The 288,358-nt window shown below is 39.9% G+C and overlaps 6 protein-coding genes and 1 pseudogene across 22 annotated transcripts; 6 read left to right on the top strand and 1 right to left on the bottom strand.

Annotated features, from left to right (window-relative positions):
• The first annotated feature begins 43,755 nt into the window (after positions 1-43,755).
• SIKE1 (suppressor of IKBKE 1) lies at positions 43,756-51,443 on the top strand. Of its 2 annotated transcripts, none has more exons than XM_015147217.3 (5): positions 43,756-44,007; positions 44,229-44,334; positions 45,159-45,301; positions 48,302-48,415; positions 50,389-50,636. In XM_015147217.3, the coding sequence occupies exons 1-5, from the start codon at positions 43,837-43,839 to the stop codon at positions 50,488-50,490; spliced, it is 636 nt and encodes a 211-aa protein (XP_015002703.1). In that variant the 5' UTR covers positions 43,756-43,836; the 3' UTR covers positions 50,491-50,636.
• Positions 51,444-66,499: 15,056 nt separating this feature from the next.
• Positions 66,500-106,055, top strand: CSDE1 (cold shock domain containing E1). Of its 12 annotated transcripts, XM_077950563.1 has the most exons (22): positions 66,500-66,558; positions 67,594-67,705; positions 74,276-74,661; positions 82,669-82,815; positions 84,758-84,956; positions 86,264-86,373; positions 86,773-86,865; positions 87,485-87,582; positions 89,761-89,842; positions 90,166-90,294; positions 90,422-90,547; positions 91,508-91,720; positions 93,676-93,816; positions 93,903-94,067; positions 97,223-97,330; positions 97,928-98,103; positions 98,992-99,104; positions 100,327-100,446; positions 103,307-103,485; positions 104,301-104,464; positions 105,325-105,457; positions 105,836-106,055. In XM_077950563.1, the coding sequence occupies exons 4-22, from the start codon at positions 82,678-82,680 to the stop codon at positions 105,881-105,883; spliced, it is 2,535 nt and encodes an 844-aa protein (XP_077806689.1). In that variant the 5' UTR covers positions 66,500-66,558; positions 67,594-67,705; positions 74,276-74,661; positions 82,669-82,677; the 3' UTR covers positions 105,884-106,055. The 12 variants fall into 12 exon arrangements, with proteins under 12 accessions (XP_077806689.1, XP_077806702.1, XP_077806704.1 ...); XM_077950576.1 differs by lacking the exon at positions 86,773-86,865; XM_077950578.1 differs by lacking the exon at positions 82,669-82,815.
• A 1,234-nt stretch (positions 106,056-107,289) lies between these two features.
• Positions 107,290-119,267, top strand: NRAS (NRAS proto-oncogene, GTPase). Its single transcript, XM_015148825.3, has 7 exons — positions 107,290-107,397; positions 107,881-108,008; positions 109,915-110,093; positions 114,011-114,170; positions 115,084-115,207; positions 115,548-115,586; positions 115,690-119,267. Exons 2-5 carry the CDS (start codon positions 107,898-107,900, stop codon positions 115,201-115,203), a joined length of 570 nt encoding a protein of 189 aa, XP_015004311.1. The 5' UTR covers positions 107,290-107,397; positions 107,881-107,897; the 3' UTR covers positions 115,204-115,207; positions 115,548-115,586; positions 115,690-119,267.
• Positions 119,268-127,110: 7,843 nt separating this feature from the next.
• On the top strand, positions 127,111-149,926 carry AMPD1 (adenosine monophosphate deaminase 1). Of its 2 annotated transcripts, XM_001111578.5 has the most exons (16): positions 127,159-127,255; positions 129,189-129,200; positions 133,450-133,630; positions 135,290-135,455; positions 138,139-138,304; positions 142,357-142,576; positions 143,108-143,237; positions 144,287-144,481; positions 144,773-144,904; positions 145,231-145,394; positions 146,717-146,843; positions 147,026-147,189; positions 148,148-148,268; positions 148,940-149,113; positions 149,277-149,387; positions 149,751-149,926. In XM_001111578.5, the coding sequence occupies exons 1-16, from the start codon at positions 127,234-127,236 to the stop codon at positions 149,907-149,909; spliced, it is 2,244 nt and encodes a 747-aa protein (XP_001111578.2). In that variant the 5' UTR covers positions 127,159-127,233; the 3' UTR covers positions 149,910-149,926. The 2 variants fall into 2 exon arrangements, with proteins under 2 accessions (XP_077806798.1, XP_001111578.2); XM_077950672.1 differs by lacking the exon at positions 129,189-129,200 and having other exon boundaries at positions 127,111-127,255.
• Positions 149,927-152,929: 3,003 nt separating this feature from the next.
• On the top strand, positions 152,930-238,332 carry DENND2C (DENN domain containing 2C). Of its 4 annotated transcripts, none has more exons than XM_028830183.2 (19): positions 152,930-153,050; positions 197,034-198,041; positions 199,564-199,700; positions 200,111-200,223; positions 201,159-201,329; positions 205,360-205,456; positions 211,259-211,303; positions 213,491-213,678; positions 217,902-218,011; positions 221,318-221,387; positions 221,930-222,007; positions 222,555-222,695; positions 223,165-223,313; positions 224,054-224,231; positions 228,035-228,076; positions 229,004-229,109; positions 235,273-235,512; positions 235,759-235,845; positions 237,593-238,332. In XM_028830183.2, exons 2-19 carry the CDS (start codon positions 197,239-197,241, stop codon positions 237,622-237,624), a joined length of 2,787 nt encoding a protein of 928 aa, XP_028686016.2. In that variant the 5' UTR covers positions 152,930-153,050; positions 197,034-197,238; the 3' UTR covers positions 237,625-238,332. The 4 variants fall into 4 exon arrangements, with proteins under 4 accessions (XP_028686016.2, XP_028686025.2, XP_077806812.1 ...); XM_028830192.2 differs by having other exon boundaries at positions 235,276-235,512; XM_077950686.1 differs by having other exon boundaries at positions 153,026-153,746.
• Positions 238,333-241,894: 3,562 nt separating this feature from the next.
• On the top strand, positions 241,895-256,403 carry BCAS2 (BCAS2 pre-mRNA processing factor). The gene is made up of 7 exons (XM_015148779.3): positions 241,895-242,011; positions 242,119-242,211; positions 247,012-247,082; positions 248,123-248,284; positions 253,110-253,160; positions 254,095-254,175; positions 255,882-256,403. The coding sequence occupies exons 1-7, from the start codon at positions 241,919-241,921 to the stop codon at positions 256,006-256,008; spliced, it is 678 nt and encodes a 225-aa protein (XP_015004265.1). The 5' UTR covers positions 241,895-241,918; the 3' UTR covers positions 256,009-256,403.
• A 30,279-nt stretch (positions 256,404-286,682) lies between these two features.
• On the bottom strand, positions 286,683-288,292 carry LOC710694 (pyruvate kinase PKM pseudogene; annotated as a pseudogene).
• Positions 288,293-288,358: the final 66 nt, after the last annotated feature.

Consider the following 288,358-nt stretch of genomic DNA (forward strand, 5'->3'; position numbering starts at 1 on the left):
TCTCTCATCATTAGTGTATGGCTTTCAAACATATGGTCACAAGATAAATGCCATACTTCCAGACACCACTGCTGAGTTCCAGTAAGGAAGATAGAGGCAGAGTTACAAAGATTTTCTTTTAGTGAGATTTCATTCAGAAACATGAGCACTTCTAGAAACATCCATCAATAGCTCCTTGATCAAAAGTATGTTATTAACCACTCAGGTTCAAGGGAGGCTAGGAAATGAGTATTTCATTTTCCAGCCCCTAGAAAGTTTATTACAATAGTGTCAGGTGAGCCAGTTCATAGTATCTACTATAGTAGGAATGATGGAGAGTAATGAATCACGGATGACTTCCAGGTTTCACATTGATGGATTATTGGATCAATTTACAGTTTATTAAGGATAAATAAGATTTGAATAACAATGGATTTTTAATGAAAATCAATAATTCCATTTTGGACATGTTGAGATTAAAATGAAGTACTAGGACATGGCCTTGTGGAACTTCAACATTTAAATGTTAGTTTGAGAGTAAACTCACAAAATAGATTGCATAGCTAAAAAGGTAAAAGAAAAAAATAGCATGGTATCGAAGAAATCAAAAGGGACATATGTTTCATGGAGAAGGTACTCAACAGTGTGGAATGCTACTGAGAAGCTAAATAAAATGAAGAAAAAAATTTTCTATTGGATTTGGCAAAATGAAAGTTGCTGATGATTGTATTCATTAGAACTTATTTCAGAAGCAAGAAACAAAAATCCAATTAAACCCAAATAGGGCTCTACTTTTTTATCCCCACACAACAGAAAGTCTTTATGCAAGCAGCTAAAGACATTTGTTGGCAGCTGAACATCAGGGCCTGCTTCTCTGGGATTTCCTTGGACTTTCTGTACTAGTTGCAAGGTGGGTGTCATTGCTCTAGACTCATATCTATGTGCAAGGCAGGAAAAAAAGGCAAAGGTATGGCACCAGCAACATGTGTCCTTTATCAAGAATAGAAAAACTTGACATGAATCCACATGGAACTAATCCTGAGTAGTAGGAGAAGGAAAGTCCAGAGCTCTTCTTTTCTGAGGCTTTAGGCCTGTGTGTGAGGGTCTGCCCTCCCAGATCAGTACAGTGACCCCAAGGGTGATCATGTCCTGAAGGGGGGATGCTGAGATTGTTTTTTCTGAAGCTGAAGTAGCACCAGCCTCTTTGGTAATACATGGGAATGATAACCTTTAATACTTCGGCCTAGCTTGTCCCATAAAGTGTTAGGTAAATTGAACAACATCATATACAAGCGAAGTTACATTACATTCTTCACTAGGTTCTTCATCCATGGATACATTAAAGATGAACTGAAACTTGGTCTAAGAATAGGTTTTCTAAACAAAACCAATGGAAGAAATTTTTTAAAACTTAGAACTTTGATATGGTAATTATTTGTAAAGATCGTTATCTGTAAACATCTAAAATAAAATAAACTAAAATAAATAAACTAAAAAAGAAAACAGAACAACTTTTCAAGAAGTCCTTATCCCCAGAATTCTTTTACATCTCATTAGTCAGAACTATATCACATGACCACCCTAAACTGCAAGGGAAGCTCTGGGAAAGAGACCGTTTAATTTTTCTAGTCTCTATAGTGAAAATGGACAAAGGAAAAATGCACTAGAATTGGATGATTAGAACAACCAAAAGTGCCTGCTGTGATGACGTTGATCACAGCAGCTTTACTGGTGTGGTGAGAATGAAATCAGATTCTAAGGATTAATAAGAGTAATTGGGAGGTGAGGTAGTGAAACACAATGAGTAGAAATGTTTTCTATCTATCTGACCAGAGGTTTGTGAAAAAATAAAGCAAAAAATTTCCCCAGACCCCACAACTCAATCTAGATACCATTCCACTTCTCTGCCTCTTTTCACATGAAGCAGTAGGCTGTGTTTGTAAGATGATGGAAACTGTTTTGTAGTGAAGAGGGGGAAAGACTAATGATGCAGGGAGGCAAGAGGATAAAAAAAAGACTCCAAATGGTTCATGCCTATGGGTTTCAGCCTGCTTGTAATCCGTTCCTGACCACCAGACTTTTGACTTGCTTAAACAGCCTCCACAATTGCAATTGCATAAGCCAATGCCTTGTAATAAATCTCTTAAAATTCCTGGTTTGGCTTCTCTAATTGATCACTAACTGATAACAGAATTTGGTCCCTGAAAAGTCCTTGAAAAGGCAATAAAGTTATATACTGTTTTATGTGAAAGCAGAGAAGAGGGACACTTGCCTGTAGAGGTGAATGAAGTCTTCTGAAATGTAGTTTTATTTAAACTAAGTCTTAAAGAATTATTAAAAATGAGTAAGATGAGGAAGGAAGAGAAGCAGTGGTGTGCTGGCAAAACAGCTCACTGGAAAAAATCAAACTTTATCTGTAGCATTTGATAATTTCCTGGTATATATACTCCCACCATGCCCAATTTCAAGCTACCAGTATAATGTCACAGAATATAGAGTTGGAAAAAGGTGTACACAATCAGCTTTCATAACTGGTGTGAGTTTGCATCACTGATTAGAAGGGCATCATGTACAATAGAAAAGTAAACACCAAACTTCTTTCTTCCACAATATACCTTATCATGGAGAAAAAAAATCTAGTGGACACCCTTCTTCACCCAGTTGTCATTGCAGTAGAAAGCAAAACTCAGAAGCATGCCTGAGGTTTTTGAAAACATGTAATAATGAGCACCATGATGATTAATTCAAACAAGAAACTTCTAGACATTTTCTTATAAAGGCAGATATTATCATTTGGCTGGGCTCAATGACTAGCAAACTCACAGATGTGATTCAAACCTAGGCAGCCTAGAGAGAATGCTATTTCAACTATAAAATGCTTCTTCCCTACTGCTTCCTATTATAAAACAAAGTCAAGAGACCAAAATATGTACCTGGAAAAAACTTACATACCCTATTAATCTGGAGTCAAATTTTTGAGCATCTCTGTAGTGAGATTAAAATGTCCACTTGGTGGCAGAGCACATTGAATGCCCTGGATTACAGTGGATCTGTAATCCCAGGACTTTGGGAGGTCAAGATGGGAGGATCTCTGGAGGCCAGAAAGCCCAGACCAGCCTGGGCAACATAGCAAGACCCTGTCTCTAAAAAAAAAAAAAATAAAGTCAGCTTAGTTTTGCAATAATTTAAAAGTCAGATTCTAACTCATACATCTATGGCTAATTGATTTTAGGCAAGGGTACCAAGACCATTCAATGGGGAAAGAATAGTCTCAACAAATGGTGCTAGGACAAATAGATCTCTACATGCAAAAGAATGAATTTGGACCCCTACCTCACACCATATGAAAAAAATAAACTCAAAATGTGTCAATGAGAACTAAAATCATAAAACTCTTAGAAGAAAACATAGGGGTAAATCTTCATGAGTTTGGATATGGGCATGGTTTCTTAGATATGACATTAAAAGGGTACAAGTAATACAAAAATAGATAAATTAGACTTCATCAAAATTAAAAACTTTTGTGCATCAAAGAATATTACCAAGAAAGTGGAAAGATAATCTACAATCTACCAAATGGGAAAAACATATTTGCAAATAATATATTTATCAGGGTCTAGTGTCCAGAATACACAAAGAACTCTTACAACTCAACAACAAAAAGACTAAATTTAAAAATGGGCAAAGAACTTGTATAGACATTTATCCAAATATATACAGATAACCAAAAGCACATGAAAAGATACTCAACATCATTAACCATTAGGGAAATGCAAATCAAAACAATAATGAAGTACCACTTCACATCCATTAGCATGACTAAAAAAAAAAAAAAAAAAAAAAAAAAAAAAAAACAGAAAATAAGCACTGGTGAGCATGTAGAAAAGTTATAAACCTCATACACTCCTGGTGGGAATGTAAAATGGTTCAATGCAGTGGAAACAAGTTTTGTGACTACTCAAAAAGTTAAATATAGAATTTACCATATGATCAAGCAATTCCACTCCCAGGTCCATAACAAAAAGCATTTAAAACAGGTATTCAAAGAAACACATGTTCATAGAAGCACTATTTACTATAGTCGAAAGACAGAAACAATAAAATGTCCACCAAGAAATGAATGGAGACCGTCATGGCAGCTCACACCTGTAATCCCTGCACTTTGGGAGGCCAAGGCAGGCAGATCACTTGTGGTCAGGAGTTCAAGACCAGCCTTGCCAACATGACGAAACCCTGTCTCTACTAAAAATACAAAACTTAGCTGGGCAATGGTGGTGCGTTGCTGTAATTCCAGTTACTCAGGAGGCCGAGGCACAAGAATCACTTGAACCTGGGTGGCGGAGGTTGCAGTGAGCCAAGATCGTGCTACTGCACTCCAGCCTGGGTTACAGAGTGAGACCCTATCTCAAAAAAAGAAGGAAGAAGAAGAAGAAGAAGAAGAAGGAGGAGGAGGAGGAGGAGGAGGAGGAGGAGGAGGAGGAGGGGGAGGGGGAGGAGGAGGAAGGGGAAGGGGAAGGGGAAGGGGAAGAGAAATGAATGGATAAACTGTGGTATGTACATCAAATGGAATATTACTCAGCCATAAAAAGTAATGAAGTACTGATACATGTGGATGAACCTCACAAACATTACATTAAGTGAAAAAAGCTAGAAACAAAAGGTTACATATTATATTATTCTATTGGTATGAAATATCCAGAATAGGTAAATCTGTAGAGATATAACACACATTGGTAGTTGCCAGGACTTGAGGATGGGGAGCACACAGCTTATGGTGTATGGACTTTCCTGTAGGGGTGATGAAATGTTTAGAACTACATGGAAATGGTAATTGCATGGTATGGTGAATATACTAAATGCCACTGAATTGTTCACTTTGTCTATGTTATATGACTCTCACTTAATTTTTTTTTAAGCCAGGCCCTACAAATGGAACTCAAATTATGCAATCAGAAATAATGTCTCCTAAAGTACTGATTTTCACTTTATGTTTAGATCAAGTGAATTCTATTTCATATTTTGGACTTATTTCACTGAATTTAAAAGGTAAACTAGATGTAGCTTTCAATCTCCCAAAAAAGCAGTATAAATTATAGTTACAAGATAGATGGTTGAGTGGTTTTTTCCTCAAGTAGTTTAAAACATATTTAAGGTTCATAACAGGAAAGGTAAGTAATATTTAATACAGTTGGATTATTTCTACATAATTGGCTTTTCATTCGTGATCTGGTTGGGGACTATTTATTTCAGTTTAGTAATTAACCATTATCATCCTTATTAATGAAACAGAAACCACCTCTTCTAATCATTTATGAAACACTTGTCACACAAAGTCTAAACAAAAAACAGGATCTGGGCAAAGTAACTGCCCTTTAAAAGCTAATGCCACTAATTATAAGGTTATTCAGGTTATTTTGTTGTTGTTTTCCATTTATTATGATGAAATCCTAGAGACCTACAGCATTTCTCTTGGCATAGCTCTTCTAGACTCTACCTGAATTCTTTTATACAAGGGTAATTATTTTAACAGTACTTTCATTCACTAATGTGAAAAGTTGAGTTTTCAGCTGCTTATTTATGTATTAAGTTATTTTTTAAAGTTTCCTATTAATCAAGACACCCTTAGAGACATTTTTTTTTCTATTCTACTTAATTTTTAGTTGACTGAGTGAAAAGGTATGGGAGGGAGTTTAAGATACATTTCTCAGTTTAAGATATATCTCTTGCAGCCAGGCACAGTGGCTCACACCTATAATCCTAGCACTTTGGGAGGCCGAGGTGGGCGGATCACTTGAGGCCAAAAGTTCAAGACTAGCCTGGCCAACATGGTGAAACACCATCTCTACTAAAAATACAAAAATTAGCTGGGCAAGGAGGCAGGTGCCTGTAATCCCAGCTACTAGGGAGGCTGAGGCGGGAGAATCACTTGAACCCAGGAGGCGGAGGTTGCAGCGAGCCGAGATGGCACCACAGCACTCCAGTCTGGGCAACAGAGAGAAATTCTGTCTCAAAAATAAATAAATAGGGCCGGGCGCGGTGGCTCAAGCCTGTAATCCCAGCACTTTGGGAGGCCGAGACGGGCAGATCACGAGGTCAGGAGATCAAGACCATCCTGGCTAACACGGTGAAACCCCGTCTCTATTAAAAAAATACAAAAAACTAGCCGGGCGAGGTGGTGGGCGCCTGTAGTCCCAGCTACTCGGGAGGCTGAGGCAGGAGAATGGCGTGAACCCGGGAGGCGGAGCTTGCAGTGAGCTGAGATCCGGCCACTGCACTCCAGCCTGGGCGACAGAGCGAGAGTCCGTCTCAAAATTAATTAATTAATTAATAAGACATATTTCTTTCCACACTACTGTGCCAGACATGTGAAGTCCCAGCTACTCAAGTGACTAAAGCAGGAGGATTGTTTGAGCCCAGGAGTTCTAGTGGAGCTTGAGCAACATAGAAAAACTCCTATTTTTAAAAAAATACATCTTGTAAGATGGTACAAGCAAGATTATCAATTTACGTACCCAAAACCAAAATTAGATTTAAATTTCCAATTTTAAAAGATTATTTACTGAGATTTAATGAGAATGCCACAAAGTTTTAAATGGTTTATAGAAAAATATATTGCACTGTTGTAATTCTTTCTTTCCAAAGTTTCATATTTTATTGAGTTGAGAATATTATTAAATCAGGAAGATGAAGCAAAAAACTAGAATGCTAATCAGAATATAAGGAATAATCATGGGATGCCAGCTTTATACACATATGATACTAGTGACTGGTCATCAATTGAATACGTTCTTTGAGCTGCTTTTCTAGCACTTTTCACAATTCACAGCTGCACTTTGCTAGCTTAAGGGGTCAATCTGAAGCTGTGAAACAGGCAAAGGCTCTAATCTGTGATTGGTGATCCAATTCATGATCTTTTTTTCATTATCATTCGGTTAGACTCTTGGTCTGTGGCTATCTTCTTTACTGTTGTGTCTCCAGTGCCATCACAGAGCCTGGCTCACAACAGGTACTCAATAAGTATTTATTATGTAAGTGAATAAATGATCAAGAATGAATGGCTATGTTAATCAACTGAGCTGCCTCTAGGATTCAAGAAAGTCAGAATACTCAAGGCGTTCTTTATCTTATACCTTCTATTTTGAACTCAAGACTTATTCTCATTTCATAGAAGAAAAACTAGTAGTTGACAATTTGTTTATGCATCTGTTAGTACTTTATCTTGCTGGGCTGTAATTGCTTTCATTCATATGTATCTAACCAATTGATTGTGTATAGCTTACAAGCAATGGTCATTTTTACTTTTCTTTCTCTGGTACTTAATATGGTGACTTGCATGTAAGAGATACTTAACAGACGTTTATTGAATCTGAGATTGATACTTTTTCTAAAATATTATCTTCATTTTATGTTGTTTCTAGTACTCTAATGTAGTACAGACTTCAGAATTCAGAAATCTATAGAAAATGACAGAGGCATTTCTACCTATGTATAACTTTAATATATTTTCTAAATCTTATTGATTAGCACGACATTTTAAAAATCATAATAAAATCACCAATGAATAAATAAAATGAATAAATAAAAACTCATGACAATCTCAATTTCAAGGGCAGGAAAATTTTCTAAAGTGTTCTAGTTACGGTTTTCCTATCTAGAGAATTTGGGAAACAATACTGCCCAATATATTTCCATAATACCAGTCAAAATCTTCTGGAGAAATAGTACTTTTTCTCCAAAGTGTCAAGGTATATGAGCACCTGTTAAGGTTCTTATTCTGGGGAATGGAGAGAGGGCAGAAGGAACACCTCATTAAATGGCCAGGTGAATCACCCTTGTATGAATTAAAGAACTGAACAATATAAAGGAGAACTTGTGGTTTCACCATTTATGACCCTGACAACCTTCACCTGGAAATTTCACCATTGATTTTGGACTGTCAGATATTTTGTATAAATGCACTTTAAATTGTAGAATTAAATACTCTAAGACTTTTTTTCATTATATCCCCCTTTCTTCAATCAATCATATGTTTGATATAATATTCTAGAAATACACATCATATGTGGAGACTGTTTCATTGTTGTTGTCTGTTTTGTGTAATGGGGCACTGACAGACCAGCTCAGGCTCTAATTGTAAGGGTAAAAAGTTATTCACATTTTTAATGCAGTGTTTATGACTATTTGGCACTTCTCTTTATATTAGTTCTAGAGTTAGAATGGGTATTTTAAAGATTATCTACGGAGAATGATGGTTGCTCTTTCTTGTTTTTTAATTAAATCAAGTAATTCTTTGTTTCTGGGTCCTGCCAGAATGAACTTGTATCATTTTGACAAGATGCAGAAGTGGCACTGATAGTTATTAAAAGCACCAAAGCATTAACTTCAACAACCTCATTTTTCACTCGGAATACACATTTAAGTATTTTATCAAGCTGAAATCAAACACTAAAAATTAGAGTGAAAAATTGACCCATTCTCTTTAGCCTTAAAAGAATAAATGTGATCAAAAGTAAGGGCATTAGTATAAAGAGGGTGTTCATAGTTGTTTTAGTGTCAGTTAATGTAATCCTATTCACTTATGGTTGGTGTAACTTAAGTGTCAGGAAATTATTTTAGAAATATTCACTACAATTATCGTTTAGTCGTCAGTATTTCAAGATGATAGAACACACCTGTGGTCCTAGCTACTCAAGAAGCTGAGGTAGGAGGGTCTCTTGAGACTGGGAGGCAGAGGTTGCAGCGAGCCGAGATCATGTCATTGCACTCCAACCTAGGTAACAGAGAGGGACTCCCATCTCAAAAAAAAAAAAAGAAAGAAAGAAAATAAGAACAAAGGTTATAGAATTTGTAGTACTAATAACGGATTTATTGTGCATTACATAAGAATTCTAGATTCAAGAATTTTCAGATCAGAGTACTGAGATAGCAGGCCCCCAATGACAAATTTAATTTAGTTCAATTTACAGCCATTCACAACACACCTCAATAGCAGATTCTCAACAACTACTAATGACTACCCCAAACCTCTTGCCACATGACTACACCCCCGGCACTTCACTGGCCACTAAAGGAATGCAGAGATGAATGCAACGTAAGTCCTTTCCAGGTGGGAAAGACATGTATTCAAGGAATACTACACAGGATAAAACATGGTAAGTACTATGCAAACAAAGAACTATGAGGACATAGCGAAAGGAGAAATAATTAGCATGGCCACAAAAAACATTTGTAATTGACATCTGTCATACTTTCTAGCTACCTAGTATCTGAAACTTCGTTGTTTGTAAAATCCCCTCATCTTATGATTCTTGGTAAGGCAGAGCCCAGCCTCCACTATGAAAACTAAAAATGTGACTTTTCCATCCTCCCTTGAAGCTACAGCATAGGCCCATCCCATGATTTAAGCTCAACAGACCAAACTGCACCCCCTAACTCTGCCCAGTAGTAAAAACTTCCACAAAACTCTGTCTGTGGTAGTAGCTACAATTGCAAATAAAGTTCCTGGAGCAACTACAGCAGTTGTTTTCGAGCAATGCCTGCAGAACAAGCTGAAGCATCTAGTGATGAGGATAGTGGTTGTAATGTCCTCACTAGGTCAGCTCTGCAACATAATCTTTTTTTTTTAGGCAGAGTCTCACTCTGTTGGCCAGGCTGGAGTACAGTGGCACAATCTCAGCTCACTGCAACCTCTGTCTCCTGGTCTCAAGCAATTCTCCAGCCTCAGTCTCCCGAGTAGCTGGGATAACAGGTGTGTGGCACCACGCCAGCTAATTTTTGTATTTTTAGTAGAGAGGAGTTTCATCATGTTGGCTAGGCTGGTCTTGAACTCCTGACCTCAGGTAATCCACCCACCTCAGCCTCCCGAAGTGCTGGGATTACAGGCGTGAGCCACCACACTGACCTGCAACATGGTTTTGAATGTTGCTCCTGGTTGCACAAGTGTAATCTGATTCTCCAGTCTTCCTAACAATTCTGTAGGAAACTAGGAAACCCAATATCCTTAAAATAAATGATCCTTCACTCAAACCCACCAGAATTTATTTCTACAGCCAGCAACTAACAATGTTGGAAGACACAACAACTAACAACTAATAAGTAGTTGGCTTTTCTTCTGTCATATTTCCACATATTGACTCAGCCCAGAGTATTAAGCAGGACCCTTTATCACATATCACAGCAATGATCCCCAAACCTGGCTGGCCATCAGAATCAAATTTGGGAGCTTTCAAATTCAAAATAAGACTATTTGATCAGGAGGCCCAAAGAGCACCATTCATTCATTCTATTTATTTATTGAGTTCCTGCTACTTTTTAGGCACTCTGCAGGTGCTAGGGATCAAAGGTAAAAATAAATAAATAAATAAATAAATAAATAAATAAAGAAAGAAAGAAAGAAAGAAAGAAAGAAAGTATGTTGTCTCTACTGGAAATGACTACCTTGTGGGAAAAGAGAAAGTAATCTCACAAGCACTCTGATGAATATGTAATTATAAATGAAATAAACGTTTTTTAAAAACACAACTTTGTGGCAATAATAAAGGAATCTAACCAAAACTGAAGGGTTACAGAAGGCTTCCCTCGTGAAGGATGCTTGAGTTGAGATCTGAAGAATGAGAGACATTTGAGTCGGCCCATAAGGGATCTCAGACTGAAATGCAAGAATGAAAATGTCAGATCAGTGACCAAATTAGATTGTCTCATCTCCTGGAACTAGGAGACAGTGCGAGACCAAGAGACAGCAATTTCCTCTTGAGAGTGTTCAAAGGGACTATTATCAGAGGAAAGTCAAGCTTCAAAAAAGGGAAGATGGAAAATATGTTTGAAGAATCCAGATAGCCAGTGAATTTGTTCACAAAAGAAAGTGTGTTTTTGGGGACACAATGCAAGGCAGCAGTCTCCAAACTGGGATACTGATACCCCTGGACACACATGAAAACTTTCTTATATCATCCAGTGATGTTTTTGAGAAATCAACCTCTAGATCCACAAGAAACGTTTTTCTACAATTGATCTTCCTGATAATATGCTTATATTCATAAAAGTCTTTCTCCTACTTTCCAAAATAAATGCATACCTCTTAGCCAACCCAAATCTTAACGTGCCACTTTCCCCTGGGTTATGCCTCCAGAGTATCAAACAACAGCATACATGAAAACACTGGTTTGGAAGAAATCTCCCTTAACAATGAACCAAAGCACACTAATCCATAAGGCTTTCTATCTTTTTTATAAGGCTTGGCATTAGAGATTGGGCATTTGGGTCCACATTGCACATAAATTCAGAACAGATAAAACAAGTATATTTGTCAGGATTATTCTTTTCAATATAAATGGAATATTTTGTGAGACTCCAAAATTTTTTCAGATGCACTGACTAAAATCTGTAGATACATGGTGTGCTTTATTTAATTGAGCATTAAAACCAAATTTATCAAATCATATAATTAAGTGTTTATTCCAATTAGTCAATTCTAGTCTTATAAAATGTTTATTTTCTACTTAATATTAACAAAAATTAAACTTATTTAAACATCTGCTGAAAAATCATTGAGGACAACTTAAAAATTATCAGTAGATGTCAGGTACAGTGGCTAATGCCTGTAATCCCAGCACTTTGGGAGGCTGGGATAGAAGGTTCACTTGAGGTCAGGAGTTCAAGAACAGGCTGGTCAACACAGTGAGATCTCGTCTCTACAAGAAAATTTTTTTAATTAGCCAGACATGGTGACACATGTCTACACTCTCAGCTACTCAGAAAGTTGAGGAGGGAGGATCACTTGAGCCCTGGAGGTTGAGGCTGCAATGAGCTATGATCACACCACTGCACTCCAGCCTGGGCAACACAGTGAGGCTCTGTCTAAAAAAAAGAAAAAAAGAAGAAAAAAAAATATATATATATATGTAGCTATACATTTTTTTCAAGATTCTTGTAGAAGGTACACAAATAAAATGTGTAAGGAAGGGATCATGCTCATCACTGAGTATAAACAGTGACTATACTTTTATTTGACAAGCACTATTATTTAAAGTTTATTTAATCTAAATGTCTTCAGGAAATGGGGATAGGGAGGAGCATGCTCTCTTGAATTCATCTTCACCACAGAGCCTGCCACTCCCTGTTGTTAGCACTTAGCTCAATAAACTTATTTATAATACCTGTATGCACCCCACCCCTCACCTTGGCCCTTTGAGTTTACACTTCCCATAAGGGAATAGTGTGTATTTGTAATAATACAGGAAGGTGATTGTTGAGAAACAATTCTGCAAGTGTCTTACACATTTCTGCATTTACTTCCTTTTATTCATACTATCTTTTCAAAGATGTTTGAATAGCAAACAGCCTTCAAAGATGAGATAGTGTCTCCCTCCATACCAAAAGGGAGACACGCTCACTAGCCTTACGAAAAAGATTCGGGTTTCCTAAGCTCTGGATTTCTCTCCTGTCAAAAACCCACTGCATGCACTGGTGTCACCTAGCCCCAGTTTTCACCATCCTCTGGTAATTATGGATTGGAGAACCAGTGCAACAGTGCTGACACTCTGGCTATTGCTACCGTAAAGAGTGTAAACCAAAAGTATCTAAGATGGGTCTCAATCAATTTAGGAAGTTTATTTTGCCAAAGTTAAGGACACACCCGTGACAGCCTCACGAGATCCTAACAACATATGCCCAAGATGGTCAGGGTATAGCGTGGTTTTATATTTTTTAGGAATGCATGAGACATCAATCAATACATGTAAGATGTACATTGGTTTGGTCCAGAAAAGTGGAACAACTTGAAGCAGGGGCTTCCGGGTCACAGGTAGATTTAAAGATGTTCTGATTGGCAATTGGTTGAAAGAGTCATTATCAATAGAAAAGAATGTCTGGGTTATGCTAAGGGGTTCTGAAAACCAAGGTTTATCATGCAGATGAGGCATCCAGATAGCAGGCTTCAAAGAGAATAAACTGTAAATGTTTCTTATCAAACTTAAAGAGTGTGTTCTATCAGTAATTTCAAAAGGGAAAGGGGTATAATGAGGCATGTCTGGCTCCCCGTTACAATCATGGCCTGAACCAGTTTTTCAGGTTAACTTTCGAATACCCTTGCTAAGAGGAGGGTCCATTCAGATGGTGGGGGCTTAGAATTTTATTTTTGGTTTACAAGAGTAATACACTTCCCTTAGTCTCTGCTTCAAAAATTTCAAATATGGTTCCCTCTAATCTTTTTAAGTGGTCTTTGTCCAGCCTCATGCAGTTTTCTCACCTGCTTGTGCTCAAGCAAGTACCTAAATATGAGTGTCTCCTTACACTTTCTTGTCTAGGTATCTCCCTTGCCTCATCCTAAACCCAGCTCTGTCCGTATCTCCAGAGCTCACTCTCTCTCTCACTCATTCTTGCTTTCTGTCTTGGTCTCACTGAAGCTTTTTTCTCTCTGGTACTCTGACTTGTGAACTCTGGGATGCCTGGGCCTCCCTCAGACTCCTAGTTTCTTCTCAACTCAGGGAGACCACTAGGCTCTGCCTGTGTAGCTCCTCTCCATGCTGTGCCTGGAATCTCTCTCTAGGTTGTCAATTGGGCAATCACAGGCCTCACCTTGTTTGTTTCCCCTCTCAGGATCACTCTCCAGTGCTACCTGATACACACTGTCTTGAAAATCATTGTTGCACATATGTTTTGTGCAATTTTTTAGTTGGTTCAAAACAATCAAGCAGGCAGGAGGATAAATCAAGTCCTGATTACTCCATTTTGGCTGAAGTTTGGAAGCAGAAGTATTATGTTTTGATGGCGTGTTTTGCTGTCCTTTTCTCTTTCTCTCTCTCTATCTTTTTCTGAGACAGGGTCTCACTCTGTCACCTAGGCTGGAGTGCAGTGGCAGGATCATAGCTCTGCAGTAGCAAACTACTGAGTAGGGGTTTAAACCTAGAATGAATCTCTGTTCCATGAGAGTGGTAGAGTTTCAGAGGATACTTGCTTATATCCAAGATATGCTGGAAAAAGCATTTCTTCAATACCTAAACATAGGAAGATAAAAGATCTTTAGATTCCCTGAAGAAATTCTCTGAGAGAGATTGCACTGAAGTCTCAAGGAAACACTAACATAAATAATCTAAGTAAATGGCTCAATCGCGTTGTCTACAACTTAAGCATACATTGTATTTCTTTCTCCTAGATAATTTAGATTTTTTTATTTTTATTTATTTATTTATTTATTTTTTATTTTTTTTATTATTATACTTTAAGTTCTAGGGTACATGTGCATAACGTGCAGGTTTGTTATATATGTATACTTGTGCCATGTTGGTGTGCTGCACCCATCAACTCATCAGCACCCATCAACTCGTCATTTACATCAGGTATAACTCCCAATGCAATCCCAATGCAAATGTTCTTCCATTTGTTTGTGTCCTCTTTTATTTCACTGAGCAGTGGTTTGTAGTTCTCCTTGAAGAAGTCCTTTACATCCCTTGTAAGTTGAATTCCTAGGTATTTTATTCTCTTTGAAGCAATTGTGAATGGGAGTTTATTCATGATTTGGCTCTCTGTTTGTCTGTTACTGCTGTATAAGAATGCTTGTGATTTTTGCACATTGATTTTGTATCCTGAGACTTTGCTGAAGTTGCTTATCAGCTTAAGGAGATTTTGGGCTGAGACAATGGGGTTTTCTAAATATACAATCATGTCATCTGCAAAGAGGGACAATTTGGCTTCCTCTTTTCCTAACCGAATACCCTTTATTTCTTTCTATTGCCTGATTGCCCTGGCCAGAACTTCCAACACTATGTTGAATAGGAGTGGTGAGAGAGGGCATCCCTGTCTTGTGCCAGTTTTCAAAGGGAATGCTTCCAGTTTTTGCCCATTCAGTATGATATTGGCTGTGGGTTTGTCATAAATAGCTCTTATTATTTTGAGATACGTTCCATCAATACCAAATTTATTGAGAGTTTTTAGCATGAAGAGCTCTTGAATTTTGTCAAAGGCTTTTTCTGCATCTATTGAGATAATCGTGTGGTTTTTGTCTTTGGTTCTGTTTATATGCTGGATTACGTTTATTGATTTGCGTATGTTGAACCAGCCTTGCATCCCAGGGATGAAGCCCACTTGATCATGGTGGATAAGCTTTTTGATGTGCTGCTGGATTCGCTTTGCCAGTATTTTATTGAGGATTTTGCATCGATGTTCATCAGGGATATTGGTCTAAAATTCTCTTTTTTTGTTGTGTCTCTGCCAGGCTTTGGTATCAGGATGATGTTGGCCTCATAAAATGAGTTAGGGAGGATTCCCTCTTTTTCTATTGATTGGAATAGTTTCAGAAGGAATGGTACCAACTCCTCCTTGTACCTCTGGTAGAATTCAGCTGTGAATCCATCTGGTCCTGTACTTTTTTTGGTTGGTAGGCTATTAATTATTGCCTCAATTTCAGAGCCTGCTATTGGTCTATTCAAGGATTCAACTTCTTCCTGGTCTAGTCTTGGGAGAGTGTAAGTGTCCAGGAAATTATCCATTCCTTCCAGATTTTCTAGTTTATTTGCACAGAGGTGTTTATAGTATTCTTTGATGGTAGTTTGTATTTCTGTGGGGTTGGTGGTGATATCCCCTTTATCATTTTTTACTGTGTCTATTTGATTCTTCTCTCTTTTCTTCTTCATTAGTCTTGCTAGCGGTCTATCAATTTTGTTGATCTTTTCAAAATTCCAGCTCCTGGATTCACTGATTTTTGGAGGGTTTTTTGTGTCTCTATCTCCTTCAGTTCTGCTCTGATCTTAGTTATTTCTTGCCTTCTGCTAGCCTTTGAATGTGTTTGCTCTTGCTTCTCTAGTTCTTTTAATTGTGATGTTAGAGTGTCAATTTTAGATCTTTCCAGCTTTCTCTTGTGGGCATTTAGTGCTATAAATTTCCCCCTACACACTGCTTTAAATGTGTCCCAGAGATTCTGGTATGTTGTGTCTTTGTTCTCATTGGTTTCAAAGATCATCTTTATTTCTGCCTTCATTTCATTATGTACCCAGTAGTCATTCAGGAGCAGGTTGTTCAGTTTCCATGTAGTTGAGCGGTTTTGATTGAGTTTCTTTGTCCTGAGTTCTAGTTTGATTGCACTGTGGTCTGAGAGACAGTTTGTTATAATTTCTGTTCTTGTACACTTGCTGAGGATTGCTTTACTTCCAATTATGTGGTAAATTTTGGAATAAGTGTGATGTGGTGGTGAGAAGAATGTGTATTCTGTTGATTTGAGGTGGAGAGTTCTGTAGATGTCTATTAGGTCCACTTGGTGCAGAGATGAGTTCAACTCCTGGATATCCTTGTTAACTTTCTGTCTCATTGATCTGTCTAATGTTGACAGTGGGGTGTTGAAGTCTCCCATTATTATTGTATGGGAGTCTAAGTCTCTTTGTAAATCTCTAAGGACTTGCTTTATGAATCTGGGTGCTCCTGTATTGGGTGCATATATATTTAGGATAGTTAGCTCTTCCTGTTGAATTGATCCCTTTACCATTATGTAATAGCCTTCTTTGTCTCTTTTGATCTTTGATGGTTTAAAGTCTGTTTTATCAAAGACTAGGATTGCAATCCCTGTTTTTTGTTTTTTTTTTTTGTTCTCCATTTGCTTGGTAGATCTTCCTCAATCCCTTTATTTTGAGCTTATGTGTGTCTCTGCATGTGAGATGGGTCTCCTGAATACAGCAAACTGGTGGGTCTTGACTCTTTATCCAGTTTGCCAGTCTGTGTCTTTTAATTGGACCATTTAGTCCATTTACATTTAAGGTTAAGATTGTTATGTGTGAACTTGATCCTGTCATTATATTAACTGGTTATTTTGCTCATTAGTTGATGCAATTTCTTCCTGCATCGATGGTCTTTACATTTTGGCATGTTTTTGCAATGGCTGGTACCGGTTGTTCCTTTCCATGTTTAGTGCTTCCTTCAGGGTCTCTTGTAAGGCAGGCCTGGTGGTGACAAAATCTCTAAGCATTTGCTTATCTGTAAAGGATTTTATTTCTCCTTCACTGATGAAACTTAGTTTGGCTGGATATGAAATTCCGGGTTGAAAATTCTTTTCTTTAAGAATGTTGAATATTGGCCCCCACTCTCTTCTGGCTTGTAGAGTTTCTGCCGAGAGAGCTGCTGTTAGTCTGATGGGCTTCCCTTTGTGGGTAACCTGACCTTTCTCTCTGGCTGCCCTTAACAGTTTTTCCTTCATTTCAACTTTGGTGAATCTGACAATTACGTGTCTTGGAGTTGCTCTTCTCAAGGAGTATCTTTGTGGCGTTCTCTGTATTTCCTGAATTTGAATGTTGGCCTGCCTTACTAGGTTGGGGAAGTTCTCCTGGATGATATCCTGAAGAGTGTTTTCCAACTTGGTTCCATTTTCCCCCTCACTTTCAGGCACCCCAATCAGATGTAGATTTGGTCTTTTCACATAATCCCGTACTTCTTGAACGCTTTGTTCATTTCTTTTTCCTCTTTTTTCTTTAGACTTCTCTTCTCGCTTTTCTGCCCTGATTTTTCCCCATCTTTGTGGTTTTATCTGCCTTTGGTCTTTGATGATGGTGACATACTGATGGGGTTTTGGTGTGGGTGTCCTTCCTGTTTGTTAGTTTTCCTTCTAACAGTCAGGACCCTCAGCTGTAGATCTGTTGGAGATTGCTTGAGGTCCACTCCACACCCTGTTTGCCTTGGTATCAGCAGCAGAGGCTGCAGAAGATAGAATATTGCTGAACAGCGAGTGTACCTGTCTGATTCTTGCTTTGGAAGCTTTGTCTCAGGGGTGTACCCCGCCGTGTGAGGTGTGGGGTGTCAGTCTGCCCCTAGTGGGGGATGTCTCCCAGTTAGGCTACTCAAGGGTCAGGGACCCACTTGAGCAGGCAGTCTGTCCGTTCTCAGATCTCAGCCTCCATGTTGGGAGATCCACTGCTCTCTTCAAAGCTGTCAGACAGGGTCGTTTGTGTCTGCAGAGGTTTCTGCTGCTTTTTTGTTGTTGTTGTTTAGCTGTGCCCTGTCCCCAGAGGTGGAGTCTACAGAGACAGGCAGGCCTCCTTGAGCTACTGTGGGCTCCACCCAGTTCGAGCTTCCCAGCGGCTTTGTTTACCTTCTTAAGCCTCAGCAATGGCAGGCGCCCCTCCCCCAGCCTCACTGCTTCCTTGCCGTTAGATCACAGACTGCTGTGCTAGCAATGAGGGAGGCTCCGCAGGCGTGGGACCCTCCCAGCCAGGTGTGGGATATAATCTCCTGGTGTGCCGTTTGCTAAGAGCCTTGGTAAAGCACAATATTGGGGTAGGAGTTACCCGATTTTCCAGGTGTTGTGTGTCTCAGTTCCCCTAGCTAAGAAAAAGGATTCCCTTTCCCCTTGCGCTTCCCAGGTGAGGCATGCCTCGCCCTGCTTCAGCTCTCACTGGTCGGGCTGCAGCAGCTGACCAGCACCAATTGTCCGGCACTCCCTAGTGAGATGAACCTGGTACCTCAGTTGAAAATGCAGAAATCACCCATCTTCTGTGTTGCTCACGCTGGGAGCTGGAGACTGGAGTGGTTCCTATTCGGCCATCTTGCTCTGCCCCTATTTATTTATTTTTTAAACAGAGTCTTGCTCTGTCACCCAGCCTGGAGTGATCACGGCTAACTGCAACCCTGACCTCTAGGGCTCAAGCAATCCTCATCTTAGCATCCCGAGTAGCTGGGGACCATAGGTGTGTGCCACCACACGTGGCTTTTTTTTTTTTTCCATAGAGATGGGAGTCTTCCTATCTTTCCCAGACTGGTCTCAAATTCCTAGTCTCAAGTAATCCCCCCACTTGGCCTCCCAAAGTGTTAGGATTACTGGCATAGGCCACTACACCTGGCCCAAAATAATTGTTTAACAATTGAATTGGATTTCCACTATGCTTCCATCGATTATATTATATATTATTCCTTGAGTGAATTTTAGATGGCTAAGAAAATCAGATTAAATATTCCATATGTCAATGGTCATTTAAATTTCAATGAATATACTAAACAACAATAATGTTCAATGAAATTAGTAATACTTTAAACTTTTAATAAAACTGTGTAAATTAATTACTTAAATGGTTAATATTCTGAAAGTAAAGCTTAATTGGACATTTTAAAAAAGTAAATACCAGGGGAATCTTCTGGCAGAAAATCAAGAATAAAATCAATTCAAAGAAGTTCTGTTATTTTAATGTGAGTAACATTGTTGACAAGGTGGCATAACAACAGATTTTTATCATATGGTTTTTAAGGAATATCTGAACTGAAAATTTGAATCTCTTTTGGTCAAGGATGGCTTCTCTGTTTTAAATTCATACTAAATTAATAGTTAATTAGTATGAGTGAACTTACCATTATTACATTTAAAGAACATTTTAGAAAGTTTTAAAACACACCAGTGCCCTTTACTAGTAGTCATTTCATAAAATGTTGTGGGCCGGGTGCAGTGGCTCACACCTGTAATCCCAGCACTTTGGGAGGCCGAGGTGGGTGGATCATGAGGTCAGGAGATCGAGACCATCCTGGCTAACATGGTGAAACCCTGTCTCTACTAAAAATACAAAATAAAAAAATTAGCCAGGCATGGTGGTGCATGCCTGTAGTCCCAGCTACTTGGAGACTGAGGCGGGAGAATGGCGTGAACCTGGGAGGCGGAGCTTGCAGTGAGCGGAGATCTCGCCACTGCACTCCAGCCTGGGCCACAGAGTGAGACTCCATCTCAAAATAAAATAAAATAAAATAAAATAAAGTAAAATAAAATGTTGTGAAGAATAAATGAGCAAATACCTGTAAATGCTTATCAGATGCCTAAAACATATAAAGTGTTCAATAAATATTCATTATTGTTGTGATTGTTATCATTTAAGATATTTTTGTGCTTTTTGGTTGGAGATATTAGGTTTAAGCTTCATTACTACTTTCATTTTGTTTAACAAAGATGTGTCATTAAATCAAATTCACCAAAGAATCCCCATAGCACATTTTATGTTTTATTTTATTTACTTATTTTAGAGATAGAGTCTTGCTGCATCACCCAGGTAAGTGTGCAGTGGTGCAATCATAGCTCACTGCAACCTAGAACTCCTAGGCTCAAGCAATCCTCCTGCCTCAGCCTTCTGAGTAACTATCACACCACCATGCCCAGTTTTTCTTATATATATTTTTTGTAGAGGCAGGGCCTTTGCTATATTGCCCAGGCTGGTCTCAAATTCCTAGCCTCAAGCAGTTCTTCTGCCTCGGCTTCCCCAGGCATATTGGGAGTACAGACATGAGCCACTGCACCTGGCCTTATAGCATGTTTTAAAGGGAAAAAAAATGTCTAGTGATACCTGAAAAATGTTCACATTGTTTAGAACATATACAACCTTGTAAATGGAAAAGCAGAAGCCTTGGCATCAGTCCAGTAGAGAAATTTGACTATATCATCACTATGAACCCATTCGAGAGTAACAAAGCTAAAATATAAACCTGCCAGTACTTCTCATATTACACAAGCCACTCACAAATTTTTAAAAAGAAATGAAAAGAAATAAAGCAAGCATGCTTATCTAACCCAACTTTCCAATTTATTAAAAATTGAAGCCACTCTCTTCCTGGGAACTGTGGTTTATATTGCATACAGAATTTTAAGATTTAGTGTTTCTCTGGCTTTTGCCCTCACTGTCTCTTCAAGTCACCTGTCTTCCACACTCATATTTATGGATGTTCTAAGGAATGTATCAAATGTGACAACAAAAATGACTGGTCAAAAATAATCTGGAATTCTTGTTGTTTAGCTTCGTCTATCTTACTAAAATAGTGATCTCTACTCGGTACCTTCTACTGCATGGGACTGCCTTTGTTAAGCACCAGTGCCACCTCAGGTTGGTATCACCCTGTCCACGAAACACCATATCCCTAAGTCCACTGCCACCTTCTTCGAGTGGGCACCATGACTAATTCCCAAAGGCCTCACTCTCTTCCACCTCTAATACCACAATCTGCCTTTAAGAAGCTGAGCCATGCTACAGAAAATGTAAAATCATAGGGATTGTGCTATGACAAAAGTATAATTTCTAATTTTAGTTAGACTCGTAACACCCCTCATTAATCTTTAACCATTGTTACCTCTCCTTCTACAGCAGATTGCAAAAATGGCCATGCATTCTTTCCCTGCCCTAAAGAAGTGGGATTTATTTCTCCACACCATGCTTCTCAAAGCAGGGGATTTGAAATAATAATAATAATAACAAATAGTTATCTACTTTTTGAATGCAGGTTGACCACAGGATTTGCTTTGGCCAGTGAGACATTTTGGCATACATGAGCAAGCAGAGATTTAAAAAACACTTGCATGTTGGAACTTAGAATGATCTTGTAATCCTGTAGCCATGTAAACAAGCTGGGGCTAGCCTGATACAGGATGAGAGACACATGATTCAGTCACCCTCATCACCACAGTTGACAGCCAGCCTATCACCAGACAGACATGTGAGTGAATGCTTCTAGGACCAGCTAGACTCGGCCAACCGACCAATCGCAAACTAGAATCAGATGAACCTGACCCAGACCAAAGCTATCCAGCAGTTTCATGAACGAAATAAATGGTTTTCGTTTTAAGCCACTACATTTTGGAATAGTTTATTATGCAACAATAGATTAATGATACACCCTTTGACTCACTTCAGTAATTATTCTAAACATTTGCATCATCAATGACTGCTCCTACTCTTATCCTTAGCACCTAACTTTATCTCCTTTTTTGATGGGTAAAACAGACACACTTAACTTCCCACACTTTCCTAACAGCACACTATAGCATAGTGGTAAAGAGAACTGGTTTTGAAGCCAAATTACCTGCTCTTCTCTTGGCTCTGGGCACATATAAGCTGTAAGACCTAGAGAAAATTACACAACTTCACTGCATCTCATGTTTCTTCTCTGTAAAAGTAGGGATAATGATAATATCCACCTCATAGAGCTGTTATGAGAATTATAAATGAAGAGTTTAGATCATTATATTGTATACAGTGAATGCTATATAAACTACCTTTTTTTTTTTTTATTGTGCACTGGTCAGTGATCCAGAGCTTAATGTTTTTAACAGTTTTACTTACATACCATACTTATATATTCACCTATTATTAAATTCACACATTTAAACTATATGTTTCAGACCAGACGCGGTGGCTCATGCCTGTAATCCCAGCACTTTGGGAGGCCGAGGTGGGCGAATCACCTGAGGTCGGGAGTTAGAGACCAGCTTGACCAACATAGTGAAACCCTGTCTCTACTAAACATACAAAATTAGCTGGGCGCGGTGACGCATGCCTGTAATCCCATCTACTCGGGAGACTGAGGCATGAGAATCGCTTGAACCGGAGAGGCGGAGGTTGCAGTGAGCAGAGATTGCACCATTGCACTCCAGCCTGGGCAACAAGAGCGAAATTCCATCCCAAAAAAAAAAAAAAAAATTAGACAGGCATGGCAGCATGCACCTGCAGTCCCAGCTACTCAGGAGACTGAGGCAGGAGAATTGCTTGAACCCAGGAGGTGGAGGTTGCAGTGCGCCAAGATCACACCACTGCACTCCAGCCTGGGCAATAGAGTGAGACTGTCTCAAAAACATTTATATAAATTAATAAAGTATATGATAAAATATATGTTTCGGTGGTTTTTAGTATGTTCAGAGTTGTACAACCATCACCACTGTCTAATTTATAGAATTTTTTATCAACCCAAACACAGCTTGATTTTGAGACCTGAAGTCCTAAGGTGGATCTGAGACAACTCCTTGGGAAAAGGCCAAGAATACAACAAGGAAGATCAAATATGAATGCTGGTCCAATGAACAGAAGCAGAACTGTAAACAAGAGATGAAACCAAGAATCAGAGTCAGATGGGAATATGGTTAGATATATTTTAACTAATAGTGAAAATTGGGAGAGGATAGGACATAAGCAGCATTAGACTGTCTACAGCTGACATTACCATGTATGCCAGACTGGCTTAAAGATGTGGAATCAGGGGAAGCTCCTCAATCCCCACATTCAGGTCTCCCCTGCCAAGGCTGGCAAATCAAGGGTTTTTTTTTTGCCAGATTTTTGCCCTCTAAAAAGTCCTAACATATCTTGGTATGCCTTAGTCAACGTTCTTTGGGTTACAAGTATAACCTTCAAATGTCCCCCAAGTTCAGAACCAAAGGGATTGCTTTTCTTTTTATTTTATTTTATTTTATTTTATTTTATTTTATTTTATTTTATTTTATTTTATTTTATTTTTGAGACAGAGTTTCACTCTTTTTGCCCAGGCTGGAGTGCAATGGCACGATCTCGGCTCACCGCAACCTCCGCCTCCCGGGTTCAAGCGATTCTCCTGCCTCAGCCTCCCGAGTAGCTGGGATTACAGGCATGTGCCACCACCCCGGCTAATTTTGTATTTTTAGTAGAGACAGGGTTTCTCCATGTTGGTCAGGCTGGTCTTGAACTCCCGACCTCAGGTGATCCACCTGCCTCGGCCTCCCAAAGTGCTGGGATTACAAGCACCGCGCCCGGCCTGCTTTTCTTTTTTAATGTCCTATTAACATAGTCTTTTTTGTTGTCATTTTGGTTTTTGAGTCAGGGTCTCACTCTGCCACCCAGGCTAGAATGCAGTGGCATAATCATAGTTCACTGCAGCCTCAATTTCCTGGGCTCAAGCAATCCTCCCACCTCAGCCTCCCTAGTAGCTGGGACCACAAGTACACACCACCACACCCAGCTCATTGTTAAATATTTTGTAGAGACAGAGTCTCTCTATGTTGCCCAGGTTCTGTTAACACAGTCTAAGCCCTCATCTTATGTAACTTCGGGGAGTTTTGTCTACTTTCCAAGTATTTCTAAGATTCCCTGGAAAATGTTTACATCTTCCACAAACATATCCTTACTGTTTCCTGCCATCTCTTACTCCAGATTACTTCTTTGTTTCTCACAATATCTCTTCCTACTCTCTCAAAGTCATTTCTCCATCCTGCCAGAGGTATCCTCTTAATACCTTACCCCAAGTATAGACATAGGCATCTCCCTAAAATCCCAAATTACAGGAAATGTTAGGCTTTAGTGTTATAAATTTAACTGCTGACTTCAAGATAAAAGCACTACAACAACACAGGAAAGATGATTATTTAAAACAAAACACAGCTATCATTACTCTAGAATCTACTGGCCGTACTTGACCTCAGAGGGTTTCTCACCAGTCATCTTTCCCTTTACCCCTCAGTTGGTCACAGAATTATAGAATACAGCTTCCCTCTCAAGGTCAGGACTACAGAAGCAGAAGTCCCTTCAAGTCTGTCTTTTCCTCCCCAAACCATGGTTTCTCTTTCTCACAGACCCAGCCAGAGAAAAAAATCTGTCCTTCTCTACCTATGGGCCACATTTCTTCCTTGAGGATGATTGACAGTGGGGACATGCATTGTATTCAGGAAAGCACTCCTATTTCCTGCCATGCAAAGTATGATATGGACCCCGGCTCCAGGAAGCCAATACATTATAGTTGACAGTACAATTCCCAAAGTCTGATTTATTCAGCCTTAACTAGGACCATGTTGTTCACTGACTATTCTGCTTAGACACTGCTATAACAGACACAGTATAGTTCCTTTTCACACACTGTCCTCCGGGTTACAGTGAAAAGGACTTCAGATCTGCATGCTTCTCTTCTGGTCTGTTCTCCCAATCTCTTTTGAGCAATTTTTTGTTTGTTCGTTTGTTTTTTAGACAAAGTCCCACTCTGTCACCCAGGCTAGAGTACAGTGGTGCAATCTTGGCTCACTCTGCCTCCCAGATTCAAGCAATTCTTCTGCCTCAGCCTCCCAAGTAGCTGGGACTACAGGCATGCGCACCACACCCAGATAATTTTTTGTATTTTTGGTAGACATGGAGTTCTGCCATGTTGGCCAGGCTGGTCTTGAACTCCTGGCCTCAAGTGATCCAGCTGCCTCACTCAGCCTCCCAAAGTGCTGAGATTACAGGCATGAGCCACTGCGCCCATCCTAAGCAAATATTTAAACCAAAGATACACACAACTCCCAGAGAAAATAATGATTATAGTCTATCATTGAGCAGCCTAAGTCTGGAATTTGAAGAAAACAATCAACTTTGTAGGCAACCAGTCTGTAAAAGATGAAATTGCAGGCAAAAGATGCACATAATTCATACTACTACCGCAAACATTTATCTAAAACGGAGGCATATTAATTTGTTTTCTATCACTGTGTCAGGGCCCTCCCCAAAACATTAAATAGTATTATTTATCACTCAATGACATGGTTTGGGTTTGCATCCCTGCCCAAATCTCATGTCAAATTGTAATCCCCAGTGTTGGAGGAGGGGCCTGGTGGGAGGTGACTGTATCATGGGGACAGATTTTCTCCTTGCTGTTCTCAAGATAGTGAGTGAGTTCTCACAAAATCTCATTGCTCAAAAGTGGGTAGCACCTTCCCCTTCCCTCCCTCCCTCCTGCTCCAGCCATGAAAGATGGGCCGCTTTCATCTTTGCCTTCTGCCATGATTGTAAGTTTCCTGAGGCCTCAGGTGATTTGTCCATGTCTACTTTGACCAGCTGTGACCAGGGGACAGGATAATACAAGCTCACAGTCCCTTAAATATACTTCCAAAATCCAAAAATGTATTAAAATTCAAAGCTTTTTTATAACTCATTTGGCAGCAAACTGACTACCTGATATTATATACAAAAATTAACTCAAAATGGATAAGAAACTTAAATGTACAAACTAAAACTATATGACTCTGAGAAAGTAACATTTAGCCTAGAGGTTTTCAAATGGGGGATTGTTTGCCCACTAGAAAGTATTTGGTAATCTTGTGAGACATGTTTATTGTCATGGCTAGAAGAAAATGCCACTGACATCTAGTGAGCAGAGGTTAGAGATGGCGTTAAACATCTTTAAGCCCACAGAACAGACTCCACAACAAGGAATTGTTAGGTCTAAAGTGTCAATAGTGCTGGAGTTGAGAAATTCTACTTTAATCTCTAAAAATTATCTATATGACGGGGAGTATATGGGAACTTTCTATTCTTTCTCCTCATTTTTGCTGTGAACTTAAAACTTCTCTTAAAAAATAAAGTTTTTTAATAGTTAAAAGTCATCTACATCTCTCATTGATTGCTCAATGATAATAACATTATATTTGCCTAAGTAAAAATGATATAATTATTACTCAAAAAAAGGTATTATAGCATTTCCTTTTCAAACCAAAAGAAGCCTGTTCGCTCTTCCTGCTTCTTTCACATACCTGAGGGGAAAACTAAAACCAACGACTCAGCTAGATTTCTTTTTAAACAAAAAGTCTGCTATCTGTGTCTGATTTTAATTAAAAGAGAAAGACTCATTGCTAGCTACCCCCATGACCATCACTGCTGCTGCCACCACATAAAAGGAAAAATAGTGATAACAACATGGAAGACACCCAGAGGGTCTCACAGGCTCTGAGGAGATGAGAACGGTAGCTGAGAATTTGGCTAGGGATCTTACCAGAGGAGTTCACTGCAACTTCAGGAGGTGCCCAAAGTGGTCCTGGAGCTGAGGAGTCCAAGGACCATTGCCTAAACATGGGACAACATGGGTGGTGCAGGTCTGGGGAAGTATGAGATCTTTTCCACCACCATCGCCAGTAGATGATGGAGGTCTGCCACATCCTCAGTGAGCCTAGAGGGGATGGAGCACGCTAGCCCAGGAATGGATTCAGAACAGCAACACCTCCACAAGGCTAGGGTTGGGTTGAGACAGAGGGGCACTCTTCACCCCCAACACCAAACACCCACAGATTAAAGCAGGGAAAAGAGGGGGAAATCTGAAAGACTGAATCATACGTAAGAATACTATTCACCTTAAGAGACTGTTCAATTACTTAACCAGACCAAGTTTATCAGACTCAGTTAAAAGCTAGGGTTTTTTTTCCCATATCACCTAATGGGGTGGGTATGGGGGCTCACAAGAAAAAGCAAATTTGTTATAGAAAATCAGTTAAAGTTTCTTTTCACATCCATGTGCTAAAAGTAAATTTGTGATTCCACTGCACACATTTTTACATACTGATCAACATTTTTCAGCATGCTTGTGAAAGACTTGGAGCAAATTAGATGATAAACAGTGGAGTGAATGAATAAATGTTTTTCAAATGGATAAATAGCCAACTTCATTAAAATAAAAGTACAGCTACCCACCTTTTGATTCCACACCGACTCTGCTATTGTTAATAGGATGTAGGGGCTGCATTGATCTGTCCTCCTACTCTACCCAGGAAGCACCTGCCTTGTCCTGTGTCTAACCCACCAGGAGGTTTCAGGTTTTTTTAATGCCTAAAAATCAGTGTACTTTTAATCTTTTTAATTTTAAAATACTGACAAATTATATTCAAGGTGTGCAACATGATGAGCTATGTGTATATGTTGTGTAATGATAACCACAATCAAATGAATTAAGCATCCATCACCACCCACATTGTACATTAGATCCCCAGAACTTGTTCATCTTATAACTGAAAGTTAGTATCGTTTGACTAACATTTCCCCATTTCCCCCGCTACCCAGATCCTGCAAACCCTCATTCTCCTCTCTGCTTCTATGAGTTTGACTTTTTAAGATTTCACACACAAATGAGATCATATAAGTATTTGTCTTTTTGTGTCTGACTTCACTTAACACAGTTTTCCTGGTGCATCCATATTATTACAAGGGGCAGAATTTCCTCTTTTTTTTTTTTTTTTTGGCTGAGTAATATTCCATTGTGTATATACCACAATTTCTTTATCCATTCAGGCACTGAGGGACACTTATCTAATGTGAATAATGCTGCAATGAATATGGAGTACAGATATCTTTGGGATACTGATTTCATTTCCTTTGGCAATATACCCAGAGTGGGAATCCTAGATCATGTGGTAGTTCTATTTTTAATGTTTTTAGGAAACCAGAAGGAGGTATTTTGGTTTTCATAACTAGCACCATCCATCTTGCTGTTTCCTCCAGCAGGCATAATACAAATAATGTCTGTTTTTTGGATTCTCCACTATTAATTTGAATGAGAGTAGATTATTTGTTTACTTTAGAAATCCACCAGTAATAGCTTTTGCTTATTTGTTTTTAAACTCCATTAATGAAGGAGAAGAGGGCAATACCATCAAAATTCTTCTGATTTCATTTAGAGAAATCAACCTTATATGTATATATTAGTTTCCTAGGATTGCTATAACAAATTACCACTGTGTGGCTTAAAACAACAAAAATGTATTCTCTCACAGTTATAGAAACCAAAAGTCTGAAATCAGGGTGTCACTGGGGTTGGTTACTTTGAAATTTCTGAACGAATTTATTCCATGCCTCTCTCCTAGCTTCTAATGGCTGCAGAAAATCCTTCACATTCTTTGGCTTATAGACACCACTCCAGTCTCTGCCTCCATCTTTACATGACATTCTCTGTGTGTCCTTGTGTGTTTTCTTCTTTTGTTTCATAAGAACATCTGTCATTGGATTTACAGCCCACTCTAATCCAGGATGAGTTCACTTTGAGATCCTTTCCTTAGTTGTATCTGCAAAGACCTTTTTTCCAAATAAGGCCACATTCACAGGTACTGGGAGTTATAGTTTGGACACATCTTTTAGGGAAACACAATTCAATCTACTACAATGTGTATTTAAACCTTTTAGAAAATAGGGAACTCAATTAAAATATTATTATCAGCACAAGCAATTATTAAGACTACCAACCAGAATTACATAATTTTAGATATTAAAGGTTACTTTCAGAGGCCACAGCAACAATCTCTGAAGTCACAGTGTCTTACAAGACTCTTAATTAAAATTAATATTTACAAGGAGAATTTTATGATACAAACTAGTATCTATTTACTGACCCTCTTGGAGAAGACTAAACATTTCTCCTTATCTTGTTAATATTTCTTTCACCATAATTATGAAGGCCTGTGGTTTTTCAAGCCTAAGTCTTAGAAAACCAGCCATTAATTGGTGGCAACAGGGGAAAAAACCAGCTCTGAGAGCTCAAAACTGACCATATGGGAAAGGAGAAAGGAGTAAAATAGGATACTTAATAAATGCAGTACAGGACATGAAATGCTTTCCATCTATGCTTCCCAACCATAGATTCTAAGTTTCTATAAAGATTTGCATTTTGAATTATTGAAAATTTTTTCCAGAGGTGGCATTAACAGGTATGGCATGGATGTGTAGACATGACTCAAGGGAGCTATGTGAGTGGTACTGGCCAGATAAAGCAGAGTAGCTCTGCCCTTGCCTCTGTTATTGGACCAATGGGTTCATCTTCTACTCGCAGAGCCCTGTACTCCCATACTTCTGCGGCATTTCTCATGTTCAGTGACCAAAGTAAGCCAGTTATCCTGTCTATGTGGCATGTCTATAACAATGGGCATGGTATTGGAAGAGGAATTTGCAATAAAATGTACAAGTCCCTCCCTCACTAGAGTTCAGGTGTGGCAGGAACACTGCCTTGTGGGTCAGATTTGGCATTTCGATCCTCAAAGGACCACTGGGTAAGGTATATACCCAAAAAGAAGTAGAAGTGGAATTGTAAATAGGGTAGTCTGAGAGTTGAGCATAAAGTTAGGGAGACCCACAATTGCTTTCCGGCCCAAAGAGCAACAGTGAAATAATGAGGAGCAAATGTAGCCAAGAAACAGGAGACAGACGGAAATTAGACCAGAATGAAAATAATTCAGAACAAGTAAAAGAGGTCTTGGATGATTTGTATAATTTCCACAAAACAACACTAAAGATTGGATTATTCATGGGTGAGGTGGAAGTGTTGGATTATCTTGAAATTTAGAACTCCCTTCAACTTCATGCTTCCCCAGTTATACTTCTGTGTATCTACCCAGAAGAACTGAAGGCAGGGACTTAAAGAATATTTGTATATTCATGGTCATAGTGTGACTGGCTTAAGTCCCACTGCTCAGCACAGTAAAGTACAGGGTACTTTAGCACAGTCTCCATCCCACCCGATAAGACCAGTCTTATCTGCTTGTCAGAAGGCAGCAAGATAGGCTGCTCCTGTCCTCACTCGGGGAGAAACAATTTTCAACCTCCTGGCCCGATTTTGTCATCCTTTTTGGGAATCCAGAGTATTTCCTGTAACTGTGTCGAGCTTTGGGGGATGTAGTGGGGAAGCATGTGAACTCTTTCCTAGACTATCTGGGACTCCAGCTGGTTATATATTATTGCCAGTTTTTGTGCACATTTTTAACTAATGGGCAAATTATGCTAAGGAAAATTTGGAGTTCAAATGGTTAGCCTGCAACTATAAAGTTAAGAAGTCTTCTAAAGCTATCAATTTATTTTCTTTTCTGCCTACTTTCAACCTGTTATTAAGCTACTGGTGTTGAGACAAAACTTACTGTTTCAAGGTTACTTGGAGATTTTGTTTTTCTTATACAGGTCAGCCAGTTCTGGCTAAAATGGAAACATTAGAAACTTATTTGAAACTGACAGAAAAAAAGAGGTAAAAGATGTTTTTAAAATCAAAACTGCCATGAAAACTACTTTACCCAAATTCTGGTCCACAGCTTTCCTTAGATTACCTGTCAGGGCAAACAAGGTTTAACCATGTGAACAGGTTCCAATTTCATCAGAAAAATAATTTGGATTCAGCTATCTTTTATAAAGTGGTGAGTTTGTATTGCTGTCTTATGGCTAGAGTTCTGAGGTAAAAGCTACTGGATCTTTGTGCATATACGTGTACATGTTTTCATATGCTTATGTGTATGTATATGTATTGTTATATGTTGTGTCTAGCATGCTACAAAATTGGCTTATAAATAAATGGGTACTCATAAATTAAGTCCAAATGCTTTTCAAATTTACATGAATCTTTGGTAAATAAAACTGGCTTTAAAATTATTGATAAAATTAAGCCAGGCATGGTGGCTCACATCCATAATCCCAACACTTTGGGAGGTCAAGGCAAGAAGATTGCTTGAACCCAGGAGTTTAGACAAGCCTCGGCAACGTAGCAAGACCCAGTCTCTACAAAAAATAGAAAAATTAGCCAGGTGTGGTGGCAAATGCCTATAGTTCCAGCTATTCGGGAGGCTGAACTGGAAGGATTACCTGACCTTGGGGAGGTCAAGGCTGCAGTGAGCTGTGATTGTGCCACTGCACTCCATACTGAGCAACAGTGACACCCTGTCTCAAAAAAATTATTGGTAAAAATAGAAATGTTATCAGAATTGTCAGCATACATTTTTGTCTGAGTTAATTGAACAAATGGTTTTATATTTGTCTCTGTCTCTCTATATTAAGGTATCAGGGTTTGTCACAAAGGTTGTGAGACTATAAACCCAGCCAAAAACAGGATAATCTTTGTGCGATTTTTTTTTTTTTTTGTCATTTAAGACTAATTTAATATTGTTGGTTCAATGAAAATAGCTGAATCTTCTGAGTTAACAGCAAAAGGCATTTAACTTTAAGGTTCTTACTTAACTGTTCACCTGCTATTCTGACTTTAAAAATGATTAACTGGGAAATAACTTTAAATAATAATTAGTTTTGTATAATGTCTCGGTTTTCAGAAGTAATCTAGAGAAACTGTTAAAATGAAAATGAGTACATGTAAGTAAGATAAATGCTTAGAAGTGGATTTTATGTATAATTTAAAAAATTTTAATTATTTTGAATTAGGTAATAAATTCTCATTAAATGTCTGGGTAATTTCCAAGAATGAAAAGGAACGAACAGCTGGGCATGGTGGCTCACGCCTGTAATCCCAGCACTTTTGGAGGCCAAGGCAAGTGGATCACCTGAAGTCAGAACCTTTCAGAAAAGGTTATGATGTAGAAAAACATATTTTTAAAATTGCGGAATGATTTCATCTATAAAATGCTAACATCCATCAGACAGTTCAGGGTTTTCTGCACTAAAATTTAAGGTTTCAAAGGATAAGTATTCTAGCTGATATATACTTCTGCAAGTTGTGTTCTTATTGAAAATAAATTGTGTCATTTGGAGGTTATTTGAAAGTTATTTATTGAAGAAGGTTAAAAAATCAGTAAGTAGGGGAGCGAGATGTGAAAAAAGTTATGGCATATTTTTGGTAAGGAATGCTATAAAGAAAAAAGAATAATTTTGTATGAAAAAGGATCTTGTATGGTAAATTTTTGTCCTAAGGCAAAATGACTGATTATTTAAGAAAGGGTACAAATTAGGAACCCCAAGCATGTCATAGTTATGTGTAAGTTATGACAAGGTTAGTGAAGGAGAATTTATCAAAGGAATTTTGTATGTGATTAAGTTAGCTATAATTTAAAAGAAAGTGTTTACATAGTCTTTCTAAAGAATGATCCCCAGCTGGGCATGGTGGCTCGTGCCTGTAATCCCAGCACTTTGGGAGGTCGAGGCGGGCAGATCACGAGGTCAGGAGATCGAGACCATCCTGGCTAACACGGTGAAGCCCTGTCTCTACTAAAAATACAAAAAATATTAGCCGGGTGTGGTGGCGGGCGCCTGTAGTCCCAGCTACTCGGGAGGCTGAGGCAGGAGAATGGCATGAACCTGGGAGGCGGAGCTTGCAGTGAGCTGAGATGCACCTGCACTCCAGCCTGGGCAACAGAGCAAGACTCCTTCTCAAAAAAAAAAAAAAAAGAATGATCTCCGGAGATTGGCAAGACAGTCAAATAGGAATAGCTACAGTCTGCAGCTCCCAGCAGGACCAACACAGAAGGTGGGTGATTTCTGCATTTCCAACTGAGGTATCCTGTTCATCTCACTGGGACTGGTTAGGCAGTGGAGACAGCCCACAGAAGGTGAGCAAAGGTAGGGTGGGGCGTCACCCCACCCAGGAAGTGCAAGCCGGGGGCCTCCCTCCCCGAGCCATGGGAAGCCGTGAGGGACTGTGCTATCCGGCTCAGATACTACGCTTTTCCCATGATTTTTGCAATCCAATCCGCAGACCAGGAGATTCCCTTGTGTGCCTACACCACCAGGTCCCTGGGTGTCAAGCACACAACTGGATGGCTATTTGGACAGACACCGAGTTAGCTGCAGGAGTTTTGTTTTGTTTTGTTTTGTTTTTTCTTACCCCAGTGGTGCCTGGAACCCCAGCGAGACAGAACCATTCACTCACCTGGAAAGGGGGCTGAAGCCAGGAAGTCAAGTGGTCTCTCTCAGCGGGTCCCACTCCCACAGAGCCCAGCAAGCTAAGAACCACTGGCTTGAAATTCTCACTGCCAGGCCAGCAGTTTGATGTCAACCTGGGATGATCAAGCTTGGTGTGGGGAGGGGCGTCCACCATTACTGAGACTTGAGTAGGTGGTTTTCCCCTGACAGTGCTAAGGAGGCCAGGAAGTTCAGATTGGGCGGAACACACCACAGCATGGCAAAGCAGCTGTGGCCAGACTGCTTCTCTAGATTGCTCCTCGCTGGGCAGGTAATCTCTGAAAGAAGGGCAGCAGCCCCATCAGGGGCTTATAGATAAAACTCCCATCTGCCTGGGACAGAGCACCTGGGGGAAGGGGAGGCTGTGGGCATAGCTTCAGCAGACTTACACATTCCTGCCTGCCAGCTCTGAAGAGTGCAGCAGATCCTGACAAGGAGCATTCTCCCAGCACAGCACTTGAGCTCTGCTGAGGGACAGACTGCCTCCTCAAGTGGGTCCCTGATCCCCGTGCCTCCTGACTGGGAGAGATTTCCCAACAAGGGTTGACAGACACCTCATACAGGAGAGATCCAGCTGGCATCAGGCCGGTGCCCCTCTGGGATGAAGCTGCCAGAAGAAGGAGAGGCAGCAACCTTTGCTGTTCTGCAGCCTCCGCTGGTGATACCCAGGCAAACAGAGTCTGGAGTGGACCTCCAGCAAACTGCAGCAGACCTGCAGAAGAGGGTCCTATTAGTAGAAAAACTAACAAACAGAAAGCAACAACATCAACATCAACAAAAGAACCTCCACACAAATACCCCATCCAAAGGTCATCAGCCTCAAAGATCAAAGGTAGATAAATCCACGGAGATGAGGAAAAACCAGCGCAAAAATGCTAAAAATTCCAAAAACCAGAATGCCTCTTCTCCTCCAAATGATTGCAACTCCTCTCCAGCAAGGGCGCAAAACTGGATGAAGAATGAATTTGATGAATTGACAGAAGTAAGCTTCAGAAGGTGAGTAATAACTAACTCCTCTGAGCTAAAGGAGCATATTCTAATCCAATGCAAGGAAACTCAGAACCTTGATAAAAGGTTACAGAAACTGCTAACTAGAATGACCAGTTTAGAGAAGAACATAAATGACCTGATGGAGCTGAAAAATACAGCACAAGAACTTCGTGAAGCATACACAAGTATCAATAGTCGAATCAATCAAGCAGAAGAAAGGATATCAGAGATTTAAGATCAACTACTGAAATAAGGCTTGAAGACAAGATTAGAAAAAAAAAAAAAAAATGAAAAGGAACGAACAGCTGGGCATGGTGGCTCACGCCTGTAATCCCAGCACTTTTGGAGGCCAAGGCAGGCGGATCACCTGAGGTCGGGAATTTGAGACCAGCCTGACCAACATGGAGAAACCTTGTCTCTACTGAAAATACAAAAATTAGCTGGGTGTGGTGGCACATGCCTGTAATCCCAGCTACTCAGGAGGCTGAGGCAGGAGAATCACTTAAACCCAGGAGGCGGAGGTTGCGGTGAGCCGAGATCATGCCATTGCACTCCAGCTTGGGCAACAAGAGTGAAACTCCATCCAAAAAAAAAGAAAGAAAAGGAACAAAAAAAGCCTCCAAGAAATATGGGACTAGGTGAAAACACCAAACCTACGATTGATTGGGGTACCTGAAAGTGATGGGGAGAATAAAGCCAAGTTGCAAAACACACTTCAGGATATTATCCAGGAGAACCTCTCCAACCTAGCAAGACAGGTCAACATGCTGATTCAGGAAATACAGAGAACATCACTGAGATACTCCTTGAGAAGAGCAACCCAAAGACACATAATCATCAGATTCTCCAAGATTGAAATAAAGGAAAAAATGTTAAGAGCAGCCAGAAAGAAAGGTCAGGTTACCTACAAAGGGAAGCCAATCAGACTAATAGCAGATCTCTCTGCAGAAACCCAACAAGCCAGAAGAGAGTGAAGACCAGTATTCAACATTCTTTTTTTTTTTTTTTTTTTTGAGACGGAGTCTCGCTCTGTCGCCCAGGCTGGAGTGCAGTGGCCGGATCTCAGCTCACTGCAAGCTCTGCCTCCCGGGTTCCCGCCATTCTCCCGCCTCAGCCTCCCGAGTAGCTGGGACTACAGGCGCCCGCCACCTCGCCCGGCTAATTTTTTTGTTTTTTTTTTAGTAGAGACGGGGTTTCACCGTGTTAGCCAGGATGGTCTCGATCTCCTGACCTCGTGATCTGCCCGTCTCGGCCTCCCAAAGTGCTGGGATTACAGGCTTGAGCCACTGCGCCCGGCCAGTATTCAACATTCTTAAAGAAAATAATTTTCAACCCAGAATTTCATATGCAGCCAAACTAAGCTTCATAAGTGAACGAGAAATAAAATCCTTTACAGACAAGCAAATGCTGAGGGATTTTGCCACCATCAGGCCTGCCTTACAAGAGCTCCTGAAGGAAGCACTAAATATGGAAAGGAAAAACTGGTACCAGCCACTGCAAAAACATACCAAAACATAAAGACCAACAACACTGTGAAGAAACTACATCAACTAATGTGCAAAATAACCAGCTAGCATCATGATTACAGGATCAAATTCACACATAAAAACATTAACCTTTAATGTAAATGGGCTAAATGCCCCAATTAAAAGACACAGACTGGCAAATTGGATAAAGAGTCAGGACCTATCTGTGCTGTATTCAGAAGACCCATCCCACTGGCAAAGACACACATAGGCTCAAAATAAAGGGACGGAGGAATATTTACCAAGCAAATGGAAAGCAAAAAAAAAAAAACAAAACAAAACAAAACAAAAAAAGCAGGGGTTGCAATCCTAGTCTCTGATAAAACAGACTTTAAACCAACAAAGATCAAAAAGACAAAGAAGGGCATTAAATGATGGTAAAGGGATCAACGCAACAAGAGCTAACTATCCTAAATATATATGTACCCAATACAAGAACACCCAGATTCATAAAAACAAGTTTCTAAAGACCTACAAAAATACTTAGACTCCCACACAATAATAGTGGGAGATTTTAACATCGCACTGTCAGTATTAGATAGATCAATGACACAGAAAATTAACAAATATATTCAGGACTTGAACTCAACTCTAGACCAAGCGGACCTAATAAACATCTACAGAACTCTCCACCTATCCCAAAGCAACAGAATATACATTCTTCTCAGCACCACGTAGCACTTATTCTAAAATCAACCACATAATTGGGAGTAAAACACTCCTCAGCAAATGCAAAAGAATGGAAATCATAACAAACAGACTCTCAGACCACAGTGCAATCAAACTAGAATTCAGGATTAAGAAACTCACTCAAAACTGCACAACTACATGGAAATTGAACAACCTGCTCCTGAATGACTACTGGGTAAATAATGAAATTAAGGCAGAAATAAGTTCTTTGAAACCAAGGAGAATAAAGAGACAACAAAGCAGAATCTCTGGGACATAGCTAAAGCAGTGTTAAGAGGGAAATTTATAGCGCTAAATGCCCATGTCAAAAAACAGAAAAGATCTAAAATTGACACCCTAACATCACAAGTACAAGAACTAGAGAAGCAAAAGCAAACAAATTCAAAAACTAGAAAAAGACAAGAAATAACTAAGATCAGAGCAAAAAAGGAGATACACACACACACACACCCCAACCTTCAAAAATGAATCCAAGAGCAGGTTTTTCGAAAAGATTAACAAAATAGATAGATGGCTGGCAAGACTAATAAAGAAGAAAAGAGAGAAGAATCAAATAGATGCAATAAAAAATGATAAAGGGGATATCACCACTGATCCCACAAAAATACCAACTACCAGGCTGTGCATGATGGCTTACGACTGTAATCCCAGCACTTTGGGAGGACGAGGTGGGTGGATCACGAGGTCAGGAGTTCGAGACCAGCCTGGCCAAGATGGTGAAACCCCATCTCTACTAAAAATACAAAAATTAGCCGGGCGTGGTGGTGCATGCCTGTAGTCCCAGCTACTTGGGAGGCTAAGGCAGGAGAATTGCTTGAACCCGGGAGGCAGAGGTTGCAGTGAGCTGAGATCATGCCATTGCACTCCAGCCTGGGTGACAAGAGCAAAATTCCATCTTAAAAAAATATATACAAACTACCATCGGAGAATACTATAAACACCTCTACACACATAAACTAGAAAATCTAGAAGAAATAGATAAATTGCTGGACACATACAACCTCCCAAGACTAAACCAGGAAGAAGTCAAATCCCTACATAGACCAATAACAAGTTCTGAAATTGAGGCAGTAATTAATAGCCTACCAACCAAAAAAGTCGAGGACCAAATGGATTCACAGCCGAATTATACCAGAGGTACAAAGAGGAGCTGGTACCATTTCTTCTGAAACTGTTCCAAACAATAGAAAAAGAAGGACTCATCCCTAACTCATTTTATGAGGCCAGCATCATCCTGATACCAAAACTTGGCAGAGACACAACACAAAAAAAGAAAATTTCAGGCCAATATTCCTGATGAACATCCATGTGATAATCCTCAATAAAATACTGGCAAACTGAATCCAGCAGCACATCAAAAAGCTTATCCACCACGACCAAGTCAGCTTCATGCCTGGGATGCAAGGCTGGTTCAACATACCCAAATCAATAAACATAATCCATCTCATAAACAGAACCATGTAAAAACCACATGATTATCTCAATAGATGCAGAAAACACCTTTGATGAAATTCAACATCCCTTCATTATAAAAATTCTCAATAAACTAGGTATTGATGGAACGTATCTCAAAATAATAAGAGCTATTTATGACAAACCCATACCCAATATCACACTGAATGGGCAAATGCTGGAAGCATTCCCCTTGAAAACCGACACAAGACAAGGATGCCCTCTCTCACCACTCCTATTCAACATAGTACTGGAAGTTCTGGCCAGGGCAATCAGGCAAAAAAAGAATAAAGGGTATTCAAATAGGAAGACAGGAAGTCAAATTGTCTCTGTCTGCAAAAGACATGATTGTATATCTAGAAAACCCTCTCGTCTAAGCTCAAAAACTCCTTAAGCTTATAAACAACTTCAGCAAAGTCTCAGGATACAAAATTAATGTGCAAAAGTCATAAGCATTCCTATACACCAAAAATAGACAAGCAGAGACCCAAATCATGAGTGAACTCCCATTCACAATTGCTACAAAGAGAATAAAATACCTAGGAATACAACTTACAAGGGATGTGAAGGACCTCTTCAAGGAGAACTATAAACCAATGCTCAAGGAAATAAGGGAGGACACAAACAAATGGAAAAAAAAAATTCCATGCTTATGGATAGGAAGAATCAGTATCATGAAAATGGCCATCCTCTCCAAAGTAATTTATAGATTCAATGCTATTCCCATCAAGCTACCATTGACTTTCTTCACAGAACTAGAAAAAACTACTTTAGATTTCATATGGAACCAAAAACGAGCCCATATAGCCAAGACAATCCTAAGCAAAAGAACAAAGCTGGAGGCATCACGCTACCTGACCTCAAACTATACTACAAGGCTACAGTAACCAAAACAGCATGGTACCGATACCAACACAGATATATAGACCAATGGAACAGAACAGAGGCCTCAGAAATAACACCACACAACTACAACCATCTGATCTTTGGCAAACCTGACAAAAACAAGCAATGGGGAAAGGATTCCCTATTTAATAAATGGTGTTGGGAAAACTGGCTAACCATATGCAGAAAACAGAAACTGGGCCCCTTCCTCATGCCTTAAACAAAAATTAACTCAAGATAGGTTAAAGACTGAAACATAACACCCAAAACCATAAAAACCCTAGAAGAAAACCTAGGCAATATCATTCAGGACATAGGCATGGGCGATGACTTCATGACTAAAACACCAAAAGCAATTTCAACCAAAGTCAAAATTGGCAAATGGGATCTAATTAAATTAAAGAGCTTCTGCTCAGCAAAAGACACTATCAGAGTGAACAGGCAACCTACAGAATAGGAGAAAATTTTTGCAATATATCCAGCTGACAAAGGGCTAATCTCCAGAATCTAAAAGGAACTTAAACAAATTTACAAGGAAAAAAGAAAAAGAAAAAACCCCATCAAAAAGTGGGCAAAGGATATGAACAGACACTTCTCAAAAGAAGACATTTATACCTGGTGCAGTGGCTCACGCCTGTAATCCCAGCACTTTGGGAGGCTGAGGTGGGCAGATCATGAGGTCAGGAGATCGAGACCATCCTGGCTAACACCGTGAAACCCGGTCTCTACTAAAAATACAAAAAAAAAAAAAAAAAAAAATTAGCCGGGCATGGTGGTGGGCGCCTGTAGTCCCAGCTACTCTGGAGGCTGAGGGAGGAGAATGGTGTGAACCCAGGAGGCAGAGCTTGCAGTGAGCCGAGATCTCACCACTGCTCTCCAACCTGGGGGACAGTGCGAGACTCCAACTCAAAAAAAAAAAAAAAAAAGAAAAAGAAAAGAAAAGAAGACATTTATGGGGCCAACAAACATTAAAAAAAAAAAAAAAGCCTCATCACCACTGGTCATTAGAAAAATGCAAATCAAAACCACAAGGAGATACCATCTCATGCCAGTTAGAATGGCAATCATTAAAAAGTCAGGAAACAACAGATGCTGGCAAGGATGTGAAGAAATAGGAACGCTTTTACACTGTTGGTGGGAGTGTAAATTAGTTCAGCCATTGTGTAAGACAGTGTGGTGATTCCTCAAGGATCTAGAACCAGAAATTGCATTTGACCCAGCAATCCCATTACTGGGTATATACCCAAAGGATTATAAATCATTCTACTATAAAGACACATGCACATGTATGTTTATTGCAGCACTATTTACAATAGCAAATATTTGGAACCAACCCACATGCCCATCAGTGACAGACTGGATAAAGAAAATGTGGCACATATACACCATGGAATACTATGGAGCCATAAAAAAGAATGACTTCACCTGGACAAAGTGGCTCATGCCTATGATCCCCAGGACTTTGGGAGGCTGAGGCAGCCAGATCACCTGAGGTTGGGAGTTTGAGACCAGTCTGACCAACATGGAGAAACCCTGTCTCTATTAAAAATACAAATGCCTGTAATCCTAACTACCTGGGAGGCTGAGGCAGGAGAATCGCTTGAACCTAGGAGGCAGAGGTTGCAGTAAGCTGAGATTGCGCCATTGCACTCCAGCCTGGGCAACAAGAGTGAAACTCTTGTCTCCAAAAAAAAAAAAAAAGAAGAATGAGTTCATGTCCTTTGCAGGGACATGGATGAAGCTAGAAACCATCATCCTCAGCAAACTAACACAAGAACAGAAAACCCAACACCAAATGTTCTCACTCATAAGTGGGAGTTGAACAATAAGAATGCATGGACACAGGGAGGGGAACATCTCACACTGGGGCCTGTCGGCAGGTGGTGGGCAGGGGGAGGGACAGCATTAGGACAAATACCCAATGCATGTGGGGCTTAAAACCTAGATGATGGGTTCATAGGTGCAGCAAACCACCATGGCACATGTATACCTATGTAACAAACCTACATGTTCTGCACATGTATCCCAGAACTTAAAGTAAAATAAAAGTAAAAATAATGAATGATTCCCTAGGTTTAAATAAGGTTTTCCTAAGGTATTGGTTTACTCTTAATGAAATTAAAGGAACTTTTGCTTTTTAATTCTATCACCTATTTCTTTTCAAAACTTCTCAGATTCATATCTTAGACGTTCAACTTTTGTTGTGCCTGCTGTTTTCAGCTTTTTCCTCCCTTTGAAAAGGACTCTTCAACTTTTTCCATCAGCTCCTCTAATTTTTTCCTCTGATTCCAACTGTTGGGGCCTGATGCTGAAATGTTTTATCTTAGAATTCTATAAAAGCATTGTTTTCCTCCAATATAACTTGATTCTGTACTCTTGGCTTTTCTTGATAAGTGTGATTTTCATTGTAATCAGAAAACTTCTGACACAATTGCTCAGAGTGGTGTATTCCCTTGCTGTACTCATAATCGTGAATACGCTCTTGTGTCTGATTAAATTCAAGCACTTTTTTCAAGTCTGACTTTCAGGTTATCTGCATGGTCTTCCCATAAGGAGAAGCAGTCACACAGCAGAAGGGGTTTTTTGCCTGTGTAGTAACTTGCTTAAGAAACAAGATTTTTATGTTTTATCAAGATAATTCCCATGCTCTCTTTAACTGGTTTTTAATTGCCTAGAAAAACTGAGAGTTAAAAGGGTTCGGGTTTTTATGTGCAGGTAACCTTCTGAATTGCCTTTAAAGTCTTTAATTATCAGTTTGGTTAAATGAGTAACCATTTAACCAAATTTATTAATAAAAATAAATACATTATTTTTACAATGAATATTATCCTGTTTTGATCAAATGTTTTGAGACTTTTGAAATCTTTGACAGATGTCCTCAAAATCAAAATCATAAATTAAGTCTCTGACTTATTGCTAGGGTTTATCAAAGCTATAAAAGTTACTCACTGCAAGGTTGTAAAATCTTTTTACAGCTTTCAGTCAGGTCATAGACTCCAGTATCACACCTCCAGCTCCTTGAAAAGGTCCTTATCAGGTGATATTAACTAATCCTTGTGCTTTCAAGTTACAGGGCTTTACACATATCTCATCCAAAGAAGGCACCAACTCCTGCCAGTATCTGACACTAAACTGCAGTTAACCAAAGCCTCATCTTTAGACTCAGGCAAAGGCGACAAAGTAAACTGCTTTCATGAGACACAGGGACAGTCTTGTGTTCAAAAATATTAAGATTCACTTAACAATTTTGCCTCTATCTGAACTAATGTAATGTATTCTGTGCCTTGATAGTAAATAATTTAAGTGTTTAGCTCCGTATGAACTTTCTTTCCTGTTACTCTCAAAACTAGGCAGGGTTTATGACCTTTGTGTTTGAAAAGTTGTTAATTCTTTCTGTTTTGTTTTACCTACAATAGTTGAAACTCTTCAATCCCCTCAGGCCTAGAGACTATAACATAATGTTGTAAGGGCCAGTATTGAGGGCTAAAATCAGTTCAGACCCTACAAATCAAGGATGACACACAGATGCCAAAACAGCTGAACAAAATGCTTGCATTTCATATAGCTAATTGCAGCAAGCCAAGATTACAGCAGCTCAATGCATAGAATTTATAGATAAGTCAATTTTGTAACCTTGCCTTTTGGTTTTTGGTTTTTGGCTCTTAACATTGCTTAAGAGGAGTTTTAAGGTTAATGAGTGCCTGCCCACCTCCTTCCCCATCTGGCCTAGAATGTTTAATTGGCTGTAACTCTTTTGACTCTAAGTCGGTTGGCCGCAGGAGTGACATGATGGACTCAGGGCAGGTAGCACACCACCCTGGCATTGATATGGGACAAAATTAAAGTTTGGACACTGATACTGTCTCTGGGATACGTTGACAAAAAAAAAAAAAAAAAAAAGCGGAATGCTGTTTTGAAGGCATGAGTGTAGCCATTCCCCATCTGCGAGCGTTTGATTAGTAAAACTGCTTTCCTTTCATCATCAGTCACTTCTCATGATTTTGGCCTCTAGGCAACAAACAGCCAGACGTGAGCCAGTTGTAATAGCAGCATTATTTACAATAGCAAAAGGCGGAAGCAACCCAACTGTCCAGCGGATGAATGGATAAACAAAACGTGGCATATACATATTATTCAGCCTTAAAAAGGAAGAACATTCTAACATATGCTACTGTGTGGATGAAACTCGTGGACATTACGCTAAGTGAAACAAGGCAGTTATATGAATATAAATGCTGTATGATTTCACTCACGTCAGGTACCCAGAATAGTCAGATTTGTAGAGACAAAGTAGAATGGTGGTTGCCAGGGGCTGGGGATAAGGAAGAATGAGGAGTTATTGTTTAAAGAGTGCAGAACTTCAGTACTGCAAGACGAAGGAGTTCTAGAAATGGATGCTGATGGTGGCTGTATAACCATATGAATATACTACTGAACTGTACACTTAAAAATGGCTGAGATATTAAATTTTATGTGCATTTTGCCACAATTTTTTAAAACTTAAATGAAAGTAGGCCAGGCGCAGTGGTTCACACCAACACTTTGGGAGGCCGAGGCAGGCAGATCACTTGAGGTCAGGAGTTCAAAACCAGCCTGGCCAACATGTGAAACCCCGTTTCTACTAAAAATAGAAAAATTAGCCGGCATGGTGGTGCATGCCTGTAATCCCAGCTACTCGGGAGGCTGAGGCAGGAGAATCGCTTGAACCCGGGAGCCATAGGTTGCAGTGAGCCAAGATCGCGCCACTGCACTGCAGTCTGGGCGACAAGAGCAAGATACCAAGATACCGTCTCAAAAACGAAAAAAAATAAATAAAAATTAAATGAAAATAAAAAGAAAATAACTGTGACTGAATAACAATCCACATCAATGAAAACCAGTGGGGAAAGGAGACCTTCCTTCTGCCCAGCTCATCATGGCCTGACCACCAGGCTGTGGCAACTGGAAACCAAGAGCGTGGTAAGGGCAGGTCTGGGGCTCCGCGTCAGGCAGGACTGCAAGGAAGCCACAGGTAAAAGCGGGTGAACCCGCAAAATAGGGTGCCACTGCGCAGGCGCCTCTTGCGTCTGCCAAGACACCTTTTAAACGTGCCCGGAAGTGACGCCAGTAATGCTGAGACAGACTCCCAGAAGATCTGAGCGAGTCGCGTAGCTGAGCCCGGCAGGGGCTGGGGTTGTGCTGCTGCTATGAGCTGCACCATCGAGAAGATCCTGACAGACGCCAAGACGCTTCTGGAGAGGCTGCGGGAGCACGATGCGGCTGCCGAGTCGCTGGTGGATCAGTCGGCAGCGCTGCACCGGCGGGTAGCCGCTATGCGGGAGGCGGGGACAGCGCTTCCGGACCAGGTCAGGCAGAGGGTAGGAGTCCAGTGCTCTCGGATTCTGGGCACTGAAGGGTGGAGAGCGAGGTAAAGTGGGAACTCGGCCTGAAATTTATTCCCGGTCTCAGAGGGCGGCGGTGAGACCTTTTTCCTGGGTCGGAGCTGAGAATCCTGCCCTAGAGCCCTGACTTCTGCCACTTGAGTTGCATCTGCCGCTGTTCTCTTTAAGGCATGCTTAGACTGTCTCTATTTGTCCAGTATCAAGAGGATGCATCCGATATGAAGGACATGTCCAAATACAAACCTCACATTCTGCTGTCTCAAGAGAACACACAGATTAGAGACTTGCAACAGGAAAACAGAGGTTAGTCAGGCCTTTTCATATCTGGTAATAGTTTAAAGTTACTGCAAAATTGCCCTAAACATTCACAAGGGTGTGCATCTATTTCCAGGTCAGTACTTTTCGTAGGAGAGTCCTCCTGTGCTGGCTCAGTAACAGTAAAGTTTGTTAGATTACCCATTTCAAGGTCATCTGACTGATTTTGTAGCAGCTTACCAAAGAGGGGCTATGTAGAGTTAGAATTATTGCATGGTTTATTTTTAAGCATCTCCAGATGTGTAACAAAAGAGTTCATATCCTCATGGACTTAAAATTTAATGTTTAAATATTAATATAAACACTGAAGGTAAGATTTAAGGTTTTGTTTATGTTCTTGTTTGTGCAAGGTGAAGCAGCAGAATTTTACTCTAAGGGTATATATTCTTAGGCTTGATTAGTACATTATTAATGACTGTAGTATTAATAGTTGTTTACCAGAGGGGTTTCACATATATCATTCTACTGTATTCTCATATCTTCATTTTTATCTATCACAATGCTGTTAAGAAATAGGCTCAGAGAAGCTAAATGATTTACTTATGAGTATTAACCAAGCAAGTTACAGAACTGAACTCAAATCCATGTCTTCTGATGACATATCCGTTGTTGTTACTGCAAGATTTTGCTTCTCTGCCTAGAAAGTTACCTTTAACATAGACTTTAACTGCTCAGTTTTGTAGACTGAAACATTGATTTACAACCTTGGATTCATATTATCTCTATAGTATTGCAAAATTCTAACTGTTAAGACTTTGGATTTGGGAACTGTCTCTCAGACATCACTGCCAAGTTATTTTATTTTTTGACAGAGCTGTGGATTTCCTTGGAGGAACACCAGGATGCTTTGGAGCTCATCATGAGCAAGTACCGGAAACAGATGTTACAGTTAATGGTTGCTAAAAAAGCTGTGGATGCCGAACCAGTCCTGAAAGCTCACCAGTCTCACTCTGCAGTAAGAAACTTCGAATAAATTTGAAATGAACCAAATTGAAATCTTGAGATTGTTTTAGATTGTGTGCTTGTTTTTTTGCTTTTTGAGACAGGGTCTGGCTCTGTCGACCAGGCTGTGGTGTAATGGCACGATCTCAGCTCACTGCAACCTCTGCCTTCTGGGGTCAAGCCATCCTCTCACCTCTGCCTCCTGAGCAGCTGGGACTACAGGTGCACACCACCATGCCCTGTTAATTTTTGTGGGGTTTTTTATTATTATTATTATTATTTTTTTTTTTTTTTGTAGAGATGAGGTTTCGCCATGTTGCCCAGGCTGGTCTGAAACTCCTGGGCTCAAGCGATCAACCCACGTTAGCCTTCCAAAGTGCTGGGATTATAGGCATGAGCCACTGTGACTGGCCATGTGTGCTTGTTTTTGAAGAAAAGTAAGCTTGTTTTCCTTTCATGTTTATCATATTTGTTGTTTATTTTGCCATGGCTTTGTAAAGATATGAATAGAAAGAAGGATAGTGGTTGCTCAGGTCCTTTTATTTGAATGGGACTAACGTTCCCCCTCCCTCACCAAGATCTCTTTTGAAAATGTTCATTAATTCTTAGCCCTCACACCAAACGTAATGTCAGTTAGTGTTGAAGGTGCCCAGTAAATACTTGGTTGGTTATTATACATTTCACTTAAGCTCCTTGGTTGTGAGGCACTTGAATTCACATTTTATTCCTAACATAGTACCTGACATATAGCAAGCAGTCAATAAACCTTTTATAAACTGAACCACATAGCATCATACTATGTTATTAGGGGATAGAAGTATGGTTTTTAAAAAAAACAAACATGGCATAGTTTCTATGCTTTGATTGCTTATTATCTAATTTGGGAGACTCGGTAATTGTTCTTATGTTTGTAGGTGCTTCATGGTTGTCATTGTACATTCGTGTGTACTGTGTCATTTAATTCTAGATGTATAAGTTGGAGCCTACTACTTCTGTGAGATGTAGTGAAATATAAGCTTCATCTTAAATTACATTGAATGCATTTTACTGACTTAAAAGTTTTAGGAAACAGATATTTTAAATATTTGAATGGCTTTCAACTGGAAGAGAAAAATAGATTTTATTTATTCTCATATGGAGGAAAAAACCTGAACTTTGAAAGAGACAGTTTACTCAGATAGATAAACTTTCTAAGTGATATGTCCAAAGATAGAATAAGGCACCTTGGAATGTAGTAAGCTTCCTGCCAGTGAAAGTATTCAAATTTAAGTTAAACAGCCACTTAGAGGTAGTATCCAACATCCAATGGGTAGTTAAACTACAACTGATTTTTTTTTCCGTTTCAAATATTTTTATTGGAGGGTGGACCTATTGGGTGATTGATGCACTGGACATAGATAATTTTCAGAAATGAAAATAACATTGCTTGCATCAGATCAGATTTCACCCACAGAAATGACTAAGGCCTTATCAGAGTTGGCATTGGATGAAAACTTAATCCTTTATGGAAAGGGAATCATCTGGCCTTCTATTTCTGAAATAGACTAAAGATTACTCATTTATTCTCTGCAATTACAGCCATCAGATCCTTTGAAATCTTGGAAGGTGTGAGAAGATAACATGACTGTAACACAAATCCATATCGAAGAGCCCAGTATTTAAAAATTCCCCATGTTCACATACTGAAGGGTTACTTATGAGCTGATGCATATCACTGATAACCATAGGATTATCAACTTGATGTCTGGGCAAAGAGTGAAAACAGAAAATGCATTCTACTCTTCACTTCTTGGTTTTAAATATAAGAAACATTATATATTTGTTTAAAAACTGTATCCCTGGCCAGGCGCGGTGGCTCAAGCCTGTAATCCCAGCACTTTGGGAGGCCGAGACGGGCGGATCACGAGGTCAGGAGATCGAGACCATCCTGGCTAACACGGTGAAACCCCGTCTCTGCTAAAAATACAAGAAAATTAGCCGGGCGAGGTGGCGGGCGCCTGTAGTCCCAGCTACTCGGGAGGCTGAGGCAGGAGAATGGCGTGAACCCGGGAGGCGGAGCTTGCAGTGAGCCGAGATCGCGCCACTGCACTCCAGCCTGGGGCACAGAGCAAGACTCCGTCTCAAAAAATAAAAAATAAAAAAATAAAAACTGTATCCCTTAGTAATGGTATCAATAGAACATATACAACTGGAATGAGGATCCCCTTAAGGAGGCCTTCTTTTTTTTATTTAAGTTCTAGGGTACATGTGCAAAACGTGCAGGTTTGTTACATATGTATACATGTGCCATGATGGTGTGCTGCACCCATTAACTCGTCATTTACATTAGATATTCCTCCTAATGCTATCCCTCCCCACTCTCCCCACCCTACGACAGGCCCCAGTGTGTGATGTTCCCCACCCTGTGTCCAAGTGTTCTCATTGTTCATTTCCCACCTATGAGTGAGAATATGTGGTGTTTGGTTTTCTGTCCTTGCGATAGTTTTCTCAGAATGATGGTTTCCAGCTTCATCCATGTCCCTACAAAGGACATGAACTCATCATTTTTTATGGCTGCATAGTATTCCATGGTGTATATGTGCCACATTTTCTTAATCTAGTCTATCATTGATGGATATTTGGGTTGGTTCCAAGTCATTGCTATTGTGAATAGTGCCGCAATAAACATATGTGTGCATGTGTCTTTATAGTAGCATGATTTATAATCCTTTGGGTATATATCCAGTAGTGGGATGGCTGGGTGAAATGGTATTTCTAGTTGTGGATCCTTGAGGAATCGCCACACTGTCTTGCACAATTGATTTTTTGGAAAAAAAAAAATTATCTGTGAATACCACAAGATCACTTTACTATGGCTTTATGTCTAAGGACTAAAATTATAGTGAAACTCCATTGTAACTTCTGTATCATAGATTAAATGAACTTTTAAAAATCATAATGCACACACTTTTATGTTCTTTATATATAGAGAACAGGTGACTTTTCCACCTTTGTTTCCTTAATATCTTCACAGGAAATTGAGAGTCAGATTGACAGAATCTGCGAAATGGGAGAAGTGATGAGGAGAGCAGTTCAGGTGGATGATGACCAGTTTTGTAAGATTCAGGAAAAATTAGCCCAATTAGAGGTAAGATTGTAGCTATTTTAGGTTCACAGTATTTCAGAGTTTTCGGAGTCTGGAAGATATGCCATCACTATCCCATCACTGTAATATATTAATGTTTTCTGTGTGCTCATGATTTAAAATTAAAACTCCTCCTTCATACTCTTTGATATCCTTTTGAAGAAAGGAAATATAGTAAACAGCAATCAGTGGAAATACCAACTATGTATTGGCAATAACTTGAGATATTATAATGGGAAGGTAGAGGGAGTAGAGGGGAGAAGTTATATGTGAGATAAAATCCTTCATCTGCCATAATAAGTGAAGTAGATAATGTCTAAAATTAATGATCAGGAAATAGCAGTATAAGCATATTATTTAGAATTACAGAATTAAATACCAAAAGAAATAGATAAAAGTGTTAAAACTGGTTGCATTTGGGTTACAAAGCCAAAGAACTGCTTGTATAAGCCTTGTAGTCTTGATTTCTTAAAAGCTATGTTAGGTCATATTTTGATTAAAATAGGAATATTTTAATATTCCTATTTTAAGGGAGCACAAAAAAGGGTTTGGGGCATTAGTGTGCTCATAAAATTGTTAAGGATTTCAACTTTCGGAGGCTGAGGTGAGTGAATTGCTTGAGCCCAAGAGTTCAAGAGCAGCCTGGGCGATATGGCGGGGACCCTGTCTTTACAAAAAACATACAGAAAATTAGCCGGGTGTGGTGGTGTGCACCTATAATCCCAGGTACTCAGGGGCTGAGGTGGGAGGATCACCTGAACCCAGGAAGTCAAGACTGCAGTGAGCCATGATCATGCATGCCACTGCACTCCAACCTGAGCGACAGAATGAGATCCTGTCTGAAAAATTTAAAAAAAAAAAATGAAGCATTTCAGTAAATGGTTTGTGTGCTGCTTATTACAAGGTACTGTCCTGGGGCCTTTGAGAAATACCAGAGAGAAAAACACAGGTACCTGCCCAGAGTCTAGTGGAAGGGATAATCCTAGTATCATATGATATTAAATAGTATGTAAATGCTAGGAGACAGATACAAATACTGAAGATTCATCGACCACAGGCTCTAATCTCTTAGTTACTCTAGCTGGGACTTCCGCACATCTTGGTGAAGCTAAAAATGCTTTGGTTTACCAGAATTTTCTGCAGAGAATAAGGATGAAGAGCGGAAGCTACTCTCTCTAGAAATCAAAGGTAGTGACAGGTCCCAAGGAGGAATTAGGAGCTAGTGAAATGATAGCATGACCTTCTATTTATCCTCGATTTACCTCACTTATGGAAACAGCCCTAAGGAAATGTGGGACAAATTCTACCTTAATACTTCAAGTAGAAAAAACATGACCACTAGATTCAGACCCCAGTAATACCACATCCAAGTTGTCTGAATTTGGACAACTTTTAGGAATTTTGTGAGCCAGAGCATCCTCATGAAATATATGGATGTAGGCAATGATACCTACCCTACAGATTATTGTGAGATAGCATATACAGGGCACCCAAGTAGTACCCAGCTACATGCTCAATAAGTAATTTCTTTCCCCCTTTCCTTCCATTTCTCTGGAACTATAAGATATCCAGGAGAGGAGATTAATCAGAGTGAAACGATTATTAGGAATTTTTTAAATAAAAGAAATAATAGTAAAACTGTGGGAACCATGAAGAATAAAACATAGTGAATTCCTCAAATGGAGAGGGACCCTGTTTTTTGTTTCTCCTTTGTAATTGTAACACTTGGTATATAGAAATTACTCAGTAAATTACTACTACAAAAGAGTATCATTGCCTACATCCTACATGTAAATGTTTGTTAAATGAATAAATAAGTAGTATTTAAGGAAATTCTCAACTAGTGGGTTTTTTGTTTCCTTAAAATTTTTTAAATTAAAAATAATGTTTTCTGCTCCTGGCTCAAAATAATGTGTTGTTGTAATGCAGCTTGACAGTAAATATACCAGAAATAAACATGCCTTTTTTTTTTCCAGCTTGAAAATAAGGAACTTCGAGAATTATTGTCCATTAGCAGTGAGTCTCTTCAAGCCAGAAAGGAAAACTCAATGGACACTGCTTCCCAAGCCATCAAATAACTGAACTCTGAATGATGGCTGGAGATTGTCTATCAAGGAAGGAAGTTACTATCTTCCCATTCAAGTACTGTCCATTAAGTGTCTTGCCTCAGATTTGATTTAATCTTAATTAAAGGTATCAGGTGGCAATTTAGAATTCCAGTCAATAATGGCTGTCCACGGTTCTCAGATGTGTTAATATGAATACATGCTGAATTTCACCATTCCTTTCTCAAAGAGACTACTTTTAATTTTCATTTCTGGGACTTTGATTTATATAAACTATGTTTCAGTTCATTGTTATTTTTCACATCTTTGAAACTTTGAGCATTTTTTTATAAGCCAGCAATTTTATTTTATATAGCATTGTAAAATACACTTCTAGGAAATTTTAGGAAAGATTTAACTTTTTAAATCTATTTGGCATAAACCCTGATTTTTTTTTTTTCCATTTGACAAAATAATACAATTCCACAGAACTAGGTCAGCAGATTCTCTGATTTGTAATGTCATTCACCTGTGAAGTTTTAAGTCTCTCTGGTGCTAAGAATTGGCACTTTATAGCCTGGTGCCTTTACTTTTAATTTGAGAGAACCTACTGCTAGTCCCAGGAAACGTACTTGGAAATAAGTCAGCTATTTTTTTCCCCAGTGATACTATAGTTGTCGTATTGTTCAAAGTTCATACTGTTCAAAGCTGAGGAGCTTGTCCTGTGTATGCGCATGCACACGTGCACTTAGTTCAAATACTAAAAGTAGCTTTTATTAAATATAATCAGCCAAAAAAACACAAAAAATCAAAAAACCAAATATAAGTAGTCAGTTTTTCAATGTTATCGTATTAGTTCTATATTCTATTTTAATTTTTATACAATTTCCATTTTATAATCAAGAACCATCACTTACTTGGATTGGATGTCTTTCAGTCCTAGCACTAATAGGTAGTTGGCTTGCTTTTTTTTTTTTTTTTTTTTTTTTACATAGAAGCAGTTGTGTTTTTTGGTTTTTTTTGGTTTTTTTTGTCTTTTTTCTGTTTTTTTTAAGCTATATAAAAAGGTGAGGAAGCAGTTTTGTTACCTAATGAAAATTATTACACTCATAATGCTGTGTAGGCAACATTGAGATTCAAATGCTCAGTGGTCAGCTGGGTTCACTCATCAACTCATTCCCATCTCAGTTTACTCACATTTCAAATTTATAAATTCTTCGTGTTATACTATTCTATTTAGATTTGCCCAGAATTAATTGAAATAATGCTAAACCTGTCAATAGTTTCCAGTAACATTAAGCACCATACTGCATGGGAGAGACACAGTATTAAAAAGAGTTGTTAGTGCTTTATGTGATATATTTCTTTTGTAATGCTATAAAGAACTACAGTTAAAACAAAATCTTTCAAAGATGTCCTAAAAGCATCTGATCCCAGTAATAACTAATGGATGTCATCTAGAGCAGTGGGTGTTAATGAATAGGTATATGTCATTTAAGAATTTTTCAAATTTCTGTTCGATATCCTGCATAGAATTTGACAAAAAAACACCTCCAAGTGTGAGCATTTTTTATTTCATTTCCCAAGAGTAAGTAAGGAAACTGTTAGCCCAGCCATCTGCCTTGAAGTATACCTTAAGTGACCCATAAATCCATTCAAGAGGCAGGTACTCTATGCCATTTGGCAGCTATGGCCAAACTTACCATGGCCAGATTTCAGCGAAAATGATGAAGTAATCAAATTAAGGTATAATATGGTGTCCCTTTATCTGCTTTATGTTCCTTTAGAGCTGTTTATAAAGTTCTTTATATCTCAAGTGTCAGGATAAATCTATATATTAACTTTTCCCCCTGAGAAATTAAAAGCCTGAGGTACAAGTCTAAGAAGCTTTTAGTGCCCTACATAATATAAATTCTGGCTGGTGTTAATGCTATGAAGATAATGTGTAGTTAGAAAATTGAGTGGGGGAGGAATGCTTTTCATTTTAAGTGGATTTTAAAGTTTCTCTTTCAGTGGATGAAGAACTTGCCTGGTTTGCAAAAATCTTAGTTCAAAATTACATTTTCTAACAAAAACTGCATTTTGAGAAGATTAGCTGATTTTATTCAGTAATAAGTCAAATTAGGAAGTGCAGTGTTTTTTTACGTCTATATATATATAGCAACCTTGTCAAGTGGTCCTCACAAGAGTCATACATACTTTGTAATTAGCACAGTATATTCAGCAGTGTATAACTCTACAAATAGTACCTTATATTAGTGTAGTATTATATCCATATCTTATATATGATTCTTATATTAATACCTTATGCATAATTTGATTCAAACATTAAAGGTCTATTTTAGTGTTCTTCAAAATGTGGTTCCCTGACCCACTGAAATAGAAATTTGGTGATGGAGTTCAAGAATTTATATTCTAATCATCCCAAAGAATTCCTGAAGACACTAATTTAAAAATGTCTAGTCTAGGCCCCATTGTGTAATAGTTAGCACTCTAAAAAATTAAAAAGAAAATAGTCTATGTGCCAACCACTTCATTAATACTTATGATTTTAAAAATGAAAAAGTCTGGTACAGGAGACAAGTATATATATAATTATAATGCAGTGTGATAAATCCATTATGTAAGTATGTATAGGATACAGAAGAGGGACTTTAAACTTGAGAATTCAATAGAGATAATAAATGGGTAGGAGAGAAATAGAAAACTTTGGTGCCATAAAAGCAAAGTATATATGGTATTGCCAATAATGGCTACCATCTATTGAGTGCTTTACTGTCTGTCAGGTACTATATTATATAATCTCCATTTTAACTGTACCTCATTTTGCAGATACTCAGGCACAAGGAGGTGGTTATTTGTCCAAACTGGAACCAAGATTCAAACCCAGACAGTCTTAAGCTCATTTTTAATCACTAACTAACTTGAGATGCCTAAATGCCAAATACTGCTGGGAGTTCAAGTGGTTCTTAATTAGCAAAATCTGTTTTTATCAGTGCAAAAGAAACACCACAGCTCATATATTAGAAAGTATTATGACTTCAATAAATGGAGTCTTAACTAATGAGATATTATTATTTTCTAGAATGGCGTGGCTGAGAGTATGTGTGCATTCAACTGAAAGGAATAATGTATAATCAGTGACTCTTACTATATACAGGAAAAGGTGCAGTTCTGTCTTTCAGATCTGCCTCCTTACCATATTGGCTTTCATCCCTCATGCTGTTTTCTTGTGTTTGCTAGAAAGTTGTTGACTAGCCAAGTGTCATGCCCATGTTGAAGGCAAGGAAGAAAAAATGGAAATGGCCTGTGCCAGCTATATATATTCCCCTTTTATGAGGGAAAGCAAAGCTTTCCCAGAAATTCCAAATGGATTCCCCCTTGACTTACTTGCCTGACCAGTTAAATGGCCACTGGTACCTGCAAAGAAAGCAGGGTACATAGCTGTCCCAAATAAAATCAGTATTAGCAAGAAGAAAGAATATTGAGAAAGCAACTAACAGTGTCTGTGACTGTTACATGTCTGTGACTGTTAACATTGTCAAGTCCTTTCCCTTTGAATATAGTTTTGGAAGAATTAGCTGAAGAAGTATGTTGATATTGAATGGCCAAGAGAATGGGCTGTAGCAGACATCTGTCATTTCTCTTTTGGCTGCCCAATATCCTAAATCCTGTGTTTAGGGAATCCCTCACCTAATAAGGCAGAGCATTCCTCCCTCCTAAAGAATTTGAAAGTACCAGGTAAATGTTTTATCAGCCTCCTTTGCAGCTAAGGAAGAAACATCTGCCTTCAACTTTAAAGTTAGTGATACAAAGAAGCAGGGAACCATGCAGATTCCTTTGAAAATGGTGACTAACAACACTACTGCATTCATCTCCACAGAGGAGCAGCAAAAGTGGTTTAATGATAACCTCTAATTCTATTTTTTTTTTGGGGGGGGGGACAGTCTTGCTCTGTTACCCAGGCTGGAGTGCAGTAGCACTATCTCAAGTCACTGCAACCTCCACCTCCTGGGTTCAAGCAATTCTCCTGCCTCAGCCTCCCAAGTGGCTGGGATTACAAGTGCCCACCACCATGCACAGCTAATTTTTGTATTTTTAGTAGAGATGGGGTTTCTCCATGTTGGCCAGGCTGGTCTCGAACTTCTGACCTCAGGTGATCCGCCCGCCTTGGCCTCCCAAAGTGCTGGGATTACAGGCGTGAACCACCACGCCTGGCCTGTAACCTCTAATTCTTGTTTGTTGGCTGTCCTAGAGAACCTGAGAATTACTTTTAATAAAATCATTTTTTTGTTGTTATTAAAACTAACCTGAATTGCCTAAAACCAAGAACTCTGCTTGATAAAATAAGCATAGTTTTAGGAACAGCCATGCAGATATAAATTTTATCAACATTTTATACATAATTTTGGACTTATATTTAAATGTAATATTTGATACTTATAAAAGGGTAAATGTGGAATGCAAATAAATTATCAAGCATAATAACTCATCACCTAACTTAAGAATGATAACATTACGAGTGCTTGTATTTTATCTATTTGAGCTCTTTTCCTATCTTTGCCCACCCCCTTGCTCGCTTTTTAATAGTTTTATTCACATGTAGAAAGACCTAAAATACATATGTATCCCTAAAGTGACTTATTTTTTAGTTTTCTTTTTTTTTTTTTTGAACTTCAAAAGAATTGTATCATACTCTCATGTAGTCTAAGGATTTTTTTTTTCACTCAACATGTCTCTAGAATTTATACATTTTATTGTTTTATAGCTGTCATTTTCATTGATATATATTTCTTTGTTGGATTATACAACATATTGTTAAGGAATACATACATATATAATAAATTATGCATTTTTAAAAAATCTTTGCTAACATTTTACTTCCTAATTTTTAATTCCCCTTTCCTCTGCCTCATTTATATTAAACACATTTAACTATAAGAGATCATATTTCACATTCTGCAGTTATTTCACTGATATATCTCATGGCAACTTTCAGAGTGAATTAAGGGGTATTATCTGCTAATATAGGAAAAAGCAGATAATGCTTTTTGTTTTGTCACTCCTGTAATGCTAAAGAGGAGGCAGAACCTTCAGAGTTTAAATTAGGTACAACCTCACTCAGTGTCATCTAGCCTCGTAGAAATATGTGTGGAACTAATTGATATGTTACTGATTGTTACATTCATTTCTATTTCTTATTTTAACATCTTTGATATTGGGATATGTCTTACATAGGTACAGGTTCCAATGTGGTTGACTGTAAGCATATACAAAATTGGTTTGCACTCATGGGGGACGACTAGACAAAGGCAATCTGAATATCTCAATCAAACTCAGGACCATTTGAAAAAATAACATGGGTTTTGGCCATTTTCTGTACTTTCCATTGACACGTTTTTATCAAGAGCGTGCCACTATACAAATTTGGAGTATGGCTGGCTGTCTTAGTTTTCTACTGCTATATAACCAGTTACCACAAATAACAGTTTAAAGCAACATCCACATATTATATCACAGTTCTGTAGGTCTGAAGTCCATGCAGGGCTCAAATGGGTTCTTCTCTCTTGCACTCACAAGGCTAAAATCAAGGTGTCAGCTGAAGCAAGCATCCCATATGAGGCTCCAGTCTCTCTCCCATGTTCTCATAATTATTGACAAAATCTATTTGAATACAGCTATACAACTCAAAGACTGTCTTCAAGGCCAACAGGAAATCATCTCTGACTTCTTGTCTCCCACCTCTAGACTCCCTTTTTTTTTTTTTTTTTTTTGAGACGGAGTTTTACCCCTGTTGCCCAGGTTGGAGTGCAATGGCATGATCTCGGCTCACTGCAACCTCTGCCTGCCGGGTTCAAGCGATTCTCCTGCCTCAGCCTCCTGAGTAGCTGGGATTACAGGCATGCGCCACCACGCCTGGCAAATAGACTCCCTTTTAAGAATACATCTAAGTCAGGTCCAACCAGAATATCTCCCTCTTGATTAAACCAACTGATTAGAGATCTTAATTATATCTGCAGTAGTCCCTTTGCCATAAAAGAGATATAAGTGATATAGCTTCTCATATCCACGTTTCACCTATGCTTAAGATGGGATGATACGAGACATGTACAGTGCCATTGGCAATCTTGGTGGCCAGCTTGGAATTCTGCCTACCCCAGTGGCTTTTAGCAGCTTGGAATAAAATCCTGGAAACCATGAAGCACTCTTTGAGGAAATACTACATTATCAGTGTTCTTGGTGGGCTCAAAATAATTCTATATGGGAAAACCTGGACATCTGTGAACCAAAAAGATTCAGCAAGATCCACCAATGGATGGTGGGCTAAAATTTAAGCAAAAACAGGATATTTATATATGTTTGTGTTAGTTCCTAGAGTTGCCATTACAAATGAACCCAAACTGGGTGGCTTAAAACAAATTTATTCTCTCATAGTCCTGGAGGCTAGAAGTCTCAGGGAGAATGTGTTCCATGCCCCTCTCCTAGCTTCTGGGGTTGCTGGCAATTCCTGTTCCCTGATTTCTAGATATATCACTTCAATCTCTTGTCTTCATATGGCATTCTCCCTGCATGTCTCTAGTCAGTGTATAAAACTCCCTCTTCTGAGGACACTACTCATTGGATTGAGGCCCACTCTAATCCAGTATAACTTTATCTTAATTTGATTACATCCACAAAGGCCCTATTTATAAATAAGGTCACATTCTAAGGTTCTGGGTGGGAATGAATTTAGGGGGGGACGCTATTCAATTCAGTACATTACCAAAGCATTGCCCTGCCCCCACTAATTACAAAGCAAAGAGTAGTGATTTTACAATGGAGAATCCTGGCAGACATCAACTGATTAAGGTAAACATCATTAATAATACACTTCAACGGCTGGGCGAGGTAGCTCACACCTGTAATCCCAGCACTTTGGGAGGTCAAGGTGGCTGGATCACCTGATGTCAGGAGTTCGAGACCAGCCTGGTCAACATGGTGAAACCCCGTCTCTACTAAAAATGCAAAAATTACCCGGGCATGGTGGTGGGCATCTATAATCCCAGGTACTCGGGAGGCTGAGGTGGGAGAATTGCTTGAACCCAGGAGGTGGAGGCTGCAGTGAGTCGAGATCATGCCACTGTACTCTAGCAACAAGCAAGACCTCACCTCAAATAATAATAGTAATAATACACTTCAACATTATATACCCCGATATTGATGCAATGAGAGGCACATAACCTCTGTAGTCTTCAAAAGAGGGACATTTGTAAAATAGCTGACTGATATTGTTTCAAAATGTGTGTGTGTGTGTATATGTGTGTGTGTGTATATATATATATATATATATATATATATATTAATTTTTTTTTTCAGTGTCTCACTCTGTTGCCCAGGCTGGGGTGCAGTGGCACTATCTCCGCTCACTGCAACCTCTACCTCCTGAGTTCAAGTGATTCTCAAGCGTCAGCCTCCAGAGTAGCTGGGATTGCAGGTGCCTGCCACCACGCCCAGCTAATTTTTATATTTTTAGTAGAGACAGGTTTTCACCATGTTGGCCAGGCTGGTCTCAAACTCCTGACCTCAAGTGATCCGCCTGCCTCGGCCTCCCAAAGTGCTGGGATTACAGCCATGATCTGGCATGCCTAGACTGTTTCAGTGTTAAAGCTGTAAAAGACAAAGACTAAAGAACTGTCATAGAAGGGAGACAAAGGACACATAAAAACTAAATGCAGTGTGAGATCCTAGATTCGATCCTGGAGGAGAAAATGGACATTGGAGGAATAACTGGTGCAGCCCAAATTAATTTTGTATTTCAAGTCATATTATCATGTCAAAGTTGATTTCCTAGTTTTGAAAATTATTCTATAGTTATATAAGGTTAAAATAGGAGAAGCAGGTACAAGGTTTATGGCAACTTTCTGTACAATTTTCTACCTCTTCTGTAAGTGTAAAAATCTTTAAAAAAAAAAAAAAAATCATCTCCCTGATTTCTTTCTTTTTTTTTTTTTTTTTGAGACCAAGTCTTGCTCTTTCGCCCGGACTAGAGTGCAGTGGCCAGATCTCAGCTCGCTGCAAGCTCCGCCTCCCGGGTTTACGCCATTCTCCTGCCTCAGCCTCCGGAGTAGCTGGGACTACAGGCGCCCGCCACCTCACCCGGCTAGTTTTTTGTATTTTTAGCAGAGACGGGGTTTCACCGTGTTAGCCAGGATGGTCTCGATCTCCTGACCTCGTGATCCGCCCGTCTCGGCCTCCCAAAGTGCTGGGATTACAGGCTTGAGCCACCGAGCCCGGCCATCCCCCTGATTTCTAATGAGGCTGGGTATAATTTCAAGTATTAGCCTATACGGGTTTTTAAAAACATACGGACCTTCAAGTCTTATCCCCATTTTCCTTTTCTTTCCTTTCGGCTTTTTCTTATTAATGTATTATATATTCATGATACCAATACATTTTTTATATATTGCAAATATATATTCTAGTCTGTTGACTTTTTTATGTTGACTCATGATGAGTGGAATTTTTAAAATATGGTCAAATGTATTACTGAAAACAGATTCAGAAGAGTTAGACTTTGTGAAGAATACCTTAACAAATTTATTTTGCTTTTTTTTTTTTTACTTCATATACACACAAAAGGGAGACATAATTTAAATCTATGTCTGGGGTGGGCACAGGTGGCTCATTCCTGTAATCCCAGCACTTTGGAAGGCTGAGGCAGAAGGACTACTTGAGCCCAAGAGTTCAAGACCAGCCTGGGCATGGCAAAACCCCGTTTCTACAAAAAAATACAAAAATTAGCCAGGCATGGTGGTGCACGCCTGTAGTCCCAGCTACTCAGGTGGCTGAGGCAGGAGGATTGCTCGAGCCTAGGAGGTGGAGGCTGTAGTGAGCTGAGATCATGCCACTGCAATCCAGTCTGGACAACAGAGTGAGACCCTGTCTCCAAAAAAAAAAAAAAAAAAAAAAACTAGTAAGTTTAAAATAGTCCTTTCAATAAATATAAAAATTCTAAGTAGTGGAAGTTTTATTTCATAATTGTATTAGTCTGTTCTCATGCTGCTATAAGGACATACCCGAAACTGGGTAATTTATAAAGAAAAGAGATTTAATTGACTTTCAGTTCCGCAAGGCTGGGGAGGCCTCAGGAAACTTACAATCATTGCAGAAGGGGAAGCAAACACGTCCTTCTTCACATAGTGGCAAGAAGGAGAATGAGTGCTGAGAAAAAGGGGAAAAGCCCCTTATAAAACCATGAGATAGGCTGGGAGCAGTGGCTCATGCCTGTAATCTCAGCATTTTGGGAGGCCAAGGCAGGTGGATCACTTGAGGGCAGGAGTTCGAAACCAGCCTGATCAACATGGTGAAATCTCATCTCTAGTAAAAAAAAAATTCAAAATTAGCTGGGCGGGGTGGTGCACACCTGTAATCCCAGCTATGTGGGAGGCTGAGGCAGAATTGCTTGAACCCAGAAGGTGGAAGTTGCAGTGAGCTGAGATCGTGCCATTGCACTCCAGCCTGGGCAACAAGAGCGGAACTCCGTCTCAAAAAAAATAAATAAATACAAATAAAACCATCAGATATTGTGAGAACTCACTATCATGAGAACAGTGGCACAGGGGTAACCACCCCCATGATTGAATTACCTACCATTGGGTTCCTCCCACGACATGTGGAGATTATGGGACTACAATTCAAGATGAGATTTGGGTGAGGACACAGCCAAACCACATCATTCCACCTATGGCCCCTCCTGAATCTCATATCCTCATGTATCAAAACAAGATCATGCCTTTCCAACAGTCCTCCAAAGTCTTAGCTCATTCCAGCATTAACCCAAAAGTCCAAGTCCAAAGTCTCATCTGAGACAAGGCAAGACCCTTCCACTTACGAGCCTGTAAAATCAAAAGCAAGTTAGTTACTTCCTAGATACAATGGGGGTACAGGCATTGGGTAAATATACCCTTTCCAAATGGAAGAAATTGGCCAAAACAAAGGAGCAATAGTCCCCATGCAAGCCCAAAATCCATTACAGCAGTCATCAAACCTTAAAGTTCCAAAATGATTTCCTTTGTCTGACTTGATGTCTCACTTCCAGGTCACACTGATGCAAGAGGTGGGCTCCCACAACCTTGGGCAGCTCCACCACTGTGGTTTTACAGGGTACAGCCCCACTCTCAGCTGCTTTCACAGCTGGTTTTAACTGTCTGCAGCTTATCCAGGCATATGGTGCAAGCTGTCAGTGAATCTACCATTCTGGGGTCTGGAGGACAACAGCCCTCTTCTCACAGCTCCACTAGGCAGTGTCCCAGTGGGGACTCTGTGGGGGCCCCATATTTCCCTTCTGCACTGCCCTAGCAGAGATTCTCCATGAGGGCTCCACCCCTACAGCCAACTAATGCCTGGACATCAAGGCATTTCCATACATCCTCTGAAATCTAGGCGGAGGTCCCCAAACCTCAATCCTTGACTTCTGCACACTCACAGGCCCAACATCATGTGTTAGCTGCCAAGGCTTGGGGCTTGCACCCTGTGAAATAACAGCCTGAGCTGTACCTTGGCCCCTTTTACTCCCTCCCACAGAGGGAGTTGAAGTAGCTGAGACTAAGGACACCATGTCCCAGGGTGAACATATCCCAAGGCTGCACAGAGCAGGAGGGGCTTGGGCCAGGCTCAGGAAATGGTTTTTCCTTCCTTGGCCTCCAGGCCTGTGATGGGAGGGGCTGCCATGAAAGTCTCTGACATGCCCTGGAGACATTTTCCCCACTATCCGAATGATTAGCATTTGTCTCCTTATTACTTATGCAAGTTTCTATAGCCAGCTTGAATTTCTCCCCAGAAAATGGGCTTTGCTTTTCTACTGCATCATCAGGCTGCAAATTTTCTAAACTTTTATGCTCTGCTTCCCTTTTAAATATAAGTTCCAAATCCAAACCATGTCTTTGTGAATGCATAAAACTAAATGCTTTTAAGAGCACCCAAGCCACCTCTTCAATGCTTTGCCACTTAGAAACCTCTTCCATTAAATACCCTAAATCATCTCTCTTAAGTTCAAAGTTCCACAGATCTCTAGTGCAGGGGCAATATGCTGCCAGTCTCTTTGCTAAAGCATAGCAAGAATCACCTTTATTCCAGTTCCCAACAAGTTCCTCATCTCCAACTGAGACCACTTCAGCCTGGACTTCATTGTCCATATTATTATCAGCATTTTAGTTCCAAACTTTCCCACATCTTCCTGTCTTCTAAGTCCCCAAATCTCTAGGAATTTCCAAACCTTCCCACATTTTCCTTTCTTCTTCTGAGTCCTCCAACCTGTTCCAGCCCCTACCTGTTACCCAGTTCCAAAGTCGCTTTCACATTTTTGGGTATCCTTATAGCAGTGCCCCACTAACTCCTGATACCAATTTGTTGTATTAGTTCATTCTCATACTGCTATAAGGACACACCCAAGACTGGGTGATTTATAAAGGAAAGAGGTTTAACTCACTCACAGTTCAGCATGGCTGGGAAGGCCTCAGGGAACTTAACAATCCTGGTGGAAGGGGAAGCAAACACATCCTTCTTCACATGGTGGCAGGAAGGAAAATGAGTTCTGAGCAAAGGGGGAAAAGCCCCTTATAAAACCATCAGATATCATGGGAACTCTCTATCACAAGATAAGGAGCATGAAGGTAACTGCCCCCATGATTCAATTACCTCCCACTGGATCCCTCCCATGACATGTGGGGATTATGGGAACTACAATTCAAGATGAGATTTAGGAAAGGACACAGCCAAACCATATCAATAATGAAAATGGCTACAAATTTTCTTATTGGTAATCCAAAAATGATGACCGGACCTTACAATCACTACTGCCTTGGATTCAATAAAATAAGTGTAATTTACTCATTCCATGAATATTGTTTAAGTATTTACTGCATATGTAAGTCACTGTGCCAGGTTTTGGGGACACAATGATGAACTAGAGAATTGAAGCTTATGCTGTAGTTCAGAGGGATGAGCAATAAACAAATGGAAACTGATAGTTTAGTGGGTACTTTTACTTTAGAAAAGGCCTTTGTAAGGTGGTAACATTTGACGTAAGATCTGAATGATGAGAAAGTGCCCAAAGATTTGGGCTAGAACATTCCAGGAAGAGACAACAGTAAATTCATGGGCCTTGAAGGAGGAACAAACTTACAATATTGGAAGAACCAGTTAACCAGGGGTTAGAGAATCTGGTGGGGACTATATCATTCAGGGCCTTGAAGAGCACAGTAAAAGAGTTTGGATTTATGTTAAATACAATTGGATTTCATTGGGATTGAGTTTTAGTTAAATTATAAATACTCTGTTGCTCTACCCTTCCCTCTATTAACTGACTCCCAGAGCTACAATGTTAGATGGTTACTTTTGGTGCAGCAGTTTAGCATGTCCACATAATTATCCCAGTAAGTGCAATGTTAACATTTTAAAGGGAAGCATTATACAAAGCTTTTTGCATTCTTATTTAAATGCTAACATCTGATTACATTAGTGGTATTATTATATTATTCTTATTTATATAATGCACTTTAACTGTTTAGAGGCTGGTTAAAGAATAAGTTTTGGGTCACATTACTTCTTATGGAAATAATTCTTCTTTATGAATGTTTTTGCTCTAGAAGTATTATTTCTGTTCTGAAACCTTGGATGTGGACCCCTTTACCATCCACTATTATCATAATTTTATCTTATTTATTTAATTAAATATTTTTTAAGACCGTGTCTCACTCTTGCCCAGGCTGAAGTGCAATAGCATGATTATGGCTCACTGCAGCCATGACCTCCCAGGCTTAAGCAATCTTCCCATCTCAGCCTCCTGAATAGCTGGGACCACACACGCATCACCACGCGCGGCTAATTTTTAATTTTTTTGTAAAGACGGGGGTTCGCCACATTGCCCAGGCTGGTCTAGAACTCCTGAGCTCAAGTGATCCTCCCACCTTGGCTTCTAAAGTCTGGGATTACAGTTGTGAGCCACCGTGCCCAGCCTATCATAATTTTAAAAAAGAAGATCCTCTTTAGTTTTTCTAAACAGGGAGGACATGTCAGAATAAAAACAACTCTTAAAACCTGCAATAAATTTAGCCTTATTTAATTTTTTAAAACAGCTCTACATTGACTGAATTTTTCTCATTTGACAGAGAAATGACAAAAATCTCACCCACCACTGCTCAAGAAAACCTTACAAACTGTAAGAAATGTTTACTTTTGATTCTAAAGTAGACTTCAGAGATAATGTGCTTATTTATTATTGTAGAGGGAAAAAAAAGCACACAACCGTTATCAATTTCATTGTCTTAAGTCTTTCAGAGTAGAAAACTAAGTATGATGAATAACTAAAAATAATTTCTGAAATTTTTTTTCTGATGGTTCCTTAACAGACTATCTTCCCAAAATCCATGTCACCCTGTTGCATAGGAGATGGTTTTCCAGTGATTTAACAAGTTTCTGATTTAATTTTAAAAAAATAAAAAGATAACCACAATTTTTCAGTTTTTGATTTGACTTCAAAATTCATCTGAAAAAAAATCATTACGTAGTGATCTAACAATGAAACCTACCTCTATTTATGGGTTTTACTTGTAGAAAGAGTAAATCATTTTCACTTGTGATTTACATCAAATTGCTCCACCTGTTACTTTCTTTAATGCATTAGAAGCTAAAGTGTATATTTCTGGGTTTATACAGATTTGCATTTTGTGATAAATGTAAATCGATATTAATTTTGGAACAAGGAGGAATTTAAAGGAATTTAAAGGCAATTGTGATATATTCAGAATGACGATGATGAAATGATCATATAATTAAAGAAGGTTTTCAGAAGTTATGTGTAATGGTAGAAATCAAGGCTTTATCCTTTCTTATTAACAGTAATTGTATTGATAGAATTTAGTGAGACTTTTTTTTTTACATTTTCTATTGCTGTGATATTTGAGAATGTATGCTAAAAGTAGAATTACCTAATTGCCTAATTAGTTTCACATGACCTCATATCTAGTGCAAGAGCCTGGTACAGTTTCTCTATAACATTTGATTAGAATACACAGACCAGCTGTATTGCAGGAAGGGGAGATCTTGATTTAAGAACTGAGTGAAGTAAAAAAAACAGCTAGTTTGAAATATTTACATTCTGGGCCAGGCGTAGTGGCTCATGCCTGTAATCCCAGCACTCTGGGAGGCCGAGGTGGGCGGATCACCTGAGGCAGAGAGTTGTAGACCAGCCTGACCAACATGGAGAAACTCCATCTCTACTAAAAATGCAAAATTAGGTCTGGTATGGTGGCTCACGCCTGTAATCCCAGCACTTTGGGAGGCCAAGACGGGTGGATCACGAGATCTGGAGCTCAAGACTGGCCTGACCAACATGGTGAAACCGCGTCTCTACTAAAAATACAAAAATTAGCTGGGTGTAGTGGTGTGCGCCTGTAATCCCAGCTACTCAGGAGTCTGAGGCAGGAGAACTGCTTGAACCCAGAAGGCGGAGGTTGCAGTGAGCCAAGATCATGCCATCACACTCCAGCCTAGGCAACAAGAGTGAAACTCCATCTGAAAAAAAAAAAAAAGTTTACATTCTGTACTTTCCCAGAAATACATTCCAATCTCTAACAATTTATCATACTGTTGTCCAGTGCTATTTATTCAACAAACTTTTGAGAGTTGTCGAGACCAGGCACTGTCAGCAACCAGGGATGCAAAGATGAATGTCATAAGCTCTGTGCTGGAGTATTACTACCTAGTAAAAACTAATAATTACAATAGAGTGAGCTATGAAAGCATTGAAAATGAAGCAAATATTTGTGCTTAGGAAAGCGTGGGAAGGCATCAGAGAGAGCAAAGGGGCACTTTTGAGGTGTTATACATGGGACCGGACACCAGCAACAAAGGTGGAGAGAAATTTTTAAACAGAAATGGGACACGGCCTCCTCTTAGAATTCAAGAGGTTTGAATTGAAGGTTATCTTTCCGTCATTGCACTTATTCCAGTGTGTACGTTTGGATTTATTTTTGTGATCATTAATGATGCTAGACTAAAAGTTCCTTGAGGACAAGACTACATCCGATTTTCTTTACAACTGTACACTTCCCAGTGATTACACATACAACATGTCAAATAAATGTGTTGTAAGCAAAAAGTGGGTAGGAGAGTACTCAGGAGACTGGCTGCTCATTATTTTTCCAATACTGTCAAGTGAGAGAGCCAGTGAATCTGTGAAAATAGAAGCATTGAATCTGGGAAAAGCATTCCTCTCACCAGAGGAGCATGCTGTACTGTCTGACAGGGGATAATCCATTGAACTTCCTGTGGTCATAATTACCCATTTTCCTCCTTCCCTCTTCCCCCATTGGATGAATCATCTCTTTGCTCTTATTTCAACCTTTTAATTACTGATTCACCCTCTTTGATTACCTGACACAACAGGAATATCTTTGGTAACTTGAAAGGTCAGTTGACTGAATTTGTTTCATTTTGTTTAGTGATTATGCAGCCTTGCTCACTCTTGTGCATCTGTTGCAATGTTGTTCGTGGAAAACAAAGGTCTCATTTAGATTTCCAAATTACCTTGCTAAAAAACTGACTCTATACTAATGAAATTCGTCTAATGCAGTAGATGTAAGAAAGAATGCTTGCACTATGAGAAGAAACGAGTGTGAGGCCCTTCTGGATTTTTTGCTGCGAAAAGATAAATCATTTTTTATGACTCCTGGATATGCCCTCAGAATTGTTCGCCTTCAAGGTTTACCCCATTATTGTGGGCTAAAACGTATTCAAACGCTCAAAGACTAGAGACGCCTAAAGCTACCCGCCACCCGTAGTGTCCAGGAGGAGTCAGTAAACACCCAGATTGCTTCCCGCAGCACACCCAAGAAGGAATGTAAGGGAATGCAGCCACCATGTTGGTTGTGGTTAAGTGCAGCAAACTGCTTGGCGTCACTCAGCCCTGCTGCGCAAGCGTATTGAGAGTACGCTTCACTCCGCCCCTTCTCGTGCACGAGCTCGGAGCGCGCAACTCTCGCGAGAGAAGCGAGATTTATTCCTACGTACCGGGCCGTGCTGCTTATGGCGGCGCTGGAGAGGGGGCGCTGAGCTGTTGGGGTGAGTACGACCTCAGGGTCCAACTGGGGGTAGCAAAAACCCAGGGGAAGGGCTGAGAATAAGACCAAGGCTAAGGGGAAAGCTTTCTGAGTCAAGGTAGGCACTCGTAGAGCTCTAGGTGGGGAAGAATGCACCCCAATTCCCTGCCCTGAGCTTTTTCATACGTCTCCCGTTCAACTGCCTGGGCCTCACGTCAGGTCGCAGAGCTGAAACCAGGAGTCGAGGCCAGCCGGCTGCGCGTTTTGGTAGTGGTGGTGGTGACTAAAGTGGGGGGAGGGAGCGAAAATGGAGGCTCCGACCGCAGCCAAGATGGAGGCATAGGGTGCGGGGCTCGGGCGCGGAGGCTGCTGGGAGCTGTAGTCTGGCGGCTTCCCCATCTGCCGCTTGGCTGGGGAAATGGGAACTACATGTCCCGGCGGGCGGGGCGAGGGGGTGGTGGCGCGGTCCTTTGTGTGAGGTTGGAAGAGCCTGAGACCGAGAAGAGGGGCCTGCTTTGACTCTGGACCCTATAGTTTGCTGGCCATTACCTGCTTGGGAATCTGACTACCAGTACCAGAGCGCAGTGCGGCAGTGGCGCCTTCTTTGTGTATAGACTGAGACCCCGCTCCATCTAGATATTTAGGGGTAGTGCTTAAAGACAGCTTTCCCCAGCCACATCTGGTACAGCAGCGTGGCGGAATTGACATCGTTACTCCAGTCACCTAGAGCAGGGTCTCAGCACCCAACCTTCCCCGCATTGTCTCCCCTTCGGCTTCTTGGGAAAGGGAACCAGTCCCTAATCTTTTAGGCACGTGGCTCCCACCCCTCTATCTTGAGGAAAGGGCGTGCGCCTTTTTGAAAGCTCAGTAGTGTCCTCCCTTCCACCTCCTCTAGCTCTGATGGTGCCAGCGCCTGGCCCACATTGTGCAATGAACTGCCTGGCTTCGTCATTGTATGTAGAATTTTTTGAAGTTCCCCCGTGGGAGACAGCTTCAAATTTTTACCATGATGTTTTATCAATACGAAATCTTAGTGCCAAGGTTCTTTTGCTTTAAGGTTTTCCCTTAGAAACACCCAGATGGCGGCCGTCTTGTTTAACTCACAGGTGAAGCAGAGAACGCTCCCTGAAACAGGCTTCAATCTGCAAAGAAAATCTGAACGTTGTTAGGCAAGTTAATTTTCGTGTTTTGCACCTTAAATGAGTAAAAGAATGTGGCGCTCTTTAAACAGTTGGGAGGCAGGGCGGAGAGGGAGAATGCTCAAAGGCACTGTGGTAGTTAAATCTTTTTGAGAGGCTTAAATTTTCATCAGGCTGGTATGAGCTGGCAGTTCTCAGCCACTGCTACTAACCTACTTTTTTAAAATGTAGGTTTCAAATTGTAACCCACAAATACAAGCTACACTTTTCTAAAATGCTGAGTAATTTTCATTTTGAGTAAAGGCAAACATTCTTGATACTACATTGAGGGGCACTGTAATACATACCTTGATTTTATTTTGGTATTGATATCCAATAATGTATATCCTTGGTGTGGGTAAGGAGGGGGTTTATATACTTGAATAGGCATATACCTGAGTCATAAAACCTGGATAAATATTCGGCTTTCTTTTTGTTTCGTTTTAGCCCTGGGACTAAAATAAAAGAGAAGCTAATAGTTTGGTTTTGCAGCTGTTCTGGATGTTTACCATCGAGATGAGTATTTATAGCAGCTGAGTTGAAAACTAAAGTATTTGAGGCACAGAAGATAGGTTTTCTTTTTTTGTGAGTAAGTTCTGACTTAAGTATGACCTTTAGCGAGTGTGGGTGAAAATCTGGTGAAGTCCTAGCAAATCAAAATTGAAAGTGTGAAAGCTGATGTGCAGTCCGGCTTTATCCCCTACCCTTATTTTTCCCTCCCCCCCCCGCGAAGACACATCGTGTAGGGCCATCGATTTTTGTTTTATACAAACAAAATGCTAAAATATCAAATTATGCTGGAGTATATACATAACATTTAGTGTTCCAATGTTTTTTATTGTAGAGTTCAGTGGCACTAAGTCTATTGAAACTGTTGTGAGAGCCATACTTTCGACAAGGTAGTTAAAACATGGAAATTTTGGACCGATGTTCTCTTGGACAGATTTTTGAGGAATTGCATTTCAGGACTGTATTGCAAAATGAGATAAATATCTTGATCTTGTTAAACACAAAGAATTGATGTGCTTTCTTCTTAGCTTTGTCTTTGCAGAAAACAGAAGAGGAAGCACTTTGAGATCTATTTTGTAAGCTTTAATAGCTAGACTGTCTTAAGTGGTGAAACTACTATGGGTGAGAGTGACTTGCTGTTAAACCCTTCTGCCCAGTCAGGATTTTAAAAATTCCTTTGTTTTGATATTAGAATGTTTTCCACTTGCATGTGTGGGTACCTAGTTAAAAAGAACACAAAACTTTTAAATATTTTAATGTCCTTTTATGCTGAGGTAAAACTGTGTGACTGAAAATTATCAGTTGCCATATGTTGCACATGTAAGCTATCCGTTGATTTGCAGCTACAATCAGTACATAACCAGTTATTTGCATTTCTGTTTCTCCAATTTAGTAACAACAAGCTTCTGTGCTAGATACTGCCTACTTTTATTAGTGAAAATCTTTGCTCAAGACCCTTACATTTACTTCCTGTTGCTAATTGGCACAATAGTGCTTTTTTAGACCCCTGCTCAGTTTATACCTACTCTGTGGAACATGGTGGCTGCCAGCCACGTGTGGCTGTTGTGCACTTGAAGTGTGGCTAGTTTGAATTGAAATGTGCTGTGATTGTATAATAACATTGGATTTCAAGGAATGTAAAAGTGTCAATTTTTTACATTGATTCTGTAGAGAATAACATTTTGGATATAATTGGTTAACTAAGATATTTAATTAAAATTCCTTCTGTTTCTTTTGACTGTAATATGGTTACTAGAATTAAAATTACACATGTGGTTTGCACTGTATTTCTGTTGGACACTGCTGGTCTGTGTTGTTTTCTGATGTGTCTAGAGTGTTTCTTCAGCATCTTCCCACACTACCATTTGTCCTGCTTAAAAGTATTAGACTTCTGGGTGTATGTATAAGCAGTTAAGTGATAGATAGTTTTAAATATCTCAGTAGCTGTTTAGATAATAATCCAGTACAGTTGTTACTACTAAACAGATACAAAAAGATAGCTGAGTCGGTTTGAGTTTATTTTTTACTCAACAGGTGACTTAGGTTGGTTAATTATCTAGACTTTATCATTTACCTTAGATCCTAAAGTGAAAATGAATTAAGACCTATTAAGCACTTCAGTTATAAACTGGTGCTCAATGAAATGTCAGGCAATAGAGAAACTTTTCAGTCCTATGCTACCTATTTGGGTCTTTGTTTTTCCCGCCTAAAAGAAGACACTGCCTGAAGGAAGTGGGTTAGGTGAGCAGACTTTTGTAGACTGGCTTAGCCTTTTATTAACTTTTCCCAAAGTCAGTGCTGCCCATACTTTCAAAATAATTTGTCAAAATAATAAACTAGGTAGTGTGATACATTTTAGATGGATTACTTACCACATAAATGTGTTAGTTTAACCTCTTGATTTAGTGCCTACTATGTCATGGCTTATGCTAGGCCTTTGAGGTAAAACAGCCAACTGAGGAAGACATGAAATAAAACAGGTGGTGGCCAGGTGGGGTGACTCACACCTGTAATCCCAGCACTTTGGGAGTCTGAGGCGGGTGGGTCACTTGAGGTCAGTTCGAGACCAGCCTGGCCAACGTGGTGAAACCCTCTCTGCTAAAAATACAAAAATTAGCCAGCCAGGCGTGGTGGTACACGCCTGTAATTCCAGCTACTCGGGAGGCTGAGGCAGGAGAATCGCTTGAACCCGAGAAGTGGAAATTGCAGTGATTAAGTAATACTGCTATTTCCATGCTGAGCAAAGGGAAAAGGAGTTGATTACTTAGCACTCAGGGAGATTCTCAGATACACATTTAAATTGTTCACTAGTGTTTTTATTGGTACCCTATGGTGGGTTTGTGGGGGTGATTTTTTTGAGTCAGCGTCTCACTGTCGCCCAGGGAAGAGTGCAGTGGCACAATCAGCTCACTGCAGCCTCAAACTCCTGGACTTAAGCGATCTTCTTGCCTCAGCCTCTGGAGTAGCTGGGACTACAGGTGTGTGCCACCACACCCAGTGAATTTATTTTTTGTTTCTAAAATTGTTTGTAGAGACAGCGTCTCACCATGTTGCCCAGGCTGGTCTCAAGCAATCGTCCCACCTCGTCCTGCCACAGTGCTGGGGATTACAAGCGAGAGCCACCGCCCCAGCCCAATACCCAGTGTTCTGTGTGACTTAAGTTTCAAGCTTTTAGGTGGATGGAGGAGATGCACTTACGTTCCTAGGGTTAAGGCAAAAGAGTTGGTTAGTAGCACCAATTAATGTTAATCTGGGCATGAGTGGATAGCCATTTATATTAAAATGCCTGAGCAATACCTTGAAGTTCTTCAGTAAGTGTTAATTTAATTGAAAAACATTTATTTAACTGCAGAAGCTGTGAAGATGTTAATTCGGCCAGTAAATTATTCATGACTGTTGGTGGGTTCGTTTGAGCTTTAGTAGCTCCTAATAGACCTCATTAGTGCCTAAGAATGGCCCTGCAATACTCCAGAGTTTCGGTTCCAGAAATCTCTTTTTGTGTTACTGTATCTTGGAATTGACGGTTCTTAATGTAATACAACAACCTAGACTGGGTTAATCCAGTTCAAGTTTTTCAAGATAACTTGCTTTCTCCGTCTTGAGTTCTTTGGGTTCATTAATAGACCTAAAGTATTAAGATAAAACCAATATACACAGTCCGTATTTTTTAAAGAAGAGATTATTTCTTGATTGGATAATTAAAACTTCATACAATTAAAGGTGGTATAACTGTTTACACTTGAATTGTGGTGTCCTTTTGCTTATTAAGGATTAACTACCTTTTTCCTTTGGTTGTTTATGGCAGCACTGTATTAGGTGCTAAAGGAGGCTGTGATAAAGAAGTTTGAGTTTACCTCTCAGAAATTTGAAATAGAATTGGAGGAACAAGATACATAAAAACATGAAGTAAACAAAGTACAGAAATTGCTTGGTACCACTTGCTGCAAATTGCTTGATGCAGGCAGTGGATGTTACTGCACCATTCTTTAGTAGGAATTAATGAGTCTGCTAGAATGGTCAAGAAAGGCTTTTTGTCACCTTGAAGATCACAACAGTATTTTTTTGTGGGAAGACCCATATAAACAAAGGTGGCTAGAATTCAGGAATTTCCCAAGAGTTGTGTTTAAGGATTAGGCAAGGTAATGGACTTCTGGGAGAACTGGAACACAGTAGAGAGTACGAATGGGAGGTAGAATGGAGACACCTGGAATAGTAGTTCTTAATTTTGGTTGGAAGTCAGAAACACTTGGGGCAGATTTGTGGTTGGGGGGTGGGGGGAGATAACAATGCCTGGCACCTAACCTAGTGTAGTTAAATTTAGAATCTTTGTATGGGACTCAGGCTTTGATTTTGTTTATTTTTGTTTGTTTGTTTAAGGTTGCTGGGGGCGGTGGATAGCCAGGATTAAAAACTTCCCATCTAGAGTGGTGGAAAAATAACTGAAGATGTTTGATAGGGGAGATGAGAAGTGAAATTGGAGGGTTTTTGTTTTGTTTTTTGAGACAAGGTTCTGATCTGTTACCCAGGCTGGAGTGCTGTGTCGCTGTCCTGGTCTCTGCAGCCTTGACTTCCCAGTCCTCAGTAGCTGAGACTCCAGGCGTATACCACCATGCCTGGCTAATTTTTTGTATATTTAGTAGAGATGGGGTTTCTCCACGTTGCTCGGGCTGGTCTTGAGCTCCTGGGCTCAAGCAATCCTCCTGCCAAGGCCTCCCAAAGTGCTGGGATTACAGGCATGAGCCAGCTCACCTGGCCAAAATTCAAGTTTTTTGATAGTCTGGTGGTGGTATGTGACAGAAAATGGAAAGTGTGTACACTGGAATTTGGCGGATATATTAGACACCTGAGCTAAAATACGTCATTTAGTAGGACAAGAGATGGATACAAACGATATCGTGAGGGAAATACTAACGCAACTTGCAACATTGGATATGGCGATGGAGAGGGGAAGAATCAAGACAGTTAAAGTGGCCCTACCTCAGACCAGTTATATTCCTCTGAGTGGGGGCTGGGCATAGGTTTTTTTGGGGTTTTTTTGGTTTTTTTTGGTTTTTTTTTTTTTTAAAGCTTCCCAAGTATTTGAGCACCATTACCCTCAGACATATATCTAGTCTGGGTAATAGAATGATATAAAGTTGAAAGATCAGACAAGTGTATGTAACATTTGATGTTTGAAGGAACAATATAAAGTCATGGGATGTTAGATAATAGAAAATGGCCAGATCAGCTATTATTGAGTTTTTATTTTGCATGTGAGGAAAGTGAAACCTAGAGAGATTAAATAACTTGTTCGTGGTATTTACTAGTACCAGTGATTGAGATTACGCTCTTCTGGTCTGAGCTGTTTCATCAGCTCTGATCTCTCACCTGATAATCATTCTTCTGATGTTTTCAAATATATTATCCATTTCTCAGCATGTCCACCTTTTTCTTCTCCCTGTAGAAATAATTTTCGTTAACGCCATTTGGTTAACTTTGGATTCAGTGCAAAATAGTTGTTTATTTTATAGCTAATATAAAGCAGAAATGTAATTTTTACTGACAAATACATTTTATTTCTCTTCTATAGACATTTCTCATCTATTTACTGCAGCAGTGCAAATGAGATTTCTATTTGCTCACTAAGTCATCTCCTATAGGATTTCAAGACTTAATACCACTTTCATCAAAAACTAAGGCACTGTTTCCTGTTACATCAAGTTGAAATGCTTCATAATCTGGCTTCACTACACCTGTCACACTACATATCCTATTTCACTTCAGCCCAGTTCTCTGTTCTCCAGGCTAGCCTGTTGATTTTCCTCTGAAACAACAAGCCACACTGTTGCCACGGGCATTCATGCAGAAGACTTCATTGATGCCAGGCTTAGAAAATCATAGAATGCATGGTTGCTTCTCTCAAGAAACTTAGAATTTAGTGGCATATTCTAGCTTGACTTACGTGCTATTTCATGCCTAGAACACTCAGCTATTTGCCTGATTTTCCAGATTCAGTTCAAATTCCACTTATTTAAAAGCTTTCTCTATACTTGCCATGTTGTTTTGATGCACATGCAGTTCTGGATAAACAATAAGTAATATTTCTAGATAGTCTGTGACATAATAGATATCTAGATGCTAATTGAGCAAAATAATTTTTGGCGTTTTTGTCCTATACTCTGTTTTTTTTCATGTATAAATCTTGTGTTCTCAGCAAGATTGTCTATGCCTTCATGGCAGGGACTTCTTTTATATTTTCCACAGAGCTAGATCATTAAAAAATACTTGCACTAAATTAAATATTATGCCATGTAACTGAGCTTATTTGGGGGAAGAGGTCAATAAAGACTATGGAATAATTTGAGGTCTTGGGTATGAGATACCAAAGGAGGTAATTGTTAGTACTTGAGAGATTGCTCCAAATAACATCAAATGAGCATGCTTCCAGGTTTTCTGTATTATTTGCATGACCTATGATTCTAAGTTAATGAAATGAGTTCGTCCCTCTTCTCACCCACTGTCCCTGATTATTTTATATATGTTATACTTAATGTCTTCATTTTTTACCTCTAGTATGAAGTGTAACAGAACAGACTTTACCACCTGAAACTGCTGCTTCAAGTTCAGATCAGGCAAGGAACAAACCTCGTAACAACTAACAAGACCAAAGAAGAGTACACTTAAGTTGAAGACACAACACTTGATCTGAAACAAGAAGTTTGTGCCTACTCAACAGCTTTGAAAGAGCACTTCCCAACGCTGCTAGTAGTCTTTGTTTTCTTCAGTGCTGTACTGTGAGATTGCCCGGTACAGCAGCAGTTGTATTCTTTATTAGCTTGGTAGATCATTTTCTCTCGCTCTTTTTTTTAATACTAGCAACTTTCATCCTTTGAAACGTGTGCTGAAAAGAAGAATCAGCAAATACTACTGAAAGTGCAATATTCGATTATCACTGCGAGGTAGGTTTGTAATTTCCTATTAAGAATCAGTTCCATAATTCTGGATTTCCTGATTATTTGGTCAAATATAAAATCTTTATTTGTTCTTTTCTAAAGGTATTCAGAAGACAGTTTTTCTATTCTCAACTAGTATGAAATATCAACACTATCTCTTGTTAGATAAGGACAGTGTTTATGGTCAAAACAGATTTTTCACACCAGATTATATTAATACATGCTGATCTCTCGACTTACTGGTCTCTTAGAGAAGCTCTGTCTGTACTATTTAGAAGTTAGGATTTCAAATAAGAATGCATTGCAGTCTTTCCACGAGGGTCTGTGAAACTTTGGTGATATTTGTTACTGACATCTGTTTTTCTCTCTTCAATGTTAGCTTCTTGAGGGAAGAACCTTGGTTTATGTCCATACCTACATTTACAGTGCATATTTATGAATGGTATACAGTGCATATTTGTGAAAGAATGGTTGACATGCCTACTGTATTGTTAGGCATTGCTAGTGCTGAAATATAATGAGTGAATAAGATATTAGTGGACCTGCAATACAGGACGATTTGTTACACAGGATCACAGTTTAATATAGGCTAAAAGATATTCATAAAATATTAAGAATATAACTGAAGCTGTTCCCTTGAAGGTAAGGAAGGAGGGTAAAGAAAGCCTACAGAGAAAGGATATTTGAAGGTGAGTAGTACCTTGTTAAGAGGGAGAAGAGACATTGGTAGAGGTATAGAGACAACAGAATTAGCAGATTCAGGGAGACCTGAAAGCACATGGTATATATTAAGTTGTTCATTATGAACAAAGTAGAGAATACAATTTTGTGGGGAGAGTTACGAAAGGGAAGTTTGCTGGAGGCTTGGCCCAATACATTTGTCTTTATTCTCTAGGAGAGCCATCAGATGTCTGTAAGCAAGGGCTTAATGGGTTTTTCCCCCAAAAGTAAGATAGCTTTATTGCTTAACATTTTAAAGTAATATTCAGAAGTGTACCTTTAAAAGACAAATGGTGACACTTTTGAGGGAAAGGCTGAGGATGGGAAAATCTGCCAAAAGCAGTGGATCGAGTATAAGGAAGATAAAAGCTAAGGTTTAGGTAGAGAAAAAGGTAGATGCTGAATGTTCTGATGATAGAAGTGAGGACTTGGAGACCAGTTGATTCTGAAGGTAAATGTAGAGGGAATGACTTTATGAAATCCAGTTGTCCAAGCTAGAAACCATTGTTCATAGGAATAGGGAAGTTAGCATAGTAACTTACTGATATTAAAATATATAGTGGAAATCTATTGAGGTCATTAGCAATCTGAAGTTGAAGGAAATACGCTAGTACAGAATATTAAACAGTGGTTAACTTTGAAGGTTGGCTTATGAAGAGCAATTTTCCTCTTTAATCTTTAGTTTCCAGATTTTCTAAAGTTAGTAGACATAAAGGAATTCAGAAAGAAGTCATCAGATTATAGGTAACAAAGGAAGAAGCACCAATGAAGAGAGCAAAGAAGTAGAAGTCAGGAAGAAGCACCAAAGATAATTTCAAGAAGTCAATGGTAAACATTTTTTTAAATGCTACAGAGGTCAAATAAAATGAAGAATGAAAGTAAGTTGTGCAGTTACAAAAGCTTCACTGCTATTTCAAGAAGCACTTAGGACTTTATTTCCAATTTATTGAAGGATTATGTAATAGTGTTGATGACCTTACTGTGCACTAGAATATTCCTTAACTAAAAACTAGTAATATTATCTATGTCTCATAAACAGACAGTTACTTAATTTTAAGGTAACTGTACCATTTAGTTTTTCTATTTGTTTCTTCTTACCTTAGCTGATTTTTAAAGAATAATTTTAGAGTTTTAGACTAGTTGTTATGGATTCTGTTGGATTAGCTAAGGAAGATTAACACAAATTGAAACCACAATTTTATGTTCTGAAGGATAAAAGATTAGATTTTTTTTTTTTTTTTTTTTTGAGATGAGTCTTGCTCTGTTGCCCAGGCTGGATTACAGGCGTGCATCACCACACCTGGCTGATTTTTTGTGTTTTTAGTAGAGACGGGGTTTCACCATGTTGGCCAGGCTGGTCTCGAACTCCTGACCTTGTGAGCCACTGTGCCTGGCAAGATTAGATATTAAGGCTTTCATTTCATTGACATGATTTATAGAAATAGATTTAAAGAAATGCTTTTTGTTTAGCGTAATCTTTGTATTCTGAATATTAGTTTACTACATGAACATTTTAATATATAAATGTATCCATAGCTGTCTAAAAATTACATGTTTACATAGTTACAAAGAAACCACAATTGGGATGAAGATTTTTAGCAGTAAAACATGGCCATGGTTGTACAGTTGTGAAATAGTTCAGTGAAAGGGGACACACACCTAAGGAAACAGATTTGGTAATGCAATGGAACCCCCAGATTTTAAAGGGGGGTTTTGTAAAGTCAGTAAAAATAATACATAATTAGGAACAAACACATATGGAAGGGTAGAATTAGCCATAAAATGGCAAGAAAGAACAAGGACTGTGAAACATTTGTTTGACATGTGAAAATAGACCTGAATTGTTTGGTGAATGATTTGAGCCAGGTAGTCTAAAGGTGACAGACAAGAGGAAAGCAAAACTAGAAAATTCCTGTCATGCTCCTAGTTTTTTTCTGCTGAATGCAATAATTTTCATACTTGAAACATAGCAAAGCAGAGAAACCCGAAGCCCCAGATGAGTGAGAAAGTAACAGGATTACTTGGCAGTTGCTAAGGTGCTAGTTACTAGGTGTGTGATAGTAGTCAAATAGAGACCTATGACAGAAACTGTCAGTGTCCTGATTTTTCAGTCAGATGTGGGAACTGTTGAGCTTACTTTTCATCTCTAGCAAAAACCCCAGAGCCAGTGAATAAAAAACTTGACAGAGTAGCTCATGATAGCATAATGGTCAGTATGGAGAAATGTTGGATGGATAACAATTAAAAGAGGTTAGTAAGAGACTGATTTTAGAGAAGTCTCCAGGTGTATGCTGCCAGATGCTATCCTTGCCCTGCTTTTTTCGGAGACCTAATAAATAGTTATGTGAGTACCTGTGTGCTACGTAAGCACTTATTTTAGGCTTTTTACATGAAGCAACTCATTTAACTATCTCAACAACTGTGTGAGACAGGTATTAAGATAGGAGTCTGATGATTTAAAATTAGTCACCAAATTGAAATACTAGATTAACCAACAGAAGGCATTTTAAAAGCATTAGGTTATAGTTTTTTATTTAGGAACAAATGATCCATTACAGAGGAACTGAAAGAAAACCTGATTTTGCTAATGTGATTTGTGAAGAAATGATGGGGATATTTTTTAGTTTTACAAAGTTATAAAACTTCAGTCTACAGAATCAAGGGGTGTAATCACTCAGTACCTTATATTGGTCGGGTACGTTAAGAATAGTCGTGAAATGCGCTTCAATGAATAATTATTTAGAACCTATCCAGAGACCGCAATTAGTATGAAAAATGGTTGTGTTAAGAAAATTGAAAGAAACAGTGGAAGTCAAGGGGAGGTACGTTTGAGAATACAGGGTGGTTTTCTAAAGATCTTACGGTGAAATAGGCTACCTTTTCTAAAGTAATTGTTTGACAATCAGTAGAAGCCAAGCAGACCAGATTAGTGGGGAAAAACAACTTAGATCTTGTAATAAATTACAAAGCATAGATTTCCACCCCTTCTCCCCAAAGGAACTTGGAAACCAGTTAGGTGCTCCCACTTTACTTTTGAGGACAAAATCCCAGAGATGTTAGAAGTACTTGAGAGTCAGGGCTGAAAGCCAGTCTTTTGACTTTTATGTTCTTCAGGGAACTTCAGTTTATTTCTTGGGTTAGAAATGAAGTTTAAATTTGACTTGAGATTTGTTCCAGTTTTGCTTTTATTAAAAGAGGACTAACTTTGTTAATGACTTCTTCAGTTTTAAAAGTAAATATGCAGGAAAGGGTAGAAGGTCTAAACTTTATGAGGCTGGAGATATTTGTTTGTTGTGTTACCTACTATATGAGTAGAACCTAAAATAGTGCTGATGCATTGTACGAACTCAATTGTGGTTGAATGAATAAGGGAGTGGTTAAGAATGGAGTCAGAACTGGATTCTGTTCCCACATTTGCCATTTTTAGCAGTGTGCCCTTAAGATGGCTAAGTGTTTTCTCATCTGTGAACATTAAAGTAGATTTTCTGGTCTTTAAATACATTTGAAATCATACTGTATAAATATCTGATGTTTCATTTCCTATTACAGAATAAGCATTTTCCACATATTCTTTCCAATGAGCACATAGCATTACATAAGTTGCAATGACGTCTTGAACCATAAAGTGTTAGACTTTAGATTATTTCCAGGAATTTGCTACAAAAATATGTTTGTTAGAATACTTGTGCATAAAGCTTTTTTCACATTTCAGATTTCCCCAGGAGAGCTTTTCTGCAATGCAGTTGTTAAGAAAAGTATCTCCACATTTTGATACGTGTTGCTAAATTGCATTTCTAAATGTTGTACCAATTTACTACCATGAAAGTGTATGTGTTGTTCTTAGCTCACTTTTTCATTATTTTAAAATCTTACATCTTTGCTAATTTGGTATATGAAAGTATTAATTTGCTTTATCTGAATTATTTTATTGCAAAAATTCAGAGGTTTTTTATGTTTAATGTTTTGAGCTTTTGTGTTTAAAGTTTAATGATTGATATTCAAGGATGATTTATTTACTCACTTAATCAGTAATTCAACATAGCACCTGCTCTGTGCCAGGCACTGTTTATCTAAAATCTAGGGATTTAGCTTTTAATAGAAAGTTATGCCCCTCAAGAAGCTTATATTCTGGTAATTTAATTATACTGATTTGCCTAGAATCTTCAGTACTACTCTGGTGTATATACACTTTTCCCCCTAGGTTTGAGTATGAAAGCTTGTGCTTTTTCTATAATCAGATATCAGTCCCTTGTGATTTTTTTTTAATTGATTTCAAATCTAGAAAGTTCCTCCCTTGCAAAGATTTTACAAATATACACATCCAGGGTGTGTGTGTGTGTGTTGTGTGTTTTGGGGTTTTTGTTTGTTTTATTGTCGTCGTCTTTGTTTTGAGACGGAGTCTCACTTCTGTCACCCAGGCTGGAGTGCAGTGTCAGGATCATGACTTGACCTACCGGGCTTGGGTGATCCTCCCACCCCAGCCTCCTGAGTAGCTGAGACTATAGGCCTCCGGCTAATTTTGGCTAATTCTTATATTTTTTGTAGAGACAGCGTTTTGCCATGTTCCCAGGCTGGTCTCAAATTCCTGGGCTCAGGCAATCTGCTACCTCAGCCTCTCAAAGTGCTAGGATTACAAACATGAACCACTGAGCCTGGCTGGTTTTTAAATATTTTTTAAGACATTAAACTTTTCATTTGCATACATTTTTATATGCTGTTAGGCAAGCAACTAAATTGTGGATTTTGTTTTCCCCTGTTTGAAAAAGAAGCCAAGTAACATTTACCTATTGGGTCCTTCCTACCACCAGCTTTGTTAGTGTCTTTAATTTTTTATAAACAAGGATCTGTTAAATTACTTCCATTTGTGTTCTACTTTTATGTGTTGTTTTTGTGATAACTTCCATTTTGCTTGTTTTTTGGTGGTGCTGATGAAGAAATATTTGCAATGCCATAAAAATATAGTTTAGCCAAATTATTAGGAATTCTTTGAAAAGTATTAACGTGTCACATGTCTTATATAAAGTTGTTTGAGTGGTGCATTTCCCGTTGGAAAAATAAAATAAAGGCATCCTCCAAATGGATAAAGGCTAGGGAAAGAGAGCTCTAGTCAGCAAAGATTCTGGGAGAAGGGGACAGCTTTTTCAGCTATTTTGTTATGCATATAAGGATGAGACGAGACCCGAACAGTAGAGCCCAGATTCCAGCAGTCTTGTTGGGGAGCAATTTAGAGTCTTAAAAGAAAATTAGCTTTGATGCTTTCTGATTCTGGTTCAGTCTCCCTTTGGGTGAGAAAAAGAGTATTTCTATTTCCTACCTGCAGAGATGTGTGGCAGGATTGGAGACTTGAGAATGGATTTTTTGCAGCTTTCAGGCATATATATTTCAGATAATATCATTGTGTTCTTGTTTAATGGTAATCAGAACTATAGTCCAAACATGAGGCCAGGTGCAATGGCTCACGCCTGTAATCCCATCACTTTGGGAGGCCCGGGGCGCCAGAGACGGGGGACGGATCTCTTGAGGTCAGGAGTTTGAGAACAACCTGGCCAACATGGTGAAAACCCGTCTCTATTAAAAATACAAAAATTGGCTGGGTTTGGTGGCGCATGCCTGTAGTCCCAGCTACTTGGGAGGCTGAGGCAGGGGGATCACTTGAACCCAGGAGGTAGAGGTTGCAGTGAGCCAAGATCGCACCACTGCACTCCAGGCTGGGTGACAGGACGAGGCTCCATCTCAAAAATAAATTAATTAATTAATTCAGCCTGGGTGACAGAGCAAGACTGTGTCTTCAAAAGTAAATAATTAAATAAACAAACATGAAAGAAGCACAGCTTGAAAGTCCCTCAGTGATCTAGAATAATGGTTCTCAAGGTAATTTTATACTGCTTGTCAATTAAAAACATGTATTGTCGATAAGTGTATATATTTATAAATTGTGTGATTACAATTTTGTGTCTGCATTGTAAAACATAGTGGTACAAATAAATAGGAAAAATGTGGAGTGAGAGATATTATATAAAAAGTTTACTTGTGCAGAAATGTTCTGTTCTTGCTAGAAATACTATGTTCTGGATTGCTGGTTTTTGAGTGTTTAATTTTATAAAGCTCTATAATACCATGAATTAGTATCAAGGGGATCAACATTTAGTGCATTGTATTGCAACTAATATAAATCCATATCATAGTCTTGATCTTAACTTTTTGGCATACTTGTCATATCTCGTTAGATGGTTTCTTAATGTGGAGGTTGAAGAACTAGTACTAGGAATAGAAATGTCAATTCCCATGCCCTTTACATGTGCTTGCCTTATCTTCCATCTGAGGTTCTTCTGCGGGAATCTTTCAACCGTTTGTCTATTTGGGCTTTTTTTGTTTTTCTGGTTGGAGTCTTGCTGTATTGCCCAGACTAGAGTGCAGTAGCACAATTTCGGCTCACTGCAACCTCCACCTCCTGGGTTCAAGCAATTCTCGTGTCTCCACCTCCCGAGTAGCTGGGGCTGCAGACCCATGCCACCATGTCTGGCTAAATTTTGTATTTTTAGTAGAGACAGTCTTTTACCATGTTGGCCATGCTGGTCCCAAACTCCTGACCTCAAGTGATCTGCTCACCTCGGCCTCCCTGTGCTGTGATTACAGGTGTGAGCCACTGTACCCGGCCTCATCTGTCTATTTGTGAAGGTAGTGTAGTTACACTAGATAACTAAATTTGTGTATTTCCTTATCAGCCATACTGGAATATAGCAAGAGCAAATGAGTGAGGACTTCACTGTCGGCCTCTTACGGAGTTCTCCACTCTTCCCTCAGAATACCTGAGTAATACATGATACCATCTGACATACCAACTCGGTGAAACCTAGACTATAAATACATAGTAAATATTTATAAAAGCTCATTTTTATCTCTGGGCAGAGAAATAGTCCCAATTATTCTACACCCCATTGGATTATCTGTGTGTACTGTACTTTAGGGAGACTAGTGACTAAAAATGATAGGTTCTATTTAAAGTTGATTGGCATTGAAAAGAAATTGGACTGAATAGTCTCACTCCAACAACCATCAAGAGTCCTTGTGGCATTTTCAGAATTGTTGATATCGTCGTATGTTTTAATGGCTTAAAAAAAAATACATTTCACCTTTTATAGTAATGTTAATTCTATATATTTCCTATGTCGATAGAAATCTGATTAATTATATTTTGCTAAACCCGAGCTAAAAATATATAAAGGTTGACTGTGAAATGTGCACAAAATTGTTATTGATCATAGTTATCAACATTATGCTATGTTATAACAGCTGTTTGAGATGGAGAACGTTTTTACTGTGTCGTCAGATCCTCATCCCTCTCCTGCAGCCCCTCCTTCACTTTCTTTACCCTTATCTTCATCTTCTACCTCATCTGGGACTAAAAAACAAAAGAGGACCCCAACTTATCAGAGATCTGTAAGTCAGGAAAGCAGTCATTCTCAGCTTACCTTGCTTTGTGTTAAGAGCATGACCTAGGATTGCCACTCATTCTGGTTGAAATATCCTGCAGACTCACCTTCTAACTTCCCGAATCATTTTTTTTAACTTCAGTCTTGAAAGATAACCCAGTAGATTAGGGCCTTGCTCAAAGTATGTCCAAGAATCAGAAGCATTATTAACACCTTGGATCTTAATATAAGATGGAAAATCTCAAATCCCTATACGCACTGAGTCTGATTTTGTATTTTAACTTCTCATTTGAGAAGCCCTGGTTTAGAGCCAGACTTTCTTGGTTTGAATCTTCTATTTGACTTTGGCAAGTCATTTAACTTCTCTTGTCTGTTTTCTCATTGGTAAAATGAGGCTAATACAATACTTTTTTTTGTAAAAGTTAAATGAGTTAATATATGTTAAACACAGAACAGTGGCTAGTGTAGAAGAATTAGAACGTAACCACCTACAGGTGTGGTGGCTTTAATTTACCTGATTTGACCACACATATCGTTGACTCCTACTTTTGTTTATCTTTCTAGAATTTGTTACTCTGTTTTCCTAATGAAAATGTATCCTTTTTATTAATAATGTCCAATATCCCACTTAAATGGAAATACTGATTATAAATGAGATTTTCAATGAAAGGGTCTAAAACATAATTGTAAGGATTTGGAAATGTCATTACTATGGTAAATTATAGACCTAGGCTTTGCTGAGGATTTCGTCCTATTTTGTGCTTCAGTTACAGTTTTTGTTGTTTTACTCAAAGAAAGGAAAATGGAACATCCAATGTGATAGTATTTTATGACCTAGGCAGATTACGTTATATTGCTTTTAAATAGCTCCTGTTTCACTAAAGAATGGGAAAGAGGCCGGGCGCGGTGGCTCAAGCCTGTAATCCCAGCACTTTGGGAGGCCGAGATGGGCGGATCACGAGGTCAGGAGATCGAGACCATCCTGGCTAACACGGTGAAACCCCGTCTCTACTAAGAAATACAAAAAATAGCCGGGCGAGGTGGCAGCGCCTGTAGTCCCAGCTACTCGGGAGGCTGAGGCCGGAGAATAGCGTGAACCCGGGAGGCGGAGCTTGCAGTGAGCTGAGATCCGGCCACTGCACTCCAGCCTGGGCTACAGAGCGAGACTCCGTCTCAAAAAAAAAAAAAAAAAAAAAAAGAATGGGAAAGAAATGATAGTTACAGATTTCATCAGTATGTGAAAAGTGAAGGGTTTCTTTCAGGTAAAGATGTCTTTAAATGTACCTGTGAAATGATTCAGCATTTTTTAAATGGAAATGCTTTTGCTGTCTTGTAGTTTTGTTGTCTCAGAAGTTTTCTAATACACTATTTTGGATAGTCTTTCATTAAAGGACCTAAGCATGAATTACTCTGAGATTTTCTAGTTTAAGTATTGCATAGAAAGTTTATTTTATTGTGTTAATCTTTACTAACTTGAAATATGCCTTCCAAATGCATGACTTACTAAATTGTATTAAGGTATCAGCTGAAGTTTCAAAATAGTGTTACCAAATCTCTTAAGAGTCTTTGGTAGTTAGTGGTCACTGTCTCTTAATGTTAATTACCCTTGTTCTGAATTTGTTTTAGTAATTTTCAGTTTATGTAAAGGCAGCATTTACTGATGTAGTTGTCATATGTTAATAGTAAACCCCAGAAATTCTATTTTTGTCTGGTAAGTGGAAATTCTACCATAATTTGGGGCAGTTCCCCAATATAATAACTTAAATTGTTTCCTCTGAAATGTTTTATTAGCTAAATTAATGCTGCATTAATAAAAGTCCATAATCTTCCTTTCATTTTACTTTTTTTTTGCCTTTTTATATGGAAGATTTAGTGACTTATTAACCAGACATAATATGCTATGGAGATAATGTGCAGATACGTATATATTCTTTTTGTTTTTAAAACAGATGAGCTTTGATCCAAACCTTCTCCACAACAATGGACATAATGGGTACCCTAATGGTACTTCAGCAGCACTGCGTGAAACTGGGGTTATTGAAAAACTGTTAACCTCTTACGGATTTATTCAGTGTTCAGAACGTCAAGCTAGACTTTTCTTCCACTGTTCACAGTATAATGGCAACCTGCAAGACTTAAAAGTAGGAGGTAATTTGTCAGTTCTCCTTTGTAAAAATGTAATCACAAAATTTGTCTTGCATATCAACTTGTTCATGAGTGTTTTTCAAAACAATGTTTTATGTAAATAAAAACATTTTGGACTTTCAATTGTATTGTTTACTGAAGAATATCTGTATAAACCAGCAGAATCCTTAAAAGATATATTTGTTTATATTTACAATAAATGCTTGGAAGATTTCTTTGTTCCCCCTAATGATGACTGTTTACCTGTAAGATTTTAAGCCAGTAGGAATATTGAACTTTTATAATGTTATAGTGTTACTTATGATTATTCTATCAGGTACTATTTGGGGTAGTACCTGAAAAAAGTAATTCTTAGAATGTCACCTCTTAGATTATATGGAAATTCATTTTGGCTGACACTATACAAATTATTTCACAGGTCTGGCATGGTGGCTCATGCCTGTATTCCCAGCAATTTAGAAAGCCAGGGCAAGCGGATTGCTTGAGCGCAGGAATTCAAGACCAGCTTGCAGCCTGGGCAACATGGCAAAACCCCATCTCTACAAAAAATACAAAAATTAGCTGGGGAAGATGGCTTGTGCCTGTAGTCCCAGCTACTAAGTAGACTGAGGTGGGAGGATCGCTTGAGTCCGGGAGGTAGAGGTTGCAGTAAGCCTCGATTGTGCCACTGCACTCCAGCTTGGGTGACAGGGAGACTCTGTCTCAAAAAAAAAAAAAACATTTTTATGTGTTAAAGTGTTTGGCTTACTAAAGGACTGAAATTATGAGGCCTCTGTGCGTTTTTTAAAAACATGTTTGAGAAAAGAGTATAATAGCTAACAAGATGCATGCTATAGGAGCATTGTTTTGGTTAATCCTCATGGCAGTCCTGTTTGTTAAGAATTATTCTCCTTTTACATATGAGAAAACTGAGGTACAGAGGAGTTTAAAAAAAAAAACTTGCCAAAGGTTATGATTGTTAAGTGATCTCATTTTTAGTATGTGTAACTTCCATAAAAACTAAGATTAAGACATGGCTATCTTAGCCTAAGATGGTGGTTCTGAAACATTTTGTGTGTATCAGAATTACGTGGAAGGCTTGTTCAAACAGATTGCTATACTTGATCCCCAGAGTTTGTCTTTGGCTAGGACTAGAGTGAGGTCCAAGAATTTGCATTTCTTTTAAGCTCCCAGGTGGTGTTAATGCTGGTCCAGGGACCACGCTTTGAAAACCACTGGTCTAAGGCGATTCAAATGCTATGTTTAGTTTGGAATCAATATATTGTTTCGCAAAAATTAGTTCAACAAATATAACACATTCTTTATTTTAGATGATGTTGAATTTGAAGTATCATCGGACCGGCGGACTGGGAAACCCATTGCTGTTAAACTGGTGAAGATAAAACAAGAAATCCTCCCTGAAGAACGAATGAATGGACAAGTTAGTGACTTTGATGCTTTCTGTTTTTTTAGGGCCCTGCATTTGCATATCTTTCACATTAGAAAAGGAAGATTCTCCCCATCTCCTCAGTTTGCACGAAAGAGAGCTATAGTATATAAAGATTACTATTTTAAAATTAATCAAAAGCACTGGCATTTCTTGACCTGAAATAAAAATATGGTCAAGACTCAGTTGGGTTTTTACATATAACCCTGAGTCAATGCTTACAGTCAATTTACATACTGTAAGTTTGAAACTTGGCAGCATGACATCCTCTTGTGGATCATATTAAAATGCATCCCTGTGTATAGTATAGAGGATATTAAAATTCAGTTTATATTGCACAGTGCTGCTCCTGAAATGATTAGCAATGGAAATTTTTTTTTTTTTGACTGGTAGGTTGTGTGCGCTGTTCCTCACAACTTAGAGAGTAAATCTCCAGCTGCCCCGGGTCAGAGTCCAACAGGGAGTGTATGCTACGAACGTAATGGGGTAAACTTGTGTATTTTTCTTAAACCTTTGCCTGATCCACCATGTGATCTATAAGCGTACTTTAAAATTCAAAATAGAAAACGTAAGCTGCAATTGTTAAAATCAGTTTTAAATTTGGTTTTTAAGAGGCTTCAAATGCAGCATAATCAAAAAATTTAAAAAGAAAAATTCCATAGGACTTCCAAGTGTCAGTTTGCCCAAGTATGACCTTAGTTAGAACATTAAGGTAAAATGTTCCTTTTAATCACTTTTTTGGGGGTTGTGGGGGGGGATCTTTTTCTGGTTTCTTTTAAGCACTAACACCAGCTTTTTTTGTTTGGAATGCCTTATATAAAATTGGTTTTTTTGAAATGTAACTATAGTCTCTGGGCAAATGCTTCCACGTGTGTAAGCTTTTTGAAGTTGGATTGCTGCTCAGCTGTGGACTCGCAGAAGTCATCAGCACCATGGAGGGGAAGTGTGTGTTTACATGAATAAAGTAACTTACTTGTCATAAAGCATTTAATTTTAAGAAATTTGGCTTAAAATGCCAGTATAAGATGTTTTTAAGTAAGTAAATCACAGTATACAGTGAATATGCATCCTGCCAAAATAGTGATAATGATTTATTAATTCACAGGAAGTGTTTTATCTGACTTACACCCCTGAAGATGTCGAAGGGAATGTTCAGCTGGAAACTGGAGATAAAATAAACTTTGTAATTGATAACAATAAACAGTAAGTTCTTTTTTAAAAAAAATTTCTCACCTAAGTGTTTTGCGTGTGTTTTGTTTTCCTCCATTAAGAAATTTGAAGTGGATTTAAAACCTAACTTGGAAATCTGAATAGTTTTCATGAACTTTCAGTTCATAAACTAATGATTTGAGGTCTGTGAATATTGTATTACAGCTATGATGTAGAATCTCAGAAATAGGAAGATGATAATTAAAACATTGTCAGGCATTTCAAGGACTTGTTCTAGAGATCAGTGAAGGTTTTTCAAAAAATAGTGCTTTGAGGTAAGTTTTAAGGGAGGGATATAGTCACTAGAGAGATGAGAAAAAAGAGCATATGGATAGAAGAAATATCATGACATGTTTTGGGGAAATGGCCAAAAGTTTAGTCGAATTGGCCGGAAGGTAAAGTTTGAGCGTTCTTCTATGTAGGAATCTTTGTGGTATTTAAAACAAGGAAGTGTGATTGGTTTAGATCTTTGGAGGTGGTGGAAGTGGTAGACTTTTGAAAAGTGGGGATGCTGTTGACCAGAGGCAGTGATGTGAGAGTTAACGTGAAAGATGGCTAGCTAATATGGATAGACTAAGAGGATGAGGTGGAGCAGTCAAGTCATACTGAGAAGATACCATCATCAATCTTAATTGATCAGATGAAGGTGGGATTGGAATTAAAGGGAGTCCCAAATACTGTTTTTCTGGCCTGGCCTACTGGGCAGATGGTGCCATAAACTGGGCTAAGGAGACATAGGAGAAAGTTCAGGGTGGGAAAAGAATCATACTTACTTTGGCAATTTTTGAGTGAGGTGTTTGTGACATCTGGGTAGAGATATCAAATCTACAGTTGCGTGTATAGGTCTGAGACTTAGACCTATAAGTCTAAGGTCTGTTTCCTGCCTATAGGGAAAGTATATAGAGCTGTAGAATTCATCAGCATACACAGTTAAGGAAAATGTAGTTAAGAAAGCTCAGGGAGAAATTTTTATCTTGGGATATGAGAGATGAGAGATGCAAGAGGAGAAGGAAATTAAAATAGGAAGTTGGAGAAAGTGCTAGTAACGTACTTTCCAGTAGCATGTGGAGGGAAAAGTCCTAAGAGCAGATAATCCTAAGGATTATCTGCCTTGAACCTTCTCTCTTTCTTGGCAAGTCTAGAAGGAATCAGATTGCATTGTAGGTATGGTTATTATTACAGTCTGAAGGCCTCAATTTATATAGTTGTTAGTCTCAGAACAGCCTTACCTGGTAAGTTTTTTCATCTGTAAAATGAGGTATAAGTTCTCACAAAGTTACTTGTCGACATTCGTACTGCTTTTAAATAGCAGGCATTTAAATTCCCATCTGATTCTAAAGCCTTTTCACTGCAGTAAGTTACAAAAGCAGGTAGAATTTTTCTGGTGTCTTTGTTAGTCTGTAACTTTTTTTTAAATAAAAAACACATTTTGGGTTATTTGTCCATGAAAAATTAAGGGAAGTAATTGCTTGGTATATAGGTCTTCTCTTAAAACATTTAGACTAACAGTACCATTATGTCTTATATAGTCTATGTTATCTTAAAATTGAATTTACATCGCTGCTGCACAAAAATGAGGGCATAAAAGCAACATGTGGTGTCTCTAACTTGTTTCCATTCTCCAATGGCGGTGAATATCATTACTTTTAAAAGCATAGCAAGTTCTCTTAAAATCACTTCATTTGCTCAACTTTTATGGCTGTTGTTTACTCAGAAATAATTGAGATAGCTACTAAGTTTAGCACTCACTGAAAATAGAGACCATCTCCTATTTATCTGTGTGTCACCAGTACCTTTTATAAAACTTTAGTGTTCCCCATGTTTGGTAGCATTCGCTTTGTGGCTTTATTTCAGTTCTTTTGTTGAAATAGAAAAACAGTAGAACATCATGCATCCATGTGTAAGTTTGTAAAAACAAATCTTCCAACAACAGTCCTAGAGAAAGATGACCTATATATATATTTGCCAAATGTAGAAGGCTAAGGAGTTAAAGTCCTTTGCATATAAAGCCATATGAAAGTAATCAAATGTCATAAACCCTGTATTTATTCTTAGTGATGATAGAATTATTGAAGCCCCAGGAAACTAGTTTCTTTAAACTCATATCTAAGCAAGCCAATACATTTTTAACCCGTGTTTCATTCCTCCTCCCTGCAATTATTTTTTTTCTAGTACTGGTGCTGTAAGTGCTCGCAACATTATGCTGTTGAAAAAGAAACAAGCCCGCTGTCAGGGAGTAGTTTGTGCCATGAAGGTAAGTATTAAATTTGAGAATCTTGAGTTTTTCTTTGGCCATTTGAAGTGTTGTACTTCAAACTCCAGACTTTTTTTTTTTTCTTTTTTATCTTTTCCCTTTAAAAATATTTCACTGTTAGCCTCAAAAGTAGTCTCTTAAAATTCCTTGGTTGCTAATACATTGTCTTCTTTAAAATTGGCTGTTTAATTGATAATATTAGATTGTACCAAATTATACTATTGTGACTACAGTATAATTTTACAAAAATTATTGGTTTTAAGTTGTAATCCTAAATTTGTACAGAGTGGTAATAATGTTCTTGGTTTTTTGTTTTGCTTCAGGAGGCATTTGGCTTTATTGAAAGAGGTGATGTTGTAAAAGAGATATTCTTTCACTATAGTGAATTTAAGGGTGACTTAGAAACCTTACAGCCTGGTGATGATGTGGAATTCACAATCAAGGACAGAAATGTAAGATAGTTAACTTGATCTTTGGACTTTTAAGATCAGCAGTGGTTTATGTTTTTAAGAAACACTTAAAATTATGTGATTCTTCCTTCCCCTGTGCCCCCACCACCTCCAACCCCTTCTGATTTAGGGTAAAGAAGTTGCAACAGATGTCAGACTATTGCCTCAAGGAACAGTCATTTTTGAAGATATCAGCATTGAACATTTTGAAGGAACTGTAACCAAAGTTATCCCAAAAGTACCCAGTAAAAACCAGGTAAATAATCTTTTCCAGGAGAGTCCTATTTCGCCTCAGTAGTAATAGAATAATATGGTATGGTATACTGAAATTTTATCTTACTCAGTTAACATGATAGTGGAACAACTAAGTACCTCTTGTTATGTATAGTTAAACTAAAAGAGAAACCAGATTTACATCCCATAATATGTTTTTTGGTGTTTTGTGGTTTTTTTTGTTTTTTTGTTTTTTTTTTTTGGAGACAGAGTCTTGCTCTGTCGCCAGTCTGGAGTGCAGTGGCGCGATCTCAGCTCGTTACAGCCTCAGCTCACTGCAATCTCCGCCTCCCGGGTTCAAGCGATTCTCCTGCCTCAGGAGTTGCTGGGACTCCAGGCATGCGCCACCACGCACAGCTAATTTTTGTTTTTTTTTTTAGTAGAGACGGGGTTTCACCCTGTTGGCAAGGATGGTCTCGATCTCTTGACCTTGTGATGCACCTACCTCGGCCTCCCAAAGTGCTGGGATTACAGGCATGAGCCACCTCGCCCAGCCAAATATGTATTTTTTTTTTTTTTTTTTTTTTTACTGGGTGATGAGAAAAGACCAAAGAAGAAAATGCTAATTAAATTGGAAAGCACCTGATTGGATTAGACTGCAGTTCAAGTGTACATTTGTTCCCTCTTCTGCCCCTGCCCCACCCCTCCAGTTTATTTGTGGGGAAGCTGAAGACACAAATGGTGTCATTGCTGGGAAAATTCCTTAAATAAAATTTTTTGGTACCAGAGTACAGGGTCTTAATAGCAGTGTTGTAATTTTATGGTTGACTCATGTGACCATAGACCATGAAGCTTTCACATTGGACTTATGTTGTCAACACCTTTTTTCGCTTCAGGAAACTATGTTAAAAATAACATGGGTTTACTATGTGTTCTTCTTGTTTGACTTAGAACTAGGAAGGATGAGAAATCTCCAGCTAAAATCGTTTTTCCTTCTCATCAGAATGACCCATTGCCAGGACGCATCAAAGTTGACTTTGTGATCCCTAAAGAACTTCCCTTTGGAGACAAAGATACGAAATCCAAGGTGACCCTGCTGGAAGGTGACCATGTTAGGTTTAATATTTCAACAGACCGACGTGACAAATTAGAACGAGCAACCAATATAGAAGTTCTGTCAAATACATTTCAGTTCACTAATGAAGCCCGAGAAATGGTAAGTGTTGGATATTCCTGGATGTGTATCTAATATGTGAAAGCCAATGTTATATTCAAGTTTATACTACTAAATTAAAAATGTTTTTAAGTTAAATGACCCTAATGGGCATTTACCTTGTTAAGGTGATTAAGAATCATACACATTTGATTAGTCTGGGTTATCTCTGGCAGTTATCTTGGAAATATATGTGAAAAAATTTTTGAATGGAAATCTGGACAGGATTACTAAGGTATTGTTAGAGTCAGTGATTCTCTGGCCCTTAATATGAAGAGTAAGAAAATTCAAGTTCATCATTGTAGAAAGTAGATTTTCCCAAACTATTTCCTAAGACATTTAATCAGTGATGGTTTCTGTTTTTAGGAAACACAATTCTCCAGTGTGGTCCAGGGAAGCCGAAAGATTGGACACCCATGATCTAGACACTAGATCACACATAAAATACACTTAACACCAATGATAGCTGATGAGCTTTTAAAAAAAAAAAATCTTAGGCGTGGTGGCTCACACCTGTAATCCCAGCACTTTGGGAGGCCGAGGCAGGTGATCACTTGAAGTCAGGAGTTCAAGACCAGCCTGGCCAACATGGTAAAACCCCATCTCTACCAAAAATAGAAAAAGTCAGCCAGGTGTGGTGGTGGGCGCCTGTAATCCTGACTACTCAAGAGACTGAGACAGGAGAATTGCTTGAACCCGGGAGGCAGAGGTTGCAGTGAGCCAAGACCATGCCATTGCCCTCCAACGTGGGTGACAGAGGGAGACTCTGTCTCAAAAAAATAATCGCAAAAACATCTCATGTTTTAAGAAGGTTTAAGAATTTGTAGTGTTGGGCCATGTTCAGAGCTGTCCTAGGCCACAGTTTGGACAAGCTCGCAATTAAACCAGAGTCAAAAAGGTTTCGTTTTGGCAGAACTTTGCAAATTGTTTTTAAAGAGTTTGTGTCTGGGAGTGGCATTATACCAACCAGAATTATTTCCCAAACATGTTTTATGAATTCACTTTCTCAGACATAATTTACATTTAGTTATGTTTGGGATCATACCATCTACACTGTAACTCAGTGTTGTCAGTGGAACTGGGTACATTGAATGAAAATTTAAGTTTCTTGAGGTTTTTTTGATCCTTTGCCTTTGAAGAACTGATTGTATTTGACATAGTGTATTTAACTTTAAAAGTTTGTAAGTCTGAATGCGTGATTTTTTTTTTTTTTTTTAACATTTTCAAAGGCAAGATCTGTTTTGCTTTACAGTATGGAAAATATAACTTGGCTACCATCAGGACATAGCAAGGATTAAATGTCAGAATATTGTTTAGGTCATATTTAAAACTTACAGAATTACTTCTGCAGTGAGCAAATATGTAGTATGTAATACAATAGCAGATTGATAATTTGTGTTCATTGTCTCATTAAACATGAGTACCTACCATGTTCCAGGTACTGTTGATACAATAGCCCTTACAAAGCTGATGATTTAGTAAGAAGGAAAAAAAAAAAAACAGGAGAAAAGATTTTGTATGTTTTATTCTTCAGATGTAATTTTAACTCTTTCCTGGGCCTAAACTCATGCAATTTTTGAGGTAGAAACTAGAGAATTGCCTTTGTCTACTTTGGAATTATGGTCTCTAAATTAGTGAAGTTTCTGGAAATTATATTGTCATTAGGCGTGGGCTTTTATGAAATACATGGTGTTCATGTGTTTATGTTCAAATGTGGTGATTTTTTCTAGTGCATATTTGCCAGGAAGTAGCAACTGGGGAGTCTTAGAAAATTGCTCAGGTTACTTTGTTGAAAGCAATGAGTTTGTACTTAAGTGAGAACAGTTCAAATGTGGATACAATATTTGTGTCACATCAGAGAAAATTCCTGATGAATTTAACTTGATGGTGGTTGTAAAGTTGAATGTTGCCTTACTTGACAAATTTCACAGCCAGTGAAAATATTATTTGGGTTTCAGGGTGTGATTGCTGCCATGAGAGATGGTTTTGGTTTCATCAAATGTGTGGATCGTGATGTTCGTATGTTCTTCCACTTCAGTGAAATTCTGGATGGGAACCAGCTCCATATTGCAGATGAAGTAGAGTTTACTGTGGTTCCTGTGAGTTGTTTTTGAGAAAACTTGGGAGGTGTTTCTTGATGCTTTCTTTTTCAATTGAAAGTTAATTTTGTTTTATCATTTTTTAGGATATGCTCTCTGCTCAAAGAAATCATGCTATTAGGATTAAGAAACTTCCCAAGGGCACGGTTTCGTTTCATTCCCATTCAGATCACCGTTTTCTGGGCACGGTAGAAAAAGAAGCCACTTTTTCCAACCCTAAAACCACTAGCCCAAATAAAGGCAAAGAGAAGGTAGGTTTTGCGTAATCCAAATTATTTTTGTAGCTCTTTATTCCTCTTCTGCTTTAACGGCACATGGTTAATGGAGCACATATAATGAGCAGAGTTTGTCTCTTTCAGAATTCTCTGTCATATTAACAGTGAACTAAACAAAGTAAGGTTTCTTAACCTCAGGATTATTGACATTTTGGGATGAATGATTCTTTACTGTGGGGAATGGGATGTTTAGCAGCATCTCTGGCCTCTACCCACTGGAAGTTGGTGTTCTGATCCCTTTTCCCTACCTCCCACTACGACAGCCAAAAATGTCTCCAGACATTGCCAAATGTCCCCTGGGAGGCAAACTCACTCCAAGTAGAGAACCAATTATATAAAATGATAGTACTGTCTTCCAGGCAATTTAAAACTTTCAAAGTTGGGTATCCTCAGTTCACACATTTAAACTTCATTTTATTGAAAAATCCCCTGAACAGGAAATATAAAGATGTCTGAGATGAATTCTCCTTTCAAGTTAATAACAAATTGAGAGAGTTTTATAGAAACAAGTAATTCATACAGAATATAAAATATTGCTATTGAAGATCAGCGATAGTGCTCTGGTGAAAATTAACTGGTAGGGTATGGGATGGTTTCACTAATAGATGGAGACAGGAAAGAGCATTATTCACAGAGTAAAAGTACAGATGAGAAAAATTCAGGGTTTCTTTAGGAAGCAATGAGTAACTAGTCTGACAGGAATTTTTTGGGGGGTTTTGTGTATGGGTTTTTGTTGGTGAGGGAGGTTAGGAGAAATAAGGATGAAAAATCAGGATCCGGCTAGACTGAGAGGGTGTTGATTGCTTCTCTAAAGAATTTAGACCTTGTTGACGGGCACGGTGGCTCATGCCTGTAATCCCAGCACTTTAGGAGGCTGAGATGGGTGGATGACGAGGTCAGGAGATCGAGACCATCCTGGCTAACATGGTGAAACCCTGTCTCTACTAAATATACAAAAATTAACCAGGCGCAGTGGTGCGTGCCTGTAATCCCAGCTACTTGGGAGGCTGAGGCAGGAGAATGGCGTGAACCCGGGAGGCGGAGCTTGCAGTGAGCTGAGATTCTGCCACTGCACTCCTGCCTGGGCGACTGAGCGAGACTCCGTCTCCAAAAATTAAAAAAAAAAATTTAGACCTTGTTCTGTACTTAAAGGAAAAGATCTCTTTTAGATAATGACATTAGGTATGTGCTTTGGGAGAGTAATGGCAGCAATATGAAGCCTAGATGGGATGGAGAAAGACAAAAGATGAAAAGGATTACTATGAAATTACTCGGATAGTTAAGGTAGTCCTTGAACTGGGCACAGAGATAGTGGCTATAGACAAGTGAAGGTACATAAGAGATACTGGAAAGTCAGTCATGTTGTAATTTAATAATTACTATTAGGCAGAAAGAGCAAGGCTAGTATCTTGCTTATCACTTACTGTAGCTTGGGAAATTATTTTACCTCTGAGCTTCAGTTTTTAAGTTTCAAAAATGATTGTGTAATAGTTTAAAAAGCCCTCAAAATACCTAGCTCATAATAGGAATTTCACATGTGACAGATGATACTGTTAACAAAAATAAAAATAACTTCAGTTGGGGTTATTTTTAATAGCTCTGCTTCCCAAATGTGTGGCAAAACTGGCTTGATGAAGAGAGCCTTTGTGTGAGACTCTTCCTGCCGTTTTTGTTTTTTGTTTTTTTTGTTAGTCCAACAACACCCTAGCTAGTAAATCCTATGTCATCGTGCTTCTTACAGTATATAACATTTACCAGTTTATGAATCTCTCTGCTGCACTGGACTCCCTCAGGGCAGGGATTCTCCTATCTCTAATATATTTGATGTATAGTATATTGTCAGCTGTTGACTGGATGTCAAAGTTGATGAGTTAAGAGCAAAAGGTGAACAGTAAACTTTTGAGTTTGGTTGTGGAAAAGTTGATGACTTTGGAGTCAGACCTGAATTCACTGACATTGTTCTTAACCAAACTCAAATCCTCTGGGTTATTTTGTGCTGGGTTTTGTAACCTTGGTAAGGTTTACTTAATTCCTCAGATTTTCCCAATTTGTAAAATGAGGGAAAAGAGAAACTTTGGAGATAATTTTGTACAAGATTAATTTGATAATACATAATACCTGGTAATGTTGTAAGTGGTCAGTAAATCTATAACAGTTATGGAAGGAGTGTGATTGGTAGAGGAAAATGAAGTGGTTTTGAATATGTCATAGTTTGTAATGAGGACTGGAGTTGAGGAAGGAAGTCAGGGCTAGAGTAGGGATGTGGGCATTATCTCCATAGAAATGTTGAAACCATAAAATCAGTATAATTTATGTAGTTGCTGTACACTGTCGTTACTTCACGTGTATGATTCAATACGACACACCTGAACTTTCTTAGAATTTTATTGTTTTTTATATTTTTAGTCAAGTGCAGTAGTGAGAAGGGGGGAAAGAGTAGAACAAGGAAGTTCGATCTGTAACGGACTGAATGATCAAGATAACTCGCTACCTTCAGACCAGCACTTAGACTTTTTTAAGAGTTAATCATTCTTACATGTAAGACGATTGAAATGTTGCTTCTCCTTGAAGTCTGGTATTAAAACAATTGTTGAAATACTGGTATGTCATAATTTTTAATCACCTACTTTATATCAAGTGCTTGAACTGTACTAGATCATATACCAAATTCTTCTGCATTAAGTATAATGATTGACATTACGTATTAAATACCGTGCAAGGTGCTGTGTGCTACTAAAAGAGGATACTTCGGCAGCTTCTTTAGAAAATACTAAAGCTTCTTGCCCTATAGAATTTCTGCTTCGTTGGAAGTAACATGCCCAGTTTAATTTCTGATTGGCTATGAGGAGCGTAGGTGTATTAAACATTTTCAGTAAGCTTTTTTCTCCTCAATAGCAAAAATTAGATTCTTAAGATTAAAAGACAATTAAAAATTACAGCAGACTGAGCTAGTCTTAAGGCAAGACTACCTTTTATTCATATGAATAATCTGTTATTAGAAAACCCTGGAATAAGACATTTTTACAGCTGTATCAATCCTTTGGCTCAAGAATCTGTAAGAACTGTAGTTGCTTTTATTGGTTTTTGTTCTTGAGATTGTTTTCATTCTATTTTTGACTGCATCTCTTTAGGAGGCTGAGGATGGCATTATTGCTTATGATGACTGTGGGGTGAAACTGACTATTGCTTTTCAAGCCAAGGATGTGGAAGGATCTACTTCTCCTCAAATAGGAGATAAGGCAAGATAATTCTGCTTATTCGAGAGAGGGTTAAGAGTTGTCATCTTAATCATAAATCCTGCAGGATGGTTCTTCAGATTTTGTCAGGTTTTGCTGAAGTATATTTTGTGTTTAAGAGAAATACATTATTATCTTCCTATTTGAAAGCAGCTTATTAAAACAGTGTCTGTCAAGCTCTTTGTTAATCACAGCCTTGTTAATCTAGCTGTTTAAACGTCAGATGAAACATGCTTAAATAAAGTTGTTATTGGTAAGAAAGTTAAAACAGTTACTACTGAAACATTATCAAAGTAAAAGCACACCAAAGATTTTACATCTGTTCATTTTTTATTTCTCATACTTACTATGGTTTTTGGATAGCCCTCTAAAGAAATTAAGAATCTATAAGAAATACAGACTGAAAGACAAAACTTTGATCCTTTGTGAAAAATGGGATGAGACATAAATGTTTTGGTGAAAATCAATTCCACTGGAGTAATTACAAAGGATATTTGGAATGAAAAGCATGCGCTGGGGGAGTTATAGGTCTTGTTTTCTGAGTTAAGGACATTGGTGTGGAAGTGATATGGTGTTAATGAGCACCCTTAATTTTCACAGGTTGAATTTAGTATTAGTGACAAACAGAGGCCTGGACAGCAGGTTGCAACTTGTGTGCGACTTTTAGGTCGTAATTCTAACTCAAAGAGGCTCTTGGGTTATGTGGCAACTCTGAAGGATAATTTTGGATTTATTGAAACAGCCAATCATGATAAGGAAATCTTTTTCCATTACAGGTAAGGTGTGACTTTCAGGAACTTACAGCTAGCTTACCATCTATTCTTTGCTGTTGCAATAAAAAACATTTAGTATTGATTGATTATACTTGTTGAGGCCCAGATTTCGTATTTGTAGAATTATGCCATGATATAAACTGAAGTTAATCACTGATCTCTATATACAGAGCACGTGGCCAAAAGAAGTAGGCCTGTGCCTTCTTGTTTTACGTGTTGGTACCATAAGGTTGGCCATTTGGTGTATAATACAGTGGTTAAGAGTAGGGGGTCTGACTGGGTGTGGTGGCTCATGCCTATAATCCCAGCACTTTGGGGGCTGAGGCAGGTGGATCCCTTGATTCCAGGAGTTCGAGGCCAGCCTGGGCAACACGGTGAAACTCCATCTCTACAAAAAGTACAAAAATTACCTGGGCGACTGAGCAAGACTCCATCTCAAAAAAAATGGTGGTGCATGCCTTTAGTCTCACCAACTCAGGAGGCCAATGTGGAGGACCACTTGATCCTCGGAGGCAGAGGTTGCAGTAAGCTGAGATTGCACCACTGTACTCCAGCCTGGGCAACAGAGTGAGACTCTCTCTCAAAAAAAAAAGGGGGGGCTCTTAGAACCAGACGGTTCAGCTTTTGAGTCCAGGCCCTGCCACTTTATACCTGTGTAATTTTTACCAAATAACTTCTTGGTATTTTAGTTTTATTATCCTGAAGTTAGGGATAATGTTACCTCTTCATGGGGATAAAGGATTAAATGAGTCAAGACATAGAAAGTACTTAAAATGGTGTCTAACATGAATAAGCATGCCATGCCATGACTGTTACTGTAAAATAAAGGCTGCCTGTTACTGTTGATGTTTATGGTAATGTTTAGTTAAATGTCATTTCCTTTCTCCTTAGTGAGTTCTCTGGTGATGTTGATAGCCTGGAACTGGGGGACATGGTCGAGTATAGCTTGTCCAAAGGCAAAGGCAACAAAGTCAGTGCAGAAAAAGTGAACAAAACACACTCAGGTAATAAATTGTGACTTCTCATTCAGCCTGTGCTTTTAAGTGGGAGATAAAGGATGGAGTAGTAGAAGGAGATGAGGCCTAATTATTCTCCATCAGTCATTCTCATGTGCGATTCCCTAAAACAGCAGCATCACCTGGTTACTTATTAGAAATATATATTCTCTGACCCTGTCCCATACCTACTGAAACTCTGTGGGTGGGCATTCTGTTTTAATAAGTCCTTTACGTGATTCTGGTATACACTGAAGTTTGAGAAGGACTGGCCTAGATATTTTAGGTAATTTGCTTTATATTTTCAATTCATTGTCTTTTAAAAAAATAACCCCAAGATAGTCAGCTGTGGGTAGTGGATGTCTGTAGTCACAGTTACTTGGGAAGCTGAGGTGCGAGGGTCGCCTGTGCTGGTAGGTTGAGACTGCAGTGAGCCATGATCCTACCACTGCCCTCCAACCTGGGTGATGGAGCAAGACTGTCTCACAAAACCAAAAATAACGTCATGATACGTATACATCTCCATGGAGTAGGGAAGAGAAGCATTTCCCTAGAAGACCGTTTTGAAGAGGAATGAATCTAAATGTGAAAAATAATGGGAAGTGAAGAAAATTAATTGTAATTTAGGATCTCTGACTTTAAAAGACCTGCAGCTTATTTCTGGCTCTCATCTAAACTCTTAAGTGTGTGTTATTGTTTTAGACACTGGGGATACAGCAGTGAAGAAATCAGATACATCCCTGCATTCATTGACCTTATTTTTTGGTGGAACTGGGGGCAGACAGTCCCAGTTGGGGCAGACGAGGTGTAAAATACTGTATATGATGTTTAGAAAGACAGTAATGCATGTAATAAGGATGAATCAGGACAGTATATAAGTATTGGGATTTGCATTTTGGAGACCAGGAAAGGCTTCTTAAAAAGTGACATAGGGTCACCTGGAAAAAGTAAGAGATCAAGGCATGTTTTATTTATGGAATACTTCTTAATTCCTTAAACAATTTTATTTAAACAATTCTATTTAGGAAAAGCAGGCATTTTGGTAGTTGAGAAGTATTTAAAGTCCAACAGCTGTTTTGAAAAATAGAACTTGGCTTCGGGTTCCCTACCCCATTTCAATAGCAGGCAGCCAAGCTACCCTGTTAACATCTGTGTTATTTGTTGCTTGCTTGTCTTTCTGTACAGTAGAGATGAAATAAAATTGAAAGATGCACATGCCTTTGTTTTGCAGTGAATGGCATTACTGAGGAAGCTGATCCCACCATTTACTCTGGCAAAGTAATTCGCCCCCTGAGGAGTGTTGATCCAACACAGACTGAGTACCAAGGAATGATTGAGATTGTGGAGGAGGGTAAGGATCATCACTATCAGGCTGTTAGAAATTTGCCATAACTTCAGATGAGCACCTATAAAGTTTTAAAATACCGTGCTCATTGCAGTTGTTTTTAGGTTAAAACTGAATTAAGGAAAAGTGACCTCTCTCATGCTTGCTTATTTTCATACCCTTTGAAAATGAGGTCAGTCTGGATTTAAGTAGTGAAAACATGACTGCTTTGTGAGCACATGACTGATACATGAGCAACTATGAGTTATATTGAGATAGACCTAAGAACAAAATCTGATGCCAAAACATTTAATGTTGAGTGTTACGATCAAATATTCAGTTCCTTCACTAGTATTTAGATCGGTAACCATTCAGTTCTGTATTTTTGCTTCCTGTAAAAGTTTACTGTTCTGCCCCCCCCCCCGCGCCCCCCCCCCCCACCAGACTACACATATGTGCATAATCTGTTTCTTAATAGCTAGAGTTCTATGAGGATCCTATTTCTCGTTTCTAGGTCAGGGTTCCTTTCATTCTCTACTTTCTTGTTTTTTCTCCCTGCTATCTTCAAGAATTCCCAGAGTTCAGTGCAACTGTTCCTCTAGCAGTCACCATCAGAAAGACCAACTTTGTGTGATCTGTATGCATAAAATAAATACACGATAGAAATAGGAGAGAACTCTGTAGATGATTAGGATAGCAGAGTTACATGATGGTGGAGTAGATGAGAAGGCTTGAGTATTCCAGCCAAAGATGATGGCTTGGTTTACAAAGAAAATAAAGTCCTTGCATCATCTAAGAGTCAGCGAACATAAAGTGGTGAATAGCAGGTCATTTGGGAGAAGGAAATGAACCTTGATAACCTATTCCTTTACCACATGGGATTCTTAGAATTTCTGTTTTACATAAAACCACTATTCCCCCACCTCTAAATATGAATTTTTAAACAAATGCCATGACAGCACACCCCTGAAAAGGCCATGGGAGTATAGACTACTACTTTAACTCACGATATGATATCAAATTGCCTTTCCACCTCTTCCTAACATGCTGCTTTTACTTCCTTTTGCATCCCCACTTCCCAGTCCACTCATTCTTCAGCACTGGCTGTGGGATATAGTCCAAAGCAAGGGTTTTGTTTAGGCATCTCTAAGCCTGGGACTAGACAGATTACATTTTCCCACTTGGTAAGCACTAGCTCTTTTATTCAGTAACACAACTGTAACTTATACTAAGACTTTTAAAGTTGGGCAGACATAGATCTGGACACTGTTCTAGCATTATAATCTTGGACAAATAACTTAAATCTTTATTAGCTCAGTTTCTTCATCTTTAAAATGGTAATACCTTCAGCCTTAGAAGGTTCTATAAAGTATGAATCAGTATGTGCATCATAAGTGGTAATTATTGATATTGCATGAGGTCAGACCAGCTTCCTCTGATCACTCTTCCTCATGACTTGATCTCTTCGGATTATCTCCTCAAAGTTTTTTGGTTGCTGTATTTAAAATAAAAAGTCAGCTGGGGCCGAGAGTAGGGGCTCACACCTGTAATCCCAGCACTTTGGGAAGCCAAGGCAGGCGGATCACCTGAAGGTCAGGAGTTCGAGACCAGCCTGTCCAACATGGTGAAACCCCGTCTCCACCAAAAATACAAAAATTAGCCAGGTATGGTGGTGGGTGCCTATAATCCCAGCTACTTCGGAGGCTGAGGCAGAAGAATCCCTTGAACCTGGGAGGCAGAAGTTGCAGTGAGCTGAATCATGCCACTGAACTCTAGCCTGGGCAACAGAGCATGACTCTGTCTCAAAAAAAAAAAAAAGGCCAAGTGTGGTGGCTCATACCTGTAAACCCACCACTTTGGGATGCCAAGGCAGGCAGATCACTTGAGCCCAGGAATTTGAGACCAGCCTGGGCAACATGGCAAAAACCTGTCTCTACAAAAAATACAAAAATTAGTCATGGTGCGTGCCTGTAGTCCCAGTGACTCAGGAGCTGAGAGGTGGGAGGCTCACCTGAGCCCAGGAAATCAAGGCTGCAGTGAGCCATGATCGCCACTGCACTCCAGTCTGGGCGGCAGAGCGAGTACATTTGCCTGGATGCTGAATTGTTAGGCAGCTGAATTCTTTGGCATAGTTTATATCTGTAGCCTGCACTGGGCTCCAGGCAACTTTATACTGTAGGGCAGGGCTCAGCATACATGGTGGCCTTTTTTTGTGATCACAGCCACAACCATCTGTTTACATACTGTTTTTCGTTGCTTTCTCACTACAACAACAGAGTTGGTTAGACAGGATGACTTGCAAACCTAAAACATATACTATCTGGCCCTTTAGGAAAATGGTTTTTGATCTCTGATCTGGAAAAAGGAACCTATGAGGGAACCAGAATTGGAACAAAAAAAGGAGATGGGGTGTCAGGTTTATCTAAATTGTTTTTGCCTATGCCTGCCTAGTTGTTTACTGGCCGATTGAGTATGGGACAAAAATATTTTTGGCTGGTTGGCTCATATTGTGAACTTGAGAAGAAGATAGTCCTGTGAATATTATTAGCAACCCATAGTGCTTAAAATTTAGGTAATGGGATTGTAAATGACAGTTTTTTGTTCTTTTGTGTTTTTTTTTTTTTTTTAAATTTATAAATGCAGTTTAAAATTGTTCATCAGCTAATAAAGTATTGATGAGCTGTGACATTCTCATTTGGTTCCATGGTAGTATTTAACATTTGGAATTTCATTTAAGCTTTAAGGTGAAACTTCTGAGTACTAAAAATAGATATATATATATTTTAGGTAACATAACACATTTTTAGCAACTATATAAACTTTCTAGGATCATCAGCAGAGGACTGTTGTGAAATACTAGCCTTTAAACTTTGTACCTGTTTTACAGGCGATATGAAAGGGGAGGTCTATCCATTTGGCATCGTTGGGATGGCCAACAAAGGGGATTGCCTGCAGAAAGGGGAGAGCGTCAAGTTCCAATTGTGTGTCCTGGGCCAAAATGCACAAACTATGGCTTACAACATCACACCCCTGCGTAGGGCCACAGTGGAATGTGTGAAAGATCAGGTAAGTGCCAGCATCTCTGTATCTGAATTTGATCCTTCTATGAGTTGGTAACCAGAACCTTCAAATTTTTTCAGCCAAGGGGAAATCATCAACATTCATTCGTTTTTGTATTTCTACTTTACCTTTTTTCAGTCATTTGAGGTAGCTTAATAAAAACAGAAAACTACACAAAAAAGTGACTATATTAGCAATGAGAAAGTAAGATTGGTATTGGTAACTAACATTACGCAATGGGGAAAATAAGTTTGGGGTGAGATTTCCAGAATAGAAGGACTGTATGGTTTTGTACACTTTTGCTTAGAACTTCTTTTGCATATCACACAGACACAGAAACCGTGTTCGAAAGTACTTAAAAAATAAGCTTAGGGCAAACAGACTTAGTCTTACTACTGAGATCTCAGGGAAATCTGAGTCCTCATAATGTTTTTCGTCATCAGTACAGAGAATAACATTTTGTATGGCTGCTTCATATACTGCTATAACCCAGCTTAATTCTAGAGGGGATCCAAACAATATGTATGTTGAAGTAACAACTTCCTGATGAGTTTGCTTAAATCAAAAAGCTTAGTTCATAATGTATGAAGGAACAAGGCAACTTTTATTTGTTTGGTTCAAGTTTGTGATATAGTGAATGGCACTTTCAAAGATACATTTCTTCCCTGACAGGTTTTGCCACAGGCAGCTGGACTGGAGTATCAACATTAATATCATGTTTTATACATCCTTTTATATAGGGGCAGGCATTGTGCTTCACTCAGAGTGAGGTGTGGCATGTCCTCTCTTTTTTACCTACTTTTTTTTTTTTTTTCCCCCAGTTTGGCTTCATTAACTATGAAGTAGGAGATAGCAAGAAGCTCTTTTTCCACGTGAAAGAAGTTCAGGATGGCATTGAGCTACAGGCAGGAGATGAGGTGGAGTTCTCAGTGATTCTTAATCAGCGCACTGGCAAGTGCAGCGCCTGTAATGTTTGGCGAGTCTGGTGAGTTGTTGTTGTGGTTTGATTAGTAACTACCCTGGAGTGTCTCAACTTCTGTAGTCTCTGTTTTATCACATTTCTTTACTTTTCTGTGCCTTGTTTTTTCCCCTTTTGCCACTTTTTATTTACTTCCTCCTTCTAGTCTAATACAAAAAGATTGTGTAGTACATGTTTTTTAAAATTTTTGCCAAATTCCTTTCCTTCCATTAAGTCATTTCTAGGTTATATGCTACTTAAAATTCTAATACTTTAGTCATCCTGATTCATAATGCCTCTTTGCTTCTCTGCCGCCCAGAGACACAGTCTCACAGTCTGACTCTGTTACCCAGGCTGTAGTGCAGTGGCGCTATCACAACTCATTGCAGCCTCAACCCCCTGGGCCTAAGCAATTCTCCCACATCAGCTTCCTGAGTAGCTGGGACTACAAGCATGCGCCACCACACCCAGCCACTTTTATTTTTTGTGGAGACATGGTCCCACTATTTTGCCCAGGCTGGTCTCAAACTTCTGGGCTCAAGTGTTCCTCCTGCCCTGTCCTCTCAAAGCACTAGGATTACAGGTGTTAGCCACCACATCTGCTACCTTGTTTTTTATGCATCTGTGGAATGGGTCATTCTGATTGCATTCAAGTCTAGGGTCTGCAAATGATTCCTTCCATTCCTATTAAGCTGGAACCTTGAGTTGGGGATAATAATACATAAACAAACTTGTCTATCTTGTCTTTCTAGCTAGGTAGATGAGGCAAGAGTCCCGTCATTAAAAGTGAGTCATTTGGGCAGTTAGGTGGAAAACACACTCCTTTGCAAGTGCTTGCTGTCTGCCTACCAAGTGTGGTTTATTCTCGTCTTTTGACTTCATTACAGTGAGGGCCCCAAGGCTGTTGCAGCTCCTCGACCTGATCGGTTGGTCAATCGCTTGAAGAACATCACTCTGGATGATGCCAGTGCTCCTCGCCTAATGGTTCTTCGTCAGCCAAGGGGACCAGATAACTCAATGGTATGAGGGCATACAAGGCTTGGGGGAGGCCAGCTGATAGACCTACATACAATATGTGGTCCTATTTAAACTATAGGTCAGGAAATGAAGCAGGGAGACTTGCATATTGCTTATAACTAGTTAGGACTTTCTACACATTGGTTCAGCCCGTAACCTAATGGTTGCTTACAGTAAGAAGCACATTTCTTGATGCTCTGAAGATAGTTTAGGTAATGGGTCAGGAGGGCTTACTGTGGATTTTCTCCTCTAGAAAAGAATTAGTAGTACATAAGATGATTAAAAATAATGCTTTTGTAGTTTCATTTCGGAATAGTGAATGTACCGTGATTGTTGTGCACTCAAATCATTAACTGCAGGGTTTTTTTTTCCCCCCCACAGGGGTTTGGTGCAGAAAGAAAGATCCGTCAAGCTGGTGTCATTGACTAACCACATCCACAAAGCACATCATTAATCCAATATGATCAAGTTGGGGGGAATCTGGTGAAGGGTTCTGAATATCTCCTTCTTCATCCCTCCCGAAATCTGAAATACTTATTCTATTGAGCTATTACACCAGTTTTAACACCTTCCTCGTGTTATGTTTAAAAAAATAAATAAATTTAAGAAAACCATTTTAAAATAATGCACAGTTGCAGCCTGGAAAACTTAAGGTGGCGCCTTATAGTATCAATTTTAGGAGCTTTATTTGGTGCATTTAACGCAACTGGTAATTGCAAAATCCACTTCGCCTGTGTTAAGTGAAAAATATAGACTGTTATCTTGTTGGCCCTATGAAATTCTGCACTTTTCATTATATACTCTACCTTCATTAATTACTTCTGGCAAGATGTTCTGCCTTAGCACTCAGTTGCGTTCTTTTTCTTTTTCTTCCTGTTCATTATGCTTTAATTCTGAGGACCATATGAGGGTAGAATATATTATCTTTTAAAAATTACAAAGATTTGTATAGGCAAACCATTTCTTAAAGTTGATGGCCAAATTTTAAAGTGTTATTTTTCATATCATTTATAATCTTGTCACAATCCACTTAAAGAAGTTTGGTTATATTTCAGTGAAAATTATCTTACAGAGTAGGTTTTTTTTCGTGGGTTGGGGGGTAACTTTACTACAATTAGTAAGTATGGTGCAGAATTTCATGCAAATGAGGAGTGCCAGCAGTGTGATAATTTAAACATATTTAAACAAAAACAAAAAAATGAATGCACAAACTTGCTGCTGCTTAGATCACTGCAGCTTCTAGGACCCGGTTTCTTTTACTGATTTAAAAACAAAACAAAAAAATAAAAATAAAAAAGTTGTGCCTGAAATGAATCTTGTTTTTTTAATAAGTAGCCGCCTGGTTACTGTGTCCTGTAAAATACAGACACTTGACCCTTGGTGTAGCTTCTGTTCAACTTTATATCACGGGAATGGATGGGTCTGATTTCTTGGCCCTCTTCTTGAATTGGCCATATACAGGGTCCCTGGCCAGTGGACTGAAGGCTTTGTCTAAGATGACAAGGGTCAGCTCAGGGGATGTGGGGGAGGGCGGTTTTATCTTCCCCCTTGTCGTTTGAGGTTTTGATCTCTGGGTAAAGAGGCCGTTTATCTTTGTAAACACAAAACATTTTTGCTTTCTCCAGTTTTCTGTTAATGGCGAAAGAATGGAAGCGAATAAAGTTTTACTGATTTTTGAGACACTAGCACCTAGCGCTTTCATTATTGAAACGTCCCGTGTGGGAGGGGCGGGTCTGGGTGCGGCCTGCCGCATGACTCCTGGTTCGGAGGCCCACGTGGCCGGGGCGGGGACACAGGCGCCTGGGGCGCCGACTGATTACGTAGCGGGCGGGGCCGGAAGTGCCGCTCCCTGGTGGGGGCTGTTCATGGCGGTTCCGGGGTCTCCAACAATTTTCCCTGCTGTGGTCCTGAATCTGTCCAAAGCAGAGGCAGTGGAGCTTGAGGTAAGTTTCTCGCATGCATAGTGTTTGGCTTTGGGCTGTGGAATGTTCAGGCGTTTCACTGATGCCAGAAATCGAGCAGAATCTACCAGCTGGAGACAAAGGCCTTGGGCGGGGGTCCTTCCATTTGGTGCCTACGTGGGGAGATCTTTGGAGGCAGAAGGGAGAATGGGAAGGAGTTGCGGCCTGGAGGCTTCCCGCTAGAGCTGAGGCGGCTTCGGGGAGTAATAGGAAGGGGGATTTCCATTGCTTAGGCGAGGGCGGGGCCCAAGGACTGTTGAAAAATAGCCAAGGGTGGGGGTTGCTAGAAAACTGTACTCCAGAAATGTGATGCCGATATTGGTCCGGTGTTTTTGCGTTCCCGAGTCACTTTAAGAACCAAATGGCAGGTTACGCTAGGGTTTTCATTTCCATTGATTATAGAAAGCTTTAAAGTACTTTAGCTGTGGTGCTCGCCGATTAACCCTGATTACTGGTTTCCAACAGGTTCTTGCTGGTGTGAAATGACTGAGTACAAACTGGTGGTGGTTGGAGCAGGTGGTGTTGGGAAAAGCGCACTGACAATCCAGCTAATCCAGAACCACTTTGTAGATGAATATGATCCCACCATAGAGGTGAGGCCCAGTGGTAGCCCGCTGACCTGACCCTGTCTCTCACGTGTCAGATCATCTTTACCTATATTCTTTATTAAAGGAATAAGAGGAGAGAAAGTAAAAGTTATTTTGGGTACTACATTCAGTTATGCAATAAGCTTAACGTGTTTATAGAGAACAGTTCATTTTTATTAGCTGCTGAAGTTTCTAAAACGTCCAGTTTTTAACAGTTCTGTAAACTTGCAAACTCAGTGTTGAGTTCATTCGTGAGTTTCTTCATATATGACAGCTCTATTACATGAGAAACACAGGCCATAGTAGCGAGACTGTATGGGAGATTGTTTAGTTGTGTGATATTGAGCAAATGAATCTCTCTCAACCTCATTTTCCTCATGTATTATCATAAACTTGTCCTGCCTACCACACAGGGATGTTATGGAAAGTTAATATATTTAAGTTATTTATGAATGGTAAAGTGCTATGTAATGGTACTTAGAGATTCTATTGTATTGTGAGGGTTCATGGTACAGATTGTCTTCAGTAAGTGGCATCTAAGGCTCTTTAAATAAAGGGTTTTGCCGGACGCGGTGGCTCACGCCTGTAATCCCAGCACTTTGGGAGGCGGAGGCGGGCAGATCACGATGTCAGGAGTTCAAGACCAGCCTGATCAACATGGTGAAACCCCATCTCTACTAAAAATACAAAAATTAGCTGGGTGTGGTGGCACGCACCTGTAATCTCAGCTACTCAGGAGGCTGAGGCAGGAGAATCGCTTGAACCGGAGGCAGAGGGTGCAGTGAGCCGAGATCACGCCACAGCCCTTCAGCCTGGGCGACACAGGGAGACTCCTTCTCAAAAAATAAATGAATAAATAAATAGATAAATAAACAAATGGTTTTGTAATTTTGTTCAGTTTAGAAATGCCTAACTTTAGAGATTATTTTAATCAACACCTGGCCTCCCTACCATCTGGCTACTAGTGTTTAATTGATGCAAACTAACTATAAAAAAATTGGTTGCTAACCCTTGGCAAAATCTTTATTTCCAGCTTAACAGCTTTAATATTTTACATGATATGTTTAATATTTTAATTAAATATTTTTAAATGATTTATTGAGCAATTTACATAAGTAAAATTCATAAATTTTATGTCTAGAACCCAGTGCTTTTTGCGTTTTTATATAGTCATGTAGCTACCACCCAGATAACCGCATAGAGCACTTCCAGTACTCCAGAGACTTCTCCAAGTGTGATGACATTAAAATACAAGTAAAGGGCCTGTTGCCATAAAACCAAAATGAAAGTTTTTTTTTTTTTTATATGAACTATGCCTGTCTGTCTTCCTGAGAAATTAATCATAACTATACCTTGTTTGGAACCTTTAAGAATTTGATTCAGGAATATTTCCCAAAGGTACGTTCTGTCATGAGAAAAAAAATATTTAGTGTTATAACCTTCTCTGAAACAAAAGGTATTTGTTTATTTAGTCATAAACACAAATGATGTATATAGGGCCAGGTTATAATTGGTGAAGGTATGTTTAGATTTCTTAAAGTAAAATAAACAGCACAAATAAAATAGTACAGTTCATAGCTTAGTGAAATACACTAGGTACCTAATCTGTAGCCTCCTGGCTACAGTAGAGTTGTCATTTGAGTTACTGTGTTTTTTTAATCTTTTCCAGGAACAGAGTGACCATCTTTATTTTCTGCAGGCATATAGAATTTGGTGGGTTTTCTTTTACATAGGGTGATATTGGATACTTTTTGTTTGTGATTTTATATTAGCAATTTGAGGGACAAACCAGATAGGCAGAAATGGGCTTGAATAGTTAGAGGCTTATTTGACCTTGACAATAGCATTGCATTCCCTGTGGTTTTTAATAAAAATTGAACCTCCCTCCTTCCCTTACCCTCCACACCCGCAGGATTCTTACAGAAAACAGGTGGTTATAGATGGTGAAACCTGTTTGTTGGACATACTGGATACAGCTGGACAAGAAGAGTACAGTGCCATGAGAGACCAATACATGAGGACAGGCGAAGGCTTCCTCTGTGTATTTGCCATCAATAATAGCAAGTCATTTGCGGATATTAACCTCTACAGGTACTAGGAGCATTGTTTTCTCTGAAAGGATGATCTTTGTGTTCTGAAGCTTTATAGGGAAATGAGGTTAACACACTAGGGAAGATAGAGCTTTTTAATTACAGGAAGAGTTGGTTTTAGGTTGTTTGACATTGAGAATCTAGGGTAATTACTGAAAGTTAATACTGGAATTTATTTTGCATAATATACTGTTACTATAATGTTTGATAATACATAAGTGAAGCTTGCTACTGGGAACAACTCGGAACCAGAGTTGTTGTAATTGGAGATCACAAAGGAATTTCAGAGAGGAAAACATCTCCAAGAAACATCTTTCACTATGTAATGGAAAAGATGGGCCAGGCACAGTGGCTCACACCTGGAATGTCAGTGCTCTGGGATGCCAAGGCGGGAGGATCACTTTGAGCCCAGGAGTTGGAGACCAGCTTGGGCAACAGAGCAAGACCCTTTCTCTACAAAAATAAAAATAAAAAAATTAGTCACACATGGTGGCAGCTACTCGGGAGGCAGAGGTTGGAGGATCACGTGAGCTCAGCAGGTCGAGGCATGCTCACTCCACTGCACTGCTGCACTCCAGCCTAATCAACAGAGCAAGATTCTGTCTCCATAAAAAATTAAAAATAAAAAACAAAATGATAGAAAAAAGTAAATAGGGAGTACATAAAGATGAAAACAAAGCAAAGGAACATAAAGATAGACTTTGTCCATAGAACCATAAAGTTTCAAAGCTAGATTGGACCATAAAAATTCTAGTACAATATTCTTATTTTGCAGAATCAGAAAGAGTTCAGAAGGTGGTTTGTTAGGTTTTGGAGTCAGGATTGTTATTAGTAGCAGAGCCGGGACCAAAAACCCAAAGCTCCTTTTTCTTAGCACAGTGTTCTTAAACAGAGTAATATAATGGTTAAGAATAGGAATTCTACCTGGATTGAAACCTAGCTCTATTTAAATAATAATACCTACCTCATAGAGTTGTTGTGAAGATTACAGTTTTAATAAATATGCAAATCACTCAGAATAGTGCCTGGCACACAGTAAATGCAACTTAAGTGTTCTGCCTAAAGACTTGAGTCTTGGCTTATTTCCTGTCCATGTGAAGATGTCTGCTCTCAAAAGCAGATTGGTCCAAAGCTGAATTCAAGTGTTCTTTTCCTAACCTGTTGTACTTCCCATTTTTATTGTCTAAAAGTAATAGCAGTACTTAATAAAATGCCCACACTTGGTGGCGTGCATCTAATAAATGTTTGTTGAATTTCTAGAAGTCATTTCTTTCTTACAAGAAATTTGTTCATTTTTCTGTATGCCTTACCTCAAACCAAAGAGTATTTAAAACATCTTAGGAAAATGCATATAGTAGAGCAAGATAAAATTAATGAAAAATAGGCTTAAGTGAGACCAAAAAAATAGGGTAAAGGAAATAAAACAAATTTAGGAATGAGCATATTGTGTGATTGTGCATGAAGCTCCAATGACTTTCTAAAGGTGGACTACAATTTGGTCACTGTTGTGAAAAAGAAAGTAGCCAACTGAAAGATTCAGTATCTGTATGCTGAAAGCAGTTAAGTTGCTCAGAAGAAGCAGAATTATATTGCTACTAGAAGGAAATTTTCCCATGGATCCTCAAAGAGGCTTGTTTAATGTAAAAATCACTAGTAACCTAACAGTGACATGGTCCAGGTGCTTTAGGCTGTCTTATCCCTTAATGTAGGCTACTGCCATCAAGCGTAGTTTTGCAAACAGCCAATAGAGTGTAGTTCAGATGCATGATCTTGTGGGTAATCCAGGGGTAGAGTCTAGAACAGTACTGTGCAGTATGTAGTTATTTATAGTTAATTAAGATTAAATAAAATTTAAAAATTAGTTCCTTGACCACCAAATGCTCAATAGCTACTAGTGGCTACCATGCTGAACAGTACAGATATAGACCATTTCCATCATCACATAAAGTACTGTTGGATTGTGTTGGTCAAGACAATCTAAAGCAATAGTTTTCCCAGGTGTGGTGTGTCTTACATGTCATTGAAGGGGGCGTTGTCAGGAGTTCTAGATGCTTCAGCCTCCCTTTACTAAGAGCAGTTCTTAGTTTTCTGTTGTATAGGTTGGGCTTCGAGATACAATGTTTTGTTTTAGTTTTTCTTTTTTTTTTTTTTTGAGACTGAGTTTCGCTCTTGTTGCCCAAGCTGGAGTAGAATGGTGCGATCTCGGCTCACTGCAACCTCCGCCTCCCGGGTTTGAGAGGTTCTCCTGCCTCAGCTTCCCAAGTAGCTGGAATTACAGGCGTCCACCACCATTCCCGGCTAGTTTTTTTATTTTTATTTTTAGTAGAGATGGGGTTTCACCATGTTGGCTGGACTGGTTTCAAACTCCTGACCTCAGGTGATCCACTTAACTCGGCCTCCCAGAGTGCTGGGATTACAGGTGTTAGCCACCGTGCCCAGCCTGTTTTAGTTTTTTTGAGGAGGAGTCTACCTCTGTTGCCCAAGCCGGAGTGCGGTGACATGACACTCTCAGGGCTCAACCTCTCAGGGATCTAGGGATCCTCCCACCTCAGCTTCCCGAATAGCTGGAACCACAGGCACATGTGCCACCATGCCCAGCTAATTTTTGTATTTTTTGTAGAAGCAAGGTTTCACCAGGTTACCCAGGCTGGTCTCAGACTCCTAGGTCAAGTGGTCCTCCCACCTCAATCTCCCAGAGTGCTAAGACTATAGGTGGGAGTCACCATGCCCAGCTTCATCTATAATTTGTTTGAAGAAAATGTTTGAGCACCACCCATCTTCAAAAGTGATAGATTGCCTTCCATTAAATACTGTCACGCCAGTTATTAGCAGCAGTGAGCTTCACTTTTTATACTTTAGACCTTAATCTAAGGAGTGATTTCTAGTTGCCAATTAAATCCAGAGCCAAGTTCTTTGGAGAATCCAGGAGCCTAACTAGGGCATCTGTCAGGATAAAATACCCATCCACTTCCAGTAGAAGGTGAGCTTGTACTTATGGCTTCCTGATGGCTGTTGCATCAAGTCTAAAGCAGTCTCCTTCATATACAACGTCTTCTCTAAGTGGTAGAAGAAAGCAAAAATACTAGAAGTTAATAGGGCTACATAAAATTTGCTAATTTCTTTTTTGCCCTAGCCATTTATTCCTTCCTGAAATCTTGTCTTTCTTTCTCTTGCTCTTTCTCTCTCTCTCTCTCTTTCCTTTTCCTTTTTTTTTTTTCTTTTCTTTCTTCCCTTTCTTTTCTTTCTTTTTTCCTGCTGCCCAGGCTGGAGTGCAGTGGAACAATTATGGCTCACTGCAGCCTCGACCTTTCTGGGCCCAGGTGATCCTCCCACCTCAGTCTCCCAATTAGCTGGGACTACAGGCATGAGCCACCACACCCAGCTATAATATGTGTGTGTGTGTGTGTGTGTGTGTGTGTGTGTGTGTGTGTGTGTGTGTGTATACTTTTTTTTTTTTTTTTTTTGACGGGTGGGGATGGAGTCTCACTCTGTCACCCAGGCTAGAGTGTAGTGGCGTGATCGTGGCTCGCTGCAATCTTCGCCTCCCGGGTTCAAGCGAGTCTCCTGCCTCAGCTTCCCGAGTAGCTGGGACTACAGGTGCCTGCCACCACACCTGGCTAATTTTTGTATTTTTAGTAGAGATGGGGTTTCACTCTAGTGGCCAGACCCTGACCTTGTGATCCGCCCACCTCAGCCAAAGTGCTGGGATTACAGGTGTGAGCCACTGCACCTGGCCCAATTTTTATATTTTTTGTAGAGACCGGGTTTTGCCATGTTGCCCAGGCTAATCTCAGAACTCCTGGGTTCTAGCAATCTGCCCTCCTCAGCCTCCCAAAGTGCTGAGATTACAGGCATGAGCCACTGCACCCAGCCTAATCTTGTTTTTCTTATTTTCTGATAATATATTCCCGTTTTTAGGGAGCAGATTAAGCGAGTAAAAGACTCAGATGATGTACCTATGGTGCTAGTGGGAAACAAGTGTGATTTGCCAACAAGGACAGTTGATACAAAACAAGCCCACGAACTGGCCAAGAGTTACGGGATTCCATTCATTGAAACCTCAGCCAAGACCAGACAGGTATGGTACAGCTTTCAGCATTTGTGCAACAGTTTGCTCTAGGCGAGAGAACATCAGTTGATTAACTCTGGTAGAGATGTGATCCATGTTCATATTCTTTGTTATGCATTTTTTTTCTTTTCTTCTTTTTTAGGCACAGTCTCACTCTGTCTTCTAAGCTGGAGTGCAGTGGTGCAATTTCAGCTCACTGCAGCCTCCGTCTCTTGGATTCAAGTGATTCTCCTGCCTCAGCCTCCCAAGTAGCTGGGACTACGGGCGCATCATCATGCCTGGCTAATTTTTGTGCTTTTAGTAGAGATGGGGTTTTACCATGTTGCCCAGGCTGGTCTCGAACTCCTGGCCTCAAGTGATCCTCCCACCTGGACCTCCCAAAGTGCTGGGATTACAGGCGTGAGCCACCACGCCCGGCCTGTTGTTAGGCATTTTTAATAGTGTTCTTTTTTTTATCGCTTGTTTAAACCCAAAATGAATGTATTAATAGTCTATTATGGCATGTTAACTCCTGCATTAACATCCACAAATATTTCTTCTGAAGACCCTTGACTAAAAATATTTATAAACATTAGTTATTTCTCTGTCAAAACCAGCCCCTGTTTAGGGCTTAAGTCTCCTGAATGGAGTCTTTAGTTTAATGTAGTTTTGTTCTGTATGTCTCACATTACCCTTTTCCTTGGCCTGAATGTTTATTTGGCAAAATGTGCCATTTTTCTATCAGCCTGTTCATGTGATTCAATAGGAATGTGAAATTTAGTGTTCTCTTCCTTAAATCACCATATTTTATTTTATCAGCTATTCATTATGTAATTGGAATCTTATGTCCACATAAAGAGATACAAGTGCAAGAGAGCTTACAATTTGGATTGTGTCCGTTGAGTTAGCTCTCTCATTTTTTTTTCATTTTTTCCTTTTATAGGGTGTTGAAGATGCTTTTTACACACTGGTAAGAGAAATACGCCAGTACCGAATGAAAAAACTCAACAGCAGTGATGATGGGACTCAGGGTTGTATGGGATTACCATGTGTGGTGATGTAACAAGGTAAGCATATGGTTTCTTGGCATAATTATAAATCTTAGTATTTAGTATTGGTCAATTTTTGGAGGAGTGTTAGTGTTATCGTCTATATGTTATTTGAGCTTCTGCCTATTCTTTTCTGCATATTTTCCATATGGCATCCTTTCTGAAAGTACTGAGGTCTAAAGTATTTAAAACATTTGATTATTCTACAGGTATCTTTATATTTTTGCTAACATTAGAAATTATAAGACATTATTTATGAAATGTAGGCATACCCTATTCCTGGCAATGACCAGGAATTTGAAGGATCACTACTTTGAAACTAGATAATAATGACATGGTTTGTGTTCTTTGTTTACAGATACTTTTAAAGTTCTATCAGAAAAGAGCCACTTTCAAGGTAGGACAAGTTTGGAAATGTATTCTCATTCCTGTTAATTTCGTATACTTGTTTTTCTTATACTCTGAATGTGTCACTTACACAAATTCTGTTTTTATTTCAGCTGCACTGACACCCTGGTCCTGACTTCCCTGGAGGAGAAGTATTCCTGTTGCTATCTTCAGTCTCACAGAGAAGCTCCTGCTACTTCCCCAGCTCTCAGTAGTTTAGTACAGTACTCTCTATTTGAGAAGTTCTCAGAATAACTACCTCCTCACTTGGCTGTCTGACCAGAGAAATGCACCTCTTGTTACTCCCTGTTATTTTTCTGCCCTGGGTTCTTCCACAGCACAAACACACCTCTGCCACCCCAGGTTTTTCATCTGAAAAGCAGTTCATGTCTGAAACAGAGAACCAAACCGCAAACGTGAAATTCTGTTGGAAACAGTGTCTTGAGCTCTAAAGTAGCAACTGCTGGTGATTTTTTTTTTCTTTTTACTGTTGAACTTAGAACTATGCTAATTTTTGGAGAAATGTCATAAATTACTGTTTTGCCAAGAATATAGTTATTGCTGTTTGGTTTGTTTATAATGTTTTCGGCTGTATTCTCTAAACTGGCATCTGCTCTAGATTCATAAATACAAAAATGAATACTGAATTTTGAGTCTATCCTAGTCTTCACTACTTTGACGTAATTAAATCCAACTTTCACAGTGAAGTGCCTTTTTCCTAGAAGTGGTTTGTAGACTTCCTTTATAATATTTCAATGGAATAGATGTCTCAAAAATCCTTATGCATGAAATGAATGTCTGAGATACTTCTGTGACTTATCAACCATTGAGGGAAAGCTATATCTATTTGAGAGCAGATGCCATTTTGTACATGTATGAAATTGGTTTTCCAGAGGCCTGTTTTGGGGCTTTCCCAGGAGAAAGATGAAACTGAAAGCATATGAGTAATTTCACTTAATTTTTACCTAATCTCCACTTTTTTCATAGGTTACTACCTATACAATGTATGTAATTCGTTTCCTCTAGCTTACTGATAAACCTGCTATTCAATGAACTTCCATTTGTATTCAAATTTGGGTCATACCAGAAAGCTCTACATTTGCAGGTGTTCAAATATTGTAAAACTTTGGTGCATTGTTATTTAATAGCTGTGATCAGTGATTTTCAAACCTCAAATATAGTATATTAACAAATTACATTTTCACTGTATATCATGGTATCTTAATGATGTATATAATTGCCCCCAATCCCCTTCTTACCCCATCTTCTACAGCTTCCCCCACAGCAGGAGGGGCTTGATTATTTCAGTTGAGTAAAGCATGGTGCTAATGGACCAGGGTCACAGTTTCAAAACTTGAACAATCCAGTTAGCATCACAGAGAAAGAAATTCTTCTACATTTGCTCATTGCACCATTAACTCCAACTAGTACTTTTGCTGGGTGCCTGTAGTTAGCCCTGCAAGGAAAGAAGAGATCAGTTAGCACAAACCCTTTACCATGACTGGAAAACTCGGTATCATGTATTTAAACCTTTTTTTTTCTTTTAACCATGTAGAAACTCTAAAGCCAATATTCTCATTTGAGAATGAGGATGTCTCAGCTGAAAAATGTTTTAAATTTTCTTTACTCATAATGTTCTTTGAAGGGTTTAAAACAAGATGTTGATTAAGCTGATGAGTTTGCTCAAAACAGGAAGTTGAAATTGTTGAGACAGGAATGGAAAATATAATTAATTGATAGTTATAAGGATTTGGAGGCTTGGCATTTTCATTTGCAGATAATACCCTGGTAATTCTCATGAAAAACAGACTTGGATAACTTTTGATAAAAGACTAATTCCAAAATGGCCACTTTGTTCCTGTCTTTAATATCTAAATACTTACTGAGGTCCTACATCTTCTATATTAGGAATTTTCATTTATTAAGCAAATGTCATATTACCTTGAAATTCAGAAAAGAAGAAACATATACTGTGCCCAGAGTATAATGAACCTGGAGAGTTGTGCTCCTTACTGCTAATTCTGGGAGCTTTCACAGTACTATCATCATTTGTAAACAGAAATTCTGCTTTTCTGTTTCTGCTCCTTCTGGAGCGGTGTTACTCTGTAATTTTCCTGAGGCTTATCACCTCAGTCATTTTTTTTTTTTTTTTTTTTTTTTTTTAGTGTCTGTGACTGGCAGTGTGATTCTTTTCCTTAAAAATCTATTAAATTTGATGTCAAATTAGGGAGAAAGATACTCATCTTGGGCTCCTGTGCCGATAGCCCTTGTATGTATATACTTACAGTTTTCTCAAGTATGTTCTAAGCACAGAAGTTTCTAAATGGGGCCAAAATTCAGACTTGAGTATGTTCTTTGAATAGCTTCTTAAGAAGTTACAATTAGCCGGGTATGGTAGCCCATGCCTGTAGTCCCAGCTACTTGAGAGGCTGAGGCAGGAGAATCACTTGAACCCAGGAGGTGGAGGTTACAGTGAGCGGAGATCATGCCACCCCAGCCTGGGTGACAGAGTGAGACTTGTCTCCAAAAAAAAAAAAAGTTACACCTAGGTGTGAATTTTGGCACAAAGGAGTGACAAACTATAGTTAAAAGCTGAATAACTTCAGTGTGATGTAAAACGTGGTTTTTAGGCTATGTTTGTGATTGCTGAAAATAATTCTAGTTTACCTCAAAATCCTTCTCTTTCCCCAGATTTAAGTGCCTGGCCAGCTGTCATAAGTTACATATTCCTTTTGGTTTTTTTAAAGGTTACATGTTCAAGAGTGTGAAAATAAGATGTTCTGTCTAAAGGCTACCATGCCTGGTCTGTAAATGAACCTGTTAGATGCTGTGTTTGCTCCAACAGCTTACTATAGAACGTTACTTAATACAATATCATACTTACTACAATTTTCACTATAGGAGTGTAATAGGTAAAGTTAATCTCTATTTTAGTGGGCCCATGTTTAGTCTTTCACCATCCTTTAAACTGCTGTGAATTTTTTTGTCATGACTTGAAAGCAAGGATAGAGAAACACTTTAGACATATCTGGAGTTTTTTCCCATTCCAGAACTTGTGAGCATAATCACATTTGCTTTATATTTATAGTCATGAACTCCTAAGCTGGCAGCTACAACCAAGAACCAAAAAATGGTGCATTCTGCTTCTTGTAATTCATCTCTGCTAATAAATTATAAGAAGCAAGGAAAATTAGGGAAAATATTTTATTTGGATGGTTTCTATAAACAAGGGACTATAATTCTTGTACATTATTTTTCATCTTTGCTGTTTCTTTGAGCAGTCTAATGTGCCACACAATTATCTAAGGTATTTGTTTTCTATAAGAATTGTTTTAAAAGTATTCTTGTTACCAGAGTAGTTGTATTATATTTCAAAATGTAAGATGATTTTTAAAAGCCTGAGTACTGACCTAAGATGGAATTGTATGATGAACTCTACTCTGGAGGGAGGGGAGGGTGTCCGTGGAAGTTGTAAGACTTCTATTTTTTTGTGCCATCAAATATAGGTAAAAATAATTGTGCAATTCTGCTGTTTAAACAGGAACTATTGGCCTCCTTGGCCCTAAATGGAAGGGCTGATATTTTAAGTTGATTATTTTATTGTAAATTAATCCAACCTAATTCTTTTTAATTTGGTTGAATGTTTTTCTTGTTAAATGATGTTTAAAAAATAAAAACTGGAAGTTCTTGGCTTAGTCGTAATTCTTATATTCACTAAAGCGCTAATACTAATTTCAAACTTTTGGATATGACATTTGGAAGTGTTGGAATATCTGAGTTCCTTGTTTCATCATAATATAAAATATATCAAAGCCTGCTTTAAAGTATTACCCTGCGGATGATTCATAGCTATTTGTCAGATTTGCATACATTAAGATGCCATTGGAGCTCTTTTGTCTCGTTTTTGCATTACTGCACAATCTAGCAATCTTGGTATAGGTGGAGGAGCATTGATGCTAGGGGCTGGAGAACTTGAGGCCCAATATAATTTTACTACGCTGGCCCAGTTTCTTCACTTACAAAATTGGAGAGTTGAACTAGGATATATCAGATTTCTCAACCTTAAGGAGATTTTAAAAAGAATAATATCAAATCTAGGCATTTTCAACTAACATTGGAATACTGTAATTTTGGAGACCTTGGTTTACTCTATGAAAGTCTTATCACAATTTTTCTTCTTCACTTTTTTTTCTTAAAAAGGAGGCAGGGAAGGTAGGTCATTAACATGTGGCTGAAGCAAGCTTGGGAAAACCAATTTTAAATGACAGTATTTTTTCTAGCTAGGACAACTAGAAAGAGTATAAATAATTGTAAAATGTATATGAAAAAGAAAGAATTATGGACTTTGTATCTTTCAAACTATCACATCATATAGAGGCCTAGGTGATAGTTTGAGAGAGAAACAGTCCACAATTCTGTTTCTTTTTCATACACATTTTACAAAATTTTGTTCCAATATTTGACCCTCTAATAACAGAAAAGAGGAAAGGATGTTTTCTGGTGAGAACTACGGAAATAATGAGAAGGTACCTAAAGAAACTTACTTATTTGGAATATGAGGGAACGTCCTGTGCATCTCTGTGCTATTAAGGTTTCTGTTCTCATAAGCAATACTTAAGGTCACTGAAAGGCCAACATAGTTGCATGAGTTATTTGATATCCATAAATACATGAGAAGAGGCCAAGAGGCCTTGCTAGTGATCATTTTGCAAAACTGAGCATGTCCAGCTCCATGAGAGCATAGAGAGAATCAATGTCCAGTTTCCAAGTGGGAAGGGTATGCTTTGTAATACTTTTAAAAGTAACTGGGCGGTGAAATGTGACCCTTTACCTTAATAAAAGAAAGCTGGAACTTCAGGAACATACAAAATGGAGATAAACATTCTTTCCAGTTGCAAAAGAAATATAAGAGGGTTCAGATTCATGAACCAAGAGTTGAGTTGACCATTCTTATTTGCAGTTGTATTCTACCACATGATTTACTTCACACTTGCACCAAAATAGTCTATTATAAACTATTGATGTTGGTGGGGAGCAGGGGTGGGAATGGGGAATGGAGGGGAGGAATGAACTTAGTCTCTTACCTAGTATAAATTCAGATTACCATCAACTTGTAGAAGCCATATGAAGTAAAAATGGGTAGCACCTGCAATATTGGGTCTTAGAGTTGTATTAAATGTTTCTAAAGATAGAGGCAGCTACATGCCTGATAGGGGAGGATGTGGTTGTAGCTAGCAGTTGCCTACTAGCAGGCTCTTTTATTTGCAGCAGCCTGAAATACCCAGGTTAGGAAAGGCAATCTTCCCAAATGGATGCTGTGGACATGATACAATTGGCGCTATCGATACTTTCTGTAGGAGCTTGAAATGTGTGGATTATAATTCAGTCTGAAAGAAAACTTGCACATTATTTGAAAACATTTTCTTGTAAATCAATTCACATTTACAACTGAGACCCAACATTCCTGATAGGAACATTTTTGTAAATCAATGGTATAAAGTGTAAAGACATGTTGAAAGTTAGATCAAGAGATCTTTTAAGTGTATGCTTGTTTTGCCTGTGAAGCTGAGGAGTTTGACATTTACTATTAAAGTCCAAAATGAAACTAGCATGGCAAATGAAGTGATCCTCCCACCTTGGCCTCTGAAAGTGCTGAGATTCCAAGTGTGAGCCACCATGCCCAGCCTCAAACTAAATCTTGAATGAAAGCCTGAAATGAAAGAGATGAACGTGGAATTAATCTGGTGTGAAACTTGTTGGGAACTCCCACTTCTTCCCAACTGGTTCTTCACCCTACCTCCTCCTCCTTCCTTGAAGTTGGGGGACAAGGGAGGAGGAACAGAACCACAGCCATTCAGTCTCTCCTAAAAGTCTCCTTTATACTCCAAGGACTGAGCAGCATGGCTTAAAAACTACTAGTGACTGCGCATGGTGGCTCACGCTGTAATCCCAGCACTTTGGGAGGCCAAGGTGGGAGGATCACTTGAGGCCACATTTGAGGCCACACTTGAGGCCAGGAATTCAAGACCAGCCTGGGCAACATAGCAAGACCCTGTCTCTACAATGTTTTAAAACTTAGCTAGCCCTGCACCTGTTGTAGTCCTAGCTATTCAGGAAACTGAGGCAGGAGGATCACTTGAGCCCAGGAGTTTGAGGCTGCAGTAAGCTATAATGGCACCACTGCATTCCAGTTTGGCCCACAGAGTGAGACCCTGTCTCTAGTGGGGGGAAGAAAAGATTTAGTTTAAAAAAAAGATTTCATAAGTAAAAGTATAAAAACCACTTGACTTCACCAATCTACTTCTACGACTATCTATCAAAGTGGGAATCACTAGATCACAACCTCAAGTCTAGTCCAGATCCCAATATTCTATAGACACAATCATGTTCATTGCACTCTACATAATAGTGAGATGGTGTATAACATAGTGCTTAAGAGACCCCACTCTGGAGCCAGAATGCCCTTCTTGAATGCCTTACCTTGCCTTGAATGCCCCTTCTACCACTTATTAGTTGTCTGACCTTGAGCAAGTCAACCTCTCCATACCTGAAGTTTTTCAACTGTAACATGGAAGAAATAATAGTTCTTCAAAAGACTATTGTGAAAATTAGATAAGTTAATATATAGTAAAAACAACATCAACAAGAAACAATAAGTTAGAACACTATCTAGCACTGTTTTTATTGCAGGGACCCCATAGTATGCCTCCCTCTCTCCTCTAACAGAACATAATACACTGCTGAAGTACAGCTTGTTTTGTTTAAAGCAAATTGCTGAATTTCAGTTCCATTCCAGAGACAGGAAATAAAGTCAGTTTGTCTCACGGAAAAGGATGTGTCTTAAAAATTTGACTTCTTTATTTTTAGGCATGTAGGGGAAATTACTACTGACGGGAAAATGAGACTGAATGTAGTAAAGTACCATAAAATGCCTCATCATTCCACAGGTTTGGTTATGCTCCAAACCAAAACGCATTCCTTAAGTATAAAGGAATTGTTATACACCTCTAACAGGATGACAAAATCTATGGTTGCTGCTGGCAACTATGTTCCAGTTCTATTCCTAAACTGGAAGTTGTAATGAACTCAGAACTGCTCCCACTGAAGCAATGTAACAAAAAAAAATGGAGCTGGCAGTTTACCGACAGTCACCCTCAGCCCCACAGAACCCTTTGGTATGCTGTCTTCTCAACCACAACTTACTGTGGTCATTGAGGCATTGAAGGATGTGGGGTGATGAACAAGTTGGAAAGAGGTGGGAGCCCCAGCAAGTTTCACAGCAGGGAGGGAGACCTGCTATAGCAGAATGGAGGTAAGGGCTTTCTGGACAATAAGGAGCCAAGCACAGCAATCTGTGTACACTTCATTCCTGTACAAAGTCATCTGCTTCCCGCAGATCCTCAGGTATCTCCAACTCAATGAACTACAAGAAATCTCTTATTTAAAAAGTACCTTTGTAAAGTTGATATTTGGATCTTAGAATGATTTCCCCTAAAATAATGTTGTAAACAATGGTTAAGTCCCTAGGTTAGCTCCAACTGATGTGGTCCATCACATAGCTGAAATATCTGCACACCAATCATTTCAAAAGACATACAAAATAGATGGGGGGCTAGGGGAGGGAAAACATTAGAAGAACTACCTACTGTAGGTGACAGGTTGATGGGTGCAGCAAACCACCATGGCATGTGTATACCTATGTAACAAAACTGCACGTTCTGCACATGTATCCCAGAACTTGAAGTATAATTTTTAAAAAAGACATAGAAAACAATATTTTCGCTGAAAACTAAAACAAAAATAGAATTAAATGAGCCTAGTTTATCTTATATGCTTATGCCTGAAGAAACGCGTGCTTAATTAGAGAAAAAGAATGAGTAGATAGATTTTTCCCATTAGAGGGAATTTCTGGGCGTTTTTCTTGAAGGTTGCAAACGATGATACAACTGAGATTTTTATTTTTGTTTTGCTTTAAATTCAGAGTTTGTTTCCTGGTGATAGAAATAATACTTGTTCATGGTAGAAAATGTACATAAGCCAAAAGAATGGGGTAAAAATCATCATCATCACACTACCCAGAAAGAATAAGAGTGTAAACTACTCAAGCTGCTTTCAATGCTTAGAGTGATATGTAAATTAATACTTTTCTTTTTTTACAAAGACAAGATTATACCATATATACATTGTTGTAATATTATTTTCACTAATAACATTTTGTGAATGTTTTTCATGTTAATATGTATTCATCTACATCATTTTTTCAATGTGTGGCATTTTACTTTACGGTTATACCATGCTTTATTAAATCTTTTATTGTAGACATGTGGGTTTTTCCTGCCTTTTGACTATCATAAAGGTTTAGCTACAATAAACATTCTTGAACTACATTTTTGATTACTTACATGAAAATTTTCTTAAGAAAGTCATAAAAATAAAGGCACGGTGGATCACGCCTGTAATCCTAGCACTGTGGGAAGCCAAGCCAGGCAGATCGCTCGAGGTCAGGAGTTACAGACAAGCCTGGACAACATGGTGAAACCCTGTCTGTACTAAAAATACAAAAATTAGGTGTGGTGGCGTGCACCTGTAATTCCAGCTACTCGGGAGGCTGAGGCAGGAAAAATCGCTTGAACCCAGGAGATGGAGGTTGCAGTGAGCCAAGAGCACCCCACTGCACTCCAGACGAAGTGACAGAGCAGGACTCCATCTCAAAAAAAAAAGAGTCACTGAATGTTTCTGAACTGAGAATATAATGATCAAGTGGTTTTTCAGAAGATTTAACCTGGTGGTATTATACAATATGGATTGGAGGCAAGGGAGATAATTAGGAATCTATTGCAATTATCCAACTTTGAGGTAACTAATGACTTATTGGGTAGAATTACATTGGCTTCTAATAACCAAAAAAAACTGACTAATCAGTGACTAAAACAAATTTATTTTTCTTTTCTTTTCTTTTTCTTTTTCTTTTTTGAGACAGAGTCTCGCTCTGTCACCAGGCTGGAGTGCAGTGGTGTGATCTCAGCTCATTGCAACCTCCGCCTCCCGAGTTAAAGCAATTCTCCTGCCTGAGCCTCCCGAGTAGCTGGGACTACAGGCCGCCACACCCAGCTAATTTTTGTATTTTTAGTAGAGACGGGGTTTCACCGTGTTGATCAGGATGGTCTCGATCTCTTGACCTCGTGATCTGCCTGCTTCGGCCTCCCAAAGTGCTGGGATTACAGGCATGAGCCACAGTGCCCGGCCATTTTTCTTATGTATCAGGAAGTCTGACCGGGCATGGTGTTGCATGCTTGCAGTTCCAGCTACTCAGGAGGCTCAGGCAGGAGGATCGCTTGAGTCCAGGAGTCCTGGGCTATAGTAATCTATGCTGATCAAGTGTCCATACTAATTTCTGCATCAATAGGGTGACCTCCCAGGAGTTAGGGACCACCAAGTTGCCTAAGGAGTGAACCAGCCCAGGTCTGAAACAGAGCAGGTCAAAACTCCTGTGCTGATGAGTAGTAGGATCACTCCTGTGAATACCACTACACTCTGGCCTGAGCAACATAGTGAGACCCTGTCTGTTAAGAAAACATTCTTTAATTAAACAAGAATTCTAAATATGGGAAGTCCTGGACTAATATGGTGGCTTTAGGATGGCATCAGGGACCCTAATTCTTTGTTTCTGTTCGGATACTCTTTATGTGGCTCTTGTCCTGCTCACCATTTGTGTTAAAACAATGGTTGGTTTGGAGCCCCCTATCCACATATTTCCTTTTTCAGGCAGGAAGAAGAAGAAGGGCAAAAGGCAAACATATGCCAGCTGAGCTGGTCCCTTTTAAAAGAATTTTTGGAGACATCCCACCCAGCAATTCTGCTTACATCACGTTGGCCAGGCTGTGTCAAATGGCCACTTCTAGCCACAAAGGAATCTAGCAAATGTTGTTTTTTGGCTGAGCACATTAATGCTCAAATCACATTTTTTTGTTTGTAAGAAAGGTAGGGAAAATGACCTTTGGGTAGGCAACAAGGGTATTTACACAAGTGGAATGAGAAAATTGGAGGGTAACTTATATAAAGATAGGAATTACTGAAGGAGAAGCAGGTTCATGGAGGAAGATGCTTAGTTTGGATATATCAATTTGTGGATACTGTTGGGAAATCCAGTTGAAAATGTAACAAAAAGGAGTTGGAAAGAAATGAGCAAATATTTTGGTTCAGTAACACCTTTGTAATGTGTTCCAATATTGTTGATTGAGAGGTTGGCCATAAGGCTAAACACTAAAATATTATCAAGTTTTGCCAACAAAAAGGCTTGTCCCAATTTTCAAAAAGAAATAGTTAATAGTAAAAAGATCCTTTGGTTTATACCCATAATTCTGCTGCTCATCTGAAATGCCAAGCTGGTCTTCAATGTAAGCTGTTGTAATTTAAAATTTCTGCTGAGTCCAGCAGCGTACTTTCTTTACCTAGAAGTAACCATCAAATATTTAGGCATAACTGGCCGGGCGCGGTGGCTCACGCCTGTAATCCCAGCACTTTGGGAGGCTGAGGCGGGCGGATCACGAGGTCAGGAGATCGAGACTATCCTGGCTAACACGGTGAAACCCTGTTTCTACTAAAAATACAAAAAACTAGCCGGGCGTGGTGGCGGGCGCCTGTAGTCCCACCTACTCAGGAGGCTGAGGCAGGAGAATGGCGTGAACCCCGGAGGCGGAGCTTGCAGTGAGCCGAGATGGCGCCACTGCACTTCAGCCTGGGCGACAGAGCGAGACTCTGTCTCGGGGGGTGGGGGGGGGGGGGAAGACTGTGTGTTATTGTGGAAAGAGCGTGAAATTTGGGTCCAGAGATCCTTGGTTTTGCCATTTAGGATGAACAGAATGACTTTGAGCAAGATACCAGTCAGAGCCCCAGTTTTCTTATTTGGGAAACAGAGATAAAGTATTACTTGCCTTACAGGATTGTAATTAGTATCAAATAATGTTTGCAAAGTGTTTTACATACAATAAAATGTTATACAAAACAAAGCTATTGTTCCTGTTATAACAATAAGTAGAGAAGTGGTAACTGAACACTCCGGAGGACAGTTGAGTTTCTGTAAGACTTGAAGTAAATTTACCACTTAATTCATTAAACTGTCAACTGAATTTCTGCTAAGTCAGATATATTTCTAATAAAAACATGCATTCCTGCGCGTGTGTGCGTGTCTGTTGAGAGCTTGGTGAATGTACCAGCATATTCACCAACCACAGAAAGCTGTTCGTGTGATGTGAAACCCTGAGGATCGTAGCTTCAGAAACCAAAAAGACTTCACTGTGTTTCACTAGGGTGGGAAATCACCATCAGTGGTCACATCGTGTACTACACTTGCCAAGGATCCAGTCTGTAGGAAGATTTAGAGAGTATTGAAATGCAGTTTTTGAACCACCACAGATAACTTCTAATCCCAAAGTAAAGACTGAAAGCTTCACCTGTTTTTCACTATCAAATGCCTCAAGCTATAAATAGGTCCAAAGCTCATCTCTCTCCACTTAGCAGAGAAGGGTCAAATTTCAGGGGGCAAAGCAAAATAATAAAATGAATGTCAGGATATTTTATAGTGTCAGTCAGTCACCCACGGTCTCCTCTCTCTTCTTTTCTACTGTGCTATCCTAGAATCAGAGATTTCAGCAACAATGCCTCTGTTCAAACTCGCAGGTAGGTGTACAAAGTATTTGGAGAGCTCAGGTTTTGTTTTTTTTTTCATATGCAACTGTTCCTTTAGCTACCATATCAGCTTTGATCATTCTTTATTTGGGGTTCATGATAGCTTTAAAATACATTTCTGGAAAACACAAAATGTTTTCAAGGGTTTTTTGTTTGTTTTTAGTTTTGGTATGTGGGTAAGTTTCTAAAACTGTTATCATGCATGTTGCATCTTTGATGATCCCAGTAGAAAATTCTGTGAAATATTTAATAACTAGTCTGCTAGTCTAAACAAAACCTGTGCTGCCATAGCTTTGAGACAGTTCCTACATAATGACTCTAGCTATGGTATTAGCTGAAAATCATGTACATGACAAAAATAACCCAATGTGTGTATTCTGATAGTTCATGAGAATAGCTTTCTGTTGTCCAGGTTTGTACACAGAGTAATTTTTAAAATAATAATGTTATAATTTTAAATGATAAAAGCAATACATGTTTCACGTGAAATAGAAATTGTGCTGAAAAAATAAAAGTAATAAACATTCATTTTGAAAGTTGGGGAATTCAGTACAAATAATAATTTTATTTCTTACTTATTTATTTTTTTGAGACACGGTGTCCCTCTGTTGCCCAGGCTGGAGTGCAGTGACACGATCATGAGTCACTGCAGCCCCAATCTTCTGGGATCTGGTGATCTTCCCACCTCAGCTTCCTGAGTAGCTGGGACTACAGGCACGTGCCACCATGCCCAGCTAGTTTTTGTATTTTTTGTAGAGACAAGGTTTCACTATGTTGCCCAGGCTGGTCTCAAACTTCTGGGCTCAAGCAATCTGCCCACCTCGGCCTCCCAAAGTGCTGGGACTACAAGTATTAGCCACTGCACCCAGCCAAAAGTAATAATTTTAAAACTCTGCACATCCATTATACAAAGATAGCCACTCTTAACATTTTAGTGTTTTTTCTTTTCAATCTATCTTCTGTGCAAAATTAAAGAATTTTTTTAAAAAGACACTGTTATGATTATATTGCACATGTAATTTTATATCCTGCTTTTGGCAGGATAATGTTTTGGCTTAACTTTACAACTTATCCATTTACCATGGTATCCCAAACTTTTCCTAAAAAACATTTTAAAAGACTGCATATTCTATTTTCTTAACTAATTCCTTAGGTTCTTTATGGTTTTGGGGGGTTTTTTGTTGTTGTTGTTTGTTTGTTTGTTTTAGAGACGGAGTCTCGCTCTGTCACCCAGGCTGGAATGCAGTGGCGCCATCTCGGCTCACTGCAAGCTCCACCTCCTGAGTTTACGCCATTCTCCTGCCTCAGCCTCCCGAGTAGCTGGGACTACAGATGCCCGCCACCATGCCTGGCTAATTTTTGTATTTTTAGTAGAGACACGGTTTCACCATGTTAACCAGGATGGTCTCGATCTCCTGACCTAGTGATCCGCCCGCCTTGGCCTCCCAAAGTGCTGGGATTACAGGCGTGAGCCACTGCGCCTGGCCTCTTTATGGATTTTTATAAGTATAAATGTGTTCTGACAACAATATTGACACCTAAAGCTTTTTCCATGTTTAAGGATGATTTTCATAGGATAGCTTCTCAAATGGTTGTTTGGTAGGTGTTACTAAATTGTTTACCAAATGAGCTGTCAACATCATATGAGCGTTCCCATTTTTCTTCATCAGATATTTTTAAAAATCATATTTTATAGAGAGTGCCTTTTAAAAATGTTAAGAGACATATTAGAAAAGAAAAGAAAATGAAGAGCTGTATAATGACCATATTCCTAAGCTTTCTGATGCCAAGTGTAGACAAGCTGGAAGACTGAGCTGAAATAACAGCAATCTACATGCGTCTACCCCAAAGCAGTGATTAATAGCCACCGTGATTACAGAAAGTTGTTCACATATTTTATCTTGTTTTATTTTACTTCATACAGCTGAAGAGAAACGTGAGTATTGCATTACTTTTGCTGCCATTTGTCAGAGTATTAATTAAAGAAAATATACTGTTCCGTAATTCAGAAACATGGCTATTTTTCAGCAGTGTTTATTAAATAATAGCCTTGAAAGTCAACAGAGATTCGTAATGACCATAGCTATCCCATAGCATAGCAAATAAGCTCATGGCTTTTCTGGATTCTAGTGTGTGTATAAAGATAGATAGATAGATAGATAGATAGATAGATAGATAGATAGATAGATAGATATTTTTTTTTAAAGAAAACCTCATGTGGCACATTTATTTATTTATTTATTTAAAGATGGAGTCTTGCTCTGTAGCCCACGATGGGGTGCAGAGGTGTGACCTCGGCTCATCGCAACCTTCGCCTCCGGGGTTCAACTAATTATTTTGCCTCAGCCTCTCGAGTAGCTGAGATTACAGGTGCCCACCACCACACCTAGCTAATTTTTGTATTTTGAGTAGAGACGAGTTGTTGCTATGTTGGCCAGGATGGTCTCGAACTCCTGTCCTCGAGTGATCTACCCACCTCAGCCTCCCAAAGTGCTATGATTACAGGCATGAGTCACCGTGCCTGGCTTTAAAAACCTATTTTAGATAAAACCATAACTTTAGTTGTCTATTCCCCTCAATCTCAAATTAGACTTGTCCTTTTGCTGACTGATAGTAGGTTTGCCTCTGAATTCCTTTGGGAGATGAGATGTGGCAGATGAAAGGCCTACAACCTTGTCTTTCCTACACATTAATAAAGCACTGCTGAGAAACAAGCATGTTTTTCTGGACCTGTTGGGTTAAGAAGCAAGCATGATATTCCTCTTCTCAAGAGTCTTGCGCTTCCGGGGTTAATAATAGTAAACCCCAACTTCTGGACGGTACTGCATAATTTTAAAGTATTTTTTGTGTAATCTTCATAACAATTCTCTGAAATTGACATTATTATTATTAACATTCCCCTTTATGATGATGAACACTGAGGCTCCCAGTTATTATGTGGTTTGCCCAAGGCCATCCAGCTGTCCTACACACATTTTCTTTTTTTATTTTTATTTTTCTTGAGACAATCTTGCTCTGTCGCCCAGGCTGGAGTGTAGCAGCATAATCTCGGCTCACTGCAACCTCCACCTCCCAGGTTCAAGCAATTCTCCTGCCTCAGCCTCCTGGGTAACTGGGATTACAGGCACGTGCCACCACCCCCAGCTAATTTGGTATTTTTAGTAGAGACAGGGTTTCACCATGTTGGTCAAGCTGGTCTCAAACTTCCGACCTCAGGTGATCCGCCCACTCAGCCCCCCAAAGTGGTGGGATTAGAGGCGTGAGCCACTGCGCCTGGCCTATCTACTTATCTTTTGAAATATAAGTTTCATTTTTTCCTTTCCATAATCACCACCATTCCCTGAAATATGTTTCATTTGTTTGTTTGCACTCTGTTGCCCATGCTGGAGTGCAATGGTGCGAACATGGCTCACTGCAGCCTCAACCTTCTGGGCTCAAATGATCCTCCCACCTCAGTCTCCTGAGTAGCTGGGACTTCATGCATATGCCACCATGCTTGGCTAATTTTTAGAAAAAAAAAAAAATTGTGGAGATGAGGTTCTCACTATGTTGCCCAGGCTCCAAAGTCTCGAACTCCTGGCCTCAAACAATCCTCCCACCTTAGCCTCTCAAAGGGCTGGGATTACTGGTGTGAGTCACCATGCCAGGCCCACTCCCCTAGGTATTTTTGAAAAGCAGAGCTCTTGAATTAGAGTCAAATTTCAGCTGTGGTTACATGAAGTCAAAACAAGTGGTTGATTCAGTGGAAGGAAATATCAACCATATAATTTTTGGTCATCATGTAAGCTACTTCTCAAGAGTAGAGTTTCTACTTTTCAACTGTCTATAGTGGCTTAGAGAGATACAATCTTAGTAAAAACAATACTGTTTTAAAATAGGAAACAAATAGAAATGTGCAGTCCCAGACAATGAATGCTTGTTCTGGAAAAGCCAGATATCAAGCAAGTAGGATTTGGTTTCTGGGCATCCATTTCCATACTGTCCTTCCTGAGGCCTCCAGCACTATTGCTGCAGACCCAGCATGACTGACCAGTTGCATCATCCTCATTCTCATCTTCATAACCAACTGTCCTATTTCCATTTACCCTTCATGGTGCATGCAGCCTCTTCCAACTTCTGCTTGCCACTCTCCCTTGAGATGCATGTGCTTGCTCGTGATGCTTAGGAAGAAGTGACATTATTTCTGGGGATCAGTTGGCAGTAGGGTGTGGAGGCATTCTCAGGCCATCGAATGCATTTACTTGGTGTTCCATTTGTTCCTTCATGGATCATGGTGCTTGCCAAAGGACTACTGATAGCATCCAAGGATGCATTTCCGTTTCAGGTGTTTGAGTTTAACAAGGCAAATAGATGCATGAAGTTTGGCCAACATAGTGGGCTTCTCTGTTAACTTTGCTGTAACAAACCAGGTTTTAAAAACTGGCTGACCTGACTTATTGTTGGGGAAGTTATGAATCAATTCCTATCATCTCCAATGTACATTACATCACATACTAAGTCATATCATTTATCATCTCATTCATAGTCCAAAGCTAACCCCACACACCAAATGTCTGTTTGACCAATGCTACACATTACCTCTTTCAATTTAATCTGGTGCTTTACTTGTCTTAAGGCATTTCCACATACACTATCTCACTTCGTGTCGCAACAGCCTTGCCAGCGAGGTTGGGTAGGTATTAGTATTCCCACTTTACAGATAAAGAAATGGAAATAGAGGAAGATGTAGGAGGTGTTAAGTGTAGAGCAGGGAGCTTGAACACATGACATCTACTTAATTTAGAATAGAAAATGTGGACTTTTGCAGGTCTGTATAGACATTCATGGGTGGGGGCATCTTTCTCTCTGCATACAGTTTGCTCTGTCATCCTGTGGGGAATGTTTCTGTCTTCTACTGTTGCTCCAAATAGCTAGCTATTTGCCATTGTCATTATTGCTACCAGCTATTTGCTGGAAATACTAGGAAAAGTATTAGAGGTAATGATTATTCAGACAGAAAACACTGAGGATCTGGAGAACACAGTGGAACTTAACAGAAAGGCAGATACTTGATGGCCATCACCATCCTATATGATGACACTGGTTTTCTTTTCTTTTCTTTTTTGAGACAGAGTTTTGCTCTGTCACCCAGACTGGAGTGCAGAGGTGCAGTCTCGACTCACTGCAACCTCTGCCTCCTGGGTTCAAGTGATTCTCCTGCCTCAGCCTCCTGAGTAGCTGGGATTACAGGTGTGCACTACCATGCATAACTAATTTTCGTATTTTTAGTAGAGACAGGGTTTCACATGTTGGCCAGGCTGGTCTTCAACTCCTGACATCAAGGGATCCACCCTCCTTGGTCTCCCAAAGTGCTGGGATTACAGGGATAAGCCACCGTGCCCAGAGACACTGGTTTTCTTACATCCTGAGGGTCTTGGGGTTATTCGTTGCCAAAATAAGAAGCATCCTCTCCCCCCATTTTAAGAATGGGAAAATTAGGGTATATACAAGTAAACTTGGCCTTCCAAGGGTCATTCACTACTGAGGCCCATGTCCACAAGAAATGGGACTTCCAGTACTAGGTAGTAAATGTCAGTGGTCCCCTTGCTGCATACAGCAGCATATCACAAAGTTGTCTGGATTTGAAGAAAACAAGGTTTGATGTGTGAGAGAAACACAGTATCTGTCTTAAGTAGAAGAAAGGCCCTAAAGTACACATTTATTTCTCAGAACTACTTAGATCACTGGAATCACTGGTTCTCCTTAGCAAGAGAAACTCCAAGGACCAATAATCCTATCCACATCTTTAAAACCATCAGAAAAACTCCACCAACCTAATGGGAAGAACTGTGCTGCATGGTTCAAACTATGAAATCAAACTTAGCCTTGCCAGAAACAGGTGATCTTACATGAGGTGCTGGTCCTCCAAGAGCCCAGTCTCATCTTTAGGACCATCTTTAGGACTATTCTGATATGCGCTATGAGAATCTGACCCATGTTTCTGAGAGCATATTTTCAAGGTACCCACACAGAAACCCACTAAAAGGAGAACAGGCACTGAGCTCTGCGGTGTTTCCGGGACCCTGGTTGGAAAGCAGGGGAGCCATGCACGCAGCACAGTCCCTGTCTCATGCCTTACACATAGCAGAAACTCTCAGATGACTTTTGAAAAGGGGCTTGAACACTAATGTGAAAACCTCCTTTAGAAATTGATGATGCAACGCGCAGTTTTGCTGAAAAAGTGTTTGCCACTGAAGTCAAAGATGAAGGAGGTCGTCAGGAGATTTCCCCCTTTGATGTGGATGAGATCTGTCCAATTTCTCATCGTGAGATGCAAGCACACATATTCCATCTGGAGACTCTGTCCACCTCTATAGAAGCCAGGAGGTAAGTGGTGTAAGTGGAATGCTTAGCATATTGGCACCTAAGGAGGGGTATCTGCCAGGGAAGATATGGTTTAATTTATCCAAATGATGTTCAACTCAGAGGAAGAACTCTGCCAGAGTTAGAAATTCCTAAGGCTGGGCACAGTGGCTCACAAGTGTAACTCCAGCACTTTGGGAGGCTGAGGTGGGTGAATGACTTGAGGACAGGAGTTTGAGACCAGCCTGGTGAACATGGTGAAACCCTGTCTCTACTAAAAATACAAAAATTAGCCAGGCACGGTGGTGCACACCTGTAGTCCCAGCTACCTGGGAGGTTGAGGCAGAAGAATCACTTGAACCTGGGAGGCGGAGGTTGCAGTAAGCCAAGATCGCCCCACTGCACTCCAGCCTGGGTGACAGAGCGAGACTTTGTCTCAAAAAAAAAAAAAAAAAAAAAAAAAAATTCTTTTCCCCCCATACTGGATATGCTAGAGTGAGTAGAGAGAGGAGCCAATGATGAAAAAAGAAGAAATCAGTGGGCCTCCTATCTCGTTCACATCTCCCTTGATTGAAGCCTCCCTACCCATCTAAGCAAGAGGACTTCAAGATACCATAGAATTATTTCAAACCAAAGTGGGCAAATGGCTGCTGTGAACATATTCAATTTACACACAACGGTTATATAAACTGGGACACAAGAGCCTCCATCTTCAGACTCTGTCCCTAGTCAACCTTAGTGTTATGCTCCCTGGCGTGAATCCTGCCTTCCAGTTAGTCTGACCACCTCCTGGCCTTAGGAATACTGCTCTCTACTTCTGCCCTCATGCCCTGCCCATCCTATGTCTGTGATGCATACTTGCTGCCTCCCCCAAGCAGTCTTTGAAAATCCCTCTCCACCAAATCTATTTTCCTTTATTTGAACCACTCTAGGATTCACTACCGGCCATACTTTAGTCCTCAAACCTCAAACCTATACTAACCACTTTGTTGGAATCCTCTCCTTAAGTCCTCTCCCGATCCCACCAGCTTCATGGAGAAAAGACTATTCTGCTGTCTTTCTCTTGGTTTTACATCTTTAAGGAAAGAAGAACAATCCACCTCCTTTGGTGTCCCCCATAGGACTTAACACAGGACTTGGGTCAAAGCAATAAACTTGGGTCAAACTCAACAAATACTTGTTGATTTGAGAAAATAATATTAAATACCTTGTAAGTTCCAGGTACTCTGCTAGGCATTTTGTACACATTAAATCTCATAGAAATCCTATAAGGTAGTCATTTTTGCACCATTTTTTTAGGTGGGTAAATGGGAGCTCCTTTATCCATGTTTAAGGAACATGAATAAAATGATACAGGTAGTAACTGATATAACCTGTGTTTTCTGTAGTGCCTAAACTGCCTGTTCAGCTGGGAGTGGATTGCCTGGGAAGAAGGGTGTCATGGTGAAGGTCTTCTAGGATTGCTAAGGCTCTTCCAAGGTAGACCAGGGACAGGGGCACACTGTCATGTGTCTTCAGTGATTTCTCCTCCCACTATGCTTGGATCCTGTTTCTGATACCCAACCACATTTTAAATTTTACTTTTTGTCCTCAGAATAAAATCGTATAGAGAAACATCTATCTGTCACAGTGAAATGCCTGATGAAGACAAAATTAACTCTTACTTTTAAATTTCGAACCCAGAAAAAAGCGTTTCCAAGGACGGAAGACTGTTAATTTGTCCATTCCACTAAGTGAAACATCTTCCACCAAACTGTCCCACATTGATGAATACATTTCCTCATCTCCAACCTACCAGAACGTGCCTGATTTTCAGAGAGTGCAGATCACTGGTGACTATGCCTCTGGGGTGAGTTGGTCCTTGCCACTCAGACTTAGCAACCAGGAAGCCATTCAGCTTGACAGTTCTAGCGCCTTACCTTCTCCTTCCTGTTGAGGGAGGTGAGCTCACCTGTGCTTTGTTACACTTCATTATTGCATTTCACTACTAATATGGTATGTCTTATATTTCTGTTGTTTTTATCATCCCACATAATGTATCCTCTGTCTCATTTGCTTGCACATGGAGAATATGGAGTAGAATACAGTGTGTATGTTACAGAATACAATGGACAGATTTTGGCAAAAAGGATCAAAGAGAGCAGGAGAGTGGTCAAATCTCATTGTTGTTATCATAAATCAGAAAAGGGAGCCTCTGGGGAGGCACGGAGACTCTGGGGAAAAGAAAGACCCCAGCAGACCTAGGATAGTGAGAAGGGTTGCAGATAGCATAAACCAACCAAAGAAAACAGATCCAGAGAAAGAGAGAGGGAAGAGAAAAAAGAAGGAATCAGAGAAAAGAAGGAAGACGAGAGAGGGGTTAGAGAATCCTAATGAGGCTATTGTGTTTTGAGGAGCTGAACTCTCCAATTTCATTGCAGATGGTTACATAGTAGATCATTACTTGGAACAGAGTCTAGTATGCCACAGGGATAGTAAAGTCATGTCACAAGCAACTTGACCTGCTTGTCTCATCCAGAACAGTTGGTCAATTAATAAATCTCTGCCACGGGGACTTGCAGAATCAGCATCATATTGGTGAAACTGCTGTGCAGCCATCAGTCGATGCTCCAAATATAGTTTTAATGACCAGTGCTGGGTCCCCTTCTCATGTAACTGACCCACTTAGAGTCAGTCCTAAGATACTTAAAAGTGACAGAGCAATTAAATGCACCTCATCCTTGCTTATTCATTTTCTGTATAACATGGGTGCTCTCTAAATGTCAGGGGGTTTAGGCACTAAATAACTAAAAAGATATGCCTAATAGAGATGAGTACAGGGGAAACACAGTTTGGAGGACTCCAGAATTCAAAAATAACGTAAAAATTTGGAGATAAACGTCATACCCGCATGCTTGATAGAAATGAAAACAACAATAAAAACAAAGAAGTTAGGAGGACAAACAAAATGTACAGAAGTCAAGGAGTAGCTTCTCCTCCTGTGAAAGCTGGAGAGCACCTGAAACCTTGACCTGGAGACTGGGAAAAACGAAGTATGTTGCTGTACCTGTTGGCTGAATGTGGGCTGCTGAACAACACTCTATGCTCTACCTGGTTGTAGTCTCTACCCAAATTAATCTTCACCCTTGTAATTTAAACAGAGAGGCAAAGGGGAAACCAGGGCTCAGTTCCCAAGATCATTAATTCCTGCTAAACACTTGATTCAATTTAATCAGTCTTTATTGAGCACCTATTCTGTGCTAGGCATTGTGTGCTGAGAACATGAAGGTGAATAAGACCCAGCTCTCATTCTTGAGGACCTGATAGACTAGTGGCCTATTAGGTGGCAATGAGCTACACATGCCACTGGAAGCATGGAAGCAGACCCCCAGACCTAGCACCTGTGCCAGACTCTTTTGGCCAAGGTCAGCAGGTCTTTAAAATAGTTAAACTAATTCAGGATCAATATCTGGACCTTAAACTATTGGGGACAAGCATATGCTAGTCCCAGAGTAAAAGTCTTTGGGTTCTGATAATGAACATTCAGTGATTTCAAGTTATAACTACTTGGGCATGCCTGCCTGGCCCAGTCAAGAGTTGGGAATGGGAGCAGGGGAAATTTCCAGCAGCTCTAATGAGGCTTTCCTCTAGAATCTCTCAATTTTTACCCAGAAATAAAATCATCTAAAAGACTAACTTCTCACAGAATGATGTTGTGATCATCATAGCTGAAGAAGGCAGTGCATGGGTTTGAGAGATTTGTGACCCCTTATTCATCCCAAAATATTTCCCTCACTGACCAAGTGGTTTGAATTCTCACAATTTGAGTCACATAGTCTTTCAGTTGAGGTATTGTCTTTGTTTTGTTTTGTCTTTTTGAGACGGAGTCTCGCTCTGTTGCCAGGCTGGAATGCAGTGGCGCAATCTCGGCTCACTGCAACCTCCACCTCCCAGGTTCAGGTGATTCTCCTGCCTCAGCCTCCCGAGTAGCTGGGACTAAAGGTGCGAGCCACCACGCCCGGCTAATTTTTGTATTTTTAGTAGAGACGGGGTTTCACCATGTTGGCCAGGCTGGTCTTGATCTCTTGACCTTGTGATCCACCCACCTTGGCCTCCCAAAGTGCTGGGATTACAGGCGTGAGCCACCGCGCCCGGCCTGAGGTATTGTCTTGTACTTAAAATATTCACACGCACTTGGAAGGAAGAAAGTATATACCATGTTAGAATGGATTCTTTTAATCTTATTTGCTAGATAATCCCTGCTATATAACAAAAACCAAAAACAAATACAGGACTATAAGGGAAAGACTCGTAGGACAGGTAAGTTTGGTAGAGACGAAAAAGCTAGAAAAGCTTCAGGACCTGCTCTGGGAGGGAGATTTTGGTCCCAAGTCAATGAAGAAGCAGCAAGGTGAGTGGTGAGGCTCTGAATAGGCTGCGATAGATACACAGGAGAGCTGGGAGGTGCCAAGGATAAGCTTTACTAACTTCTCAGGTTTTCATGGGATGACTCTGATATGCTGAGTTTTTGTTTTTGTTTTTTTTTTTTGCAGGTTACAGTTGAAGATTTTGAAATTGTTTGCAAAGGTCTGTATCGGGCACTATGCATACGTGAGAAATACATGCAGAAATCATTTCAGAGGTTCCCTAAAACCCCTTCCAAATACTTACGCAACATTGATGGTGAGGCTTGGATAGCAAATGAGAGCTTCTATCCAGGTAACAATTCTCTTACATAATGTATGAAACATGTCTTTTATTTAAACTATTAAATATTAAATTTAAAATATGCCCCTAGATTATAAGTAATCTAGTCTAAAAATACCATAGTAATAGTCATCTTTGGCCCCATTTCCTCATGTGTCCAATCACTTGATTCAGTCTGCACAACATCTTTCTGAACTTTTTCTCTTCACCATTCCCTAAACCGTCATTCAGGCTTAGCCTTCTCCTTGTCCAGATAATTACAAGAGCTTCCTAACTACTCTCCTAAATTTCAGTCTCACTCTTTTTTGTTCATCTTTACTTTGGTGCTAATTTTTAGAACACAGATCTGAGCACATCCTTCTCCTGACAAGAACCTTTAGCTGCTCCTTGCTACCTACAAAGCTAAGTCCAGTCTTTAGCCTGGCATTTGAGGCCCACATCCTCTCGCCCCCTAACTACATTTTATTTGTTTGTTTGTTTTCCGAGACAAGGTCTTATTCTGTTGCCCAGGCTGGAGTGCAGCGTCACCCTCTTGGCTCACTGCAACTTCCACCTCCTGGGTTCAAGCGATTCTCCTGCCTCAGCCCCCTGGGTAGCTGGGATTATTGGCGTGCGCCACCATGCCTGTCTAATTTTTGTATTTTTTGTAGAGATGGGGTTTTGCCATGTTGGCCAGGCTGGTCTCAAACTCCTGGCCTCAAGTGATCTGCCTGCCTCAACCTCCCAAAGTGCTGGGATTACAGGCATGAGGCACCACACCTGGCCTGTTTATTTTTGAACTTGCACACTCAACCTATTTCTTTCTTTTCTTTTCTTTTTTTTTTTTTTTTTTTTGAGACGGAGTCTAGCTCTGTTGCCCAGACTGGAGTACAGTGGCACGGTCTCAGCTCACTGCAAGCTCCGCCTCCTGGGTTCACGCCATTCTCCTGCCTCAGCCTCCTGAGTAGCTGGGACTACAGGCGCCGGCCACCACGCCTGGCTAATTTTTTGTATTTTCAGTAGAGATGGAGTTTCACCGTGTTAGCCAGGATGGTCTCGATCTCCTGACCTCGTGATCTACCCGCCTCGGCCTCCCAAAGTGTTGGGATTACAGGTGTGAGCCACCATGCCTGGCCCACTCAAGCTATTTCTGAACTTACTTTCTCTGCTCCATCTTTATACTCTTGGTTCCGGTTGGAAATAGTTCTCGTTCCCTGCATAGATCAACACTTTCCTGCTCCTGGATTGCTGCTCTGCTTCCTTGTGCCCAGACTGTCCTTCCTCTCACTTACTCACCACTTGTCCAAGTCTCTAGAGCCAACCCAATCTTTCAAGAGGCAGCCTAAATACTATCCTTTCTTGCCTTCTGGATAGATGTAAACTACATGTTCTGACTTTCTATAGCACTTTATTTACTTATCTCAGCTTTTACTTTCTGCCTTGTAGAAAGTTAAGTACATATTTTTCAACAATCAGATTTTAATAATTTTACAGATTTCTATTGTATAACTGGAACATAATTGACTTAATTCCTATTTTTAGGCAATTAAATTTCTGACTTTTTAAAACTTGTTTCTAAAAAGGGTACAATAAGCATCTTTATATACACATCTTCCTGTAATTGTCTCATAATTTTAGGATTACACTCCTAGAACTAAAATTTCTGGGGAGGCAAATACTTAAGATTTTTGAGGCCAGGTGCAGTAGCTCACACCTGTAATCCCAGCACTTTGGGAGGCCAAGGCAGGCGGATCACGAGGTCAGGAGATAGAGACCATCCTGGCTAACACGGTGAAACCCCATCTCTACTAAAAATACAAAAAATTAGCCGGGCGTGGTGGCCGGCGCCTGTAGTCCCAGCTACTTGGGAGGCTGAGGCAGGAGAATGGCATGAACCCGGGAGGAGGAGCTTGCAGTGAGCCGAGATGGCGTCACTGCACTCCAGCCTGGGTGACAGAGCGAGACTCCATCTCAAAAAAAAAAAAAGATTTTTGAACTTCCAAATTGTAATATTATTAAAGATTGCCAGTTCCACAACTTCCTGTCTGTAATTCCTTTTAATATTAAAATCGTATTAAACATGTCTCCAGTTTGGTAACTCATAACAGTGGTTTACCCATCCTCTATAATATTGACATTTAGTTTGTCTTGTCTTTATTTCCCCTAAGTTATGCTTTAATAATAATTATATCATTAATAGTGAGCTATTAATCATTAAGTATAAGGATTTTAAAATTAATATTTGATGTAGCAACATGCTGTTTCACTTCTCTTAGGTTTCTTTTCTCCCAATTTTGAATAGGAAATGTGCAGACTGTTTTGTTTTGTTTTTTTTCTATGCTATTTTTCTCACTTTGGCTGCTGTAGGCATCACTTGAGAACAGGAGACTTTCTGATGCCTTCCTTGGGCACAGCAGTGAAGAGGCATAAATGACCATACTTGTTGAAAGTAAAAGGATGAATTCTTAAAGGCTGTGACAGTGTGAAATGTGTTCATGGCTTCCTTAGGCTGAAACCGCTAACAGTGGAAAGAAGGGAACACATCCACTTAATCTCTTCTCAATTCCTTTAGCAGAAATTGTATGTGCTTTAAAAGGTGGGAAAAATAATTCTCATAAGAATTATTACTCTTACAATAATAATTTATTTTATATCTCTTTTTTACATTAAAACCACTTTAGGTGGAGCACAGAGGATTCTTAGGAGAGTGAAACTATTCTGTATGATACTATAAGAGTGGATATATGTCATTATACATTTGCCAAAACCCATAGGCTTTGAGTGAACCCTAATGTGCACTATGGACTTCGGGTGATTATAAGGTGTTAATGTAGATTCATCTGTTGTAACGAATGGACCCTCTGATGCAGGATGCCTAGAGTGGAGACTGGCTGTGCATGTGTGGGTGCAAGGGCTGTGGGGAAACTGCATTTTCTTTTTTTTCTTTCTTTCTTTTTTTTTTTTTTTTTTGAGATGGAGTCTCACTCTGTCACCCAGGCTGGAGTGCAGTGGCACAAACTCACTCACTGCAACCTCCACCTCCTAGGTTCAGGAGATTCTCCTACCTCAGCCTCCTGAGTAGCTGGGACTACAGGTGTACAACACCACACCCAGCTAACTTTTGTATTTTTAGTGGAGATGAGGTTTCACCATGTTGGTCAGGCTGATTTTGAACTCCTGACCTCAAACGACCCACCCACCTTGGCCTCCCAAAGTGCTGGGATTACAGGCATGAGCCACTGTGCCCAGTCTGGAAACAGCATTTTCTACTTGATTTTACTGTGAACCCAAAACTGATCTTTAAAAGCCTATTTCAGAAAACACTCTAAATTAAGCCTAATAAAAAAGATTGGCTTAAATAAGCTAAACTCTATTTTTTTTAACTGTAGTTTGACTTTTATTCTTATCTCATTATCTAAGACCTAATAATATGCTCTAAACAGAAAGCCTTTGATGACCAACTTCAGTAAATAATGAAGATTGTTTGTAAGTAGTATATGGATTACTTTATGTAAACAGTTCTTCCAAATAAATTGAAAAATCATTCTTACACTAGATAACATATTGTTTTATTTTTCTTTTTTTGAGATAGGGTCTCCCTCTGTCACCCAGGCTGGAGTGCAGTGGTGTGATCTCAGCTCACTGCAACGTATGCCTCCCGGGTTCAAGTGATTCTCCTTGAACTCTCTACTCCTAGCCTCCCGAGTAGCTGAGATAACAGGTGTGCACCACCACAGCCCAGCTAATTTGTGTATTTGTAGTAGAGACGGGGTTTCACCGTACTGGTCAGGCTGGTCTCAAACTCCTGACCACAGGTGATCCACCCGCCTCGGCCTCCCAAAGTGCTGGGATTACAGGCACAAGCCACCACGCCCAGCCAACGTATTATTTTTATAGTTATTTTATACTATGAAGTCACCTTTGAAAAATAATGCAAAAATAAAGGTTAGCTTAATTCCAGATAATTACAACTTAAGTACAGGATTCCAAGCTAAAGAGATGTTGTAGTATTTCAGATGTTGGTTATTTTTATGTGGTCGTTCATCCTATGTGCTAATATATTACTCTGTCCTTGATTGAAAAAGTCTTTACTCCTCCTGTGAAGAAGGGAGAGGACCCTTTCCGAACAGACAACCTTCCTGAAAACATGGGCTATCACCTCAAAATGAAGGACGGTGTAGTTTACGTCTATCCTAACGAAGCAGCAGCCAGCAAAGATCAGCCTAAGCCACTTCCTTACCCAAATCTGGACACCTTCTTAGATGATATGAATTTTTTACTTGCTTTAATTGCTCAAGGACCTGTGTAAGTGTTTAGCGAGACCTAAACAACTAGTACTACGACTACTGATAGTAAGACTAAGTGTTTACTAAATGCTTACTATGTTCAAACACTATATTAAACCCTTCATGCACATTGTTCCTTTTATTCCTTACACTTGCTCTGTGAGGTGGTTATTTTCATAATTCCAGTTTTATGAGCTAAGACTTTGATGCGTTAAGTAACTTGCCAAAAGTGACACAGCTGGCTGAGCCAGGATTTGCGCTTGAATTTGCTGACCCCAATGCCAGGGCCTTTAACTTTGAACAACACTCTCTCCACGGAGTTTTAAGATATCTTTCCAAGTTCTCCCTCATTATTGTGTCCAACATTGTTGAAAAGATTAAGCCTTTGGAGCCCACTACTTCTCAATGAGATTAACTGAAGAGTAAACTGAAAGGTTTGTTCCAATAATTATTTCCTAGGAATGATAAAGGTCCTGATAGTTTTGAAATTGTGACTGTTTTCCTTGAATGTCTGAAACTTTTTGGAGTTATCTAATTTTATTTTTCACAGTAAGACCTATACCCACCGGCGTCTGAAGTTCCTCTCCTCCAAGTTCCAGGTCCATCAGATGCTCAACGAGATGGACGAGTTAAAAGAGCTGAAAAACAACCCCCACCGAGATTTTTATAACTGCAGGAAGGTAAACATTTTAGTTGCTCCGAGGTAATTCCTGGGCAAAAGCAATTCAATTATTTATTGAGAGGCGCAAGAAAACAGTGTGTTTCTGATTAATCTAAGATTTCTACAGGTTTAGTGGATTTTAGTAAAAGCAGATAACAGATTATGTCTAATGGGTTAGAGTTAAGTGCCATTTCTACTGTTTTCCCCACAGAAAGGTTTGCCACATTTTTGGCATAAAAATTATAGTTATCATCAACAACAAAAATAACAACAACAACAAAAAAATCAAAAATGACCATTCTGGAATTTGAAAGATCTTCCCTCTAGTCCTTTTTCTTTGAATTCCTGACTGTAAGACCTTGGAGGAAGTGACAACATATTTTCATTTCAGTCCTCATTTGTCAAATTGGGAACTACATCTGCACAGTCCAGTTCACATGAGGATTGTGAATATCAAATGAGCTAGCCTAGAGATTGTGAAACCCAATCAACTAGAAACACTTCCAAGATGTATTCTGACCATTAACATGATTACAAGGAAGTGGGAATAGGAAATATATGAGCAGAGATTCAGGCCCAAATCCTGGCTCAGCTGCCTATACAACTTTGGACTAATTACTTAATCTGCTGAAATTTCAGTGTATAAAATTTAGTTATAAGAATATCTACCTCATAAAAGCCACCACCGTGTCATGGCTTCATAATTTCAATCCTTTATCCTTAGAGGCTGAAAGTTACAGTAGTGACTTCACTTCCAGCTGTGTTTCAGGAGTGAAGAATGGTCCTGAAGAATGTGTGGATCAGATGTAGGAAGTAAATTGGATGTACAGATATACGGAAGAAGCAAGCATTATTATTGCATCTAGCCAAACCTTCCACATCCTCACATGGGCACATCACAGTTGTAACGAGTTTTTTATTGCTGGACCACCTCCACCAACTGTCAGCTCACATCCTCATTATTTACTTTGTCCCAACATAGTGGGATTTGCAGCACCATATCCTCTAAACAGAGTATCATAACTAAGGCAGATTGATGTTTTTTTCTTTCTTTGAATGTACATACAGGTGGACACTCATATCCATGCAGCCGCTTGCATGAACCAGAAACATCTGCTGCGTTTTATTAAGAAATCTTACCAAACTGATGCTGACAGAGTGGTCCATAGCACCAAAGAGAAGAATCTGACCCTAAAGGAACTTTTTGTGAAATTGAACATGCATCCTTATGACTTGACTGTTGATTCTCTGGATGTTCATGCTGTAGGTTGAAATGCCAATGTCAGTTTCACTCTAATACTCAGAACCTCACGTGTCTTTCTCCTACAAGCCCTCCCTTCTCAGAGCTCTTTTAACTATCTTGGCTTGCCATGATGCCTGAAAGCACCACAGACAATTTTGAAGTTTGCTCATTGTCACCTGTCCCAAATTCCATTCTTGGAGCCCAATGCCCTCCCCCACTACCAGACCCCAGTTCTGCTTGACTATTTCCTAGCTCTCTGTGTCCAGACCACTCTGGTAATAATACATTTCTGCAATTTTTTCCTGATTCAGGGACGCCAGACCTTCCAGCGTTTTGATAAGTTCAATGACAAATATAATCCTGTAGGAGCAAGTGAGCTACGGGACCTCTACTTGAAGACAGACAATTACATTAATGGAGAATATTTTGCCACTATCATCAAGGTGAGGAGGAACCAATCAGATCTATGGTACCTGGCACCGTTCTTGAAGAAAGGGAAGAAGGAAGGAAGGAAGAGAGGGAGGATGCTATCCCTGGGGCCAAACACCACACAAATGAATATAAGAATTTCTTCTGAAACATCCACTCTAATGATTTTTAAAGACCTCTATTCCTAAGGTATAGAAATTAAGGGTGTGGTTTTGAGATTGATTAAGGACCTAGCCTTTTCAGATTCTGAAAGGAAGAGTTAGAAAAGGAATCTCCTCTCCCTAGACCCCAGAGGAACTTGTGGGAATTCCTGGCTTGGACTTCTCCCTTGGCTTTGCAGGAGGTAGGTGCAGACCTGGTGGAGGCCAAGTACCAGCATGCTGAGCCCCGCCTGTCCATCTATGGCCGCAGTCCTGATGAGTGGAACAAACTGTCCTCCTGGTTCGTCCGCAATCGCATCCACTGCCCCAACATGACATGGATGATCCAGGTCCCCAGGATCTAGTATGTACCTCTAGAAACTCTAGAGCCTGCACTTGTCTCATCTGCTTCAACTCCCCTGTATGAACAAGGAATGTGTTGCCCATCTAGATAGAAATCAGCTTTGTTAAAACAGCATTCACTATTGGGTCCTGAATGCTTGGTTTTGTGCACTCTGGGTACAGCGCTCTTAACCACAGACAGGAGTTAGGAAGATCATTTCAGTTCAGTCCTCTAGCTTTATGAAGATCATAAATAACTTACTGAGAATGATTAAAACTAAGATAGAATAAGAACTATGTAGTTTGGTATACATTGTCTTTCACCTGGTCTTCTCTGTGTCAAGTCCATTCTTTCCCATGCTCATCTCTACTGGGATGTGGCTTTCTTGTATCAGAACCTTTACTACTGTCTGTCAATTGTCCCACCTACAAGTGCTCAAGTTCTCCACAATCAAAAAGTATTTATCAATGGTATTGCTGAGGATGTCATCTCCCTTTCATACCCCCTGCTGTCATTCATCGCCTTCAGGGATGGCTTCTCTTTCCGTTTGTTCAGTATCATTGATCTTTTACCTAACTTAGGTGTTTATGTATTTTCTGGCTACCTGTCTTTGTGTTCTGTGTGACCTACTGCAATGCAAGAGTTTCATCCCATCTCTTTAACCAAAAAAGTAATTTTTTGACTAGGATAATACTTCCTGTCTAATAGGCAGAGAGGCAGTAGGTTGGTTAGGAGTACAGATTCTGGACCGAGAGTGGCGATACTTGAATCCTGGCTCTACCATTTCGCTGTGTTACCTTGGGTTAAGTCATATCACCCCATTGTGCCTTAGTTTCATCATCTCTAAAACAAGGTTAAAAACAATACCTAACTTTTTGAGTTGTTACGAGGATTACATTAGCTAATATTTCTGGACACTTAGAAGAGTGGTTGGGATATATTAACTGCTATATAAGAGTGTTAAATTGCAGACCAGAGGTATTCTTGGAAATCATTTCATGCTCACTGTCTTGTAGCTGCACACATATATTGAAACTTTTATGACATACTTGCTATATTCCTCTATGAGGACTTAGCTGTGAAGGTTTAGTTTTCTTATGACAAAGATTTGTAAAAAAGATGGGGGAATAGGGTCCACCAAAAAATTTTTACTTCCTATGTGCAGCCCAAACTGAATCCCTCTCTGTATGGGACCAAGAAGAATGTATGAGGAGCATGGACCTAGGATAGATATACCAAGTCTTTTCCTGTGCATGACATTCGGTCCTCTGGTTCCCTCATACTGGGGCTATCAGTCCTAAAAATCATTTTTTCTCCTAAATTCTCTTAATTCTTGCCTCTAGTGATGTGTTCCGTTCCAAGAATTTCCTTCCACATTTTGGAAAAATGCTGGAGAATATTTTCATGCCAGTGTTTGAGGCCACCATCAACCCCCAGGCTGACCCAGAACTCAGTGTCTTCCTCAAGCATGTAAGCATGACCCTTCAGGCCTTCACACTGCTGCTCATGAACCAACCTCCCTACCTGGTCATGACGAATTCTTGGTGCTTATCTCTTTATGTTTGGTCTGTGCCTTTGGACCTGAAAGTTTGTGTGAGGACTGGAACCTGCAGTTGGACTGAACCCATTGCATGACTCACTTTTCCTAACAGATCACTGGCTTTGACAGTGTGGATGATGAGTCCAAACACAGTGGCCACATGTTCTCCTCCAAGAGTCCTAAGCCCCAAGAGTGGACATTGGAAAAGAATCCATCTTACACTTACTATGCCTACTACATGTATGCAAACATCATGGTGCTCAACAGCCTGAGAAAGTAAGCAAGAGAGAACTGGAGCCAGGAGGGTCTATTTGACACAGCTCTTTCCACATATATTGGCACTAAAGGTGGTCAAGGGTCTCATGCATCACTGTGATGGTTCCAACTGGCCCAAATCAGAAATTTCCTTCTCTTAACTTTTTTCTTCAGTTTATTTACTTAGGGGCAGAGATTGATATTTTGATGCTTTCAATAACTTTCACAGTTCATTTTTTTGGGGGAGAAGTTTAGGAATTTATACTAATCATTGTGTAATTAATTATAACACTTCATATATTTTACCCTTCTTGATATATTTGGGTAAGGAATAAGTAGAGGAATATTATACTGGGGTTTTCTGGAAACATTTCTCCCTTAACGTTTGAATAGAATAGAATAGAATAAATGATGAGATGTTGATATTGGTAAATTTCCTATTGAGACTGAAGGTATTTCCATCCAGGCAATCAACACTTGATTTACTTCCTTACCCCTATATCCTCTGCTGCTTCTTTTTAGAAACTTTGTATTTAGGAAGAGTTAAGATTATGATTTGGGACTGTTTTGCTGAATCCTTTGGATGGCTTACTTCCTTCCAGAGTGTTCATTTTTCTTTTTTTTTTTTTTTTGAGACGGAGTCTCGCTCTGTCGCCCAGGCTGGAGTGCAGTGGCGCGATCTCGGCTCACTGCAAGCTCCGCCTCCCGGGTTCACGCCATTCTCCTGCCTCAGCCTCCCGAGTAGCTGGGACTACAGGCGCCCACAACCGCGCCCGGCTAATTTTTTGTATTTTTAGTAGAGACGGGGTTTCACCGTGGTCTCGATCTCCTGACCTTGTGATCCGCCCGCCTCGGCCTCCCAAAGTGCTGGGATTACAGGCGTGAGCCACCGCGCCCGGCCTCATTTTTCTACTGAATTTTCTTGTGAATCACTCCATACTCAGAACCTGTGATTCCAATAGCAGTTCTATTTCCCCAGGGAACGAGGCATGAATACGTTTCTGTTCCGACCTCACTGTGGGGAAGCTGGAGCCCTCACCCATCTCATGACAGCATTCATGACAGCAGATAATATATCTCATGGCCTAAATTTAAAAAAGGTGAGTTGGAAGCTCTCTTCTTAATTTTTACATTGGAGCTAGAGGAATCTTTTTTCCCTTAGCCAACCATACTGTCACAAGTCATTATCGACACTGGAATCATATTCAAGTAGAGCATAAAAGATTTTTTAGTTTAGTGCAGTTCATTCTACAGAGAGAAGTAAAGGGACTTGCTCAAGATTACCTTGCTAGTTGCTGTTAGAGATATGTTAACACAGATCTCCTGACTTCTAGCTTAGAATCCTGACAAGGGTAATAATTCAGAGATGGCCTGGCTTTCCTTAAGCTAGTTTTTGCCAGATTTCTTGTTATAGCATGCTTCAAGATGTTTTTTGTGAGAGTCAGAACTTTCTTGTAGAGAGAGAGGGAAAAAAAGAATGTTTCAAGGCAAAGTCTTTTGCCTGAGACAGACCATCTAACGTAGGCAATTATAGATCGAATAAACAATCTGGTTTGACTCAATGCTTCTGAAAATTAATGTATCCTAAATACATTTATCCCAAATAGCATTTACATTGAAAAACTCCTAAATTCTCCTTACTAAGGGACTTGAAGAACAAGTGATAATTTTGTTGAAAGCTGAAGCTTAAGGTAGATCATGAGATTGTAGTGTTTCTAGTTTGTATTTCTTTTTCAACATCTTTATGTATTTTTTCACTTTTCTTTTTCAGAGTCCCGTGTTACAGTACTTGTTTTTCTTAGCCCAGATTCCCATCGCCATGTCACCACTAAGTAACAATAGCCTATTTCTAGAGTATGCCAAAAATCCTTTTTTGAATTTCCTTCAGAAAGGGCTAATGATCTCACTGTCCACAGATGACCCAATGCAATTCCACTTTACCAAGGTATAGTATGGACTTGCGCAATACAAGTGTATTTTGCTGGACTGTTGTTTCCCATCCAGAATTTGAAAGTCAAATAAAGGTATTTCATTATTTTCTTTTGTGCAGGATACATATTATTTATTAATTCATTCCTCCTTTTTCCTCATTTAATAATTAACTGCAGGAGCCCCTAATGGAAGAATATGCTATTGCTGCACAAGTCTTCAAGCTGAGCACCTGTGATATGTGCGAAGTGGCAAGGAACAGTGTCTTGCAGTGTGGAATTTCTCATGAGGTAGACCTGTCCTCAAATGGCTTCCCTTCTGAGTATAGGGTCTGCTAACTTGAATACCGAAAAAGTAGTTGGGAAACACATGTGGAAAAATTGGCCCACGAATCACATGCAGTTACTATGGACAAGGACTAGAAGGGATTATTCTATCTCTTTGTCTATGCCTTTTGGGCAAGGGAAGTAAAATACACTTGATTTCTCAGCAGACTGTGAACACAGGCATTAGATGAGTGCTTTTAATGGTTTATTATTATTATTCTTTTGTCAGTGGCTAACATAAGGAAGGAATTTTTGTAAAGAATGCAATTATTGTCTATACCAGTGTGAAAAGAGACAACAATAATTCTGCATCCTTTTCTCTTATAGGAGAAAGTAAAGTTTCTGGGCGACAATTACCTTGAGGAAGGCCCTGCTGGAAATGATATCCGGAGGACAAACGTAGCCCAAATCCGCATGGCCTATCGCTATGAAACCTGGTGTTATGAACTCAATTTAATTGCTGAGGGTCTTAAATCAACAGAATAAAAAAAAAATAAACCAAATAATAATATGAGTGAGAATTTCATTGTAGAGTTTGAATAATAATAGTTACCTGTTAATTGAGCCCCTACTATAAACCAAGGACAATATTAGATGTTCCACTGATATTATTTCATTTAATCCTTCTCACAACCTTTATAAAGTAGACATTATTATCTCCATTTTGGGGAAATTAGTACACTAAAGCTAATAAGGTTAATAACCTGCACAAGGATATACCTGGTGAAGGGTAGCAGTGGGAATGTAGGTTTCTCTGACTGTAGTCTCTATGACTTTCAGGCAAAATATCTAATAAAGCTGGGCAAAAATACAAGCAAATGACTTTTTGGGAGACAGGCTTCTGGTTTATAGAATGAAATTTGCTTAAGGCACTTAGAACCATTAAAAAGTCCTTTGACAAGGTATAAGTGAATAGTGGCTTTTTTAGACAAAACCAGAGGGTGTGCCTTAATATAAAAAATCAGTACTTCTGAGTTAGTATACTCAGGGAGAATTTATCTTACAAAAGGATTCTTAGCTTTAAGGATGTAATTGACAATAAGATTATAGTGAGCTAAACTGGTACATTTTAAATGATTTTGCTTACCAAAGTAAAATGCACATATAACTTTTAAGAAGCATGCATATTACTCAAGGTCAGGTGAAATTCCAAATGGGCAGATGATACTTCCACACATACAACTGTGTTGGCATCTAGTGGCTGGGCTGACATTTCATTCAATTTACTTAATAAACAATTATTGATCAAATAGCTAAATTATCAGGTACTATTCTAAATACCAAAGATATACAGAATAAGACTTCATTCCTATCCTCTAGTTGTCCTCAGCATGAAGTTACAGTGTGGCTATAAGTAAAAAAGAGAATTTTGTGAGATATCTTCAAAAGTTATGAACTTTTTTCTTTTTTATGAGACAGGGTCTTGCTCTGTCACCCAGGCTGGAGTGCGAGTGCGGTGCAGTGGTGTAATCACAGTTCACTGCAGCCTTGGCCTCCCAGGCTCAGGTGATCCTCTTACCTCAGGCTTCCGAGTAGCCAGGACTACAGGCACATGTCACCACACCTGGCTAATTTTTTAATCTTTTATAGAGACACGGTTTCACCATGTTGCCCCGGCTGGTCTCAAACTCCGAGGCTCAAATGATCCACGTGCCTTGGCCTCTCAAAGTACTGGGATTATAGGCACGAGCCACTGCACCCAGCCTGAACTTTCAAATGGAAAAAAAATTGAAAGCAAATTCCTGCATGTTTCTATATTCTATACAGGCAGCCATAAGCATAGGTGTAACCCTGACGGCATGTTTGTACTAGCTCTGGTGTAAGAATCTCTTCCTGATTTCTTAAGTTGAAGTTTTGTTTGTTGAGTATTTGTAAACCCTTTAAAGAACCAGATTTTATTTTACCTTGGCCTCCTCCTCATCAAAATAGTACAAATTGCTACATTAAACACTGTATTCTCAGACTTCAGAGGGCATGAACTACCATTATATATATCTCCATCTTACCCATGAGAGGGCAGTACAATACATACATGTGAATTCATTTATTACATCTATAAATTTGGTTTCATATGTGATACTTGGAATTCAACCTGCCTCATTTTGCCAAATAATCTTCCTGAATGCAGAGGACAAAAAATACATTTCTGGGCTGGGTGCAGCGGCTCGTGTCTGTAATCCCAGCACTTTGGGAGGCTGAGGCAGGAGGATTGCTTGAGCTCAGGAGTTGGAGACCACCCTGGGCAACATAGTGAGACCCTGTCTCTACAAAAAAATAAAAACATTAGCCAGGGGTGGTGGTGCATGCTTATAGTACTAGCTACTTGGGAGGCTGAGGTGGGAGGATTCTTTGAGCCTAGGAGGTTGAGGCTTCAAGTGAGCTATGATTGGGCCACTGCACTCCAGTGTGAGTGACACACAGAGACCCTGTCTCAATAAATAAATAAAAAGATACGTTAGATAAGATTTTTTTTTTTTTTTTTTTTTTTTTTTTGTGGGGGAAGCCCATAAAGATCAGTGTTCAAAATTTACTACAAATAGTATCCACATTTATTTCCTCATTGGGACATGATTTTTTTTAAGTATGTCATTACTTTTTCCCCCCATCATGGAATGTAATTTCTGTTTTACTGTCTACAGGTCATAGTTTCACAGCTGTTTGGGACATGCTGCCTTTATTGTTTGGGTTAAGTTTGCTTGTGACAGTCATCTGTGATACGTAACTAAACACCTCTCTTTCTGGTAGTCTTCTATTTTGGTACCTCTGTGTGAACAAATGTAGGAAGAGTTTGGTCACCAGACCCAAGAGGCTCTGGCTGGGTGGGGTGGGGTGGGGTGGGGCGGGGCGAGGCGAGGTGGGGTGGTTAGCGAGTGCCTGGGAAACAGGCTCAACAGATCCTTGTCCCGCAGCCTCGGTGAAACTGGGTTACAGCTTGCAGTAGGCACAACGCCATGCACATACCTGAGTAAGAGCGTGTTGCAGGCGGAGCGCTTAGGCATGTGTGTCTCAACAGGGCGTGGGGGCTGACCTCACGCACTGGGAGTATCAAGGCACCCCTGTTCTGAGATTCCAAGCCTGAGGTGCTGCGAGAGTTATTTGCTTCTCTTGACGTTTCAAATTGGCACCGTAGTGCAATTGTTTACCCACTGAAGTCAACCTAGGAAAGAATGCTTGGATTCCCTGATTAAGCCAGGCTTTATCTTGTTGAGTAGTTGTGAAGAGTAAACCTTCACATAAAGCGTAGGGCCGTCGCCGTGGGCCCGATGCGACGGCAAGCGAAGGCGATGGAGCTCTGGCTCGAGGGCTCGGCCGGACGACGGTGGCACCGATCGTCCGCCTGCTGGAACTGCAGCGACCGAGGTCCTGGCAAGGTTCTGGCCATTCAGCGGACTTGAGGTGTGGAAGTTCCTCTCACCGCCGGCCGGGGCGGTGTTAGGGGCGGGCGTAGCGGGAGGGGTGGGAATAGAAGCCAATAAGAACTGAGTCTTGCCAAACCGGGCGGGGCTAGGGGTGGGGCTGCAGCCGGGGCGGAGCCTTTGGCAAGGCTTGCGGGGGCGGGACGGAGCGGACCCGAGTGAGACCCAGGAGACTAGCCTGGCCACAGAGACAACGTTGAGGTCCAGACAGGTAGGAGTCGGGGTGATTCGGTGCGGGGTCTCAAGTCGCAGAGGCTTCGGACTCTCGGGGCGGTTGGCATCACCCCTCTGGGCGTCGGACGCGGAGCTGAGGTGCCGCGGTTTAGTCCGCGGAAGGTGCGAGCCGGGCTGGCGGAGGTGGAGTCTCCGAGCCCTGCTGTCTCGGCACCTCCCCGGTCCGGAGGAGCAACCGGGTGTTGGGCCCAGCTTTGGGACGTCCTCTCGTGGCCGCACGGGTTGCCGCGGAGCCTGGCTGAGGACCTCCTCGCTCACCTCAGGGGCTTGGGGACCCCTAGGCGGGGCGCCGCGCTCTGCTGGGGAAGAGGGAGGGAGCGCCCCACAGCCCGGGGAAACGCGGGCTTTCTCCAAGATTAGCTAGTGAGCTTGAACTTCGACATGCTGGGACGATCCACTTCCAAACAATTTTTTGCTTTTTTTTTTTTTTTTTGGTGTTTTGATTCTTAACAGCATCTAATAAGCACAATACCGAAAGTTGTCAAGTATAATTTTAATTTAAAAATCTTACAATGGAACACCTAAGAGCATTTGAGTAACTAGTGCTGTATAGCAGCTGATGATTAGATTATGAGTCAAAAGGCTCAAGTCTAGGGCCAGAACCCACGGAACCAGATGTGATACCTCGGTCAAATTAACTTCCTGGGCCTCCGTTTCCGTAACTATGAAACTGGTAAGTTCATGCCTATGGGCATTCTCAGGGCCAAGTGAGATGAGTGAGAGTATTCTACAAATCTCAGATATTTGAACGTGCGTGTGGAATGTGTATATTCTGTGAAGCAACTGCTAAGGTACATAGTAGGCGCTTTACAAAAGTTTACCCTAAAGCTAGTGATTCTCCTGCAGTGTTTTAGATAAAGTGATAGATCCTTGCTTACTGTGTAAATAAGTTGTTTAAACTTTTCCCACAGTCACCATTGTTTGAGTGTGTTCTATTTTTAAATGATTGATGAAATTTTCTAGAATAGCGCAGTGGTGTTATCTATACACTGTTGCTGAATCATTTACCACGAAGTCTGTAGCAATCAAATAATCTACTTCTTTGCCTTAGCTAAATAGTTGTAGTTTAAAATGCTTGCTAAAGTAAGCTGGGAATATTGCTCCAAATCAAGACTTTCATTTGTTTTTGTGAATTGACGGGCTGCTTATAGGAAGATTTAAATCTTCCAAAATATTGTTAATATATGTTTTTTTCATACAGTCTTTATTATAGACGTTTTTGTTCTTTCCTATGGATATGTGTGCAAGGGATTTTAGCGGGGAGATGGGAAATACAAAAGAAAATGGCAGTTTTGTAACCCGTAGGCTTTTGCTGGGGATACTTGTAGGCCTGTTCTGACTTTGTCAGGCAGAAACCAGGAAATGTAGTAATTATGTGTCTTGGTCTTTCATTAGTTGGTGTGTGTGTGTGTGTGTTGAATGTGGCAGTGCGTTTTTTAAATGCAGGAATAAAGGAAGAATATTCATTTTTCTTATTGAAAATAAGCAGCTTTCTAAAGCTGGAAATTATATTGCGTTTAAATGATCTGTAGTGAGTCTTAAGTTATAGGCAAGATTTTTAGGTCACTGGATACCAAGATCAAATTAAATGAAGTAGTAGAGGGAAAGTTACTAGTGAATGTGATTTTTGTGTATGTTGCTTTAGAAGTTTTACTTAAACATGTTTCAACAATTCAGTGGAGGATGGGTCTTTTGAAACTACTTTAAAACATGAGTTTTAAACATGTACTCCATGTATAAATTTTTCTGTGATTTTACAATTTGTTGATCTTGGAAGTCTGAAACCTTACATTCACATTGTTTTTTGAGGGCCTACTATGCAATAGGCACAAGATTATATTTATGTAAGAGCAGTATGTAATTCTTTTCATCTAGGAGATTCCATTCTACCAAGTGAGCTAAAATAAGTACCGAAAAAACAAAAGCTGTTTTTAAAGCGGATGGTGACAATAACGACATCGACTAACATTCATTGATACCTACTCTGTGCCAGACAGTATTCTAAATTCTTTACATGTATTAGCTTATTTAATCCTCACAACAGCACCATGAGGGATGTTAATTATGAGCATCTCGTTAAGAGGCATAGAGAGGTTGAGTAACTTGCCCGTGATTAGACAACCTAGATAGCGAAGGTAGAATTCAAATCAGTCATACTCCAAGGACCTGGTTGTAACCTTTGCACTATACTGAGTTTCAAATTCTGTGAGTGAGATACAAATGACATCTAATAGGTATTTTAAAAAGAGGTCTATAAAAAACTATTTCAAAAAGAAGGAAAGAAAGAGGAAAAAATAAACTGGTATTGCAATATATAGATGAAGGCATGTCCAAGATACTATTTAATTACAGTTTGTATGTAGGAACCCTTTTTTTTGTTGTTGCCAGTGAATGACATGGTGTTGATTCTAAGCTCTCAGTCCCTCAGTAACAACAGTTATGGCATTATCTTAACAATATGAGGTGCTTATTTTTCATTAAAAAGCACCTCATAACTTCTTTCGTTAAGAAGTTAAAAATATCTGTTCTCAGACTGTAAGTTAAGTGTTAGATTCAAGAAAAGAAAATGCTTCCCTATCTTCAAGAAGCTTATAACCCGACATGTAAATAAGTCCCTACAATTTTCAGCGTGGTAAGACCTGTAAAGAAGTATAGATTTATATATGTTTGAAGAGATGCAAGAAAAAAAAAAAGAAGTATAGATAGAGTTTAACCACTGATGAGGAAAAATCATTCTACATGTGGTAGGGAGGACGATTAGAGAGAAGATATTACATTTGGCTTTGAAGGATGAATAGGAGTTTGCTGAAACTGGATCAGGAAACAGGTGATATGAATAAAGAACAGGGATAAGTGTGAAAGTGTATGGTATGTTTGAGGAATGTGTTGTAGTCCATTGTCACTGAAGGCCAGGGTGTACAGAAATGGGTGGTTGGGCTAAAGGAGATGGTGCCTGGAAATAAGATGAAAAAAGAAAATTGCAAAGCTTCCTTGCTGATTGCATTAGGATCACTAAAATTGCTAGATAATGTGGTATTTCACTTCCCTTCATTTGTAACAATGAAATGAGTAATTAGTTCAGTTTGGCAGAAAGTTTCACTAAAAAATACGGTGTTGAAGGTACTTTTAATACTTTGAAGTACAAGATATGTTATAAGACAACATTACAGACTTAGGTAAGTAAAAAGTTAAGATTTAGGGCCAGACGCAGTGGCTCATGCCTGTAATTGCAGCACTTTGGGAGGCCGAGGCAGGTGGATCAAGAGGTCAGGAGATCGGGACCATCCTGGTCAACAGGGTGAAACCCCGTTTCTACTAAAATACAAAAATTAGCTGGGTGTGGTGGCGCATGCTTGTAATCCCAGCTACTCGGGAGGCTGAGGCAGGAGAATCACTTGAACCAGGGAGTCGGAGCTCGCGGTAAGCTGAGATTGTGCCACTGCACTCCAGCCTGGCAATCTGTCTCCAAAAAAAAAAAAAAAAAAGTTATGATTCAGAAAAAGAGGGAAAAAAGTCTTCTGGTGCTAGGTCATGAAGAGCCAGAGTATCATGCCAAGGACTTTGGACTTGATTCTAAAGACAATGGAGAGCAGTGAAGGATTTTAGATATAGGTATTTAGGAAAGATAACCTGAAGATGGTTTGGAGGCTGGATTGGATGGAGAGAGACAAAAGGTAGGGAGATAAGTTAGGAGGCTATTGCTATTGAAATAGTCCAGATAAGAGAGGATAAGGGCCTGGAGTAGGAAAATAGTAATAGGGATGGAGAGGAGAGGATAGATAGTGAAGGTGTAGAATTTGACAGGACTTTAAAATCAGTTGGCTCAGAAGGTGAACAGAAAAGTAAATGACTTGGTTTTTTAGCTTGGAAAACTGTTTGGATGAAGGGTCTTGTTTTATTTTTTAATGTTGGAGGAAGATAATTGTTTCCATTTTGAACATGTTGAGTTTGAATTATCTTTGGAGCATTCAAGTGGAGATGTCAAGAGAGGATCTAGAGTCCAGAAGCCAGACTAAAATTGGTGATTCAGATTTCAGAGGTAACCAGTAAGTGTTGATTGAAGCTCTAAGAGCAGATGAAATTGCTCAAGGGAGCATACAGAATTAGAAGAGAAGGGGGCCAAGAATAAGTGACTTACTTTGTATAAGTAGAAGGGAGTATTTATCTATGCTAATTTTGTTCTATAAATTATTATAAAGCAATGAAATGGGTTTTACTTGAAATTTGAACAACTTTTGCATCCAAATGAGTCCTGTTCTTTTAAAATTTCATTTGGGAGTCACTCATTTATTCCAGAAGTACAGATGCTCCTCAATTTTCAATAGGGTTATGTCTGAATAAACCCATTATAAGCTGAAACTGTTGTTAGTCAACATATGATAAACTTACGACGGGTTTATCCGAATGTAACCCTATCATAAGTTAAGGAGGGTACTGAGCACATACAACTTTGGCACCATCATAAAGTTGAAAAATCATTAATTTAAAACATCAAGTCAGGGACTGTCTGTATTGCCCAAAGTATTATTAGAGCTTCTCTTTGTAAAAAGCTTTATAGCAAATTCACAGCTACACAAGAATGTTGATCTTCTGGCTTTATTATGGAATTATTTTTCTGTCTTTTTATTTGTGTGGCACATATAACTTATTTACTTTTTTTTTTTTTCCCCAAGAGACAGGGTCTTGCCCAGCCACCCTGGCTGGAATACAGTGATGCAATCATAGCTCACTGTAGCCTGGACCTCTTGGGCTCAAGGGATCCTCCTGCTTCAGTCTCCTGAGAAACTAGGACTACAGGCATGCACCACCACCCCCTGCTAGTTTTTGTTTTTTATTTTATTTTTCTTGAGACAGAGTCTTGCTTTGTTGCCCAGGCTGGAGTGCAGTGGCGTGATCTCAGCTCACTGCAACCTCTGCCTCCCAGGTTCAAGTGATTCTCCTGTCTCAGCCTCCCAAGTAGCTGGGACTACAGGCACACACCACCACGCCTGAGTAATTTTTGTACTTTTTAGTAGAGATGGGGTTTCACCATATTGATCAGGCTGGTCTCGAGCTCCTGACCTCAGGTGATCCACCCACCTGGTGTCCCAAAGTGCTGGGATTACAGGCGTGAGCCTCCGCACCCGGCCTGACCCCCTGCTAATTAAAAAACAATTTTTTTTGCCCAGGCACAGCGGCTCACGCGTGTAATCCTAGCACTTTGGGAAGCCGAGGCGGTGGGTCACTTGAGTCAGGGGTTTGAGACCCGCCTGGCCAACATGGTGAAATCCCATCTCTACTAAAAATTAGCTGGATGTGTTGGTGCGTGTCTGTAATCCCAGCTACTTGGGAGGCTGAGGCAGGAGAATCACTTGAACCCGGGAGGTGGAGGTTGCAGTGAGCTGAGATTGCGCGATTCCACTTCAGCCTGAGAGACAAGAGTGAAACTCCATCTCAAAAAAAATTTAAATAAATAAATATTTTTCTTTTGTAGAGGTGGGATTTCACTGTGTTGCCCAGGCTGATCTTAAACTCCTGGGCCTAAACACTCCTTCTGCCTCAGCCTACCCGAGTGCTAGGATTACAGGCATGAGCTACTGTGCCCAGCATTTTTTTTTTTTAACCGTCAATCAAAGCTTTAAAAGCATATTCCTATCCCAACACTGGCTCTTTAGTTCTTGGAAATCATAGACAAAGCTTAAAAAACAATAAAAGACTGTGTCCCCATGCCGGTAATCAGCACGTTGGGAGGCCAAGATGGGAGGATCACTTGAGCCCAGGAGTTCTAGACCAGCCTGGGCAACATAAGGAGACCTTGTCTCTACAAAAAATTTTTAAAAATTAGCCGGACCTGCTGGCAAATGCCTGTGGTCCCAGCTGCTTGGGAGGCTGAGGTGGGAGAATTGCTAGAACCCGGGAGGCAGAGGTTGCAGTGAGCCGAGATCCTGCCATTGCACTCCAGCTTGGGTGACAAGACAGGAAAAAAAAAAAAAAAGAGAGAATAACTATATGGTCTTCTAAGGCAAGGGTTAGCAAATATTCTGTAAAGGGCTAGATAGCAAATGTTAATATTTGTGTGCCATACGGTCTCTGTCACAACTACCCAATTCTGCCAAAAAGCAGCTGTAGACAACACTTAAATGAGTAAGCATGAACTGTGTTCCAATAAATCTTTATTTATGGACACTGAAATTTGAATTTCATATAATTTTCACATCACAAAATGTTAGACTTATTTGATTTTTGCCCCCAACCATTGAAAAATGTAAAAACCACTCTTAACTCAAGAGGCCTTGCAAAAACAGGCAGTGGGCCGGATCTGGCCCACAGGTAGGCCATAGTCTGCCAACCCTAAGGGATCTTCTTTGAAATACTTAAATTCGTAAGCTTGGTTTAGAAAAAAATCATGGTTCTTCGAAATTATACCTCCTGTTTTTAAATTCTAGTACATTTCTTAAAATAATTAAAACATTTTCATTCATCTTCCATTTCTCATTTAAATGGAAAATACTCCCTTTACTCATTTGGAACCTGAGATACAGAGAAATAGATTAACTTGTAGAGTCAGAATAAAGAAGTATGTTTGAAAAATACTTTTTGATATTCAATATTCTTTACTGAATCAATAAAACATTGATCTGTTTGCTTCGGTGAAAGTGGGGACATTGAAGCCTGGGTGAAATAAAAGATAGACTTGAAGGGGTGTTCTTCACTGGTTCCCAGAGGATTGGACAGGATGGAATTTTTTTCTCTTTTTCTTCTTTGCCCTGAATGAATAATTTTTATCCTAAAGATAAGAAAACATGACAATGTCTCCACTTTATAAGCAGTATAGCAAATTTTAAGACTGAAGGATTAAGTAAATGATAGTAAGAGAAGAAAATTTAAAGGACTGACGTTTTCACATCTATCCCTGGTGTTTACCTTTTCCTTTTCCCTTTTCCTTCTTCCCTCTTCCCTCTTCCCTTCCCTTTTCTTTTCTTGGTCTTTCTCTGTCATCCAGGCTGGAGTGCAGTGGCACTCCAGTTTACTGCAGCCTCCAATCCCTGGGCTCACGCGATCCCTCCACCTCAGCCTCCCAGTTAGCTGGCACTACAGGTGCACGCCACCCAGACTTTCTAATTTTTAAAAAAACTTTTTGTAGAGATGGGATCTTGATACATTATCTAGGCTGGGCCTGAACTCCTGGCCTCGGGATCCTCCCATCTCAGCCTCCCGAAGTGCTGGGATTACAAGTATGAAGCCATTATGCCTGGCCCCTGTTTTTGAGGAAGAAACTCAAGATTTTTTTTTTCCTTATGAATCTTAGACTTCTGGTTAGTGGCGTGAAAATAGAGTTTTTAGCATTCAGTTCAGGCAATATTAATCCATTTATATTACTTAAAGGTTACTTATGCTGTACTTTTTAAAGTTAAATTTCTAACTTTCGTAGTTTTCATGGCAGTGGTATTTACAACAAAGGATATGGAGAGAAATTATTTGTTTTCCTTCAAGTTTGAATTCATAGACATGACATGTTTGCGGATTTTTTATTTGGATGTTAAAATTCAGGACAGATTGGTGGGGGAGAGAGAGAGTTATTTTTGCTGCTGCTTAAAAGGGATTTGCATTTTTCTCTGTCTTTTTTTCTGTTGGAGTGAAAAAACAAAATCTCCCAGCTGTGTGGGATGTGTTTGAATTGGTTACTTAGCAATGTAAAGCATAATTTTGTATTTAAATATTTATCTGTACTCTTTGATATTCTGATTAAATAAGGGTCTATTAAGGCTGTAATAATAGAGCCTTCTGTGAGGAAATGACATAGCCTGCTGCACAACAGTATTTACTGAAAATTTCCTTTTCCCTGGGCCCTATTTAAACTATAAGGGGTAACTTGGAACAAAAGAGGAAAATTATGTGAATTAGAGTGATGGTCAGTTTAATCATGAGTGTAATGTGATAGCTATCGTTGTATAGTTATATTGACATAAATCAGGATTAAGCAAAGTGTAGGAGAATTTTATCTGCTGTTGTTAAAAATGGTGAGTTGTTGAACCAAATTTTATTTTTGAACTTTGCGTTCGTCAAGTGTGATATTTTCAAGAGTCTAGTGATAATTGTATTTTTAAATCAAACTAGATCAATTTGCCTTTCAAATTTGTTGTTTCATTATTAGAGGAAAAAAACAAAGTAAAAAATACAGAAGTAGGTGCAATAACTGGATCTGGAAGAACAAAACTGTTGAGGGAAATGGTCACCTGAGAAAAAGTATAATACTTTGAATGAAGATTATTTAAAATATGGCTTTATCAAATGGGCAAAATCTGAGTAAAATGACAGACCCATGTCTTCATATAATGTTGCAAATGAAAATTTAAAATCCTTAAAATTAAAAAGATTCTTGGAAACATAGCATACTGGACTTTTAAATAAGCCCTTCAAATGTTTTCAAAGAAATAAAAAGAGATAAAGTTATCTCAGTTTCCTATTTATTCAAGGATCATTCCTGAGAAAGATTATTGTCTCATTTAGTTGTATATCAGTGGCATAAGGGAAAAATGACTACACATCTCTTGAAAAAAGTATTCATCTAGAATTCATGGATATTGTGCTCGTGATTTTTGACACTAAATGAGCTGGAAATTAAAAATTATACTTCTTAGTGATGACATATCTCTATTCTTTACCATTGTGGGACATTTCAGCAGTACTTGTAAGATGGTTAGAGTCTGGTGCAGATTTTGCAGTCCAAATCGATGGAGTTGCTGATATCATTAAGTTGTACTGTGCTTTTAGGTAGTGAAGATAATAAGGAGGATTTTCTTGTGTTGTTTAAATTTAACCACAGCTGTATGGGCATATTTACAGAATTTAAAAAAATAAATTGTTGATCCTCAGAAATTAAACTGGGAAAAAGCTATTAATTATGAGCAATTGAATAGCAAATGTGATTAGAAAATATAAAGCAGTTATTTTAAGCATTGTTTGAAGCTGCTACTAACAGTGTTCCCTCCCCCTTGTCCAGCCTCCCATGCAAGTCTCACACTTGTGTTTTAGTGAGTATCTCCTCAAAGCACCTTCCAGCACTCAAGGGGAGGGAGGGAATTAGAGACAAACTTACAGCCAGTAGTCAAAACAATACAGCTGAAAGTATAGACATCCTCCTGCTTTCTTCTGACTGTCCAGGGCAGCAGGAAAGCTCCTTGGAGCTTTACCTCCAGCAAAAACAATAAGCTGGGTGTGGGTGAACATACTGCCCAGCAAGTCACTGCTGGGCTCCATTTCTGTCCTGTTTGTTCTAAGGGCTAAGAGTGCTGTTTGAAACTGCTGCTTTATATATTGCAAAGCTTTGGAATGCACAGAAAACTTTCTGAATGTCATGAATATATTGAAAGTTGTTAATTATATTAAAGGAAGCTTGCTGAGTAACCAACGTTTAAAATATTTTATTGAGAGTTAACTGTAGCTATTTACTATATCGTAATGGAGTTTGATAGTTGAGATAAGGAGCTAAGCAGATTTTATGAATCCAGAATTTTTCTAGTTGAGAGGCAATCTTGGTCAGGCATGGTGGCTCATGCCTTTAATCCCAGCACTTGGAAGGCCGAGGCAGGAGTATCACTTGAGCCCATGAGTTTGAGACCAGCCTAGGCAACATGGCGAAACCCAGTCTTTACTAAAAATACAAGAAATTAGCTAGGCGTGGTGATGTGTGCCTGTGGTCCTAGCTACCCGGGAGACTGAGGTAGAAGGATCGCCGAAGCCCAAAGAGTGAGGCTGCAGTGAGCTGCAATTATGCCACTGCAGTCCCTCCTGGGCAACAGGATGAGACTTTGTCAAAAAAAAAAAAAAAAAAGAGAGAGAGAGGGAAAGGAAGGAAGGAAGAGAGGGAGGGGAAGGGAGGGGAGGGGAGGGAGGGAGGGGAGGGGAGGAGGGAGAGTAAGAAAGAATCTCATTGGGCAGATATTTTTCAATATTTTAGAATAGCAAAATTTGCAAATTTGCTGCTTTTGGTGGTCTAGTGAACTACCTTTGAAGCTATATGCTGAAGGATTCCAAAAGACAGACGTTGTTATGGCAAATGACACTTGGTACTATTGTCTATATCTGGCTACTGTATCTTTCAAGCATCACTACTGCACCTTTGTTTATGAGACAGAGTCTAGCTCTGTAGCTCAGGCTGGAGTGCAGTGGTGGGATCTCCACTCACTGCAACCTCTGCCTCCTGGGTTCAAGCGATTCTCCTGCCTCAGCTTCCCAAGTAGCTTGAATTACAGGCGCCGGCCGCCATGCCTGGCTAATTTTCTGTATTTTTAGTAGAGACAAGGTTTCACCGCGTTGACCGGGCTGGTCTCGAACTCTTGACCACAAGTGATCCACCCGCCTCTACCACCCAAAGTGCTGGGATTATAGGCGTGAGTCACCGCGTCTGGCCACTACTGCATCTTGAACATGGCATTATCAGTGAAGAAAGTTTGACCAAAATAAAATGTAGTGATATTGTTAGTTCTTATTACTATTACCAGACTTTTAGTTGTTATTTTCCTGAAGAGAAACCTGAAACATTAAAGAAAAATATTTGACCAAGAGATTCGTTTGTGCCCCATCACATCAATACACTTGATCTTAGCCAAAAGACTGAGAAGCAATGCATCACATCAATAATTGAGTTTAATGTGCACTCCAAAAAGAGAATGAATTCTTGCAGCTTAGTTCCTCATTTATTTTGAAGAATGATTAATTGGCATTGCTTATCATCATTTAAACAATTTTAAAAATAGAGGCAGGGTCTCACTATGTTGCTCAGGCTGGTCTTGAACTTCTGGGCTCAAGCAATCCTCTGCCTCAGTTATCATTTTGTATTAAGACAAAGTAACTGTTGCAAAGTAGTATTGCCATTCTTTCGCCCCTCTTGTGAGCCGTAGCACCTTTCTTCCATCAGACTTTCTCCTCCCTCTTCTGTGTATTTATTTTATCTTTCATTATTTTTTGCTGCAGTTTTAAAAAATATCGATTTTCCCCAACTTTAAAATGTTTCATTTGTAGTTGTGTCTCCTTTTTGTTGTTATTATCCCTCTTATTGAGTTTCAAATAAATGTTGTATTCATACTTTGTCCATTTCCTCACTAATTTTCTTTTTAATTTTGGCTGTTACCTGCCTTCACCATCCTTTAGAAACCATTTATTTAATGCCCTCTTACCAAATGCAAGGATCCTTTCTCAGTCTTTATTCTCCTTGTATGACACTGGTTTGCATCTTTCTTTTCTTTTTAGAATTTTTTTCTTCTCGTGATACTATCCTGGTTTTGTTACCCCTCACCAGCCTTTCTCCCACTCTTTATCTGACGCTCTCTTTTCTTCTCATCTATGTCCCTAATCATGATGAATGTTCTCAAAGGTTTTTTTCATAACTCTTTGAAAACTCTCTGCTTAGGGAACCTGTGTATTCTTGCACCTTCCCCCCCCACACACACACTTCCTATTTTAAACCTTCCTTCTCCTTAAACCTTTGGTTTTTGTATCTCTCACTTTACTCTCAGCAGATAACCGTGGCTGTTAAAATAGAAAATAGAACCCATCAGATGGAAAGTTCATCAGTGTATTAGCCGCTAAACCTGGAAATTTACCCGCACTCTTATCTTTCTTTTATCATTTACCTTCTGTTCCCGTGGAAGACCTGTCCGTCTTCCTGGCAGATGCTGATAATCCTTCCAGGTCCCGTTGGAGGCCCATGCTCTCTCTCCTTCTTGAGGTCTTTGCTTTACACCCTTGTTTCTTTTCTTACCTCCTCTTTAGCAACTCTTTCCCACTGTATTTAAACAAGATTAAACTTGTTTAGGAAACAAATTTAGAAAGCTTTCCTGGACTTCACGTTCCTGTCCAGCTCCACTCTATTGTCCACTTGCCTACTTGGATAAACTCCTTGAATGGATTGTCTACAGTTGATATTTGCATTCTTTTTTTCTCATCCAATTCTCAATTCACTTATTTTCCTTCAGCCTCCTCCATGCCACGGAACCTGCTCTTGTCCAAGTCCTAATGACCAACAGACACTCCAGTTTTTAATCTTACTTGACCTTCTGACAACGTATCTGTCATTATTGACCACTCTTTCCTTCTTGATAAAGTCTCTTCCGTTGGCTTCCATGATTCCACACATTGATAGTATTTCTGCCATCTTTTGTCTTCTTTCATGACCATATGTGATACATGAGGACTTACCTAAAATGTTTGAGAACTGACTTATTCTTGATTACCAATGTTTTGGAGTTTATAAAGCTTAATTCCAACAAAACATGATGTATAAAAATAATCTTAAAAAATAAAATATGATAATATAGTAATAAAGTAAAAATAAATATGGTATGGTAAGAAACAAACAAACGAATGAAACAAATGAGTTTGAAAAGTTGACATGGAAACCACAGTGAGATGCTACTACATACCAGAATGGATAAAATTAAAAAGACTAACAATTCCAGTGTGACTGAAGAGTGACTGCAACCACTTACATTGCTGACGAGAGTGTAAATTAGTACAGCCTCTTTGGAAAACTCTGGCAGTGTCCACTTAAGTTAAACATATGCCTACTTGGCCAGGTGCGGTGGCTCAGGCCTATAATCCCATCACTTTGGAAGGCCAGATCACTTGAGGTCAGGAGTTCAAGACCAGCCTGGCCAACATGGGGAAGCCGCATCTCTACAAAAGCTAGCCAGGTGTGGTGGCATGCACCTGTAGTCCCAGCTACTCAGGAGGCTGAGGCAGGATAATTGCTTGAACCCAAGAGGTGGAGGTTGCAGTGAGCCAAGATTGCACCACTGCACTCCAGCCTGGGCAACAGAGTGAGACTACATCTCAAAAACAAAAACCAAATAAAACCCAAAAACATATGCCTATTCTATAACCCAGCAATTCTACTCCTAGATGATACCCAAGAGAAGTGTGATTGTGTCTATCAAAGATACATATAAGAATGTTTAGGCCGGGTGTGGTGGCTCATGCCTATAATCCCAGCAGTTTGAGAGGCTGAGGCGGGCAGACAAGGTCAGGAGATCGAGACCATCCTGGCCAACATGGTGAAAGCCCGTCTCTACTAAAAATACAAAAAAATGAGCTGGGCATGGTGATGTGCACCTGTAGTCCCAGCTACTTGAGAGACTGAGGCAGGAGAATCGCTTGAACCTGGGAGGCAGAGGTTGCAGTGAGCCAAGATCACACCACTGCACTCCGACTGAGCGAGACTCTGTCTTAAAAAAAAAAAAAAAAAAAAGGATGTTTATAACAGGCTGAACACAGTGGCTCACTTCTGTAATCCCAGCACTTTGGGAGCCTGAAACAGGAGGATTGCTTGAGGCCAGGAGTTTGCAACCAGCTTGGACAATATAGTAAGACCCCATTTCTACAAAAAAAGTTTTTAAACAATTAGCCAGGCATGGTGGCACACACCTGTGGTCCCAGATACTTGGGAAGCTGAGGTGGGAGGATCACTTTAAGCCCAGATGGCTGAGTTGGCTGTGAGCCTTAATTGTACCATTGCACTCCAGCCTGGATGACGGAGCAAGACCCCATCTCCGAAAAAAAAAAAGAAAAAAAATTGTTTGGAACGACTTCATAATAACCAAAACCTGGAAACAGTTCGCATATTAGTCAACAGGAGAATGGATAAATAGATATTGGCATTACCATTAAATGAAGTACTATACAGAAACAAAGAAGAAAAACTGACTGCTATATACAACAACATGAATGACATATATATTTTATATATGTATTTATATATATATAAAAATAAAAGTTCTTTGAGTTGTACATAGATTGGTGGACTTTATGTGCTTTATGTATGTTACATTTTAAAACATTTATAGGCTTTAGGCTGGGCACGGTGGCTCATGCCTATAATCCCAGCACTTTGGGAGGCCGAGGTGGGTGGATCACCTGAGGTCAGGAGTTCAAGACCAGCCTAGCCAACATGGCAAAACGCCGTCTCTACTGAAAATACAAAAATTAGCCTGGCGTGGTGGTGGGCGCCTGTAATCCCAACTATTCGGGAGGCTGAGGCAGAAGAATCGCTTGAACCCGGGAGATGGAAGTTGCAGTGAGCCGAGATCACGCCACTGCACTCCAGCCTGGACAACAGGGCAAGACTCCATCTCAAACAAACAAAAATTTTTTTACAGGTTTTTGAAAACCCTTGGTGCATCATAGGTGCTTCATAAATAATTTGTTGCTGATGTTACATTTGCCAGGAATGCGCTCTTAGTTTTTTTCATTTTGTAGATGACTTCTCATCTATCAATAATCTCATTTAGTAATAAACTGCCTTTAATCATATATAAATGTCCTGTGAGTGTGCTTATATTTATTTTCATGCATATAATTTTCTAATGGGACACAGAATGTGTAGTGAAATGTATATAGACCACTTTCAAATTATGCTCTGTCATTTAACCATTTGATTCTGTACCTGTTTTCTGTGTGCGAATGAGGATAATAATACCTGCTTGTGGCAGAGATTTTTTGGCTAATCTAATATCCATTCTTCTAAGTAATAGAACTCAGTAGTTTACTTGAGGCACATTGCAGGATAAAATGATTAAAGATTATATTTCCCAGCCTGGCTTGCAGTTTGTACATGTGACTAAGTCCTGGTCAATAAGCCATAGCAAAAGTGCTGCTTAAATAGAACTTTTTTCCTTTTTGCTTCTTTGAATGTGGATGTAATAGCTGGAGCTCCATGTGTGAACTATGAAGTGATCTTGAAGACAGAATCCATGTGTTGAGGGTGGCATAGCAGAAACATAGGCGCCTGGGGACTTGATGACATCTTAGACTGCCTACTCTTTTTTTTTTTTTTTTAAGTGGCAGAGAAACAAACATCGGTGTTGCTTAAACCATTTGCTATTTCCAGTTCCAGTTGTATGTACCAAGACTTAATCTTATATAGTACCCCAAATAGGTGCTATGAAAATTAATTGTGATAATGTGATTGAAGTGATTGGCACATAGTATTTAACAATATATTTAATAAAGTGTAATCACTGTTCTTGCTGTTTTAATTCTCACAATGTTCTGTATGAAGTGGGTGTTCAGTAAGTATTTGATGTATCTTTAAAAAGTAAGCTATCTCTTTTTGAAACAAATGCTATGAAAGTGATTTATGTTTATTTTTATTTTTTGAGACAGAGTCTTGCTCTGTCGCCCAGGCTGGAGTGCAGTGGTGTGATCTCGGCTCACCGCAAGCTCCGCCTCCTGGGTTCACGCCATTCTCCTGCCTCAGCCTCCTGAATAGCTGGGACTACAGGTGCCTGCCACCACACCTGGCTAATTTTTTGTATTTTTAGTGGAGACAGGGTTTCACCATGTTAGCCAGGATGGTCTCGATCTCCTGACCTCGTGATCCACCCGCCTCGGCCTCCCAAAGTGCTGGGATTACAGGCGTGAGCCACTGTGCCCGGCCCGTTTATTATTTAAAATTAGAAAATACAGATAAACCAAAAGAAAATTCAACCATAGTTATATCACCCAGAGATAATCGTTGTTAGCTTTTTGGTGCATATCCATATTAACTATAAATTCTATTTGTTTATTCATACAGATTAAAGTTAATTTATATTACACAACCTTTTATAACATTCTTTTACTTAATAGATCTTGAGCATGTTATAACTTCATTGTATTTCGGAGTATGGATTTACCATGATACATTTAATCATCACCTACTGGAAATTTATTCTCAGTTTTATAATATTCTAAATCTCCTCTTGTACATATATCTTTGTGAATTTGTCTACTTATTTCATTAGGGTAAATTATTGGAAGTGATATCTCTGCATCATCATATGTGTTCATTTAAAAAAATTTATTAGGGTTTTACTTAATATAGAAAAATATAACAAATACCACTTAAAAGGTCCATTATTCCACCACTCAGATCCTGTTTTAACATTTAAAAACAACAAAAAACACAAAACATGTAATCATTATAAAAAGTTATAAAATAAACAGTAAATGACTTGTTTCCCCACCCCAGGTTCTCTCACTGGTACCATTGTTGACAATTTCTTGTGTAGCCACCGTAATTTAATAAGTGGGGACCAGAAAATTCAATCTTATAAAAATCTCGAGTCTTATTTTAAGGATAATGAAAAAACAACATTTAAAAATATGATTTAATATTAATAGTATAAAAAGTACTGATGCGAGGCTGGGCACCGTGGCTCACACCTGTAATCCCAGCACTTTGGGAGGCTGAGGCAGGTGGATCACTTGAGTTCAGGAGTTCAAGACCAGCCTGGGTAACATGATGAAACCTGATCTCTACCAAAAAAATACCAAAATTAGCCGAGTGTGGTGGTGCACACCTGTAATCCCAGTAACTTGGGTGGCCGAGGCAAGAGAATCTCTTGAACCCATGAGGCAGAGGCTGCAGTGAGCCAAGATAGCACCACTGCACTCCAGCCTGGTCAACAAAGTGAGACCCTGCCTCAAACAAAACAAAACAAAACAAAAAAAGTACCAATGTGAAGTTAAAAAAACTTTATTGGTATAACTGATCATATAGAATCAGCCCTCTGTATCCATGGATTTTGCTCCTGTGGATACAACCAATCATGGATCGAAAAGATTCAGAAAAAATTGGATGGTTGCATCTGTACTGAACATGAATGGACTTTTTTTGCTTGTCACTGTTCCCTGAACAATACAGTATAATAGTAATTTACATAGCATTTACATTGTATTAGGTATTATAAGTAATCTCAAGATTATTTCAAGCATATGGGAGATAGAGTCAGGCATGGGGCTTGTAGTCCCAGCTACTTGGGAGGCTGAGGTGGGACAATCACTGGAGTCCGGGAGTTCAAGGCTGTAGCGCACCATGATTGTGTCTGTGAATAGCCACTATACTTCAGGTTGGGCAACGAGGAGACTCTGCCTCTTAAAAAAAAAAAAAAAAAGTAAATGGAAGGATATAAGTTGTAAGTAGGTTTTATAATGCAAATTCAACACCATTTTATAAAAGAGACTTTAGCGTTTATGGGTTTTGGTATCCGAGGGAGGTCCTAGAACCAATCCCTACACATACCAAAGGATTACTGTACTGAATTGAGAAAGTTCAAATGGTCAGAAAATGATTGCTTCCTAACTACCCACCTCCTACAATTTGAGGAAGAGAACTATAGCCTGCCCACCCCCCATTTGAGAAAAGGGGGCTGGACAGAGACTAAGAGTCAATTGTGTAACATTCGAATTCATATTATTGCAGTACATGTGTGAGGGGAGGGCATGTATATAGATACATGTATAGCAGGTGTATAGATATATGTATATTCTTTTTAAAAAGTGTATTGAAAATTGTTTTTCCACTTGCTTTTGCCCCACTTTTATTTTGGACATCTTTGCATGTCTGCATACAGATCTTTACCTCATCCTTTTTAATAGTTGCATAGTATTGAGTCAGGGTGCTGTGTTTGATTAAGTAGTTTGTGCATTACACACAGCACCCAGCCAAGAAGCTGAAATCAAGCCCAAGGTCCACTTGCCAATTGGCTCTGTGCCAGTTGGCTCCCTCCTAGGATGCTTTCCTCACCTTGCCCTGACTCTGACAACCCTGCACCAGGCCATCTATCAGCCTGGATACCCTCCTCATTCTGCTGAAGCTCTAACATCCCATGCTGGGCTACCCCTCTGTGGGAGTGCACTCCTTACCTTGTTTAGGCCCTGATACTTCCACAGTAGGCAGCCCTCCTACACAAATGCTCTCCTTACCTTGCTCGTTAGCATGAGGGAAGTATGCCTGCCTTACTTACTCTGCTTTGCCTAATTAGGGCCAAATTGTTGAGGAAGAAGAGTTGGTAATAACTTTTTTTTTTCTTTGAGTCAAAATCTCACTCTGTCACCCAGGCTAGAGTGCAGTGGCATGATCTCAGCTCTGCAACCTCTGCCTCTCGAGTTCGAGTCATTCTCCTGCCTCAGCCTCCCAAGTAGCTGGGATTATAGGCACATGCCACCATGCCTGACTAATTTTTGTATTTTTAGTAGAGATGGGTTTCACCATGTTGGCCAGACTGGTCTTGAACTCCTGACCTCAGGTGATCTGCCCACCTCAGCCTCCCAAAGTGCTGGGATTACAGGCACTTTTTATTTTTATTTTTTATTTTTAGAGACAGTCTTGCTCCATTGCCCCGGCTGGAGTGCAGTGGCGCAATCATGGCTCACTGCAGCCTCCAGCTTCTGGGCTCAAGCAATCCACCTGCCTTAGCCTCCTGAGTATCTGGGACTACAGCACATGCTTGATACTTGGCTTTTGTGTGTGTGTGTGTGTGTGTGTGTGTGTGTGTGTGTGTGTAGAGGGAAGGTCTCATTGTGTTGCCCAGGCTGGTTCAAACTCTTAGCCTCTAGTGATCCTCCTGCCTTAGCCTCCCAAAGTGTTGGGATTACAGGTGTAAGCCACCATGCCCAGCCCTTACTATGTTTGGTTGTTGGTTTTGTTTTGTTTTGTTTTGTTTTGAGACAGAGTCTTGAGTCTCGCTGTGTTGCCCAGGCTGGAGTGCAGTGGCGCGACCTTGGCTCACTACAACCTCCACCTCCTGGGTTCAAGCGATTCTCCTGCCTCAGCCTCCCAAGTACCTGAGACTATAGGCGGTTACCACCACACCCAGCTAATGCCCTTACTGTGTTTTACATGGCACTGTGAGGGATATGAGATGTATTTAATAACCATGTTACTGCAGTTTTACTTTTGTTGCTCTTGTATTGTCAAATGAGATAAAATATGCAAAGAATATATAATTTTGGAATCTCTTTTGAAAATTTGAGAAATACATCTTCTGGCTTTTAAGCTTTAGAATGAAATAGAAAGTTACATCGTACAATTGTTATGAATGTGTGTTTTTTAAGAAAGCCTGTATGTCTGCAGTCTGAAATTCTTGAAAATTGCATCTCTTTTTTTTTTTTTTAAGACAGACTTTCACTCTTATTGCCCAGGTTGGCGTGCAATGGCGTGATCTCAGCCCACTGCAACCTCTACCTCCTGGGTTCAATTCTCCTGCCTCAGTCTCCTGAGTAGCTGGGATTACAGGCGTGCACCACCATGCCCGGCTAATTTTTTGTATTTTTAGTAGGAACAGGGTTTCACCATGTTAGCCAGGCTAGTCTCGAACTCCTCACCTCAGATGATCCGCCCACCTCAGCCTCCCAAAGTGCTGGGATTACAGGCATGAGCCACAGAGCCTGGCCAAAATTGCATCTTTTTATGTAACTCTGAATACAAAAAAAAGCAGAATACAATTATATATACACTGTAATTGCATCTGTATAAAAATGTGCTTAAAAAACAGGAGCTACACCGAAATGTTCCAGTGACCATGTTGGAGGTAGTAGACTTACAGGTATTTTTCTCCTGTTTTCTCTGTTTTCAAAATTTCTAAAAAGTAGTAGTATTACTAGTAGTATTACTTTGTGACTTTTAAAACTTTTTTTATTGCTTCTTTTTAGCTTTTGGAAAATTTCTTCAACCTTTGAATACTTTAGTAATGATTTTGCTGCCTTTAATTTTCCAATGTCTTGCTAAGAAGAGCTTACCAAGTTTGAATTTGTGGTTTAAAAACTAGGTTTTATTGGCCAGGCATGTTGGCTCATACTTTATAATACCAACACTTTGGAAAGCTGAGACAGGAGGATTGAGCCCAAGAGTTCAAGACCAGCCCTGGCAACACAGCAAGACGCTGTCTCTATTTAAAAAAAAAAAAAAAGAAAAAAAATTAGCCAGATGTGGTGGGATGCTCCTGTAGTCCCAGCTACTTGGGAGGCAGAGGCAGGAGAATTGCTTGAGCCCAGGGAGTTAAGGCTACAGTAAACTATGATCACACCATGCCTCTGGGCAACAGAGTAAGACGGGTCTCAAAAACAAAACAAAACAGAAACACTAGGAAAATACTAGGTTACATTAAAGTTGTTTTGAAGCAATTTGTATAGCTGCAAAGTTCTAGTTTGGGACAGTTATTTTTTACTTTGGAGGGGATTTTTAAAAGGATAATTAAGTGAAAAGTGCCGGGTGCAATGGCTCACACCTGTAATCCCAGCATTTTGGAAGGCCAAGGTGGGCGGATTACTAGAGGTCAGGAGTTTGAGATCAGCCTGGCCAACATGGTGAAACCCTGTCTCTACTAAAAATACAAAAATTAGCCAGGCATGGTGGCAGGCGCCTGTAATCTCAGCTACTCGGGAGGCTGAGACAGGAGAATCATTTGAACCTGGGAGGCGAATGTTGTAGTGAGCCAAGATCACGTCACTGCACTCCAGCCTGGGCAACACGAGCGAGGCTCTGTCTCAGAAAAAAAAAAAAAAAAGGATAATTATGTGAAAAGAGACATTTTATTTAATTATATGGGCAATTAATAACATTGCATTAACATAATTAAATTCTAAAATTTTAATGTTATTAAAGTTAGTTTTACATGTAATTTTCCACACTGTGGCATTTTGTAGAACTTCTGCTGAAATTTCTCATATGACTGTTGTGCCTAAGCTGTCTTTAACATTTAGCTACATGTCAGCTCATTTTATCCACCAGATGGGAGTCAGATACCAATCCCTGTGTCTATGTACTTCCCTAAGTCTGGGCATATGCCTCAAGCACTTTGAGTGGTTATCTTGAAGTTTCAGTCCCTGGCTTGAGGTAGGCAAGAGGTACATCCCTCTTTCCTTATAGGAGGCAGGGAAACACACCACCTAGTTTCTTTAAAGAAGTCCTCTCTGTTGTCCCTTGTAATCCTCACAATTTAAGAAATTGTAATTCTTCTCTTATACAGCCTTGAGAAGGATAGTGAACTAATGTCAGCAGAGCCAATTTTTGGCAACCTCACTTTCTAAGCCTTGCACTTTTCTTAGAATGTGGGGGTATTCGACTTCTATTGTTTTGGTTTTGGCCTTTGAGGCCCTGCTGAAACTCGGAGAACACAGGAAAAGTTGCATTTGACATCCTGTTGCGTTAGTTTATATTATTGTTATGTCTACCAACTAACAAGTAATATAATATATAGTGGTTTAGTGCACAAACTTTGGAGTAAAGCAGAACTAGGTTTGTGTTAGTTTGGGTAATTAACCAGTTCAGCTTCAGTTTACTCATTCACAAAATAATAAAACTTGCTACTATTGTAGGTAATAGTAACTATCTGTTAGGGTTGTTGTAAGAATTAAATGGAGGCCAGGCGCGGTGGCTCACGCCTGTAATCCCAACACTTTGGGAGGCCGAGGCGGGTGGATCACCTGAGGCCAGGAGTTTGAGACCAGCCTGGCCAACATGGTGAAACCCTGCCTCTACTAAAAATACAAAAATTAGCCAGGCATGGTGGAGGGCACCTGTAATCTCAGTTACTTGGGTGGCTGAGGCAGGAGAATTGCTGGAACCTGGGAAGCAGAGTTTGCAGTGAGCCAAGATGGCGCCATTGCACTCCAGCCCTGGCAACAACAGCGAGACTCTGTCTCAAAAAAAAAAAAAAAAGAATTAAATGTAGTAATGAAAGCAAGCAGATACATAGCATAGTGTCTGGCACAGTAAACACTTAAGTAATAATTATTTAAAATATATGCTAAACAGGTCAGGCGTGGTGGCTCACACCTGTAATCTCAGCACTTTGGGAGGCTGAGGCAGTCGGTTCACTTGAGGTCAGGAGTTACAGACCAGCCTGGCCAACATGGCAAAACCCTGTCTCTATTAAAAATACAAAAATTAGCCAGACATGGCAGTGCATTCCTTTCACAAACATTACCTAATAATATAAATAAGTGAATTAGAAGCTAAGTAAATGGCTTGAGAAACCAGAAGAATATTAGAGAGTATTGTTACCAGGCTGTACAATAGTGGATTATTGAACCTGAGAGGCAGAGGTTGCAGTGAGCGGAGATCACCCACCCAGCCTGGGTGACAGAGCAAGACTCTGTCTAAAAAAAAAATCACATTGTACTCCATAAACATATATAATTGGAATTGGTCAATTAAAAATAAAAATTAAAAAAGAAATAGTTCTTCCTTCTTCTGAGTAAACAAAGGAAAGGGTTGTTTACATTTTATATTCATACAACTTTTGGCCACCTGGTTATTTTAGCAGACCCCTGAATATTCTCTCTCTCTCTTTTTTTTTTTTCTTGAGACAGAATCTCGCTCTGTTGCCCAGGCTGGAGTTCAGTGGTACAATCTCGGCCCACTGCAACCTCTGTGCCTCCTGGGTTCAATCAGTTCACCTGCTGCAGCCCCCTGAGTAGCTGGGATTACAGGCATGCGCCACCACATGCAGCTAATTTTTGTATTTTTAGTAGAGACAGGGTTTTACCATGTTGGCCAAGCTGGTCTCTAACTCCCGACCTCAGGTGATCCTCCCACCTCAGCCTCCCAAAGTGCTGGGATTACAGGCGTGAGTTACCGTGCCCTCCCTAAATATTCTCTATTTACCTAGGTGTAATGGTGAACATTAAAGCTAATGCATGTGTAAGTTAGAATACCTTATTATGGACTCATGATCTCCCAGAGGTGCACAAGTTGGTATGTTAGGATGTGAAAAAAACATTAGAAATGCTACTTGTATTCATTTTCATCTAAAAATAAATTAAGCCTTACTAAATATTTAATACACAGTTTGACACTGGTGCTTTCTCTGGATCAGACTTTATATAAGCAGTGATCCCCAGGGGAAGAGTAGGCATTCCCTCAAATAAAACGAAGTTGGCGGTGACATCCTCACTTGTTTGTTCACTTTTAGCTGTTGCAACATACAGCAGTTCATATGTGTCCAAGTAGGTGGATTTACAGATTATATCTTAAATAATAGAATCATTATAATCCTTTGAAAATGAGAAGTGTCACAGTCATGAAAATATATCACATACTAGTTTTCTGATTACATTATGGAAAAGTATTTTTTAAAGTTGCCAATCTTAAAATAAGTCACACCATTTTTCTTTTCCAAAGAAAAGTGTTCTAAAATTGTTGATTTTCTGTAATGACAAGTGGTTGTCAGCAAAAAATTCTCTTAAACATGGTCAGTGTGTTCCTACAAGGTAAACATGATGTTTTAACAATGAATGAGAGGCCACGCGAGGTGGCTCATGCCTGTAATCCCAGCACTTTGGGAGGCTGAGGCGGGCAGGTCACAAGGTCAGGAGTTCGAGACTATCCTGGCTAACACGGTGAAAACCCGTCTCTACTAAAAATACAAAAAATTAGCCGGGCGTGGTGGTGGGCGCCTGTAGTCCCAGCTACTCGGGAGGCTGAGGCGGGAGAATGGCGTGAACCCGGGAGGAGGAGCTTGCAGTGAGCCAAGAATGCGCCACTGCACTCCAGCCTGGGAGACAGAGCAAAACTCCGTCTCAAAAACAAAAAAACAGCCAGGCGCGGTGGCTCACGCCTGTAATCCCAGCACTTTGGGAGGCCGTGGCGGGCGGATCACGAGGTCAGGAGATCGAGACCATCCTGGCTAACACGGTGAAACCCCGTCTCTACTAAAAATACAAAAAACTAGCCGGGCGTGGTGGCGGCGCCTGTAGTCCCAGCTACTCTGGAGGCTGAGGCAGGAGAATGGCGTGAACCCGGGAGGCGGAGCTTGCAGTGAGCTGAGATCGCGCCACTGCACTCCAGCCTGGGCGACAGAGCCAGACTCCGTCTCAAAAAAAAAAAAAAAAAAATCAATAAATGAGAAATTATTTTTCTAAAGAAACATGATTTGCAGACAGAATTTGATATTTGGTAATATATCAATTACTACTTAATGTTGCCCAAAGCAAAGAATGTGTTATCTTTAAAGCTCTCCTATCTACACACTTAGATTTTGAATCAGTTTGTTAAAAGTTTTTAAATATTCAGTTAGTTTGAAAGTACAGATGATAAACATTAGAGAAGATGAAAACTTAGTCAAATTCCAACAAAAATCCATGCTTAATTTAAGGTGAAAAGAATTGACAAGTAAGTATTCTGATTCAGTCAGTGAAGCTCTTCTTTCATTGTCTCCATGTATTTGTGGTGAGTTGCCATTTTCTATTACTGTGGCATTTTGTATTAGTTTGCTAGGGCTGCCATGACCAAATACCGCAGATTGAGTGGTTCAAACACCAGAGATTGATATTCTCACAAGTCTGGAGGCTGTAGAAATCTAACATCAAGGCGCTGACAGGGTACGTTTCTTGTGAGGCCTGTTTCCTTGGCTGGTAGATGGCAGTCTTCTCCCTGTGTCTTCACATGGTCTCCCCTCTGAATCTGTCTGTGTCTAGATTTCCTCTTTTTTTCTCAGAACACCAGTCATTGGATTAGAGCCCACCCTAGTCACCTCATTTTAACTTAACTACCTTTCAAGAGATCTGATCTCCAAATCCAGTTATATTCTGAGGTGCTGGGGGTTAGGACTTCAACATATGAATTTTCAGGGGACACGGTTCAGTCTGTAACACCCTTAGAACCAAGTATTGAAATAAACTGAGTTTTAGACTAAATATTTGAATCACTGTATCAAAAAAAACCACATTTCATCACATTGCTCTTACTCAAAATATTTGTAGTTAAACTTCAGTGAGAATGAAATGGTTACTATACCCTTCTTTTACATATTTAATTTTTACTAATTTAAACTAGTAAAATGGTTTTTAAAATCTCATACCTTTAAATTTTTAGTTTCAGTATGCTTTATAATGTACATGATATTATAGTTTTATGTTTATAATTTATAAATAACTATATATAAATCAATTGTTTTCTTCATTGGAGACCCCTAACTTAGATATTGCCCCTTCTCAAAATGTCTTTCTATCCTGAAGGTAGTATGTTATGTGCTATTAAATTATGCTTTTCAAATTGTAACAATGTATATGACCTTAGAAAACCATCTAAACTTGCTAAGCCTCAGTTTCCTCATCTAGAAAATGAAGATATCTTCCTCTAAGGATTGTTATGAGGATTGAATGAGATTATGCATATAGTGCTTGGCAAATAGTGAATATACAAAAAACATTCTTATTGTGGTGTGAATTATTTAAATAAGTTATTTTGGTGTTACTCATATTCTTAAACTATTCTAAGAAGCTTCCCGATTCTACAAATGGGGCAGCTTCAAATCGTTGGAGGCACTTAAAGTAACAGGCACTGCAAATTTTTCATCAGCCTTTTCCTTTTAAGCATTCTTATACTTAGGATTTTGTCATTCATTCAACAAATATTTACTGAGGGCTTACTGTATGATGCATACTCTTCTGGGTGCTGGGGATACAGTAGTAAAAAGGCTTACATTCCAGTGAGGGAGAGAAGTAAATAAGCAAATAAGTAACACAATTTCAGATAAATGATAACTTCTATGGCGAAAACATGGCAGAGTGTGGACATAGAAAATCGTGTTGGAAAAGGAGCTTTATTTCAGATAGAATGAACAGGGAAGGTGAAAATTGACTAGAAATAGAAAATGAGAGAGGAAGAAGTGATAGTGGCCTGGTTTAGTGTGTTAACAGTACAGATGATAAGTGGTGGGAGTTCGATTTGTTTTAAAGGTGGAGCTAACAGGAATTACCATTGGGTTTGTTATGGAGATAACACCTAGGGTCATGTAGCTGTGGCAAATAAACCCTCCAGTAGTACCCATTACAATCAGTAAACAGCAAAGAAAAGGAATTGTAGTCATTTGGAAGGTTTTATGAATAGTGCGGATAACCAACCATGTAACACAATCGTGAAGTTAGCATTATTCTAAGTCTTTGGCTTATGCCTCAAAATTCTGAATATAATCTGCATTATATCAGCTATCATTTTTCATTCTTTCATTTTAAAAAACCTGAAAAAATTTCCATGACAAATATCACAACAGACTTGATAGAACTGTTAAAAGGATTAAATTTACTTTTTAAAGAATCTTACATATTTCTTGATTTGCCAATAGGTAGAGTAATGACTTGAGAAATTTGTATTATGTGTTATAAGCAATATTAGGACTTTATTTAAAGTTTCTTTGTTATTTTGGGAACCATTTTTAGTTACTTATAAGGCTGTTTCCTCTGATAGGAGTGAGATAAAAGGCTGGTATCCTGTATGTGCTTGCTTTGAAGATTTGTTATTCAAGGAACAGTCAACAAGATGATAGAGGTTTGAAAAGTAGAAGCCTGTTTGACACTTTTTCCTCTATTAGCCTGGTCCTTTATTATTTGTTTTAAAATATGTTTAGCCACATTTAATGAAGAATCTTATGCAAGATATATTCCTGTGGGCTTTATTAAAAATGTATTGAGGCTTTCAATTAAATAATGTGTTAATGTAATAGAAAATTGAAAAAAGCAAATAATGTGAATAGTGCAAGTTCCCACCCAACTTCCTGAGCAGAATTTATGTTGTTCATTGTTTTTCCCTGACACAAGCCTTAGCATCCTCTGCTATAACAAGTTCAGGAGTGACATTCTGAGATTGAGGTTTACTTTAGGTCTTCTAAGACAGCATTGCAGAAGCATTTGCTTGTCACTATTCATGCTACCTCCCCTTCAGTCTTATCTCTGACTTTCCTCTTTTTCTAAGTGTCGCCAGCAAGAATGAGTGTTAAGAGTCTTAAGGTCATGGAAAAGACGTACACAGGTATTTGCTGTAAGGCAAATTCAGAATCGGAAAAGTATAACAATATGCAAATAGGTGTAATAGAAGCACACAGAAGGAGTGATTAACTCTGGGGAGAGGGCTAAGGAAGCTTTCACGGAAAAACTTTCAACTGATCTTGAAAGTACATGGTGTATTCAGAGAGAAATTTATAGTACCTGTCATTTATTGAGCAGTTACTATATTCCAGTCACTGTCTTAAACATTTTATTTACTTTATCTCATATTTAATCCTCACAACCTTATAAAATAAATATCTGTATCTGTTGTGCCAAAGGATGTTAAGACATGTGTTCGTTACTTAACCTTTTGGTGCCTTATTGTCTTATCTGTAAAATGAGATTTACAGTAGTATCTACCTCATGCGGTTGTTACAAGAATTAGGTGAGTTAATATGGATAAAGTTAGTAGAGCTATGCCTGGCTCGTATTAAGTACTCAGTAAGTATTATCTGTAAACATTGTGATCATTCTACAGATAAGAAAACAAGCTTAGAAGGGTTAAGTAATTTGACTAATGATATACAACCAAGAACCAAAGCTGTTGGTATTTAAACTCTGTAACTCAAACATTCTAACTTTGGACTACTAATAGTTCCAGACTATTTGGCAATGTTGGAAAATATGTAGCTGGTGAGTAAGGCAAGTGGCAAGAGTCAAAGCTCGAATTAGAGGGTGAAAGACCTTATATGTCATATTTAGGAGTATAGACTTTCTCTTATCTCTTGCACACCGTGAAATATTTACCTGTTTAATTTTATTGGCCGGGCGTGGTGACTCACGCCTATAATCCCAGCACTTTGGGAGGCCGAGGCAGACAGATCACTTGAGGCCAGGAGTTTGAGACCAGCCTGCCCAACATGGTGAAACCCCTCTCTACCAAAAATACAATAATTAGACAGGCATGGTGGCATGTGCCTGTAATCCCAGCTACTTGGGAGGCTAAGGTAGGAGAACCGGGAGGCAGAGGTTGCAGTGAGTCTAGATTGTGCCACTTCACTCCTGCCAAGGTGACAGAGCAAGACTGCATCTCAAAGATAAATAAATAAATAAATAAATATATATATATATAATTTATACCAGAAACTAGTTTAGTGGCAAAATTATGATCATATTTTTGTATGCATCATAAAAATACAAGTTTTGTGTACCTGTGACATTTTAAAATAGGTTTAAAACTATACAGTTGGCTTTTCTCAATTGTTTCATAAATATTTGTTGGCTATTGTATTAGTCCATTGTGCGTTGCTATAAAGGATTACCTGAGGCTGGGTAATTTATAAAGAAAAGAGGTTTATTTGGCTTATGGTTCTTCAGGCTGGACAAGAAGCATGGCACTAGGATCTGCTTCTGGTGAGGCCTCAGGAAGCTTACAATCATGGTGGAAAGTGAAGGGGGAGGAGGCGTGTCACATGGCAAGAGAGGGCGCAAGAGAATGAGAGGACGTGCCAGGCTCTTTCAAATAACCAGCTCTTATATTAACTAATAGAGCAAAAACTCACTTTTTACCTTAGTGAGGGCATTTAGCCGTTCATGAGGGATCCATCCCTGTGACACAAACACCTCCCACTCAACCCCACTTCCAACATTGGAGATCAGATTTCAGCATAAGATTTGGAGGGGACAAATATCCAAACTCTATCAGCTGTATATTTGTTTTGCCATTATGTTAGTATTGCCTCTAATTGCTGAGTTCAAAGTGATTTTTTTTTCTTTTTTCTTTCTTTCTTTCTTTTTTTTTTTTTTTTTTTGAGAAAGAGTCTCTCTATGTTGCCCAGGCTGGTCTCTTGGGCTCAAGCAGTTCTCTCACCTTGACCTCCCAACAGGTGCTGGGATTACAGGCATGAGCCACCATGCCCGGCCAAAGTGATTTATTCTGTTCACCTAGGAATGGCTTTCCTACCTTCAGATAATCTTTTTATCTCTTTCCTGCTCTCTAAAAAAGATATTTTAGAAAGTTTTTTTTTTTTTTTTTTTTAAGGAAGCCAAACATAAAAGGAACATATTCTTTCTTCAGAATTTCTGTGCATTCTCAACCTAATAATAGCAATCAGTAAGCAACAAATTGAGACATAGTACACAGGCACTCAAAACTATTAAATAACTTTAATAAAAAATCAAAGGCTATTATTAAAATATCTGCATGTGTTTTACTCTTTAACAGCAGTTGCTTGTTATAATTGTGTTAAGTTTTGTGTTAAATTGTGATAAAACATTTAAAAAAATTACGTTTTTGTGTATTTTTCCAGAGACTGAGTTTGTTCTTTGTTGATATGTAAAAGCCTTCGGGTTTCTGAACAGTTTCAGTGCATGAAGTTGATCTAGCTATGGACTATTTTCTTTAAAGATTGGTGTCCTCACATCTTTTCTCTGAACTCCTGCTTAGCACTGAAGTGGACCTTAATGTCTCTAGAACAGTTGCTTTCCACAACTTTCTGACCATACCTCACCATGGTCACACACACATGCACACACACACATCCCTGAAACAAACGTTTCTGAAGCAATACATGCAGTGTACTCTAATGTATTCTATTCTACACTATTTTGTTTCATTGATTTTAAGACTTCCATTTAGGATGTAGAAGGATGTAAAAAGACCTTTGCTCTGATAGTAACAAGAACATTCTAGACAAAATAAAAATCATATATTTCTCTGGGGCTAGTGACTAGCAGTGTATGCAAATAAACTTCCATGAACTGATTTTCAAAGTAAAAATAGCCCCTCGTAAATGAGCAGAGAGCCACAGGAACTTTTACACCTGGGACAAGCACATGATCTGGATTTGAGTAGCTCTGACATAGATGGTAAGACTTTATGAAATCAGACAAGCCTTAGTTAATGGTGTAAATTGTTGAAATTGAAATGTAGGTTGGAATCTGGAAGAATCTCAAATGGAAAAACAAACCACTTAGCCCAGGAATTATCTGCTGTGTCCTCTTTCTCCCAGCTTTTGCTAAAAAAGCAGCATTGAAGGAGGACAGGAGAGATACAAAAAATTGTGTAGTCCCACATATTATGCAGTAATGCCCTGCCAGAGTTGATTACAGATGTGAACCAAAACTGTGTGAAACTGCAGCCATGCTCTTTCCAGCTTAATATTGATAGGATTAAAAAGGCAGTGGTGGCCAGGTGGTTCATGCCTGTAATTTCAGCACTTCAGATTGCTTGAACTGGGAGGCCGAGGTTGCGGTGAGCTGAGATCACGCTATTGCACTCCAGCCTGGGCAACAAGAGCAAAACTCCATCTCGAAAAAAATTAATATAATGGGTGAAGAGAAGGAGTGTTTCAAAATACAAATGAGAATATAAAGGAAAAAAAAGAACCAAATAGAAAATTAAGAGCTGATAAATACAATAGCTGAAATAAAAATTCTTTTTTTTTTTTTTTTGAGATGGAGTCTTGCTCCTGTTGCCCAAGCTAGAGTGCAATGGAGCAATCTCATCTCACTGCAACCTCCACCTCGCGGGTTCAAGCAATTCTCCTGCCTCAGCCTCCCAAGTAGCTGGGATTACAGGTACCTGCCACCATGCCTGGCTAATTTTTTGTAGTTTTAGTAGAAGCGGGGTTTTACCATGTTGGCCAGTCTGGTCTCAAACTCCTGACCTTGTGATCTTCCCACCTCGGCCTCCCAAAGTGCTGAGATTACAAGTGTGAGCCACCACGCCTGGCCAAATGGCTACATCATATAGCAATCATATGTTAAATTTTGTAAGAAACTCTGTTTTCCAAAGCGGTTGCACCATCTTACACTAGCAATATTTGAGAGTTCCAGGTGCTCCAATCTTTTGTATTGTCATTCTTTTAAATTTTATCCATTCTAGTGGGTGTGTAATTTTAGAATCTTGTGTTTTAATTTGCGTGTTCTTGGTGACTAAGGATGGTGTGCATCTTTTCATGTGCTTTATTGGCTACTCATAAATCTTTTGTGAAGTGTTCAAATCTTACTCATATTTTAGTTGTGTTGTTTGACTTTTTTAGTGTAATAATTGTTTACATATTCTGGATTTAAGTCCTCATCAGATATATGTATTGCAGATATTTTTTCCCAGTTTGTGGCTTGCCATTTATTTATTTCTTGCCAATTAAGTCAAGTTGATTGATAGTGATATTCAAGTCTTTTATATATTTACTGCTTTTCTGTCTATATATTCTTTCTTTTCTTTCTTTTTTTTTTCTTTTTCTTTTCTTTTTTTTTTTTTTTTTTTTTTTTTTTGAGACAAGGTCTTGCTCTGTTGCTCAGGCTGGAGTGCAGTAGAGTAATCATTGCTCACTACATCCTTGACTTCCCAGGCTCAAGCGATACTCCCACCTCAGCCTCCCAGGTAGCTGGGACTACAGATGCACGACACCATGCCCGCCTAATTTTTTTTTTAATTTTGTGGAGACGGGGTTTACTATGTTGCCAGGGCTGGTCTCAGATTCCTGAGCTCAAACGATCCTCCCACCTGGGCGCCCCAAAGTGCTGGGATTACAGGTGTGAGCCACCACACCCAGCTCCATTTCATTTTTAAGCCAATGTCTTAAGTGAGCAGAAGGTTTTAATTTTGATGAAGTCCAGTGTATCCATTCTTTTTCTTCATGGTTAATGTGTTTTGTGTCCTAAGACATCTTTTTCTTCCTCAAAGTCATGAAGTTTTTTTCTTCTAGAAAAAGTGATCTATTTCAACTTATGGTTTATGATCTATTTCAACTTAAATTTTGTAAATGTTATGGGTAAATGTCGAGGTTCATTTTTTTTTTCCAGATAGATACCTATTTGTTCCAATGCCATTTATTGAAAAGATTATTCTTTCCCCAGCTTTGTGGAAATCAATTGACTATGTAAACGTGAGTTCATTTCTGGATTCTGCTCTGCTGCTGATCTTTTTGTCTATCCCATCAACTAACATACATTGTTGAGATTACTGCAGTTTTATAATAAGTCTTAAAATCGGTAGCGTATGCCCTCCAGCTTTATTCTTTTTGAAAATTATTTAGGCTATTCTAGATTCTTTGCCTTTCCTTATAAACTTGAAAATCAACTTGTCAATTTCTACAGCAAAGCCTGCTGTGATTTTGTTGAATCTGTAGATTCAACAATCTAGGGATTGTGTTGAATCTATAGATCAATTTTGAGATAATTTTTTATTGTAACAAAGTTGAATATTCCTAGCCAGGCCCAGTGGCTCACGTCTGTAATTCTAGCACTTTGGGAGGCCGAGGCAGGCAGATCACTTGAGGCCAGGAGTTCAAGACCAGTCTGGGCAACATGGCAAAACCACATTTTAATCTCTTCTAAAAATATAAAAATTAGCCAGGTGTGGTGGCACACACCTGCAGTCTTGGGAGGCTGAAGCAGAAGAATTGCTTGAACCTGAGAGGTTGAGGCTGCAGTGAGCCGAGATCACACCACTGCACTCCAGCCTGGGCAACAGAGCAAGACTCTGTCTCAAAAAAAAAAAAATTGAATATTCCAGAACATTAATGTATAATATCTATGTAGTTATTCTTTATTTTTTACTCTGCATTAGCTTGTCATTTTCAGTGTACACATCTTGAATCCCTAAGTATTTCTTTTTCTTTTCTTTTGTTTTTTTTTGTTTTTGTTTTTGTTTTTGTTTTCGTTTGAGACAAGGTCTTGCTCTGCTGCCCAGGCCGGAGTATAGTAGCATGATCTTGGCTCACTATAGCCTCCACCTCCTGGGTTCAAGCGATTCTCGTGCCTCAGCCTCCTGAGTAGCTGGGACTACAGGTGTGCACCACACCCAGGTAATTTTTTTTTTTTTTTTTGGATTTTTTTTTGTTTTAGTAAAGACAGGGTTTTACCATGTTGCCCAGGCTGGTCTCAAACTTCTGACCTCAAGTGGTCTGCCCGCCTTGACCTCCCAAAGTGCTGGGATTACAGGTGTGAGCCACCACACCCGGCCACTGTTTCATGTTTTTATGCTGTTGTACATGCTATTTTAAATTTCATTTTCCAATTGTTTATTCTTAGTGTGTAGATGCACAATTAATTCTTCTATACTGACCATGTATTCTGAGACCTTGCTAAATTCTCTTACGAATTCTTATATCTTGTAATACAGATTTCTTAGAAATTTCTACATTTACAATCATATTGTTTGCAGGAAAAAAAAAAACAGCTTCTTTTACAATCTCTGTGCCTTTTACTTAGTTTTTCTTGCCTTATTCATTATGTTTTTGTTGTTGTTGTTATTGTTGCTGTTGAGACAGGGTTGCACTCTGTCACCCAGGCTGGAGTGGTGAGATCTGCTCACTGCAGCTTCAACCTCCCAGACTCAAGCAGTCCTCCCCTATTCCCACCTTAGTCTCCTGAGTAGCTGCGACTACAGGCCCGCACTACCACGCCTGGCTAATTTTTGTATTTTTTGTAGAGACTGGATTCACCACTTTGCCCACGATGGTCTTGAACTGCTGAGCTCAAGCCATCTGTCCTCCTTGGCCTCCCAAAATGTTAGGATTACAGGCATGAGCCACTGCACCTGGCCTTTGTAAACTTCTTTTACAATGTTGAATAAAAGTGGTAAGAGGAGACATCCTTGCCTTTTTCCCATACTTAAGGAAAAAGTATTTAGTCTTTACCACTTATTGTGATATCAGCAGTGGGTTTTTTTATTTATAGATATTTTATCAGATTGTAGAAATTCTGTTCTGTTTCCGATTTGCTGAAAGTGTAAATTTTTTTAAATGCCTTTTCTTCATCTATTAAGATAATTTATTATTATTATTATAATTTTTGAGACAGAGTCTCACTTTGTCGCCCAGGCTGGAGTGCAGTGGTGCATTCTCGGCTTACTGCAAGCTCTGCCTCCCAAGTTCACGCCGTTCTCCTGCCTCAGCCTCCCGAGTAGCTGGGACTACAGGCACCTGCCATCACGCCTGGCTAAGTTTTTGTATTTTTTAGTAGAGACGGTGTTTCACTGTGTTAGCCAGGATAGTCTCGATCTCCTGACCTTGTGATCCGCCCACCTCGGCCTCCCAAAGTGCTGGGATTGCAGGCGTGAGCCACCTCGCTCGGCCTATTAAGATAATTACATAGTTTTCTTTATCCCATAATCATGGTTACTTTTAATGTTAAAGCAACCTTGCGTTCTGGTATCCTTTCTGTATATTTATTTATGGGTTTGATTTGCATATATATATATATAAAATTATTATTATTATTTTGAGGTGGGAGTCTTTCTCTGTCACCCAGGTTGGAGTGCAGAGGCGTGATCTTGGCTCACTGCAACCTCCACCTCCTGGGTTCAAGTAATCCTCCCACCTCAGTCTTTCAAGAAACTGGGATTATAGGTGCACACCAGTATGCCCGGCTACTTTTTGTGTAGAGACTAATTTAGAGACAAAAACTACTTTTTGTGTACTTTTAGTGGAGACTAATTTCTCCATGTTCCCTAGGCTGGTCTCGAACTCCTAACCTCAAGCGATCGGCCCTCCCCGGCCTCCCAAAGTGTTGGGATTACAGGTGTGAGCAACCGCACCCAGTGGATTTGCTAATATTTTAGACGGACTTTTGCATTTATGTTCATGAGTTATATTATTCTGTATTTTTCTTTTATAAGTTTTTTGCCCAGTTACCTAGTAGGGTAATGCTGGTCTCACATAGAATGAGTTGAAATGGTTTCTACTTCCTCTGTTTTCTGAATGAGTTTGTATATGATTGGTATTATTTCTTTTTCTTCTCTTATTTTTTGTATTAAGAGACGGTCTTGCTCTGTCACCCATGCTGGAATGCAGTGGTGCAGTCATAACCCACTGCAGCCTCAGACTCTTTTTTTCTTCACTTTGCCTAGAGGTCTGTCAATTTACTAATGTTTTTAAAGAAACAGTTTTTTGTTTCATTGATTTTTATCCTATGTTCATCTATTTCATTAATACTCACTCTTTATTTTCCTCCACTTTCTTTGGGTTTACGCTTTTTTTCTTCTTAAGGGAGAACTTTAAATAATTGATCCTTTTGAAGATATTATTAGGTGTAATGATGACACTCAAATTTCAGTACAGGATGTAGAAGACTATGATGTTGAAAAGGTTGGTACGTTTTGTGCAGGATTAGCAATGAGACCATTTAAACAAATGTTAAGGTAGAGCACCTAACCTAGAGAGAAATTTAAAATAATAATTTGAAACTTTATGAGGTAAAATGTATTCCAGTTTTTTTTTGGATGGAGTCTCACTCTATCGCCCAGGCTGGAGTGCAGTGGCACGATCTCGGCTCACTGCAACCTCCGCCTCCCAGGTTCAAGCGATTCTCGTACCTCAGCCTACCCAGTAGCTGGGATTACAGGCGCACGACACCTCGCCCGGCTAATTTTTGTATTTTTTATTTTTAGTAGAGGTGGGGTTTCGCCATGTTTGCCAGGCTGGTGTTCAACTCCTAATTTCAGGTGATCCGCCTGCCTTGGCCTCCTGAAGTGCTGGGATTACAGGCTTGAGCCACCACGCTCGGCCGTGTTCCAGTTTCAAATATCAAGAAGTAGTATCCTCACTTAGTGTTTTTAAACTTTTTTATTTTATAAGATTTATTTCCAAATAATTTGGGATTTTCCAGATATCTTTTTGTTACTGATTTCTCTTTCAGTTCCATTTTGGGCTAGAGAACATTCTCAGTATGATGTCAGTCTTTTAAAATTTATTGAGTCTTATTAATAGGCCCAACATATGGTCTACTGGTGAATGTTTCATGTACACTTGAAAAGAGTATGCATTTTTGGTGGCACGTGCCTATAGTCCCAGCTACTCAGGAGACAGGCAGGAGAATCGCTTGAACCCAGGAGGCTGAGGCTGCAGTGAGCCGAGATCACACTAGTGCACTCCAGCCTGGGCAACAGAGTGAGACTCTGTCTCAAAAAAAAAAAAAAAGAAAGAAAGAAAAAAAGAGAAAGGAGTATGTATTTTATGTTTGTTGAGTAAAGCATTCTAAAATGTCAAGTTGATTGATAGTGATATTCAAATCTTTTATATATTTACTGATTTTCTGTCTATATGTTTTGTCAACTACTGTTGAAAAGTTATGAAATCCCCAACTAAAATTGTGGATTTGTCCATTTGGCTTTTTAATTCTGATATTTTCTTGCTTCTTACATTTTTGAAACTCTTACTAGGTGCATGAGCATTTAGAATTGTTAGGTATTCTTGATGAATTGCCCCCATTATCTTTTTGTAATGTCCCTCTTTTATCACTGCTGTTATTTCTTGCTCAGGAGTCTACCTTGTCTGATATTAATATAGACAATCTAGCTTTCTTATGATAGTGTTTACTGTTTGTGTCTCTTTAACAGATCTGTCTCTTTGTATTCAAAGTGCATTTTTTTATGAACAGCATAGAGTTAGGTCTTGCTTTTTAAATTAAATTTGATAATCTTTGCCTTGTGCTTAGAGCTTAACCTATTTATATACAATATAATTATTGATATAGTCAGATTTAAGTGTACCATCTTGCTATTCATTTTCTGTTTGTCCCATGTGGGTTTTTTATTATTGTTGTTACCATTCTTAGGGTTCCCCCTCCAACTCCCCTGCTTTTTTGGCATCAATTTTTGTTTAGAATTCCATTTAATCTTTTTTTGTTGACTTCTTAGCTATTCCTTTTTTTTTCCTTTGTAGTTTCATTAGGGTTTATAACACAACTTTAACCCATCATTTTGAAATTATATATAAAGTACTACTTCATATCATATGTAAAGTGATTTCTTTTTTCTTTTTTTTTGTCTTTTTTAAAAAATTTTTATTTATTTATTTATTTATTTATTTATTTATTTATTTATTTGAGCTAGGATCTTACTCTGTTGCCCAAGCTGGAGCACAGTGGCGCAATCTTGGCTCACTACAACCTCGCTTGCTTCAAGCGATTCTAATGCTTCAGCCTCCTGAGTAGCTGGGATTGCAGGCATGTGCCACCACACCTGGCCAATTTCTGTGTTTTTAGTAGAGACGGGGCTTCACCATTGTTGACCAGGCTGCTTTTGAATTCCTGACCTCAAGTGATCCACCTGCCTCTGCCTTCCAAAGCACTGGGATTGCAGGTGTGAGACACCGCGTTGGCGTGAAGTGATTTTTAATTCAGTTCCATTGTGGGTTAGAGAAACTTACAACACCATACACAATTTTCCATTCCTACCTTTATGCCCTGGTCTTACATTTATTTCCACATACATTGTTGTAAATTTCACAGTGCATTATCATGTTTACTTTAGTCAAGTCATCTTTTAAAGAGATTAATAAGAAAAAATATGCCTTTTATATTTATCCACAAGTACCATGTTTTGTTCTCCTCATTCCTTTTTTAGATGCAGATATCTATCTGGTATCATTTTTTCTTCAACTTGAAGAACTTTAACATTTTTACGTGATGCTGCATACGAGTTAAACGTGCTGATATTTGCATTTAAAATGGGCACTAAATATAGATAAATGTAAAATTTCTGCTAATAGCATAATTTTCTTTTTTTACTTAAAACAGTGTTAAATAGAAAATAAAAAAACACCACAAGTTGAAAGCAAGGCTGCAGAAGAAAAGAAAAAGCTTTATATGTACCTTTAAAGGCACTTCTACTGCCTTTTGAACAGGGACCTTACATTTTCAATTTGTACTTGGACTCATGAATTATATCACTGGCTCTGAATGCAGGTCTGCTGTTGACAAATTTTTATAGCTTATGTTTAACTGAAAGCATTTTTATTTCGCCTTCATTTTGAAGATTGTGTCTAGAATTCTAGATTTGCAGTTGCTGGGTTTTTTCCTAGCACTTTAAAAATTTTCCTTGTTTTCTGGCTTACCTTGTTTCCCGGCTTACCTTGTTTCCCCTGTATATATATTTTTTCTCTGACTTCTTAAAGAATTTTCTTTTTATCACTGGTTTTTAGCAACTTGATTATGGTTTGCCTGGTGGCTTTCTTTGTGTTTATCCTGTTTGAGGTTTGTTGAGCCTCTTGGATCTTTGGGTTTAGAGTTTTCATCAAATTTAGAAAATTTTCATCTGTTTTTACTTGAAATATTTGTTCTCTGTCCCCACTCCCAACCCCTTCATTTCTGCAACTCCAGTTATATGTAGGGTAAAGCAAAACCACTTCTTGTTGTCCCAGTGAAGCTCTGTTTTTCATCTTTGTTTTAGCTTTTTTTCTTCACTTTGTGCTTCAGGCGTTTTTAAAAACAGGTTCTATTGCTACTTATTCAACTTTATTGGTCATTCCTTCTAAAATAACTAAAATCTGCTCTTCAACCCATCCAGTGAATTTTTCATTTCAGATAGTATATTTTTAAGCTCCAGAAGTTTTATTTGTTGTCTTTTTTTTATATCTTCCATTACTTATGTTCATGTTTTCCTTCAAATTTATGAAAATATTTATAATAGCTGAATTGAAGTCCCTGTCTGCCAATTCCATCATGTCTGTTGTTTTGGATCTATTTCTTTTATTTTGTATTATTTTGGTTCTACTTCTTTTTTTTTTTTTTTTTTTTTTAGACAGAGTCTTGCTCTGTTGCCCAAGCTGGAGTACAGTGACGCAATCTCGGATCACTGCAAGCTCCGCCTCCCGGGTTCTGACCATTCTCCTGCCTCAGCCTCCCGAGTAGCTGGGACTACAGGCGCCTGCCACCACACCCAGCTAATTTTTTGTATTTTTAGTAGAGACAGGGTTTTACCGTGTTAGCCAGGATGGTTTCGATCTCCTGTCCTTGTGATCCACCCGCCTCAGCCTCCCAAAGTGCTGGGATTACAGGCGTGAGCCACCGCACCCGGCCCGGTTCTACTTCTATTGATTGATTTTTCTCCTGGGTATAGGTCTTATTTTCAGGTTTCTTTGTATGTTTAGTAATTTTGATTAGATGATGGACATTTTATTTTATTTCATTTTATTTATTTTTATTTATTTTTTGAGACGGAGTCTTGCTCTGTCTCCAAGGCTGGAGTGCGGTGGCACAATCTCGACTCACTGCAACCTCCACCTCCCAGGTACAAGCAATTCTCCCTCAGCCTCCCAAGTAGCTGGGATTACAGGCATGTGCAATCATGCTCAGCTGATTTTTGTATTTTTAGTAGAGATGGGGTATCACCATATTGGCCAGACTGGTCTCGGACTCCTGACCTCAGGTGATCTACCCACCTTGGCCTCCCAAAGTGCTGGGATTACAGGTGTGAGCCACCACGCCCAGACATTTTAAATGTTACGTTGCTGACTATCTGGATTTAGTTGTCTTCATGTAAAAATTATTGAATTTTGTTTTTGTGCATACTTAAATTTCATAAGAATCAACTTCATCCTTGTTAGGGTGGCTCTAAGATAGTCTTTACTCTAGGGTTAATTTCATCCTACTGGTAAATCATGACCTCTTGTTTCTCTACTGAATTACCTGGGCGTTCAATGAGGTTGCTCCTCTGTTGTTGGACTTTGAAGGTTTCCCAGAGCTGGGTGAACCCCGGGTTAGCTTAAAAATCCCCCATAGTTTTTCTTTCTCCACTAGTTGTTCATTGTCTAGCCTCATGTAGTATTACCCTATGCATTAACAGCTTAGTATTCAACCAAAGATTCAAGGGGACTCTATGTAGATTTCTGGAACTTTTTCTCTATGTTGCTCTCTTTTCTGATACTGTGCCCTGAAAATTCTGTTTGCCTCAGCCTCTCCATATTCCAATCTTGTTATCCTCAACTCAGTAAGGTTGCCATGTCTATTTGTGTTCCCCTTCCTGACCCTACTTTCTGGAGTCTCCAGGGAGAAAGCTGGGCCATCATAGAACCTGCCTCATTTTTCTCTCTTCTTTCAGGGATCATAATCCTAAGCTGTCTGTTATCCAGTATCTGAAAGCACTTATTTTATATATTTTTCTGGTTTTATAGTTATTAATGTGGGAAAGGCAAGCCTAGTTCAGCTCCATCATGGCCAGAAGTGAAGTTTTCCTGGTCCCTTTCATCATTTTTCTTCTTCTTCTTTTTTTTTTTTTTTGACAGAATCTTGCTCTGTCGCCAGGCTGGAGTGAAGTGGCATAATCTCGGCTCATTGCAGCCTCTACCTCCTGGGTTCAAGCGATTCTCCTGCCTCAGCCTCCCGAGTAGCTGGGATGACAGGTGCGTGCCACCACGCCCAGCTAATTTTTTATATTTTTAGTAGAGATGGAGTTTCACCGTGTTGGCCAGGTAGGTCTCGTTCTCTTGACCTTGTGATCCACCTGCCTCAGCCTCCCAAAGTGCTGGGATTACAGGCGTGAGCCACTGCACCCAGCCAGTTTTGTTTTTAATTGAGGTAAAATTCACTATTTTTACAGTGTACCCCTCAATTATTTTGTAAATCAGGTTTTAGAATGTTCCAAATTCTTCCAAGTTATTTTTCCAGATGCTTATATCTAATCAAATAAAATATTTTAAAAGATTTGGAGTGAGAAACTTGCCCTATCCAAGACTTGAATTAGTAAAATAGAGCATCAGTATCCTCTTTCCCAAAGATAATTTAATTTACTTGAGTGAATTCAGATTGGTTTCTCTTAATATGTTAAAAACACAAAATTCTATATATGATAGGTTATGTTATAAATTGTATTTTAAGCTGATAAACTACAGTTGAGATATTTCTTGGATGAAAATAAATACACAGAAGAGCAATAGAAAATAAAAAGAAAGGGACATGATTAAGAGTCATCTCAAAGTATGCTGTTTGAATAGGCTTCTAAAAATCATGCTTGGCCGGGCACAGTGGCTCACGCTTGTAATCCCAGCACTTTGGGAGGCTGAGGCAGCTGGATCACCTGAGGTCAGGAGTTCGAGACCAGCCTGGCCAACATGGTGAAACCCCGTCTCTGCTAAAAATATAAAAAACTAGCTGGGTGCGGTGATGGGCACCTGTAATCCCAGCTACTCAGGAGGCTGAGGCAGGAGAATTGTTTGAACCCGGGAGGCAGAGGTTGCAGTGAGCCGAGGTTGCACCATTGCACTCCAGCCTGGGCAACAAGAGCAAAACTTCATCTCATAAAAGAAAAAAATCATGCGTGAGTTTTTATGTTTATACTTCTATTGTTCAGGTGAGGAACTGAATGACTGCTGTTGTTTCTTTTGTTGAAATTGCCCATTGTGGTTGTGTGTGTTCTGCCTTCTCTTTTTGTGAGTCCCATCTGACTTCAGTAGTTTTTAATAGCTGGAAAAGTCTCCGACTCATTTTGTGCTATTAAAAGAAAAGACAAAATGATTCTTAAAATTGTTGAAACTGTTAGATTTTCTCAACCTCTATTTCTGTTAGAACTGTTAAAGCAAACTTGAGAAAGCAGTCTCTAGGACAAGTATGCAAATAAGTTGACTTTCGAAAGTTTTCAAAAGACAAATCTTGGGAGAGATCTAGGATTTGAAAGTTGGGCCAGCACTTAGGAGTTAGGATGTCCACCAGTAATGGAGGTTAAGGCAAGAAACTGGGAAGATGAGGAATGGGATGAGTAAGATCTCGCAGGCTAGGAGAGCCATGGGAGAGGAGGCACTGAGAAGCAAGGTGGCTCAGAATATAATTAGGTTAAAGGGACAGATGTGAAGTTTCTGTAAGAAAACAACTGAGGTGAGCAATTCTTACTTTTGAATGGGACAAAATCACAACCTGTATGTGAGAATAGGCAAGCCACATTATAAAGCGTGTAAGTTAATTTGGCAAAAATTGGAACTGTTAATCAGCTCTAAGACAGATTTTCTGTGTTATCAGTACAGTCATAGATCTAGTTAAAATTCATTAAAGTGTTTTCATTTTTGAAATAGTTCATTTTTTGAAAGCTATAAGTATTAAAGCATACATTTAGGAGAAAGTAAATACCTACCTATTTTATGAGAGTCTTACCTGCCGTGCTACTCTGTTCAACTGAAACACCATCAGTATACATCATTTATATTTGTGTGTGAATTCTGTAGATTTAGCCATGTTCCCAGTCATTTGACTTTTACCTTTTTTTTTTTTCTTTTTATGAGTTGGGGTCTCGCTCCATCACCCAGGCTAGATCACAATGCTGTGATCATAACTCACTGCAGCTTCCAATATCTGGGCTTACGCAGTCCTCCTGCCTCACCCTCCCACCCTGTAGCTGGGACTGCAGGTACATGCCACCATGCACAGCTAATTTTATTTATTTATTTATTTAGTAGAGATGAAGTCTCACTGTATTGCCCAGGCTGGTCGCAAACTCCTGGCCTCAAGTGATGCTCCTGCCTCAACATCCCAAAGTCCTGAGATGACAAGTGTGAGCGACCACACCCAGCCATGTTGCCAGTAATTTTCAAGTTAAAAATTGTTTTTTTTTTTTTGGAAGGAGCCTCGCTCTGTCGCCCAGGCTGGAGTGCAGTGGCCGGATCTCAGCTCACTGCAAGCTCCGCCTCCCGGGTTCACGCCATTCTCCTGCCTCAGCCTCCCGAGTAGCTGGGACTACAGGCGCCCGCCACCGCGCCCGGCTAGTTTTTTGTATTTTTTAGTAGAGACAGGGTTTCACCGTGTTAGCCAGGATGGTCTCGATCTCCTGACCTCGTGATCCACCCGTCTCGGCCTCCCAAAGTGCTGGGATTACAGGCTTGAGCCACCGCGCCCGGCCAAAAATTGTTTTTAGCCCTGACAATTTTCATCTTTTTTTTCCCTCAATTTGAGCCATTCACACTTAAGACACATTAACCAGAGAAGAATAAAGAAAGGGTTAACAAGGACCACCAAAAACCTCTAGAAGCTTCCCTGGAGCTGGAGAAAAAAAGTCCTATCTTGTCTATAGTGAAGAAAACTTGAGTCTCAAAGACACCCTAAAATCCTAGGAATTCCCTATAAATATCGGAAGCAAGAAAAGAATTTTCAGTTTTAATAATCAACAGTAGCAGGTTAGATCTTTAAATTGTATGCATTTGTTTTTTATTAAGAGTTCTGTGCAACAGTTGTGGTGTTTTGGGCTTTGGGTATAGTTATTATTTTTTCATCCACATGAGGTTAATTTCTTAAAGTTGTTTGGAAGTTTTTTTTTTTTTTTTTTTTGCATCTGACTGTCACCAAAGTTTATTTGCTGGCAAAGCTGGTTTTCCCACCGATTTGTAGGTAGGAATGGTTTAAATGAAAGTTGATGGAAGTCTTAGTTAGCAGTTGCTCTGCCAAGAATAACATTTTTGTGTGCTTTCTGTATGTGACAGTTTTGGTCAGCTGTACTGACAGAGCTGGGCTAAGATATTTTCCTGCCTGTTAATCAAGGCCACACAGACAAAGCTCAAGGAAGGATGATCCCTGCCTCAGGAAGTTTTGAATCAACTGCTATTTTTAACAAGTACACAGTAGAACTTGAGATCAAGTCTTTACTCAGTTGGTAGGAAAAGTTTTCCACTGAAACTTCCATATGAGGAAATGGTTTATGGGCCTGAATGAAGCCTCTGTGTGAAAGGAAGGAATGTGACAGTGGCTGTAAGTATTTGTGTTGATTTGGGTCAAGGGTTTGGTAGCATAGATGTAGGAAGTCCAGTCATCAAAATAGGTTATTACATTTTAAAGCAACTGATAGTTAATGGGCACTTTGAGTTGTCTTTAGTGTATATGGAATCCTGTGCTGCTAACAGTAAAGTTGAAATAGGCTATATGATGGGCTGATAGTATTAATCAACGTAGGACAGGAGGAGGAAGTTGGCTATTGGTGTGTTTCCATGCTAACTGGCTCTTGCTGTGGACATACATAAATTTTGGGGGGTTTTTGAGATGTAATTCTGTGTGTATATATGCTCCTTATGATACTCCATTGCTCCTTGTTTCATTAAGAGAAGGTTTCATAAAGAATTAATGTATGCCTAGGTGCAGTGCCTCATGCCTGTGATCCCAGCACTTTGGGAGGCCAAGGGGGTAGATTGCTTGAACTCAGGAAGTTCAAAACTAGCCTGGGCAATATGGAGAAACTCCGTCTATACAAAAAATACAAAAACTTAGTCAGGTGTGGTGTCACATACCTGTAGTCACAGCTATTCAGTAGGCAGAGGTGGAAGAATCACTTGAACCCAGGAGGCAGAGGTTGCAGTGAGCCAGGATCACCATCACTGCACTCCAGCCTGGGTGACAGAGCAAGACTCTGTCTAAAAAAAAAAAAAAAGAATTAATTTATTACAAAATAATATTGTATACTACTATGTATAATTTTTTCTAAAACCTCATTCTACCTAACTTTAGGAAATTAAATATGGCAGAACATTAAAGCTGACAATTTGAAAAATACCACAAATAATGTTTTGTTAGTATTATTATCTCACCATCTTAGGAGTGCCTTTATGTAGTTGAATCACTTAATAGATGACAGGTATGTTTTTACATGTGCAATGTATATGAATTATGTAGGGATAGGTGGGCAGTGTTTCAGTGGAGTTTTAAATTAGGAAATTATAAAATGTGTTAACATATTTTTGTGTCATTTTCACAGGATTATTCAAGATCAGGTTGTAGCCATTTTCAACAAGGATCACTGATCAAAATTGTTCTTTTTACAAAGAGATTTACAAGTTAAACATGAAGGGAAAATACTGGAATCATTTGGATTCTGACAGGATAAAAAATACAATATTTCACATTTACTTGTAATGGAACCTTTGTAAGATTAATCACTTGTCATTCACCCAGTTGGGAACATGGATGTTGGTTTTTCTCGTACTGCTGTTCAGACACTGTCAAGAAGCCACTGCAAAAATATCAAACAAAAAATTTCTCAATGGGAAGGAAGGGCTAATATATCTAATCCAGAAAAGTGGCGTCCAAAGGACTTTGGAGTGAGATATAACTGTCACCAAGCGATCCTTCCTAAGAAAAATCCTATAGCTGAGAGAAAGAGCAAAAACTTGGATGTAACCAGCTGTGAGAATGTAGGTCTAGATATAAATGAAGATACCAAAAGCCATGATCAAAGTGAGAATGAAAATAAGAAACAGGAATATGATGATACACACTTCTTTAAAAATGAATCAGAATCCAACTGGGTATGTTCTCGGGTCAAAGAAATTGAAAGCTGTAAAGAAGATGTCTTAGATCCAGAGACTTCATTACCTCCAGGAAACTTCTATACCTCACAAATACTGTGGAAGAAAATAGAAGCACTTCCCCCAGATAAACTCTTAAATTTGGCTTTAGAACATTGTGACTCTTCAGAAAAAGAACTGAACTTCAGAGTTCTGGATAGTTCATATGGAATAACCAAGAGCTTAGAAAATATTTACTCTGAGCCTGAGGGGCAAGAATGTGGACCTTCCATAAATCCTTTACCAAAACCTCGTAGGACATTCAGATATTTATCCGAATCCGGTGTTATGCCGTATAAAGAAAGAAACTGTGACAAAAAATACTGTGAAAATAATTCTTGTGCACAATCTTCTTTGGCCTCTTCTCAGGAACCCGAACCAAAGAAATATGGTGGAAAAATAAGAGGAAGATCTAAAAGGTATGTTTTTATCCTACAGATAAAGACTTGTAGGTATTTTCCTTACAGGATTATTGAGCTTCTTTTTCCTTTTCAAACCAGTTTCCATTTCCCAGCTTAGGTGGTGGCCCTGATTTGAACATGCAGGTGTTGATTAATGTGGAAGGAAAATAAGAGAAAAAAGTAGAAATGTAGTAATGTCTAAGATAATCTACTGACATAAGAGCATTGGAACACCTTCCATTTTATTAATATATCTTTAAGAATCTGGGCCAGCGCCGGGCATGGTAGCTCACTCCTGTAATTCCAGCACTTTGGGAGGCTGAGGCTGGCAGATCACTTGAGGTCAGGAGTTCAAGACCAGCCTGGCCAACATGGTGAAACCCTGTCTCTACTAAAAATACAAAATTAGCTGGGCGTGGTGGTGTGCACCTGTAGTCCCAGCTACACAGGAGGCTGAGGCAGAAGAAACACTTGAACCTGGAAGGCTGAGCTTGCAGTGAGCTGAGATCGTGCCACTGCACTCCAGCCTGGGTGACAGAGCAAGACTCAGTCTCAAAAAAACAAAAAACAAAATTAATCTATAGGTGTTGGGTGTGCTGGCTCAATCTCAGCACTTTGGGTGGCTGGGGCAGGAGGATCACCTGAGGCCAGGAGTTCAAGACCAGCCAAACACTAGACAGTGCAACATAGTGAGACCCTGTCTCTATAGAAAAAAAAAGAGAAAAAATTATCCAGGTGTGGTGATGTGTTCCTGTCGTCCTACCTACTTGGGAGTATTACTTGAACCCAAGAGCTCAGGCTACAGTGAGCTGTGATCACTTCACTGCACTCCAACCTGGGCAGCAGAATGAGACCCTGCTTCTAAAATAAAATAAAATAAAAATTAAATTAAATTAAATTAAAAAATTCTGTAGGGAAGCAGTAACATTCTTCCACTTCATTTAGGGCATGCTGGCCTCAGCCCTACTTTTCCTTACTAAGTGAACTTAATAAAGGAACCCAATGTAGAACATAAATATGATTGGCTGCAAGCATCCAGTTTTCTCATGGTGTTTATAAGGCACAGCCTACTTCATTATTCTTAGATCTCTGATAAAACACCTTTGTAATTTTGCATACAAGTTCTGTACTTATTTATTTCTGTCTCCCATACCAATTTAAAGAAGATTAGAATTTTCTGTAATCGTAGCACTTTGGGAGGCTGAGGCAGGCAGATCACCTGAGGTCAGGAGTTCAAGACCAGCCTGGTGGTCATGGTGAAACCTCGTCTCTACTAAAAATACAAAAAAGAGCTGGTCATGGTAGCATGCACCTGTAATCCCAGGCGTAACATCCCTACAGCAATGTAGAATCACTTGAACCTGGGAGGCAGAGGTTTCAGTGAGCCAAGATTGTGCCACTGCACTGTAGCTCGGGCAACAGACTAAGATTCTGTCTCAAAAAATAACAATAATAAAACAATCAAATAAATAAATAAAAATTTTAAAAAATAAAGAGAGTTTTGAAAGATATAACTTTAAAATATATCTATTTTCTTAAGGAAATCCTTTGAATTTGAGGATATTCAGCACTTTCGAAATCGGAACACACAGACGATTCATGAAGAACTTGGAAAAAATTCTGGGTCAGCACTTTATTACACACAGTCTGAGGACAATATCTATGAAGATATCATATGTAGGTGTTGACAACTTTGCAATTAAATTTGATGATTATGTATTTGGTGAAGCCTTTAATTGTAGGATGGTATTTTCTTCTATAATCAAGCATATATTGCCCTAGGTTTTTCTCTTTAGCATGGAAACCTTTGGTGTATAAATTATTTTATTCTGTAATGAATTTTACAACTAATGTGATAGACTGCTCAGCTCATAAGTAGATTTTTATAATATAGCATTTTGAGAATTCTTTTAGCTCTGTTGGACACATAAGTGGCTTTATAAGCTTAAAGTGCTTTAACCCATATCCCCACAGCAATGTCGAATAAGAAAGCTGAACATAGTTAGCTTTTTCTTTCTTTTGCTAGCTGTGGTTATCTTTGCATTTAGTTATGTTCATGTAAGCATTTTTTAAAATTATTTTTTAAGATCCCACCAAAGAAAATCCATATGAAGATATTCCAGTGCAGCCTTTACCTATGTGGAGATCCCCTTCAGCATGGAAGCTACCACCCGCTAAAAGTGCTTTTAAAGCGCCCAAGGTATAACCAGATAATTAATTGAAGAAAACATTAGAATCTTATTCATGGTATCTACAAAAAGATTAAGGGTGTTTAACTGGGGCCAGAACTAAGAGGCACTGAAATGTAAGGTTTAATGTTGGTGGTGGTTTTTTTGTTTTGTTTTGTTTTATTTTTGGGGTAGCATACAGCTTTTTTTTTTTTTTTTTTTTTTTTTTTTTTGGTGGTTGTTTTAACACCTCAAAAATAATTGAATATATATGCCTTTAGACAGCCATGAACTTTTCAGTTCACTTTAGTTCCCACTTTCCCTATTAATCTTCGTCAACCTATGACCATTAAATTACCTTCCTAGTCCCTGAAAGCATGCAAGACGCCTAGAAGCAAAGGCTCCCTAGAGTTCATAAAAACTGTGAGCCATTGTTTTCTGGGAATTTGATTACCCTGTAGTGGAACTTTGGATTAGAAACCTGAGAAACTTCTTTATAAATGGTGAGAAAGAAATTATGTTATCTTCATTTGAAATGATTTTAAATGAAATACAGGATAAATGCATTTCTGGAATAGCTTTGACTTTGTATGATAACACAGGGATTAACTAGATGATGCTGGCCAGGCGCAGTGGCTCACACCTATAATCCCAGAACTTTGGGAGGCCGAGGTGGGAGGAATGCTTGAGCCCAGGAGTTTGAGACCAGCCTGGGCAACCTGGTAAAACCCCATCTTTACAAAAAAAAAAAAATTAGCCAGATGTGGTGACACGTGCCTGTAGTCCCAGCTGTTCAAGGGGCTGAGGTGGGGGGATCGCTTGAGCTCAGAGGTTGAGGCTGCAATGAGCCATGATCATGCCACTGAGTTCCACCCTGGGTGACAGAGCAAGACCCCATCTCAAACAAACAAACAAACAACAACAACAGAACTAGGTGATCTTACCAGTACATCTTATCCTGTTTTAGCTCCCTCCCAAACCTCAATTCCTTCACCGGAAGACTATGGAAGTAAAGAACTCACAAGCTTATTTGCGGTCAAAGCTCACAAAAGATACCACTTTGCCGGTAACTTTAACGGAATGGAAGCTTTTCCGAGCTGGTGAAGTTGCAAACAGGAAAATGAAAAATCTTCCAAGGGTAAAGACTCCAGTGCTTTCATTCTTTGACTCTTACTTCAGCATTTCCATGAATGAGAATAAGTAAACTGTAGACTGGAATGAATAATAGGTTAGAACTGACCTACTGGGATTAGAAGACTTGGAAGGCAGCGTTACGTTTTAAATTTTTGCTCATGCTAGAAAAGTGCATGAATGGCTTTTGCCAGAGTTTCATTATGGATTTGTAAAATTGATTTAGATGGGGACTTCACTTCAGTTACTTTAGCTCTCATTAAAATCATCTGCCTATTTCAAGGAAGCACCAGAATCTTATATAAAAGGGCGTTCTCTCAGGATGGCTTCAGTGTTGTTCTAATTCACTCATTCATATCATTGCCAAAGTGAGTTCAGTTTTGTGCTTGAGTTTACAGATTTTCAGTAACGAAAAAGTATATGCCATTTATTTGGGGCAAAAATTTCCAAAGAAAAAAACAAATCTATTACTTGGGAATAGAAATTATCAGCAATCATAATACGTAAATGACTTCTCCCTCAAGGGAGAAAAGGCGGTAAGTCTGTACATCATCTCTACTAGAAGCATTGCAACCAAAATGAAGAAATTGAGATTACTTGCAGATAGACATATATTTTTTTTTTCTTACATGTTTACTTATTTTGTAGAGACAGAGTCTCGCTATATTACCCAGGCTGGTCTTGAACTCCTGGCCTTAAGCGATCCTCTTGCCTTGACCCCCCAGAGTTCTGGGACTGCAGGTGTGAGCCACTACACCTGACTGATAGACATTTTCTTTTAGGAGAAATACTTAAGGAATTATATGAAAAATTTTTAAACTTTCTCTGTTACTTTGTTCTGCTGTAATGCAGGGTGTTATCAGGATTGTCAAAATACTATGCAAATATTCTGCTGTAATGAAGAAATCAGATCACTTAAATATTATTCCTTCTTTAATCCCATCTGAATTAGCTATATGTGTTCATTTAACATGTAATTTTTTTTTTTTTTTGAGATGGAGTCTTGCTCTGTTGCCCAGGCTGGAGTGCAGTGGTGCAATCTCGGCTCACTGCAAGCTCCACCTCCTGGGTTCACGCCATTCTCCTGCCTCAACCTCCTGAGTAGCTGGGACTACAGATGCCCGCCACCATGCCTGGCTAACTTTTTTGTATTTTTAGTAGAGACGGGATTTCACTGTGTTAGCCAGGGTGGTCTCGATCTCCTGACCTCGTGATCCACCACCTCGGCCTCCCAAAGTGCTGGGATTACAGGCTTGAGCCACTGCGCCCGGCCTAACATGTACTTTTTGTACCTGATTTTAACATTAAACAAAAGTCACATCTATTTCTTGGGTTAGTAACTGTTGATTGATTCCTTGGGAAATATTCTATTCCACAGTTTAATTCTTATGATCAGTTTTCTGCCCCTTCCTCTTTACTATGTGAAAAGTTAAAGACATAAAGGTTTTTTAAAGCTAAACTGGGCGGGCATAGTGGCTCACGCCTGTAATGCCAGCACTTTGGGAGGCCGAGGCGGGCGGATCACGAGGTCAGGAGATCGAGACCATCCTGGTTAACACGGTGAAACCCCTTCTCTACTAAAAAATACAAAAAATTAGCTGGGCATGGTGGCAGGTGCCTGTACTCCCAGCTACTTGGGAGGCTGAGGCAGGAGAATGGCATGAACCTGGGAGGCGGAGCTTGCAGTGAGCTGAGATCACACCACTGCACTCCAGCCTGGGCAACAGAGCAAGACTCTGTCTCAAAAAAAAAAAAAAAAAGAGCTAAACTGATCTTTCTTAGTGAAAAAAAAAAAAAACATTAACTGTTTATCTTTCTGTGTATGATGAGGAATATTTTTTTAAAAAGAGGCTTAAAGAACTGCCAGGCATCTTGCAGTAGCTCCGTCCTCCGGTAGATCATGTTGGCACAACAAAGCAGCCTCCCACATGGTCAAGAAACGACAAATTGTGTGTTCATAGGGAGAAGAATGCAAACACCTTAAGGGACTGCGTTTAAGATGTGGTTCTTATAATGGCATTAACAAATATTTAGGAATCATGGATTATAGAGTTTAATGAGACCCAGGGAGGCTTTATAGCACTTCTGATTTCATGCCTCAATATTTTATGTATTATGGATCTCAAGTACTCGAAGCTTTTTCTGTATCTGATGATAGGTGATATGATCTAACTTTTCCCTTTCTAATATTTTTCTGAAGGTTTTTGGAGATGTGAGGAGAAAAAAATCATTATGAATTTTTAATTGTCAGGCAGGAACAAGTCATGACAGCATTTCTACCCATGACCCTCCTTGGATTAAATCTTGTTATGATGTCCCTTATGCAATACAAAGTTTGGCTTTGGAGTATCTTGTAGAACAACATTCCATAAGAAAGTCCATTTTCATTTATTTCCCCTTTAAGGCCTCCAGCTGTCCCTGGAAGGGAAACTGCCTCACAGTTTCACCTCACTGATCTAGTCCATTTGCCTCTTCCCCACTCTTCCGTTCCTTCCCTGCTGTGGAATCCTGTGTCGGATTGTTTGCTAGAGTACATTTCCTACTGCCTTTATTGTTTGTGTTGTGTGTACAGCAGTATGATTTCCATCATTTCTTAGGAAGAATATTCTACAGTATTTCTTGCAACTAGGAGGCTCTTCTTCCTAGCTCATGACAGAAATTTAAATTTATCACTTTATCACATAGTTTTAGAACAGTTCTCTTTCCTTTATACTTGAATATACTTTTGATTCTACTTTTCAAATGCAAATTAACAATTATGCTATTTTGGGTCATTATGTAACCCAAATATGTATTTATTTCCATACATCTTTCCTATAGCTCTTAGTACTTTTTAATTTTAGATTCTCTTATTTGTTTTCTGTAATGGTGATATTTAAGAACATTGGCAATTTTTCACTTGCGTTGCAGCAATAAAAATCTTTAAGAGCACAAACTCATCCAAAAATGTGGTAATAATCTGTGTATTGGAAGCATGTGTTTCTTACATGGTTTTTTGGGGGTGGGTGGTTGGCAGGGGACGGTGGTTTGCACTGGACTGATTCACTGCCTGTTGATTGCCAGGATGGCTAGAGAAACAAGGACAAAAGAGAATACAAGAGCATTTTTCTCGGGGAACTTTATTGGTTGTTATCATATATAATGTTCCTAACAATTGTAATTCTGGGCATTAAGTATGTTAAATCAGGATTGATACTTAAGAAAAGCTTGGAATTTTAAGAATAAAAGAGAAATATTTATAGAAAAACTAATCAATTCCTCCTTTTAAAAGTACCTGTTGATCAGCTCTGAATCTCCTCTTTTTTACCACATTCTGTGTGTGTCTCCTGTCTCTCTTACACACACATATCTCTCCCAGCAGCAAAGAAAACTTTCTAATGAGTAATACTTATGAAATGGAGAGAAGCAATTATATAACAATTTAAAAATAAATGGTCTGGATTTTACTTGCTTGAGAAATAGATTGATGAGTGGAAGAAAAAACATAGTTTTTGTATTTCAGTATATTTGGGTCTCGTAATTTTATGACATATTTCTGAAATAAATGGTAATGTTAGTACTCTTAGAATATTCCCTTTGACAAAAGCTTTCTAAGTATGTTTATCCGCTCCTTGGGAAGAATTTCTGGGAGCAGAAATAACTATGCCTCACCTTGCCTTTTAGATAAATGAGTGTTCCACTTCCTACTCTAGGCAAGTGAGAACTTGAGTTTAATAGTAGAGGCTTGATCACTATACAAAGGGCAATAGCCACATTTCCTGCATGTTGTGACATGGAGTGACAAGGAATCTAAAAGCCTGTGCTGGGTTCATACGACATCCTTTCCCTTCCTTCCCCATGTTATGTGGACTTGGTATTAGAACAACATATCATCTAATTAAAGGTCATCATTTTAAATCCAAAATTCAAAAAGGTAAAGGTTTCTATTTATAAAATAGGTCTTTTCTCTGAATAAGAATCCTTAATAGGTTAATATCATCAAACTGTGAAACTTTTGGGTGTTGGTCTTAATTTGTATTTTTCTGGTCTTTTTTCAGCTTGTATTGAAAATAGATGACATATTTGAATCTAAAAGAGGGAAGAAGAAGGTAAAGTTACATTCTTACACTGGAAAGGAATTACCTCCAACAAAAGGTAAGAATTGTTTTCTGTTTCAGCTATCCTGTAGCTGTCAGGATATAAGAGGAGAATCACCATATAACTTAATGTTTGATATGTATTAAAAATTTTGGCTTAACTTTCCTGTTATCCCACTTAAGCATAAACTTCTTTAAGATAAGGGATTGTTTCTCAAATCCATTTTATTTAATTCTGTGCCAAGTAATAACTATTGGATGAACAAATAAAAAATGCAAAAATAATCATAAACCAATGATACTAATTTTCATAGACAAATTGAATCACTATTTTGTAGTCCTACTTTGATTTATAATCATTTATCAGTATAGACTCTTTTGTTGTAGGTATGAAAACATTAGTCTTGTATAGACTGAAGGTATGTGGTACTCAACTTGTAGTCATTTAATAAGTTTTATCCTGGCCAGGCATGGTGGCTCACGCCTGTAATCCCAGCACTTTGGGAGGCCGAGGCAGGCAGATCACAAGGTCAGGAGTTCGAGACCAGCCTGACCAACATGGAGAAACCCCGTCTCTACTAAAAATACAAAAATTAACTGGGCGTGGTGGCACGCACCCATAATCCCAGCTACTCAGGAGGCTGAAGCAGAAGAATAACTTGAACCCAGGAGGCGGAGGTTGCAGTGAGCTGAGATCACGCCACTGTGCTCTAGCAGAGCGAGACTCCATCTCAAAAAAAAAAAAAGTTTTATCCTTCAGATGCCTAGATAAAATTTATATTGTTAACTAAGAAATTGTCAATATTTATAATAAATCATTAGAACTTTCTTAAAAACTTATGCAAGATTCTTAACTTGGTTGTCTGGGAATATGGTTTGGCTGTGTCCGCACACAAATTTCAACTTGAATTGTATCTTCCAGAATTCCCACATGTTGTGGGAGGGACCCAGGGGGAGGTAATTGAATCATGGGGGCCAGTCTTTCCCATGTTATTCTCGTGATAGTGAATAAGTCTCACAAGAACTGATGGGTTTATCAGTGGTTTCTGCATTTGCTTCTTCTGATTTTCTCTTGCTGCCACCACGTAAGAAGTGCCTTTTGCCTCCCACCATGATTCTGAGGCCTCCCTAACCATATGGAACAGTAAGTCAAGTTCAGCCTCTTTGTTTCCCAGTCTTGGATATGCCTTTTTTTTTGAGATGGAGGTTTGCTCTTGCTGCCCAGGCTGGAGTGCAATGGCATGATCTCAGCTCAGTGCAACTTCCATCTCCCAGGTTCAAGCGATTCTCAGCCTCAGCCTCCCAAGTAGCTGGGATTACAAGCGTCCACTACCATGCCCGGCTAATTTTTTGTGTTTTTAGTAGAGACGGGGTTTCATCATGTTGGCCAGGCCGATCTCAAACTCCTGACCTCAAGTGATCCACCGCCTCAGCCTCCCAAAGTGCTAGGGTTACAGACGTGAAGCACTGTGCCCGGCCTTGGGTGTGTCTTTATTAGCAGCATGAAAATGGACTAACACATCTGGCAAATATGTAGAATTTAGCAATTTTTGTTTATAAGTTCCTTAGAAACAATAGCTAAGTCATAGCAAAGGAGAATATTTCTTCTTTTTGCAGACTTTCAAAGATAGAATTTTCTTTTCTTTTTTTTTTTCTTTTTGATACAGAGTCTCTCACTCTGTCACCCAGGCCGGAGTGCAGTGGTGTAATTTCAGCTCACTGCAACCTCTGCCTTCTGGATTCAAGTGATTCTCCTGCCTCTTCCTCCTGAGGAGCTTGGGATTACAGGCGCATGGCACCACACCCAGCTAATTTTTTCTAAGTTGAGATGGGATTTTACCATATTTGGCCAGGCTGATCTTGAGCTCCTGACCTCAAATGATCCACCTCCCTGGCCCTCCCAAAGTGCTAGGATTACAAGCATGAGCCACCACACCTGGCCAGAATTTTCTTTTTTTTTCTTTTGCTGCTGCTTTTTGTTTTTTGAGACAGTCTTGCCCTGTCTCCCAGGCTGGAGTCCAGTGGCGCAATCTCAGCTCACTGCAAGCTCCGCCTCTCAGGTTCACGCCATTCTCCTGCCTCAGCCTCCCGAGTAGCTGGGATTATAGGTGCTCACCACCACGCCCGGCTAATTTTTTGTTTTTTTAGTAGAGACGGGGTTTCACCGTGTTAGCCAGGATGGTCTTGATCTCCTGACCTCATGATGCGCCCGTCTCGGCCTCCCAAAGTGCTGGGATTACAGGCGTGAGCCACTGCGCCCAGGTATCTCTAAGTAGGTTATTACTGAGCCCTTAATTTATTTGTAGTCTATGCCTTATGGATTAGGAACATTCTAGTAAATTTGGCTCTACGACAAGTTTTTGAAGAGCCAGTTTTTTGACTGTATTAATGTTGAAAAGAACAAAAAATCCTCCAACTTCTAGCCAACTTCTGCTGTCCAAAACAAAAGTAAAGAAAAAAGGAGCAGCCTCTACATTGTAACCCTTCACTTATGACTCAAATAAAATAAGCATTTACCTTTCCCTACCTCTGACCAACTCCTCCAGTGCACCAGAGAAATTTCTCTCATGCCTGAGGATCTCCTGCCTTTATCATCACAGTTCTCAGATTTTCATTTTCTTTCTTAAGCTTTTGTCTGTATATCAACAATGCCTAATACAATAGATAATTATATTTACCTACTCTGAAGTCCCTGCTAGAGTTTACTGAATATATTCCAACCTGAATATTTGTTGATTTTTTTTTTCTTTTCTGAGACAGAGTCTCACTCTGTGACACAGGCAGGGGTGCAGTGATGCAAACATGGCTCACTGTAGCCTCAACCTCCTGGGTTCCAGCTTTCCTCCCACCAGAGCCTCCTGAGTAGCTGGGATCACAGGCTCATGCCCACCACACCCAGCTAATTTTTAATTTTTTATAGAGACAAAATCTCACTGTGTTGCCCAGATTGGTCTTGAATTCCTGGGCTCAAACGATCCTTCTGCCTCGGCCTCCCAAAGTGCTGGGATTATAGGCATGAGCCACCATACCTGGCCCTAAATATTTCTTAACTTTCAGTTTTCACGTATTACAAAAGGACTTACCAGCCTTCATAAATTCTGTCATTATAATTTTGTGTGTTGAAGTCTCATATTAAAAGTGGACTATCTGGTACTTTTTCGATCCCTGTGGATTCTCAGTAGATTTTTCTCTTGCCTCATTCATTGTCTTAGAATACAGGTCATCAAAACCCGTAGATGAGAATATATTAAGCCAATTAAGTGATCTTTTATAAGGACTTTTCTAGGTATATTGCCTTTTCTCCTTTTCTTCTCTCTTTTCTTTCTTTCCAAGCACTTCCTAAGTTTCTAAGAGGTACCTGGTCCTAAGACTATAGATAGGACCAGGAGCTCACAGTGTTCGTTTCTTCCTCTGAATAATATGTTATAGCCACACTATACTTTTTGTCATGGTGGTTAATTTTGAGTTATAAAACATATGTAATATGCAATATTTAAATAAGCGCTTTTTCTGTAACATCTCGTATGTATCTTTCCCACCTAAGAATAGGCAGCATTTATTTTAATGTTCTCTTATTCCTTATTATAAAATGAAAAGCCAGAGTTTTCCAAACTTCCCCCTTGCACACTTAGAAAATTTCATGTGCATGCAAATACATTTTCTACACAAATACTCTTACACTATTCAGGCTTTGTATGCCTTCCTTTTTTAAAAAGCTTAATTAATGTATTTCAGAGCTCTTTCAATATCAACACATAGAGATCCACATAGCTGTACTGTATTTCATTGCATAGAAGTAAAATAATTTTATTTAACTAGTAGACAGTTTAGTTGTTTCTAACATTTTATTTAACCTGTAGATATTTAAAAGTGTGTGTGTGTGTTTACATAAAAATCTTCAATGCTGCAAATGCGTCTTTTACTTATGTTTCTATATAAGACTATTTTTGTAGAATAAGTTCCTAGAAGTGGGCTTAATCACAGAACATATGGATTTAAAATTTTGGCCAGGCATGGTGGCTCACACCTGTAACTCCAACAGTTTGGGAGGCTGAGGCGGGTGGATCACTTGACCCCAGGAGTTTGAGACCAGCCTGGGCAACATGACGAAATCCTGTCTCTACAAAAAATACAAAAATTAGCTGGGTGGCCAGGTGCGGTGGCTCACACCTATAATCCCAGCACTTTGGGAGGCCAAGGCGGGCAGATCACGAAGTCAGGAATTCGATACCAGCCTGACCAACATGGTGAAACCCCGTCTCTACTAAAAAATACAAAAATTAGCCAGGCATGGCGGCACACGCCTGTAATCCCAGCTACTCAGGAGGCTGAGGCAGGAGAACTGCTTGAACCCGGGAGGTGGAGGTTGCAGTGAGCCAAGATTGTGCCACTGCACTCCAGCCTGGGCGACAGAGTGAGACTCCGTCTCAAAAAAAAAAAAAAAAAAAAAAATTAGCTGGGTGTGGTGGCACACGCCTGTAGTCCCAGCCTACTCGGGAGGCTGAGCTAGGGGGGATCACTTGAGCCCAGGTGGCAGAGGTTGCAGTGAGCCAAGATTGTGCCACTGCATTCTAGCCTGTGCAGCAGAGTGAGACCCTGTCTCAAAAAAAAAAAAAAAAAAAAAATTTAACTGCTGCCAAATTGTCCCACAAGCAGATTGTAACAGCTTATGTTTTCTACAAACATCATTTGAAAATACCTCTTTCCCCATAATCTTCATCAATAAATACTATGCTTTATTAAAGCTTTTTATGGCAGTATCATGGTTGAAAATGTATGTCTTGTTTAATGTTTTAATTTACATTTATTTCATTATGAATTTGGGCAGTTTTCACGTTTATCAACAACTTACAAATCTTTTTCTATGAATTGCCTGTTCCCACCCTTTATTCCTTTTTTCTGTTGGCTTTTTCTTCTTGATTTGTAACAATTTTTTGAACATTAAGAAACAGCCTTATATCTGCAATGTGTTTACAAATATTTTCCCAGTTTATCGTTCACTTTTTGAGTTTAATACTGACTTTTAAATTAGATACAAGTTTATATAATCAAATTTCACTTATGACTTCTAGGCCTTGTTTTTTTCTGATACATTTAAATGTTTTCCCTTTCTTTGCATTTCTATTTTGCTTTAACTTTTCAAACTTAATCTAGAAATGTTTCATTTATTTATTTTAAAAGCTGCTTTGTGTGTGTGTGTGTGTTGCCTGTGTGCTCAGAATTATACAAAACACTCCCTTGTGAAAACAAGATAGCCCCTTATCCCCAAAATACTTAAAATATGATTGGGGAAAATGAAAATAGTTCAAAGCATTATGAGTACTATGAGAATTTGGAGTAAAGAAAAAATCAGTATGGACTAGAAGTAGTTTAGAGGCATCATAGAAGAGGTAGGCTGACTTGGTAATATCTCTCTCCTAGTTCTCATGTTTTCCTGTTATCCTAATTTATAGTCTGGTTGGTGTTTATATTCTTGGTTAGCCCTCTTGGAGTTTGCCTTTGATACTTTGTTTGGAATACACAGACAACTATGTGGATATAGAAATAGAATCCACTCTGAACTAGACTTCTTAAAACTGGTCTGAAATGCAATTAGTTTCTAGAATTAGGGATGAGAGGGGAGCTGAGGAGTGAAGTAGGGTGTGGGAAGAAGATGTAGTAGAGGAGTTTCCTCTTTGAGCCTTTTACTCTCTTTTGATAGCTATCCCAACCTGATACAACCAAGTGGTTTGGAGAAAGGCTCAGCAGCTTTATTATTCCTTACTCCAAGTCCCCAGGTTTGTGGGTTTACATTGTTCTCGTCCTCATGTACTTCCTACTGTTGGACAATACAAATGGAAACTCCTTCTCTCTTTTTCAGGTGAAACCAGTGGGAACGAAAGTGATGCCGAGTATCTGCCAAAGAGTGAGTGAGTCAGTGGAGCTGCTCCCGTTCTTGTGATGATCATGGGTTAGGTGGAGTGGCACCTACCTTTGTGATTAAGCATGTTTTTCCCCACATGAAGTTCCATTTTGTAGGTGATTTCCTTATTTTCAGAACTTGTTGAGGTTTGGAGAATTAAACAGTCAGAATTAAACACTGTCAGATATTTGACAGCATTTAAAGTCTCCCGTGGTGGAGTGAGGCTGAACAGTGTGGTTCTTATGATGGAATATTCTTAGGGGAGCGGCAGAGAGCTGCATGTCCAGACATATATGCAGTAGTTTCCTGGCAGCCAAAACAGAGTGTGTGAATCATTCTCTGAGCAGTAAACATCTGATTTTTTTTTTTTTGAGATGGAGTCTCCCTCTGTCGCCCAGGCTGGAGTGCAGTGGTGTGAGCTCGGCTCACTGCAACCTCTGCTTCCTGGGTTCAGGCGATTCTCCTGCCTCAGCCTCCTGAGTAGCTGGGATTACAGGCACGTGCCACCACACCAAGCTAATTTTTGTATTTTTAGTAGAGATGGGGTTTCACCATGTTGGTCAGGCTGGTCTCGAACTCTTGACCTCATGATCCTCCCACGTCAGCCTCCCAAAGTGCTGGGATTACAGGCGTGAGCCACCGCGCCCGGCCAAATGTCTGATTTTTTTGTAGCCACTCAAGTGTAATTATTTAAGTAACTTTGATACCTCTGATATTGAAAAAGGAAACATCTATTTGTTATTTATAGGCATTTATATTCCAGATTATTGTGCTGTTTACTTTCTAGTAGAATATAGAATGCATCATGCTTTTTTGACTCTATTTGTCCAAGCACTTCATGGTACCTTCATCCTTCATCTAATGATGATGTTATCTAGTTATCACAGCAAGTTATCTACTTCCTATTTAAGTGACTGACATACTAAGCCGTGTAAAAAGTAGAAGACGTACATTATCAAAGCTGAGTACAGGGCAGTTCCACTTCCAATCTGACACCCTAATTTTATGATTAATAGTCTTGTGCTCACTCCACTGGCCTGAATTGCTTCAGGTGTTTGATTCTGTAGCCTGACTGAAGGTGAAATTTAATAATCATCAGGTTCAGTCTAGATGTGTAAAGATGACTAATTTAGGGCTGTTACTACTGAGAAACAGGACCTAAAATTTTCTTGACTTGAACTCAGCCCTTTGACGTAAGTAAAGTTTTGCCTAGAGCACTGAATGTACTGGATTATTCTGGGGAGCCATTCCCGGATGCATTTTTTAAAATGTTCTTCATATTTTGATCTATAGTATAACTTCTTTTGGGACAGCATGCATTATATCAAAAAGAAAGGAAAGACAATTAGAGGTTGAGTCTATCAGTGGCTCAGAATGACACATAAGCAAATCATTGGGACATGTAGACTATTCTGCAAGTCCATAGTTTCCTTCAGTGGGGACCACCCTAGATTGCTCAAAATTTAGAGATAAATGAGAATAGAGTATAGGTGCTCTCCAGTTTTGATTGATATTGCTATGACTGTTTAAATAGTATGCTTCCATAATTTTATTATTTTGAGAAAGTCTGCTGGTGGATATCTTCTTCCACTTAATATTTTTCTCTTGCGTCTAGCACCATTTACTGATACAAGCATATATTCATTGTTAGTAATATATGGCAAGGAGGGGAGGGAACTGGACAGTTTCTTCAATGTGAGGATAATTTTTGTTTTAATTTATCAAACTCACCCCTTTCTGTACTTAGGACTCAATTATTTTATCAAATCTCTGCCCCCTGCCCCCTGCCACCTGGCACCCTGTGATTTCATGGCATTCCCAGCAGTAGCATCTGTTGTCAGTCTAGCACTTTTTTGTGACATTTTCCATGTGTCCTGGTGTGATGCCGTGAAAGATGGGATAGCATAGATTATTTGTTGGGACATACATAAGTATTGGTTGGTACATGGAATGTCAGTCCCATTGCTGGCCAGAAGTGGAATGAGGCCCCTGTGCACTTGTGAGGGTCTGCACCTATTCCCCCTAGAATGTCAGAGCCCTAACAGATATGTCTATGCGTCAGATACTGGTTATTCAACATTCATTCCGCAGTGACTGTGTGAAGATTACTCCTGTGTGGGTCATGACCTCTGGTGCTGGAAGGAAGGTAGGGCTACAGAGAGAAAACATTGCTCCATGATTTCATTACAGATCGCCATAAACGCTTAGCACAACTGCAACAGTCTTCCAAGAGGAATCCTCACTACCAGACCTTGGAGCGGGATCTTATTGAATTACAGGAGCAGCAGCTGTTTGAACTTTTTGTGGTGGTGTCTCTACAGAAGAAACCATCAGGAATAAGCTATATTCCCCAGGTCATACAACAATTCCCTGGCAAGGTAGGTACAAGGAGGCCAAGAGGCATTCAGGAATGTTCCTGTGTCTCTGTGTACATTTATTTCCTGTCCTCTTGGTTTTTGTTATCTCAGCCAGTTTTTACCAGTACTTGTGGTAGGATCTGGTGGCTTTGAAAACATGTTATGTTAGGCATGAGCTGCAACTCAGCAAAACAAAGCAAAACAAAACAACTCATTTTCCTAGTTTTTTAAATTTTTGGCTCTGCCATTTAATAATCTTTAACAAGTTACAAAACCTTAAGGAGGGGAATAATAAATGTGACAGAATAGGGTAGTGGTTTAGAGTATGTACTCTGTGCAAAAGCTCTGCATTTCCCACTTATTAGTTCTGTGACTTTAAGAAGTTACTTTTCTTTCTCTCTCTTTTTTTTTTGAGACAGAGTCTCGCTTTGTTGCCCAGGCTGGAGTGCAGTGGTGCAGTTTCGGCTCACTGCAACCCTGCAACCTCCACCTCCCAGGTTCAAGCCTCCTGAGTAGCTGGGACTACAGGCATGTGCCACCACGCCCAGCTAATTTTTATATTTTTAGTAGAGACAGGATTTCACCATGTTGGCCAGAGTGATCTCGAACTCCTGACCTCAAGTGATCCGCCCACATTGGCCTCCCAAAGTGCTGGGATTACAGGCGTGAGCCACCATATTGTGTCTTAGTTGTTTAATTTGTAGAATGGGGGTAATCACAATAGTATCTACCCCTCTGAGTCAGAGTGAGGATTAAATAAGCTAATTTATATAAGGCACTTAGAACAGTGTCTGGCATGTAGTAAGCTCAATATGATGTTATCCATTATTAGTAAGGATTTAGTGAGATAATGTATATAAAGTGCTTAATGCCATCCCTGGCACATAGTATGTACTCGATAAATGGTAGGTACTAATTTTTGGTAGCCATTATTATTAACAATAATATTTGATTTCTCTACCTTTTTTAAAATAAAATCATTCATTCATTCAAATATTTTAAAAATACCTAATATTTGCCAGGATTAGATGATGGGAGTACTACTGAAAAAGATCTTAGTTAAGCCCACAGACATGATTGGGTTTCTTTTGCTTTGCAGAGTGTCTGTGTAAAAGTAACAACAATAATTTTTGTTGCCAACATTTAACAATCAAATTTCACATACAAATCTGTATTTCTGCCTTTTGCTGAGAAACTGGAAAGAATGCCAGCACAGCCTGCATTCCTAAGTGTCAGGAATGGGTTGAAGCTTAATAAGGAGCAGGACTTCAGAGCAGGTGACCAGTGTAGTTACATAAAGCCGTCACTCAGAAGGGCCCTGCATGTAGGGTTTAATGATCTGCAGTCACCATCTTGAAATGCTAAATAATTTTAGCTTTGAATTTGTGTTTGTAAATGAAGTCTGATAGGAAAATTGGGCATGTGCCAAGGTCTTAAAGCCTGAGTTCATTCATGGTGTCACCTTCTGCTGCTTCCCTAGGATGAGTTCTCTTGTCCTGTTCTCCACTGCCTGATTCCCTGGGTCCTAGCATGTGCCCTTTCCACCTCTACTCAGTGACTACTGCCACCTTCTCCCCCCAGCTGGCCACAGGCATTGGGAGGGTTAGGATCAGGCCAGCATTGCTCTGCAGCATCTCCAGGGAAGCTTTCCCTGGCCTGGGCTGGTGGTGCCACTCATGGGTGACTTTTTGGGGGTTGCTCAACTGCTGTGGGTTGGAATGTTGGCCCCCATGGGAAGGGGAGATGCCTGGCTTAACTTCCCAACCCCCAGTCGAAACACAGAGTCTCAATTCTGCAGCTACCCGGAGAGGAAACCCAGTACCTCGTGGGCCCCTTGCGTACCAATTGCAGACTGCAGCACCTGGGTGTCTGTGAGAGTCTACACTCATCCCCCAGGATCCTCATGCCTAAGGGAGTGTGACGTTAAATAGCAAATAAAAACTCCATTACAGAGGCCACAGAAGAAAAGATGTTTTATGTTTAATTTTTTCTGCTTTTTGGACAAGAAGCTCCACATTTTCATTTTGCATTATGCTGTCTGAATTATGTAGTTTTCCTTAGTAAGGAGTGATCCCTTTAATAGGAACATTTACTCACTCTCCTGCTTATTACTTGGACCACTTCTCTCATTTCAGTTACCTGCTTGGCCACTTTAGGACTTTTGGGTTTATAATCCTGAGTTACATGTTTCACTAAAAAAGCTGGTGAAGTACAACTGTACTGGAATCTAAGAGACATTTCCTGCATGGATTCTCATTTTCAAAGTCCTCAAAAATATCCCTACAGTAAATAATCAGTAAGTTTAATTTCTCATAAAATTTCTCAATGTAGCCTGAAAGTACAATGTCACAGCACTGTTAAGTGACCCAGAATGGCTACATAGTTTGGTTTTTTTAAGAAATTAAAGGGGCCGTGCACAGTGGCACATGCTTATAATCCCAGCTAGTTGGCCAGATGAAATGGGAGAATCACTGGAGCACAGGAGTTTGAGGCCAGCCTGGGCAACATAGCAAGACCGCCTTCTCAACAACAACAAAAAAGAAATTAAAGGGGAGGTCATTTTTACTAGTTATCTGAAGGCAATATGGTAATTAGACTTAAGGGCTTGTTTTTATAGCGGACAGGTCATACTAATTTCTAAATGTCTGGTTTACTGAAATTCAGACTGTCACATAGGTACAGTACCAGATTTATGCAAAAGGGTCTTCTATGCTAAAATTTTACAAGAAGTTGCAAACCAGCAATTAGGTAGCAAAGATTCTATGCTAAAGGAAATGATTATATATGGGGTGGATTCTCAAAATAGTATCTTTTCTTTTTTCTTTTTTTTTTTTTTTGAGACGGAGTCTCGCTCTGTTGCCCAGGCTGGAGTGCAGTGACTGGATCTCAGCTCACTGCAAGCTCCGCCTCCCAGGTTTAAGCCATTCTCCTGCCTCAGCTTCCCGAGTAGCTGGGACTACAGGCGCCCACCACCATGCCCGGCTAGTTTTTTGTATTTTTTTAGTAGAGACGGGGTTTCACTGTGTTAGCCAGGATGGTCTCGATCTCCTGACCTTGTGATCTGCCTGTCTCAGTCTCCCAAAGTGCTGGGATTACAGGATTGAGCCACCGCACCCCGCGTATTTTTTCTTTTTTCGAGACAGGTTTCTCTCTGTCTCTCAGGCTGGAGTGCAATGGCGCAATCACGGCTCACTGCAGCCTCATCTTCCTAGGCTCAAGAGATCCTCCCACTTCTCAGCCTCCTGAGTAGCTGGGACTACAGACATGTGCCACCACACCCAGCTTACTTTTGTATTTTTTGTGGAGATGGGGTTTCACCATGTTGCCCAGGCTGGTCTCCAACTCCTGGGCTCAAGTGATACGCCCACCTTGGGCTCCCAAGGTGCTGAGATTACAGGCATGAGCCAGTGCATCTGGCCGTATCTTTTCTAAATAATATTCATCTACCATTTCTTTTCTTTTTTTTTTTTTTTTTTTTTTGAGACGGAGTCTCGCTTTGTCTCCCAGGCTGGAGTGCAGTGGCGCGATCTCTGGCTCACTGCAAGCTCCGCCTCCCGGGTTCACACCATTCTCCTGCCTCAGCCTCCCGTATAGCTGGGACTACAGGCGCCCGCCACCACACCCGGCTAATTTTTTGTATTTTTAGTAGAGACGGGGTTTCACCATGTTAGCCAGGATGGTCTCAATCTCCTGACCTCGTGATCTGCCCGTCTCGGCCTCCCAAAGTGCTGGGATTACAGGCCTGAGCCACCGCGCCCGGCCCTTTCATCTACCATTTCAAAGCTTCTTTAATTACTGATTGGACAGTGTCTTGAGCTGACTAGGTTTTTGTTCTCAGTACATTGAAGAATGAATTTTTATCTTATGTCCCACGGTTCATAAAAATACTGGGTTCCCATTAGTTTGTGAATCCTGAATTAAGATATTTCCTCTTGATAGGAAACTTTTCACTAATCTCTCTTACAGTAGATGCTGAGATATCCACAGGTGCCATTTCTCAGTAAAAATAGGATTCTTTGTTCTCAGTAACTCTGTTCTCAGTTCATCTTCAGTGATTTCCAGAACTGACTTTTTAATTTTGTTAAGCAGTACAAAACCATGCTGAGGCTTATCAGTAACTGCCCAAGCTTATCAGAGACCTTTTTTCCTGAGATGAGACTGAGTTTTTTATTTCTATTCCCCACTTACATAGTATAATTCAAGTCACCTATTTTGAGGGTGTTTGAGGGTGTTATCTTTTTCAGGACGATCATGGCTATAAGCAGTCCAAAGACACGGAAGAGAGGCTTAAAGTTATCCCAAAATTTTGTTTTCCTGATTCAAAGGACTGGATGCCAACCTCAGAACTCAAGAGGTAAATGGGCTAATTTATCTAATTTATATTCATTAGAACTGCAAAAATAAATCAGAGTATTTGAGAAATGAGTAGAGCCATTAGCGAAGCTATGTGAATACTGTGGCAAGTCAAGGATGTGGTGGGAGGAGAGGAAGAAGCAGTATTAGAACATTTCCTATGTGGGACTTAAAAAAAGAAAAACATGGAATAATTTCAGTGTCAAAAGGAAAACAAATTTGAGAGTCACTTCAAGGTTGCCAGTTCAACAACAACAACAAAAAAAGTTCTATTTTACGTGCAATCAAAAATGCTCCCAAGTGTACAGAAAGGAAAAAAGACTTGGATTTTGAGACTCAACCTAGAAACAGAGATAAAACAGAGTGAGGTCTTCATCTTCATTTTCTTTCTCCTTCAAATTAACAGAAGAATCCACAGCCCAGCTTTTATGTTCCCCTGTGGAACCTGTACAAAGGGAGGCTCCAGTTTGGGAAGTGTAGTATATTAAGAAAGGAAGTATTAAAGAATTTCTTCCAGGTATCTAGAGGAAATTGCTATTTTTAATTAATGAACTATCATAATCTCTGAATTCTGCTTGTAAATATTAATAGATGCCTGCTTTGTTCAAAACTGTAATTATTGATGATGCCATTTAGTTTGAAAAGCTTGATTTGTTGAACCATATCACATGGTAATGACCTTCTGGGTAATAGCCTCAGGTTTTGCTTAAATAGCTCTGCACTTCAACTTCGCATTGCCTCCAGACTAAGCTACTGTCTCTCATAAGCAGTTTAGCCTGATTGACACTGTCATTTCTCAGCCATCACTGTTGATGCTCTTGTGTTGTCAGTTGCACTGCTACCTTTATAAACAGCGCCTTTCATATTGACCTGGCTGCTCTGTGGCTGGTTTTCCCCCACAACGAGTTATATATGTTTATTCTAGAGTATTTGGGAAATACAGAAGAGTAAATAAAAAGCAGAAATTGCAGATCACTGGCAATCTGGTTACTCAAAGGTAATCACTGTAAATATTTTGTCATATTCCCTTCCAATCTTTATTTTTAGCCAAATACAGATATGTATATATTGTTCAAGTTTGGATTTAGGCCAGGTGCAGTGGTTCACACCTGTAATCCTAGCACTTTGGGAGGCTAAGGTGGGAGGGTCACTGGAGGCCAGGTTTGAGACCATCCTGGGCAGCATAGCAAGTCCCTGTCTCTACAGAAAATACCAAAAAGCTAGACAGACACGATGGTGTGCAGTTGTTACTCAGGAGGCTGAGGCAGGAGGACCACTTGAGCCCAGGAGTTCAAGGTTGCAATGAGTTATGATTATGCCATAGTACTCCAGCCTGGGCAACAGAGCAAGACCCTGTCCAAAAAAAAAAAAAAAAGGAATGGAGGGAGGGAGGGAGGGAGGGAGGAAGGAAGGAAGATAATAAATATGTCTTCAGAAAATTAAGTTCTGTTCAGTGAGACCCAGTCTCTTAAAAAAAAAATTGGACTTTGCCAGGTGCTGTGGCTCACGCCTGTAATCATAGCATTTTGGGAGGCCGAGGCGGGAGGATCACCTGAGGTCAGGAGTTCAAGACCAGCCTGGCCAACATGGTGAAACCCCATCTCTACTAAAAATAAAAAATTAGCTGAGTGTGGTGGTACATGCCTGTAGTCCCAGCTACTCGGGAGGCTGAAGTGGGAGAATTGCTTGAACCCGGGAGGTGGAGGTTGTAGTGAGTGGAGATGGCGCCACTGTACTTCAGCCTGAGTGACAGTGATACTCTGTCTCAGAAAAAAAAAAAAGGGGGGGACTTATTTGATTATCGAGTCTGAGTTTCTTTCTTGGGCATATTTAGGTTTTCATTTGTAAATTATTAACGCATATCTTTTGCCCATGTTTCTAATGAGGAGTTGATATTTTCCTAATAATTTTTATATATTAAGGATATAATCCTTTGCGTATCACTGCTCTATACAGCCTCTCAGAACTAAAGAGAAGAATTTGTAACTGGGAAATGACATATCAAAAGTCTTTGTAGCTTACCTGTTTGACTAAATTGGGGATTCAACAAAAGGAAAATAAGACCAGGTGCAGTGGCTCATGTCTATAATCCTAGCACTTTGAGAGGCCAAGGCAGAAGGATTATTTGAACCCAGGTGTTTGAGACCAGCCCTGGCAAGATCGTGAGACCTTATCTCTACACAAAATTAAAAGATTAGCAGGGCATGGTGGCACACATATGCAGTTCCAGCTACTTGGGAGGCTGAGGTGGGAGGATCACTTGAGCCTCAGGAGGTCAAGGCTACAGTGAGCTCTGTTTGCACCACTGCACTCCAGCCTGGGCAACAGAGTGAGACTGTCTTAAAAAATAAAAGTAGGCCGGGCGCAGTGGCTCAAGCCTGTAATCCCAGCACTTTGGGAGGCCGAGACGGGTGGATCACGAGGTCAGGAGATCGAGACCATCCTGGCGAACACTGTGAAACCCCGTCTCTACTAAAAAATACAAAAAAAAACTAGCCGGGCGAGGTGGCGGGCGCCTGTAGTCCCAGCTACTCGGGAGGCTGAGGCAGGAGAATGGCGTAAACCTGGGAGGCGGAGCTTGCAGTGAGCTGAGATCCGGCCACTGCACTCCAGCCCGGGCTACAGAGCGAGACTCTGTCTCAAAAAAAAAAAAAATAAAATAAAATAAAATAAAATAAAAATAAAAGTAAAATTTAGGCCGGGCACGGTGGCTCATGCTTGTAATCCCCGCACTTTGGGAGGCCGAGGCGGGCGGATCGCAAGGTCAGGAGATCGAGACCACGGTGAAACCCTGTCTCTACTAAAAATACAAAAAATTAGCCGGGCGCGGTGGCGGGTGCCTGTAGTCCCAGCTACTTGGGAGGCTGAGGCAGGAGAATGGCAGGAACCCGGGAGGCGGAGCTTGCAGTGAGCCGAGATCGCGCCACTGCACTCCAGCCAGGGGGACAGAGTGAAACTCCGTCTCAAAAAAAAAACAAAAAACAAAAAACAAAAATAAATAAATAAATAAAATTTAAATGAAAATAAGCCTGATTAATACCTAGAGTGGATGAATAAGAAAACAAAAGGAACCAGCATCAACAGCTTATCCCATACCTGTTCTCTCACTCCAGTACAAGGCAAGATATTCTTAAGGCCTGGGCATTCATTCCTTAGGAGGAATGTGACTTGCAATGAATGTAATATTATGCCTCCTCTTAGATCACAAAATGACTACTGTTGGACTCTAGTTTTCAATTGTTTGTTCCATGGAGAATGCCGTAAGTGGTTGTTTGGATCCTAAACTAACTATTGGCTCTTTTTTCAGTGAAACATTCTCCTTTGTCTTGACTGGTGAAGATGGAAGCCGGTGGTTTGGTTACTGTAAGAAGCTCTTGGTAAGTATCAGATCTGTGTTACTTACCAAGACAGGGTTGGTCAAGGAACAACTGAGTCAGAGTAGGAACTTCAGAAGCACTATCTCTAGATGAGTTTGAGGGATGCTCAATGACCTGTGTATTAAGGAAGCTGTATTAGCGTTAAACAGCAAGAGCAAGGTGGGGGTTAACCATGGAGTGTTCTAGAAAAGAAGGGGTATGGATTTATTTTATTTGTTTATAATAGAGAAAGTAACTGATGACATAGGGGCTGAATCTCATCTGGATATATTTGGAATAGAGTACAATGAGCTACTGGAAGGAGCTCTGAGTTACTCATCAACCATATTAGGGCTTTTTTCTTGCTTAGGTGGCTTCACTAAACCTAGAATAAATCATGCTATCATTTTTAGCACTTTTCACATCTTTTAGTGTTCACTGAAGATGAGAGCCTTGGTTACTGCTCTGTACTAAAGAGTAGTAAAAGGTAATTAATAGTCCAAATCAATATTAATAAAAACTTAACGCTGCTTGATTTTTTTGTTGTTGTTTTTATCTTTTAGCCAGAAGGCAAAGGAAAGCGACTCCCTGAGGTATACTGCATGGTTAGTCGCCTAGGCTGCTTCAATCTTTTTTCAAAGGTGAGTGGAGAATGAGCTGTATGAAAAATGGTGTCCTTTTTGATCTCGCAATGTTAAGTGGCATAGACTTTAACATACTACTTCAGAAAGGTTCCCTATTAGTAAAGTAGGAACCACATGCCTGAAGGCTTAAACTTACATCTCTAATCCATTTGCTGTTGCTATATCATCTTCATTTTGGTTTGCTAGAACTTTCAGCTTAAGGGAGAACATAGTCCAAAGCTTATCTTGTCTTGTGTCTTTCTTAGACCAAATTGCAGGATATCATTGCCACTGTCACCTTCCTTGCCCCTCCCTTAGTGAGCCAAAAAGGGGCTTCTCCTTTAAAAATATGTTGATTTATGTTAGTAACTTTTCTTCAGGGTATAATGATACCTCCCAAGAGATATGATGCTTATTTAACTTTTATTGATTGCAGAAGCTTATCTGTCTTAAATTATATTTGGGTTATTTTAAAGTTTGTACACCAGGCTGGGCAGTTCCTGTAATAGCATTCTTTTATGTTTTTTAACTTAGTCCATAACAAAATAACGTTTTGCATGTATAGATTCTGGATGAAGTAGAGAAGAGAAGAGAAATGTCTCCAGCCCTTGTTTACCCATTCATGCGAAGTGTCATAGAAGCTCCATTCCCAGCTCCTGGACGCACCATCACAGTTAAGAGTTACCTCCCTGGGGCTGGAGATGAGGTAAGTTAGCTCATTTTGAAAAGATTTGATAGCCACTAAAAAGCAGGACTTATACTAGTAGGCAGTTTCCAGAGCCCAAGGGGATAGATTTCCCTTTTTTATAAACTGTAAAGGATATGTTTTATTTCCATAAAGCAATGGAGAAATATCCAGCTGATCTGTAACATAGTTCTTCCTAGACCCAGGACCTAGAGATTTTCTACCATACATAGACTGACTCCCTTTGTAATGACAATTTCAATGTGATAAATGAAGACTGTATGTACTGTTGTCAGAAGGAATAAAGGATCTTGATTTACAGAACAAAAATAAGCTGTTGGGTCCTGGCATTAGTATAGGAAGCTTCACAGACCCTGTGTAGCAGACCCTTCTTGAATTTAACTTACGTAAGAATAACAGGATCCATAGCGTTGGCACTAGGGATTGTTTTCCAACATTAGCTCACATGATTCAAATTCTTGCATTTCAGTCCATTGAACTCTGCCGACCACTAGATTCCCGATTGGAACATGTTGATTTTGAATGTCTCTTTAAGTGCCTGAGTGTGTGTCATCTCATCCGCGTCTGTGCCTCTCTCCTTTTGGAGCGTAGGGTAATCTTTGTTGCCAACAGCCTAAGGTAAGAAATAAGTGAAATATGTTACTTCACACTGGCGTTTTATTTGCTCCAAATTTTAAAATTGGAGGTTTTTTTATTATTATAGTTTAAGTTCTAGGGTACATGTGCACAACGGGCAGGTTTGTTACATATGTATGCATGTTGGTGTGCTGCACCCATTAATTCGTCATTTACATTAGGTATTTCTCCTAATGCTATCCCTCCCTCCCTCCCTCCCCCACCCCACAACAGGTCCTGGTGTGTGATGTTCCCCACCCTGTGTCCAAGTGTTCTCATTGTTCAATTCCCACCTATGAGTGAGAACAAAAATTTGGGCATATTATTAAAATGTAGGATCAGTCTCTCAATTAGCTAGTGGTATATAGTGGCATGGATAATTTCAAATGGTAAATCATCAAAAAGCCACTTGCATTAGGGTATACAAATGACTTTTTTGGGTTATAATAAATTTCCCTTTTAAATGCATTTTGCTTACCCTATTGTCAAAAGTTGGTAATACTTTTCTAAGTACACTAATTTTTCGCATGAGAAATTGTGGAGATGAGCTGGATTGAGATTGAACATTTTCAGTAAATTAAGTTTAAATTTTAACTAAAATGTTAAAAAATTAATGACTGTTCACATAGTTTTTAATCTGTGATCACTAACCAGCATCAATTTTTAATTCTTTAACATAATAACTGAAATGTCCTGCTTATGTTGCTCTATATATGACACCATTTGTTTTCTCCTCTGGCTAGCACCCTGTCAAAATGTGGCCATGCTGTGGTAGCTACACTGTATCCGTTCACCTGGCAGCATACCTACATCCCAGTCCTGCCAGCATCTATGATTGACATCGTCTGCTCACCTACTCCATTCCTTATTGGAATCCTGTCTTGCTCCTTACCACAGCTCCAGGACCTACCCATTGAAGAGGTGAGATGGAAGAATAGAACCTAATATTGGAGCACTGAGAAGTAAAAATAAGTAATCTTAAGAGTGGTGGAATTGTTATTAATTAATATAGTTATTATTACTACTTTATGCTATTTATAATATTTCTATTATATTATAATATTGTTGTTTATAATATTTCTAGTATTAAGATGGGAAAATTTGATCGTACACATAAATCCAAACCTGTATCTTATTTACAGTGGTAACCTTGGGCTCATTCTTGTGTTATTCTGAAGGGTACAGTACTCTGGATTAACTTTAAAAATTATTTCACGGCCTGGCATGGTGGCTCATGCCTGTAATCCCAGCACTTTGGGAGGCTGAGGCAGGTGGATCACTTGAAGTCAAGGAGTTTGAAACCAGCCTGGCCAACATGGTAAAACCCCATCCCTACTAAAAAGACAAAGATTAGCCAGGTGTGGTGGCACATGCCTGTAATCCCAGCAACTTGAGAGGCTGAGGCAGAATTGCCTGAACCCAGGAGGCAGAGGTTGCAGTGAGCTGAGATCATGCCACTGTGCTCCAGCCTGGGTGTCAGAGGGAGACACTGTCTCAAAACAAAAACCCAAAAAACTTTATTTCAAATAAAACACAATATATATATGTGGTTAAAGCAAAATGTACAGATACATAACCAGCATTAGAATGGAATGGAAATATTGCCACAATGGAATCAGTGCCAACCCCCTAGGAGTCCCCATCATGCCTCTTTCTAATCTCTGTTTCCATCCCCATCCCCATCCCCCACCAAAGGTAATCATTATCTTGACTTTAATGGTATTCATTGACTTGTTTTTCTTTATAGTTTTACTCCTAGGCATTCCTCCCTAAGCAATGTAATTCAGCTTTGTCTGGTTTTAAACTTGATATAAATAGATTCATATGGTATATATATTTTTGCCTGGCTTCCTCTGCTCAATATTATATCTGTAAGATTGATCTATGTTGATGAGGTCAACAATAGTTTGATCATTCTAATTAGTATATAGGATTCCATTGTGTGAATGTACCACAATTTTCTTATCCATTCTACAATTGAACATTTGAGTTGTTTCCAGTTTGAGGTTGTTATGAATAATGTTGCTATAAATATACATGACTCCCAGTGCATACACACATAATTCAATGGGTATATACTTGGAAATTGAATTGCTGAGTCATAGGGTAAACATATCTCCAACTTTAATAAAGTTAAATTGTTTTCCAAAGTAGTTGTGCCAATTTAAATTCCCTTCAACAGCGTATGAGAATTCCTGTTGCTGCACGTCTTCACCATTACTTACTGTCATCAGTTGTATAATTTAGCCTATCTGGTGGGTGCATAGTGTTATTCACATTGTGGTTTAATTTGCACAAATTTAATTTAATTTGATTCCTGTTGAGGTTGAGCATCCTATTTATTGGTCTCTTGAATATCATCTTTTATAAAAATCTTTGTCTCTTTCCATTACATTGTTTACTCTCTTGTTTTGTTTTTGGTTTTGTTTTTGTTTTGTTTTGTTTTGTTTTGTTTTTTGAGACGGAGTCTCGCTCTGTCGCCCAGGCTGGAGTGCAGTGGCACTATCTCGGCTCACTGCAAACTCCGCCTCCCGGGTTTACGCCATTCTCCTGCCTCAGCCTCCCGAGTAGCTGGGACTACAGGCGCCCGCCACCTCGCCCGGCTAATTTTTTTGTATTTTTAGTAGAGACGGGGTTTCATTGTGTTAGCCAGGATGGTCTCGATCTCCTGACCTCGTGATCCGCCCGTCTCGGCCTCCCAAAGTGCTGGGATTACAGGCTTGAGCCACCGCGCCCGGCCCTTGTTTTGTTTTGTTTTTGAGATGGAGTCTCACTCTGTTGCCCAGGCTGGAGTGCAGTGGCGTGATCTCAGCTCGCTGCAACTTCTGCCTCCCAGGTTCAAGCAATTATCGTGTCTCAGCCTCTCAGTAGCTGGGACTATAGGTGCACGCCACCAAGCACAGCTAATTTTTTGTATTTTTAGTAGAGACAGGGTTTCACCATGTTGGCCAGGCTGGTCTCAAACTGCTGTCCTCAAGTGATCTGCCCTCTTCGGCCTCCCAAAGTGCTGGGATTACAGGTGTGAGCCACCACACCCAGCCCCTACTCTCTTATTGTTTAAGATGTTTTCTTTTTCTTTCCTCTCCTTTCCTTTCCTCTCCTCTCCTCTCCTCTCCTTTTCCTTTTCATTTTCCTTTTCCTTTTCCTTTTCCTTTTCCTTTCCTTTTTGAGATGAAGTCTCGCTCTTGTCTCCCAGGCTGGAGTGCAATGGCACGATCTTGGCTCAATGCAACCTCTGCCTCCTGGATTCAAGCAATTCTCCTGCCTCAGCCTCCTGAGTAGCTGGGATTACAGGCGCCTGCCACCACGCCTGGCTAATTTTTGTATTTTTAGTAGAGACAGGGTTTCAGCATGTTGGCCAGGCTGCTCTTGAACTCCACCTCAGGTGATCCGCCCACCTCGGCCTCCCAAAGTGCTGGGATTACAGGCGTGAGCCACCGCGCCTGGCGTTAAGATGTCTTTTTATGCTCTGGATACTGGCCCCTTTGTCTGTGGCTTGCCTTTTCATTTTCAAAAATGATGTTTTTTAATGCACAGAAATTCTTAATTTTAATGTGGTTAAAATTATCAATCTTTTTCTTTATACATGATGTTTTTAGTGAGCTGCTTAAGTTACTTTATATTAACCTCATGAAAATATCCTTCTATATTGTCTCTTGGGCCTTTCATTATTTTGCCTTTAACTTTTGATTATGAATCCTCCTGGAACTTGATTTTTGTGTGTATAATGTGAAGTAGGGGTTGTTTCATTTGTTTTTATATGGTACCGTCTGTGCCGATACCACTTATTGAAAAGACTGTTCCCTGTTACTCCACTGCTTTGTCCTTCTTAAAAAAAAAAAAAATTATTTTGGAAACTTTAAACATATGTAAAAGTAAACAGAAGAGTGAAACGAATCCTTGTGTACCAGTCACCTCACTTCAGTACTTATCAAATAATGGCCAGTCTTTACCCTTACCCGTTCCTCTTTCCCATAATATTTTGAAGGATATCCTGACACAATTTCATCTCTAAATATTACAATGTGAATCTCTCTAACATAAGGGCATATTTAAACATAACCTCAATACCATTATCACACCTAAAATATCCAACAATTCCTTGATATCAGCAAAATCCAGTGTTTAAATCTCCAGTTGTCTCATAAACTTTTAATAATTTATTTAAATCAGGTTCAAAACGAAGTCCACATATTGTACTTATTTATTCGTTTATTTATTTATTTAGAGACAGGGTCTCATTCTGTCACCCAGGCTGGAGTGCATTGGCGCAATCACAATCAATGCATCCTTGACCTCCCAGACTCAAGTGATCCTCTCAGATCAGCCTCCCAAGTAGCTGGGACTACAAGTGTGTACCACACGCCCAGCTAATTTTTAAATTTTGTGTATAGACAGGGTCTCACTGTGTTGCCAGGGCTGGTCTCCAACTCCTGGGCTGAAGAGTTCCTCCTGCCTCGACTTTCCAAAGTTCTGGGATTACAGGTGTGAGCCATTGTGCCTGGCCCCACACATTGTATTTAGTTGATATGTTTTTAGTCTCTTTTAATCTATTGGTATGCATGTCATCATTCTTCTATTTGCAATTTATTTTTTGTTGTGTTGATTGGCTAACTTTTAAATGGGCTAAAACTTTGAGTAAATTTTGTTTAAAACTATTCTCATTGCCTGTATTTGTCTGTGAATGTCTCTGGTTGAACTTGCCTGGCTCCTTTATTTCATAGGTGCTGATAGTTGATCTCTGTGCAGACAAGTTCTTACAGGAGGTGAGTGCCAAAGGAGGTAATTACTAATGTTTTAGGATAAATGTCTACTGTAGATAATTGGACAGACAATATGTGAAAGTACTTAGAGAATATGACTCAGGCAAAACTTTAGTTCCTACACATACTTGAGTTGACACCATGGCCAATCAAGCAAGATCGACTTGAAAAATTTGGCTTCAGTTTATAGCTGCCTATCCCAAAGGAAGGAGGAAACATAAATGTGTCATTCTCAAAAGAGGTAAAACTCCAGGTGGGTCGACACATAAGCCTCTAATTTAATTACATTTTAAAAGCATTTATTAAGCACTGATTGTTTCTAGATACTCTGTTAGAATGTAAAAATGAGTAAGACACAGTTTGAACCCTTAGGTCTTACAGACTAATGCGGAGAAACAGACATACATAAAGTTTTAGAAATTGTATGATAGAAATTTGTACAAGGTACAGTCGGAGCAAGAATGAAGTGACCATTTATTCTTAATACTGAAGTGGAAAGGAAGAGTTCAAAAGCCTTCTTAGATCAGCCCTCCAGATATAACCTGTGTGTCGGAGTGTGAGCTCTGAAACACAGGGTGAAAAGAAGAGTGTTTCCCAGGACATTTTCAGAATCGATTAGCTCATCACGTTTGAAATACAATTTATTTGTGGATGATCTTCATAATATAATAGAAGACTTGTAGATGAGAGAGATCTGGTGGAAAAGTGCCAGAAAATTTTATAAAGTATATTGTTTATTTGTTTAATATAGTTAAAATATATACACCATAAACATGAAAGATTCTTCATGTAGGGAAGGAGACTTCAGACTGACTCTTTAGCCAAAATATATAAAGTCACTTGTGGAATTTTGGAGAAATAACTAGGGCATATTTGAGACTTAATCCCTCAAATCTCCTACAAAGAAAAATCTCCATTTTTTTTCTTAAGGTATCTGATGAGGATGAAATTCTACCACCAAAACTTCAAGCTGCCCTGATGCAGATTTTGGAAGAACGAAATGAAATCTTGACTCAGGAGCAGAATTTTTCACAAGGTATGAGACAAGTGAGCCAAGGACTTAAGGATTAAGGTAGTAAATATTTACTGAATGCCCAGCACTATGTTAAAGGATATACCAAAGTAGCATTAGATTGCCTGCGCCTTGAAAATCTTATAATCAGCTTCCTTGCTTATCCTCAATATGCCAGGTCCTCTTCTATTTCAGGACCTTTGCACTTGCTCAGTTACATTTATAGAATGCTATTCCCGCAGATATCCACATGACTCCTGCCCTTTCTTCCTGTAGGTCCATGCTCACGTCACCTTCTCACTGAGGCCTTTCCTGACTGTCCTATTTTAAATTGTACCCATTCCCCTAGTGCTCCTTATCCTCTTCCCCTTGCTTTAATTTTCTTCAAGGCTCTTAGCACTATTTCATATGCTACAGCGTAAGTTCTGTGAGAACAGTGGCTTTATTTTGTTCTCTATCTCCAGTACTTTAAACAGTATTCAGTAAGTAGGTACTCAATAAATACTTGTTAAATAAATGGGCAAATAATATTTATTGGGTGCTTACACTGTATCAGGCATTATGCTAAGCACTTAACATACATTTTGTTTTATCTTTATGAAGCAGGTATCATTATTTAATCCTCATTTTACAGATGAGAAAACTAAGGCTATGTACTGACAAGGAATATTAGGGAAGGAGCAGGGCTTTTTTTGTTTGTTTTGGGTTTTTTTCTTTTTTTGTTTTTTGTTTCTTGCTGTGTCACCCAGGCTGGAGTGCAGTGATGCAATTATAGCTCACCACAGCCTCAACCTCCTGGGCTCAAGCAAGTCTCCTGCCTCAACTGGGACTACAGGCATGCACCACCACACCTAGCTAATCTTTTTATTTTTTGTAGAGACAGGGTCTCACCATGTTGCCTAGGTTGATTTTAAACTCCTGGTCTCAAGCAATCCTCCCGCCTTAGCCTCACAAAGCACTGGGATTACAGTTGTGAGCCACCACACCTGGCCTAGAAGGAGCAGATTTAGAGGAGTAATAAAAAGTTTAGTTTTGGATGTTACAGTTTGAGATACCTATTAGAAGTTTAATACTTAAGCAGACATCCAACTAGAAATGTTTTAGAAGAAAGATTTGGGCTAAATGCAAACATTTAGAAATTGCTGTTATAAAGCTGTGGGACCAGATGAGATGATCGTATAGAGTGAGTATTGTTAGAAAATAACAAAGGTTTAAGGATTGAGCCCTCTGTTGGTTGTAAATGGCGTGGTTAGATTTCCAACACTTGGAGGTTGGAAGGAGGAGAACTATCCAGCAAGGGAGACTAAGAGGAGCAGCCAGTAAAGGAGAAAAACCAGGAAAGTATGTGTGTAAACTGCCAGGAGTGTGGGCAGGTACAGTGGCTCACACCTGTAATCCCAGCACTTTGGGAGGCCAAGGCAGGAGATTGCTTCAACCTAGGAATTCCAAACTAGCCTGGGCAACATAATGAGACCTCATCTCTACAAAAAGTGAAAAGAAAAATAAAAAACAAACGGAGTGTGACATTGCAGAAGTTGAGCAAATAGAATACTTCATGAAAAGAAGAGTAATCAGTTATGCCTACAGCTGCAAAGAGACCAAGTATGGTGGGACTAAGATTTGACCAGTGGATTTGACAGTATGAAGACCTTGATAACAGCAGATTCAGTGGAATGAGGGGAAGAAAGTGAGATGGGAGAGGGTTCAAGAGAGAATTAGAATTCCATTCAGCCGATTGATTGTAAAATTTATTATTTATTATTTTTATTTTTATTTTTGAGACAGGGTCTTGCTTTGTTACCCAGGTTGGAGCGCAGTGGTGCAATCATGGTTCACTGCAGCTTTGACCTCCTGAGCACAAGCAATCCTCCCATCTCAGCCCACCATGTAGCTGGGCCAACAGGTGTGCACCATCACACCTGGCTAGTTTTTTGTATTTTTTGTAGAGACAGGGTTTCACGATGTTGCCCAGGCTGATTTTGAACTCCTGAGCTCAAGCAATTCACCCACCTCGGCCTCCCAAAGCCGTGGGATTACATGGGTGAGCCATTGCGTCCAACCATAAAATTTAATTGGATGTAAAAAGGGCCAGGAACAGCCAAGGCACTCAAAAAAGAACAAGGTTGGAAGGCTTGCACTACTAGACATCAAAATTTATTATAAAGATAGTAATTAAGATAGTTTGGTTTTGGTGCAGAAATAGAGCAACAGAAGGAATACAGAGTGCGTATGCATAAGGAAACTTGATTTGTGTCAGTGCCAGCGTTGTGTATCAGTGGAAAAAGGATGGATCATTTAATGATCCATGGGCTGGGCACGGTGGCTCGTACCTGTAATCCCAGTACTTTGGGAGGCGGAGGTGGGCAGATCACTTGAGGTCAGCAGTTTGAGACCAGCCTGGCCAACATGGTGAAACCCCGTCTCTACTAAAAATACAAAAATTAGCCAGGTGTGGTGGTGCACACCTTTAATCCCAGCTACTCAGTATGCTGAGGCAGGAGAATCACTTGAACCCGGGAGGTGGAGGTTGCAGTGGGCCAAGATTGTGCCACTGCACTCCTGCCTGGGTGAGAGAGTAAGACCCTGTCTAAAATAATAATAATAAATAGGACAATTGGTCTTCTATATGAAAAGAAATGAATATGGATGTATACCTCATACTATACAGAAAATTAATTCCAGTGAATTTAAAGACTTAAATGTTAAAAGCAAAGCTTTTGAAAATATTTTTGAAAGAATAGAAGAAAATTATTTATGTCAATAACACAGTGGTGGGGTTCTTAAAAACATGGCACAAAGAGCAGAGACCATAAAGGAAAAGATAGGTTAATTTGACTGTGTTAAATCTTTAAATTTTCTTTTCATCAAGGGACACCATGGAAAAGAGATCTTAAAAACTAGTTACAGACTAGGTGAAGACATCTTCAACATATGTAGCTACCAAATGAATAGTGTCTAGAATTAATTTTTTTAAAAAACACCTGCAAATCAGTAAGAAAAAGATAAACAATCCAACAGAAAAATGAGAAAAAGACAGGAACAAACATTCAAAAAAGAAGAAACATGATAAGCATATAAGTAATTGAAGAGACATGCAACCTCACTACATCATTTACATTCAGGGAAGTGTAAATGTAAGCCACAGTGCAATACCATTTTTTATACCCACCGTATTCACAAAAACTAAAAAATCTGTCCAGGCACTGTGATTCATACCTGTAATCCTAGCACTTTGGGAGGTCAAGGTGGGAGAATCACTTGAGCCCGGGAGTTCAAGACCAGCCTGTGTAACATAGCAAGACCCTGTTTCTACAAAAATAATTAAAACATTAGCCAGGAGTGTTGATGTGTGCCTGTAGTCCCAGCTACTCAGGAGGCTAGGGTGGAAGGATCACTTGAGCCCGGGAATTTGAGGCTGCAGTGAGCTGTGATGGTGCCACTTGCACTCTAGCCTGGGCAATAGAGCAAGACCCTGTCTCAAAAAAAAAAAAATTTAAGTCTGACAATATCAAGTGTTGGTAAGAGTGTGTCAAGTAGTTCAACCACTTTGAAGTTGGCATTATCTAGTAATATTAAAGGTGGACATATCCTGCAACCCAACAATGTAGTTTGTAGATACATACCCTAGTGAATCTCTTGTACATGATCACTGGGAAACAAGTTCATTAGTTTTCATAGTGCCAGTATATGTGATAGCAAAAACTAAAAACAATGTGAATATCCATTTTCAGGAGAATAAAGCTTTAATAATGAATTTTTTTTGAGATAAGGTTTTATTTTGTCAACCAGGCTGGAGTGCAAGTGGTGTGATCATGGCCCACTGCAGCCTTGACCCCCTATGCTCAAGCAATCCTCTGTCCTCAGCCTCCTGAGTAACTGGGACCACAGGCCTGTGCCACCACACTCAGCTAATTCTTAAATTTTTTGTAGAGATGGAGTCTATGTTGCCCAGCCTGGTCCTAAGCTCCTGGGCTCAGGTGAGCTGCCTGCCTCAGTCTCCTAAGTGTTGGGATTACAGGCATGAGCCATTTTAGCTGCACCCAGTTAAAAATGATTCTTAAAAACATATATTGAATAAAACAGTAAGTTGAAGAAGACTACAATATTTTGTATACCGTTCAAAGACATACAAAACCTAATAATATGCTATTGGGGTTTTATATGTGTATAGTGAAACTATAATGCAGAGCAAGGGAATAATAAATCCAAAATTCCATGGTCACTCTATTGGAAAGTGGGAGAAGAATGCCATTAGAGAGAGTCACACAGGAAACTTCAAAGATATTAGTAATGTTCTGTTTGTAAGCTTTGTTTGTGGTAGAGAATTTATTCATTTCATTGTTGATCTTATAAAATACTCATACATATCAAAGAATATGTAAAGTATATACATTAAAAAGGAAAGAATAAAGAAATTATAGAAAAACATAATTTTTAAAAGAAAGAAAATAAGACATAACAGTGAGGCAAAAGTGTTGAAGATAAATGCAGTGTTGGGGCTGGGTGTGGTGGCTCATACCTGTGATCTCAAGCACTTTGGGAGGTCAAGGCAGGATAAGTTCAATACCAGCCTGAGCAACATAGCAAGACCCCATCTCTACAAAAAAAAAAAATAATTAAAAAAAAGAAAGATAAATGCAGTGATGGACACGGATTCTCAGCTGCAGAAGGAAAGAGATGAGAAGGAAGGGAGTTGGACAAAATATAGCAAAACCCTAGATTAGAGTCAAAGTGTAATTCAGAAAGAGACCTTGGAAATCACCTGGTCAGCCCTGCTGGCTGCCCAGATGTGGACAGGCCAACTGAGAAAAGTGAGCCACCCACTATTATGCAACTGCTTTATGGTAGAACTCTGACTAAACTTAGGTCCCTGATTCCCATCCTGAGTGGATCCCTGGGAAAAGAGCAACAGACATTGTGAAGGGTCGGGGGGGGAAGACTATTTGGATATGGAAGAAAAAGAGGGAGTGTAAGTTGAATCTGAAGTTTGAGCCTGGAACCTGGAAGGCAATATAATGTAGTGTATTATAGGGATTAAAAATCACCTGACTTGTGAGTCCAGCATCTTCACTTACTAGATGGGATGACCCTAGAGAATTTATTTAATCATTTGGCATCTCAGTTTCCTCTGTAAAAGAAAAAAATAATAATAGATTATTATGTTTGTAAAAGCACTTAATACAGTGCAACTTCAGCCCTCAAATCACTATTTTTATGGAATAATTATAGTGTAGTATGAAATGGCAATGTCACCGAGGCATGGTGGCTCACATCTGTAATCCCAGCATTTTGGAATGCTGAGGTGGGAGAATTGCTTGAGCCCAGGAGTTTGAGACCAGCGCCTGGGCAGCATAGCAAGACCCTGTCTGTATTTTAGGAAAAAAAAAATCTTTATTTAAAAAAATGGGACTATTGAGAGGGAAACTGATTTGGTGGGGAAATATAATGGATTCGGCTTTAGATATGTATTGTTTGTTTAATTGATTCATAGTCCAAGTTCCAAAAAGAACCTGATATAGTGACCTTTAGACAGATGGAACTTATGTGCTAATGGGACAGCCAAATGATAACCACCCATAGGTAGCCTGAAAATGTAGAAGGTGAGATCACAGGGCTGGAAAACTAAGGTTTGGAATTACAGTATTATCATAGCCAGTTCTATCTCTGTGCCAATTAGCCCTTTAAGGAAGGGAGTGTTGAAGAAGAGTGTCTGAGCACCATGCTCAGGAAGAGAAAGAAAGGACAAGAGAAAAATAACTGCTTTGTCATCAAGTCAGGAAGGGAACCAGGAAATCAGAAGAGCATAGAGTTGTGGGGGACAAAAGAACTGAGGAGGTAGTCAGCACAAATGCAACATGGAGCTTAAAGGAGATAAAAATAGAAGAGCAGATTAAATTTGGCTGGCTCTCACCAGTGGCCTTTGAAAGAGCAGTTACCATGAAATCAACAGATGTGCAGGCCAGTTTGCAAGATGTAGAAGGAGTATGTATGGAAAGAAAATGAAGGTAAGGGTAGAATCAATTAGCCTTTTCTAGGTCATGGAGAAAGAAAGTGAAGAATGAACACTCCTAGATTTATTCTCAGTCCTTTGATCTATAACTTCTTAGGCATGACTTCCATAACCAGAGCCAGTGTTTACAGATACAGATAACTGAGGAGATTTTTTCTTTTTTTTTTCATGTTGCAGCAGATGTGACACTCAACTCTCTGGTGTCTGAAGCATTTGTCAGGTTTTTTGTGGAGTTGGTAGGACATTATTCTTTGAACATGACTGTCACGGAGCGTGGGGAGCGTGTTTTCCAAAGGGAACCATTCCGTAAGTCTCACACCTCCCGAAGTGTACGCCACTTCCTGGATCTCTTCATGGAGACTCAGATGTTTGCAGGATTCATCCAGGACCGAGAGCTCCGGAAAAGTGGAGTTAAAGGTCGGTTTCATTATTAAGTTCTCCCTCTCTATTTAGTGAATACCTTGAAAGATTTTACTATATTATGAATAAAAAGTATTGTAAAGCAACAAGGACTCAAAATCCGAGTTGTTTATTATAAGAATTGTTTATTTTGTAATATTGTTTTAGCCCTGGAAATAATACACTGGTAATGAGCACAGAGTTTTATGTAATTCCCAGTCTGGAGTGTTAGACAGTTTCACCAACATGAGTTTTTCCTTGTAGGTTTGTTTGAGGTCCGGGCCATCCAGTATTTGGAAACAATTCCTGAGTCAGAGCCCAGTGGGATGAATAGAATTTTGCGGAGTCTTGGTAAGTTGCTGTGTTTTCTTGTTAGATAAATGTTGCTGAAGACCAGGCGCAGTGGCTCATACCTGTAATTCTAGCACTTTACGAGGTCAAGTAAGGAGGTTTGCTTCAGGCCAGGAGTTTGAGACCAGCATGGGCAACATAGTGAGACCCCATCTGTACACAAAATTTTAAAATTAGCTGGACATGGCTTGGCATGGTGGCTCACGCCTGTAATCCCAGCACTTTGGGAGGCTGAGGCAGGTTGATCACCTGAGGTTAGGAGTTCGAGACTAGCTAGCCTGTCCAACATGGTGAAACCCTGTCTCAACTAAAAATACAAAAATTAGCATGGCTTAGTGGCAGGCACCTGTAATGCCAGCTACTTGGGAGGCTGAGGCAGGAGAATTGCTTGAACCCAGGAGACAGAGGTTATAGTGAGCAGAGATCACACAGTTGCACTGCAGCCTGGGCGACAAGAGCAAAACTCTCTCTCAAAAAAAAAAAAAAAAAAAAGTAGGCATGCTGGCACATGCCTGTAGTTCTAGCTACATAGGAGGTTGAGGCCTGAGGGGGATTGCTGGAACCTGGGAGTTTGAGGCCTCAGTAAGATGATCTTGCCACAGACAACAGAGTGAGATTCTTGTCTCTGAAAAAAATAAATAAAAATTTAAAAAATAATAAATAAAAAATAAATAAATAAAAATAAAAAATAAATGTGGCTGAAAAAGCTTTGCAGTAAGTGGGCCTCATCACAAAAGCTTTATAATCAGATCAGTAATATAGCCTTAAATAGGCTGACCATAAACCATGATGCTAGTTTCAAAGTGTTCTGGAGAAAAAGAAGCATTTTTCTCAAAATTTGGGATCCCTCATCAGAGTAGTCTGTGGGGCCATTTCCCAGAGATGAACCTCTCTGATAGAAGTTTATTTATTTCATGATATGTTTGTATATCATGATTATTAATCTTTTCTAGGACACATTCCTTGGAGAAATCTTATAAAAACTGTGGTCCTTTTTCCCAGAAAAATGTATTTACAGCATATAAATAAATTTTGCGTATAATTTTAGGCTGCTCATGTAACCCATGAAGTCTATCCTTGGTACTCCAGATTAAAAACACCTGGTTTAGAGGGACTTCTGAGGCAAAAGAGGATTTCTTACAAGTCTCTAATTTTCTACTTCATAAACACATTTATGATTTTTCAATAATAGTTCATTATCTAGTATGATATAAGAGAACAGGGGTGTGGCTAGCCTAAAATTATGAATAACCTATATTCTATGATATTTATATTTTGCCTTTGAAATATATGCCCCCTAATTAGGGCCTGTCCTTCACTAGTTGACAGACCATGGACATATTAGGCCTTAGGCTGTTATTTCATCTTTATACTATGGGGTTAGATTAGATCAGTGGTTCTCAGCTCTGACTACATTTTATAATCTCCAGAGAACTTTAAAAAATTTTCCCCTGGGCTCCAGGAAATCTCTGGGGAGAAGCCAGGTGATTTTAACCCATAGTCAAGGTTGAAAACCACCAGATTACATGATGTCTGAGTTCTTTTTGACCTCTGCAATTAATTAGACACATGGGGTTTGGGGTTCGTTTTTGTTTTGGTTTTGGTGGTTAAACACATCAACTGAGTTTGAGATGTCAGCTTAACTCTTGGGCTGTTCTGAATGACTGACCAGTTAACCCCTTGCCTCAAATAATGTACAATAAATAAAAATGAATTGAGAGTTCACTGTCCTTTTCTTTCCCTTTAGGAAGTAAAATGAAATTTCTGCAGAAGAAATGAAACCTCTGATTGTCTCCATCCTGAATATACAATAGAAAGTGCCAAAGAAAATATTTTTCCAAGGGTCAGGATCCCATGAAGTATTCTACAAAATTCTTGAAATTTTAAAAGGTTAAAGAGCGAGTCAGGCTGTCGGAGGAGGATTCTCCTGTTGCTGCTGTAGTAATTACTGGAGAATTGTTGGGAATGGTCTGGAACCAATGCCATCTTTACTCTGTCTCCATTTTTTTTTTTTTTATAGCAGCCTTTTCTATGTCATTCTTGGGCTCATTCTCTGTTTTGTGCTTCATCTATGAAAGTAGTTGTCTTTCACAAGGAAAAGCCTTGTTGTTACATTTTTAAAAACAGCTCAAAGATGAGAATAAGGAGAGAAATGCTGAGTTTAACATAGTAGAGAGACACGATGGAAATGGAGAACACTGGCCTTATACGCGTAATTCTCATCACTGAACTATCATGGCAGCTTTAAATCCATGGGCTGTTTGACCTGGGCAAAGGAATAGACTCATTACATATCTCCATTATTTTGTCTTATATTGATTGTATCTAGGGGAATCTCAGGAGGAAGCCCTACTTGTAATATTATAAAGTACTGTTATTAAGTACCTTATAAAATTAGACATCTTGCAACTCCTCCTCCAAATTGTGTAGCATTTGAGTAGCTTGCTTGTCCCTCACATGTCAACATTAAACTTTGTGGAGGCTGGATCCAGTGGCTCACACTTGTAATCTCCACCACTTTGGGAGACTAAGGCAGGAGTTTGAGGGTAGGAGTTTGAGACCAGCCTGGGCAATGTAGCAAGATCCTATCTCTACAAAAACATTTTAAAAATAAGTAAATAAATTTAAACTTTGTGGAATTATAACTATTATGAAAATGTCCTCTCAAGGGCATGGGAGCCACCTTTATTTTTTAGTGTCCACCATGTGCCATGCACTGTGGTATATGTATGCATATCATCTCAACCAATCCTTAAATCAACCTTATGAGATAGATATTTACATCTGCATTTTACTAATAAAGAAACTAAAGCTGGGTGCTGTTACTCACGTCTGTAATCCCAGCACTATGGGAGGCCAAGGCAGGTGGATCATTTGAGGTCAGGGGTTCGAGACCAGCCTGGCCAACATGGTGAAACCCTCTACTAAAAATAAAATAAAAATAAAAATTAGCTGGGCGTGGTGGCAGGTGCCTGTAATCCCGGCTACTTGGGAGGCTGAGTCACGAGAATTGCTTGAGCCCAGGAGGTGGAGGTTGCAGTGAGCGGAGATCGCACCACTGCACTCCAGTCAGGGTGACAGAGTAAGACTCCATCTCAAAAAAAAAAAGAAAAAAACACAAATTCAAAGTTGTTAAATAAGTTGCCCAAAGTTATACAACACAGAACTGAAGCCAGGACTTTTATGGACACAAAGTTGGTTAGTCCTCCAGATGGAAATTTCATCTCAGTAGGATTATATAGCTATTTATTTTATTAATAAAAATTTTCTATTAAGTGTACCAGAGCCACTTTTCAGCTCTGAGGATAAGGGACTTTATATATATATGCCTAGATGAGACTCTTTTTATTGCCCTAGAAATGCTGAAATTTTTGCTCTAATTAAATTAGACTCAAAATATGAACATTCCTTGAACATATACCACTTAGTCATCCAGACCTTTAATATCTAAAGTAGTAGTAGTAGTGATTGGAAAGAGAAATTTTTCAGTGATGGTGCAATGTTGTGTGTGTGTGTGTGTGTGTGTGTGTGTGTGTGTGTGTGTGTGTGTGTTTTAAGACGGAGTTTCGCTCTTTTTGCCCAGGCTGGAGCGCAATGGCACGATCTCGGCTCACTGAGACCTCCGCCTCCTGGGTTCAAGCAATTCTCCTGCCTCAGCCTCCCGTGTAGCTGGAATTATAGGTGCCCACCACCACACCTGGCTAATTTTGTATTTTTTGTAGAGACGGGGTTTCACCATGTTGGCCAAGCTAGTCTCGAACTCCTGACCTCAGGTGATCCACCCACCTTGGCCTCCCAAAGTGCTGGGATTACAGGCATGAGTCAGTGCACCGGGCCTGTTTTTTTTTGTTTGTTTTGTTTTTTCAAATTAATGGGCAAATTCAAGTTCAGATGGTGCACTTTTCATTTATTAATGCTATAGCAAATGTCAGTTTGTTTTCTTCAGTTTCTGCTGATGGTTTCAACTGGCACAGAAAGTATTTATTCAGCCTTACAAAACTGTTAAGTTGTATTGTGATACAGTTTATTGACTTGCACAGTATTTCATTACAACCCATTCAGGTATGCATGAACCTGAAGCAGAACACCATTTAAGACTGGTGCTGTATAATATAATTCCTACAGATGTGGGTCCAGGGAATAGAACTGAGCCTTTTTTTAAATGTTAAGCAGGTTACCCTAATGGGGCTTCTACTAGACATCTCTCCATTTGGTCTCTTCTTACACTGCAACCCAGCGGGAACAGTTAATAATTGGATGTTTATAAAATGGGGGTAAAAGGGTTTACTATGATGGATCCTGGCTATCCCTTTAGGAGGAGACCTTTGCGCTTCAGGAATGCTGTCTTCATCTTTGCAGCCTGAAGCTGCTTCATTTCCTTAGGTCTGTTGTGTTTTGTTTCTGTAAAGTGTTATGAATTCTGGATATTTTTGTAAAAGAATCAAGATTTGTATAAAATGTTGTTTACAGATCTTTTAATGAATAAATACATAAAAACCCCACAGATCCCTTGGAGAATTCTTAAGATGTAAAGATCTTTTATGTCACTTAAATCTACAGCTAGCACATTTACCTAATGGTACTTAAGTAATAAGAATTAGTCTTAGATTGATCAGGCTTAATAATGGAGGTCAACATTTCGAGGCTCTTGGCAGACAAAGCCTGGGTCTAGACCGCACACTGGGCAGGGTATATAGTCTGACAACTTTATTTGGTCTTTAACTGCTTAATCAAAGGGAGGCTGCTTAGTCCAGGAGCCATGAAGAAGACAAAGTGCATGGGCAGCAGCTTGAATGGTTCGGAGACAGGAGTGCCATTCTATTACCGTTTAAGTCCTAAAGCCAAAATGGCAGGATTTTTAAGGAACTGAGGTTCCTTTTGATACTCAGACCATAAAGCTTCACAATTTTAATTGGAGACTGGCGCCCAATTCTAGAGCCTCTTTAAGAATTGTACTTATCCAATGCAAAGGTTTTCAGGGTGGCGAGGGGGGAGGATAGTCGGGGTACAGCAAGGAAGTAAAAGAGGAACGACCCCGGGTGCAGTGGCTTACGCCTGTATTCCCCACATTTTAGGAGGCCTAGGCGAGAGGATAGCTTGAGGCCAGCCTTGGCAACATAGGAAGGCTCCAACTCTACAAAAAAATTTTAAAATGGCCGGGCGCTGTGGCTCAAGCCTATAATCCCAGCACTTTGGGAGGCCGAGGCGGGCGGATCACGAGGTCAGGAGATCGAGATCATCCTGGCTAACACGGTGAAAATACAAAAAATACAAAAAATTAGCCGGGCATGGAGGCGGACGCCTTGTAGTCCCAGCTACTAGGAGGCTGAGGCAGGAGAATGGCGTGAACGCAGGAGGCGGAGCTTGCAGTGAGCCGAGATCGCGCCACTGCACTCCAGCCTGGGCGACAGAGTGAGACTCCGTCTCGAAAAAAAAAAAAAAAAAATTAAAAATTAGCCAGGCGTGGTGGTGTGCACCTCTAGGCCCAGCGGCTCAGGAGGCTGAGGTGGAAGGATCGCTTGGGCCTGGGGGGGTTGAGGCTGCAGTGAACTATGATCGCGCCACTGCACTCCAACCTGGGCAGCAGAACAAGAGCGTGTGTCCATAATAAAAAGAAAGAAGTCCGGCACAGAGGAAGAGAAGATTAAGGGGAGACGGTGGCAGTAAGCAGAGGTGGGAAATCAGTTATCTCTCCCCGTCAAATCCTGCAGCCAGTTCCCTCCGAAAGTGTTAAGGGGCTCCCGTTCCAGATATCAATGTTTTGGAGGAAACGAAAAGCCCTAACTTCAAATCGCCACCATTCGCTGGCAAAAAAAATACAGTAAGCAGAAGACAGGAAATTGAGGCCTTCCGCTGACGCAATGAAGCCAAGACTGACGTCACGTCCGCCCAAAACAAAGCAGCCCGGCAATTTCTAGATACCGGGCGGACCCGCCTTCAAAATTAGCAACTGAGCATGCGCGAACGTCAATATGCCGGGAACGTGATTACATCAGTGTCAGGCGCCGGCGTATCTAAATAGAACTCAGTTTACGCAGACGCAGAAAACGCAGGCAAACCTGAGGTCCTCAGAATGGCGGGCACGGGTTTGGTGGCCGGAGAGGTTGTGGTGGATGCGCTGCCGTATTTTGATCAAGGTTATGAAGCCCCTGGTGTGCGGGAAGCGGTGAGTGCGGGGTGTCTTTGTAGCTGACTCACTGTTCGCTGGCTCGGTACCGAAAGAAACATGTTACAATTTGCCGCTTCTACCCTGGCCCCAATTCTCTTTCTAAGGCTGCAGCGCTGGTGGAGGAGGAAACTCGCAGATACCGACCTACTAAGAACTACCTGAGCTACCTAACAGCCCCGGATTATTCTGCCTTTGAAGTAAGTATGTCTTGAGCCCGGGTATGAACGAGGATTCCTGTGAACCTTTATTTTGGATTGAGAGCTTCAGCTACGTAAAAGTGATTTTTAAATTCCAGTTTTAACCATTGCCTGCATAGGTACCAGTCTGTTGAAAACAGCTAGATAGATAAGTCTTCTCCGAGGTTCTTATTCTAAGATCCATAGGAAGACTTTCTGGGACTCCACGACTCACTTAATGCAAAAATTTGTGGCCACAATTCTTTGAGATAGGATCCATGCGTAAATTCTCAAAGGGACCCTCTCCTGCCAAGAGTCACTCTACAGCAGGTGATCTAGAATTTTTTAGTATGTATAAGCCTAATTACCTAAGCTCTTTAGAACCACTGGAGAGTGGCGTATTAAAGTCTAGTTATTTACCAAACGTTTGTGGTATGACTGAAGGGACAAACCATATCCAAGTGTATACTACTCTTTTCTCAGCCTTCTCCTTTTTTCTATAATCTGTCCGATGTTTTTATTAACACAGTTCTGATTAATGTAGGCAAGAACTTTCCCTGATACGAATACTTTCCAAGTGCTAGGTGCCATTCTAGATTCTGAAATCATAGAGATAAAAATATCTGGGTTTTAAAAAAATATGTATTTTGCTGTATTTTAATTTTTCTTTTCTTTATTTAAGACAAGCATCGTCTCCAAAAAAAGATAGGGTTTCTGAATACAGAAAAATACAATACAATGAGGAGCTAGATATATAAAACAGAAAGTTTACAATAGTATGTATAAATGTGTAATAATATGTAAAGGACCTGTAGTGGAGGTATATATAAGGACAAGAGAATTAGAGAAAGGAGTGCCCATGCTTGCCTAGGGAGTCAGATGCTGTTCTACTGCACACAGTGAGTATGATACTATTTTAAATGTATAACCTTGAAGTACACCCAAGATTCTAGTTAGGGTCTAATTAGCTAAGTGAAATGTAAGTTATTTCTAAATTATTGGATTCAAGTATTTCAATATGTACAGCTTGGAGGTTTTTTTCCCATTATACCTAATCGTTTATTTATGAAAGGATTGTATTATTAAAAGGCAGTACTTAGCTGGGTGTGGTGGCTCACACCTGTAATCCCAGCACTTTAGGAGGCTGAGGTGTGAGGATCACTTGAGACCAGCCTGTGCAACATAGTGAGACCCTTTCTCTACAAAAGAAAAACTAAAAAATTAGCCAAGCATGATGGCATGCACCTGTAGTCCAAGCCACTCAGGAGGCTGAGGTGGAAGGATCACTTGAGCCTGGAAGTTCAAGGCTGCTACAGTGAGCCATGATAATACCATTGCGCTCCAGCCTGGCGACAGACTGAGATCCTGTCTCAGAGGGAAAAAAAAAAAAAAAGATATTATTTACATTAAAGTAACATGAAAAAATAGTTAAGTTTGTTGTTTTTGTTTGAGACGGAGTCTTACTCTGTCACCCAGCCTGGAGTGCAGTGGTGCCATTTCTGCTCACTGCAACCTCCACCTTCCGAGCTCAAGTGATTCTCCTGCCTCAGCCTCGCGAGCAGCTAGGATTACAGGTGCCAGCCACCATGCCTGGCTAATTTTTGTATTTTCAGTAGAGATGGGGTGTCACCACGTTGGCCAGGCTGGTCTTGAACTCCTGGCCTCAAGTGATCCGCCCACCTCATCCTCCCAAAGTGTTGGGATACGGGGTGAACCACCACGCCCTGCCTTGGCTAAGTTTTAAGTAGAAGACATATGTTTCTATGAACGTGTTTTCCTATGCTTTTTCCAAATATTGTTACCTAGGTGTAGATGTTAACCACGTTAAGAACTAAGTACAGTGGCTCACACCTGTAATCCCAGCACCTTGGGAGGCTGAGGCGAGTGGATCACGAGGTCAGGAAATCGAGACCATCCTCTACTAAAAATACAAAAAATTAACTGGGCATGGTGGCGGGTGCCTGTAGTCCCAGCTACTCAGGAGGCTGAGGCAGAAGAATGGCCTGAACCCGGGAGGCGGAGCTTGCAGTGAGCCAAGATGGCGCCACTGCACTCCAGCCTGGGCGACAGAGCGAGACTCCATCTCATTAAAAAAAAAAAGAGAGAGAGAATTAAGTACAGTAATGCTTCTTGGACTGATTTCTGACGTTTTCAAATAACTGCATTCAATCACAGACTTCTTATAATACTTTTGCCAGTTTTTTTCCTTCTCTCAAATACCTTTGTAATTAGTTTACTGATTATTTAATTAGCAAACTCCTGGGTTCAAATGATTCTCCTGTAATTAGTTTACTGATTATTTAATCCTTTCTTTTTTTGAGACAGAGTCTTGCTCTGTCACCTAGGCTGGAGTGCATGCAACTCCTTGGCTCACTGCAACCTCTGCCTCCTGGGTTCAAGCGATTCTCCTCCCCCAGCCTCCCAAGTGACTGGGATTACAGGCATGCACTACCATGCCCAGCTAATTTTTGTATTTTTAGTACAGACAGGGTTTCACCATTGTGGCCAGGCTGATCTCGAACTCCTGACCTCAAGTGATTCACCTGCCTCGGCCTCCCAAAGTACTGGGATTACAGGTGTGAGCCACCACACTTGGCATCCTTTCTTAGTAATAGTTGGTAATGTATACTGGGCTCACTGTCTTTCTTGGTGCACAAAACAGCTCTATAAACTATATAACTATGTTCACTATCCCCATTTTTTTAGCTGGGAAAACTGCAGCTTAGAAAGGCCCATTGACTAAGACCTTAACCATTCTTCAAACTGCCTCTGAAATTACTCTTTCATTAATTCACTTAACAACTATTTACGAAGGTCTATTCCATGCTGGATATTGGAGAACAGTATCGGCAGGGTCCATACTTATGAACCTTACAATCTAGAGTGTTGAGATGGACAATAAATAGATCAGAAAAATTGTTGATAAATGCTGCACAGAGAATGATAGTGATAAAGTGACTGGGTGACTCTAGGTTGGGTGGTTGAGGAAGGCCTCTCAAAGCTGAGATGAGACTACTCCATGAGCAGGGATTTCCCCCACTGATCCCGCCGCCCATGACTTAGCTCCATGAACACTGGCTTAGTCTTTGGAGAGAGCTGAGCTAAAATTCCAGATCTATCACTTACTGAGCATGTGAGTTAGTTAAGGGTTCCTCCTGTGCTGTATGGCTCAAGACTACTTATACATTTTTATACTGCCTCTTGTTTAATTATTAGCTGTTACTCTTTGTCACTGCAGAATTTTCTAGCTAAAATGCCTTGGTATTTTTTGCAGGAAACTAGATAACTACATTTTCTTAAGATTATGTGTAATTTAGCAGTAGCGCCTGCAAAATGCTTTCTCCAGAAAGAAATGCTTAATACAAATTTTTTTTTTTTTTTTTTTTTTAGATGGAGTCTCACTCTGTTGCCAGGCTGGAGTGCAGTGGCGCGATCTTGGATCACTGCAGCCTCCGCCTCCCGGGTTCAAGAAGTTCTCCTGCCTCAGCCTCCCAAGTAGCTGGGATTACAGGCGCGTGCCATCATGCCCAGCTAGTTTTTGTATTTTTAGTAGATACAAGGTTTCACCATCTTGGCCAGGATGGTCTCAATCTCTTGACCTCGTGATCCACCCACCTCGGCCTCCCAAAGTGCTGGGATTACAGGCGTGAGCCACCTCGCCCGGCCTAATACAAAACTTTTAAACATTAATGCAGGCTTCTGTAAGGCCTTTGATACTTATTCTCTAGTCTAATTGTTAAGATAGTTGAAGCCCTCAGAAAATTAAAATTACATGGAATAACTGAAGTATTACTACAAACAAATATTTTAAGCAGTTCTTTATACTCAGGGTAGGAAATGTGCAGAACGGAAATGGGATAAGATATTGGCCAAAACATCCCTAAAGAGGAATAGCCATACTACATTTACTTGGCAAACAGTAAAATTGCTAGAGAAGATAGTGAATATAAAGAAAAGACACTTTGGGAGACTGAGGCGGGCAGATCACCTGAGGTCAGGAGTTCAAGACCAGCCTGGCCAACATGGTGAAACCTTGTCTCTACTAAAAATACAAAAATTAGCTGGGCGTGGTGGCAGGCACCTGTAATCCCAGCTACTCGGGAGGATGAGGCAAGAGAATCGCTTGAACCTGGGAGGCAGAGGTTGCAATGAGCCAAGATTGCGCCATTGCTCTCCAGCCTGGGGGACAAGAGTGAGACTTCATCGTGAAAAAAAAAAAAAAAATTCTTAAATCTCTGGAGGCTGGAAAGTGTAAGTAAGGTTCACAGGCTGCATCTGGTGAGGGCGTTCTTGCTGATGTGTACTTGGTGTACAGTCCTGAAGCAGCACAGAGCATTACATGGCACGTAGGGGCACACAAGAGAAAGACAAACTGGCTTTTATAACATACCCACTCTGGTGATAACTCATTAATCCATGAATGGGTTGAGCCCTCATAACCCAATCACCTCTTAAAGACCCCACCTCTTAATACTATTACATTGGGGATTAAGTTTCCATATGAGTTTCAGAGGGGACAAACATTCAAACCATAGCACTGTCCAACTGATGGTAACATGCTTCTGGAATTGAGAACATCTGAGTTAGGATTAATCCTTTTCTCTGTGGGCTCCTTAATACATGCCACTTTTCCTGGCTAAGCTGAATGTGAAGTGACTGTGTGTTTGTGTGTGATTCTAGAGAGCATTTAACTCAGAGAAGAATTAGGGAAAGGGAAATGATTCATTATAATAGGTAGTGTAGCTTAAATCTATTCTTTGGTGATTGTTAATTTCAATTGTCAACATGATCTTAGAAATCTTTTTCTGATTTACACATCAGACTGACATAATGAGAAATGAATTTGAAAGACTGGCTGCTCGACAACCAATTGAATTGCTCAGTATGAAACGGTAAGAATATTAAAATGGAAATTAAAATTTAATTTGTAGTAACTCAGTAATGAGCTGAGATTTGTGAAGAATGTATTTGCTGGCTAATATTGGCAGTGTTGGCTGGGCGTGGTGGCTCACACCTGTAATTCCAGCACTTTGGGAGGCCGAGAATGGCGGATTGCTTGAATCCAGGAGTTTTGAGATCAGCCTGGACAACATGGCAAAACCCTATCTCTACCAAAATAATAATAATAATAATAAACAACGTACCTGGGTATGGTGGCACACACCCGTAGACCCAGCTACTTGGAAAGCTGAGGTAGGGAGATCGCTTGACATCCTCCAGGAGATGGAGGTTGCAGCAAGCCGAGATTGTACCACTGCACTCCAGCGTGGGGAACAGAGGGAGACCCAGTCTTGAAAAAAAACTATAGAGAGAGAGATATCTGTAGATACAGCTATAGATAGATGAAGATATATCTATGGATATAGATATAGATACAGAGATCTATAGATAGATATAGAGATGTAGATATAGATATATATCTATAGATATCTGTAGATATAGATCTATAGATATCTAGGGAGGCAGTGTTGAAGGACTGACTGGGTAGTGTGAAGAGGGAATAGAAGGAGTCATATCACTTCTCATTTTTTTTCTCTACCGGGGAATGGGTATGTTAGTGGATGGGTGGGTGTGAGTATTTTACAAAAATGGTAGCAAAGGTTTTTGTCTACTACTTTTTCCCCTTAATATATTATTCATATCTTAATATTATTAAATGTTCTTCAGTGACATCATTTAATAGCTAATATAACAATCTTTTATGTGAATGTAATGTTGCTTATTTAACCAGTTCACATTGAAGTGAACATAACGGTGCTAAATCATATTTGTAAATTGATTGTTAGGCTGTATCAGTTTCTTATTATTGCAAGGTTTACATCCTCAGTCTTCTGTAGTTTTTATACTATATGGAGACTCATGGGACATTCTGTTGGGAAGAGATGTAAAGGCTTGACAGTACAGATGGTTTTATTTTGTTGTTTAATTTCAGATATGAGCTTCCAGCCCCTTCCTCTGGTCAAAAAAATGACATTACTGCATGGCAAGAATGTGTAAACAATTCTATGGCCCAGTTAGAGCATCAAGCAGTTAGAATTGAGAATCTGGAACTAATGTCACAGCATGGATGTAATGCCTGGAAAGTATACAATGAGTAAGAACCTTTTTTTTTTCCTTTTCTTTCCATCTCACCCAAAGTGTTAGTACTTTTTAAAAGTATGGGAGGTTCTGGGTGCAGTGGCTCACGCCAGTAATCCCAGCCCTTTGAGAGGCAGAGGCAGGTGGATTGCTTGAGGTCAGGAGTTCGAGACCAGCCTGGCCAACATGGTGAAACCCCATTTCTACAAACACACACACACACACACACACACACACACCCACCCACACACACACACCCCCCCCCCCCAAAATTAGCTGGGCATGGTAACGCGCGCCTGTAATCCCAGCTACTCTGGAGGCTGAGGCATGAGAATTGCTTGAGCCTGGGAGGCAGAGGTTGCAGTGAGCCAAGATTGTGCCACTGCACTCCAGCCTAGGTGACAGAGTGAGACTCTATCTCAAAAAAAAAAAAAAACAAGCTGGGTGCGGTGAATTACGCCTATAATCCCAGCACTTCAGGAGGCCGAGGCGATCACCTGAGGTCAGAAGTTTGAGACTAGCCTGGCCAACATGGTAAAACTGCATCTCTACTTAAAAAAAAAAAAAAAAAGAAGATTAGCCAGCCATGGTGGCGCTTCTGTAGTCACAGCTACTCAGGAGTCTGGGGCAGGGGAACTGCTTGAACCCGGGAGGCAGAGGTTGCAGTGAGCTGAGATTGCACCAGTGCACTCCAGCCAGGGTGACAAAGCGAGACTCCATCTCAAAAAACAAACAAAAAAAACCCCACAAAGTATGGGTAGGGGAAGTGGGATAAAAATAATACAGCTAGACTTTTTCTTGGGATTATGTTCTAGAACTACGACCCATATGAAAGGCCACTATTTTGAAACCCACCCCAAAGTTCAAGAGTACTAAGAGGACCTAAACCAAACTACCACATTTAATGTATAATATTGTAAGAAAACGAGTTCTGTGGTCCCATTTGCAGAGCACCACTTGATAGAATGTTATCAAGTTTGCTTAAACAGTTGATTCTCATTAGTCATGCATTATGTTCTTTAAGTCCTGTGGACACTGAGTTAGCAAATACTGTACCATTTCTCCTAGGGGGAATATATACATATTCATGTGCACACATACACATATCTCTCACACAGATTATAATCTTAAATCCTAGAATAAACTCATCCTGGTAGACTTCTGTCTTTATTTTATAAAAGAGAAAACAAAGTTGAGAAATGTAAAGTAACTTTCTTGAAACTACCCCACTAACAGATCCCAGACTTAGAACTTGAACTTCATCGTCTGCTTATTACTGTATGAGAGCTGAAACAAGAAGGCAAAGTACCTCCTTGTTCATCCTCGGCTGCGAATGTGCATGCTCAGCAGCCCGGATTTTTCACTGCTGTGCACATGTCCATGAATGACTGCAAAACACTACAAGTAGTAATTTTGAGATTATAGATAAATTTGAGCAAGTATTTGTTGTCAAAACAAGCCACTGACCTGTTTCTGTTCCATGTAACTAGCTGTAGCTTTAGTATTTATTGTCTATCTATAATTCAGATTCCTTGCTTGCAAAATTCGGTGGTTAGATTATCTGCATGGCCCCTTTGTGCCCTGAGATTTCCTGATTGTGTATTTACAATTTAAGAGAAAAAGGCCACAGAACTTCATAATAGTGTGTACAACTTTTGTTAGAGTGTGTTTCCTGAAACATAGCTGTATAAAATAAAGCAAAACCATGAAATGATAATACTGTTTCTCAAATCTTCAGAATTATGCATTAAGTATTTGTAGCCACATAATGCCAGTGGACAAAATCCAGAATTTGGGAAACTCTACAAAGCCAACAACTAACTTTCTTTTATATATCTATATATTGCAAGGGGGGAAAAAAAGAAAGAACGGGATCAGGGTGATTAAGAAATTTAAGTGACATCAGTAAATCTGTTTCACAAAATGGAAAACTGTGATTCTTCTCAAGAAGCTCTATCTAATGGAAGAGACAGTAATTTTATGCCAAGTAACCAGTAGTCTATTTTTGGCAGTATGGGGGCAAGTGTTACATTGTGTGCTGTGGTCTGTAAGCTAAGCATTAAGAGATAGGGCATTGCCAGGTGTGGTGTTTCACACCTGTAATCCTAGTGCTTTGGGAGGCTGAGACAGGAGGATCACTTGAGGCCAAGAGTTTGAGACCAGCCTGGGCAACGTAGTGAAGCCCTGTCTCTACAGAAAACAATAAAAAATAGCCAGGTATGGTGGTACACACCTATAGTCTGTTTGAAAAAAACAAAAGATGGGGCATAAAGTTGAGGGTTGTTGAAGAAGGGTGAAATTGGGATGTTTAGAAGGAAACAAGGAAAACATTCCAGGAATGGAGTGCATAGATGCCGAGGAAAAAATATGACATTGAAAAGAACACTGCTGTCAACTTACCTGAAAACCTTTAATAATTCCCTATTACCTGCAAGGTAAGGGCCAAGCTTTTTTTCTTTTTCTTTGGAGGTGAAGGAGGGGGTCGGGACAGAATCTTGCTCTGTCGCGCAAGCTAGAATGCAGTGCCACAATCTCAGCTCACTGCAACCCTCCCGGGTTCAAGCAGCTCTTCTGCCTCAGCCTCCAGAGTAGGTGGGATTATAGATACACGCCACCACGCCTGGCTGATTTTTGTATTTTTTGTAGAGACGGGGTTTCACCATGTTGACCAGGCTGGTCTCAAGCTCCTGGCCTCAAGTGATCCTCCAGCATCACCCTCTCAAAGTGCTGGGATTGTAGGTGTGAGCACCTGACTGGGCCAGGCTTTTTAACATGGTATTCAAGGCCTTTTCCTTACTCCCTCAACTGTAAACTTTTAACTCAACCCAAACTAGTCCTTTCTCTGGTGATTATCATAAATCCTGCCTCTGGGCGTTTACTTGCCCCTGACTTTACCTGTTCTACCCAAATTCAGCTTGTTTAGGGCCCAGCTCTAGTTCGCTTACTTGTCTTCTTCCCTGATTGAAATTCTGCTTCTAGTATTGTCTCCCTCTTCTGAGTAACTCTACACAGAATTACTGTGCACATCACTTGTTTTCCATTTAATCACAAAGTGCTCTATAGTGCTTAACATTCCCCTGAGCATATTTTGTCTCCTCCAAATTCAATGGACACTTCTCCAGAGGAGGTGTACTATATTTTATCAAAGTATATTTAAGAGGAAGGGTGGGAGAAGGGAGAAGACAAACTAAACTTTCAGGGAGAGCCAATTCAAAGGAAAGCTCCCTTGTTGGTGGGCAGAGTCTGGAATAGAGCACTAAAATCAATAGTCCTCAGCATGGAGTGATCGTCGAAGTCAAGGAAAGAGGGTTGACCTGAGGGAAAGCCTAGAGAGGCACAGCTGTTTAAAGACTGAGTCTTGAGAGAATTCCAACTAATGCAGGGAAACCAGTCAGTAGAGATAGGAGAATAACTCAGGTGAACAGCAGAAAATTTGAGTCACAAAAGCCAGGAAACAATATTAGATTTAGAGCAAGAACACATTAGGGCCAGATGTGGTTAAAATGGACCCTATAGGTGATTGATCCACTGCCTTAAGAGGAAATTGATATGATGTGGAATTATATCTCAATAAAGCTGTTACTTAAACTTAAAAAAGATTCAAATCTGTTTTATTACTTCTCTGAAATAATTATATGGTACCCTGTATTATTGAACTTTTCTCCTGTGCTAGTTACAGCTGACCTGGACTGGTATCTGTTTTTTATTTTGCTGCGAATAGGTTACATGCAAATATGGACTGATATCTCAAATCTACAACAGTTTTCTTTTTCTCACCTCTCTCTAGTTAGCAGTGGACAGGAGGAGAGAATGACAGGATAAATGTATATGAAGAAATATAGAGATAAAAGGGGGTTGAGAAATAATAAGTGGATATAATCAGATATATTCCATCTTCTCTGTGACAAGAAGTCATGACAGTTAAAGAAGTGACAAAAGACTGTGTGTGATGTCTCACGCATGTAATTCCAACACTTTGAAGGCCAAGGTGGGGAGACTGCTTGAGCCCAGGAGTTCAAGACCAGCCCAGACAACACGGTGAAACCCTGTCTCTACAAAAAAATAACAAAAATTAGCCGGGCATGGTGGCTTATGCCTGTAATCCGAACTACTTTGAAGGCCTGAAGTGGGAGGATCGATTGAGCCCAGGAGGTTGAGGCTGCCATGATTATGCAGCTACACTCCAGCTTGGGCAACAGTAGAGCAAGACTCTGTCCAAAAAAAAAAAAGCCAGGTGCAGTGGCTCACGCCTGTAATCCCAGCACTTTGGGAGACCGAGGTGGATGGATTGCTTGTGGTCAGGAGTTCAAGACCAGCCTGGCCAACGTAGTGAAACCCCATCTCTGCTAAAAAAAAAAAAAAAATACAAAAATTAGCAAGGCATGGCAGTGCACGCCTGTAATCCCAGCTACTTGGGACGCTGAGGCAGGAGAATTGCTTGAACCAGGAGGCAGAGGCTGCAGTGAGCTGAGATCACACTACTTCACTCCAGCCTGGGCAACAGAATGAGACTGTCTCATAAGAAAAGCAACCTAAGTACTCAAAGTATCAGGCAGGGCATGGTAATTCCAGCAGTTTGGGAAGCCAAGGTGGGAGGATTGCGGCTCCTCGGGAGGCTGAGGCAGGAGGATTACTTGATCTTGGGAGGTGAAGGCTGCAGTGAGCCATGATCACACCACTGCATTCCAGCATGGGTGATAGTCCTTGATTATGGAGTGTCCAACATAGTTCTTGGCACAGAGCTCCAGAAATACGATTTTTAGCAAAAAAACTTGAAAAAGTTCACTTTTAATTGGTACTATTTTAATGTATTTAAATCTGATTTTCCTCTTTTCCTTCAGAAATCTAGTTCATATGATTGAACACGCACAGAAAGAACTTCAGAAATTAAGGTAAATTGTTTTTTCCTATTACAGAATGAACTTTAAGTGAACCTTTAATGAATAGAAAATAGGAGGAAAAAGAAAGCAATGAGACTGCAGCCAGGTGAAAGTAAACAATTGATCCACTCTCTTTGTTCAACATCTGGCACTGGGTTTGCCCTACCTAAGTAGACGAGTAATAGGCCTGAGGTCTGAAAACATCTCTGCCACTTGTAGCTTGCAAGTCTGCAAACATGGAAAGATGCTTTTAGAGGGGGAGAAAGTTGGAGAATAACACATATAATCTGATTTTTAAGACCGATTTCGGCCGGGCGCGGTGGCTCAAGCCTGTAATCCCAGCACTTTGGGAGGCCGAGACGGGTGGAACACGAGGTCAGGAGATCGAGACCATCCTGGCTAACACAATGAAACCCCGTCTCCACTAAAAATACAAAAAAAATTAGCCAGGCATGGTGGCGGCGCCTGTAGTCCCAGCTACTCGGGAGGCTGAGGCAGGAGAATGGCGGGAACCCGGGAGGCGGAGCTTGCAGTGAGCCGAGATCGCGCCACTGCACTCCAGCCTGGGTGACAGAGCCAGACTCCGTCTCAAAAAAAAAAAAAAAGACCGATTTCTACACACACATATAGGAAAGCCTGGAAGGACACCCAGCAAAAACTCAACAGGAGTTATCAGGAAAAAGGAGACATGCATGGGAAGAGGGACTTGAGACTTGTAATCTGTGTGTGCTCGTGTGTGTGTGTGTGTGTGTGATTTCTCACAATGAGCATGTTTTATGAAACTTGTAATCAAAAAATAATTAGAAGAACGGTAATTTCTACAGTTAGCCTATAACTGTACATGATATTGTTCTCATGGGATTAAGATATTCTCTTGTGTTACAGAGTTTTCTGTTGATTTTTGGTCTTACATTAAAATGTCATTAGGTTGTATAATTTTTTACAGAAAACATATTCAAGATTTAAACTGGCAGAGAAAGAACATGCAGCTCACAGCTGGATCTAAATTGAGAGAAATGGAGTCAAAGTGAGTATCTATAATTCCATCATCTTTTAAATTGTTTAGCCCAGTCTAAGGTCGATTCAATAATATGATTCAAATAGCATTCATGTGGGATGCCATAGGTGTCAAAGAAAATGCTGTTTTCTGAATTCACCCTTCACTGTCTCTGCCTTTCTGTAAGGTGTTAAAGAGAACTATAAACGAGAATTGAACCATTGGTGAAGGATCCTTTGCTAAATTGAACCACTGCTAAAGGATTCTGGTCTTAGAATACCCTGTTTTTAGTCTAGTATTTTTGGCCTTGAATAGAATTCTACCTTTATTCTCCTTTTAAATGGAAAAAAAAAATAGCCAGCTACAGTGGCACATGCCTGTAGTCCCAGCTACTGTGGAGGCTGAGGCAGGAGGATTGCTTAGCCTGGGAGGTTGAAGCTGCAGTGAGCCATAATCGCACCAATGCACTCCAGCCTGGGCAACAGAGTGAGACCTCGTCTTAAAAAAAAAAAGGAAAAAAATTAATTTTATAAAATATTGTAGGCAGGGAGATTTCATACTTTTCTTGATAATTTGTTTGTACCTCAGGTTTATACATTTTAAAAAATGTTCTTTTACATACACACGTATGCCTTTATACAGTATCTTGAATATTTGTGTCATTTCTCTCTTCTTTTTTGCTTTCCCATTCCCTTTGTCCCTTCATTACTCAAGTTATTCTCCTTGTTCTACCATCTCCATGTACGTGTTATCAGTCTCTTTGGTACCCTTTCATGTTTTTTCCTCAATTTAATAAACTGTTGCCTCTTTCCTTTTTGTTGATTAAATTAGATACTGTCTTCATCACTCTTTCCTATTTCTTCTGGTTTACAAGTTCTCTCATCTGTTTCTAATTTGCTTTTTTATTAGTTGAACTTTTGAGATAATTGTAGATTCACATGCAGTTGTAAGAAATAATACAGAGAGCCAGGTGTGGTGACTCACATTGTAATCCTAGTGCCTTGGTAGGCCAAGGTAGGAGGATTGCTTGAAGCCAGGAGTTCAAGATGAGCCTGGGCAACATAACAAGACCCTGTCTCTACAAAAAAAAATGTTTTTAAATGAACCCAGGCATGATGGCATGCACCTGTAGTCTTAGCTCCTCGGGAGGCTAAGGTGGAAGGATTGCTTGAGCTCAGGAGTTCCAGGCTGCAGTGAGCTGTGATCACACCACTGCATTCCAGCCTAGTCAACAGAGCAAGACCCTATCTCTGGGAAAAAAAAAAAAAAAAGAAAGAAAGAAAGAATACAGATTCCATGTACCCTTTACCTACTTTTCCACAATTGTGCCTTGATTTTTTTTTAATGGAGAGTTGAAAGTAAAGTTTAGGCTGGGTGCAGTGGCTCACCTGAGATCAGGAGTTTGAGACCAGCCTGGCCAACATGGTGAAAACCCCATCTCTGCTAAACATACAAAAACATGAGCCAGCCGTGGTGGCAGGTGCCTGTAATCCAGCTGCTTGGGAGGCTGAGGCGAGAGAATCGCTTGCACCCGGGAGCCAGAGGTTGCAGTGAGCCAAGGTTGTGCCATTGTATTCCCGTCTGGGCAACAAGAGCGAGACTCTGTCTCAAAAAAAAAAAAAAAAGTGAAAGTTAGTGTTATAGCTCTGAGTGAACATGTGTATACATTTAAAATAAAATCTTCTAAGAGAAATTTTACATTGAGTAATTTTTTTCCTTTTTCCCCCCCATTCTAGTTGGGTATCCCTGGTCAGTAAGAATTATGAGATTGAACGGACTATTGTTCAGCTAGAAAATGAAATCTATCAAATTAAGCAGCAACATGGAGAGGCAAACAAAGAAAACATCCGGCAAGACTTCTGAAAAGACAGTTTAGCAGGTAGAAGAAAAGGTGGGCTTTCACAAAAGGCATCTGAACTTTTAATGAACTGTGAAGGACGACAGCATCTTCGCAAAACCATTGATGTTTAAATGTTTAGAAATCATAGAATGTGTGGGCTGCTGTAGTAATTCTATTTGTATATCTCAACAGAATTAAAATGTCTAGCTTGGTGGTATTTTTGTAACCATAAAAGAAAACCTTTAGGCTTTCAAAGTCAGTTATGACTTTAGAATAATACTGTGTCATAGAATTAATTTTCAGCCATGCGGACCATAGTTTGTATCCAAGGATCCTTATTTAAAGCCTTCAACATGTACAGGAAGTTGGAAATTTTTGGTTTATGACTTTGTCTAATAAAGAGATAGTTCGAAACACATTCTTGATTACCAAACAAGACTTCAGAAATACAGTGACTATACAGAGTCATCATTATCACCATCATCATCATAGGTAACAGTTATATCAAGCTTAATATGTGCCGAACACTGTTCTGAACACCTTAGATCGGTGAACTAGATGTATAGGAATAAAAATTATTTGGTTCTCACAAAAACCTCAGGAGGCAGTTACTGTTTTTCTCATATGTGGACATGTAACAGACCCCAGTTAAATAACAAAACTTGCCAAGGTTTTATAGCTGAAAATGTCAGCTTTTTTATAGAAAATGTCAGTCAGGTTTTGAACCCAATAGTCCAGCTCCAGAGTTAATGTTCTTACTTCTCTACTTGTAAGGAATTAAAATGTATAAAAGATTCGTGCCCAATTCAGAAAAAATATTTGCAACATATCAAAAGGTAGTCTTGCTAGGTGTGGTGGCTCACGTCTATAATCCCAGTGCTTTGAGAGACTGAGGTAGGAGGATCACTTGTGTCCAGGAGTTCAAAGCCACCATAAGATATGATTGTGACACTGCACGCCAGCCTGGGTGACAGAGCAAGACCCTGTCTCAAATGAATCAAGGTAATCTTAATGTGTAAATACTGACTTAAAATTATTGAAAGGTCAGTGGCTCACACCTGTAATCCCAGCACTTTGGGAGGCTGAGGTGGGCGGATCACGAGGTCGAGAGATCGAGACCATCCTGGCCAACATGGTGAAACCTCGTCTCTACTAAAAATACAAAAATTAGCTGGGCGTGATGGCATGTGCCTGTAGTCCAAGCTGCTTGGGAGGCTGAGGCAGGAGAATCGCTTGCACCCAGGTGGCAGAGGTTGCAATGAGCCGAGATTGCACCACTGCACTCTAGCCTGGTGACAGAGTGAGACTCCATCTCAAAAAAAAATAAAATTATTGAGATGTTTATCTCAATAACTGAAAAATATAAATTGAAAAATCTAAAAATTATTTTTCAATTTTGAAACATATAAAAGGATGTCCATTATAATACAAAATAAACCTAGAACTTTTTGATCTATGATATTGATAAATGGTCAGTACTTTTGAAAGTACCTTAAGACAATTGAGAGCCACATTTCTTTCTTCTTTTTTTTTTTTTTTTGAAACGGATTTTGCTCTTGTTGCCCAGGCTGGAGTTCAGTGATCTGATCTCAGCTCACCACAACCTCCACCTCCCGGGTTCAAGCAATTCTCCTGCCTCAGCCTCCCAAGTAGCTGGGATTACAGGCATGTGCCACTACGCCTGGCTAATTTTGTATTTTTAGTAGAGGTGGGATTGCTCCATGTTGGTCAGGCTGGTCTCAAACTCCCGACCTCAGGTGATCCGCCCACCTTGGCCTCCCAGAGTGCTGGGATTACAGGCGTGAGCCACGGCACCCAGCAAGAGCTACATTTCTGTGTTAAAGGTAGGGACTGTGGGAATGAATGCATATGGAGTGTTGTCATCCATCTCTTCATTCCCCACCCTTGGCCTTCTCTCGGAAGGAAATGGGAAGAGTTGTGGAGTATCTGACCAGCCTAAGAGAAAGACCTACTACAGTTGTTGAAATTGAGAGTTTCCCAACAAATGAAATGACCAAGCCAGGACACAGAGCAGAGAGGCTCAACAAACCACCCCCTAACCAACACAGCTTCTAAACCGTGTTTTAGCTCCCCACTTTTAAACATCAGTAGAGAGTTGAGGATCACCAGATAAGGCAGTTGTACATTGTGAAAGACAAGGAGTAAAACAAATCTGCGAAAGACTATGGAGAAAACAGATGATGTAAGAAGAAAACTTTTTTTTAAGAAATATATCCTCAGGCTGGGTGTGATGGCTCATGTCTGTAAATCCCAGCACTTTGGGAGGCCAAGGTAGGAGGATAACTTGAGCCCAGAAATTTGAGACTAGCCTGGGCAACATAGTGAGACCCTCATCTTTACAAACCATACAAAAATTAGCCAGACATGGTGGTGTGCGCCTATAGTATCAGCTACTTGGGAGGCTAGGGAGGAGGATTGCTTGAGTCCAGGAATTCAAGCCTCAGGAGGTGGTTACTGTTTTAATGAACTATGTGACACTGTACTCCAGCCTGAATGACAGAACCAGACCCTGTCTCAAAAAAGAAAAATATATCCTCACAGAAGACAATTGCAGCCATAATAATATACAAGATGCTATTTTATTAAAAAAGAACAAAACAGCTCATCGAAATTAAAAATATGGTAGCAGGAATTAAAATTCAATGGGAAAGTTAGGAATTAAAGTTGACAAACTCAAAGAAAGTGGAGCCAACAAAGACAAACATGGAAAACAGAGAAGAGAAAATAGGAGGACCAGTCTGGAAAGTCAGTAGCTGAATGACCTGAGAGAAAACTGGAGGGGAGAAGTCATCAAAATAATTCAGAATTTTCCAGAACTGATTGATAGATAGAATTTCCAGAATCAAAAGGTCACTGCACAATGGATGAAAATAGACCAACTCTGGAGCATGTTATTTGTGAGATAGCAGAACACCCAAGCACACGAAGATTCTGCAGGCATGGAGTGGGGGAGGAGGGGCGGATTGTTACATATAAAGGATCAAGAATCAAAATGTCTTCAAGCTTCTCAACAACATCTTTGGAAGCTACAAAGAAGATAATGGAGAAATGCCTTTGGAATTCTTACAAAAAAATTATTTCCAACCTAGAACTCTATACATAGCCAAATTTTAAGCCAAGGGTTAGGGTAGAATAAAGACACTTTGAGATATAAGAGATCTCAAAAGCATTTCCTTCCTGAGTACCATTTCTTAAGGGGCTTCTGAAGGATGTGTGCTCTTCCAGCCAAACACAGGGAAGCAGTGACGGGACTCGTCCAAAGAGCGTGGTGAAGGGCTCTCGGGATTATACATGTACACTCCGTAGAAGGCAAGTGGTTCAGATTGGAACACTGGCTCATGAGAGCTGTCATCACAAAGATGCCTGCTATCATTGTACCATCATTTTACACTGAGAAACAGCCCGGGGGAAAACTGGCCCAAAATCTGACCATGTTCTTCACCACCACACACAGGTTATTGGGGTGCAAGTGGTGGTTGGTTACATGAGTACGTTCTTCAGTGGTAATTTGTGAGATTTTGGTGCACCTATCACCCAAGCAGTATATGCTGCACCCTATTTGTAGTCTTATCCATTGCCCCACTCCCACCCTTCCTCCCAAGTCCCCAAGACTGTGTTCTGTGTTCTAATGAAGTTCCTGTTCCTTCCTTGAGCTGCTGGAAATGTTCTACTATGTACCTGCTCTTGGAGAGCTTGCAAGTATAAAATTCATAGGAGTTCATCCCTGAACTTACGCCTGCCAAATGAGCATTCTAGCCTGGCCAGAAACCCCAACAATATTAAGCCCTTTGTTTCCAAGAAATCACTTAAAGCTTTGTTCCCTCACTTCCCCAGAATAGGCTTTATGACTGTCAGGGAAGCTGAAGCCAGACCAGCTTATTTTTCCCTGGGAGCTTTCATCCAACCATTGAAATTGTGCCTTTTATTTGCAGGGGTAGGCTGTGCTTACTTCACAGTTTTTATTCTAATTACCTTTCGTATTCATTTACATGTAGATAGTTGTGGAAGGCTGCAAAATGGCCCCTAAAGATGTCCAGATCTTAATCCCTGGAACCTGTTAATGTGTTACTTTCCATGGCAAAAGAACTTTGCACGTGTGATTAAGGCTCAAAGTGAGATTATCCTGGATTATTTGGGTAGATCCAATGTAATCCCAAGAGTCTTCTTAAGAGGTAGGTAGAAGGTGGAAGGTTAAAGAGGAGAAAGGATGCTAACCTTCTGGCCTTGAAGATGAAGGAAGGGGGCCATGAGCCGAGGAATGGAGGTGCTGTCTAGAAACTAGAAAAGGCAAGGAAACAAATCTCCCGTCAGAGTGTTGACCAGGATAAACTGCTTTGCGGACCCACTGTATTCTGACTTCCAGAACTGTAAAATGGTAAATATGTTTTGCTTTAAACCACCCACTTTATAGCAATTTGCTACAGCACTGATAGGAAACTAATACAATAGTTGGTAAAGAGTAATGATAAGTGTTTGATTTAAAATGGTGAAAAATCTACATATGTTTATTATAGGCAAATCAGAAAATGCAGGTAAAAAGAAAATGAAAATTATTCATAAGACTGCCACTCAAGGTACTATTTTTATTTAGTGCCAGAAGAACACAGACAGAAACCACATTTCATTTAATTTCAATACAAATTTGTAGGATACCATGGAATCAAAAATAAGATAGACTAATGGGACACTCTGTAAACCTATTCATGAACAGAAGTTTCTATTTCTGTTTCACTCTGCTTTCTACCCTGAGGACTAACATTTACTACATTAGATCCGCTTCGCTTCCTCTATCCTTAGAAGTTTATTTCTGGATATTAGAAGTCTGTTTGCAAGTGACAAAAAGCTAACTAAAACTACCTTAAGCAGTAAAAGGGGATTTATTGGTTCATTTAATTTGTAAACACAGAGGTGGAACTAGCTACATCGTCAGCTAAATCCAAGGATTCCAGTTGGGCATGATGGCTCATGCCTGTAATCCTAGCACTTTGGGGAGGTTCAGGCAGGAGTTTCAGGCTGCAGTAAGCTGTGATCACACAGCCACACTCCAACCTGGGTGACAGAGTGAGACCCTGTCTCAAAAAATTTTTTTTCAACAAATAAAAAAATAATTCCAGAGATCCCATGTCATCCTACTTTTCATCTCTCTGTTTATCCTTCTGGCCATATTATCTCTTACAAGTAGGCTTCCTCTATGCAACAGAGGCCAAAGCCACAGGCAGCTCCAGACTTACATCATCTTACAACCAGACTTACAGGCTAAAGCAGCCTTAGAAGAAAGCAAATAAATCAGTATATATTATTTCAGAGGATTTTGATTGATGTGCTCTAAATTTCACGTTCAGTCCTTAGAGTCAGAAGTATAGCTAGGACTTGGGGGCACTGTGATTGGCCAGATATCAATCATATACCTGTAGAATTGAGAGTAGAGTACTGGCCGGGCGCGGTGGCTCAAGCCTGTAATCCCAGCACTTTGGGAGGCCGAGACGGGCAGATCACGAGGTCAGGAGTTCGAGACCATCCTGGCTAACACGGTGAAACCCCGTCTCTACTAAAAAAATACAAAAAACTAGCCGGGCGAGGTGGCGGGCACCTGTAGTCCCGGCTACTCGGGAGGCTGAGGCAGGAGAATGGCGTAAAAACCCAGGAGGCAGAGCTTGCAGTGAGCTGAGATCCGGCCACTACACTCCAGCCTGGGCGACACAGCGAGACTCCGTCTCAAAAAAAAAAAAAAAAAAAGAGAGTAGAGTACTATACTTTGGCAGTTGATTGGATTGGAATAATATCTCCCCAAAGTAAGATATGATGGCGCTTCTATCAAGAGAGGAAGTAGTTGGGCAGATAAAGATAACATGTCTATTACACCCCGGGTCTTACCTGGGTTAAGAGGCAACCCTTTGGCCAGGAGCAGTGACTCATGCCTATAATCCTAGCACTTTGGGACGTGGAGGGGAAAGGATCACTTGAGGCCAGCAGTTCAAGACCAACTTGGCCAACATAATGAGACCTCGTCTTTATAAAATAAAAAGAGAGAGAGAACCCCTTTCACTTAGCTGGCCCAGTATGATAAGCAGTTCACCCAACTACTACCTAGGATTTTTTTTTTTTCTTTTTAAAGAAAAACATAATCGGTTATATTTATTATGGCATAATTTTAGTAGTGGAGAAGTGGGATGTTCTGTTTCATAGTTTGTGCTGGGAAATAGCCATAAAAGTCAATAAACTTGCTATTATGGTTTGTTGAGAGATGTGGGCCAAGTAATTTGTTATTCACGGTAACTTAAGATCTGCAGTTTTTAGCCGGACACATTGGCTTACACCTGTAATCCCAGCACTTTGGGAGGCTCAGGTGAGATGATAGCTGAAACCCAGGAGTTTGAGACCAGCTTGTGACCTACATAGTAAGACCCCTATTTTTAAAAAAATAAAATAAAAATAAATAAACCTCCAGTTTTGTTTTTGTGTTTTGAGACAAGGTCTCTGTCTGTCACCTAGACTGGAGTGCATTGGTGCAATCCCAGCTCACTGCAACCTCTGCCTCCTAGGTTCAAGCAATTCTCCTGCCTCAGCCTCTCAAGTAGCTGGGATTACAGGCACATGCCACCATGCCGGCTAATTTTTGTGTTTTTAGTAGAGATGGGGTTTCGCCATGTTGGCCAGGCTGGTCTCTAAAGTCTATCCTTAAGTAATCCACCCACCTTGGCCTCCCAAAGTGCTGAGATTACAGGCGTGAACCACGCCCAGCCAAAACCTGCAGTTTTTAATAACTTTCTTTCTAAATATATCATACAGATTCAAGATGATCCCTATGCATATCTCACTCGATTGTATTTTTACATGTCTTTCAGAAGGAAAGGGGTAAACTCAGAGCTTGTTGTCTCAGTGACTTACTGTAGCAGGGACTCCTTACTTGTCCTTCTAAAATATGCCATCCTCTCCTATAATGACAGAAGTTTTAGCTGGGCATATGGATTCTCAACTAAAAACTAACTGCCCAGCTTCCCATCCAACCATGTACATATGCTGTGTGACGAGGTTGTGTCCAATGAGACAGGAATTGAAGTGATGTGTGCAACTTTCAAGTCCTGCTTTTAAGTACCACATTTTACCAACCAGAAATCTTTTTTTTCCCCCTGAGACAGGATCTCACTCTGTTGCACAGTCTAGAGTGTGGTGGCTCAATCTCAGCTCACTGCAGCCTCAATCTCCTGGGCTCAAGTGATTCTCCCTCCTCAGCCTCCTAAGTAGCTGGGATTACAAGCAGGTGCCACCATGCCTGGCTAAGATTTCTGTTTTTTGTAGAGATGGGGTTTCATCATGTTGCCCAGGCCAGTCTCAAACACCTGGGCAGGAGTGATCCACCCACCTCGGTCTCCCAAAGTGCTAGGATTCCAAATGTGAGCCACCACACTTAGCCAACAGTTTCTCTAACATGTAGTGTTTTTTTCTCTAGATCTTAAAAAAGTTTGGTCAGGGAATTTGGATATGGGCTTTAAGGGTACATAATTCAGGATAATAAAAAGCTCAGCTTCATCTTAGCTCGGTGTTCCCTTCTTCCACACCGTACAACTAAATGCTTTCAAAATAATACGCTATTGATGTGTGTACAACTTAGTCTTAAATTGAATTCTGTTAATGGCCATATATATTAGACTTTTGCTTATAATTACAATTAAATTTTACCACTCACTAAAACTGGCCCTAAGAACATCTTAGTCACACTTAAATGTTATTTGGCTTCTTTTCTATTTTGTGCTTTTCACTAAGTTTCAAGATCTTTTCAGTCTGCCATCTGTTATGCTCTCCTGTTTTTAAGAGGTCCTGCTTATTTCCTGTAGTATCCTTGTTTGACCATAGAGGGCACAAGGCCATTAAAAAGTAAAATAAATACCCATGCAGCAGCAATTTATACCTGCCTGCTCTCCATTACATGACTTGAGAAAATGGAGATAATTAAATTTACTTTGGTGTTTCATATATTGAAGGATCCTTGCATTTTTTTCAGAATTTAAATGTAATCCCACATAGACTTCACTTTTACAGTTAAAATTATGAAGTGCATCCAACTCACCAGAAGTGTAAAATCATTTGTCCTGCTAAATTGTTAAATTCACACTTTGGAGATTTGTAAAGAAACAGAGCTCTACTTTATATAGAGTAGCAATTACCTTGCTACCTTGAATCTCAATTTCTAACAAAAAATAAACAATTGTGGATATTTATGAGTTCCAGTTAGAACAGTTCTTTTGGATTACTTTGTTCCATTTTTTAAAATGCAGTGCTAGTATACCAATAACACAGGAAAAACAGATTAGAAAATTAGAAACTACAGTAGCATAAAACAATGAAAATTGTAGCATAATAAATAAATTTTTATCATGAGTAATTATACAAATTCCCAGTTTCCTTCCAAACTCACTGAGTTTAGTCAATTATAAAAAGGGACTTTGTAAAGAAATCAAATATCTTTAATACATCAGAGCCTTTTGTGACATAATGGAATATAACACAACGAGCACATCTTTTTATGTTAATACCAACTAATCAATTGTAATTGGTATAATTACTACTTTGCTATTTTCTCCTAGTATTCATTATTGCTGAATACATAATTACAGCACAGGATATAATTTATTCTTTGGCAATCTGTCAATTACAGACGCAGCATTTTCAATATATTTCCCTTTACGGAATTTGTTGTATTATAAAGAATGCCATATAAACCCGTCTATTTCCATGTTAAAAATTTGATAATTTCAGTGAACACTGAAAGTTATTTGTCTCTAAAACTGTGTCTATTAATCGTGTTGAGGAAAGTATATTTTACTTTATTTTTTATTATGGTTTTATTTTTGCTCTTTGCGAACAGAGGAAAGGAAATTTTTAAAAACAGACGTCATAAGGACAAAAAAGTGATGTAGGAGCCGGGCGGTGTAGCTCATGCCTGTAATCCCAGCTACGAGGTGGGAGGATTGCTTGCCCAGGAGTTCAAGGCTACAGTGAGCCATGATCATGCCACTGCACTCCAGCCTGTGCAACAGAGCAAGACCCTGTCTTTAAAATAATAATAATAACAATAAATGTTAAAAGGACATAGGCCGGCCGGGCGCGGTGGCTCAAGCCTGTAATCCCAGCACTTTGGGAGGCCGAGGCGGGCAGATCACAAGGTCAGGAGATCGAGACCACAGTGAAACCCCGTCTCTACTAAAAATACAAAAAAAAAAAAAAAAAAAAATTAGCCGGGCGCGGTGGCGGGCGCCTGTAGTTCCAGCTACTCAGGAGGCTGAGGCAGGAGAATGGCGGGAACCCGGGAGGCGGAGCTTGCAGTGAGCCGTGATCGCGCCACTGCACTCCAGCCTGGGCAACAGCGTGAAAAAAAAAAAAAAAAAAAAAAGGACATAGGCCATTGGGAATATAGATGAACAATTTCTCATTTTTCACCCTTCATCTTTCCCTCTTAAGAGCTACCAGACTGGCCAGGCACAGTGGCTCACGCCTGTAATCCCAGCACTTTGGGAGGCCAAGGCGGGCAGATCACAAGGTCAGAAGTTCCAGACCAACCTGGCCAACATGGTGAAACCTCGTCTCTACTAAAAATACAAAAATTAGCTGGGCATGGTGGCCAGCGCCTGTAATCCCAGCTACTCAGGACGCTGAGGCAGGAGAATAGTTTGAACCTGGGAGGCCAGAGGTTGCAGTGAGCCGAGATCACGCCATTGCACTCCGGCCTGGGCAACAAGATCAAAACTCCGTCTCAAAAAAAAAAAAAAAAAAAAAAGTTACAAGACCAATTATCTCAGCAAGATGTTTTGCAGGGGACTTTGATACTCTGAACACTCTGAGGTAACCATTCTAACAATGCTGATCGCTTTATTACCACCAACTTTACAATACTTTTTTGCCCATTTTTATTCCAAGTTTTAAATTTCCGAACTTTGTTTGTAGAGCTTTTAAACTAAAGGAGAGTAATGTGCTTAGCTGAGAGCCGTCTGATAGTGTCATAGTCGGTGATTTTTTTTTTTTAAGTAGTGTTAAGTGCCAAGTATATAGGTTAAGATATTTTGGATAAGCACCAAAAAAAAAAAAAAAAAAAAAAATCAAATGGTATCACAGTTTCTTTGTGATCCAAAACAACACTGTAAAATTTCTACTTGTGGACTACCTCCACGGAGTACCTGGTGTCTCCAAGAGTATTACTATACAAGACGCTGAGCAATGCACTCCATTAACCTATGGTATATCCTGCTAAGACATAGTTACCACCAATTCATTATTTCCTTTTGATTGATATTCCTTACGTATGCTTAGCTGTTTGTATCTACTACTGTCTTCACAAAAACTGAACTGATGTATAATGCCAAAATGGGTGTGTGATTTTAGAGAGTGCAGGTTTTATAAAAGGTAGATCTTGGTGTTCTAAACTACAAATGTCAAAATTGTTGAAGAACATTCCTCAAACCAAAATCTGGGCTCACAAAATGTGTCTGCAGTTTAATTGTTAAGTAACATAGATGAAAAGTTGAGTGAAAACTATAATTATCATGTATGTTTCAGTTTCATTCCCCGGAAAACAAACTGAGATGGAAATTAGAATGTAGGAAGTTCATTAGGAAGTATTCTTGGGATCAACACCTGTTGAGAGCAAAGGAAGCAGGATTGAGCAGGAGATGAACTGTGCTGCGTTTGCAACAAAGACCTCAGCCAGGAGGCTCTGGAGCTGCGGGGAGGACACTTAAAGGTTTTTCTGAACTGGGTTGGGGAGGCTGGGCCTTTGTAAAGCTCATCAACCAGTCATTAATGTGCGCTGCTCCTGGTAAGGTGGTGGGACATTAGGCAAAGTGGCTCTGTTCAGCTGAGGGCAAATCCCGGAGAAGGACTTAGCTGAGAGTTGCCAGCCGTCTACTCTCCCAGAAGCTGGGGGCATGCATGCGTGCTTCAGACCTGGAGTGAGGTGATCTGGGCAGCACATCACAGCAACCACTGTAGTGTGAAATTGGCGATGGGAAAACGTATCAGTGATAGACATTTTGTGCAATAAAAATAGCTATTAATATATCCCGTACAATAAACATCACAAACCTGCCCAACAACCTACAGTAGCTCGCTACTGCTTCCTGTCTATTCTAAGCCCCAACTAAGTAATATAAGTTGATTAGTAAGGTAGGCCTTATGCTACCTATCTAAAACCTTACTTCCCATGAATTCCCAACTGAGGTCTTCAAGTTCAGTCAGGTAAGTGAACTCATACCTTTATTTCTGCCCACATTATTCTTCTCCGTCTAAATCCAGCCCAAGTCCACTCTCTTCCTCCATGAAGCTCCTATACACATATTATCACACCTTCCTTCTCTGGATTGCAGCCCACAGGCTATGCCACAAAATTCAACCCTTAATTATAAATGATCTCCATCTCCAGTGGGTTTTGTTTGTTCGGGTTTTTTGTTTTGTTTTGTTTCAGTAGCTGTGTAGAGACTAAGCTCCCCAGTAAACCAAAAATTTTTCTAACCAGGCATGGTTGTGCGTGTGTGTAACCACAGCTACTTTGGAGGCTGAAGTGGGAGGATCGCTTGAGCTCAGGAGTTCAAGGCTTCAGTGAGCTATGATTGCGCCACTGCACTCCAGCCTGGGTGACAGAGCAAGACTCCATCTCTAAAAACAAACAAACAAAAAACTAAAATAAGAAAGCTCTTCTAGAGTAGGGGTTGTGCCTTTCTTTCCATAGCATCTACCATGTTAATGGGCACATGGTAGACATTGAATAGATTCAAAGATTTAGAGACAAAGTGATTTTAGAGATCACTTAGTCCAACCTAATTTTACAGGTGAGTTAACAGAGACTCAGACTAAGTTGTGGTACTCCTCTGAACTCCCACATTACTTTGTTTGTACCTCTTTTATGGTATTTATTGCTTTCTGTTTAGTATTTTAATTATCTTCCTACCTGTTTTATCCCTCTTTCTCTGTATTTTTATGGGCTATTTCTTTTCTGCCCATTGCTTAAATGCTGGTGTTCCCTAAGGCTCTGTTTTGGATCAGCTAACCTGAGCAATCCATTCCCATAGACTTTAATTTTCACCAATGAAGTGGATGACTCACTAATCTGTATCTTTAGCCATATCTCTCCCCAGCAGTATTGCAACTGACAGCTCCACCTGGATGCTCTGCAAGATTCTCAAACTTCACTTGTTCTCCTTGACTCCTCGCTAATCCTTATATCCAACTGGTCACCAAATCCTATTCGTTTACTTTGGAAATGGCACACTAATCCTGATCTATGTATTCACTGCCACCTGTCATGAATTCAGGTCCTCCTCATCTCTGAATCATAGGAATAGTGTCTTCCCTGTTCTCCTTGTAACCTTTCTTTTTCTACTAGTTAACCCTCAAAGCTGGTACCAAAGTAATCTTTCCCAAAAATTAATCTAATAAAACCATTCCTTTGCTTAAAATAATTGGTTCTTTGTTCCTAATTTTGTTTTGTTTTGTTTTGAGACGGAGTATTGTTCTGTTGCCCAGGCTGGAGTGCAGTGGCACAATCTTGGCTCACTGCAACCTCTGCCTGCTGGGTTCAAGTGATTCTCCTGCCCCAGCCTCCTGAGTAGCTGGGATTACAGGCACCTGCCACCAAGCCTGGCTAATTTTTGTATTTTTAGTCGAGACAGGGTTTTGCCATGTGCGTCAAGCTGGTCTTGAACTCCTGACCTCAAGTGATCCGTCTGCCTCGGCCACCCAAAGTGCTGGGATTACCGCGCCCAGCCTGTTACCCAAAATTAAAATCTAAACTTCTTACCATGGCATACAAAGTTTTTAAGAGAAAGGCAGATAATCGCCAGGCATAGTGGCTCACACCTGTAATCCCAACACTTTGAGAGGCCAAGGCAGGAGGATCACTTATGCCCAGGAGTTTGAGACCAGCCTGGGCAATATAGTGAGGCCCTGTCTCTATAAAAACACAAAAATAAAAAATAAATAAATGAAAGAAAGGCAGACAGTGAACCTAGTGAAGTCAAACTGCCAGGAGTCAAACTACCATTTAATAGCTATGTGATCTCAGGCAAGTTTATTTACTTCTCTGTGCCTGTTTTCCAGGTGGAAAATTAGCACAATAATTCTACTCTATCTGATAGGGTTGTTGTAAGAATTACATAAATTATTACACATTAATGCATAGAACGGTGCCTGGCACATGTTAAATGCTGCTATTATTTCCAAATCTTGTAAATCTCATCTGCCTGAACCCCTTTCTCAAACCATATTTAAATTTTCAGCCAGATGTGCTCATGCTTGTAATCTCAGGCATGAGAGATTGCACATCTGTGATCTCAACACTTTGGGAGGCCAAGGCAGGGGGATCACTTGAGGTCAGGAGTTTAAAGCTAGCCTGGGCAACGTAGCAAGGTCCCGTCTCTACAAAAAATAAAGTTATCTGGATGTGGTGGCACGTGCCTGTAGTCCCAGCTACTCAGGAGGCTGAGGCAGGAGGACAGCTCAGCCCAGGCAGTCAAGGCTGCAGCAAGCTATGATCATGTCACTACACTCCAGCATGGGCAACAGAGCAAGAGTCCACCTCTAAAAAGAAAAGAAAAAGAAAAGGAAAAATTTCCTATTTCTCTAAACCCACCATGATGCCTCCTTCCATTTTTTACCCATTTTCATATACTTTTTTCTTTCCTTGGAATACCTTCCCCACTTTGTTTCTTTTTTTTTTGGAGACGGAGTCTGGCTCTGTCGCCCAGGCCGGAGTGCAGTGGTGCGATCTCAGCTCACTGCAAGCTCCGCCTCCCGGGTTTATGCCATTCTCCTGCCTCAGCCTCCCGAGTAGCTGGGACTCCAGGCGCCCGCCACCTTGCCCGGCTAGTTTTTTGTATTTTTTAGTAGAGACGGAGTTTCACCGTGTTAGCCAGGATGGTCTCGATCTCCTGACCTCATGATCCGCCCGTCTTGGCCTCCCAAAGTGCTGGGATTACAGGCTTGAGCCACCGCGCCCGGCCCCCACCTTGTTTCTTGATGAATTTATGTTTATCCTTCAAGGAAGAGGTTAAGGATAGTAGGCTCTCTGCAGTCTTCTCCATGATGCAGAGGTATATTCATCTTTAGACAAATTTTTTAAGTTGCAGACATTTCTCTCAAAATAGAGTAGGCTCAGCATGGTTGCTCACACCTGTCATCACAACACTTTGGGAGGCCAAGGCAGGTGGATTGCTTGAGTCCAGGAGTTCAAGACCAGTCTGGGCAACATGGCAAGATCCTGTCTCTACAAAAAATAGAAATATTAGCCAGGCCTGGTGGCATGTGCCGGTAGTCTCACTTACTTGGGAGGCTGAGCTACGAGGATCACTTGAGCCTGGGAAGTTCGGGCTGCAGTGAGCTGTGATTGTGCCACTGTACTCCAGAGATCCTCTCTCAAAAAAAAAAAAAAGAGAGACAGAGTAACTATCACAAAAAAAAAAAAAAAAAGAAGATGAAGTTGAGATATATGCTGATAACAGAAAGATATTTGTGGTAGGCAGTTTCTACAGTGGCTCCCAATTCCTGCCTCCGATATTAACACCCTTGTATCATCTTTCTGTGTGTATGGGCTGGACCTAGTGACTTGCATCTAACGAATAGAATATGGCAAAAGTGATAGAGAGTCACTTCTGAGATTAGATGATAAAAGACTGACTTTCACTCTGCTCTCACTCTCTCTCTGACTGATGTCTTTCTTCTGATGAAGCAAGCTGCCATGTTGTGAACTGCCCTATGGGGAAGTCCATGTGGCAAGGAAATGAGGGTGGCCTCTAGCAGACAGCCAGAGCAAAACTGCACCCCTTGGTCCAATGGCCTGGGATATAGTGAATCCTGCCAACAACATGAGCAAGCCTGAGTCTACTGCAGTCCCAGGCAACACCATTCCCCTTCCCCTTCCCCTTCCCCTTCCCGTTCCCCTTCCCTTCCTTTCCTCTGTCTTCCTCTCCCTTCCTCTCCTTTCCTTTCCCTTTTTCTTTCCTTTCCTCTCCTTTCCTTTCCCTTTTTCTTTCCTTTCCTCTCCTTTCCTTTCCCTTTTTCTTTTTCCTCCTTTGCTTCCTCCCTCCCTCCCTCCCTCCCTCCCTCCCTCCCTCTCTCTCTCTCTCTCTCTCTCTCTCTTTCTTTCTTTCTTTCTTTCTTTCTTTCTTTCTTTCTTTCTTTCTTTCTTTCTTTCTTTCTTTCTTTCTTTCTTCTTTCCTTCTTTCTTTCTCAGTTCCACTCTGTTACCTAGGCTGGAGTGAAGTGGCATAACCTCTGCTCACACTGCAACATACGCCTCCTGGGTTTCAAGAGATTCTTCTGCCTCGGCCTCCAGAGTAGCTGGGATTACAGGCACCTGCCACCATGCCCGGCTAATTTTTATTATTTATTTATTTATTTATTTATTTATTTATTTATTTATTTTTGAGACAGAATCTCACTCTGTCGCCCAGTCTGGAATGCAGTGGTGCGATCTCAGCTCATTGCAACCTCCACCTCCCAGGTTCAAGTGATTCTTATACCTCAGCCTCCTGAGTAGCTGGGATTCCAGGTGTGTGCCACCATGCCCTGCTAATATTTGTATTTTTAGTAGAGACGGGGTTTCACCATGTTGGCCAGGCTGGTCTCAAACTCCTGACCTCAAGTTATCCACCCACCTCAGCCTCCCAAAGTGCTGAGATTACAGGCATAAGCTACCGCACCTGGCCTGATTTTTGTATTTTTAGTAGAGACGGGGTTTCTCCATGTTGGCCAGGCTGGTCTCGAAATCCTGGCCTCAGCTGATCCGCCCACTTCAGCCTCCCCAAAGTGTTGGAATTACAGGCGTGAGCCACAGCGCCCAGCTTTTTCTTTTTTTTTTTTTTTCTTTTTTTTTTTTTTTTGTGGTGGGCTCTCACTCTGTCACCCAGGTTGGAATGCAGTGGCGTGATCATAGTTCACTGCACCCTTAAATTCCTGGACTCAAGCGATCCTCCTGCTGGGCAACATTTTGACTTGCAGCCTTTTGAGAGATCCTGAAACAGGAGCCCCAACAAAGCCCACATCCAGATTCCTAATCCATGGAAACTATGAGATAATAAATGTTGTTTTAAGCCACCAAGGTTTGGAGTAATTTGTTATGCAGCATTAGATAACCAATAACAATACTATATTGCTAAGTGAAGAAAGTTACAAAATAGCATATGTATGCTATATATATATATATATACACACACACACACACACAGTGTCATCGCATTTACACATAAAAACACAATGCATGTTTTTTCTATATAGTCACATCTATTTTTACTAATTTTACTAATTTTCACATTAACTATGAGGCTATTTGCATTTATATAAGGTACGTAGGGTAGACAAACTCATAGAGATAGAAAATGGAATGAGAGTTGCCAGGGGCTGGGGAAATGGGAAATGAGGAGTTGTTTAACAGGTAGAGAAGAGTTTTAATCAGGGACAATGAAAGCTCTTTGGATGGATGGTGGTGATGGTTGCACAACAATATGAATGTATTTAATGCCAGTGAACTGTACACCTAAAAATGTAGAAAATGGTAAATTTTACATTATGTATATTTTACCATAATTTTTAAAAACCACCAAATGGGGAAAACATTTAAAATGAGACAATCTAATAATTTAAAAGGTTTTTATATATTACTTTTTTTAAAAAAAGGATCGTATTCTCTCTTTCTGCACAAATTCTAGTGTCTACATCGCAAAGGTAATCTTCTGGCCAACTTAAAATTTAGGCTTTTAAGAGGGATGGTATGCCTGAAAAATCAACCTTCTTTTCTCAAATTCACATTCAGCAATGGGCTGGAGTTATCACCAATTACTTGCACTTAGTGAGCAGGCAGACACATAGCTACCATTTTCAGTGCTAGAAGGGAACCAAGGCTTTAAAAAAAACTCCAAGAGAATGGCAAGAGAGCTTCTTGAAAGATCTGATGGTATCTCAACCCTCATCAGGTAAATTCAGCAAAAGTCATCTGACCTCAGGAGGGAACCTGAAGAGCAAGGAAACTGACCCCTCTATCTGAGTATGTGGCTGCGTCCTCTATGTCTTCAAGCTGTTAAAATTCTTGTGTGTTTACCTACATTACAGGAACTTGTATTATTGGCTTGGCTCTGTTTGTGTCTTTTAGTTAATCATACCGTCATTGCTTTTTTCTTTTTTTTTTTTTTAGAAATGGTCTCTCTCTGTCGCCCAGGCTGGAGTGCAGTGGCATGATCTTGGCTCACTGCAACCTCTACTTCCCAGCTCAAGTAATCCTCCAGCCTCAGCCTCCAGAGTAGCTGGGACCACAGGTGCAAGCCAACACACCCGGCTCATTTTTTTCATTTTTGGTAGAGACGGGGTTTTGCCATGTTGCCCAGGTGGGTCTCCAACTTCTGAGCTCAAAGTGATTGGCCAGCCTTGGCCTTTCTTTTTTTTTTTTTTTTTTTTTTTTTGAGACGGAGTCTCGCTCTGTCGCCCAGGCTGGAGTGCAGTGGCCAGATCTCAGCTCACTGCAAGCTCCGCCTCCCGGGTTCCCGCCATTCTCCTGCCTCAGCCTCCCGAGTAGCTGGGACCACAGGCGCCGCCACCTCGCCCGGCTAATTTTTTGTGTTTTTAGTAGAGACGGGGTTTCGCCGTGTTAGCCAGGATGGTCTCGATCTCCTGACCTTGTGATCCGCCCGTCTCGGCCTCCCAAAATGCTGGGATTACAGGCTTGAGCCACCATGGCCGGCCTCAGCCTTGGCCTTTCAAAGTGCTAGGATTACAGGTGAGTCACCATGCCCAGGCCATCATTACTTTTTTACATCTATACAGACTGGTATCAGAAGTGAAATTGACTCAAAGTCCTAGCTCCTAAAGTAATTTGGAGGAATTTTTATGAAATGCAAGCAGAGATAAATGTTGCAAGATTTCTAGGATGGTTCTCAGATCATCCTTGGAGCAGGAACCCCAAAATGTTCTGACTATTTGTAATGGAGAGGGATCAATTCACTATCCATTCTCATCTTGACTTCAAGTGGTTTGGCACAGTAAATTGAAAAGATATAAACATTTGATGAGGCCAAAAACATAATCTATGGGTGTTTCTATCAGTTTTTGCTAGAGTAGCCCAGGTTCCTGGAGTTTTCTTGAGGTTCCCAAGGTTTTCTAGACTAGTTAACTAAGCTTATAAGAGAAGGAAATTATTAGCTAGGAGTGGTGGCACGCACCTGTAATCCCAGCTACTTGGGAGGCTGAGGCAGGAGAATTGCTTGAACCCAGAAGGCGGAGGTTGCAGTGAGCCAGGATCACACCATTGCACTCCTGGGCAACAGAGCAAGCCTGGGCAACAGCTCAAGACTCCGTCTCAAAAAAAAAAAAAAAAAAAAAAAGAGAATGAAATTTAAACCAGTGGACACTAATATCTGGGATAAAAATACCTGGGTTGACATACTAGTGATTGAAAGAAAGACTGAGGACTCATTCACACCGCAACTAACACTAGATTGAGCAACTTCTCAAGCAGAAACCGGGTAACCACTGAGGCAGTGTTAAGAGGGGATGACAGTGGTGCCAAGTTATGCTGATTCTCACTGGCCCCACCTTTCCTGGCAGTGTAGAGAAAACCAAGGAGGAAAGGAGGTGAGCAAGTCAGAGCTAAGGGGAAAATATTAAGTTAGAACAGCAATCAGACATTTTGAGGACACACTTGGGTACTATATATTTACATAATATTGCATCACTTTTTTATTTCATGGGTAAGATAAAGGTATTGTGGTTTATATTCTTCAAAGATACGTGCTGGAGTGTTTTAACGATGAAGCGTTATGATGTTTAGGACTTACTTTCAATGGTTTCAGCAAGAAAAAAAGACACATAAATAGGAAGATAGTTAATAGATTATATATATACACACACAAATGTAGCACAATACTAGCAATTGGATAAATCCTAGTGAAAAGTATGTGGGTGTTTATTATACTATCCTTTCATCTTTTCTGTATGTTTAAAATTGTTCAAAATTAAAAAGTTTTTTAAAAATAATTTAAACTGCTGTGAACAGCTTTATTTCAATATGTGTGAACTACTTTTGCTACTCTCAAAGACAAGGCTGAAATACATTATGACCTTGGAGCTCTGTCATTTGTGAAAACTACCTGAAGTTAAAAAGATAGATAGATAGATAGATAGATAGATAGATAGATAGATAGATAGATAGATAGATAGATAGATAGTAGAGGCCGGATGTGGTGGCTTATGCCTGTAATCCCAGCACTTTGGGAGGCCAAGGCAGTGCAATCACTTGAGCTCAGGAGTTCAAAAACAGCCTGACTAACATGGTGAAACCCCGTCTCTACTAAAAATACAAAAATTAGTCAGGCATGCTGATGCTCACCCGTAGTCCCAGCTACTCAGGAGGCTGAGGCAGGAGAATCACTTGAACCTAGGAGGTGGAAGTTGCTGTGAGCTTAGATTGTACCATCGCACTCCAGCCTGGGTGACAAAGCGAGACTCTGTCTCAAAAAAAAAAAAAAAAAAAAAATAGTGGAAAGCTTCAAGCTAAAGAAAGTGAAGTGAATGTTTACATTTATTTCTACTCCCTCCCCAAATCACACTACAACATTTAGTAAAAGTTTTTTGTTTTTTGTTTTGTTTCAAGGCATAAATCCACAAAGACAAAGAGAATGAGAAATGAGACAACAGCAAGAAATTGGAGACAATGGAATGCAAATGGAAGAGGGGTAACTGATTTAACAGATGCAAAGAAGTTAAACCCTAAACCAACAGTGAGAAAGCAAAATATGAAAGTTAAAAAGCAGTTTTGTTGCATGTTGTGCACATGTACCCTAGAACTTAAAGTATAATAATAATAAAGAAGACTTCATATGTAAAAAAAAAAAAAAAAAAAAAAGCAGTTTTGTTTATCCACACAACCTTCTGGACCCAGGATTTGGTAGCACCAGTGACCTCAGTGAGTTGGGGGTGAATGTGAGGTAAAAAGTGAAATTGGGCCAGGTGCGGTGGCTCATGCCTGTAATCCTAGCACTTTGGGAGGCTGACGTAGGCTGATCACTTGAGGTCAGGAGTTTGAGACCAACCTGGCCAACATGGCAAAGCCCTGTCTCTACTAAAAATACAAAAATTTGCGTGCTTCTGTAGTCCCAGCTACTCTGGAGGTTGAGGCAGGATAATTCAAGCAATTCTCCTGCCTCAACCTCCCAAGTAGCAAAGGTGGAGGCTGCAGTGAGCCAAGATTGTGCCACTGCATTCCGGCCTGGGTGACACACTGAGACTCTGTCTCAAAATAAATAAATAAATAAATAAAATAAACACTGATATAATAACATTTTTTCAATGTATAGTCTCAGTGTCCCCCAGATGTCTTTATGGCTCCTTGAATTTAACTTTAAGAAGGAGTTAGACCTTGTTCTACCTTAACTTTAAAGAAGCAGTGAAAGGCTCAAATCCCCATCTTCAATCCAAGCTGGCTGGGCAGACAGAAGGCAGAAAGTGTATTTTCCAAAAAGGGGGAAAAGAGAGAATTGCTTGAGTGGGAACACCTAGTACTGTCAAGGGCAAGGATTCAATATTGAAAGAAGAAAGATTAAGTGAGAGCTCATATACTTAGGAAGAATCCCTCAGCCCTCTTTCCCCACTCTGCTAGCAGCCTCCTTCTGGAAGGAGATTATAAGAGTCTTTGCTGGCAAAATCTGGTCTGGCCAAGAGAAAAGATCTAAAGATCTAAAGACATCATTGAAATGAACCAGCTAGATTACCCTACGGTGAAGGGCAGAGTTGACAGGCCCCGTCTACATGCACAGGGTTTTCTAGTAAAAGTTGAATAAAGAATATGTATTAGGTGGCCAGGTACAGTGTCTCATCCCTGTAATCCCAGCACTTTGGGAGGTCTAGGTGGGAGGCCAGGAGTTTGAGACCAGCCTAGGCAAAGTAGCAAGATCTTGTCTCTCAAAATAAATAAATTAATTAATTAATAATAATATGTATTATGTAGAGTATTATATCACTGTTAAATTATCAGAATGTGAAATTATAATGTGTTTGCCTCAATTCCTAGCCAACTAGGAAGTCAGAGAGAATCGTATGTATAAAAGACCACTCTCACTTCTGACAATCAACTGCAAGTCTGGGAGTTCCCAAAACCATCCTCAGGTTGATAATCCTCTAGAAGGACTGACAGAACTCACTGAAAACCACTCATGGTAATAGTTTCTACAGGAAAAACGTACAGATTAAATTTAGCTAAGGGAAGAAGCACATAGGGCCAAGTCAGGGATGGACCAAATGTGGAGCTTCCCTTGTCCTGTCTTCATAGAGTCAGAACACATTACTCCACGAAAGGATAAGATAATGAACACCCACAGAATTTTCACCAAGATCCATCCCATTGCTAGTATTGTGCTATGTTTGCGAAGTCTCTTTCTCTCTATATATATATTTATATATATTATCTATCGTCTACCTCTTATTTATCTATCTTCCTATCTATCTATGCATGTCTTTTTTTTTTTTTTTCTTGCTGAAACTATCTTCCAGTGTTGATGTATACAATATGCACCAAGTATTCCTAACCAGGGAAGCTCACCCAGGCCTAAGTGTTGAGAGTTTTATTGGGACTTCATTATATAGGCATGATTGACTAATTGTCCCTGTGGTTGATCTCAAACTCCAGGTCAACTGATACCACGTGAACCAGAGCCCCCACCCTTCCAATGAGAACATGACCTAGAGAAAAAATAAAAATATAAGAGAAAAAAAAACTAAACTAAAATCCCAAGCACCTTCACTCTAAATAACATGTGAGTCTTTCTGGTGTGGCCAGCCCCTGTCCTAAATCACATTGTTAGACTATCCAGTCTGACACCAGGCACCCTGACAAAGACTCCCGTCAGGCATAACATTCCAAGTACCCAGGGATTACATCCATGAAGCCTAGGGCAAAGGCCAGAACTTCTACTTGGGCAAAGCCAAATTCTTTACTACATACTGTTTATATAAGGTAACATCCTTATTATTGGAAGTATGCTAAAGTTTTTTAGGTGAAGCACCATATTGTCTACAGCTAACTTCTAAATACTTGAGCAAAAATGTGTGTGTGTGTGTGTGTGTGTGTGTGTGTGTTTATGCATGCGCATGGGTTGACAGAGAGAGAAAGAAAACGTGTCAAAATGTGAACAATTCAAGGATCTAAGTCAAGGGTGTATGGATATTTATTGTACATTACAAATCTTCTGTCGGTTTTTTATTTTTTCAAAATGAATATTGGGGAAGGATTTTAGTAGGCTTTTCAGTTTAATGGAGGGTACCTTTATCAGAAGAAGAGATAGAAAGGTCTCACCTTTAATCTGATCTCTGCTCTGAAGGCTTCATTCAAATGACAGGTTTTCCTGGCATTACCCCTTTGATCTGAATTTGCCCTGAGGCACGTTAAAGCACTAAGGAGTTTTAATAATAGGTGTGAAACCACCTCCTTAATGTGATCTTTGCCTGGAGACATTTTAATCAAGTAATAGGTTTTATAGGGTATTTTTTTCACTCAAAACTTTTATAAACTCTCATCTTTTTCTATTTAGGATCTAGAAGCTCAAATGCTGGTGAGGATGTGGAGCAAAAGAAATTCTCATTGATTGATGGAAGGAATGCAAAATGGTACAGCCATTGTGGAAGACAGTTTCTTACAAAACTAAACCTACTCTGACATCCAGCAATTGTACTCCTTCGTATTTACCTAAATAAGTTGAAAAACTTATGTCCTCACAGAAACCTGCATACATATATTTGGAGCAGCTTGAATTATGATTGATAGAACTTTAAAGCAACCAAGCTGTCCTTCAACAGATGAATGGATACATTAACTCTGATATATCCAAGAAATGGAACATTATTCCATGCTAAAGAGAAATGAGTTATGTTGTAAAAAGACATGGAGGGAACCTAAATATCTATTACTAAGTGAAAAAAAAAAACAAACCTGTAAAGGCTATATACGTATTGTACCATATGATTCCAACTATATGACCTTCTGGAAAAGGAGGAACTACGAAGACAGTAAAAATTTAGCAATTTCCAGGGTTTGGAAGGAGGAAGAGATGAATAGGTATAGAACAGAGGATTTTTAGAGCAGTGAAACAATTCTGTACAACACTATCATGGTGGACACATGTCCTTATACATTTGTAAAAACCCATAAAATGTACAACAGCAAAGTGAACTCTAATGTAAACTTTGGACTTTAAGTGATAATGAGGAGTCAGTGTAGGTTCATTGATCCACAAATACACCACTCTGGTGTGGCACGGTGATAGAGGGGGATGCTGTTCATATTTAGGGGTAAGGGGCATATGGAAACTCTCTGTACTTTCCACTCAATTCCTCAGTGGACCTAAAACTGCTCTAAAAAATAAAGTCTATTTAAGAAAAAATTTTTGGGTCAGGCATGGTGGCTCATGCCTGTAATCCCAGCACTTTGGGAGGCCGAGTTGGAAGAATCACTTGAGCCCAGGAGTTCATGACCAGCCTGGGCAACATAGTGAGACCCTGTCTCAAGAAAGAAAGAGTTGGAGAGAGAGAGAGAGAGAGAGAGAGAGAGAGAGAGAGAAGGAAGGAAGGAAGGAAGGAAGGAAGGAAGGAAGGAAGGAAAGGAAGGAAGGAAGGGAAAAGGAAAGAAATTTTCTGGGCCAGGTGTGGTGGCTCATGTCTGTAATCCCAGCACTTTGGGAGGCCCAGGTGGGTGGATCACTTGAGGTCAGGAGTTTGAAACTAGCCTGGCCAACATGGTGAAACCTCATCTCTACTTAAAATACAAAAAAATTAGCCATGTATGGTGGTGGTCACCTGTAATCCCAGCTACTCAGGAGGCTGAGGCAGGAGAATCACTTGAACCCAGGAGGTGGAGATTGCAGTGAGCTGAGATCGCGCCACTGCATTCCAGCCTAGGCGACAGAGTGAGACTGTCCCCACCACCCCCGCAAAAAAAAAAAAAAAAAAAAAAAAGAATTTTTTGAATGCTAAACCCTTTAATGGGAAAGCATACTGTACTCTCTGTACTCTATTCCAAGGCAAATTGAGTTTGAGAAGTCAAGGTATTTTCAGCTTCTCACTCTGGGAGACAATCCAGACCTTTTAGGAGTGGTGTCTACATTGTGGGTTAATGTAATGCAGAAGCTAATTAAGTCTCTACTGTCCATCCTGGTGGCCACTAATCCTATGTGGCTATTGAATATTTGAAATATGGCTAGTATGAATTGAGATGTGGTGCAACTGTAATACACATTGGATTTTGAAGGCTTAGTACAAAAAAGGAATGTAAAATACCTCATTAATACATGTTTATATTAATTACATATCAGAATGATATTTTGGGTATATTGAACTGAATATACCCAATTGAACAAAATACATAATTACAATTAATTAACTGATCTCACCTTTTTTTTTTTTTTCCATTGTGATGGAGTCTCACTCTCTCACCCAGGCTGGAGTCCAGTGGCGTGATCTCAGCTCACTGTAGCATCTGCCTCCCGGGTTTAAGCGATTCTTGTGCCTCAGCCTTCCAAGTAACTGGGATTACAGGTGCCCACCACACCTGGCTAATTTTTGTATTTTAGTAGAGATGGGGTTTCGTCATTTTGGCCAGGCTGGTCTCGAACTCCTGACCTCAAGTGATTTGCCTGCCTTGGCCTCCCAAAGTGCTAGGATTACAGGCATGAGCCACTGCACCCGGCGTGATCTCACCTCTTTAAAAACTTTTTATATGTGGCAACTAGAAAATTTTTAAATTATAGATGTAGTGCATATTATATTCGATTGGACAGTGCTGCTCTAAGCAGAAAATTCCTGCTGATTACTTTGGCAAGAGCAAATCACTAACAAACTTGGGCAGTTAAAAATGTGTTACTACAAATAAAAAGGTGTTATTAGTGTTGGCTGAACAAAGGTTCTGGAGGATTCCCATTATTTGGTACCCTACTTACATTTTGGAAAAACAATATTGCACCCAGGGGAATCTTCCTGGACCCTTTCCATCAAGTTATTCAGAAGAAAATGTAATTTTTTTTCTATTCTAGTGACAATTACACTGTCACTGATGGTGTAGTTGCCCCAAATAATACAATTGGGATTACAGGCAGAGCATGTATTTAATCCATGCGAGGTTGGATGTTTTATGAAGGGATAAAAACCTCCGGAAGTTACTTTGAGCAAAAGTCTGGAAACTACTTATAAAGATATTGAGACTACTTATAAAGAATATCTACATCTAATGTGAAATGAAATTGTAACTTAAATATACTGTAATCTATACATGCTGTGGCTTTTACAAGCTGATTTTTCAGAACCTAGACAACATTATAAAAATATAAATCTAGGCCGGGTGTGGTTGCAGTGAGCGGAGATTGTGCCACTGCACTCCAGCCTAGGCCACAGAGTGAGACTCCATCTCAAGAAAAAAAATTATGTATATATGTATATATATACAAATCTACATACAGTTTTAAGGGACTATGATGATTCTTTTATCATGGTGGTAGATTACATTTTCTAAATTCACGAAGAGCTTTTCAAACGTTGAACTATATAATTATATAATAATAAATAATATATGTATTAGTAATAAGATGCTGTTTATCCAAACACTTATAATAAAGAAATTGGATTGCAAAAGAAAGCTGTTTGGGATAAAATATAAGTAGAGACACTAGTGCCAAGAAAAAGACTTTAAACACAGTTTGTTTTTTTTTTTTTTGGAGATGGAGTCTCACTCTGTTGCCCAGGCTGGAGTGTAGTGGTGCAATCTCTGCTCACTGCCACCTCTGCCTCCCAGGGTCAAGGGATCCTCCCACCTCAGTTTCCCCAGTAGCTGGGATTACAGGCGCATGCCACCATGCCCAGCTAATTTTTGTCTTTTCAGTAGAGACAGGTTTCTCCATGTTGGCCAGACTGGTCTTGAACTCCTGACCAGGTGATCTGCCTGCCTCGACCTCCCAAAGTGCTGGGATTACAGGCATGAGCCATCACGCCTGGCCTGTTTTTTTCTTTCATGTTGCTGCCTAACAAAGGTCTATAAAATAGAGTTAACAGGGGCAGGATTATTTGGAACCAGGGTGACAATCTCTCTTAAAAGGTCAATGTGAAAGTCCTTGGCCTCTGTCTTTGTTCTCGACAAAGTCCTTCTCCAGTCATTTCAGTGGCCATGTAGGGCAAAGGAAACAGAATAGTCATCAGAACTATTAGAACCAATAGTTAGTAAATAAATTCAAGTAAAAAGTAAATTTATACAAATTTCAAGGAATAATTATTTGGTGAGCCAGGTAGAAAGATGGGTCTTTTATTTATTTATTTATTTATTTTTGAGACGGAGTCTCGCTCTGTTACCTAGGCCGGAGTGCAGTGGCACAATCTCAGCTCACTACAACTTCCCCCTCCTGGGTTCAAGGGATTCTCCTGCCTCAGCCTCCTGAGTATTACAGGTGTGCCCCTCTGCCTCCCTGGGATTACAGGTGTGCACCACCAAACGTGGCTAATTTTCAATATTTTTGGTAGAGACAGTGTTTCACCATGTTGGCCAGGTTGTTCTCGAACTCCTGACCTCAAGTGATCTGCCCGCCTTGGCCTCCCAAAGTGCTGGGATTACAGGCGTGAGCCACTGCGCCCGGCCTAAGATGAGTCCTTTAAAATAGAAAGAAATTCAGATTGACGTGTTTCCCAGCAGAGAAATTGAATGTCAGAACACAGAAGAGTAATACCCTCACTGTACTCAAGGAAAGAAACTGATGCGAAGAGTTTTTATTCAGACAAACTGTCCTTCAAACATAAAGGTTACAGACAAACACCTTTTTAAAATATTTATTTATTTATTTATTTATTTATTTGAGACGGAGTCTCACTCTGTCGCCCAGGTTGGAGTGCAGCGGCATGATCTTGGCTCACTGCAACCTCTGTGTCCCGGGTTCAAGCAATTCTCTGCCTCAGCCTCCCGAATAGTTGGGATTACAGGTGCCTGCCACCACACCCGGCTAATTTTTTGTAGTTTTAGTAGAGATGGGGTTTCACCATATTGGCCAGGCTGGTCTTGAACTCCTGACCTCGTGATCCACCTGCCTCGGCCTCCCAAAGTGCTGGGATTACAGGCATGAAGCACTGCGCCTGGCTGACAAATACTTTTAAGCTAGCAAGAACTCACAGAATATTGACTATATAAACAACACTCTTGAGGAAACTACCAGCAAACTACAGCCAGCCAAGAGAAAATGAGCAAACTTTAGCTACAGGACTGAGAGTAAGAATCAAATGTTTTTAACTCCAGATTTAAAACAAAAATAAGGCTAGGAATAAGAAAGGTAAAGGTGAGAATGAGGATGACAGAATGTTACATACTATGACAATGTAGGAAAACTTGAACTGCCAAAAATAAATGGAAGAAAGGAGAGATAATTTGGAAGTAGCATAAGTCTTGAAAGCTTCATCTGTAATTGCTCAGAATTTAAAGGTATCTTTAAGGGTGGCAAGTCAAGCAAAAGGATAAATGTACAAAGGTAAGCCCTGAGTCAGGTAATGTTATTTACTAAAATTGAATGGAGAAAGAGAAGGAGGTTAGACAGGAGGAAGAGGATACAACTCATGTTGTGCATGGCAGGGAAGCAATAAATATTGCTTAAGAGGAAAGATAATATATAAAGGTGTCATTATAAAAATAACCATGAGAAAAATAAAACAGCATTTAAATAGCAGAAGAATGACAGAAACAACAGCAATGAAAAGCAAAATTAAACTTCTTAATTATTAACTACAACAGACATACAGAAAATACATAAAATATGAATTACAGAATAACCAATAATTATAAAGCACATATGTATTAAGCACTACCCAAGTCAGGAAATACAACATTACTAGCATTCCTTCCTGATCATAATCTCTTCCCCTATATAGATAGCTACTATCCTGACTTTTATAGTAATTACATGCTTTTTTTGTTTATAGTTTTACAATCTATGTATGCATTTCTAGTTTTGCCTATTTTTGGACTTTATATAATATAATCATACTGTATTTATTCTTTTATATGTTATTTATTTTATTTAAAAATGTGTTTCAAGAGTCATTCACTATATTGCATCTATCTTTAGTTCCTTTTCTTGGAAGGATAGTATTCTGTTGTTTGAATATAACAACAATTTACAAGACTATACTTTCAGGGATATTTTATTTTATTTTATTTTGAGGCAAAGTCTTGCTATGTTGCCCAGGCTGGAGTGCACTAGCATGATCTCAGTACCTGAACCCTCTGCCTCCCAGGTTCAAGTGATTCTCGTGCCTTAGCCTCCTGAATAGCTAGGACTACAGGCACACATCACCATGCCTGGCTACTTTTTGTATTTTTAGTAGAGACAGGGTTTCGCCATGTTGGCCAGGCTGGTCTCAAACTCCTGACCTCAAGTGATCCACCTGCCTTGGCCTCCCAAAGTGCTGGGATTACAGGCGTGAGCCACCACGCCTGGGCTGTACTCTTTTAATGATGTTTTCAGATAAACAAAAGTTCTTATTTACATTAAATAATGTAAACCAATTTATCATGTTTTTCTTTATAACTAATGCTTTTTGAAACTAGATTAAGAAATCTTTCTCCATCCTGAGGTCATAAAGGTATTGTTTTTTATTATCTCCTAAAAGTTTTATAGCTTTCTCTTTCATGGTAGATCCATATCCTCTGGAGTTATTCTTGTGAGTAGCACTAGTTACTTTAAAAGGTAAGAACAAGGATCTAGGTTTAAAACAAGGAAAATTGTTGAAAGTGTATAAACAAAGCCGTTAGACTCATCAGGTCCCTTTTCCAGCTGGGCATAACCAGGCAAAAACCTCTCCAGATAAATGATCCAGGAAGGACTCCAGACTTAGGCACATCAGGTGCACCAGATGACGGGAGTTTGTACAGGGGCTAAAAAGAAGAGAATGTGTCAAAGTTTGGTTCTTTCCTCCAGCTCTGGACCCTGAACTCATGCAGCCAGGTATATGATGCCTGGGAGACTGGAAAGTTCTTTTCTGAATAAATTGAATCACTCTAGAAAAAAAGACCTCCAGACAAAAACATTTGTGGATACCCAATACATAGGTCTACCAGATCACCTTATATTGTAGCCCAGTGCCTAACAAATTACCCCAAATATAGTGGCTTAAAACAACAAACATTTATTATCTTACAGTTTGTCCAGGTCAAGAATCAAGGCATGGTTTAGCTGGGCACCTCTGGCTCAAGGTCTCTCATGAGATTACAATCAAGTTATCAGCCAGGGCTGCAGTCTCATGCGAAGATTCAACTGGGGTAAAGATCCACTTCCAACCTCAATTATGTGGTTATTGGTCACAGGATGAGTGGGTATCTCCACAGGGCCACCTCAGGACATGAATGCTGTCATCTCCCAGGGTAAGCAACACGAAAGAGAGCACCCACGATGGAAGACTAAGCTTATTTATAAACTAATCTTAAAATGGACATCCTGTCACTTCTGTCACATTTTATTTGATAGAAGCAAGTCCCTAACTCCAGCCCATACTAAAGGAGACATGACTACATAAAGGTATTGCGAATATTGGGAATCCCCAAGACCACCATGATTTCTGACCTCAACTGCAAGCCTGGGGTCCCTGAGACACTGTCATGTGTGACAATCTGTTAGAAGGACTCACATAACTCACTGAAGAGGCACATGGGACAGTGTCCAGAAGAGTTGTTTTTTTTTTTTTTTTTTTTTTTTTTTACTTCAGCTGTTGTTTATTGACATACAGGTAGGCTCTATAGCAACAGGCCCGGAGGCGCTGCAGTAGTTGGGGAAAATGGAAGGTGGAGGGTGGAGTGTTTGCTGCAGGACAGCTTAGTGGAGGGCAGGGACAGGTGCAAATTGGGGAGGCCCGGGGTTAGGGGAAGCAAGTAAGGGCCAGGGCCAGAGTCGGCTTAAATGGAACAATTGCCCCATACCCTAAGGCCCCTAACTCTCACTGGCTGTTTCCTGACCCCAGGCCAGCAGTGGGAGTCCTCTGGGCATCTGTTTTCTAAAGGAATTGAACAGAGTTCACACAGGAAAAGAAGCTGTGACCCCCTTGCCATCTGGCTCCCGGGGCTTCCAGTAGGGCATTCCTCCTTCTTCCCTTGATTGGGTGGGGCCATATGATGGGCAGCCAGGCTCTGGGCTGTCCCACCAGAGCAGGCTGTAAACACAGCCATGTTTCAGCAAGGCGTTTATCTTATCCTCTGGTGTCCCAGCCCACCAGTGCCACATTACAGCCCAGGGTGAGCTCTACAAGCGTTGCTGGCCTAATGGATGGTTTGGAGAAAGGAGGTGGAATGGGCTGGAGGAGGGGCTCTGAGGTCTATCACCACACAGAAACAACACGCACGGTGTTGGTGAAGCCAGAGCCAGGGCGCCACCCAATCAGCGCAATGGCCACATCTCACTCCTTCCTTTTTTTTTTTTTTTTTTTTTGAGACAGAGTCTCGCTCTGTTGCCCAGGCTGGAGTGCGGTGGCGCGATCTCGGCTCACTGCAAGCTCCGCCTCCCGGGTTCACGCCATTCTCCTGCCTCAGCCTCCCGCGTAGCTGGGACTACAGGCGCACGCTGCCACGCCCGGCTCATTTTTTGTATTTTTAGTAGAGACGGACTTTCACCATGTTAGCCAGGATGGTCTCGATCTCCTGATCTCATGATCCGCACGCCTCGGCCTCCCAAAGTGCTGGAATTACAGGCGTGAGCCACCGCGCCTGGCCCACATCTCCCTTCTTAAAGAAGCTTCCGGCGTTGTCAACATTCATGGCCAAGTTCACCCAGCGGTCCACATCCTTAGCCCCGGCCTCCTGGACTGGGTCCTGGCACAGCACAGGGAAGATGCCACGGTGCAGGTGGGCCTGACCAGCTGTCTGGGGATTCTGTGTCACAGCAATGATGGGGGCACGTGGGCGGTATCTGGCCACCTGGTGAGCAGACCTGCCAGACTTGGTGAGGACGATTATGGCCCCATTGCAGCACTTGAAGGAGGTCTCGTTGGCACCCACGGTGGTGGCTTTCGTGGGGTCGCTGGTAATGGTCGTCAGGCGGGGAGAGTTCCTCAAATAATTGCAAGTGGTAGATGGCGGCCTCTGCCTCATGGGCAATCAGGTGCTGCTTGCGCCCAGCCTCCAGATAGTCCCCTTTGGCTGTTTCTCCAGACAGCATGATGCAGTTGGCTGCATTCAGGACTGCATTGGCCACATCACTGTTAATGACAGACTTCCCAGCTCGGCTGCACCACCCAATCATCATCTTCTGAGCAAGAAAGACCTTCTCTGCAGGAATCTCAATGCCTAGATCACCGCCAGCCACCATGATCCCATCACTGGCCTCTAGGATTTCATCAAACCTCAGAATGATTCTCAATTTTGCTGATTACCTTAATGTTCTTTCCCTTCTCTCCCAGGGCCTTCCTAACTTCATGGACATCAGATGCCTTGTGGATGAACGACGTAAACACCATATTGACATCCTGCTCGACCCCAAACTTCGGGTCCTGGATGTCTTCTTCTGACACAGCAGGCAGGTCCACAGCAGCCCCAGGAAGGTTCACACCCTTCTTGCTGCCCAAGGAACCACCATTTTCCACCTCCGTCACCAGGAAGTCAGCACCTTTCTGCTTTACCTGGAGAGAAATAAGCCCATCATCCACGTAGATCTTGCTGCCCACTTCCGTCACCTTGCAGATGTTCTTGTAGTCCAGCCACAGGATGTTCTCATCACACTTTTTCATGTAGGCATTATCCAGCATGATTTTGAGAGTGGCTCCCATCTTCAGCCCCACCTCCACGGTGCTGCTGTCCTTGATGAGCCCCGTTCGGATCTCAGGTCCTTTAGTATCCAGAGCCAAAGCAACGGGCCGGTAGAGGATGGGGTCAGAAGCAAAAATTTCCGTGACTGTGCGCACGTTCTTGATGGTCTCCACGTGGTACTCATGAGTTCCATGAGAGAAGTTCAGACAAGCCACATTCATTCCAGACTTAATCATCTCCTTCAACTTCTCCACCGATCGGGAAGCTGGGCTATTGGTACAGATGATGCCAGTGTTCCAGGCCGTGATGGGTGGTGTGTGAATGTCCAGGCAGCACATGTGTTCCAGGAATGTGTCAGCTACATGGCATGTAGCTGCTGGGTCTGAGTGAAGGCAGTCCCGGCTTCTCTATGGGACTTCGACATGGCTGCTGAGGTCCTCCGGTGCTGACCAACTTGGGCTACACTGCAAAGGCGAAGAGGTCAGGAGCCCCGGGACGTGCAGCTGCTGTGCCCCAGGAGAGTTTTAAATGCAGAGCATCTAGTTGTCCTCTCCCAGTGGCGTTATGCAGACAATTCT

The sequence above is a fragment of the Macaca mulatta genome, chromosome 1 (genome assembly GCF_049350105.2).
Source record: "Macaca mulatta isolate MMU2019108-1 chromosome 1, T2T-MMU8v2.0, whole genome shotgun sequence".
NCBI lineage: Eukaryota > Metazoa > Chordata > Mammalia > Primates > Cercopithecidae > Macaca > Macaca mulatta.

Coding starts and splice junctions, on each gene's coding strand:
- BCAS2 (XM_015148779.3), top strand. CDS start 241,919: ATGGCGGGCACGGGTTTGGTGGCCGGAGAGGTTGTGGTGGATGCGCTG. Junction 242,212..247,011: donor CGGATTATTCTGCCTTTGAA/GTAAGTATGTCT, acceptor TTTACACATCAG/ACTGACATAATGAGAAATGA. Junction 254,176..255,881: donor TTGAGAGAAATGGAGTCAAA/GTGAGTATCTAT, acceptor CCCCCATTCTAG/TTGGGTATCCCTGGTCAGTA.
- SIKE1 (XM_015147217.3), top strand. CDS start 43,837: ATGAGCTGCACCATCGAGAAGATCCTGACAGACGCCAAGACGCTTCTG. Junction 44,008..44,228: donor CGGACCAGGTCAGGCAGAGG/GTAGGAGTCCAG, acceptor CTATTTGTCCAG/TATCAAGAGGATGCATCCGA. Junction 48,416..50,388: donor AAAAATTAGCCCAATTAGAG/GTAAGATTGTAG, acceptor TTTTTTTTCCAG/CTTGAAAATAAGGAACTTCG.
- AMPD1 (XM_001111578.5), top strand. CDS start 127,234: ATGCCTCTGTTCAAACTCGCAG. Junction 142,577..143,107: donor TTAATTGCTCAAGGACCTGT/GTAAGTGTTTAG, acceptor TATTTTTCACAG/TAAGACCTATACCCACCGGC. Junction 148,269..148,939: donor ATGGCCTAAATTTAAAAAAG/GTGAGTTGGAAG, acceptor TTTCTTTTTCAG/AGTCCCGTGTTACAGTACTT.
- DENND2C (XM_028830183.2), top strand. CDS start 197,239: ATGGATGTTGGTTTTTCTCGTACTGCTGTTCAGACACTGTCAAGAAGC. Junction 199,701..200,110: donor TATCTATGAAGATATCATAT/GTAGGTGTTGAC, acceptor TTATTTTTTAAG/ATCCCACCAAAGAAAATCCA. Junction 213,679..217,901: donor TACAACAATTCCCTGGCAAG/GTAGGTACAAGG, acceptor TATCTTTTTCAG/GACGATCATGGCTATAAGCA.
- CSDE1 (XM_077950563.1), top strand. CDS start 82,678: ATGGAGAACGTTTTTACTGTGTCGTCAGATCCTCATCCCTCTCCTGCA. Junction 84,957..86,263: donor GCAAGACTTAAAAGTAGGAG/GTAATTTGTCAG, acceptor TCTTTATTTTAG/ATGATGTTGAATTTGAAGTA. Junction 98,104..98,991: donor GAAATCTTTTTCCATTACAG/GTAAGGTGTGAC, acceptor CTTTCTCCTTAG/TGAGTTCTCTGGTGATGTTG.
- NRAS (XM_015148825.3), top strand. CDS start 107,898: ATGACTGAGTACAAACTGGTGGTGGTTGGAGCAGGTGGTGTTGGGAAA. Junction 108,009..109,914: donor AATATGATCCCACCATAGAG/GTGAGGCCCAGT, acceptor CCACACCCGCAG/GATTCTTACAGAAAACAGGT. Junction 114,171..115,083: donor CCTCAGCCAAGACCAGACAG/GTATGGTACAGC, acceptor TTCCTTTTATAG/GGTGTTGAAGATGCTTTTTA.